This window comes from Phyllostomus hastatus, unplaced genomic scaffold (assembly GCF_019186645.2).
Source record: "Phyllostomus hastatus isolate PE091 unplaced genomic scaffold, TTU_PhHast_1.1 phas_contig_209, whole genome shotgun sequence".
NCBI lineage: Eukaryota > Metazoa > Chordata > Mammalia > Chiroptera > Phyllostomidae > Phyllostomus > Phyllostomus hastatus.
The window spans coordinates 19647442-19887052 of NW_025333735.1; the positions used below are offsets into that span (position 1 = coordinate 19647442).

The window sequence follows — 239611 nt, forward strand, 5'->3', positions numbered from 1 at the left end:
ACCCAAGTATAGTGTGCATCCTTATTTTTCCCTCATAAATTTGGGCAAAAAAGTGCACATTATACATGGCAAAATATGAGTAGTTAACAATTCATCTTTTACAAAAACACTTTTAACAGAAACAATATTGATACAGAGAGATCTGATCATATCACTGGGAAGGAGTAGGGAGGAGCCATCAGAGGAGTTTGCCCAAGGCAATAGTAAACAGTGTAGGACAGGACTGGTTGAGAAGCTGAATGCCTCCAGAGCACACAGGATTATGGGTGGAAAGATTTGAAGTGAAGAAGGGCTCTCAAATAGGCAGGCACAGGTTTTCTCTGGCTCTCGGGCTCTCTTCTTCCTCAAAAATGTCTGGATGATCTTGCTGCAGTTGCCTATTTCCCATCAGACAGTATTTTGGATGGGAAGAAACTCTGGGCACAGCCTAGGGTCTGGCTGGTCTGGCAGAGGGTAGCAGGGTTATTCTTCTTTGGATGATCCAGAGGAGACAGCCTCTGAGGAAGAAGCCTGCCATTCTTCAAAAATTACGTAGTTTTTAAATCTTATGTTGTTTTAGTTCATAAACTAACACTATAGAAATAAGATAGTTTAAAATGACAGGGGGAAATAACAGGAGAACTCAGGTGTTAGAGTTTAGCCCTAATTGATATGTTTAAGTGATTAAAGCTGTAACTAAAGAGTTTCACCTTAATTAATAGGCTTAAGTGACCAATTCTTGTGGAAAGCTGTTATTCCAAAATTGTGAAGCTTTTGAATAAAGACTCCTTTTCTTTATCACAAAACCTTTGCCTCTGGAATTTTGCCTAGAGGGTGGTGGCGGGCTACAGGACCCCAATTACTGTTCAGTAACAATATTAAAAGAATAGAGGGGTGGGTTACAGTCCAATTAACAGGTTCTAGGGTTTAGGATGTGGACATATTTTGGAGGGAAGCCACCACTCAACCCACTAAGTTAGTAAACTAATAGGAACCAAAATAACTTTCTACTGTGGAATCAGGGTGTCATTCCAGTGTCATTATTCAAAACTAAGTATAACTAATTATTTCATTGTGAACTACTAAAATAAGTACCATTAAACCTAGACATTATGAGGAATGACTGCCGTAAGGAAAAGGATTAGAGACCCAAACCTTCAATTCATAGGCAGTACTTGAAGGCCAAACGTGGCTCCTTGGAACCTACCATTGTCAAATTAATACAGAAATGCACTCCACATCTATCTGTATGTACAGATCTCTGATAATATTGAATGTCTGCTAGATACCAGGCTCCGAGTCAGGAGATTCCATGGAATTTATATTCTAGGCTATGGGACACCTTTGAATCTCATTCCCTCTGGCACAAGACAAAGTGTTGTTGAGTGAATTGATAAGTAAAAATAAATCACCACCAAACAGGCAATTATCACCACATTGAAAAAGAACTCTATAGTAAGAAGATAGGATTTACTAAAGCAAAACAGATTAACACCCTCACTCATTCAGTATTGTCTCGAGTGAGGAAAAAAATCACTACAAGGAAACCTTTGATTTAAAAAAGAAAATAATGAGATCACCTATCTTTTCTTTAAAAAAAAAAAATCAATAATACGCCCATTTACACAGATTCAATTCCTGCTGAGAACAATCAATCATGACTGTAACTGCAGTTACTTAAAACATTTTGCCCAAGTATTTTAGTTGTTAGTTTTAAAAACATAAGCCTTATTCAAGTATTACTTTCATAATACTGATACAGCACTTCTTGAAACTCTTTACAATGATTTTAAGGACTCCACTCTCTCCCGGTTCACTTCTTCCCCATTTGACTTTCCTTCTCACTCTTCCATTCTTCCAATCTTAAACAATCAACCAATGTGGTGATAACTACCAGATCAAGTCTCAGTTATTGACTTACTTGGATCATGGGCCCACCCCTGAACCACTGTCAATGGCCAATGAGTTGAAATATGATGACTATTCAGGTGTGAGTCACCTGTGCACTTGAGGAAATGGGAATGGTAAGAGAGCTGATTTCACCCTAACCAAATAACTTACAGGGAAAAGTGGTCCCCCCCAAAAAAGTGGTAGGGTCATCATACCAAAGAGGAGTGAGGGGAAAAAGCACAGATATCCACTACAATAGGCACTCAAAAAGGTATGTTGGAATATAATTTAAATAAAACAGCACTTCTCCCGGTCTACGGTGTTCTAAATGTATTTTGGAAAATCTTTTAAAGTGAAATTATAATTATAACTATTGATTATTTGTGCAATTACCATGCAAATCTTAAAATGTACATTTGTAAAGGACTTTGCAATACTCTTTTATATGCATGTGTTCATTAGTTCCTACCCTTTCTGTCTGTTTGCTTTTTGTAAAATGGAGATGAAAATAATAGTAACCTGTCTGAAATGTCATGAAAGTGATGAGACCATGCTTTCAAAATAGTACTTTTTATCTAGTACTTTAGTACATTCACTTATTATTACCTCATTTAATCTTCACAACATTCCTGGAAACCTTTTTGGGTTGTCATATTCTGATCATTTACTGTTTCTTTAACAATAATCACTAGCTTTACATATTGAGCACAATTAACCAGGATAAATGGCATTGGATCCTTCATTTCCATGAGGAGTCAAGTGAGGATTCCCATAGTTCAGCCAGGGCAGTGCAGGGCACTCCATGCAGGGGAGCAGAGTGTGGAAAGAAAGGCACAGAGAGGAAAAGGCACAGCACCGTGGGGAACTGCACATAATGTAGTGAGAGGACAGGGTACATTCAGAAAAGAATAACTAGAAAAGTACACAGAACTCTAGTAGGAAGAACTTTGAAGGTCATGTGAAATTTGAAGATCATTGAGATTTTCACCTCTATTCACAATAAAATGTTGAAAATGCTTATATTCAAGAACAGTGTTTTCAGATTTGTAGGGAGAAAAGTATGAAGGATGACAGAAAAAGTAAGCCAAGAGCCAGGGTAACAGGAGAAACTAGGCAATCACAGTGCTTCTCAAACTTCAATGTGCAACTGAATCAAACTAGAAACATCTAAAGCACAGATCTGATTCAGGAGTCCTGGGTTAGGGCCCGGGAGTCTGCATTTCTAATAAGCTCTCAGGTGACATCAGTGCTGCTGAGCACCAGTCCCTACAATCATGTAAGCCTTACAACAGCAGTCTCCAACCTGTTTGGCATGAGGGACTGGTTTCGTGGAACACAATTTTTCCATAGACCTGGGGCAGGGGATGGTTTTGGGATGATTCAACCGCATAACATTCAAGCTCACCTCCAGCTGTGCCGCCTGATGCCTAACAGGCCCAGACTGGTACCGGTCTGTGGCCCAGAGGTTGGATACCCGCGCATTATAAGATATAGTAGATATCTTACTATATCTCCTACTGGTTCTGCTTCTGTGGTTGAACCCTAACAGATGCTAGTAAGTAGAAGTGGAATATTACTGGAACAAAGACCCAAAAATGTGGGAATGACTTTAGAATTGGGCAATGGCTAGAAACTGGAAGAATTTTGAGGAACATGATGGGAAAGGCCTATCTTGTCTTAAATAAACTATTAATAGAAATACGGGCATTAACAACTCTGTGAGGACTCAAGGAAGTGCAGAGCATGGCATAGAAACAAAAATCACCTCACAGGATACCTAAATCATCATGAACAGACTGTTGGTTGAAACATGGGCATTCGAGTGGCTGGTGGTGAGGATTCAGAAGTAAGTGAGGAATACGTACTGGACATTTGAGGAAGAAGGTTCCTGGTTACATAGTGGCAGAAAGCTTAGATGTGCCCTGAAGTTATGTGGAAAATAGAACTTGTATACAATGAAATTGGACAGATAGCTGAGGAGATTTCCAAGCAAAGTGTTGAAGATACATCCTGGCTGCTTGTTGCCTAGAGTAGCATACAAGGAGAGAGAGATAAATTGAGGAAAGAATTTGTAAAGCAAAAGAACCAGGATTTGGTAATTTGGGAAGTTCTCAGTTTATCCAGTTTTCAAAATAAGTAGGAACTAAGAGATTCATTGCCAAGAAAGCATGCTATAGACAAAAAGCCAAGAATGTAGCTGGTCAGTCTTTTGCTAATATTTTAGAAAGACTAAAAAAATTGTAGAGTATTCAGTTACGAGCACACAAAAAAAGGCTTTTTGAAGAGATTAAGTATGTAACTCACAGATCTCCTCAGAGCCCCAAAATAAAGGTGGGGTTATCTGGGGAAGATCAATGGGCAAGCTTCATGTCCAGGAGTGAATTTTTTTTTAAAGATTTTATTTATTTATTTTTAGAGAGGGAAGGGAGGGAGGGAGAGAGAGAGAGAGAGAGAGAAACATCAATGTGCGGTTGCTGGGGGTTATGGCCTGCAACCCAGGCATGTACCCTGGCTGGGAATCGAACCTGGGACACTTTGGTTCCCAGCCCGCGCTCCATCCACTGAGCTACGCCAGCCAGGGCAGGAGTGAATTTTTTTAACATACACAGGACACCTATGAGATTCTTGAGAATTTTACACCAAGAGAAAAACTGCAAGCTTGGAGTTAAAGGGATAGAGTCAAAAGGTAAGAAAGCCACAAATTTTGGGACCCCCAAAATTCTACATACAGAAAACAGGCTGGTGAAGCTACACAGCTACAACCACAACTCACACTACAGACAAAAACAGACAAAATTCCTGGGGTCCATCATAGACCGAATGAATAAAAGCCTCTGGTGGTGGGGACACAGAAATCTGTTGGAGAAAATTCACTTTTGGAGGAAGGCAAGAATGATAGTTTACTTGAAACACTGTAAAGACAATCATAAAGAAATGTGGTAGATTTTTCTACCAACCTAAACTCAGCAAGTGGGAAACACAGGTAGCCAGGCTTAAACCAAATCAAAGGAATAACTTCCTATCTCTCACAACCATTAGAAATAGAGTGGGCTACTGTACTGGGTAAGCTCTTCATCACTAGATGTTTTTCAACAGAGACTAAAGGAATGTTCACCAGGAATGCTACAGGATGACACTGAGTGGGAAAGAGGTTAGACAGCATGGTGGTAATTAAGGGCTTCACCACACCAAAGAATCTATGACTTGGTACTGCAACTTTGGAGTATTTATATGAAGATGTTTGGGGGTATAAACAATAAATTGTATGTGACCTCTATTCACAGAATTGATTCACCATTTATGTAACATGAACAATTTTTTCCCTCCAAAAGTGATGATTGCTGTAGTTACTTTGCTCTCATCTGTTCTCCATTGTAATAAATAAATTAGGTGTGTGTGTACAAGCTCATGCGTGCATGTGCACACACATGTATATCTTATTTCCAAGACAGTTGGGTAAATCAGTAAATCTTAAACAGGAAGATTAATTGATGCAGATTGTTATCTAAACATACATACACAGGCTTTGACTTTAACCAGTTCAGTTAAGCAACCAAAGGGGCACTGAGTAATTTAACAGCTTATGATGTACATGCTCTGCTGTGACTTCTAGACTAATTGTGTATGGATCAGTCTAGGTCGGGGCACCAATACTCTACAGAAACCAGCAGTGAAAAGACATTATTCTTAATGCCTAAAAACTATGGGAGATTACTCAAATGTTAAAATGTCATGAGAGAATGTCAGACTCTTTGGTTATCATGATACTAAAAATCACCATGAAGTGCAGTCTTTATTTTGTGATTTTTATGCTGCTATGATTGCTCTGATTTATTCTTGCCTGTGGAAGGGAAAAGAGTGATGGAGTAGCAAAAATGGAATCTCAAATATGTCACAAGGGTTTGTGAAATGGATAAAAAGGCATTTGGATCTAACAATAAAAGAGTTGCAGTTGCAAACTTAAAAGGTGCTATGGTAAAAAATAATAATCAATATAACTAATTGCAATAAATATTCAAGTATATTCTTGCATATGAGCAAATGCCTTCTCCTATTTAATTGTACCAAATTGCATTAGTTGTGTAAGGAATATACTGTTTAATTAAGTAATAGATTCTGAAATCAAAGAAAACATTAAAAGCCTTTTACATAAGGGTGTTTAAACTTTGAGGTTACTTGACTTGCTGTTTGCAGATAATTAGCAGGTCAACTTCTTTGATTGGGTAAATGAGAGCCAGTTCTGCTGAGTATACCAGAAAAATGTTTAACAGTCGTAAGTTTAGAGCAGATAATGTAAAGCTAATTTAATAGAAACCTAAAACCAATTTTCCACATTAACCACAAACAGTACCCCTAAAATACACTTTATTTCTTCAAAAGATTTTAGCTGTTCACACTTAAATGAAGTAGTAAAGAAGCAATGAAAGAAAAACACTTTAAAAATTCAGAGAGAAAATCAAAGAACAAAGAAAATCTGTTTCCAAATATTTAATAAACAGAATAAACAAATGTGTATCCGCTATAAAATGTGGCTATCTTAAGTACTAGCAATTTTTTTCCTTAGAAGAATGATATTTCAAATTGCTCTTACTAAAATGTTATCTCCAGGCCCAGAATTTAATCAAAATTGCCCAGGAGACACAGTTCCCATAAAGAACACTCTACCCATACAGTTGCTCCACAACCCCTTTTTGAGGGAATGAATATTTTATGAGAGAAAGACAAAGGGAACAAATATATGCACAAAAAAAGAATACTTCATTGTCAAGTTATAACTAATAAAAATAAATAAATACTAATGACAAGGAAGTTTAGACATTAAAATATTTTAGGAAATCCTTATACTTGCCAAAGAAGTTCTAAAAAGATATTCTCGAGGCTCAGAAAGAAAAATAAAAACATATCTACTATTTATATAATAAAATAAACAAATATTTAGAAAACAGGTATAGGAATACTTACCTATACACAAATGGGCATATCATTCCTGTTAGGAATTTTAGGTCCATATAATATTCTTAAAGTACAGTCCTGATCCTCTTATTCTGGTATTCAGAAGTATCTGTGGTTCTCTGCTGCCTGTAAAGTTTAAACTCAGTCTAGCATTCAAATTATTTCTCAGTGTATTGTCTGAGATTTAATTTACCAGTGTTTTCTCCCACTACAGAGGACAACCTATAGTTATCTGAACATACCTTTCCTTTCTTTATTTTTCAGTTTTTGCTTTTGTTCAGCATTGCTATTCCACCCTGAATGTCCGCTATTTCACAACACCCTTCCCTTAACCATCACCCGCCTCTGTCATCATGGTTGAAATCCAAGCCAATGCACCAAGATCCAACTAAATTGACCCTTATTTGTAATTTCCCAAATTGGAGCTATGCTATCTATGGGCTACGATAATTTGAAGATTCATTTTGTATCTATTTTATCATAAAATGCTCTCTGATTCATCTAATGGGTATGAATATATATAATATCAACTTTTCATCACAGTATCTTGGATGCAGAAATTGCTCAGCTAATATTCATTGGACTAAAGTATGAAAGGTATATCCTATGGTTTTCCATTTGTATAATTAAGAAGAACAAAAAATGTTTTATTTTAGAAGTAATTACTTTACAATGATTATTTACCTACAGTATTATTTAAAATTCCCATACCAAAAAGAGATTTTTATTTTAAATTTCCATAGAGTGTATACGAATCCTATATGCAACACAATCTTGATGGATTTTAAAAATATACGTGCATTAGAAAAAATGATGAGAAACACATCAAAATGATAACAGTGGCTATCTTTGGATTGGGAAATAAGAGATAAGTTTGTTTAGTCATTCATTTTTACCATTCCAAGTTATCTACAGTGATCATATGTTACTTTCATAGTCAGAAAATTTTTTAAAAGTTACTTGAAAATAGCTATGTAAGATCATGTGTTCTTTGAAACTAATTCTGGGACCTAGAACCATTCTGACCATCCCTAAGGCAACCCAGTTACTGCCGTGTACTATTCATTGGCAAGCTAACCCAACCTGCAACTCATTTAGGCTCCTAATTTGTTGGAACATCTTTTCTCACCCTTCACCATGGTACTGGCATGGATGTAGGAGATGCGTGTTATTCTGACTGCCTAAAAGCTACATAACAGCAATGAAAATCACAGCAGCTATTTAAACTGTGATCATAAGGTTGTTTAGAGTTGAAAGACAGTCAATCAAATTGTTTGTTTACCAAAAAATGCTGCTATAAATAAACAGTTGACTAGAATCATTTCAGAATTATGCAGCTAAATGAAGTTTTCAGAGAAATGCATTTCAGATTTAAGTCCCTGTGAACCTTAAAGGATAGTAGCCAATATTTCTGGTAATCCTGGTGATTGGTGCACAGATACTATAAATCAGTTTTCACATAGCACAAAGCACTTTGTTCTCTGCAGGAATATAATGGTATTTGAGAGCAAAGAGTACCAAATCTATTCACTGGCCTGTAAGCCAAGTCTCATAGTTAAGCTGCTGTGCAGTTTACAAATTTACAATGAAATTTGTTTATTTGAGTGTTTGTTTTCCCAGAGCCCAGGTTCTGGTTCTGACCTTATGGGTCATAAAAGACATAGTCAGTATCTCTTAACTACTTTAGTTACTTTGCTTAAGCATATCAATGTAACATTAAGGAAATCTTTCTTAATAATTGTTCTACCAGATAGATACCTGATTTAAACAGGTTGTAGGGAACACTTACTATTTTATCAGGTAGCTTCTCTTCTCCTCTTCCTCTGATTAAGGTTTTGGGTATTTTGTTTTGTTTGTTTGTTAGCTTTTTTTGTTTGTTTTTGGAAGAGAAACTACTCCTTCAACTTTAAACACATGAATGTGGGCGGGGGGGATGGGCTGCAAGTTACAGCATCCTGGCTGCAGAGGCCACAAGCATGTGGTCCAAGCCGGATCTATCATATCATAGCATCTATCATTGCCAACTCTTATTGGTCACGGGGGGTGGCAACATGAATAGAAGAAGGACACTCAAGATAGTTCTGTGAAGAAATAGAATCAATAATTCCAAAGTAAAGGAGTGTGGGGTCAGGCTGGGCACTTGAAGCAGCCAGGGACCCACTCTGTAAAGTACAGATGCGCTTTGCTGTCCATCTGAAACTAATTCAGGCTAATATTTCATGTAAACTATAATTGGAAAAATAAATAAATAATAAAAATAAAAAGATTGTTCTATGAAACTTTTCAAACAGGATCTGGGGTGGAGGACCAAGGGGCAGAAGGCAAGGGGCCAAGAGCCCTTTCCCCTCAGATGGTGAATGTGTGTGAGCCGTGGCTGCCAGCAGCCAGGTTCTCTGCCACACAGGAGAACACAGTCTGTGGCAAAAGACAGAATTTGAATTTCAGGCCATATCAGCATGTGTTCAGACAGTATAATAATTTATGATGCAACTGAATGTAATTTCTTCACAGAGATCCTGTTTTATCAACAGATAGAAAATACACCTCCATGGATTCAGGTTCCTGTTTCTTTTCCTTAAGTTCACTTCTAACTTCTCAGCAATGGGCAGTTGAGCAGGAAGGCAGGCAGGGCCCAGGACAAGCGAAGATTTTGACCTTTGGTTATCTGTTGAATTTGTCATCTGACTCCTCATCCTGTCTGTTTTTCAGGTGTTGATCTATATGGGTCCATGCTGAAGGTTACTTCAGGATAAATGACCGACTCCCCTTGCTTGCCCCTGATTCTTTTCCGAAATGCACTGAGTAATGTTCTACCAACACTTCTCTGGTCTATAAGCAGCTTGGTGAGACTCAGCACCCTATCTATGCCACTCTCAGGAATTAGTCTATTGTTCCTACATCTTGCTGAGTCAAGGTGGAATTCTATGAGGTGGCTTCAGAATTGACTACTTCCATCACACACCATCTCTACGTGCTGCCGCATGCCACTGAAAATGCCATAAACACCAGGGGCTTCTCTCCACCCCTACTTCTTGCTAGGATAAAGGGCAATGGCTCTTTCTACTCTGTGATTTTCTCAGTTCTTATGGATCCCCACCCCCAACCTTTCAGGAGTGTATGTTGCTGTTCACCTATAGGGTTCAGTCCTTGGATATAAACTTCATAGGTTACTTCAAAATTTTTGTTTCAGTTGTAAATTGGCTGTTCAGTAGTCCCCCTTATCTGTAGAGATACATTCCATGACCCCCAGTGGATGCCTGAGGCTGCAGATAGTACCAAACCCTATACATACTATGTTTTTACCACACATACATACCTATGATAAAGTTTAATTTATAAATTAGGCACAGTGAAAGATTAACAACTAATAAAATGAAACAATTATAATGGTCACTGTAATAAAAGTTATGTGAATGTGGTCTCTCTCTCTCTAAATATCTTACTGTGCTGTACTCACCCTTCTTCCTGTGATGACACAATGCCCACATGATGAGATGAAGTGAGATGAATGATGTAGATATTGTGACATCAAGCATTAGGCTCCTATAAAGGTTACTTGAACATAAGCACTGTGATACTGTAACAGTCCATTTAACCAAGGCTGCTACTAAGTACTAATGGACAGGTAGGGGATGCAATGCAGATATGCTGGACAAAGGAATGACTCACTTCCAGGCAGGGCAGAACAAACTGGTGCAAGATTTTATCTCATTAATCAGAACTGCATACAATTTGAAAGTTATGCATTGTTTATTTCTGGAATTTTCCATTTAATACTTTTGGACCACTGGTGACCTTGGGAAACCAAAACAGCACAATGCAAACAGTGGATACAGGGGACTACTGACTATTGGTACTTGATGTTATGAAATACATTCAATTTAAAACAGCAATAAACACAAACACCCACTGTGTTTTGCTCAGTGATGGAGTCATCTGCATGTACAGTCTCTTTTTCTAATGGTGCATAAACTTAGTTTCTTTGCTTCTCCCTTGACTTTCTTCTTTTTCCCCTAACTTGGGTGACTCCGTTAGTTTTCAGAACCTGGATTCACTTCTGGTCTGTGCTTTTGAAACTCAGAACACAGCCTGCTATAACATGTTCTTCTGTGGCAATGGATACAAAAATGCCCATGAATGGAAGAGGATTATGGGCTAAATAAATGAAAGCACTGGGGGAAAACATAGCAGGTAATATATCAGAATATTTTTCCACAAAAGGAACATTAGGGATGAATGAGTCCTGATGGCACCTAACTCCTGGCCCCAGGCTGAGTCGTTCCTAGACTGTCTGCTCCTGCCTCCGCGTAGCTTGGTTGATCAACAACTCTTCCTTTAATTCTGGAAGCTACCTCACAATCTTTCCTCAATGTCTTCTTTTCACTTAAATTAATTCAAGCCACACATAGCTAACCTAACCTAAAAGCTTAGCCAAAAATAAAGAATTTTTATTTCATGGAATCAGGAAAATTTAAACAGCCAAATAAAAGGAATAGCAGACATGCAGCTGGTCTTCAGGAACCCAAACACCAGTAACCTTCTCTATCTCTTGTCTCTGCTTCCTAACACAAGTGGGTTTCATTCTCTTTCACTAATGCTCTCCATATGGTGGGATATGGCTATTGTTCAGTCCCAGGTTTTCCATCAATTGGCTTCCACCACCAGAAAAAGGAGGAAACAAATCATTGTTTAAAGTTTCAGTAGAAATGTAAAGAGAAGAAAATTCTTGAGTTTACCATTTTTTCTTCCATGCTATGTTGACAACAGCTTGTGTTTGGATTACAACTGTAAAAAAACTTCCCTCCACTCAGGGACTAAGCTATCTGGTCCTTCTAAAGTTCCCTTTAAAAGTGTCTAAAAGAAAGAATAAATTTTAAAAGATTGCTTGGTATATTTTCTTTAGCTAAGTGCTGAGCAGGATAAGTCATGAGAATAAAAACAATAAAAATGTCTTAAACAGATGAAAACAAAAGCAACCATGTGTTAATGCCTTTGCAGTCAACATTAAATGTGACAAGACATGACAAAGAAGGATGTTACATTTCCAACAAAGAAGAATTGTAAAAGCAAGGAGACTGAACCATGATAAATACATACTTTAAGTTCTCTACCCTGTCCAAGCATAGGGCACTCTAAAATTTTTATTTCAACTATAGATTCACTGTACTTGACATTATGAAACACATTCAATTTTAATATGTGATGCTTAGTAATAAAGTCATCCATTAATGAGCTTTTGTAATAATTCATAATAAAAAATACTTGGAATCATGCAAATACAAACATTTCTGGAACATAGAAGTTCTAAGTCACTATCACCAGACATCCATACTTCATAGATGAGTCCTTTCAACTTCTTGCTAAGGCCTCCAGATGCACTCATATCCTCTTCTTCTACCCCTTCCCCCTCCAATCTCCAATAAATTGTAATACTGAAAGATACATAAAAGAACCACTTTAATTTTTATAGTTCCCTCTATTTTCCCCTGATACTATTTTCCCCTTTACCAGGACTGGGACAATAAATTGTGCAAACAACTGAACCCTAGTGACTTGAATACCTGCTATGACAAATCACACATTGGCAACTTTCACCAAATTTGTAAGATTCTTGTGGTAAAACGTATTACAGCTGAATTCCCTTAATGTTTCAAAGTCAAATACTTATTTATATCAGTGGTTCCCAGATTCTGGATTTCAAAAATGAAATTTAAAAAATGTGTGGTGAACAGCATAGGTTTGCCAACTTTTGCTTTTGCCAAGTAAGGGTTTAGGAAAATAGTGTTCTGTGCTTTCAGCATCATTTCACAAAACTGAGGACATTTTTAAAGCCAACGAGGTAGGCAGGACATTTGCTCAAGTTAAAAAAAAAATGGGAGAGGGCGTTTGTCCCTGAGAACAGAGAGTAGACAACTATACACTGTATCAGTCAGGATTCTGACAGGAAACAGATGGCACTCTCAAAGGGTTAAAGTAAAACATTACAGTGAAAAGACTATTTATAGAGGTATAGGCAAAAATTTGAAAAATCCGACAAAGGATGGTGAGTTACCAGAGACATGCCACGGCGGGAAGCCTTTACATTTCCTAGGCCTAAAGATGCAGAACTTTAGGAAAGGGAACAGTGTTTCCAGAGCCGTGTGACTACTGGAATCCCCAGAGCAGGAGCTGGGACAAAAACAGTAACAGCCAGAACCATGACGAGTGAGGAAGGGAGAGAGAGGGACTGCAAACAGCATATCTATCTCTTCCATCCTGCCTGAACCCACCTGGAAACTAGAGGGCAAAGAGGCCAAGGTGTTGGAGTCCATGGAGCCAGCTTCCTAGAGTGCAAGTGAAAAAAAGGTGAAAACTAGACCCAGTGTTTGGGTCCACCGGAACACATTGATATACTCTGCCGAGAGGGTCTGGGACCTGACGAAAGAAAGGGTGTGTTTATCAATGTCTTTAACATTTCAATTGCAGGAAAATTAGAAGAGAACTTGTATATTAAAAAATAATGGCATGTGTTGACAGGCATAGCTCAGTGGGTTGGGCATCGTCGCACAAAGCAAAAGGTCACTGGTTTGATTCCCCATCAGGGCACATGGTTGTGGCCCATGTTTGGGGCGTGTGTGAGAGGCAGCCAATCGATGATTCTCTCTCACATCAATGTTTCTCTCCCTCTCTTTCTCCCTCCTTTCCCCCCTCTCTAAAAATAAATAAGTAAAATCTTTTAAAAAGATATAATAGTGGTTGTAATTATATGCTTGAAGTATTTTTGTTAGTACGTCAATACCCAATAGTATTACATCAAGTGGTACTCAAATGGGCAACTTGTTCCAGTTCTTTCATTTTTATCATGCTCATTAATAATTCAGCTTTACATAGGTGTAAAATAGAACCAACACTCAACAATTTCATTAGTTTGGAACACTTTGAGTGAAGTAAGGAATGCCAAAATACAACAGCCTCCATGCCTCAGACACACCTACTCCAGAGGTTCTCAAATTTTGCTGTACATTGATATCATCTGGGTTCTTTAAAAAGTAATAATAATGACTAGTTCACACTCCAGACTTCTGATTTAATTGGTATGGGTTGAAACTTAGCATACAAATTTTTTGACACACTTTTTATTTTAGAAGTTGTAGATTTAGAACTTCCGGCCAAGATGGAAGCATAGGTAGACACATTGTGCCTCCTCGCACAACCAAGATAGGGACAGCAACAATTTAGAAACAGAATAACAACCAGAACTGACAGAAAATTGAACTGTATGGAAGTCGGACAACCAAGGAGTCAAAATAGACACGTTCATCCAGACCGATAGGAGGGGCAGAGTCCAGCAGGCGGGCAGAGAGGAGTCACGGTGCAGAAAGCATTGGGACCAGGCGTGTAAGGCATCCCAGGTGCACAAGACCACAGTGGGCAGACCCTGGGTGTGCAAGTGGCAGCTGGCAGACTCTGGGCATGGGGTGGCAACCGGCAGACCCAGCAAGGCAGCGATTGTGAAGCAAGGTACTAGGCGCAACCCAGGATCCCAGCACTGGGAAACAGAGCTTTGGGGCACTGATTGAAAACACCTGTGGGGGTTGAGGCCCAGGGAGAGACTCCCAGCCTTACAGGAGAGGTCGTTGGAAAGACCCACGTGGTGCACAAGCCCACCCACCCAGGAATTGGCACCAGAAAGGTCCAGTTTGCTTGGGGGAAATGGTGGAAGGGACTGAAGTCTGACAGAGAGCCAAGCATGTGCCATTGTTCCCTCTTGGACCCCCCTCTCACATACAGCATCACAACCCACCCACTGGGTTGCCTTGCCCTGGTGAACACCTAAGGCTCCACCCCTCATACATAACAGGCAAGACCAGACCCAAAAAAAAAAAAAAAAAAAGATGGCTCAAACAGAAGAACAAATGAAAGCTTCAAAACCAATACTTTTAAGTGACCAAGAGATAGCCAACCTCTCAGATGCACAGTTCAAAGCACTGGTGATCAGGATGCTCACAGAATTGGTTGAATTTGGTCATAAATTAGATGAAAAAAATGAAGGCCACGCTAAGTGAAATGAAGGAAAATGAACAGGGAACCAATAGTGATGGAAAGAAAGCTGGGGGTCACATCAATGGAGTGAACCAGAAGGAAGAAAAAACATACAATCAGAAAATAATGAAGAAATAAGAACTCAAAAAAATGAGGAGAGGTTTAGGAATCTCCAGGACATCTTTAAACGTTCCAACATCTGAATTATAGGGGTACCAGAAGGAGAAGAGGAAGAGCAACAAGTGGAAAACTTATTTGAACATATAAGAAAGGAGAACTTCCCCAATCTGACAAAGGAAATAGACTTCCAGGAAGTCCAGGAAGCTCAGAGTGTCCCAAAAAAGGTGTGCCCAAGGAGGAACACACCAAGGCACATCATAATTACATTAGCCAAGGTAAAAATGAAGGAGAGAATCCTAGAAGCAGCAAGAGATAAGGAGACAGTAATGTACAAAGGAGCTCCCATCAGACTGTCAGCTGATTTCTCAGAAGAGACCTTACAGGCAAGAAGGGACTGGAAAGAAGTATTCCAAGTCATAAAAGGCAAGGACCTACATCCAAGATTGCTCTATCCAGCAAAGTTTTCATTTAAAATGGAAGGGCAGATAAAGTGCTTCTGAGATAAGGTCAAGTTAAAGGAGTGCATTATCACGAAGCCCTTATTTTATGAAATGTTAAAGGGACTTACCTAAGAAAAAAGAAGATAAAAAACATGTATAGTAAAATGACAGCAAATTCACAATGATTAACAACCACACCTAAAACAAAAATAAAAACAAAGAACTAGAACAGGAGCAGAAGCACAGAAATGGAGATCACATGGAGGATTAGCAACAGAGGAGTGGGAGGAGGAGAGAGGGGGAAAAGGTGCAAAGAATAAGCAGCATAGATGGTAGGTAGAAAATGGACAGAGGGAGGGCAAGAACAGTATGGAAAATGTAGAAGCTAAAGAACTTATGGCACATGGACATGAACTAAAGGCGGGGAATGTGGGTGGGACAAGGTGTGCAGGTTGGAGGGGAATGAAGGGGGTAATGAGACAAATGTAATAGCATAATCAATAACATACATTTAAAAAAGAAGTAGATTTAAAGGAAAGTAGTAGATGTGATTTCACTCATATGTGGGATATAAAACTGAAAACAACAAATGAACAAGCAAGGAAAGCAAACAAACAAAAAAGCATAGACACAGACAACAGTATGGTGGTTACCAGAGGTAAGAGAGATGGGAGATAGCAACGGGTAAAGGGGGGCCCATATATGATGACAGAAGATGACTTGACTTTGGGTGGTGGACACACAATGCAACATGAAGATCATGGATCTTAGAGATGTACATATGAAACCTATATGATCTTATTAACCAATGTCACCCCAATAAATTCAATAAAAGAAAATTTGTAAAGATAGAACTCCCATGTACCTCACACCCAGTATCCCCTCTCGTTAACATCTTACATTAGCATGATGCATTGGTCACAATCAACGAACTAATATCGACAGATAATTTTTAAATAAAGTCCATACTTCATTCAAATTTCATTAGTTTTCACCTCCTGTCTGTTTTCTGTCCCAGAATCCCATCCAGGATACCACATTATATTTAGACAGCATGTCTCATTATGTACCTTGTGACTGGGATAATTTCTCAGATTTTTCTTGTTTCTAGTGGTCTTGACTGTAATGAGGAGTATGGGCCAGGGGTTTTGTACAACTTCCCTTATTTGTGGTCCATCTAATGTTTTTCTCATGATCAGTAGTAATTATATGTTATCTGGGTAGGAAAACCACAAAGGTAAAGTGCTATTCTCATCACATCATACCATACTATGTACATACTATCAACATCACATCACTAAAATGCTGACCTTAATATCCTGGCTGAGACAGTGTTTATCAAGTTTCTCCCCTGTAAAATTACTCTTTTTTTTTTCAACTCTTTCCATACTGTACTCTCTGGAAAGAAGAAATGAAGAGCTATGCTCCACTTCCTTGAGAATGAGGGTCTACACAAATTATTTGGAATTATTCTACATTTTCTCACAATTGTTTTGTCAATCATTTATTTATGTCATTACGGGTTTGCAGATATTTATTTTATATTCTGGATTATAATCCAATGAATGCTTTTTTGTTGAAATTGTTCCAACCTTGGCTCTTATAAACTACTCCCACCACTATGGTTAGTTTTATTTTCTATTTTTTTAAATTACATACTATTGATTATGCTATTACAGTTGCCCCATATGATGTCCTCTCCTTTGCCCCATACAATGTCCCCCCTTTTCCCTTTCCACCCAGCACCCACCCACTCCCTAGGAAATCCCCTCACCATTGTTCATGTCCACAGGTATGTGTATAAGTTCCTTAGCTACTCCATTTCCTATACTGTACTTTACATCCCCATGGCTATTCTGTAACTACCTATATGTACTTCATAATCCCTTCAACTCATCACTAAAACCCCACATTCCCCTCTCATCTGACAACCATCAAAACGCTCTCCATGTCCATGATTCTCTCTGTTTCTCTTGTTTACTTTGTTTTTTAAAATTCAATTGTTGATAGATATGTGTTTATTGCCATTTTATTATTCATAGTTTTGATCTTCTTTCTATTAAATGAGTCCCTTTAACATTTCATATAATAATGGTTTGGTGATGATGAACTACTTGAGTGTTTTCTTCTCTGGGAAGTTCTTTTATCTGCCCATTCTAAATGATAGCTTTGCTAGGTAGAGCAATCTTGGCTGGAGGTTCCTGCTTTTCATGACCTGGAATATTTCTTGCCAATCCCTTCTAGCCTGCAAAGTTTCTTTTGAGAAATCAGCTGACAGTCTTATGAGAATTCCTCTGTAAGTAACTAACTGCTTATCTCTTGCTGCTTTTAAGATTCTCTCTTTATCTTCAATCTTTGGCGTTTTAATTATGATGCATCTTAGAGTGGGCCTCTTCTCTGTGCATCCTGAATTCGCATGTCTATTTCTTTCACTATTTTTTCAAATAGATTTCCTATTTCTTGCTCTTTCTCTTCTTCTGGTATCTCTATGATGTGAATGTTGGACCTCTTGAAGTTGTCCCAGAGGCTACTTATACTATTGTCATTTGGGGGGATTCTTTTTTCTTCTTGTTGTTCTGATTGGTTCTTTTTGCTTCCTTATTTTCCAAACTATTGATTTGATTCTCCACTTCATCCACTCTACTATTGTTTCCCTGTAAATTGTTCTTTATTTCAAGCAGTATATTCTTGGTTTCTGACTGGATCTTTTTTATGCTGTTAAGGTCCTCACTAAGTTCCTTGAGCATCCATATAACCAGTTTTTTGAGGTCTGTATCTGATAGGTTACTTATCTCCATTTTGTTTAGCTGTTTTTCTGGAGCTTTGATATGTTCTTTAATTTGGGCCATGTTTCTTTGTCTCCTTGTTTTGGCAACCTCCCTTTGTTTGTTTGTATGTATTAGGTAGACCTCCTTTGACTCCATGTCTTGGTTGTGTGGCCTACTGTAATAGGTGTCCTATAGGGTCCAGTGGCAGAGCCTCTCCTATCACCCATGCTGGGTACCCAAGGTGCACCCCGTGTGCAGACTGAATATACCCTCCTCTTGTAGTTGAGGCTTGATTGCTCTTGCAGATCAATGGGAGGGATTTAACCAGGCCAGTCAGCTACAAGGATTGGCTGGGACTACTAACCACCAATCTTTGCTCTTTGTGGAGGATCAGCTGTGCAGGGACAGAATGGTGGTGCTCCAATATGGTCTGTAGCTATCTGTCCATTGGGTGTGCTGGCCCTTGGGTTTCCTGGGTAGTGCAGGCCAAGGTCAGCCTTCACCTGTGTTTTGCCCAGGGCCAACCTCCCTGAGTTATAAAGCAATCTGAGATGGCTGCTACTTGTGTTGGGCTTGGAGATTCTCAGGCAAATCCATGCTGTCAATCTAGGCTGGCTGCTACTGGGGCTCACTGAGGACTGTTGCTACTTGTTTGAGAGGATTTAGGATGTTGTGCAGCAGGAGCCCAGATCAGCCATTCATATGGAAATTAGCTTGGGTGGGCCATAAGTTGGGTTGGGTGGGGTGAAGTCTCTGGGATCTCGAAGTCAGAGTAAACAGTGTTAGCCAGGTTGATGGAGTCTCAGATATGACACCAGTTTGCCAGTTTTGTGGTTCTGTAGGGGGAGCATTTAGAAGAGACAATAGCCTCTGATCACCTTGATGCAAGACACTTCAGTTCTTCCTATATGCCACTGGTGTCTTTCAAGCTGCTACCCTGGTGCTGAAGATCAGAGGGAGTGAGTCTGAGTAGGTGAGTCTTTGTATGGGTTCTTTAAAAAGAACTGCTTGGGGCTCCAGCGGTTTCTTTCTCTCACCCAATCTCCCCTGGATTTTGCAGCCAGAAGTTATTCAGACTTATCTTCCTGGCACTGGAACCCTGGGATGGGGGGTCCATTGTGGGACTGGGACCCCTCACTCTCTCACTCTCTAGATATCCCTCCCCGAATTTGTATCTACCACACTTGGATGTGGGACCAGCCTTTTCCACATCTGCACCCCTCAAACCAGTCTGAATAGATGTGGTTTCTTTATTTCCATAGTTTTCAGACTTCCATTCAACTTGATTTCTGACAGCTCTGAGTGATGGTTGTTCTATATTTTAGTTGTAATTTTGATGTGGTTGTGTGAAGAGGTCAGTCATGTCTCCCTCGCTGCCATTTTGACCAGAAGTTCCAAAACTACTTCTTTTGGCTCTTGTCTCCTTTTGGCATGCCCTATCATTGTGGGTATATTGATATGTATTTTTTGCCATTTTATAATTTCTGGCATTATAAGATGTTCCAGGTCCATCTTATATGTTTCCTATACAATCAGCAGTTTCTCCAAGGATTCCTGCTTCCTTTTATTGGAGAACAGTATGAGAAACAAATGAATGAGTGCTAGAAGTATCCTTGCTTCTAATCCTTTTCAGCCCACAAAGCAATATATATACATATATGTGCATAAACTAATCCCTGAATATACACTATATTCATATGTATCTATAAATATTTCCATATGTAAACATCTCTATCTAAAGTAAAGTAAGCATGAGTTTATACTGATATCTCCAACTGTAATCGATAACAACACGGATCATACCTGCCTCCTCCCCTTGCTTACTACGTATAAGCTCCCACTTCAACAGTGAGAAACCTGGCTCTCACTATCTGACATTCATTTATTTAATCATTTAGTTCCAGTATACATATACAGTGGTTTCAGAATTATTAGTACATGGCCCCGTGGAAGACTTAATGAACAAGAATATAATATTTATGGACAATTCCTTTTTCCTTTAGTCTTACGGTCTTCACTCATTGCCAGTTATTTTGGTCAGCCAACTTTTTCCCTAATCCTTACATTGAGGTTTCTATTCATACATTTGTAGCATAGTTAGATTGTTCTGTCACATACTATATTCTACTCTTTGTTCAGTAGAGTTGGATGGTTTTTGACAAATGCACACTGTCGGGTACCTACCATTACTGTATTATACAGAACAATTTCACCACCATTATCCTCTGTGTTTCACCTATTCAACCTTTCCCTTCTCCTAATTCCAGAAATGAGTGATCTATTTATTGGCTCAATAGTTTTGCCTTTCTAAATCCCCTATTAATATAGTCATACAGTAGGCAGCCTTTTCAGACTGGCTTTTTTCACCTAGAAATAATTCATTTACCATTCAGCCATATCTTTTGTGTCTTGATAACTCTTTTTTTATTGTTAAATAATATTTTATTATATGTACATGCCACAGTTTGGCTATACAGTCACCTATTGGAAGGCACCTTACTTGTTTGCAGATTTTGGTGATTATGAGTCAAGCTGCTATAAACTTTCATTAACAGGTTTTTCAAAGCAATGAATTTAGGGTGTTTTAAGCCATCCAGTTTCTCATACATTTTTAAGGCAACCTTGAAAAACTAATCTACCCACTGAGAAGACCAAGAAGGGGAAGCCAGATAGATGGTAAGAAATCTAGCATTTCTAAGTCAGAAGCAGAAAAAAGATGGAGAGTTGTTTGTAATGTCAATTACTCTTAACACTCTAGATAATATCTAAATTGTAAAGTATCCCAAGTTTAGCATTATGTAAGTCTGTGGCATGTATCATTAATATTATAAGGAATTGTTAGGCATTTTCGGAAGTAGAGACATCACTTCTGTCTAAAGGGTAAGGAAGATTTCATAGAGAGCATGGCATTAAAGCTGGAATTTAAAGCACAAGTAGGATTTCAGTATGCAGAAATGGAAAGTATTGCAGTGGGGGTGTCACTGAATGAAATTATGGAGAGAGAAAAATGAGAACATGTTGAGGAAATGGCCAACAGAAAACAACATCTTTATAAAGAAAATGTTATTTGGGGTCAGACCATGGGTATCCTTAAATACTGTGATAAGAAGTTTCAACTCCTCTAGAAAATGGGACATAGAACAATATTATGTTAGGAAGACTGTGTGAAAGATGTATAAATGCTGGTAGGTAAGGAAAATGGAAAAACACTGGGAGACTGTGGACATGGAACTAAACCAGAAACTATTAGAATGCCCCAAGGAGAGATTCTGAAGATCTGAACTAAAGTGACAATGAGAATGGAACTGTGTTCCTAGTTTTGAAGCTCTGCCATATGCCAGGTCCCCTACTGCCTGCATTCTACACGTTACCGCACTAAACCTGACCACACTTCTCTGTGGCAGAATTTCTTATCCTAACTGTACACAGGCAGAGACTGTGACTCAGAGGCATTAGGTATCTTGCCCAAAGTCACATAGCTCATAAAGAGTGGGGCTGATACTTGTACCCAGAAATTTGGTATATTTTTAGGCTCTTTATTCACTAATTTATCCCAACCCACCCTACAGGACATGTTGCAATTTTGGATTATTTGGAAAACTTATTAAATGAGACTACAGATTTTTTAATTTTGCACCACTCCCTCCAAAGTGGGAAGAACATTATGAAAACCCAGCAATTCTTTTTGGAAAACCTAAAAGAACTTCAACTCCTCTAGAAAATGGGACTCTAGAAAAAGAACTTTTAGGTTTTGGCTTGCAGTTGGTTTGCCATATATTACCCCCAATCTCTTCTATCTCCTAAAATACAATGTTTCACTATCATAAGCATTTAATAGCTTTCCTTTTCCCACTGGAACCAGAGGACATCAGGTGCATTTTGACATAATAAATAAAAGTAGCCTTTTGAACTATCTATGAAGTACCACTACTCAGTGCACATTGGATTTCCTTTTAAAATAGAATCACTTAGTGTTTCTCCATCAGACCCTCACAGATGACCATTTACCCTTGAGACATACATGAATGAATCAGACAATTTTTAAATGACACTGAATTGGAGGAAAATGGTATCTTGATTCCTGTCTGTAAGCTTATTGTATCAAAATAAAGATACAAAATTTTAAAGAGGGCACTATTCTGTGCTTGATGAGATAGGACACAAGCTCATCTGTGATAAGCTTTCAAATAAATCCTTGATTTATTTCTTTTTAATTAGTGAAACATTACAAAGTTAAATGTATACCTCCACATTGCGCATTTAAGGAAATGGTTGATGTCATTGCAAGGTAAGTGGCTGCCATCTTTTGAGAATTTAAACTGAACTAAAAGCAGGAGAATTGGAAGATTAGGAAAGAAATGCTCAGGGACTAAACAATTGCTTCTGTTTATGCAATAAATGCACTTACTGTTGCCATGGCAAAGGAGCCAGTCTGTTTTTCTTATCCCTCTGTTTCTACCCATTTTATTACATCCAACACCATAAAATGCCACATTCTACCATCACCTTCCTTGGATGGTTACATTTATTCATCTACTCTGCATTTACTACTCTCTCCCACAGCTTTTTCATGGTAATACTTACTTAGAGAAGAAGTAACTTCAGGTGAGGGAAATGGCTTCAGATACCATTGGAGGCATCAGGAAGCAAAGGATGATGGAAAGGAGGTGAGGAGAAGTGACCTCAGCAGTTACTCAGCCAGGAGGGCCTTTCTAGTCTTAGAAAGCCCCTCAGATCCAAAGGGAAAATGCTCTAAAAGTGCCATTTAAAACAAATTCAACATTGTCGATAAGTTCAATCAGCTTTGTAGACGTCTAATTTAGCTTTCTAAACACAGATAATCATACTGATGGAGGTCATGTTCTCTTTGTCATCACTAGGCTGAGCTCATCAAAGCATAAAGTCTAAATTAGGGCAACTAATAATCTGAGTATCTATACTACTCCCAGGGTGCACAGAGTATTCCGCCCAGTGCAGGAAGCCGATTGTGCTGGTACAGCAACACACTAATGCGTTTTCCAAAGACGGCGACCAAGAGTTGGCAACCATGTTTCCCCACTCATTTGTTCGTTTGTGTATTCAAAATAGATTTATTAAAAGCATGTGAAGTGCTAAGCAATGATCTAACTTGAAATAAAAACAAACAAAAACAAAAAAATAAACATCTCTAAGAAAGTTCACATTTCGATCCTGCCATGCAAGAGACAGTTGAATGCACCGGATGTTTTAGTTTAGAAAATACTGAGTTTGGAGAACTGTTTCTGAGAAGACAGCAAAGGTAGGAAGATGCCACCATCTGTAAGAAACAATTGGTAAGAGTGAGATAAGTGGTTTCATCCTGTTTACATACCCCAAAGGCTTGAGACTACAATCAGTTCAACTGTTCTTTCTTTTATTCCCATTCTGCCATTCACAAGGGCAGAGGGATGACATAACCCTTCCTTTGAAAGCATAAATACTTCAGTTACAGAATCTCATATTCTTTGTTTTCAATTACAGCTGTCACTCAATATTATTTAGTATTAGTTTCAGGTGGACAGCCCAGTGGTTAGACAGTTACAGATTTTACGTAGTGTCCCGCTATTTCTAGTACCCACCTGGCACTATACTTCATCATTGCAATGTCATTGACTATATTCCCTGTGCTGTACTTGACATTCCCATGACTGTTTTGTAACTACTGATCTATACTTCTTAACCTCTTCACCTTTTTCATGCAGTCCCCTAAGCCCCCTCCTCTCTTGTTAAAACAACCCTACGGGACAAAGTTACTACGGGAAAGCTCAGGACAGTCAGGGTTTCAGCTTGGACAATCTAAGAAGAGTCCAGAAAATGAACAACCTGGATTCTACCTTCAAATATTTGAACAGTTTCCATGTGGAACAAGGAATAGACAACTTATTTAAGGTTGCAAGAAACTAAATTAAGACTAATGAATGGATACTATAAAGAATACGCTTTCAAATCAATGACAAAAATCTTGCAAGTTTTAACGTGCCTATGAAGCACTGGAGGATCCTGTGAAATGTACATTATTGAGGTCTTATGTGGGGCCTAGGATTCTTCATTTCAGGTAAGATCACAGGTTGTACTGATGCTATTGGTCCTAGGACTACAGCCTCCAATCGCCTAACAATAAGCTCACTAGAACATACTGGGTTGCCAGTCACTGTAACCCTTTAAGCAAAAACTGAATAACTATTTGTCAGGAATACAACAGAAAGGATTTCTGTACTGCATGTGATAGTGGGCTAGATGTTGCCTTTCAAATCTAGCTCTGTATAAGAAAATTAATTTTACATGTGCTTGCTTCTTTTAAATAGTAAAATAGTTGCACATAGATAATGGAGCAAGTAAAGTGAGATTTTTCTTCCTACTTCCATAACTGTGAAAACAGAAGCTCTTACACACTAAGTGACTTGCCCCAAATTCACTATGTCATACAATGAGTTTATTGAGCACTGACTCTCAGTCTAGATCTGGCCCAGGCAGAGCTGGACATTCAGCAGTGAACCAAACAGAAAAGGGTCCCTGTTCTCAAAAGTCACGCTCTACCTGAATAGCCTACAACACACCCTTGTGATAAATCTCCTTTGCTATTGTTAGCACATTAAATTATCAAAGACTCCAGGATTAGGAAAACCTGATTATAATAACAGTGAGACTTGGGGAAGAGAATTTATCATTTGAAGCGTCGTGTTCCGAGGAAAAGCACTGCTGTGGGATGGACAACATGACTCTGGCACTTTGACAACACAACTTTTCACTGCACTCCAAGAAAGTGCGATGTCGACAAGGATTAAAGCACCTTAATGCCTACAAACAAAACAAACACTCTGAAAATCCCATCTACTCACATTCCTGCCAGATGGCCTGCCCTTCCCAAACCCAATTTTGTAGAATGGAACAGAGACCTCTTATTAGACCTTCTAGAATCTTTCATATGGTGGTGGAGGGGTAGGCGTGGAAGGCAGATTGAAACCTTGGTGGAAATTAAAACCCACAAAGATACTGCAGGTTGATTAGCACTTCTATGTTCAGTTTTGGTATAAAGTTAACCCAGATTTTTCTTTCTTTCTTCAACAATCTGGTCCATGCAATACCTCACTATTAATCTTTTTCAAGCCCCTCACTAATTCCCTAGCTGATCTCCATCATATTTCATCTGTCTTTCAAAGACTTGGAGCACCGCTAGGCCCATTATGGATTAATGCCCTTTGACTTCTGTCTCAGACTTACTATAAGGTTCCAATCTCTATATCATTTCCCTATACCATCTTTATTTTCTTTCCTTCAGCCTGACATTCTTCTTATTTAAGAGGTAAGCTCATGACTCACAGAGAAAATTAAAATGAGTTGAAGTATCTTTATATGTTTTCAGGTCCCTTCGTTTGTTGGGAACCGCCCTGACTGGTATCAGAAGCTGAAACCCCCGCCTAGCTAAGGCTAAGGGAACGCCCTTGGAACTGTAAGCCGGCAAGGAGACAAAAGCTTATCTTCCTGGCAGGAATGCTGCTTCTGCTGCTTTATTCATAACTGAACCCCCCAAAAGCTTGGTCGGTTAGCCAAAGACGGGTAAGATTCCCCACGGGGGGAACAACCTAAGCCAGGCACGATCACTTTGGGAGGCCCCCCAAAAGAAGGACTTGGGGGGCTGCAGCAAAACGGGGTGATGGACCCTCGCTCCTCGGCTTTGACATAGCCTGAGTTCTCAGCGTCTGGGAGAAAATCTCCTTATCTCTTGGTTACCTAGTTCCCTTGCTCCACCTAAGCCTGAAACAATGACAGGGTGGTACAGCTCGGTACTCAGAAGTGCGGATTTCCCGGGGTGATCAGGCCTAAGAAAGAACACGTAAATTACTGTGAAACCTTCTTTGTTTAGAATGCTCTCAGTTGAATGAGAAGGGTCTTAGGAGGAAGTTAGTTTGTTCCTCAGTCTTACAGCTCTTTGACCCCAACTCAATAGACCGGCAGAGTTCTTTGTTTTCTATAGTTCCTTACTTCCCCTAATGAGTACTGTACTTTACCTGAATTATTATGCAAAATGAGCCTAATAAAAGCAGGTATGGACGGTAAATCAGCGCGCTCCCCCACTAGGGGGGTGGCCATTTCGTCCCTACTTCCCCACAGAAACTAGTTTGTCTCTGTGCACCTGGTGTTTTTTCTCGCGTGTTTATCGTCGAGCCATCCACAGCATTCCGTGGTCACTGCTGGCCGGTGACCCACACGCAACATTCATTGTGTGTCAAAGGTAGGGTTCTCTGAGAAACAGACGCTGAGATGGAGATTTGCATGCATATTATTTATTGGGGAGTGATCCAGAGAATACCAACTGTAAGCAAGTGAGGGAAGCAAGGTTAGATAGCTGGTAAAGAAAAAAGGCAAATCAGCTGAAGGTTAGTGAGACAAACTGTTGCTTCTACCACTGCAGCTGGTCTCCGGAACCATCACCAATTCTATCACCATCGTCCTCTATTTTCTATTCTAAATTCCCTTTACTCAGCTTGCATTTCTGCTACTGTAGGTAGTTTAACTTGTGGGTGACCTAGACTCACATTTTTGAGATGCATGATCCTCTGGTTACCATGACCACCTTCTCAGCCCATGGCTATGTCACTTATACATTTACTGTCAACTTAGCCAGGTAAATATCAAGAGACAACCCAGTGGATTATCTGGATGCTAAATATATTCTGCCCTGATGTCACCACATAAGAACAGCCCTATCACTTCCAAGAGTCAACACCATGCCAGGTTAGTGTCTCTTTTGCTGCTTGTCTCTTAGAATGTGATATCTAAAGTGACTGATGTTAACTGAAGCATAATGTTTAATGGAACTCTTGCTAAGAAATTGTTCCCCTTCTGTATTTGTTTCATTTTGTTTTGTTCCTCTTCTGAAATGCAGGAACTCTAGCTCTGTAAAAGCACAAAAAAGGGATCACTGGAAGTGATGGTGAAGAGGAACATGGCAGTATATAATAGCCACTGGCTTAGGGTGTGTGATGCATCCTGGAGGATGGCACTCCATCCTTTCAGGGTATCATGTCTAAGCCATCAGCACAGATGCCCCTTCAAAGGCCATTTCATCATTCCATCAGCTTCTAGATAAGAGATTAGGAGAAAAAAACAATGATCCCATGGTCATATACCCACAGCCACCTCTTCCTTGCTATAAAGTGGGTGCCTTAATCCAATGCAGTGCTTCATTAGAGATTCTGTGTCAGTGGATAAAGTGCTGTACAAGCTCTCATTCAGTGACATTGACTGACACTCTATAGGTAAGAAAGGCAAACTAATACCTGGATTATGTGTCAATTGTAGTAAATATGTAATTGCTCTCCATCCAGGAAAAAAGGAGTCCAATGTAACCAACTTGCCTTCAAGTGATTGGTAGGTCTCCCAGAAATATGGCTACAAAGTACTGTTTATGAGGTGAAGGAGTTAAGGAATCCTAAAGTAAAGGTAGTAGACAAAAACGAGAATGTTAAAGGAATTTGAAGTCTCTGGTACCTATTGCTACAGCAGACATTAACCATACCCCAACTCTTAGCTAAATTAATATAAATACTCACATTTGAAAGCCTATTTACTTCCTATTGCTCAATATGTCCAGCTTTTAATAAAAAGTACAAGGCATAACAAATAGCAAGAAAAAAACACAATCTGAAGAGGGAAAGCAATGATCAGGACTACATTCAAATATGACACAAATATTCAAATTATCCCACCAGGAATTTAAAACAACTAGAAATACTATATAAAGGGCTATAATGGCAAAAGCACACAACAGGTAAAATCAGTAGTGGAAGTGGAAAGATAAAAAATCTAAAAAAGAATCAAAATGAAAGACTGGAAATTAAAAAAACACTGTAGCAGAAATGAAAAACAAAAAAAAAAGCCTTCGAAGGACATACCAGCAGACAGTAGACAAAGCCAGGGAAAAATGAGCTGAAATACAGGTCAAGAGAAACTACCTAAACTGAAATTCAAAGAAGTGGAAGAATGAAAAATGGAACATCTAAGATCTGTGGGGCAATTTTTAAAAGGTTACATGAGGGGGGACCCCAAAAACGGGAATTATCTTTTGGAGGTTGGGCCCCTTGTACTGTAGTACAGGCTTCCCTGACTAGATGAGTGTTCCAGGAACCCACCCAAACCCGTGTACCAGCTGGCATTGTGAAAGGCTGCCTTCAGCTTCAGTGGACTTTTTTTTTTTTGAAGACCCTTTCAACACACTTGCCTATTTATTTCATGATGGGTGATTTACAAGCACACCTGCCCACATGGCACTGAATTTTCAGCAGTTTTTGAGCAAAAAGAGCATGATTTCCATGGCCACCCTTCCCCTATTCACCTGATCTTGCCCCAAGTGACATTGTTTTTTTGTTTGCCCAATGAAAAAAGTCTTCAAAGGGAAACATTTTGCTCATGTGGAAGAGGTGAAATGAAAAACAGCAAAAGCACTAAAAGTCATCAAAATTAATAAGTTCAAAAACTGTTTTGAGCAGTGGAAAAAACATCTTAATGGGTGTATTGCATCAAATGGAGAGTACTTTGAAGGTGACTGAAGTTTAAACATGTGAGAATAAATACACAATTTTTTATAAACAAATTCTGGTTTGGGGGGTCCCTGCTCATATATGTATAATTGTAATGATGGATAAGACAGAGATAATAGAGCAGGAAATATCTGAAGTATTATAATAAGGGATGAAAATTTCCCAAATTAATGGAAGCCATCAAACCACAAATTCAGGAAGTTCAGAAAACACCAAGCAGAATGTATTTTTTAAGATTTTATTTATTTATTTTTAGAGAGAGGGAAAGGAAGGGACAAAGAGAGGGAGAAAGACATCAGTCAGTTGCCTCTCCCACTCCCCTAACCTGGGACCTGGTCTGCAATTCAGGCATGTGCCCTGACTGGAAATCCAACCAGTGACCTTTCAGTCTGCAGGATGACGCCAAGCCCGCTGAGCTATACCCGTCACAGCAAGCGGAATGAATTTGTTTTTAAAAAATTTAGGCATGTCATATGCAGACCATCAGAAACTGCAGACCATCAGAAACAAAGATAAAAATCTCGAAAAATGCCAAGGAGGAAAAAACTGGTTTACTGATGATGGGGCAAGGATAAGATTCACAAAGAACTTATCAGAAATCATGCAAGTAAGAAAAGAGTAAAATAAAATATTTTAGTGGTGAAAGAAAAAAGTAATCAAGAACCTAAAATTCTACATTTTGTGGATTAATCTTCAAAAGTGAAAGAAGAATAAAAATCTTCTCAAACAAAAAATGGAATAAATTCATCTCAGCAGAACTGGATATGCAAGAAATGTTGAAATAAGTTGTCAGAAAAAAAGGGAAATAGTATCATGCTACATTCACACATTCGTTAATGATGACATAGGTTCTGAGAAATGCGTCATTTGCCATTTTTATTATTGTGTAAATTTTGTAAGCTCTCTGAGAACCTTCAGAAATGTGGGGGAAGGAGAGATAATGGCTTTCCCTTAAGTCTGGAGAACATGAAGAACATGTACAGTATAATTCTGTGAGACTTTTATGTAAAGAAACACATTACCAGTACAGTGTAAATTTATGGGCCTATGTTAAAACAGGAATCATGTAAGTGTTTGGAACTGGGCAATTTCATGAATGTAAAATGTTAAACCCAGTTCACATGGACCACTTTAAACAAAAGGAAGTTGCAATTTATTTGTTACCATCCTAGTGAGAATATAATATGCCAGTACAGCAACTTCCTTTCAATTATGTTTTCCTGGCTTTCTGCCTTCTCAAAATAGATAATACAGTACAGTCCCACTTCCCAGAACAAAAACAACAGCACCATGTAACAAGCCAAAAAGCAAACCTCTAAAGCAGAAGCAATCAACCCCATACACCAGATACTAACTCTGTTGATGTTCATCTCCCTTGCTTACTTAAGTGGCAGTGTTTTCAAGATGGACACTATTTTGCCCTGGCTGGTGTGGCTCAGTGGATCGATCACTAGCCTGCAAACCAAAATGGTCACTGGTTTGATTCCCAGTCAAGGCACTTGCCTGGGTTGCAGGCCAGGTCCCCAGTAGGAGGTGCTCATGAGGCAACTACACATTGATGTTTCTCTCCTTCCCTTCCCCTCTCTCTAAAAATAAATAAGTAAAAATTTAAAAAAAAAATTTTAAAGATGCACACTCTTTCATTGATAGTAGAATCCAGGTCTGTTAGTAAAGTAGTGGGTTGTGGATAGCACATTAGATAAGAACATATAGAAAACTAGGATCAATTCAACTTCATGAAGCAATTTCATTGGTTATACCAGTTTGATAAGGAATACAAAAGTCAGTAACACAGCCCTATCCTCAAGAAACTTTCAATCCAATAGGCAAGCTAAATCAAGCAAATAAATGGCCATTTGAAACCATAAGATTGGGAGCTTAGAAAAGTCCTAGAGATTGGTTGCACAACAATGTGAATATACTTAACACCACTGAGCTGTACAATTAAAATGGTGAAGATGGTACATTTAATGTTATGTGTATCTTACCAAAATTATTTTTTTAATTTTAAAAAGAAAAATGTAAATAAAGATAATTGATTGATCCTACATTTCCACTCCCCATCTAACCCTCCACCCTCCCATCAACTACCCCCCAACCCCACTGTCCCCCACCATAGAAGAATAGAGAGAGGAAGGCTAGTACTGATTTGACCTTATCAAATGCTAAAATAACAAGTAGGAATATTAAGGGAAAAAAAAACAGAATTTATGTGGATATGGAAGAGAAAAGGTCAGAGATAGGCAAAGAACAGACAGAATCCAAGAAGAATTAGCAGAGTATAAGAGCATACCAGAAATTGGAAAAAATACCGGAGCAATTGCCAACAACTTCTTTGGGCATCTCTAGCTCCCTTTCCAGGTTTTGGGCAAGCAATTCAGAATGTGTAGTGACAGAGGTCTAGAGAGCCAAATAGTAAGGGTTAATGCTGAGGAACAAATGCCAAGGATCTGCCAAAGAGGAAGGAGGAGGGAGATCAGGAAAAAATCTGGAGAAAGTGACCATTAAAGTGAGCTTTCTACAATGAGTGGATTTTGTCCTATGGAATGGTGGAAGCAAAATATATTTCCACATGAAAAGAACAACATGAGGACTTCCAACCAAGGTGGAGGTATAGATAGACACACGGTGCCTCCTCACACAACCAAAATAAGGACAACAATAATTTAAAAACAACAACCAGAACTGACAGAAAATTGAACTATATGGAAGTCCGACAACCAAGGAGTTAAAATATACACATTCATCCAGACTGGTAGGAGGGCTGGAGTCAGGCAGCCAGGCAAAGAGGGGTTGCAGCAAAAAAAAAGCGGTGGCTGGTGAACCAGGGTGCACAAGGTGGCAGTAGGCAGACCTAGTGAGGCAGGGGATTATGGAGGGGCATGGCGTGAAAGGCAGCTGGCAGACCAGGCGGTCCACATTCATGTGCAGATAAACCAGGTGAAACTGGGGAGCCAGACAGACCACGCAACCCAGGGTCCCAGTGTGGAAAAATAAAGCCTTAAACCACTAATTGAAAACACCTGTGGGGGTTGAGATGCTAGGAGAGACTCCCAGCCTCACAGGAGAGTTCATCATAGAGACCCACAGAGTCCTAGAATGTACACAAACCCACCCACACGGGAATCAGCACCAGTAAGGCCCAGTTTGCTTGGGGGAAGCAGCAGAAGGGAATGAAATCCAACAGAGAGGGGATCAAGCGCCATTGTTCCCTCCTGGACCCCGCCCCCACATACAGCATCACAACCCAGCAACTGGCTTGACCCACCCTGGTGAACACCTAAGGCTCCGCCCTTCATACATAACAGGTACGTCAAGACAAAAAAAATGGCCCAAATGGAAGAACAGATCAAAGCTCCAGAACAAATACAACTAAGTGACTAAGAGATAGCCAACCTATCAGATGCACAGTTCAAAGCACTGGTGATCAGGATGCTCACAGAATTGGTTGAATTTGGTCGCAAACTAGGTGAAGAAAAAGGAAGGCTACGCTTAAGTGAAATGAAGGAAAATTCACAGGGAACCAATAGTGATGGGAAGGAAACTGGGACTTAAATCAATGGAGTGGACCAGAAGGAAGAAAGAAACAACCAAACAGAAAAGAATGAAGAAACAAGAATTCAAAAAAATGAGGAGAGGCTTAGGAACCTCCAGGACATCTTTAAATGTTCCAACATCTGAATTATAGGGGTACCAGAAGGAGAAGAGGAAGAGCAACAAGTGGGGAAGTTATTTGAACAAATAATAAAGGAGAACTTCCCCAATCTGACAAAGGAAATAGACTTCCAGGAAGTCCAGGAAGCTCAGAGAGTCCCAAACAAGGTGGACCCAAGGAGGAACACACCAAGGCACATCATAATTACATTAGCCAAGGTAAAAATGAAGAAGATAATTCTAGATGCATCAAGAGAGAAGGAGACAGTCACCTACAAAGGAGTTCCCATCAGACTGTCAGCTGATTTCTCAGAAGAGACCTTGCAGGCAAGAAGGGACTGGAAAGAAGTATTCCAAGTCATAAAAGGCAAGGACCTACATCCAAGATTGCTCTATCCAGCAAAGTTTTCATTTAGAATGGAAGGGCAGATAAAGTGCTTCTGAGATAAGGTCAAGTTAAAGGAACTCATCATCACCAAGCCATTATTTTATGAAATGTTAAAGGGACTTATCTAAGAAGATAAAAAACATGTATAGTAAAATGACAGCAAACTCACAATGATTAACAACCATACCTAAAACAAAAATAAAAACAAAGAACTAGAACAGGAACAGAAGCACAGAAATGGAGATCACCTGGAGGGTTAGCAACAGGGGAGTGGGAGGAGGAGAGAGGGGGAAAAGGTACAGAGAATAAGCAGCATAGATGGTAGGTAGAAAATAGACAGGGGGAGGGCAAGAATAGTATGGGAAATGTAGAAGCTAAAGAATTTATAAGTATGACACATGGACATGAACTAAAGGGGGGAATGTGGGTGGGACAAGGTGTGCAGGGTGGAGGGGAATGAAGGGGGGAAAATGGGACAGCTGTAATAGTGTAAATAATAAAATATACTTTTTAAAAAAATAACAACATAACCACTGAAGCTAGGAGGGGCCAGGGATCCTGGTAACACACCCAGCAGATGAATTATCTAAAATGTAGAGAATAATGTGAGGTAACCCTAGAAAGAAGGGTGGGGTGATACTATTAAGCCAGAATCAAGCATTAAACATCATTAAATTGGCAATAGCATTTTTAATGTAGTGTAGGGAGAGAGCATAGATAAAAAAATCTATGTAAAGCCTTTGCAGTGACTCAGGTAAGACTGATGAAACATAAGGTTTCATCTTGATTATTATTACTTATTAATTATTTTTACCAGTACAGTATAAATTCCTAGCTGCTAATACCTAGTACATAGTAGGTGAATAATAAATGTTTGTTGAAGAATACATTTTGTATAATAAAGGAACATTTAATAATGAAATAAGAAGGCCTGGGCTAAGATAATGATGATGATAAAATGGGGCACAAATAGAAAAAAATTAAGACACAATCAACACAATTTAATATTAAATTTAAAAGGGAGAAAAATTTTTAAGCTTGGAACCTGGGTGCTTTGGAAGTGGAGGGAGAAAATAATGAGTCCCCCACTCCCACCTGTGCACAGAAAAGATTTTAACTGTGAATCTTTCTCATTAGCAGCATAAACTGTGGTTGAGTTTGGTAAATACCCACAGTACAGAAAGGAGCACAATAAGTAGACTGTAACTGACAGGAAATTGAATTTAAAAATTATATGTATATACTTTTGGGGGATGGCCATAAGATACTGTTAGCTACCTAAAAGAATTCTAAGCAACCTGGATGCTTCATGAATAAAGAGCTTAGGTTCCACTCCATTTTTCTCAGCACAAAATACAAAAAAAAAAAAGCTAATTAAATAGAAATGCTGCCTTACATCTCATCTCACAATTTCAGAAGCAATCTATTTTACTTTAAGTGCTCCTAAAAGATATCTTCTAAAAGGCATACTTGTAAAATGAAACTTAATGTTCCCAGCTCACGGTGTTTCCATCTCTGTCCTGGTGGGTAGTAGAATAAGCAAGATGATCTACATATCTCCCACTGTAATATCTGGCCATTTGCTAGAAAGGATGTTTGTTCTTTACACCAGAGATATCTTGAGGTTCCCTTCAGCAGTCAATCACAGGAGAAAGAGGCTCTTTCTTAACAGAGAAAATGGTACAGAGTGAATCTCATTAATAATTCTGACCACACCTCTCTTTGAAATCTTAAACAAAAAGCACAGGTAATGGATGATATTTGATTGGCTTAAGAGTCTGTTACTTAGCATTAGTGAGTTACTTCATGAGATATTCACCAAAAAAAAACTCATTTCTTTCTTTAGAGTAAAATGAGTATTAGAGGTATTTCTAAGTGTTACAATCTAAACACAGACAAACCTGTTAGCTGGAAATGGAGCCTTTTCTTAGCGACCTTTGGCTCCTTTGGTACATACATTCTGTTTATATAAGAAAATAATCACCTAAGCTATTTACCATAATGAGATTTTAAGTATATGACAAACATATCACTTCATATCTGAACTAGCAGCAGCAAAGTTATAAGACCAAGACAACCTCACTGCCACCAACAAGGACTTATTTGAGATAAGGAAATGGAAATACATTATATAATGATCTGTACCATCATATATTGCTCAGCCAACAGATTTTTATCTTGGAGGCATAACTTCGTGGTCATTTGGTCTATCCAATCCCTTGCTTTCCACAGAGTGTTCTCTCCAATTACTTAAAATTAATGGGCATCTGGACGCCTCAGCCTCCCTGTAAGTTTTTTCCAGTGTTCTGTGGACTTGACCAATTATTTACATTTCTGGAATATGGTAACAGTGCTTTCTAACTCTTAGTTTAAGTCTGAGGAAACTCATTCAGGAAGGAGTCTGGAAGATACTACTGCAAGTCACCCAGGAGGATGAAGAACAAACCACAAGCACTTCAGCCTGCAGGGCATGGAGTTGGCTAGTAAGAACTCTTTCCTAGACCCAAAGAATTTTTTTTAAAAACAGGGTAGGCCATTTCACATAAAATGTCTAAGAAGGGCAAAAAGTTATTGTAGAATTAACCAGGGTTCTTAAAACACAGTGTTGATTGTGGAGAATGGCCATGTCCCATGTCTCTTTGCCCTAAATAATCATTCCTTCCCCAGCCCAGATTGAAACTAATAGGATCGAGAGGGGGAAAGTTGAGAAAACCCACTGTGCATTAGGGAAAACAAACTCTACTAAGAAAACAGAAATTTAAGAAGCATAAGAGAATTTGTCCTCACAGAAAAAGAAGCCTGGTCTTCACAAGAAAATTCATATTATCCCCAGGAAAGGTTTCAAAATAAATTGTGTTACCACTGACAAATTTTTAAGATTTTTTAAACTAACATCAGTACTACCAGAAAATGTGCTGTGCTCTTAAAAAGTGTTTCTCTCAGTCCTCCACTTGCATGTTGTTTTCCATGTTTCTCTTTGGGGGTATGGACAGCAGAACCTCACAAAAAAAATAAAAGTTGTTATCTGTTGAACAGTACCAGGTGCCAGGCACTATGATAAGCATTTTATAGACATTAGGTATTTTGACCCTCACAGCAATTCCTATAAGTTGGTAATATTAACTTTAAAGAAATTTAGAGAATTGCAGAAAGCTTGTACTGGCTGACAGGTAGAAGAGCCAGGATTCAAATCCCTTTTCTTAGTATTATACAGTTTTTATTGCTAATGAAAATGAAGGCTAGACCAAGTATAAACTTGGCTATTGCATTGGCATTTGGACTATTGAAAAAAGTGTCTTCTTTCTCACGGTCTCTCTCACCCATAAAACGGAACCCACGAGTAATGAGGGCCAGGGGGTTCCACTGAAACTTGGATTGCAGAAAAACAGCTTGGAAATTGGTGCTTAAGTGTTGGTTAATTTGGCTGAAGTAAAGAGTGGAATGGAAGACCTGAATTAAAAGGCCCAGTGAATGGCCAAGTTTAACATTTGTTTTCATTCAATATGTATAATCGGAGATAAAAAGTTTCAAGTACATCTGCTGGTCTACAAATGTAACCAGTTTTATTTATTTAAATGTAATCAAATCCTCTGTAATCAAATATCACTACTGCATTCTGGTACAAATCTTATTATGTATGTTGCTATACATAGAAATAGTATATATGTTTAGAAAGAAATTTACATATGTATTTATGTATTATAAACTACCAGTTTTCCAATATTTATTTACTATATCTTCAACAATCCACAACCTAAGAGGAAAACAAAGAGTTAGCAGAATGTTCTCTTTGCGCCATAACAGATACTGTAAACAAGATGTACTTCTAGTACTGCATCATCCCTGCATAGACCCACTCTCAGACAGAGCTTACGAACTTTTATCTTATTATTGTTCATGAGCTCAGTATTTGGTAACCCATTTGCTTTGCATTCCACTGCCAATAAGAAATAAATAAAAAGGGAAGATTATTAGAGGCAAAAAGTGACAACTGACAGGCATATAGTGAAACTATGAAAGTACAGTCACATATAGTAGTTGCTTAATATACTGTTGCTAAAATCACTTTTAAAACAGAGCTTCAGAGAATGGAGTTTAGAAACATAATATCCACCTCCCATTTACCTCACAGAGACGGCTTCGTAACAAGCTTAATTACGTTATTCCCCATCTTCATTCTTCCCAAATGTACTCTCTGTACCTTTGACGATGTTGCAGAAATGTTCAAAGAGACCCACAGTGGCTCCAAAAGAACATTTTTACAAGCGATGTTGTAGGCTGACTGTACAAACTGGTAATAGCAGCACTATAGGGTCTATTGTTACTAATCTGTTTTCAGAACAATACTAAAAATGACACAATTTGTAACCAAAAAGGGAAATAGGCTGGTCTGAGTGTGTGTATGTGTGTGTGTGTGTGTGTGTGTGTGTGTGTGTGTGATGGAGACGAAGGATTTATGTAAGTGACCTTCAAGATCATCTGTATCCATCTAAGATGCAATGTTCTCTATGGCAACATTGAAGGCAATAAAGCCAAGAGAATTATGTGCAGACTTTGGAGCCCGCCAGACCTAGGTTTGGGTCCTGACCCCCTCACCTCTGTTTCTTCATTTGTACAATGGATATAACCACAACACATATTAAAAGAGATAATAATACACATAAGGCAGTTAGCCCACCCAGTAAAATGCCTAGCTCATAAGTGATGGCGCAACATACAATACTTACAAAATTTACATAACAATGAGCATAAGGTGAGCATCACTTTTAAAAGCCAAACAACATGCTGCCTGCTTTCTCTCTCCTTTCTTTCTTTCTTTCTTTCTTTCTCTCTCCCTCCCTCTCTCTCTCTCTCTCTCTCTCTCTCTCTCTCTCTCTCTCTCTCTCTCTCTCTCTCTCTCCTTCTTTCTTTCTTTCTTATTGATTCCAGAGAAAGGAGGAGGGAGGGAGAAAGAGGGAGAGAAATATTGATGTGAGAGGGAAACATCGATCCATGGTCTCTTACACGTACCCCAACTGGGGACCAACTTGCAACCGAGGCATGTGCCCTGACTGGGAATCGAACCTATGAACTTTTGGTTTACAGGATGACACCAAAGCAAGGCTGTGTTGACTACTTTCTATGGATTTTCTCATTATTCTTCCCTATTCTCTAGATAAGAAAATTGTTAAGTAAGTTGTTCCAAGTCAAACAGCATGTGGCAGAGTTGAAATTTCAATCCAAGCAGTTTTAAACCAAGAGTTTCAGCCTAGTAGTTTCTAACTACTGAATACAGATAGCTCTGTTTCAAGTGTTTCCTCTCTGCCTGGCATCTTTAATATCAAGCTTCTGCCTGAAATGGTGGTTTTAATTTGCAATTCCAAGATGACTAATGAGTTTGAGTACATTTTCATGGTTTTGTTTGTCTTTCTCTTATTGATTTGTACAAATGCTGTTTATTCTAAACACAAATTATATCATTATTGACCATGTCTATGTATGTACATGCTCTAGAGTCCTTCAAAAATCCCTCTTTCCACCAACCTACCATCATTCAATGTTTAAGAAATTAGTACAGCTTTATAGTTTTTACAGTTTTCATGATGATTCACATATTTATAGTTCCTCACAACAAAGCCTGGGGGCTAGGATGAGCAACCTCTTCCCCGGGGCCAATGATGGCCAGAGACGCACATGGGACCCAGGTCCTCTGAGCCCCAGCCCTGGCGCTTTTCCACTCAACTTTGCTACCCTCATAATTTTTATAAAAAGCCCTGTGTGCTCTTCTGTGTATTTATTTCTAAATTTCTATTTTCGGATATACTTTCTGATTTGGCAACTCTGTAATTAAAGAATGACTTCACAGCAGTCTCCAGGTTGAATAATCTAAGTGTAGGTTACATGTTTTGAACACTAATAATATAAAGAAATTTTCCATTTATTTAGTTGCACAAAAATACTCATCCAATGCCCTTTACCCCAAATGGCTCAAGTAACTTTAAAAGCTGCTCTAAAGGTATAGAGAGCTGTGGGAAATGACTAAATAGCACTGAAAGCAGTACTCAGCTATTAAAATGTTCAACAAGTAGGCAATCTGGGTGGTAGAAAGATGTGAACTAGAAAAACCGGGACATAGCTCTGAACACGTCCCAGAATTTATAATGTGGACGAGTTATGTACTTAAGTTCTGAAACCAGTAGCTGGGCATGTTTTTTAAAACATTCCTATTGAACCTGTTTGAGGGCAGGTGGGGTCTTCAGTATGGCTTTGCTCTCATGTGGCACCTGATGTTAGCTGAATGGCCCCAGGCACCCCCAGTGTTGCAAGGCTCCCGACTCCCACTGCCCTTCCCGGAGAACCTAGGAAGCGTTCAGGCTATGTCTCCAAGTCCTACTTATCAAAAATATTTCTCTGATATGAACACTGACTTACACTTTTTGTATGAGTGAGGAACATACAGTATTTCTGAAAGGCACTTTGCCAGTTTCATTCATTTATTCATCATTTAGCAAAGAGGTATTAAGCCACTTCTCTGGGCCACACAATCTTCTAGGAGCTACAGACACTGCAGTACATTAGCAGGCCCTTCTGGAGCTGATAGTATAGTGAGTGTGTATGGGGGGGGGGGTGAAGCAGGAGGAATAGAAGTTTATCTGAGAGAAAAAATTAATTAAAATGTAAATAATTAATTAAAATGTAATTTATTTTAAAGATTTTATTTATTTGTTTTTAGACAGACCAGGAGGTAGGGAGAAAAAGAGGGAGAGAAACATCAATGTGTGGTTGCCTCTTGCATGCCCCCTACTGGGGACCTGGCCCACAACCCAGGTATGTTCCCTGACTGGGAATTGAACCTGTGACCCTTTGGTTCACAGGCTGGCACTCAATCCACCAAGCCACACCAGCCCGGGCTAAAATGTAATTTTTAATAAGTAAAAGGTAAAAACTTCTGTGCTGAAAATTTAAACAATAACAGGGACCAGGAATGGAAGTCAGTTATACTTTTAAATGAGGTGGTCAGGGAAGATCTCAATGAAAAGGCAGCATTTATCCCAATAATATGGTTAAAAGTTTATAGGTACAAAAAAGAAAGACTGAATGGAAACTCGCAAAGTGCTATTTGTTATTAGCTGTAGAAGACATAAGTTTGGGTCATTTTTTCTATGCTATACACTATATGTGTGTGCTTGTGTTTTTAATTAATTAGAATTTTTGAGAATGTACACAGGCATCTCTAGTTTTTAAGAGCTCCCCCACTCAATGATGATGCACAATCAGATATAAAATTGTTTCCTTCACACCTTATAGTTTAGATTCTCTGGTCAAAAAGAGGCCAATAGTTCTGGTCATATTGAATTCAATATTTTGAGTTATATATATTTAAATCTTCCTGAAAGTCCCATCAATGAGATTAAAGAGGCTAAATACTTCATAGTACACTGTGAGAAATAAATGATGTAATCCAAAAGAAGAGGTTAGCATCCTATTCAATAAATGTTTAGCTACCATCATTATTGCTATTACTGTGAAAGGCTTACTGGAGGAAAACCATTTGATCTGGACCTGGAAAAAGAAAAGGGATTTGGGTAAAGGATGTAAATAAAGGTCAGACATTGGATTTTAGGCAAAGGATATGCCCAGTTAAAGTGATGGGGAATGAGCTCATCATGAGCAAAGCAACTCTTCCTTCCTTTTAATGGGCTGTTAGATCGGAAGCTCCCTGAGTGCAGGGACTGCATCCATCTCATTCACTGCTTCATCCCAGAACTTAGCACACAGGACTTTATACACAAGAGATGTGTATTTGTTACATATTCAAACTATTTTGACTACAGGTAAAAGGTGTCTATTTGAGATGTGTCCTCAAGCAATTTCTACAACATGACTCATCACTTTAATAAGATGCTAACCAGAGTCATGCTGAGAAAAGGAGTTAACCAAGACACACTCAAGCTTTAAAAATAAAATGTAATCACCTGTTGCATTTATATGCAATAACAATCCATTTATCTGGTGTGGTTAGGAAATTAGTCAATTCTTTAGGATGGAAATATTACTTTAATGCTAAAATTTTTGTTTTATTTTAACAAAGGTGGATGGAATTATTTTTACTTTTTATTAAAAATCTGTGGCTTTAAAACACTGCACACAGAAAAGGCTTTCCTTTATTAAATCTGCACCAGTTATGGATCACAAGTTGTGACCAAAATATCTTTGGTTAACTTACGCAAACAAGGTATTTTATTGGAGTATTTTAGAGAAGTCCCCCAAGTTAAAGAAAAATTGGACAACCATTCTCGAAAGGGCAGGGGCCACACAGTACCAAGGGCCTATGTGGAAGAAAAACTCTGAATACCTGTTCAAGTGCCACCTGAGTGAAGCAGCTCCCAATAGCTTCATATCACTCTGCTTAACACCCAAATTCCTACAAGAAAGTGACTGGCTTGGACCATATGCCCAACTTTGTCCAGGACAGAAAAGGACACTTCAAGTGACGGTTCCACTGGAACTGAGTACAGCTTGCAGAGGGTAGTTTTCCAAAGAAAAATCACGGTGCTGCTTTCCAAAAGAGAGTAGAATGAAAGCTGGTCAATTGTAGTACGAGTTTATAACCCAGTGATATTCCACTCAGCTGTTCAAGGCTACTTCCCCCTTTACTTAATGGTCTCATACTTCTGTACTTTTTGAGTTTCTAATTTTTTTAGTCTCTGTTTCCTTTTGAAATGATTATTTCTTCATTGCTACTTTCAATTGCATACTTCGGTTTTCAATTTACCTACCTTTCTACTTTCAATTTACCTACATCCTCTATATGGCTATGGGCAAGGAAATGAAAGACTCAAGCATTTTGGATATATGCTTATAATGAGACTTTAAATGAGTGTGAGTTTATGAGTAAAATGCAGGTGACAGATGGGTAAATTTGCTGTCATCCACATTGCTGCTCACAGACTTCTCTTGCTAACATTTGTTTAGCTAATTAAATAGTGACTAGATGAGGAACTTCTCTGGTATGCTGTCATTCTTTTAAATAACACTATATTCTCTTATAATTCTTTTTTTGAGTTTTACTGACATACATCACTGTATAAATTTAAGATATATAGCATGATGGTTTGATTTACATATATTGTGAAATGATTACCACAACAGGTTCAGCTAATATCTACCTTCTCATATAGATATACTAAAAAATATATAAATAAAAAAGAAGAGAAAAAAATTTTCTCCTTGTGATGAGAACTCTTAGGATTTACTCTCTTGACAACTTCCCTATATATCCTACAGCAGTTACCTATAGTCATCATGTTGTCCCTCACATTCCTAGTACTTACTTTATAACTGGAAGTTTGTACCTTTTGACAACCTTCATTCAATTTCCCCTTCTCCCCCACCTCTGACAGCCACAAATCTGATCTTTTTTTTTCATGAGTTTGAGGGGTTTTTTTAGATGTCACATATAAGTTAGATAATACAGTATTTGTCTTTCTCTGTCTTTTTTCATTTAGTATAATGCCATCGAGGTTCATTCATGTTGTTATCAACAGTAGAATTTCCTTGTTTTTTTATGGCTGGGTAATATTTCACAACTTCTTTATTAGTTTATCCACTCATGGACACTCAGGTCATTTCTACATCTTGTCTATTCTAAATAACACCGCTATGACATGGGGCTGCCAGACATCTTTCTCAGGTAGTGGCTTTATTTCCTTTGGATATATTCCCAGAAGTGAAATTGCTGGGTCATATGGTAATTCTATTTTCAATTTTTTGAGAATTCTCCATACTGTTTTCCATAGTGGTAGTATCAATTTATGATCCCACCAACAAACAGTATGTGAGGGTTCCAGTTTCTTCACACCTACACCAGCATTTGTTATTCTTGTCCTTCTGGTGTTGGCCATTCTAACAGGTGTGAGGTGGATCTCTTTGTGGTTTTAATTTGTATTTCCTTAATGACTAGCAATGATGAACATCTTTTCATGTACCTGTTTACTCTTTGTATACTACCTTCTTTGGAGAAATGTCTACTTAGGGTTTTTTTCCCATTTTTTCGAATTGGGTTATTTGGTTTTTTGCTATTGAGTTATATGAGTTCTTTATATATTTGGGGTATTAACCCCTTATGAGATATATAGTTGCAAATATTTTTTCCTACTCCATAGTCTTTTTCACTTTGTTGATGATTTCTTCTGCTTTGCAGAAGCTTTTTAGTTTGATGTAGTCCATCCCACTGTTCATTTTTCATTGTGTTGCTTGTGCACTGGTGTCATATACCAAAAATCATTACCAACAGCCAGGTCAAGGGGGTTTATTCTTATGTTTTCTTCTAGGAGTTTCATGATTTCAGGTCTCACATTTAAGTCTTTAATTCACTTTGAATTAAAGTTAATTTTTATGAGTGGTGTTACAATTATTTTTTAATTCACCTTCAACACAGCACTGAAAGGAAGGGCAAACATTTGCTCAGTCTTGTAAGTATAAAAATAGAGCTGTGGAGAATTTAAAGTACATGAAAGGAAAGGTTAATGCTAAGCCCCAGGCATCCAGTTTCATTCTCAAAGTTAGGTAATAGATTCAGCTACATCAATACCATGAGATCTACAGAATCATAGGTCAGAGGCTGCTTAAAATTCAAAGAATGACTAGGGGATAGAAAAGTGTCTTATACAAACAGAGAAGCATAGAGAAAATTCTGTATGTAGTTATTGAACATGCACAAAATCCTGAGAATGGTGTAAGTAAATAAGTGGGAACAAATGGAACAAGTAAGTAAACTAAATGGAAACAAACCTAAATTTCACCATGGAATCACCTTTAGCAACAACTTGGATAAAATACTGAAAATATGTTTACCAATTTTCAGGTGACACAAAACTGAGAAAGATTACAAATATACCAAATGACAGAAGCAAGATTCAAGCTGGAGCTCTTGGTTGGATTTAACCATGGTGATATTTAACATAGAATTTTTCTCTTATATTTATATCTAAAATTCAAATTTATAAACATGGTAAAGGGGAAGCCTGGCTTCACAAAAATCACAGGGATTTTGGCTTACTGAAAATATAAAAACAATAATAACACTGATGATAATAATACCATTCACTGAGCATAGTGCTCAGCACCACACTAAGTTCTTTATATGTGTTATGTTCATTCTCACATTTCTCAAAAGTGAACATGATTATCATCATCATCCACATATTATAGGTAAGAAAACTAATAATTTTGGAAGGAAAATGCCCAGAGGTCAACAACTATTCAGGGTTGAAACCAGGGGTGAAACCTACCTCAAACCATGTCTTAACTGATTACACTACCAAGCATTGGTGCTTAAAATACAAATGCCATTAGTAAAAACTCAAGGAAGACTGTTTGCAACACCCACTTCTCATTTGGAGTATTATATGAAGTCTTCTGGGCACCAATAACTTTTATACTTACCTATATATGCCTTTTATAGACAGATGGTCACCATTTATCCTGAGAGCATTGGGAAGCATGCCATAGACATCTATCCTCGTAGATATGAATGAGGAAACTGAGAGGAAGAGTTTATGAAATGCCGTCAAATACACAAATTTGAGAGAGGATTTATGCATGGTGTTGAGGAAGCAGCCTAGGCATTGGATTTAGCCAGATGGGATCCACCTCCTTTACTGTGTGACCTCGCCTCAGTTTCTTCATCCCTGCAATGCTTACATACAAGGACCCTTTCCTGGCACTGTGGTTGGGAGCACTAGAAATAGTGCATATGAAGCTCCTTGGCACAGCTTGGGAACATAGAGGTGCTCAAGAGGTAGTTGTATTACTACCTTTTGTGGAAGTTAAGAAGAATGGGCCTTACCTCCATAGAACAAGAATCTTTAAAAATATCAGCTGTCAGAGAGAAAACCAGTAGCCTTTTGAGATAATGAAATTCCATCCCTGCAGGCACTTACTCAATTTATATATTTGCTTCAGGGCAATATTATATTGCATTAGATGAGTTTGGGAATAAATACCTTTCAAAGTTGAGATTCTGAATAAGAACAAATACACTTTCTTCCATCTATAAAAGGTACAGACCAACCAGCAGTGGGACCATGTTTCAAGCCACAGCAGTGAGATGAGTGTGCAGTAATGCCTTCATCAACTTCTCCAGAAGTCTGATAAGGAAAGACACTATTTGTAGTGCCAGGTTGGCAGGTACTCTTAATATTGTTAAGTAAAAAGGTGACCTTGGCATCGACCCTGCCACAGGTAAATGACCCAGAGGAAGAGAGTTGGACAGAGGAGACATGGAAAGACTGCATAACCACACTTTGCCTTTCTTTGCTGCTTCATGCCTTTGCCCTTTCTCCCAAATAACAGCCCTGTTTACGGATTGCAGCATCTGGTCTGAGTTGCGTCATTTTACTACCTCAACTAGCATGCCATTGGTGTATTGATTTTGTTTCTTTTTTTTAATGAATGTTTGGTAATACCTCATATTACACGCTATTTTGAAGACCTGAGTTGCTCTTGCTTTATATTTTGAATCAGATTTCATAGTAACGTACTTATTTCCAAAGGCAGAAGAAAAGTGTTACTACATTACTAACGTCTGGAAGGTCATCTGGGATAATGAAAAAGAGCAGCTACAAACTGACTGCAAGCACTGGGGAAGAATGTGGACATTTTGTTTACAAGCCAAAGAGATAAAATCTGCCTCTTTCAAGTTTTCTTCTCTACACATTTCTTCACAGCATAAAATGAAGTGATGAGGTTTTCTAATATCACGGGATGCTGAATTTCTATTTTGGACTTTGGAAAATTTTCACAATGTGAAATGTATTGAAATCAAAATATATTATGCCCCAAGTGTCGCTTCTCCTGCCTGGAAATCTCTTCCCCTCACTCTTAACCAGACAATTTTCTACTCATCCTTTAGGACTCTACTCAACCTTTAAGTTTCTTCATAGAGTCTTTCCTGTCTGTTTTGCATTAGGTTTCTATGTTCTATGCTTTCATAGCACTCTTCCACTTTTCTTCTGTACTTCCTCACAACTTGTAGTTACAAATTAAATTATAACATACCATTCCACCTTGTCTTCTATTCTACCTCAACACTTAGCACAGTGTTCGGTGTATGGGAGGTGCTCAGTAAATATTGGATGAATGAACACAGGCATTCTAACTGTTTATGACATTAAATCAAAGAAAAATAATGCAATGTTAAATTCCTAATATGGGAAGTTTTCTTTAAAAGTTAAAAGTTCCACACATCCCCTCACTTTTTTTTTTTAGCTTAATTCCACATTTCTTGCTTAAAAAGAATGACACTATAGAATTTTGTTTGTAAGTAGACCCTTCTGCAGGCATGATTCTCTGTTTTTCCATCAAAGATTCTTTCAAAGCTCTTTCAGAAAAACGGGTCAACCAGTACACTCTTGGACTGGCCAAGTGGGCAAGAGCCGTCATGCACGAAGGCCATGAGCAATGTAAACATTATAAAGGCACAAGTCCTGCCACAGTTTCTAGTGCTGCATTTCCTAATACTTCTGGGACTATGATGTTGTCAAGATAATGTTTTGGAAAAAGTAAAAATTTAACTAAAAATGAGGGCCAATTTAACCAATAGCAGTGTTTTTCCATCAGTTTGCCTCAAAGATTTGCTTTTTGTTTTTTCCATACTCTGAACTCATAACCCCACTGTTAGCCACCCAGAGATCCATTAGGCCCGGGCCCAGGTCCACGTGTTCCACATCCTGCCCTTGGTGGCCGGCACAGACCAGGTGCTCAACAAACAGTCATTAAACAAATTGATGGACTCTGCCTAAAGTGTGGCTCTGTTTACATAGAGGTAAGTTAAGGGTGAGCAAAACAATAAATAAATAGAAACCTTTTTTGACAGAAATTTATTTCTCCCATGTCTGGAGACTGGGCAGTCAAAGATCAAGTTGCCAGCATGGCTGCATTCTGGCAAAGGCCCTCTCTCTGGTTTGTAAGCCAGCACCTTCTTGCTGTGTCCTTGCATGGTAGAAGGGCAATAAATAGAAATTTTCTATCATTTTAATTTTTTATTTATGGATTTCAGAGAGAGAAATTTGTTGTTCCACTTATTTATGCATTCATTGGTTGACTCCTTTCTGTGCCCTGACTAGGAATCAAACCCACAACCTTGGTGTATTAGGATGATGCTCTAACCAATTGAGCTACCTGGCCAGGGATAAAAACTTTTATATCAGCAGGCAAAGTTTCATTATAAAATAGGTAGCTCTTTAATCCAGCATTCCTTGCTTACCAATCAACATGAGTACTGTCTTTATTACTGCCACTCATAAGAATACCTTTGGAGTTCCTCTGTGTGATTTGCCTTCTGAATCCACTTTTGAGCCATATTTATGAAGATTGTCTCAATTCTCACTCATACCAAATTCATTGTCCCCAAATGATGATCAGATGTCTTAATCATACACTTTACTTACCATACTTGACTTCAAATATTCCTTGATAAGTATTTTAAATTATTTAGTTATTACAAAAAATTTTGAACATTTTTGAAAAAAGGGTAGGACCCTTGTCTCATGCTATTGGTTGAACAGAGAAAACACTCATTCAGATATCAAGAATGTTGCCCTGGCTGGTGTGGTTCAGTGGACTGAGTGCCGGCCTGAGAGCCAAAGGTCACTGGTTCGGTTCCCAGTCAGGACACATGCCTGGATTGCAAGCCAGGTCCCCAGTAGGGGGCATGTGAGAGGCAATCACACATTGATGTGACCCTCTCTCCCTCCCTTCCCCTATCTCTAATAAATAAATAAATAAAATCTTTAATTTTCAAGAACGCTCATTGTTTCAGTTTTCACATGGAGTTTAGTTCCTATCACATATACACAAAAGAATTTTCATTATAAATCTTAAAGGCAAAGTTATAAGCAACTTGTGTTATCAGTGATACATCATCATGACAAAATCAGAAATTTTCCTGTTTGCTTATTCAGGAAGTGAGCAAGTGATTGGAAAGGACCTCACATGGGATTTACACTACTCGTGTACAACTTTATCAAGTTTGCTAATAGTTGCTATTATTAATAAATGCTCTTTTGTATAATAGAAATAGGATTAGAGCTGCTCTGAGTGTCTCTCTGGGCAGAATTAGAACTAATAGGTGTAAGCAACAAAACACAGCCTGTCCTGGCTGGTGTGGTTTAGAGGAGTGAGTGCTGGCCTGTCAACTGAAAGGTCACTGATTCAATTCCCAGTCAGGGCACATGCCTGGGTCATGGGCCAAGTCCCCTGGTTGGCAGATGATCAATGATTCTCTCACACATCGATGTTTCTTCCCCTCTCTCTAAAAAAATATATAATATCTATTTAAAAAAGTAAAAAGGACCAGCCAATCATAAGCAATATCCTACTTAAAATATGTAGCTATCAGTTTTTTGACCTCTGATTTTTGTGCTTTCACCATGAGGGTGTATCATAAATCCTAGAAATGATATGTGATTTAGTTAGTGAGGGTTGTGAGGTGGGGATAGTTTTTGCAGTCTCTCTTGGGCTATTACATAAAATGCCTACATTAGAACAATAAGAGTTTGAAATATAATGCAATTGTTCAAAGAGGTATGTGCCATATTTAGTGGCTCAGTGAAATTTGAAGAATTTCAAATAAAAATTATGGTCTAGAATTTAGGGGAAAGGATGTCTGGGAGGGTAAGAAGGGACAGCCAGACAAAAAGGGCAAAATTCCACCCCCGCCAGCACCAAATAAACTTTTTCATTTTATTGGCTGTATGCCACACTTACAAAGACTTCCTGGCTGGCTCTGACCTAATCCTATATCAAATATCACTGCTGTGTGCCAAGCACACAGCTCAGGCACTGGTCTCTCCATTTCAGCAGCTCTGGATCAGTGCAATAACCCTTGGGGGTCTCAGAGAGGAATGAGAATGAGAATGAATACAGTGCTTGCTTACAGCATAAAGTTGGGGTGCCCCTGGGAGTTGTTGACTGGGCCCAGAGAGGTCACCCTATAGCCCAGTTAGAAAGGTTGTTACATGTCAAATAACTATACAGGGCATGCGCATATGTACTTTTTGGATAATTGTTATTAATGGTTACTCTCACTTGAACCCAATTATTCTGAGTAGGCACAGTACATTAATATCCTCTAGCTCACTCTTTCTGGTTGCTAAGTCCAGGAGTTAATGCCAAATTTCTCAGTATATCTCCTGATTTCTTTCTTATGTTCCTTCAAGAGAACCGGGGGACTAGTCATCTGTTGCAAATCGCATGAAGTTCAAGTGCCCAGATCCATCATAATCTAGCTGCAACCTAACTTTCTAGCCCAATAAATTATCTACTTCAATAATCCTTACCCCAATTATCCAATCCTCTAAATACACCCTGTGATGTTCTGCTCTCAACATCTGTGCACCACTGATTTCCTCCAGCTCTTCTCTATACTTTCAAGCAGTGGCTAAGACATTCATTCTCACAGATTGCTGGGGTCTTAGACCAAGGCATTCTGAGTGACTCCAATGTTTTACACCACGCACACAAAGCTCTAGCTCCCCGAGATTGCCCCTACCCCTGGCTCCGCAGAGCCCAGGTTCCTGGAGAGTAGTTGCACACTGGCAGTGTGAAGACCTCGTCCACAGAAGTATTTTCTTTGACTCGGTTTAGGTATGCTTGATGTTTAACAAACTTTCTGAAATAGTTGTCCATGTTTTTAAAGAAGACTATTCCACGTTATTTTTTCTTTAATCTGGGTTTCCAGGTTCTTTCGAAATAACAGAAAGTATGGCATCTTTGCCTAGCAAAAATCAGCCAGCACTGAGTAGCAGCTGTTCTTTCATCTGAGGCTGGCCTTTCCTATTTGCTACAGTTCCCAGCAATCCCATATTTCTTATACCTAACTTGTTTTACTCAGTTAGACTGCATAACTGGATGCTATGGACATTAGAATTTGCATACCACCACCCCGCCAAATGCACACACTGAGGGCTTGTCAAAGCTCATCCTGCAGTACACATGGCTCTATAGAGCCACAGCTCTTCCCAGGAAGAACTGTGAGATAGAAGAGCAGAAATGAGCTGGACACTATAATGTGGCTCAGCCCTTCTCCTAACCAAATGCCATGTCCTTCTTCTCATACCAGAGAGGCATATAAGTCCTCGGACTTTGTGAATTTTGTTCTCTTTTTTTTCCAAGGTTATGACAAACTATTTACTTCAATTTAGCTATCCATTATTTTAGGAAGTTTTTTTTTATTGTAAAATAGTTTCAGATTCACAGAAAACTTGCTAAAATTATTCCTATATACCCCATAATTAATTTTCTGTTAGCATCTTACCTTACTATGATTTAGTTGTGACAATTACAAATCAATATTAATATATGATTATTGACTAAAGTCCATATTTTATTCAGATAGTTTCAGTTTTTACCTAATGCTCTTTTTCTGTTCCCAAGATCTTACCAGACAAAGCTGAGATGAATCCTGACTCTGGCACTTGTTGGATGTGTTCTTGGGGAAGTTGCTTTATCTCCCTGAGCCTCAGTATCTTCAGCTATGAAATGAAGGCCATTCATTCATTCAGCACCTGTTACATACTTACTACCTACTAGGTGCTCCTGTTGCGGGTATGTGACATGGATCAGGATCCTATTCTCATTTGGTTTATACTATGTGTTTCGGGATGAAGGAACATAGTGAAAAAAGAAAAGACAACCGTGACCAAACAGAAAGACAGTAGAAGGCATTGGATATATTCAAATTCTGTCTTAGATAATAAGGTGAAGGAAAACCAAATGAGGAGATGGCATTTAACAAAGGCCCAAATATTAATAGTGAGCTAGTTTTATACAAAGATATTAGGGAAGATTGTTCCATGCAGGAGGTGTAGCAAAGGCAAGGGCTCTAAGGTAAGAAGAGCTTGATGTGTTCAAGTAACAGAGAACAGCCGGAGCTGTGTAAAGCAGGCAGAGTAGCACACCAATAAGGGTGAAGAAATAGGCAGAGGGCAGATCATGGTAGGGGCTTGTAGACCTTGGTAAAGAATTGGAATATATTCTATGTGTAGTAGAAAGATGTGACAGTTATCACTTATTGCATTTCAGCTCCAAGTACACCTTTTTGTTCTGAGTTGTAATACCAGGGCTGGATCCTGTGAACCTTTTCCTTTGCTATTTGCACAATGTTAAGCTTTGTCAATTATGGGCAGTGGAAGGACCCTAAACAAAGGAAGGCCAAAAAACACTTCAAGTGCTTTTTGTTTTGTTTTGTTACTGCTTCACACAACTGCTAGTAGCAAGTTAGACAGGCACAAGATACTTCTCAGTGAGTTTTGCTGCCATTCCAAAGGATTATTTCCTAGTCAGTTGGGCCAGCTACACACAGGGCAACCTTCAAGTGAGTTTCAGTGACATTCCTGCAGATGACTTCCAAGCAGGTCATGCCAGCACCCTACAGAGTAACTCTCAGACGTCAACTTCCCAGGAAATATCATTGCAACCCCAGTGGGCTTTCCCAGCGAAGATTACCAGCAATACAGCTGGTAATTTTCTACTTGCAGGCATCTCAGCAAAATTCAGCATTCAACAGGCCTAAGGGAGGGGCAGGTATACATGCTGACCTCCTGACCAGATAAACATAAAAATTCACACTGAAGTTATATTTACACCAGTTGCTTTTTTCTGATTAATTGTCTGGCTAGCAGAAATGAAGAATGCCTTGATGAACTCGGCAGACTGAATATAGCTGGGGAAAGAATATGTGACATTGAGGATGTGTCAATAGAAACATCCCAAATTGAAAAGCAAAGAGAAAAAGACTGAAGAAAAAAAGAGAACCAATGTCCAAGAACTGTGGGACAATTATAGAAGGTATAACATATATTTAATGAAAATAACAAAAGCAGAAGAAAGAAAGGAACAGAAGAAATATTTAAAGTAACACTGGCTGAGAATTTTCCAAAATTAATGTCATATACCAAATCAAAGATTCAAGAATGCAGGATAAATATTTAAAAAATCTACATGTAGGTATAACATATACAAACTGTAGAAAATCAAAGACAAAGAGAAAATCTGGAAAGAAGCTAGAATGCGGAAAAACACCTGGCTATTGGTGGTAGAAAGGGGGTTCTACAGAAAGTAAACCTCACAGGGTGATCTAATCATATATTCCTCATTGGGCAGGTCAAGGTGGGTAGTCACACCCCAGGCACATAACTTCTCTAGTAAAAGGTTTATCTGTGCCTTAAGCAAGTCCTGTCCATGGTCTCTGTGCATCTAGGTTAACACATCTTCGAAATGATATCCTCTTTTTCAAACCTCTCTGGGGTATAACCAGGCTTATAACTTCTTGAGTAGAAGGCTTGTTTTCACTCTGGTTGTTTTGCTGGTTCCTGTGTCATTCAGCTGGTAATATATTTATTTGAGATGGATGTCTTTCAGGATAGATGCCTCAGCAATCAGAAGCTTAATATCAGGCACTCACACTACACACAGGCGTATCAGAGGCACATGGAAGAGAAAGGAAACTACTGGCCTGTGGGAACTCAAATTAGGTACGAATGTACCATCAACTTCAGTTTTGAAACTATATAAGTAGTGATTCCTTGGTCTATGGATTTGGATTCTGTTCTACTAGTCAATACTGAAAAAAAAAAACCTTGTGATATCTGAAATAGACAAATGTATATGGGAGCAAAAGGAAATCACCTGTTAAATAAGTTTGAGGCAGAAAAATTAATAAAGCTATAAACAAACTGACCTAGAAAAAAAGAATAAAATAAAGGATATCATTATATATCCTCCAGGCATTAAATAATAATATGGAAATCCTACAAACAATTTCGATCTTATACAGTTTACAATTTAGATAAAAGTTTTGAAAGACACTAAATGACAAAAGTCACTCGAAATAAGATTACTCAAACAGACCTCAACCTATTAAAGAAATTAAATTTATAATTTAAAACACACAAGAAATAAAAGAAAATAGATCAACTGGACTTGAACATTTAAAACTTTTCGTTTTCAAGGACATCATCTGGAAAGTGAAAAGACACCACACAGAATGCGAGAAAATATTTGCAAAGCAATTATCTGACAATAGACTTGTATCTAGACTATAATAAAAACAAAAAACCCTCATAACTCAACAATAAAAAGACAAATCAATTTTAAAATGAGCATGGATCTAAATAGACGTTTCTCCAAAGAAAATACAGAAATGCCTAATAAGTATGTGAAAAGATGCTTGATTTCACTAGCTAGTCAGGATTAACTAAAGTTTTGTCTCTTTGCCTCCGACCCCTGGGTAACCTTGGAATGCTCTGCTGGATAAAAGTGACTTTGCGCACTTAGAGCCTTGGCCAGGCCCAATAGCCCAGGTCCCTTAGGGTGGGGCCTTCAGCCGGGCCAGGCCAGGCGGTCTGTGCTCACAGAGTGATGTACGATGGGAGCCTTGGGCCGCACAGTGCCAGCTCAGCCTCTAGAGGGATTGGAGAGGAAAGTCAGCCACATAGGCGGGCAGCTGAGGCTACATGGCCAATTCCCAATAAAACTCTGAATGCCACAGCTTGTTTAACTTCCCTGGTCGGCAGTGCTCTGCACACTGTACATACACATTGTGACTGGGAAAAACAAATGTCCACACCACTCCACCGAGACAGGAAATGTGAAGCTCTGTGTGTGATCTCTCCTGAATTTAATCTATATCCTTGTGCTGTAATAAATCATAATCGTGAACACTGCTGAGGACTGAATCCTTATTAAACCTCAGAAACCAACTTTATCCTCAGAAAGATTTAAACTCCATAATATTAATGCTTTTGTATTAAGTTTTCATATTTGATACTTTATGTACGTATAGTGTCAAGAGTTTCACAAGTACAGTTAGCAGTTAATTTAAAATATGTAATTGAGCAATTGATTTAGTCTATTTTAAGTTGAAATTTTCTTATTTGCAGAAATGGAACACAAAAAAACACTAAGTTCAAATCTTTACAGATTAGAGATCTCTAAACTTAAATTTGCTAATATATTGAAAGATTTGCAGTGAAAGAAAATTTTCTGTTCACTTAATGTAATCACTGGAGGCTCCACAGGAAAACAAATATTGACTGTTCCTGGTAATGAGTTTAACCACAGATCTATTCATTGTCTTCACATTATGAAAGGCTTCAAGAAGAAAGGCAAAATTACAGCCCGCTCCCAACGTTACTGTCCTCACATTGTATTGGACACATGAACAAGAAACGCCATTTGAGATTAGAAAGACGAAGGGAAGAACGTTATTCAGCAACAACTTTGCTCCACACACGCAGCATATTAACCTCTGTCTAAACAAGTGACATTCTTTTTCCACAGAGCAAACTTCCATTGAGTTCATCTTTATTAAGTTATTTACTATTGGCTCTGATTTAACAAAAAACAAAAACAATACAGGAAATACAGCCAGGGGCAACATTTACAATCTCTGCAGCTTGGTAAAGGGCTTTTAACCTGTGCTGCTCATAAGGTGGGTTAATGTTGTGGATGAAAAAAAAGGTGCTATAATAAATCATAAATTCCTAACTGGGCAGGTCATGGTGGGTAGTCACACCTCAAGCTTATAACTTCTTGAGTAAAAGGTTTCTCTTTACCCTAAACACTGTCCATTATTTCTGTGCATCTAGGTTAACAAAAATCTTAACACACCTTTAAATGCTTTTGTTCAGACCCTTCCTAAAATGTAACCACCCTCAGAAGAGCATATAATCTTAAATATTCTGTAATGCAATCTCCGCCTCGCTTTCTCCCTACCTTCATGTAATCCTCCTGTCATTCCCTCCTTAATTTCCAATGTACAAAAGAAACTACAAACCCAAGCACTTGAAATCTTGCTTCCTGGCAATTGTTGTCAGTCTTGGCTCAAATAAAAAAAAATTCTTTACAGGTGTGGATGTTCTCACATGGACAGAAGAAACACAGACGTGAGGTTTCCTTTACACACGTACATAGAAAATTATAAGTGTGTATATTATACGTGTACAACTTGGTAAACTTTCAGAAACTTAAAACTGCTCTGTAACTATCACTAGATCAAGAAATCGAAAATTCCAGGATTCCAAGACCTCCTTCACACTCCCACTGGAATCATAGCCCCCATAATAAACAGCATGAATGAGTTTTGCCTGTTTTTGTGCTGTCTGTAAGTGAAATATACATCAAATGAATCTACAAATGAAATCACTTGATATGTACTCATTTGGATCTGGTTTTACAGTCACTCTAAGTTACGTTTGTGAATTTCATTCAGATCTTTGCATGTGGTTACAAATTGTTTAGTCTTCTTACTGTCACATGAAATTTCCACAATTTACTTATCCATTGTACTATTGATGAGCATTTGGATTGTTTTCAGGTCTGAGCTCTTATAAATAGTGCTGCTAAAAATTTCATGAAATTTTTAGGCAATATTTTTAACACAGTTTTGTTGTTTTTTTTAAAGTCAGAGTTCCAAATTCTTGGAGGTAGCCAAGTGCTACCATGTAACCAAATGATCACCACCTTTGGTTACTCCTACTCAGAGCCCCAAAGTCCACCAGATATCTTGGGAATCATTTTTTCTACCTTATAGTTACAAAGCAGAATGAGCTTGAGTTTGTGGGGGAGAAAGACGCTTTCTGTAACTGAATCACTCTCATTGTTCATCTTTCTGGCACAGACCAAAATGCATTTAGTTTTGTTTTCTGTGGTGTTTTGTTCTCTTTTTCTCTTCTTTCAAAGACAAACACAGTTAATTTGGAAAAGCACAACTGTTTTTCCCCCTCTGTTTCTTTATAAAGTAGTTTTAACTAAAACACAACTAAAGGAGACTCACTGAGAGTTAAGTCCTATCATGCTACTCCTGCTCAGATCCCTCTAGTGGCTTCACATCTCTAAGCAAAAGTCAAAGTCTTACAATCACTTATATACGAGGCCCATTGGATCTTGTTCAGCCCCTACACACACTATCTCCCTATGCTCTGCCCAGTGTGCTCCTGGCTAGGCACCAAGTGTATGCTCCACCTCAGGGTCTTTGCCCCTGCTCGTTTTTCCTCCTGGATCATCTTCACCCTCTACCACCCCCATAACTGCATACATCTTCATTTACTTCCTTCAAATATCCAAGTAAGCCTTTCCTGGCCACTGTATCTTAAATGGAAAGCACTATCACCCGCCCACACCCCATGCACATGCACACTTGCTATCCCTTTCTTCCTTTCTTTTTTGTGGGGTTATTTTTTTTTTTTTTGCCTTTCTATTTCCACTAACATACCATACATTTTACTTATTTAGGTAGTTTATTCTTTGCTTCCCTACAAAAAGTAAGCTGTATGGGGGCAGGAGTTTTTGTCTATATCATTCATTGCTATATTACCAGCTCCTAGAATAATATCTGGCACATAGTAGGTGCACAACAAAAACTTACTGAAAAAAGTAATTGCACCCTAAAAGTAAGTCCCATCATCATGCTCCTTCCTTGTTATTATTCAAATCTCTTCTCAACAATCATCACTACCCACCCTACTAAAGTGGCCCTTCCTGCAAGTCATTCTCTATGACTTTTTTAAGATTTTTTTTTTTAGGATTTTATTAATTTATTTTTAGAGAGATAGGAATGGAGGGAGAAGGGGAAGGAGAGAAACATCGATATGGGGAGAGATACATCGACTGGTTGCCTCTCACATGACCTGAGTCATGGACCTGGCCCACAAACCAGGCATGTGCCCTGACTGGGAATCAAACCACCAACCCTTTGGCTCACAGGCCGGCACTCAATTCACTGAGCAATGCCTTTATTCCAATTTATTTCTTCATAGCGTTCACTACTGTCAAATTTTATTATTCAGATATTTGTTTACTTTAAAGAATTAACTATTTGTCTTGCCCATTTGAAGGTAAACACCATGAGGGCAAGGGCAAAGAGTTTTTCCTGTTCATGTGTTTCCCATTATGTTTCCTCAGCTTTCTTTTTTTTTTTAATCAAAAATCACTTGGCCACATATGTGTGGTTCTATTTCTGAATGCTTGATGCTCTTCCACTGATTTATATGAGTGTCCTTACTCTAATATCACATTGTCTGAACTAATGTACAACTTTAGAATAAGTCAAGAAATCAGGTCATATATTAATTTCCTCCAAAAATCTTTCTGGGATTGTGATTCAAATTGTATTGAACTTAAAATCAGTTTAGAGAGAGCTGATTTCTTACCAATATTTAATTCAAGCCATTCAGGAATGTATATCAGAAGATTCCATAAGCAGTAGTGACCCACACCCTGTTCCCTGGCAGCACTCCGGGAACTTGGAAAGACCTGAAAGGGAAAGGGGCTTTACACTTTTAAGCCTCATCAGATGCCCTTACACCAGCAGTGGCCCCAAAGGTCCAGAAACCACTAATCCTAAAGAAATCGTAGTCGGAGGCAATGAGTATCTCAGCAGTGATTCAGAACGGGTAAGGATCAATGACGGGCGAGGCAGAACACTTGCTCATTGGCCGAAGGTCTGAGTTCTCTGTGCTACTCTAGATTTCAACTCCAAAAAAATTGGACTTGAATTTCTCAACAGTCCAATGATGTGGGAGGCATAGAGTAGAAGTTGGTAAGAGAAAAATAACTAAATTAAATGTATTAGTCTGGGTTCTCCAGAAAAACAGAACCAATAGGATAGAGATAAAGAGAGGAACAAAGATAGGGATATGTAAAGAGATTTCTATTTTTTAGTATATTTTATTGATTATGCTATTACAGTTGTCCCATTTTCCCCCCTTCATTCCCCTCCAACCTGCACACCCTCTCCCACCCACATTCCCCTCCTTTAGTTCATGTCCATGTGTCATAAGTTCTTTAGCTTCTACATTTCCCATACTGTTCTTGCCCTCCCCATCTATTTTCTACCTACCATCTATGCTACTTATTCTCTGTACCTTTTTCCCCTCTCTCCCCCTCCCACTCCCCTGTTGCTAACCCTCCAGGTGATCTCCATTTCTGTGCTCTGTTCCTGTTCTAATTCTTTATTTTTATTTTTATTTTAGGTGTGGTTGTTAATCATTGTGAGTTTGCTGTCATTTTACTATACATGTTTTTTATCTTCTTTTTCTTAGATAAGTCCCTTTAACATTTCATATAATATGGGCTTAGTGATGATGAACTCCTTTAACTTTATGTTATCTGGGAAGCACTTTATCTGCCCTCCCATTCTAAGTGATAACTTTGCTTAACAGAGTAATCTTGTATGTAGGTCCTTGCCTTTATTGACTTGGAATACTTCTTTCCAGTCCCTTCTTGCCTGCAAGGTCTCTTCTGAGAAATCAGCTGACAGTCTGATGGGAACTCCTTTGTAGGTGACTGTCTCCTTGTCTCTTGATGTTTCTAGGAGTATCTCCTTCATTTTTACCTTGGCTAATGTAATTATGATGTGCCTTGGTGTGTTCTTCCTTGGGTCCAACTTCTTTGGGACTCTCTGAGCTTCCTGGACTTCCTGGAAGTCTATTTCCTTTGTCAGATTGGGGAAGTTCTCCTTTATTATTTGTTCAAATAACTTTCCCACTTGTTGCTCTACCTCTTCTCCTTCTGGTACCCCTATAATTCAGATGTTGGAACATTTAAAGATGTCCTGGAGGTTCCTAAGCATCTCCTCACTTTTTGAATTCTTGTTTCTTCATTCTTTTCTGTTTGGTTGTTTCTTTCTTCCTTCTGGTCCACTCCATTGATTTAAGTCCCAGTTTCCTTCCCATCACCATTGGTTCCCTGTGAATTTTCCTTCATTTCACTTAAGCGTAGGCTTCATTTTTCTTCATCTAGTTTGTGACCAAATTCAACCAATTCTGTGAGCATCCTGATCACCAGTGCTTTGAACTGTGCATCTGATAGGTTGGCTATCTCTTGGTCACTTAGTTGTATTTGTTCTGGAGCTTTGATCTGTTCTTCCATTTGGGCCATTGTTTTTTTTGTTTTTTTTTGTCTTGACTTGCATGTTATGCAGTGAGGGGCGGAGCCTTAGGTGTTCACCAGGGTGGGTCAAGCCAGTTGCTGGGTTGTGATGCTGTATGTGGGGGTGGGGTCTAGGAGGGAACAATGGTGCTTGCTAAGCTCTCTGTCGGATTTCATTCCCTTCCGCCGCTTCCCCCAAACAAACTGGGCCCTTTTGGTGCTGATTCCTGTGTAGGTGGGCTTGTGCACATTCTAGGACCCTGTGGGTCTCTCCAACGAACTCTCCTGTGAGGCTGGGAGTCTCTCCCAGCACCTCAACCCCCACAAGTGTTTTCAATCGGTGCTTTGAGGCTTTATTTCCTCACACTGGGGCCCTGGGTTGCGTGGTCTATCTTGCTTCCCAGTTTCACCTGATTTATCTGCGCATGAATGTGGACTGCCTGGTCCGCCAGCTGCCTTGTGTGCCACACCCCTCCACAATCTGCCACCTCACTGGGTCTGCCAGCTGCCACGCTGTGCCTGGGGTCCGCAAGCCACCGCTTTTTTTTTGCTGCGACCCCTCTCCACCCAGCTGCCCAATTCTGGCCCTCCTACAAGTCTGAAAGAATGTGTGTATTTTAACTCCTTGGTTGTCGGACTTCCATACAGTTCAATTTTCTATCAATTCTGGTTGTTATTTTATTTCTAAATTGTTGTTGTCCTTATTTTGGTTGTGCGAGGAGGTACAGTGTGTCTACTTACACCTCCATCTTGGCTAGAAGTCTCAAGATTTCTTTAAGGAATTGGCTGATGTGAATATGGAGATTGAGAAGTCCCAAAATTTGCAGTTTGCAAATTGGAGATAACTGAGAGCCAAATGTCTGAGAATTAGGAGAACTAGTAGGTTTCAGTTCAACTCCGGCTCGATGTTGGAGCAAGAGGGATGTGGGAAGAGAGAGAGAGAAAGAGAAGAGAATTCTCCCTTGCTGAGCCTTTTTTGTTCTATTCAGTCCACTAACAATTAGATGAGGCCCAGTCACACTGGGAAGGGCAATCTGCTTTACTCAGTCTGCCAATTAGAATGTTAATCATATCCAGAAACACTCTCATAGACACACCCAGAAAAATGTTTAACCAAATATGTGGGCACCCCATGGCCAGTTGACTTAACCATTACAGGAGATATTGTACCCAAATTTCTAGACTACAATTTATGCTTATGGTTGTAGAACCACTTTTCTAACTCTGTTTAGGAAGACGTATATCCACAGCCTAGTAAAAAGGAGAAGGAAAGGAAGTTGTAGAAGCTTTTCACAAACAGTGCCGAAGGTAAGAGAATATGCATTTTAAAATATTAACAAGATGGCACAATGAAGCATATAAAGTATACCATTCGCATACCAGGCGAACTGTGAGTTAATATCATTCAGGAATCAGCTCAACACTCTTTACTCACATGTTAATAAGGGTTGTGTCATACCCAAACAAGCGGCAAAGGAAGAAATTGAGAATGACTCATTGTGTTAAAACAGACAAACTTGAAAATAAATTGAAGACACCTTTAAGAAGACACCACACAATCCTAAATTGCTATGTATTAAAAAGCAGGGGCTAAAATATAGGTCACAATGGAATGTCTGTAAAAAGAATAAATGTATTTTTAGCTAAAGCTATTTTAATCTTACTACACTAGCCCTTCGCTAAGAAACTCCACATCAATTAAATTCCAATTTCACATTCAAAGTTCCCATTATGTGTTAGCTGTATTTGACATGACTAAAATATTGTATTTGTCACTCCAAAAAGAAATCCAAACCAAAATCAATTTCATCTGATAAAACATGTGAAATGAAACACTTCTAATTGCTAATGCTGCCCAGAATTACAGTAGATTCAACAGTTCTCTAAAAGCTTTTGAACCTGGATAATCACTTGGTTTATCTCAGAAAACAATAGGGTTTGTCATTCTATTGATTTGGCTTAGAATAAAAAAGCCCCTAAGAATTGGCTGTTGTGGGCAGTTTCCAACCTGCATGAGGATAATTTCAGATAATAAAAAAAGATCTTTAGAAAAAATAGAGAAAGAAAACCAAAAATTTCCCTGACATTACCTTAATTAGTCCTCAAAGTTAACAGCTGCTAAAATTCAGACACCATCTATGAGGGCCTTTTTACTTACTCTCCAACTCAACCTTCCTTTCCAGTAGTAATCTGGCCCAAGTCCCAACTAGCACATAACTTCACTTCCTAGATTAAAAGCTGTTTCATTTATAATTTTTATTTGTCAAGCTATAAATCCCAAAGCTAAATGGAATATTTTTTAATAAAAAAGGGAGAAAAATTAGTGCAGAACTATTCTACCAAATTTAGAATTTAACAAAACAGACAGGGGGAGGTTAAGAATAGTATGGGAAATGGAGAAGCCAAAAAGCTTATATGTATGACCCATGGACATGAACTAAGGTGGGGGAATGATGGTGGGAGGGTACATGGCAGAGGGGAATAAAGGGGAGGAAAAAATGGGACAACTGTAATAGCATAATGAATAAAATATTTTAAAAAGAAGAATACATACAAATTCAGATTTGGAGGGGTGTGGTGGAAATTAACATACTGGGCTATACAAAACTCAGAAAATTCTGTATGTAGGAAAATTACAGAAACAAAGTTTAAGATCATAGGACTCCTTTTCTAGTCTATTATCTGATAAAATATATATTTGAAAAATGCAATCCTAGTATGTAGAGAACTCTTCCAAATGAATAAAAAGATAAATGTTTTAAAAGACATTTAGGCAATTCACAAGGGAAAGAAAGACAAGTATAAAAAATTCAATATTACCAGTTTTTACTTTTATTTGTTAATATGATCAGTGTTTTAAATAACCAATTAAAATAACAGTGAAGTTAGGTTTCTGTCCTGAATTAGTAATTCTTTTAAAATATGAAAACACATATTTTGGTAGGGAAAGATCATTCTCAGAATTGCTGAACAGGAAGTGATTTGGCACCATGAAAAGTGTGTATATTCTTCAACCCACCTTTGCTCTTCTAGAAAAGCACCTTATAACTAAGTAAGGATGTTCACCAAGATTGACGTTTACCTCAGAAATCCACACAGCTCTCTTTCTCATCTCTTCTGGGTCTGAACTCAATTGGCTCCTTCATGGGGCGGCGCCCGGGGCTACCCTTTCTATGACTGCAAGGCCCCACATCCTGTTTATCCCTGTTCCCTGCTATAGTTTTACCCCGTGCCACCTATCAGTATTTTATTTTATACTTTATTTTTCAATTACAGTTGGCATGCAATATTATTTTATTTTTTATCTATTTTTTTCTCCTGCTGGAATATGAACTCTGTGTGGCTAGTGCATTTATCTGTGTCAATCACTGCTATGCTAAGACTCCTAATAGACAGTCTTAGATTTTGGAGGCCTGACACTTACATTGTATAATTTTAGGGTCTTTCTAAAAAAGAATAAACTGTTTTGAGATATAGTTAAAATTTTCAAATTTAAAAAACATCTGAGAAATAAGACAAATATTATAAAATCTATAAATATGACAAGGCAAATAAGTTAAAACCCCCTTAAAATCTTCAGCATTTTGGTATTGGCTGGATTTCTGAAGATATTATCCACAAAGCCTGGAATAACTGATACATATCTTTTGTAGTTTAGAGTTCATTCATTCATTGTGTTTTGCAGATTTATTGAGATATGAATCAACGTATCAAAAAAATTGCCCATTTAAAGCATACAATTCAATGGTTTTTAGTACAGGGTTCTGCAAACAGGACCACAATCAATTTAGAACAATTTTATCACCCCTAAGTTTACACCACACTCATCAGTTAATTAGATATCTGGGTTGTTTCTACTTTTTAACTTTTGGTTTTCGTATTTTTTTCATTGAGATAAAATTCAAGCCCTGGCTGGTGTGGCTCAGTGGTTGGAGTGCCAGACTCTGGACCGAAAGGTCACCAGTTCAATTCCCAGTCAGAGCACATAGCTGGGTTGCAGGCCAGGTCCCCATTTGGGGGCATTCCAGAGGCAACTAATCAATGTTTCTCTTCCTCTCTTTCTCCCTCCCTTCCCCTCTCTCTAGAAATACATAAATAAAATCTTAAAATTAAATTCACATACTACATAATTCACCCTTTTTAAGTGTATGGTCCAATGCCCTTTAGAATATTTAAAGAACAGTACAACCGTCACCACTAATTTCAGAACACTTTCTTCATCCCAAAAAGAAACTCTGTGCTCATTAGCAGTCATTCCTCACTTCTTTCCCTAAGCTTCTGGAAACTATGTTATAGTCTTTTTCTATGGAGTTGCTTATTCTGGACATTTCAGATAAAGGATATTATACAATATGTGGGCTTTTGTGACTTTTACCTTCACTTAACACAATGTTTTCAAGGCTCGTGAGTGTAGTAGCACATATCAGCACTGCTTCTCTTTTTATGGCTGGAAAACATTCCATCGTGTGGATAGACCAAATTATTCATTCATCAATTGACAGACATTTGGACTGTTGTCACTTTGTGGCTATTATGAATAATGCTGCTATAAACATTCATTTACAAGTTTTTGGGTGATGTATGTTTTCATCTCTCTTGAGTATATGCCTGGGAATGGAATTTGTGGGTCCTCTGGTTAGCTCAATGTTTGACATTTTGAGGAATCATCAAACTCTTCTGCAATGGTTAGAGCATTTTACATTCCCCCCAGCAATTTATGAAGACTCCAATTTTTCATATCCTTGTCAACACTGTTATTGTCTCTCTTTTCTGTTTTAGCCATCCCAGTGGATGTGAAGTGGTATCTCATAGTGATTTTGATTTGCATTTCTGTGATGTCTAATAATGTTGAGCATCTTTTCATGTACTTATTGTCCACTTCTATGTCTTTGGAAAGATACCTATGCAAATCCTTTATCCATTTTTTTTAAATAACTGGGTTATTTGCCTTTTTATTATTGAAATTAGATGGGAACCCTTTGGAGCAGAGGAGTGACATGATCTGATTTACATTTTGCAGGCTCACTGCTGCACTGAGACTAGTCAGAAGGACGAAAAGGTCAAAAGCAGGTTACCTTACTAACCAGGTAAGAGACTAGTGCAATAACCCAGAGAAGACACAATGCATCTTGAACCAATAGAAGCAGTGAAGGTATGAGAAGTGTTTTGATTCTGAATACATTCTGAAGGTAGAAGTGAAAAGATTTCCTGATGACTTGCATCTGGTATATGCAATAATGAGTTCTCAAACACTTTTGTTCTGAGAAATGGAATGATAGGGTGTGTCAGGAGTTTGATTTTTTGAACAAGGCAAGTTTGAGATGCCTATTAGGCATCCAAGTAGTGAGGTTACACTGGCAGTAGGATATACAAGTTGGGGGTTTAGAGAAGCCTGGGATAGAGATTAATATGTGAACAAAAAAGGGGGGATTCTATAGAAAGTAACCTTATGAAGTGCTCTGATCATAGATTCCTAACTGAGCAGATTATGCCCCAGGAATATAACTTTTTAGTAAAATGTTTATCTTCTTTTTTCCTTTGCTTCAGTTGGATGATTCTATTTTTTAAGAGCTTTAGACAATTGCAGAGAGCTTTTTTTCCCCAAACACAAGAGGAAACAGGGCACATATAGTTCCTGTTTTTAAAGACAAGCAAAGGTTAAGGGAGACAAAGTAAAAGAAGTCTGCGAAAGATGAAGGGAGAAGAAGAGTCAGAGAGGGCTGTCACAGAACACATGAAAGAAGAAATTACCTTAGTGCTGGACATGAAAATAATGAACGCAGTATAATTCTTTAAACTGTAAAGAGAAGCAAAAAGAAAAACTGCAATGTAGTTTTCTTCAGTCACCAAAGGGAAGTTTAAAATAAGCAGCAGCAGTAACAAATCTCACTACAATTCATTTTAAGAGCTTAGGAAAAATCCCAATGTGATCAGAAAATTATATATACTCTCAGAAGAATAGGAATGAACCAGTTCCCAACTGGTTGAGAATCTTTGAGATAACAAAGAAAACACAGCATGTTCTAATAATCTGACTTTAGAAATAGGTTTGGGATATAAGAATTTGTAAAATTTCCATAACCAAAATGAATTGTGTTCTCCAAAACTAGTAATACAGAAAGTGTGAAAATTAATAAAAAGAAACTTTATTTAAAATGAGTCAGGAAGCTTGAAGTCAGAGCTCTCAAGCACCTGTCACTCACACTACTGATCCCAGCAGGAAGACAGTACCTTGCAACTCCCACAGGAAGTGATACTACATTACCACCTCAGCAGGTGGAAGATTTCTTCTTGCCCAGCAACAGCTCAGCCAATGGGATACTGCCAGAACTCAGCCAATGAAAAGTCACTGTACTTCAAATGTTCAGTTTCCTCCGATGGACTCTTTGTTTACAACAGCCCTTCTCTGAGTCTCTAAAAGATGTCCCTTCCCTTTGTTTCTTGAACTTGTGCATAGTTTGCCTTTATTTTTATTTCTTAATTTATTTTTTTGATTACAGCTTGCATAATTTTATTTTTGGATTACAGTTTGCATTTGTATTAGTTTCAGGTGTACAGCACAGAGGATAGACATTTATATAGGTTAAAAAGTGTTCCCTCAAATAATTCAGGTGCCCACCTGGCACCATTGATAGTTATTATAGTATTGTCATGGGGATGTAAAGTAAAGCATAGGGAATAAAGTTTATTTTTGTCTTAAGCAAGCTCCATCCATTATGTCTTTGCACTTGGGTTAACACACCTTTGAAATAACCTCCCTGAAGAAAGCACAGAATCTTGCTAACTATCCTGTACTCCAATCCCTGCCTTGCTTTTTTCTACCTCATGTAATTTTCCTTACATTCTCTCCTTGATTTCAAATGCATAAAAGAAGCTGCAAAACTTCTCAGGACCATTTGAGGTCTTGTTCCCTAGCATATGTGGTCAGTTTGGTGCAAATAAACTCATAAAAATTTTCTACTTGTTTTCTACAGCTACCTACAAAAGCAATGAGACAGCATGAGATCACCAAGTCAGTGAGTATAGAGACAGAGTAAGAAAGATTTTAATGAATAAATGGAATTTACTTACTAATAATATATGGTATATATAATTTTCTATCGACTGAACTTCAAATTAAATTTATGTAAAGTGTATTAATTCTGTAGCTACTCAGTAGCCCTCATAAACATTTTACGTGACACCTTGCATTCATCTCTTACTGATGTGCTTTCGGTCAGAAAAGTCCCATCTTCAAACTGCCTGTGAACCTTCCCCACAGCCTTCAACTTCTCCTTATTGATAAGCTATAGGAAAAGAGGAGGAAAATTATGGTGTCATTTTTTGGTAGGGTCCCTCTGTGTCAGAGCCTCAGGCTGTCTCAGGGTGACAGAAAACCTCCATAACAGGAAACTCCACACTTATACAAATTGAGATTAGTGTTCTATGAAGTGAGTAGATTACTGTAGATTACAACTGAAAAGCACATTGTTGGGACTTGGGCTGTCGTGCATTGGCTTAGGTGCAACTGTGAGACTCAGCAAATAGTGTGGTATCTTGAATAAATAAAGCATCAGAGAAAAACCTGTGTTTAAACTCATTTGACTCATTTCCATCACCAGTAAGTAGACTTTAGCAAAAGCATCATCAAGGAACCAGAGTCCGCAGCAGTAATGGCTGGAAATGCTGAAGAACTCTGGATTCATCAGGGAAACAACCATAAAGTTTTGCTGGGAGAGCTTAAGAGTCATGACACTTTACAGAACATGGTGATAAAATTCATTTTTCAACTCAGAGGACATGAAAATATTGAGGCAAAAGCACAGGTCCATTTATGCTATAGATTATTAAGTAAAATAATTACTTAGCAAAGGTTAAACTGAGGTTTTATTATTGAGTTATTTTAAGGACAAATAAATGAATCACAACTTTTTATTTAATGACATCTAGAAATTAATTTGGTAGGTAGTGTGTGAAACAGCTGTAATTGTCCAGTTTTGATAGAGATAATCAACAGTGAAGACATACTGTGCAAAGTCTTCAAATGTGTCCTCCAAATGAGCAATCTTAAGACTAGGGCTACATTATCTATACACCCAATGTTAAAGATGAATAATTGTTTCAAATGATCACCTATTCATTTTGCTCTATGCCTAGTGATTACAGGGAAATTTTAAAAATTGAAATTTTCTTTTTAAAAATGTGAGGAAAGGCTTGAAATGTAAATTCCTCACTAACTTTAGTTCTTTTTTTTTTAAAAAGACATTGTTTTCTACTTCTGCAAAAACAGAAGATAAAACTTGACTAACTGAAACGAAAAATTTTAAGAACCACGAAGAAAGCACAAAATAGTAACTTCCCAATTATACTACTGAACAAGCTCTTTTTATTCACATTTCACAGACCCCCTCAAAAATTATACACACACACATACATGGTCTGTCAGGAAAAAGTTGGGCCATTATTAATATAACAAAAACAGTTTGTGCAACATCGATGTAAACTGGCAGCCATGGAATGCGCCTGCATGAACAATGATGACTTCACTACACTAGTCAGTGTGGGGGGTAGATGCTGCTGAGTGAGTATGTGTACTGTGTGGACATCACATTCAAAATGATTGAGCAAGTAGAGTAATGAATCTGCATCAGCTTTTGCATTATACTTGAATATTCCTCCATGGAAACTATTTGGATGATTGAGAAGGCCGCAGCTATGGGCAACTGGTGATTGGCAGCTTCATCACAACGTGCCCATTCATGCATCCCATCTTGAGCAGAGATTTTTGACAAAACATCAAATCACCCAAGTAATTCAGCCACTTTACAGCCCAGATTTGGTGCCCTGTGACTTCTGGCTTTTCCCAAAACTAAAACTCACCTTTGAAAGGGAAGAGATTTCAGACCATTGATAACATTCAGAGAAATACGACAGGGCAGCTGATGGTGACTGGGAGAACTATGTGGGTTCCCAAGGAGCCTACTTTGAAGGAACTGAAGCATCATGGTCCTATGTACAATGTTTCTTGTATCTTCTTCAATAAATGTCTCTATTTTTTATATTACATGGATACCTTCTGGACAGACCTCATTCATACACACACACACACACACACACACACACACACACACACAGGAGATGTTATGTTTAAATAGCAGGTAGGTACATGCTTTCTTCCAACATTCACTCTTGGCCCAGATGAAGTATGTCAGTGCATCCTGCATGTTTTCCTAATGACAGTACATATGCACAAACCCCTGGACCAAAAGACGTTTCCTTAGGAACTGTTTTTCTTATGGGCATTTTCTAGTTATGTTGGTATTATCAAATCTCTGTAAGTATTAAACTTTGTACTTGGTTGGGCAACACAAAGAAATATCTAACTCAGTTTCTTTCTAATCTAGCTGCATAAGTCCACCTGTAAGACATCAGATGTTTCATAAATATTTGTGCAGAAGGACACTTTTCTTAAGTAGCATTTTATATCTGTAGTGCACAAAAAGTCTTCAGAGCATGTACAGGGCTCTTTTAAAGTGTGAGATTTTCTCTCTTTTGCAATACATCAAACTTTATCAACCATGACCCCCACCCCCACCTCCACCCCCAGAGAGTGCCAGCTGCAGCAAAACTATAGTTAGGGGCTGGATTCCTTCCAGTTAGCACACACTCCCAGACTGCTTCGTTTCAATTACAGTGAAATACAAACAGTGTAATAATGTACATAAAAGTCTTTGTTAAAGTATAAATGCCAAGTTTTATTTAAAAAGTAATCATCCTCATCATACATACACAATAATGCATTCTAAAGCAGTTTTGGGTTTACATCGTAAGGGTTTGAGTCACCCCAAGGTGTGCCTGCATACCTGGAGGTATGCAGATCATTTTGAACTGAAGTTAACTGAGACCCTGCAGGATAGAGAAACGTCTGCCCCCTTCCCTCAATTACCTAAAAGAATTTTAATTTGAAGCCTTGCCCCCAATAAGAGATTATCAGAAATAACCTCCTTTGACCTATCTATCTGGCAGGGCAAACTACTGATTTAAAAACAAAAAGCAGTCTTGCGATCTTTCGCATCATGTGTGGGGTCACACACATCACTGCTCTCCTCCAGCGGCATGGCCACTTACAAGCAGATTGTTAAGTCATGAGCTATTTAATATGAGAATTTTTGCAAATAAGGTACTCATAAGAAGGAATGGCAAGAAAATTCAATTGCACAATTTATATTCACCTATAAAATTACTACCTCCCAGTTGTAAACCAATTACTGTGCTTGGAAAATGCTAGCATCCTCATAAATATTCTGGTTACATTATGGTGCAAAATATAAATTTGTAAACTTTGAAAAAACACATTTTTGTGACATCTAAGCATTTCCTTGAGAGCATAGGAATGCTATTCATGTAATGAAACACTTCAGCTACACTCTAGAAGAGTCTTCATAAAGAAGATACCTCAGAGGTGAAGATACCTTGAGGAGATGGTAAGAAAAATCTGTGGGTTGATAAGTAGAGGAAAAGGAACAACTATGACAAGTAGGACCAGCTGAGAACTCACCCTGAAGAAGAGATGAGATATGACAGAGTTGCCCCTGCCCCCAAACATTATCTTCTTCTGCCAACTGGGGGAATGCTTTCTCCACTGGACTTTGCAGCATCGCCACTTTCTATGGAAGTTACTGGGTCCCGAGGCGTGCCCTTGTAAGGATGCAGCAGCAGCACTGTGTGGCAATTGCACAGTGCAGGAATTCGTGAGTTTCAGATGTGGGGAAGTTGATTCCAAGTCATTCATTCTTTCTCGGAAGGAGTTTGATCAGATGATTGTCTTCTTATCCCCACATGATATCAGTTATACTGAGAAAACTGACTGGTAGTAAGAAGCGGGTAATTCTGGAATATGAAAAACCTCAAGAGGTGGGGCAGGCTAGGAGGAGGGCCCTGATCCAGGAGAGGAGGCCAGCAAACCTCACAGGGGTTTACCTGGCCCCTAAGGGTGTTAGGGATTGGAAAGGGCTGCAAAAACAGAAGACAGACCCTGTTCTTTGGAAAAGAGACAGAAATTTGTACTTTCCTGCCTCCAAACTATTCACACTCCCATTACTTGGACCCAAATCTCAGGCAGGTACCAAGGTCAGCTAGCTCCTTTAGGGTTTACTTCAACACAGGTTTACCCTAGGGACTCAACCACTAATGTATGACATCGTCTCTGTAGGAAAAGTGTTCCAAAATATACCTGTAAGCCAGCTGTTTGGAATGTGATAGAGAATCCTTTTATAAGATTACCTACTTATAGGCAATTCTTTATGTATAATTTCAGTTTTAGAATGTAATCAATGTGCTTTGAATCTCCAAAATATATTCTATGATATATATATTAAAAAAAAATTATAAGGAAAAAAAGTGCCCAACATTTTTGTCACCAAGATGAAACTGCTGTATTGCACATTCATCTAGAGCAAATCTTCCTATTGACATTTATTACTTAAATGATAGGTAGGCACTTCAGAATAAACGTCTCTGTTTTCAGACATACAGCAAATCCAGTAATCTACCACTTTGACAAACCATTACATTACTAGGGAACAGCTACAAATATTCTATATGAAAGTGTTTTATAGCATCAAGAGGCAATGCTTTAAGGCTACACATTAAGGCTACCTTGGTTATTTGAAATGTGTATAAGCAACAAAGACATTTTTGTAAAAGGTAGTATAAATTCAACACTATTTCCATCTTAGGAAAAGAAAAGCTATTATAAGCCAACTAGACATTTAAAATGGAATCTTAAATCTTATTGCTATTATCCTATTGCAGGACAGATCAGCACTCAAAACTGCCCCTTTCACAATACCAAGAAATTCTCACTTTTTTGTTATCTTTTAGTTTAGGCTACATCGGAATAAAGACTTTTAAAATTAAACTTTCCTTTTGTGTTTGAAGTAAAATTTATTACAATACAATAAATGCAAGTGTTATTAAAATGCTGGTTGAAATTATAAAGTGTCTATATAATTTTTCTAATATAAATATTAGAAATAACTTCAACAATTCTGTATGTACATAGAACACTGAAAACATAAAGTCATGCACAAGGTCAAAATAAAACTTTGTATACTGTCCTTGTAGGTATCACTTTTATCTCCTCTACTATGATTCCAGAATATGAAGGGGTATGCTAATTATTCAGATACAAACTTAAAGGGCTCGGTGTTTTAAATGTACATCAGTTATCACACATTAACAGTATTCTAAAATCACTGCTTATACTATTCTGATCAAGTGGTTCTAATTCCCATATTTCCCCTTCCCAATAGGTCTTGGACATAAAGTGGAGCAAGAAAAGTGTGATTATAGGATCCAGAATGACATGTATTCCTAATGATTCATTAAAAGTGGCCAAAGTGTTATATATATAAAAAGTCCCACAGGACATAAACAACAAGTACATTAACATATAAGTAAAATTAAGCAGCTCACCCTCTGCTTGCTTACTTGGTTCCATGTCTTTATAGAAAGGAGGAACCGGAGTCACTAAGGAGCAAGGACGAATCAGAACTGCCAGGAGTGTGTGTTTGAGGGTGGGGGAGGAGCAGCACAGGAAGGAGCGGGCAGAAGTGTCAGATTATAAAGGGGAATTAAACAGAATTACCTCTCTAGTCTACCTCATCCTGCTAAGGCAGGGACTGGTTCCAGCTTGGCCTCCCTCCCTGCGTCCCAGGGAGCTCTGAGGCTATTGTGTCCCCGAGCACTGGGAAAACAGCCACTGCCGTTCAGACAGGGCAAAGGCATGTCTAGGTGTTCCCTACTGAGAGCAATTCATAAATATGAGGAACAGCCTATGTATTACAGGTTTGGACATTTTGCAAATACCAAACAGAGCCTGAATTAGGCCTCAACATGAAAGCAAGTGAAACAATTACAAATGAGCAGCTAACACCCAGAGAGGTTAAGGGGTACAGCAAATGGAAAGAAAAGGAAGCTGTGTGTGATGCTTAGTCCTCTATGACAGCACTTCCCATCCAGTCCCCTTGGGTCTGGGGTGGGGCCTCAGGATCTGCATTTGTAATAAGCACCTAGGCAATTCTGGTGCTCTTGGTATATGGACAACACTTTGTGAAGCAAAGGTCCACCACACAAAGAGGGGCCACCACTGTCTCTGGGCCACGTGTATCTTGGAAGTCCTAAGCAGAACTGAGAACTGCTCCTATCCAAGCACATCCCCAGGTAAAAGGTGTAGATGCACTGCATACACAGGCAACTGTCTACGAGACTGTGCTACTATATTTTCTGAGAGCACCAAGACTATGTGAACAGCCAGACAGCATGATTCAACTCGAGTAAATGGACTGATCTATTTGCTGGTAATAAAACATGTAGTCCTCCTTAAAGTGAACATGATATAAAGTATAAAAACCCCCAGCATATTAAATTTCATAGTAAAAGGCCACATGTGCACATACATACACAAAGTATGAGTTTTAAGGAATTAAATGCATATTATCAGAATGTAGTGCTACCACTGCTCCCAGCTAAAATCATCTCCTCTTCCAAACACAAGGAAAAAACCTTGAATCGTGAGGAAAATGACCGCATTGCCAGCCAGCACAAGGCCACAGGCTCCCCATTTAATCTGGAACACAAAAAAAGAGGATTAAATCTTTACTTGCTTCATACTGTATTCTTTGAAAATCTATTATTTTCTTCATTAGAAACATCCAATGAAATATTACATAAAACTGCTAAAAGGTTTAATGTACAGGTGGGAGGCAGTGAATTTACTGGGTAATTAATGTAATTACTTCATGAGGCTTGTTAATTAAGTGCACTATCATCCTTAACATTTTCCCCATTAGATGTATTTCTCCACTTGTTTTCAGTAGACAAAGACGGCCCTGAGTAAAACACAAGCAGATTACAAAGGGTCCCATTGCAACACCAGGTACTGAAACTTCTGTGCACACTGCCTTTGGTCATGAAAACAGGAATTGGAGAGCTAAGGATTGATTTGTTTCTCTTCTAGGCAAGAAAAGACAAAAAAAATCTGCTTGCAAATGAAAACAGCCTTCCGGAGTGGCACAGGATTTCAGACGTACAGCTGGAGATGACAGTACCCTCTAGTGGGCATTTTGTGTTTCAATTTCACTAACAGAAAACATCAATGAATTAGTTCCTTCACAAAATATGCACTATTGAATGGAAAAAAGAGACATTTTTAGAACAAAATTTAGGAAGTACTTAGTCTGAGGTATAAAGAGAATGAGGTCATGACAATCTTGAGCTCAAACACCATCAATGCTTCCTCATTATCTAGACAGAGTTCAAACTGGCAGGGCATCCAAGACCCTCTGTGATGCGCTTCACCAACCTTTCTAACCTCAGTCTCAGTCACTCCTTTTTAGTTCCATCATATTGGAATGCTGCTCTTTGTTCCACATACTGATTGCATTTTCACACTCGGGTGCCATTCCCCATAATAGCCTTCCCTACTTTAATCAAAATCCTATTTATCAAAAACCACATCAAATGCCAGTTGGAATTTCACTGTGCTCCCAAGGCATTGCGATCCTGTTTCAATTATCACACCTATCATATGCTTACCTATCAGGCTAATTTCTGTCCTTCTGGGAACAGAGACAGCATCTGGCTCTTATTCCTGGTATCTTACAAATAGCAAATGTTATACAAAATACTCACTAGGTGAATAAACACGACTTGTACATATCTTACATGCAATGCCCCAATAAGTTTCATGAAATTGAAACAGTATGTAATTAAGGGAATAAGAACAAAGAGTATGAAAGACAGTGAATGTCAAAGAAAGGAATAAATTATACCCACAATGTGGTTTTTATTCACTGTATCTTCAAAGCGCAACTGTATAGTTGCCCCTCAACATATGCCTATTGTATTGCATTGAGGACTGTGTCCATGATCCTCCAGAAGAATATGATACAATGTTGTGGTACTGTGATTTATAATAAATATTTGGTCTTCCTCTCCTCTCTAGCACAGAGACCTAAAACACTTGGAACTTCTAAGTGATAACAGTGATAAATGTGCCTTTTATTATGTTAATGAGGTGACTTTTGGAAAGCACCTACACAGATGAGGGCTAGTGCCCAGAGAGGCTAACCTGTGTGATTAAAAGGGTGAGAACTTTTGGTTGCCCCTCCCACCCCACCCACCTCTGGGGAACAGAGAGGAGCTGGAGATTAAATCAGTCACCAATGGCTAATGATTTGATTGATCGTTCCTATGTAATGAAGCCTTCAAAAAACACCAAAATGAAGGGATTTGGAGAGCTTCTGGGTTGGCAATTTGGCGATGTGAGCAGAGTGGTACACCCAAGAGGACAAGGAAGCTCCTTGCCCTTTCTCCATACTTTGCCCTATGCATCTCTTACACCTGGCTGTTCCTTTCATAATAAACTAGTAATCTGGTGAGTAAATGGGTTTCCTGAGTTCTGTGAATAATCAATCAAACCCAAGGTTAGGGTCATGGGGACTTCTGATCTATATAGCCAATCAATCAGTCAGAAGCACAAGTGACAACTGGACTTTTGACTGACAACTGATACAGAGGAGTCTTGTGGGACTAAACCCTTCACATGTAGGATCTGATGCTGTCTCTGGGTAGACAGCGTCAGGACTGAGTTGAACGGCAGGACACTGAACTGGTGTAGAACTGCTCGCTGGCAGTACAGGGACCCCATTCCACACACACTGAAACTGAGTGATCAGGAGCCATTTAGATGTTTACTTTGAAGCTAGAAGAGTATTGCTATTGTAGTCACTGTGGACTGCCCTAAGCTAAGAGGCAAGGATTTAAGAACAATTCCAGAAAATAGTGGAATAAAGTACAATATAAAAAACAAAAAATCACTCGGTCATGCTAAAAGTTGTAAAAACTAAGAAAGCATTCTGAAAACATGGCCAAGATATTGACAGGTAGATCTAAAATGTGGACTAGATTAACTAAAAGTATACCTGGCTTTGAGTATTAAGTCTAAGCAATAAAAAAGAAATTGAGGTTCCAGACGCAGGCCTCTGAAGTAAACTCAGAGACAATGGGGTAAAACAATGGAGAACAAAACTCACCACAGCCACTCGAGCAAGAATAACAGGAAATCCAAAGGCAGAAACAACGATTCCAGTAGTGAAAAAATAGGCCAGCTCCCGACAGGCACTGCTTGTTGCATCAGAGTCATACGTTGCTCTCTTGGCAATGAAATAGGGAATTGGAGAGATGGCGTGAAATACCAGGACGAACAGGGGCCAGTACACACTGTCGGTGGGACCCAGAAGAAATGCAAAAAGGAAAGTTACAGTTAAGACATTCTACTGTTTCAAGGTTCATATTATTTTAAACGTCTAAGCCCCAAAATTATTTATTCCATTGTCAGTGTTAGCACTTAAGATGATTTCTACCACGAACAGGGAAGAGATAATGATCATTAAAAATTACTAGTCATTAACATATAGATAACTGATATTGTGTTAAGAAACTGTACAATCGCATACATGAAACCTATAACATTTTATTAACCAATGTCACCCCCATACATTCAATTCTAAAAAAAGAAACTATACATAAATGTTGGGAACTGCCCTGCCTGGTATCAGAAGCTGTAACCCCCCGCCAAGGCTAAGGCTGAGGGAGTGGCCTTGGACCGTTAGCCAGCAAGGAGACAAAAGCTTATATCCCTGGCAGGAGCGCTGCTTCTGCTACTTCATCCATAACTGATCCCCAATGCTGGTCAGTTAGCCAATGACAGGTAAGATTCCCCAAGGTGGGAAATGACCTAAGACAGGCACAATCACGTGGGAGGCCCCCAAGAAAGGACTTTGGGGGCTACAGCAAAAGGGGGTGATGGACACTCCCTCCTCGGCTTTGATATAGCCTGAGTCCTCATCGTCTGGGAGAAAATCTCATCTCTTGGTTGCCTTACTTCCCTTGTTCCACCTAAGCCTGAAACAATGACTGGGTGGTGCAGCTCTGTGCTGAAAAGGGCAGGTTCCCCGGGGTGATCAGGCCTAAGAAAGAATATGTAAAATCCTGTGAAACCTTCTTTGTTTAGAATGCTCTCAGTTGAATGATAAGGGTCCAAGGAAGAAGTAAATTTGTTCTTTAAAGTTTTATAGCTTTTTGACCCTGACTCAAAATAGGCTCTCAGACTTCCTTGCTATCTATTGTTTGATCCTTACTTCCTGAAATGTTTAATGAGCTTTACCTGAATTCCTATACAAACAAAACCAATAAAAAGCCTCTCCGGAGGGGGAACAAGGTGCTCCCCATGTGAGGAGTGGCCATGGCGCCCTCCAGGAGAGAGGGTGGCCAAGGCGCTCCCCACGTGAGGAGTTGCCCTGCTGTTCCTATTCCCCCACAGGACTTGGTTGTCTCTGTGTATGTTTTTAGCATGTTTTGATGAACATCTGCAGCTTAGATGGATACTGCTGGCCGTTATCCTCCGAACATATGTATAATCTAGAATCTTTATTGTTTTCTGTAACTACTGAGCTGTAATTTAAGAACAGAAGCTTTAAAAAAACCCAGAAGTTTAACTTAGACATCTTTGCTTTCCCTATAGAACACAGTACAGTGGCTTGCACATGTGAGTTCAATGAAGATTTTTTTGAGTGCTTGCATGTTGGAAACCTTTCAATGAGTTAGACTAAAACCCAGATTCCTTGCCCTGACCTATAAAGTCTTACATGATTGGATCAACTTATTTTATTCATTTTGTGCCATCTTCCCTGCATTGGAAGCCATACTAGCCTTGTTTCTGTTCCTTCAACAACCCCATCCCTCCTCTAGGGCCTTTGCATGGCCTTTGCTTGGAATGCTCCTCCCCCAGTCCTCTCATTGGCTGGCTCCTTCTTATCATGCAATCTAAACTGACACGTCTCCTCCTAAGAATGGTTTGTTTAACCAGACCATCCATTTTAAATACCTCATGTCAACCTTTGAGCACATCACCCTCTGAACTTTCTACACAGCACTTATTTCTATCTGGTATTTTTTTTCTCGTGACAACAGGACTCTGACTTATCTTTACCAATCACCACTTACGTCCAGGCCCAGAATGAAGTGCTTCATTAATATTTATTGAATGAACAAAATAACAAATAGATTTTAAGTTTGGAAGACATGAAAATACATATGCTTATTAATGAAAACTTTAGATATATTCCAATCTTTATTATAAGAGGTCACAATAATTCTGTAATGCAAAAAATAAAAACTATTTCTTCTCAAATTTCAATGTTTTGAATGTATAAAAAATTGCCATCTGCTTTCCAATTACATTTCCTCCATAAATACTTCAGAAGTATTTTTCTCCATCAGTTAGACATTTATTATATTTTATTCCATGAGAGGGGGATATAGGCATAGCTTCTACTCATATATATACATACATACATACATACACCACAATAACACAGACCACCACCATGCCTTGATGCACACAGATCAACAAGGACGGCCAACATTGCCGAGCAGTACTTGGTGTGAAGCCACTGTGTAATGAAAGCTTCCCATTCAGCCAGAGACTAGGAGGGCAGGATGGTCAACCAAAAAGCAAGAAAGGAAAGTGCCCTTAGGAGAGTCAGGGCAGAAACACTGAGTTGGGACTCCTAATTTTACACTATAGGAATTATAGAGTATTTCAAGAATCACCAAAAAATATTGTGGGAAGGGACAGGGTTTTTACAAATTCTCTAGTTCAAGGCTCTTTCTGTACCAGTGAGGAAAAAGACACTGGAGAAGAGGTCTGGAATAGACCCAACTGTTGCCTGACATAGCCACGGCCAAGAACTCTTAATTCTTCCTAGAATACATCAAGTTTTCTGAAGAAAATGTGACTATGCTCCCATTCATAGCCAGTTATTGTGGGCAAAAACAGGGGGAGGGTATGTACAAGTTCAGTGACAGAAAGTAACCTAACAGGGTGATCTGGCCTTAAGTTCCTAATGAGCAGGTCACGGTGGGTAGTGACACCCAGCCCTGTGACTTCTGTAGTAAAAGGTTTATCTTTGTCCTGAGCCAGCCCTGCCTGTTTTGCGAGTGTGTGTGCACATCAAGGTTAGCACCCCTCTGAAACAAGAATAACCACCCTCGAGAGAGGATATAACCTTAACTATCCTGCACCTTGCTTTCTCCACCTCCATGGAACCTCCCTGACATGCCATCCTTAATGTCAAGTGCATAAAAGAAACTATAAAACTATCACTCTCCTGAGCATCTGAGATCTTGTTTCCATGCAACTGTTGTCAGTTTTGGCTCAAATAAACTCATAAAAATTCTCTACAGGTTTGGACATTTCTTACATGAACAATATAAATTGTAAATGCTTCCAAAACAAAAATTTGGACCGTACTGTTCTTTTATACACTAGTGAGTTTTTCTCAGGGCCAGAGGTCTCTGTTTGTGCCTAGTTATGTCTACATATGAATGCTGAAAATGCGAGATAACCTCCAAGATGGCATTATTGAAATTAATTTAAAGGCAAGCACTTGTAAGGACTGGGTATTTTAAAATTCTCAGAAATACAGGAACTAACTGAAATGCAATCCTTAGTAAATAAAAGCTAGTTTAAGTTTGTTGGTTTAAGTAGAAGGCATGTCTTTTAAGTTGATATTTTAAATTTAATATATTTATATTACATTTTACTTGGGGTTTTATAAAAATAAGTCCATGTTAATAGTTGACGTCTATGAAATGTTTCTAGAGGTTACAAAATGTCTTCATATATGTAACTTCTTAGTTTTCATTAGAAATTGAGGTTTTAAGGGTTAAAATCTCGATATACATAGGAATAACTTCCTGTGCTGCAGGAGGGACCCTGGAACAATGCAAAACAGTTTGTTTTCTCTCCTTACAAAAGAGAAATTTTAAGCTAGTCAGGCATTTTTTTAAATGCTAAGTTGCATGGGAAGCACTGTGACATGAGCGACGAAAGACTCCAGGGCCCATTACGTGGGGAAAGGACAGCCGTACGTGAAATGAGTCCTTGGGGTGTGGGAAACTCAAGATGGCTGCTTGGTTCTTCGAGGCTCCCTGGCAAACCCTTTTTTTATTCCGTATTTACATCCCTTCATGGATCACAGTGCATTCAAACTGGGCTCAGATGAGATGAAGGAACTTAGGAGCTAACATTATCAAAAGGAGACATGTTACACCACTGCGAAGGCTTGATGGAGTCACTCAAGAAAACGCTGAATAGGTGCTTCCTTTCCCAGGGAGCAACCAGGAGACAAAGACTTTAAGAATTATCAACTATCACCTTGTGATTCTGTTCACTGGAAAAGACATCAAATAAAGGCACTCTCCAATTTCACTGGATCAGGCACCTAACCATGAATGGACACTCACCCCTATCTCGGGCACTCGCCTCCGCCTACACAAGACATCGAAGTCTCCTCTAGGATGATCTGCCGCTGACACAGGCAGACCACTCTCCCAAGACACTGACGAGGCCTGTGTTCCTAGAGACATGCTGAACTCAGAAACCAATCTGCTTGATTGTCCTCACTTGTATGCTAATGATATTAGTTATAATAATATACTTGTTCTTTAGGCTTTGCTGATAGTTCAACTGTTTATAATTATGGAACTTAGTACTCTTCTTATAGCTATATAAATGTAATACTAGATGCAAAACACAGAAAAATGAAACAGATGGCAAAACTTAGATCATGAGGGTTCACAGGACATAAATGACCCAGAGTATTCCTTGTAATGAAGGCCTATAACACTTGACAACCTTCCATTTACCTGCCCTCCTCCCCTTTTGGGAAAATTCGGCCCCAACCCACATCTCAGCATTATTCTGTTGTCCCACCCACAATGATCCACCATTTCAACATGACGACCATGTTCCCCTGAGCCCCTCTGCCCATTACCCTTTATTCTTCATAACACTTCTACCTCTGACAGCATGTACATTTTAAAATCTGTTTATCATCCGTCTCCCCCACTGAAATACAGACTCCAAGAGGGGCAGAACTTTTGTTTTCTTATTTCTGAACCTCCAGTTCCCATAACCGTAGCTGTCACACAGTAAGCACTCACCAACAATTGTTAAATAAAGAAATTTGTTGAACGTTCCCTCTGCCTGAAATGCCCTCCCCTGACTTGGCCCGATAAACTATGATTTGTCCATGAGGCCTCCGCTTAAAGACCACCTCTATGCAGCCCTTCCTGACTCTCCCGGGGAAACTCGGATGTGCTTTCTGGAAGCTCTCACTGTACTTTTCACACATCCCCACTACAGCTGCCGTCTTCCTAACTGGACTGTTTGACCGTCTCTCACTCACGACTAGAACTATGAGCTCCTTGAGGACAGGACTACGTCTCTTCATTTTTGTATTCCCTGCTGATCCAGAGCAGATATTCAATAAATGCTTATTAAATGAATGTATCAACTGTAAAAAGAGCGTTTCTCTGCACTAGTACAGCTGACCCATGAGGGAACTGAGTTCATAACTTGGGCTTCACTAACTCATTGATTAGAGCTTGATGCTAAATTAACCAAACTCCCTAATATCTGTGACACACACACACACACAGTGACAAAAGACACAAAAAGAAGAATAGCTTTTTATAAAATAACTTACCCATAATCTTCTAAGGCACATCCCAGCATAAGAAAAGTCAGTCCAATAGCCCCACTGAAGGATAATAACACAAGAGCTGTGAAAAATAAAGCCAAGAGTTACAGGTTCCAGATCACTGGTTGTCAGGGGCTGGAGGAGGAGGGGAAAAGTGGGGAGTGAGTTACTAATGGGTATGGAGTTTCCCCTGGGGGTCGTGAGATGTTTTAGAATTAGATAGCAGTGATGGTTACAACCTTGTGAATGTACTAAAAACCACAGAATTTAATACTTTAAAAAGGTTAATTTTGTGGTATATGAATTATATCTCAATAAAAATTTTAATTGAAAAATAAAAGGTCCCAAATTAAGCAGATGTAGCAATTCACTTATTAGCTGATGTTACATTTGACTAGCAAATCATTGCCTATGTCTGCCACTTTTAAATTACAGTGTTAGTCTCAAGAATTTCCAGTGCCCAATTCCTATCTAAGGTACAAATTCCCTCTATTTCTGTCACAAGCAGCCAGCCAGTCAATCTCTACAACTCCAGTGAAGGGAACCTCATTATCTCCTGAGGTCATTTCATTCTGACAGTTTCTAAATGTTGAAAATCCTCTTTCCTTAAAATATGCAACACTGCTTCCCTGTAATATACACACTTTGGTGATTTTTGCCTCCCCAAACCTTAGTACTTTTAAATATTTGCAAATTGCCTTCCTGTCTTCATAGAAAATGATTCTCAACTACTGAATAAAATATGTATTCCTGGCATCTGTATCTCTCCTTACGCTGCTGACTTGTTAAAATTCTTGAGCTCTGAGTCATTAACATGGGTTCAAATCTCTGCCACCAACTGCTTGTGTGAAACTCTTTAAATCTGATTTCTCACCTGTAAAATAGTAATAACGGTGTAACCTTACTAGGAAGCTTATGGTAATTACATGAGATAAATCTATGTAAAGTACTAGGCAAAAGCAGGGACCAATAAGTAAATATTGATTGATGTAGGTATCTGCTCATTTTAGTAATGTTCTTTGAATAAAGAAGTAAATTAAAAGCATTGGACACTATATTATCCAAATTTGCTTCTGAAAAAATACAGGATCCAGCACAAATAACGTCCCTTTTTAAATACAAAATCTTTTATTACAAAATCTTTTATTACAAAATCATAAGCATGAAATTCTGTAATATAACAATATCACACTCAAGCACATCATATGACATGTCAGGTGAAATGTTCAAATTAAAACTATAAATTATCAAACCCATATTATTACCTTACCAACCACACTCAAGCAGCTGTTACTTCTGCTGGACCCTGTACAGAGCACTCAAAATTAGTCACTGACTAAACTAGTTAGCGTTCAGATTGCTTCCTGTTGCGTCAGGAAGAGATTTGGGGAAGGGGGTACTGTTTTATAGGATGATGCCAAGGTGCTTTTAAAAAACATTTACAAGGCCCTGGCTGGCGTACCTCAGTGGATTGAGCGCGGGCTGTGAACCAAAGTGTCACAGGTTTGATTCCCAGTCAGGGTACATGCCTGGGTTGCAGGCCATGACCCCCAGCAACTACACATTGATGTTTCTCTCTCTCTATCTCCCTCCCTTCCCTCTCTAAAAATAAAATAAAATCTTTAAAAAAAAACCACATTTACAAGTATGCAGATATTAGGGGATAAGGAAGAACTTCAATTCTAATTTATACATATTTTTCCATTTAGTAGATGTCACTTTTTAAAGAAAGCAGTACAAAAGTAAGTTTTCATGTCTTGTTTCATTAGAGAGGGTCTCTTCCTAGTCAGCTTTGTCCCCTCCCTGTGCCAGACCATCTGCACTCCTCCCTCTCCAGCACAGCCTTCGTAGCTGGGAACTGCAGCCGTCTTCTTTGTAGTCTGTGACACCAGCCTCTTGAGGTTCACAACCATTTATCTCCAGTAGATTCTCTTTAGTCCTTCTTTTTTTTCTTTTTTTTTTCTTCAGGAACTGCATCCTCTACATCTCTCAAAGATGGAGCTCACCAGATTCCAACTTCATCTCTTTCCATGCTACACTCCTGTTGAGACATTGCTTTCAACCCAAAGCTCCCCGGTACCACAAGGGCCCAGCCACATGAATGATGCACCTCCAACTCTAATCGTGACTTCTCTGCCTGAGTAGCCAACAGAGACCTCACATTCACATGTAAAAAACTGAAGCATCCCACACCACCTGCTCATGAAACACGTCTTCCCTTTGAAGGAAGGCTCTATCTTGAAATACCAATACCATCATTGCACTCCCTTCTCCAGAAAAACAGCAAATCAAGGAGACTCAATCTCCCAGACCTCACTGCTATAGATGAAAGCTTGTACTCCATCCCCACCACTCAACAATTCGTGTTATATCCTAATGCCTGTGTGATGGTATTGGGAGGTGAGGCTTTAGGAGGTGATTAGGCCATGAGGGCAGAGTCCACATGGATGGGATTAGTGACCTTATAACAAACCTCAGAGAGATCCCTCACCCTTTCCACCACATGAGGGTACAGCAAGAAGACAGCTGTCTACAAACCAGAAAGCAGGCCCTCATCAGACATCAAATCTGCTGGCATCTTGATCTTGGGCTTCCCAATCTCCAGAACTAATAAATTTTTTGTTTAAGCCATCCAGTTTATGGCAGCACTGTTCTCTTGATCTCTCCCGCTGCTGCCTCCCTAGTGTAGGCCCTTATCATCTCAGGCCTGGCTCTAGTCATCTCTTCCACTCCACCCTCCACAAGCAGACAGACAGTGATCTCACAAACACATAAAGTTGGTGTCACCCCCTTCATAGTTGCTTTCAAGCCTACAAGTTGTTCTGGCACTTGAGGCTCATCACCATCTAACCCCTACCTCCCTCGCCACTCTCCCACTAAATTCCAGTCTTAGAAACATAGTTTAAGCTCCTGGAGAGAACAAGGTGTGCTCTTTCATGCCCCCTGCCCTAGGTTACATGCTGTCCTCTCCACTTGAAAAAACTGCCCTCACCTGTGTCTTGCCAGGTGAAGCCTTATCAATCCTTTTAGCTTCAACTCAAGGATTACCTCTTGTATAGAAGTGGTCCTCTTTGTCCCTGGAGCAAGGTTAAGTGACCCCATCTGTGTTAGTTACCTGAGCTGCTATTAACAATGTACTGGCTGGGTGGCTTAGAACAGAAATTTCTTTAGTCACAGTTCTGGAGGCTTCACGGTGTCAGCAAGGCCATGCTCTCTCTGAAGTTTCCAAGGAAAGAACCCTTCCCTGCCTCTTCCTCACTCCTGGTGGTTTCGTTGGTGCTCTTAGGCTTGCAGCTGCCTCATTCTGCTTTCTACCTTCATCTTCACATGGTGTCTCCATATAGTGACCCTATATATCTCTATGTCCAAATTTCCCTTTGCTTGTAACAATGCTAGTCATTGGGGTAGGGTCCAATCTAATCCAGTAGCATCTTAAACTTGACTACATCTGCAAAAACCCTATTTCCAGATAAGGTCACATTGACAGATCCAGGAGAGTTAGGAACATAATTCAACTCACAACACCATCTGTGGTCCCACTGTATCTGAGCACACCGCAGTCAGTTATAGTAACCATTTCCAGCTCTGTTGTCCAATAATAATTTATCTTTTAATCCCAAACCTCATGTATACTGTAATCCCTCAAGGGTTGAACTACCTGAAAATACTTCTTTCCCTCAGTCCTTTTCCATTTCATAACCTAGCTTCCTTCACAATTTCTAACACATTCACACATAAACATTATTTGATAGTTTCTGGGCATGACTAAACGCAGTACAATTCTGAAATACTACTTGTCACCTGTTTTCTGCACTGGCTTCAAATGGCTGTATCACTCACAGGAAACTGTCCAAATAAATCATGTTTACTAAGCTGATGTTGAAATAAGCCATCCAGAAATAATGATAAAATATGTCTGCTGCTAACAGCTCACACACTCAGATATATTTCACAGTGAACACACACATGTGCAAATACACTTTATACAAGTTTATAGCAGGTCGGGGAGATCTTTGGGTACACATTTCAAAGAGAATAGGAACTCCAACCAAAAAAAAAGTTATGCTACTCTATTCAAAAGATTAGAAATCTAACGGTTTCCACCCAAAAATAACAGGAAGCCTTCCAGTAACCTCTCCCACGGCTGGCATCCTCCATTCCCCAGAAGGCATACAGATAAGGGAAGAGGTGTTCTTGGTACCCCCTTTTTATCAAGCGCGCCATTCAAAAACACATAACTGCACAAACACCACTTTCTTGTCTGTCCAAAGATGAAAGTAGTGATAAAATTCCACCTAATTTGCTTTCCACGACTATGAGAAATACAGCTCTTCTGGGCGCTTCCCATTAACACCCGCCTGCAGTCAATTCTGCCCAATAGGAAAAACTATCAGAACGAGAGGATTAAGTGCCCCAAATCTGAGCACGCTGGAGACAATAGCTCCTCTGGAAGAAATGGGGAAGTGCGGGATGGCAGGAAAAGACAGAGGAGTTAGGGCGCACTTGTCAGGACGTGGAAACCTCGTCAAAAACAAAGCAGACGGGGGTGGGGGTGAGGGTGGAGGGGAGCTCCTAGAACTGTGGAGCCGGTGAAGTGATGCCCCGAGGGCGGGCTCCGGTCTCCCAGGCAGGCACCGCTCCCTGCGAGGGTGAGTCCCGGGGGGTCCGGAGGGCCAGGGGAGAGCGTAAAGGCCAGTGGCCTAGCAAAAAAACAAAAACAAAAACAAAAACAAAAACAAAAAGGCTAAGGTTCCCCAAACATCCTTCCACCCTCAACCCAAGAAGCGAAGGGAGTGAGCGAGTGCTTTCCCACCCAGGGAGGTGGGAAGCATCGTGAGGCTGGGGGAGGTCGCTGCCTGCCCACGCGCTGAAAGCGCAGCTCCAACGTAAGGCCGGCGCCGAAGAGCCAACCCCACCGCAGGACCAGCGAGCGGGACCACGGATATACCTTTAATCCCCGCCATGTCTCCCGAGCTGAGGCCGTGGCTGCTTCCGGCTTCCTGCCACAGACCCCGCCCGAGCCCAGCTGGGGGCTGGACCGCGGGCCCCGAGACCGCCCCCGCCACTCAGAGCCCCGCCCAAACTTGTCCACAACCCCGCCCCCATTTCTCAGAGCCAAGCCCCCGTCTGCAGAGCTTGGCTTCAGTCTCCCAATCCATATCCTGGGCCATCCCCACAAACCCCCTTGCTCAGAATTAACCTTGACCTTGCTCTGGGAGCCCATCTGCTTCCTCCTAAGCCCACCTCAGAAGGCCATGTTGTACTTAACTTTCCTCAAGGGACTGGCAAGTTTTGCTTGTTGGGGCAATCTGGAAGAGTATTTTTCATTTGACCTTCACAGAAAGAAGATCAAAAAGGTTTAGGAGCCTCAGCTCTTTGAAAAAGGTTGGATTAGGGGCCACATATCCTCTCATAACCAAGAACCACTTCACAATATGGTGCTTCCCTCCCCTCTGTGGCTTTTTCTTACTTTTTAACGAAACAAACATAAAGGGATTCATGGGAACTCAGGTTCCCCTGGCTACCCGGAGAAGTACAAATCCTCACCACCTTTCCGATTCCTGCTTGGTTTACTTTTGCAAAAGCTGTACACTGCATCTTACTGTTTTAATACATGTAATTACCTGTGACTTTAGTTTATCCTTCTGGTTCCTACCATGTCTCCTCATAGATGGAAGGTACATTTATTAAAAACACGGTGTTGCTAATACCTGGCTCCTGCAGACCCCTGAAGATCCAGAATTACACTGCACTCTGTAGCTGCAATCTAGTCAAGAGAGTTGAGAACTCCTTCCCTATTTTGAGTATCCTATTCTTTCTAATACCTGTTAAAGTGCTCAGGGGAAACTACCTATCACTCAAACACCCAAAGTCTGTCTTTTTTAGCTCACTATAGTGCCATCTTGCTCTCATGAGGAAGTTAAGATTTTTTTTTCACCTAAATTGATGAGGATTTCCTAATTGGGTCAAATCTATTTCCCTTTTTATTTCCAACCACCCAGCAAGTTATCTGGAAAGCTATATATAAGTGTTTGCTAGAGCCTTCCATGTCAACCTGAGGCTAGCCCCACAGAAAGGAATGATTTTGGAGAAAAGTGACATTTCTTCAGAGGCACAGCTTGGTTTGAGTGCCTTAGGCTTAACAGTAAGAAACTGGAAGGCTGTTTGAGAAGAAAAAAGATGAGGTGTTCACCCCAGGGTGATGTCAAGACGTAGAAAATTGCAGAGCCAGGATTGGTCTCCAGGCTTCCTGCCCACGGCAGCTGTCCTTTCCAGCTTACTAATAAGCACTTAAAGAGAAAGTTAGCCATCTTGCTCAAGGCTTTAACAATCTGAGAAAATTCTGCTTCCCTCTTGCCAGATGCTGCACTGAAAAATTGGTCTTCTACTTACCCCTTCCATGTTTTTTCAAGAATAAGAGTCACCAAAAACAGAAAGTAAAACCTTGGAAGCTTAAACCCTCTCACTAACTTGCCATCAATGCATTACTTGGATATGTAAGACCGTGTCCTCTATCACGCTGTGCAGAACTACAGTGACCTTCTTTGGAAATATGTTTATATTTTTTGCTTGTATTCGGTTCTTTCACATTATAAACTACATCTTATTATCTCCATTTTACAGATGGGAAAACTAAGGCTTAGATATTAGTAACTAGTGAGTAGGGAAGCTGAGGTCAAGCCCAAAACAGTTCAACTCTGAAGTCAGATGGTCAGCGCTTGTGCAATGGATCTTGCACACAAACAAATGTCACAGTAATTAGAAATAACAGCCCCTTATGTTTAACAGGACAATGAAATCCATTCATTAATTTGATTTTCCCTTATATATCCATTTGTATCTTGCATACAGCATACATGAGATAATGGTTAAAATAACAGAAACTAATAAAGTTCACCTTATATATTGTAGTATCTCTCCCTATCCTACAGAAAAGATCTAGCCTCAAACTCCAGCTCTGAGTAACCCACTTCATGCATCTGTTTCCTGGTGTAGGATTTACAAAATCTGCCTCTCAGAACTTTTTGAGGATGAAATGAGAAAAAGTGTATGTATCTATGTAATAGCACATAGGGCCATGCATGAAAGATTGATGCAATGGCACTGCACTGGGGTTGGCTCCCAAGTCCGTGCATAAGTTAAATGCAAGTGTGGTGCAACACTATTGATATCAATGTTAGTTTTCTTTCCTAACTCTCAACAACTACTCTTTTCACACAGTCATCCCCTTTACAAAACTTACAAGGCAAGTCTTGGCCATTACATGCACACAGATCTCTGTCAGGACAAGGAGACAAATAAAAGCAAGGCCCTGGTGGGGTAGGTCAGCTGGTCAGAGCATCGCTCTGATACACCCAGGTTGTGGGTTCAATCCCTGGTTAGGGCACATCAAGAATCAACCAAGGAATGCATAAATAAGTGGAACCGCAAATTGATGTTTCTCTCTCTAATCAATCAATAAAAAAATTTTAAACAAAGAAGAGCAAATTGGTTGTCTTTTCCTACTCATGTTATCCACTGCCCACAACCTAAGGTTTCAGTGTAACTCCAGCTTCAATACTGACCTGCAGCGATGCACTGTCTTACTGACTCTCCGTAATAGCAACTACTGTTTAGTGAGTATCCATTTAATAACAGTTTATTTATACAGTCTCTAATTCCACTGTTACAGGGCTATTAGGATTATCTCTGTTTTACAGATAATACAATTAAGACTTAGGGACTTTTAAGGAACTTGTCTGAAATAACAGTCTTAAGTGGAAAAATCAGGATTCAAACTCAGTCTTCTGGTCTCAAATCAATACTGTATCATTATGCACAAACACCATGGTTTAGCTTTAGAACAACCTGAACATGTTTACTTGACCTAAATTCCCTATCACTGTTTCCAGTGGGGAAACTGTCCTATTGCTGTGATAACTATTTCTGGAATTCAACCTTTGTGTTCATTCCTTAAACAGTGGTGTTTGTCACCAGCATTAGGACTCAGCTAGAGTGTTCTTGCAGACATAGACAATACAGTGATTATTTGAATTCTTTTGATTTACAGCATTTGCTTCCAAATAAACATGCTACTTCTGTCTGAAAAGAACTAAACTGTTTTCTATGACAAAGTCTCAGACTCCCAGGATTGATCCCTCTGCTACAGTATCTGAAAAAAGCTTTGTAAGCCCATTAATATTCTAGTTAGGAGATCGGGATTTCCATGCTGATTCTTTCTGAAACATGTAGTCATGCAGCATGATCCAACTGTGTGGGCCTATGGGCGCAAGGATGGCAGTGGGGATGATTAGAGTATAAATCCAGAAATACTGTCAGATTACATTTTGGTACAAATGTGCATGTGCTTTTCATATTCTTTCCCCATAACTTTTCTTAAATGTGAATCATGTCAGGAGGTATAATTCAAGCTTGTCACTATATTCCTACGAGCGCAAAAATAACTTAGATTTCTACAAATATTTTTGAGCCTTTTAATATACATTACAAATATTTTAGACCAATCACATTTTATTGTTTGTAACATATTTACAAAACAAAAATATATTACAATAAATACGAATGAAACAGTGAATTTGATCAACAAGAAACTCTGTCACAACCAGATATTTAAAACGAATGCAAAAACCTGTTGGCCTGCGTATGCTAAGAGTTTTGAGATAAACAGGGGCCCCGAGTTATAATGTATCCGGGAAAGAGATGGGCGAACCCAAAGTTAAGTTAGGTAAGATTCTTTCTCATTGCTACTTACATAATGTTTAATGATGTTTTAAACTGTGAACATTGATGAATTATCCCAACATGATTCAAAGCTAATATATTTCTATCATTTCAAAATGTATGTGACATTCACATAATATCCTTTTAATTATTATCATTATATACTGTAGTTCACATAATATCTACAATTGTGAATCAAGGAAAAAACAAGTCACGGCAACATGTCTCACATTCCAATTTTAAATAAGACAAGCACATACTGAATCAAATATTATTTTATAATACGTTAATAAATAACACCTAGTTTGTTATGGTTACCTTGAAGAGTTGACAGCTGTATATTTTAAAAGAACATTTTCTGTGAGTTTCACATGGTGAGTAAAAAGTAAAATTAAAAAAAGAACACTTTTAATGAAAAAAAAGAAAGAAAATTCTATATAAAACATAAAGAATATTTTTTTCTTTTTTCTAATTTGGAACATAAAGCATTTTTAACATGCTGCTTTTCTAGTAGAGTCTGCCATAAGAAAATTAAAATAGAAACAAAAAATGATTGTCTTTAAAAAACAATTTTTGAAAGCTTTTCACAATATTGAGCATGAACCTTTTAAAGTTAGGAAGGAAATCTGTCTGCCCCTCTGCTCTGCACATGTGTACTATGCACACTGTGTGCATGCGCGCCGAAGAGCTCTACTAAACTCATGGGATAACAGTGGCTTACCCTCAAAACCAGAAACAGCCAAACACTGAACTAAAATCCAACTGGTCTGAATTCTGCAAAGACTTCACTCTTGCTTTGCTTTTACAGATGTCCCTGTGTGAGGTGTTGGTCCTGGGGATCGCCAACGAGTTTTAAAGCAATAAACCCCACTGAAATAATCCAAGAGATCCAGTTTCACCTGGCAGGAGAGGAACGTGGAAATCCTGAAAAGCCACCTGACTCCGTGTGCAGGTAGCACAGCTCTCTCCCTGCCACTGCACTTGACTGTTACTCATGCTCAGTGTTGTCTCATCTTCTCTCACCACAGCTACTTGCACACCTAGAGGATGCTCAGTCCATACCAGATACCTGTCCCGACCACTTGTGAATGTGCCAAACTGCTTCACAACAAGCTAAGAACATTTCTTGGCTAAGCGAAAGGAAGAGCATTACACCTGATAGCAATTAAGACGTTTCTTTCAAACCAGGTTGTTGTTATCGTGTTGAGACTTTTTTCACTGAGCAACCAGTTTTCTAAAGGGAAAGGAAGGTAGTAGCCCAACTTTCTGACTGGAAATAAAGATTTCTACCTCCTCAGAGTCCCTATTTTCTTTAACCTGTATTTTCACTAATTTTTAGCTTATCCAGGAAGAGTTGGTGGTCATCACCGGATTATAGTACAGTCACTTCCCACAACTCAAGTTCTTTTGCATCTGTCAGTCCTCTTGACCAAAAGAAGTACACAGTGTTACTCTAAAGGCCATAGTAAATTTCCACTAAAAAAAAACAACTTGGTGGTTATATTTCTGGAGTCTAAATCAGTTGCTCAAATTATATCTTTCCACAAAAATCTAATAACCATGAGTTAAAATCCATCATGTAATCCTATTACCATAACTTTGCTCATTAATCATATCTCCAGAAAATGAGATGGGTTATGCTTTTGGTGGCCTTTATTTCCCATTTCCCCACAATATGCTGAGAGGGCTCTGCAAAGGGCAGGGTGGAACGTTGTAGCTCTGCAAGGTCATCTAACTAAAAGGTCCTGTCCTGCTTTGGTTCTTTTATGGCAGGGACTTGAAAAAACAAACAACCACATTCCTTATTAATGAGGAATTAACTCACAAGTAATTGAACAGTTTAGTACTGGTACGTGTTACCAGAGTTTTTGGTTCATCTTTGAAAACCTCAGAATTATGACACACGCTAAGCATTTGCACAGGTCTCCAGCAGACATGGAAAATTAGTACAAGGGCTTTTGGCCTTGATTTTCGAATTCAGACCAGGCATCATTGAGCTCCATGAAAATCATCTTTGCATATTGTTCATAGGGTTGCCCAGTAGCCTACAGAAAAAAAAGAAAACATACATTAGACAGCAGAGACCAAGATTTTATTTATATTAAATTTTCACTGCCAAAAGTGGGCTCTACATTATTGAAATGTTTTCCAATTAGGCCATTTCTCTTCTTACAGCCCAATCTACATGACCCTAATTACTACAACCTCCCCAGAATGCCCTCCCCCTAGAAATTCATTTACGGTAGTAGTAATAGGTCAATGAGTAGATAACAGAGAACTTATTAGGCTGAAAAAGATTCTTCTCTATTGTCCAGAAGTATTTACCAAATGACAAAGATTTATGACAGCCGATCTCCAATTGACCGTATTTCTAAACTCCCATTTTCCCATTTCTAAAAGCAGCTAAGTTCTTGGAGACATTAAAAATTAGTCACTGGTAAATCTTACACCTCTCTAAGAAAAGCTCCCATTCTGTTATTTATAATATATAGTTTGATTCTTTTCCCCATCCACTTCATAAAATATAACTGTTCACTTAAATACCTAATTTTAGCCCATGGACTTTATTTTATCATATAAATTGCCTAATAACCAGCAAATAGAAAGTATGCTTTTTAATATATGCTTATAAACTAATGAAATGAGCACCAAACAGGCCATACAAGAGGGCAGGTTATGCTCACTTTATCTGGATGCACCACCAGCACAGCCTTCCTGTACACCTTCTTCACCTGCTCTGGCGTTACCAGGTCTGCCATGCCAACCGGCTTCCATTTGGTCTCCCCAGCCCACAGCACAGTATGCATTGTGGAGAGAAGTGCTCTGATATTTCTCTCTTTGCCTTCAATCCACTCCAGAATCTGTAATACATGGGAATTAAGAAATTCAGAAGGTCTCTATTGAGATTCTGCTCCAGCAACATCAAAGGACCTGAGGCTCCCTGCATTCTCCCAGCTGTTTCCTCTACCTGTAATGCTTCCCCACCTCCACTTCCTGCCTTCTCTTTCTGGTTGACTCTTCACCATCCTTCAAAAGCCTGCTCAGGAATTTCATACTGTTCCCCTTTGACAGTCTGAATTCCTTCCTCTCTGTGCAACTCCAGAGTTCATTATTCACTCCTGGAGTATGAACCCCATGGGGACACACATCATGTCTATTTTGGTATCTACTCTCTGATTCTGTCTAGTATCGTATCTGGCACACAGACACAAAATAAATACGCCTTGAAGAAAAGAAAGAATTTTCTGGGCCATGCCCTTAAACATGTTTCTATCATAATATATGCCACACTTGAATGTAATTGTCCACGTGTTTGTCCTTCCCTGCCATAAGGCTGAGCTGCCTGAGGAAAGGTACTGTTCCTTTTACAATGGTGTTATCTCAGAAACCAAATAACTCCTGCCACTGAATAGAGCTCACAAAAGGTTTATTAAATGAATTCACCCATTAAGTCACTCATTCAAACTATTCTTAGTTTGGATCTTCATATTTTGAACAAATGAGGCCATTAAGTTAATGGTTTTGTAACGTTGCACGTAACTGAGCTCATTACAGGAGCTCGGTGTGTGCTTGCTGATGGATGGTTCAGTCAAGGTTAGTGGTGGCTACTCACCCAAACAAGTAATACCTCCGTGCCAACTCAATAACCAAGCATGGTTTAAAAGACATACACGACTTCTTTGATAGAAAACTGTCAGAGTTTGCCTAATGAATAAAAGTTATCAATTGGGGCAAAGAGTTTCTGGAAGGAATATAAAGCCTCTGTGATGTTACGTGAAGTGAAAAACAAACACAAACAAAGGGTCTTTTATTATACACAAAAAAGTGTTAAAATATCTATACATCTTCAAAAATGTTCCAATCTATCCAGAAATGTGTCATATTTCAAAATGACTGCCTGCCTGCAGCAGCCCTGGTTTGGGAGAGGCTTTGATGCAGTAACAGATGAGACCCCCACCTTCCAGTCTGCTACAGTGGCAGCACATTTAGTATTTCGTCACACAGAAATTATACCTCTCCCTCTACAAAGGGCATTCCTATTCTCTTGACCTTTACAAACTTTTCTACTACCTCACACAATTCACCAGCACAACCACACTTTTGTTTCCAAGCTAACCTGTCCACACAACATCCTCATATATGAAGTATCATCTGCTTCCTCATCTGTGGAAAAAGGGGGTGAGAGTACCTGGTTTACAAACTGAAAAAAAAAACACGGAGAAACATTCTTTTTCTCCAAGTCAATTCTTACTTAGACTTCCAGAATCAAAAACAGCTAAAAGCAAAGCTGCTCTGGGTAAATGTGGAGGAAAGCAGCGAGGAAGCCAGGAACCAGGAAGGTCAATGGCTCTGCACACGTGACCTCGTCACACAGGGTAATGATACTGAGTCAGGGACTCCCTCACCTTCAGTCTCTCAGGATCCATTTCCTTCGCCATTTCTTCCTTTCTCATCTCAGCTATTGTTCGAGGCCCCTTTTTGTCTTTGTGTGCATTGAAGCCTTGACCAGAAAGTAGGTCTTCAAAGTCAGCTGCTTTTTGTTTCCCTTCTGCAATGTAGTTTTTAAAAATCATTATAGTTTTCACTCTTAAACATAATATCACACCATGTCTCATAACACTTGAGTCTTCAAGGTGCTTTCACATGCATTATTAATCCCCTTAATCTTCACATCTACCCTGTGGGTAGAGTAAAAGAGTGCTACGCCCATTTTATAAACGAGGAAAATAAGGTCGATGGAACTTAAGAGATTTGTCCAGAATCACATATCATGTCCATGGCAAAGCTAGGAGGTGAGGCTAGATTGTTAAATGAAATACAATTCCATAATTGCATCTCCATGTAACCACCTACTTATAGATGAGAGCACTCATGATTCTCCCCCACTCCCTGCCCCAGTCGTACAACTAGTTAGCATCAGTGGTGGAGCAGAGGTCTGGGTTTTGGTTCTTGGAATCCACATATGCTACTGCTTTCCTCCCTACACCCAGCTGACAGTTTTAGTCCCTCATAGTGGCCTTTTTCTCCAAGTCTGGCTGTGGTCTCAATCTCAGTCTGTTAGGAAAGGCAGCCTAGCATGATAGTAAAGAACAGAGACCCTGGAGACAGACCTCCCTGGGGTTTGAATTCCAGCTCTACTACTTATTAGCAATGTTACCTTGGGGCAAATTACTTATCTCCATGCCTCAGTCTCCTCATCTGTACAATGGGTGCAGTGTTAATGATACTACTTACCTCACAGGGTTGTTGTGAGAGTTGATATTAACATTTTAAAGTATGTAGAACAGTACCTGGCTATTTAAACATTTGTTAAATTAAAACAAACAGAACCAAAACACAGCAGTCCATACCAGCAGCACCCATCAACCAAAGCTGGTGTCTGAACTGAAACCCACTTGCCATCTCTGCACTGTAAGGTATACCATACACATACTCACACAAGCACACACTGGGACTGGGATTTTGTCTGTCTTCTTCGATGCTGTGTCCCCAGTGTTCTACACTGAAGATGCTCCATAAATATTTTCCAACTAAAGACACTCACCCCATATCTACTCAAAGTACAGACAGAAAGGAAGCCACAAGACTCATGGATTTGTCCAAGGAACATCCACTGCGAACCACAAATCATGATATTACACATTCCCGATAAAAGCATCCCTACCATGTTAGTAGTGTGAAAAGGCATCTATGTCATGGCCGGTAGAGTATGGCAGTTAAGAGAAGGCTTTCTGGGGCCAAATTGCCTGGGTTCAAATCTTAGCGCTGTTACTTACAAGCTGTTCGAATTTAAGAAATTACTTTATCGATCTCTGTCTCAGATTCCTCATCTACCACATGGGGTCAATTTTGAAGATTATATGAAGTAATACATGAAAATTGTTTAGAATAGCACCAGACGTCAATCAAGTAAGTAAGTACTCAATAAATGTTAGCTTCTGCGAATAGGAAAAGGACTTTCCTTGGATTCCACTTTCTCTCCATGGATTCCGAGAGGGAAAGGCCTGTTTCCACATCATATGCCTACACATTTAATCCTTGGATATGATCAAATCAACAGAAATGCAAAAATGTATCACAGCAGGCCTTTTAGCAAACTCAAATTTAACCATCCCTGCTATGTAAAATGTTTTTTAAATACTTTTAAAGATTTTATTTCTTTTTAGAGAGAGAAAGAGAGGGAGAGAAACATCAGTTGATTGCCTCTCACATGCCCCAACTAGGGACCTGGCCCACAACCCAGGCACGTGTGCGGACAGGACATCTAACCTGTGACCTTTCCGTTCACAAGTTAGTATTCAATCCACAAAGCCACACCAGCCAGGGTGAGCAAAATGTGTTTTACATGTCAAGAACCCCATTCAAATAGTAAAAATTAAAAAAAATCTGTATACATATGAAGGCCAAATCTGGGATACAACCACAGAATTAAAAATAAACCTTTATATTTGATTTTAAAAACAATAATAAATAAAAATAAAAAAGAATAGCATCCAGATTATCCTTCAGCCTTATGCTATTGGCCCATTTTGTGTTCTTTTAACTTTCTTCTCAGAAGAGAGAAAAAACATATCACAGGAAACTCAATGGTCTCAGGAACATCCAGCAACCAGAGCATAGGAAAGACTAAATATCTAAGATATACACACTCTCATCAGGACCTGAGGGCAAATGTGAACACAGTTCTTAAAAGGTTCCCAAGCTTTCTCTTCTACCCCCTCTTTCAAAGGAATGACAATTTCAAGATCCACCCAACCTTCCCCTCATCCACTGAATACTCATTTAGTGCCTAGATATGCCAAGTGCTATACTATGTGCTAATGATAACATGGCAAAAACACACAGAGTCCCTGCCCTCCACCTGGTCTCAGCATGGGAAGAAACACACAAGTGAGCCAATGGTCACAAAATGCTATGTGTTAAGAGCATGGTAAATGCTCTAGGCACAGAGTCAGAGGCAGGGGTCATGTTGTGTTTCTAAAATTACAAGACTGCCTCAGAAACCACCAGAGTTGTTTTCTGTCTCGTTCTTCAGACATACATCCATGCAGGTAGTATGACAACACTGGCCACCCCACACCAGGCTCCATACCATCATCCTTACCCAAATTGGTTGGTCCTTTCCCACGTTCATTCTGGGCCCCAGGCATGGCTGAGAAGCTCACGTTGTAGTTGGGCCGGTTCTGGGGAGAGGAGTGTGGCATGCTAGGCTGTGGCTTGGACTGTGTCTGCTGCCAGTTGTAGCCACCTCCCTGCTGCCATCCTCCACCCATAGGCTGCGGAGAAGCTTTCTGTGGTGAGCTGAGAGGTGGAAATCCCCCACCCAATCCAGTTGGTGTGGTGGGTTTGCTGGCAAATGACGAACTACCTACAGAGAAAAAGGGGAGAAAGAAGGTAATGCTATTTTTGAGTAGCCTCTAACTTTTGTGTCCTGAGTTATTGTTTGCAATAACTTTAGTGGAAATTGCCTTAGTAATTAATAGCACTATTAACCTTCCTAATAGTTAAAAAAATGCAGGTATATATTTCCTTTAATCCCCACAATGATATTTTTAGGTATGTATTAATAGTCCCATCTTTTCTTTAGATGAACAAACTGCAGCTCAGAGCAGGTAAGTGATTTTTTCAAAGTCACACAGCCAGCAAGTGACAGAACTGGGACTTGAATCCAAGTCTTTTACTCCAAGCCAGAAGAGCCCTGGCTCTTCTCCCGCGTGCCATCCCTCTTTCCATCCCACCTCCTAAGCAGATTCTATTTCTTCAATAGAGTAAAAACTACCAAATGATAAGAATAGGAAATAAGATATATTCACTCATTAAGGTGCTATTTAAACTTGAATGATCAGGTTTATCATTGTTTGTTGTAAGTGCAGTTAATGCTCAAGAGTAAACAGATATGTTTTGAAATCTCACAAGAAGATTTCAATTTCACATTACTTGCATTCATCGTGGGAGAGCAGACACAGCCAACACTCTTGACAACTCTGAACATGGTTCATAGCCTTGGCTGCATTAGAGCCACTGGGGGCACTTTTAAAACTCCCTATTTCCAAGCCACAGGCATATCAAGTAAATCAAAGTAGCTATGGGAGGAACTAAGGCATAAATGTTTATATTAGAACTGTTCAATGTGCAAATACCTTAAAGAGAAGAACACTGTCTTTTGTCTTTCCCAAACTGCAGCTATATAATTTGGAAGTTTAATTTTTACTGTGAAGCAATTACCAAGGAGTCAAAAATTCTAGCTTGTAGCCCTTGCTCATACTCCTGTCCATTGTGTGGCTTTAGGAAAGTCACTTAACCTTCCTAAGTTATGTGACTAGAAAAAGTGGAGAAATTTACAAAACTAATTTTTCCAGCATTTGTAAAAATTACTGCATTTCAAAAATGACAAAGAACACTTGAACTCTTCCTAGTAGATGTGTTGTAGTGATATGTGTCTAGCTATTCTGAAACTATTTTTGTTGTCTGACTATTAGTGTTGTTGCCACACAGGGAACAGGAAGATATGCACATATAATACGGGAAGGCAAGGAAGAACCCTGTGGGACTGGATGGAAATCTAGATATTTATACCCCATCATTTCATATCTTTATCTCCCAAAACGTAGAGCAATGACCTGCAGCCCAGTATAGTGAGCACACTTAGTGTACAGACTTGGATTTCTAAGTACCATTCCCCACAAAAGGAAATGAGGATACTTTGGAGAATGACTATTTCCAGGACTAAGTTATAAAAATTTCAAGACAAATCTAGAACATCTTGTTGTACTTTAAAAATTCTCAAAAGATAGACTTGTTAAGGGGGAAACTTCATTCCTCTTGCTGATGCAGTAAAGAATTACAGACCAGCAAATCTATTAGCGTGCATGCAGCATTTATTAGTGGTATCTTCTCAGAAAAGAGATTGGGCCTTGCTGATGTGGGGAAGAAAGACCTAGGTTCAGGTCAGGGCAAAGTAAGGGCGGCAAGGGCATCCAGTCCCTTGGCCCAAGGACTTATATAGTTGGCAGGATGGGGTGAGTGAGTTACATGTTGATTGGTAGGTCAAGGTGCTTCCAGCTTCCCTAGGGTGACATAACTACTCAAACATACTTATGTGTAAGGGTCTGGTAGCCCGAATTTTTATCTTGCTCAAGACTCCATTTGTTCATCTTGTTATAAAACAGATATGTGACAGGAGGTAGTTAATTAGAGTTGAGGCAGCTACCCAAAGTTATTTATGGACTCTTTCTGTAAACACTAGGGACCCCCTTCTAAAACAGACAGTGACCAGAGGCAGGCAATTAATCAAAGTGGTTTTATGGGCTTCTTCTTTGGGCACTGTGGACCCCCTCCTCTTCCCTGGTCTAGACCTTGGGATGAATACAAATTCTTTTCCAGATAGTGGAAATTATACACAGAATTTCAAGGGCTCCCCGTGGTATTTCTTGTGATGTTGGAACACCTGGCAATATTATTGGACCAGGCTCAGGACTGCTGAGTTAGTGATGTCTCCCTCTGCCTCCCTGTCTTAGTTTACTGTCTGTCCTGCCTAACAGAATCTAGTGAAACAGATATAGAAGGCAGAACAAAGAGGCTTTCACAAATCAAGCCTGGGACAATAAGGACAGTAATAAATGGTAAGCCACTAAGTCAAAAAACATTCATCAGTCCATTTGATGTGAGGGAGAGGAAGGGAGGGAAAGAGAAAGAAAAGGTTTTTCCTCACAGTGAAATGCTAATTAATAAATGTAGAAAGAAGGAAAGAATCAGAAAAATCACAGTTTTGCAAACATCATAGTAATGACTACTTCAGGCAAGAAACATTAATGAATGCCAAAATCAGTGGGTAAAAGTCAGATGGAGAATAAAATATTCTCCAAAAGGTTTGTCTCATATAAAATACTCTCAAATTATCTCCTTCAGGTTATTCATTAATTACAAAGAGAAATATGTTCACTTTACAATGAAGGAAACTGGCAGACATCACCCTAAGCTAGTGATAAAAATTAACAAATTCAGACTTTCTTAACTGGTCTGTACCCTTCAAGTATCAGTTTCATAAAAGGCAATGAAAGGCTGAGGAATGATTCCAGATTAACCAGTCAAAAGGACATGAGAACAAAATGCAAGATACAATGCTGGATTTTAAAAATGAACTTTCTATAAAGGTCACTCTTCAGAGAGACCTTCCGTAACCACTTGAATCTAAAAATAACATCCCAGTCCAGCCATCACTCACCTTCTTTTTTTCATAGCACTCTGCACAGGGGTTATGAGCACAAGCATTAGAGCTGGAACTTCAGTATTGAAACTTTATTACTTGAGCATGTTACTTTACCTTTTGTGCCCCAGTTTCTTCGTCTACAAAAGGAGGATTATAATAGTCTACTTCTGAAGATTATTGGAAGATGAAATAAATTTATATATGTGAAGCACTTAAAATAGTGCCTGGTACATAGTAAATCCCCAATAAACATTGTTATTAGGTTATAAATTTATTCATTTACTATTTGTTTTCCCTCCTAGAATATAAGCTTTAGAAGACAGAAATTTTATTTTATTGTTTTTGGTTGGTTGGTTTTTATTAGCACATTGAAGGCAATAACTAAATAGTTGTGAAATGAATAAATGGATTTGAAAAAAATGACCTGTCAATGAGGTTTTATTTGAAGTAGAAACTCACCTGATGTTATTTTAAATTTTTCAGCTTACATTAAAATACAAAGAAGGGAAAATAATTTTCAGAGTTCTTCAAAGAAAATAATTCTAAAACATGTGTAAGGAAAGGTCAAGATTCCGACACAATCACTGTAAAAAATGGTAGCATGCTCTCCTTCCCTGCACACAATTTGGCTCTAAATACCTCAGGGCTTTTGAGAACCTGAACTACCAACATGGCTAATTCAAACCTTGGTGTCAGGGCTCGTTCCCCACTATTTAACAACTCTGCACCACCTAGACGACTAAGGAAACAAGAGGAAGACAAGGCTTCAAAACATCCAATGAACTAGTCCTTAAAAAGTGTTTTCTTGGTGAAACAGTTTGAGAACACGGCAAACTTTGTCCCTTTTGGAAAGCATCACTGTGGCTATTTATTCTGAGACATGTTTGCTGCAGTCAGAGTCCACGGAACCCAGTGATTCCAAAATCACTTGCTCGTGTAACACTTATCCTCCAACAACAATTAACATATGATGAAAACACTGGACAGAGAGTGAGTATTTGTGTGTGTGATTTCACAAACTGACCAGAGAGCACTGCAGTCAATAACAAGAAGGGGGATGCCAGCGTGAGGCTCTCACGGGTAGCATCAGAAGAAGGCCTGTGCACAGCTGGTCCCGTGTGGCTCAAGGCTGTTTGACCAGCTTCATCGCTCAGTGTTTTTCTACACATTCATTACTTTTGCTGCTGCCAAACTCTGTTGTCAGATGCTTCTGGAAGTTCTAACTTTATTCGTGTTACTAACCCAAAATTAGACATTGGAGAAATAGATTAATAGGAGTTAGTTTCAATTCCTTATTTGAAGCCTGTTGTTGTTTTTTTAACCAATTACAGGATTTAGAGTTATATATAGCTTAAGAAGACATAAGATTTTAGGTTCCAGCTTATTATGACACTAAAGATTTAGATTTGAGGTTTTGTAGCCATAAGTAAACATCTTAACCTGTTAGGTTTGTACCTAGTGCCCCAAGGTCAGCAAAAGGATCCAGAGTCTGGGGTTTGTTTTGATGCGTGGGGGTGCCATGCGAGGATCCTGTAGGGCTGGTGGCAGCTGACTTGCTTCCCATTCCAAAACTTCCTGAAAAGGAAATAAGATCATTGAAAATGAGTCAGCTGCCTAAGGCTAAAGGCTGAAGTTCAGAAACCCAAACCTACTGTTCATCTCGTCTCCAACTGCAAATGAGGACAGGATTTGGAAATACATTAGAAGTTTGCTAGACCTTGCTTTTCTGGCATAAGTGAAGAGTGGCTTGGGGTGGGGTCAGAGAGCAAAGAAGGCATATGCTGTTTCCTGGCCATACCTGTGAGCTACCGTCCAGGTTACCTCTCCTGTCATCTGGCTTCATTCTTTCTATGGAATTTGCAGCCAAGCCTGTGTCTGAATTCTGACTCTGCCATTTCCTGGATGAGTGGCCCTGGGCACATTGTTTAACTTCTCTGAGTTCCAACGTTTTCTTATTGGTTCAATAAAGAAACAGACACTGCTTCAGAAAGTTGCTGTGATGAGCACATTGTGTGCATGTGTGTGTCACTTGCATAGTGCAGGGGATGCAGTCACACAGACAGCTCTCAATAAGTACCATCTAGCCATGAGGAAGACAACTTACTCATCAGAGACAAATCCAGCCTTGACCCAAGTCCTTTGTTAAGAAGGAGGACCATCCACATTATATAACATCTACTCTATGCTAGAAATTGTCATGTGATTTCACTTAAACTGTACAACTGTGTGGGACAAGAAGTATGATCACCACTTAACAGAAAACAAAACTGAGATTCAAACTTGTAAAAAACATCCAAGGCACAGTTAGATATACATCCAGATCCACCTAGTTCTAGTGTCAAAGGAGATATTCAGCAAATGAGACTTAGAAAAATAATTTATAATATATTACATTACAGCACTACCACATCAAATGCAATGGGGAAGTTCTACCAGAACATGTCTTTAGGAAAAATCAACACAAATTACATGGGTGGGCTATGATATTCTGTAAGTACTCACTTATCTTGGATGAATGGTCATGCTTTAACAATTGGCTAAGTGTGCATAGAAAAATACCCTGCTGACCTTTACCTGGTTTAGCATGCCAGTCCCAACCTCCTGAAACATCTGGCTGAATGTTCACAGCAGGTGTACTTGAAGCTAAAAATTAGAAGCAACAAAAAATCAAAACAAGTTGCTTAGAGCCCACTTTTCTAAGTTCACATAGCTATTCCTTCCATGATGTTTATTTAGCTAAGGAAAATCAGCTGTATAAGAGTAATATACATTGGTACTAAATTTTTTCTGAATCTATAAAATGCAAGTAATAAACAGGATGTCATAAGAAAGAATTTCTTTCTAAAGCACCTCTAAATTCTGTCAATAAAATCTGTGAGTAAAATGCAAATACATTAAAAGTGGAATTTGAAATATACACATACTCATCACCACCACCACCCAAAGAATCATCAGTTCACCAATATCGGCATTACCAACCCCATATTTACTTGTTTTGTTTGCTTAGTACAAACCAAGACATCTTGACCTTCCTACCATTAAGTTTAAAAAGAACACACTCTTATGAGTAATAATAGTTCTTTCCTTTCTATTCTTATTCCACAGTAATTCCTGAAAACTGAGGTGTAAATTAGACCCTTTTTTTTTTACTAACGTTTGCTGTCTGACTTTCTTTACACTCTGACTTTACTCTGATATCTAACTAGGATGTAGAACTAGGTATCAAAAGTTCAGTGTTATTACTAGTCAAACCCAAAATCATTATGACCACCTACCATATGGAAGGCACCCTGCCAAGGAACAGAGAACTAAAAGACACATTGCCTATTTTCAAAAAACTTAAAATCTGTTGGAGAGAGGGACATACAAATGAAAAGGTAATTACCTAATACTTGTATTCTCTCTGCCTTTTATTACAGTTTTTATTTTCCTTCTAACACTATGCCCCAAGTGCTTATCCTCTTTAGAGTAGATGTTCACTAAATATTTGTACAGCTCAAGGGTAATACTTCTTGATTTTAAGAAAAGACAGTGGTGCTTTGTGGAAATTTGAGGAAAATGACTCCAGGTTTCCACTTTCATAGCTGGATAAAAAATGGGAACAGGCACCTTTCACCAAGGTAGGGAATGCTGAAGGTGGGCAACTCTGACCTCGAAATCTGACATCTGGGTCTCACATATATGTTATCCTATATGAAGAATATGTGACTGATCCACTAACAGTGGGATGATCATTGATTTCCAAACGAGGATGGTGGAAAATTCTTTTCATTCACTGGCAAGACAGGCCAAAATGAGAAGTGTGGCCACCAAACAAAGGGGCGCTAACTGACTTACACTGGGTAATGACCAGGTTCTAATCAGCTCATAAGACACAGAGAACCTGATCCAGAACTGCCAGGCTGAAGTATGAACATCCATGCCCATGGGACATGAAATGTAGTTCTCTTATGAAAACAATAAATTGAAAGTATTAAAATCCGGAAAATAGCCCTGGCTCATGTGGCTCAGTGGATTGAACACTGGCCTGCAAACCAAAGAGTACATGGTTTGATTTCTGGTCAGGGCACATGCCTGGCTTGCAGGCCAGGTCCCTAGTTGGGAGTGTATGAAAGGCAACTGATCAGTATTTCTCTCCCTCTTTTTCTTCCTCCCTTCCCCCTCTTTAAAAATAAATAAATTTTTTTTGAAAAAATCAGGAAAATATACAACCTCATTAATTCTATCATTATGCATCCAAGAGGCTTAGGTAGGAGAAATGAGTTAATTAATCTTATATTTACATATCAGAAAGATGGATAGATAGCACCTATTGTGTGCCAGTAATTCTTCCAAACACTAGGGAAACTTTAATGAACAAAACAAACAAAAATCCCTGCCTTGCTGGAAGAAATAGACAACAAAAACTAAACACATCACATAAGTAAAATATTAAATATATTGAAGTTGATAACTAACATGGAAAGGAAAATGTAGAGTGGGGCAGGGGGATAAATTGCGACATGAAATGGAGCAGTCAGAGTAGACCGCGCTGAGAAGGTGACAGTTGGGCAAAGATCAGAAAAGAATCAGCCAGTGCAAAAGCAAGTGAGCCAGCAGGGCTGGAATGGAGGGAACAAGAGGGAGACAATGGGAAATGAAGTCACTGGGGCACTAGGGCACATAGGGCCTACGTGGGCCATTCTGAGGACTTTGGCTCCCATGCTGAGTGAAATCAGGAGCTCTTTTGAGTAGACCAATGATGTAACTTACATTTTTAAGTAAGTGAGCAACCCAACAGCATTAACCTCTATCCCTGTGTTTTTCTCTCCAGGAAAACAACTTCCAATCAAGAGATTCTCATTACTCAAGGGTGAGAGGCGCATTTCTTGTATGTTGTCCTGTGGACCTTTCTCAAATAGTTTGATATCTAAGACTAAGTGGAAATTACCTATAAAAGTTATTCTGAGATTGATTTATATTTTCAGTCAAGTTACAGTTTGACCAATGTTGTGTAACTCATCTTCCTTTCACGTTTGCAAAACTTCTGCGAGGTCAAGCTGATGAGTGGACGGCAGACTCCAGACAAGCTCAGGGTGCCTTCAACAACATGTCACTCTCTAGGTTGAGGCCAATAAAGTTCAATAATCTTCAACATCAAGAATGGGACACAATTCTCTACCTCAAAGCCATTTGCCCTTCACTGAAGGGCTCTAGTTTTAGTCTGTTACCTACATGATATCCTATTATACTTACAAATGCATGTGATCACTATTCTTTCCACACAACCTAAGTCTCTAACATAAAGCCATAATGTGGGCTGCACATGTAATTTAAAATTTCATAGTTATCACATTAAAAAAGGTAAAAACTTAGACATCAGTAAAATTAATTTTAGAAATGTATTTTATTTAGTTCAATATATTCAAAATATTAACAAGTGACCAATATAAAAATATTGAGATATTTTATATTCTTATTTTGTACTAGGTGGCCACTGCATATTAGACAGAATAGCTCTAATTCATCAAGGTGCTGTATTCTTTTCTTTTTTAAGGTTTTATTCATTTATTTTCAGAGACAGGGAAAGGGAGGAAGAAAGAGATGGAGAGAAACATTGATCAGTTGCCTTTCACATGTCCCCAACCAGGTCCTCAACCCAGGCATGTTCCCTGACCAGTAATCCAACCCATGACCCTTCAGTCTGCAGGCCAGCGCTCAATCCACTAAGCTGCACACACCAGGGCAGGGTGTTGTATTCTAAAGTTTGTTTGGTAGAACACTAATTTTATGGAATGCTCATATCACATTTTATTAGCTGGACTCATATTTTTCACATTTCACATTCACATTCCATCACATTACTAGTTGATTTCCCCAACTAGGATGTATCTTCTAATCAACTAAAAGTGACAGCATTTTTTTCTTCCTTATCAGTACTTAAAAAAAAAATCCTATAACCAATGGTGTCATAATTCTGTGTATGTAGCTCTGATGCAAAAAAGAATTCCACAGTCAAATAAGGTTTAGAAAAGCTGAGTAAAACAAAGATAAGCAGACTTGTTTATGGTCTAAATAGACCTTTTAATATGTTAGTATGAACTGTTAATTTCCAAAAGAGAGAGATGCATTATATAGCTTCTCCTCCACCCCACCCCATACACCCACAGGATGCTTTTAAATCTAAGTACCTACTGATAACTTGTGGAAATCTATGTTCCACTGAACACAATGTAAAATACTTCTCACCATGCACTGTAGGTGAAGGACTTCTTGTAGGCTGAAGAAAAGGGTCACTGGACGCACTGGATGTGTTCAGAAAAGAGCTCAGCAAATCCTGACCCGATGGTTTAGAAGGTGCTCCAAATGGGTCAAAGGTGGCACCTAGAAAACAAAGGGAAAATGGATGTCTTTGTCCTATGAGTTCATTCATTCACTAAATATCAAAGAGTTGTCACTATTGCCAGGCCCTAGCCCAAATACCTGAAAAATTAGGATGATATCTGCCTCCTGGGCCCATCTTCTCCTTAAATTTCCTCCAGGGCTAACAAGTTTGTGAATTCACTAAAAAGACCAGAACTAAGGGGCCTACTGAGGTTTCCAGTAACAATGCAACAACAGTAGCATTGTATCATTCCTTAGGGTCTACATTGCCTTTCATAAAGAATACCTCAGAAGTGGTATTATTTTCATTCTACAATGAAATTGAGGTTTAGAAAGACAAGTTGCTTGCCCAACATCAAGTAAATAATAGGGGTGAAATTCATGCTTAAGTCTTCTGACTCCAAATCCCAGGAACTTCCCAAAGGCACCTCACATTTCTCAAGGTGTGAAATGAATGTGAAGAAAACCACATAGAGTGGCATGCATGTAACTGCCCTTTAATATCTCATTATTGGGCAAGGAACAAAGCTCCCTTCAGCTCTTTATAGTAAGATGGCACTTCCTAGTGTGTAAGTAATCAACTAATGAGTTGACTGCTTCCTGGAGTGGGAATGACCTATTTAGGAATAGACAACTAGAATCAAAGAAGCTAATGATTAAACCCCACTCTCAAAGCCCAGGTAGGACATACGGTTTAATATGTTCCTCTACGACTTCATTGCCACAGTGCTCTCGTACAATCCACGGGGCAATGAATTAGCCTGTGCAGCACTAGTAAATCAACCGTCTGTCAGGTGCTCTGCTATACAAAGTATATCCCTTATCATTTAATACTTACAAAGTTTTATCCCTTCTGTCAAATGAGAACACTGAGATTTACAGAGTATAAGAGGATACTACATTTAAGTTTGATGCCAACTAGTGGAGGAAGCTAAAATCTTCTATTGCTTGATACATTTAACATATCAACTTACATATGTTGAAATGTAACTTATCAATGTTTAGTTAACATGTTTATGTTTAGTTAAATTAGAGGCATTTCCCAATAATTAAAGTGAACTTCCCAATACTAACAGATGAGAGTTCAAAATTTAGTCTTTATAACAATGCTGATAGGTAGATATTATCCCCTTTTACAACCAAAAGATTGAGCTTTTATCAATAAGGCTACACAGATAGTTACGTGTTGATCCTGGGATTCAAATCCAGGCCTTTAATTCTGAACTGTGTTCTTTCTACTGTATTTTCGGACTATAAGATGCACCCCCCGCAAATTTGGGAGGAAGTGGGGTTGCATCTTATAGTCCAACTGTAGCTTGCCTGGCTCACAGGGGCGGGGCATGGCAGTGGAGCGGGGTCACAGGTTTTTAAATATTTTACCATATTTTTTGCTTCAAATTTTTTTTCCTATTTTCCTCCTCTAAAACCTAGGTATGTCTTATGGTCCTAAAAATATGGTACTTCCTCTAAGGGGACAGAATACTTGAGTTCTAGATCTGGGTTTGCCACCAATCAGCTATGCATCCTTGGACAAGTCAATCAATATATCTAGGCCTCAATTTTATTGTCTGTAACCTGAGGCACAGATTTATCTAATGTCTCAGAGGGTCTTTCCAGTTCTGACACCGGAACAGAACTATGTGCACAGAATTATCATGGATTAAATCACACAGAGTCACTCGAGATGCATGGTCTTAACAGGTGACCAGAGAGTGCTATACTATCTTGGATCTTGGGGATTTTTAATTTCATGATAGAGTTCTCATTCACTTCGGTGAGTAAGAACTAGATGGAAAGAAGTGAAGAAGAGGAGATATCCTGGATCCAGGGCACCTCATATCCTGGCTCCACCAGCACCATGTAGCAGCTTGAGCCCCAGCACCTGCATTCAAGGATTTTGAAGCTCACTCTTACAAAGAACACCTCCAGCTGAGCTACCATGAATCAGTGCCTGACAAGGCCTTCTGAGAAGTGAAGGATATGCTTGGGGAAAAAAAGTTCCTACAGGTTACCATGTACCTGGAATATTGAGACAATTTTCTTTATTCTTTCTAATGTGATGTTATCTTGGTAACAAGAAGCAACTGATTCTTAGAAGCTCTAACAGGCTTTTGTTTACTCAGCAACACTATCTTGCAAATATCAAAAAACTGTGGATGTCCAGCCATAGAAAGTGTTGAGTCTCTAGCAGGGAGCAAGATGAAGCTCACTGAGCCACATGCAGCTCCAACTGCTTACCTGGCACCAACAGCTCTGTACAGTCAGCCATGCCAATAGAATGAGTCCCTTAAATATATCTTGATGTAACCAAGTACTTCTCTGCATAGCCAAAGCGTATTCAGAAAAGCACAATTCCAGGAAGGCATTACAGGAAAAAGCAAGGAAAAGCTTGGAGTCAAATGGCCTACTTTTGCACACTGGCCCTGTCAATTTCTAACTGCATGAACAGTATGCTACCAATTTGACTCTAAGCTTCTATTTCCTCCACTATGAAGTGGGGATAATAATTGCACCTATTTACTGGGGCATTATAAAAATTGAATAAATGTTTGGCATTAAATTCCATGTTTGGCAAATAGTCAATACCCCACAAATATCAGATGTCATTATTAATAATAATTCATCAGTCTACATCTCTAAGCTCAGGTACCAAAGCCCTGAAAAAAAAATTAAAGTAAGGACAAGAAGCTCAAATATTCATTCTTACTCTGTCCTAAATTCTATTTCCTCTTGTGTTCCCCATTTAAATAAAAATATAGACTTCTGAGGGACTTTCAGCAAGACCAGAAAAGTCTAGCTTATTGGGAAGGGTCAATTCTACCTGCTTGGCCCAAAGGTTCTATTTCAAAACTGAGAAGTATAGCACAGCATGGAAAACATTACCTTCCCCCACCCTCAGAGTTGGAGATGCAGAAGTGGAAGTGGCAGACCGGCGTGGTGTTGACTGGGCAGATGCAGGTCCACTTGGATGAAACACGTCTTCCACCCCAGACTGTCCAGCCTGGGCAGGGCCAGCCGCACCTGCACCCCCAAACAGGTCACTGAGCAGTTCAGAATTGGTGGGAGGAGCCACTGGTGCAGAGAAGTTCTTACTCACTGTAGACCCTTCTAAGCCCAGAAGGTCTACATCCTCGGGGGGTGGAGGGGCAGCTGGCTCCTGCTGCCTTTTGCTGGGCTTTTTGGTTCCATGATGTTTGTCATCAGTGGCACTGCTGTGTGGACTGGAAAGGGTCAGAAGTTCATCGTCCGATTGCTCACTTTCCTGATTCACTAGGGCAGCATGGTCTTCCTCACAGAACGATTTCTCCGATTTCTGATCTAAGAAAGGCCAGGATGCCAATAAATATTAGCTACTGGCCACAGCATATTTTTTAAAATTATATGTGTATAGGTAAACACACACACACACCAGAAAGACAGAAGGAGCAGCCCTGAACAAACAATGCTCTCAGACCCTTTCCAATGGAAAACTTAATGTATTTCACTTTACATTTGATTACCATTTGTTAAACATCTAAGAGTCAGTACAGGATAGGGGTAAAGAGCAGATAACCTGGGTCTGAATCCCATCTCCACTACTTACTGGCTCTATGGCACTGAGAAAGTTACTTTACTTCTCAGTGCCCTAGTTTTCTCCCCCTCAAAACAGGGGTAATAAATACTACCTAACCTAGCTCACATGGCTCTGTAAGAAATAAATGAGATGATATATAGGGAATGCTCAGATCAATAGTAAGAAGTATTTATGTCTTTTTATTAATAATGATAATTATTGTTGTTATCTTCCAGGTACAATGCTAGGTGCTTTAGAAAACCATTATTTCCTATTCCTTTGCTGACTCCTCTCACTGTTTTACTCTTCTGTGTGGCCTATAGCCAAAAGCAAGGCCCTCCTCCCACAAGTCTGGGACTGAAATGAACCACACACTTAGTAAGTAAACAGAGGGAATGGCTCTGCTTAGGATGGTCCTTACACCAAACCAAAAGGACATACTTCCAGCACAAAGTCGGGAGCAGGAAAGAGGCATCTTCTGGGAAGGAACAGAGATGCTGCTGAGTGACGTTCCAGGCCCTCCTTGAGACAGCCCCTCCTACGGAACTTTATTATTTAATGTCAGATAGATCCACATTCTGAATCAAGTACAGACCCACATCTCTTATCCCCATTTCTGAAATGCAAAAAGCTATGAAAAGGGAAAGATTCTCCTAAATTTGATGCAAACTAAGTAGGCAGAATAATCTGACCAGAGCTGATGTGAAAGCACTTATAGTCTCCAAGAATTTCACTTGGGGTTATCACTTATATGTTTCACTGCAGAAATGTTCATATGTCTGAGTACAGGCTGTCGGACATGCCTTGGAATGCTAATTCATACACAGCATGTCCCACACCATCTTTCTAAATCCAAAAAAATTCTGCATTCCTAAACACAACTGGCTCAGCAAAGTTAGGATAAGAAGCTGTGCATAAACCTATTTCTGAGACTAACAGGAATGATTTTTGAATCACTTACTGAAATCACAGTAAGAGATAAACATGAAGTTCTATTGAAAGCCCTGTGTGGGAAAGATAAGATGTAGGGGGAATCAAGAGGGAGCTGGGACATCTGCCTGCTATCTAGATTTCCCAAGTTTCCCATTATTTTTAAATGTTATTGGTCCTATTTCTGAATGTAAGCTATTCAATTCAAAGGAATTCTATGAACAATTTTCTTCACCAACACAGGAAATTCTGCGTAGGCCATGGAAATACTGTCTTATGTTCACACAGCTGTGGAAGGCTCATCAAGAAAATGGTAAGCAGACCATTGCCAAAGTCAGTGTCCTATCTCTTCCACAGAGGACGTCTTTATTATTAAATTCTATGTTGAACCCTGCAGTTAACTTCAGTAAACTCTGAAGCAAGGGTTGAGACAGCATAGGGACTTGGGCCTGGGGCCAAAGGAATGCCAGGTAGCCAGAAGGAACACCAGATAAATAACTGCAGGAATGCAACCACCCCACCATTTCCAGGTGTGGAAACTACTGTTCCACACGTATGATTAAGGTTTGACCGCAATACAACCTTCCTAGGGCAGCAGTGATGAGCCACAAGGCCATCTTACCCTCACAGTGCAGGCACAGAGATTGTTGCTAAGCAACTCAAAGGACGGAGGAAGTGGTCCAGACCTAACCCAGAAAAAATCCATGTCTTGTCCAACTTTTAATCATGCCTGCTTTATCCACAGCCTATTAAAAACAACCCAACACAGCCACTCAGGGAGCAAGTCAGGAAGACTGTCCTCACGTGCTGTCTCCCTCACACCTAATGCAAGTCCAGTAAAACTTGTCTGGAAATATCTTGGGTGGTTCTTTCTGATTTCCGACTTGAGAAACCCATGGCCACAATCTTTGGTGACAGGATGGCAGATGGGTATCCATTGGAATGTCAATGCCAGTCTATCGATGGCAGCAATCTGAAGTATTATGTTAGAAAGATTCTGAAACATCACCAGGTTCAGCAGAAAAGGACACTGAGATGGAGCCTGATTTCTCCCATGGCTGTTAAAGCGAGTAGCAGAGGCAAAGGGACAAAGTGTTTGCCTTCTCTGAGACAGGGGAAGCTCAACCCTACCAGATTTTACATTTTTAGACTATTTAGCTGAGGGCAGGAGATAGAGTTCATTTGTGTGTCAGCAGTGTAAAGGGAGATCCTAATAAATACCATGCTTATTTGTAAAAACCCAGGAAAAGTGTAGTCCAAATATACCACACAGAGAGAAAAGGTAGCATTCAGCTTAAAATAGCCTCTGCATCAGTCTAACAGCAGTTATGGACTTGAAAGCAGGAAGCTGTTTAATTTGAAAAAGGAATGAGCCAAGAGAGTGTCAAGTAAGGGGGAACGTGATGACTTCTAAGTGCTGCTTTGAGAACCAATCACCTTTATGAAAGAACTACGTGATTTAACCAACTAGCCACAACTTAAAGACATGCCTGGAAGTACCTTGCCAACAGAGAGTGGAAAAGAAGCCGCCTTGCCCAAAATGCCTGGGGTTGTCTGGAGGGATATCTACTGGAGCCTGTCCTGCAAGACAAGAGGCCATGCAGTGTCAATGAAACACACGAAGTAAGTCAATGTGACTTATTAACAGCTCAGAGGTTTCCAGCTAAAAACACAGCCATCAGGTGATTCTTACCTCCTAAGGCTATAGTATCTTGATGCTCCTGGTGAGAAGAAAAGAGGATGCTGGGATTGATATCCTTTGTGCAGTAATGTTCCCATGGTGGGGTCAGGTCTACCACTTTGTCATGGGGCTGTAGTTCTACATCCAGAGTCACCTGAAACAGCTGAGGATATTTTTCTGGTACATCACATGCATCCAACTCAGGCCTAAATAAGAAAGTAAAAGAATAAGATCAGTGAAAAACAATGGAATCAGTACAATGTTCAACACAGGAACCACTGGAGGCTGACTCCTAGGTTAACTCTGAGATGAATTTTTAGGGGAAAAGCGATCACGAACCAGATAAGTTACTTTACTGGTCTGAGCCTCAATTTCCTCCTCTAGAGTAAAGAGAATAAAACCTACTCAGAGAACTTGGATACTACTACACGTGGAAGTATTCTAGAAAGCAGGGATGATGCATACAGCCAATATGCACCAGCATGGCCAAATCAGTTATTACATAGTGAAAAGGCCCAAGGCCACCACCCTGAGCTCTCAAATGTCTACCCCCACCCTAACCCAGCAACTCCCATCCATCAACACAGAGCCAGCTACCTCCCTGAGTTCTCTAGACCACACTAAATACAGCAACAAAGAGTTAATGTCTGATGCAAGGGGGTCTCCCAGGATCCTGCTCAATGCTGTGGCCTGGAATCCATTCTGAAGGGCCACTGCTCACATCACTACTGATGAAACTGCCACCCCTGTTGAAAAACACAAAGGGATACACAGATGCAAAGGATCACAGCATTGACACTTGGTTGCCTCTTGCTCCTTCGCATGGAATTTTAGGCACTTTAGGCCTTTCTGTTTGAAGTCCTTTGAACCATTTGTGTTCAAGACAAATCAAAACCAGCCTCTGTGTGTTGCTAAGCTACATTCACAGTCCTGCAGCAGATTCAGGGATGCTGCAGCACAGCACTAATGAGCCTTGAGCAACTGGCTCCCAGAAAATCACAGCTGTTCCAATTGAAAAGGATTTTTGGCCCAAGCAGCACTCACTTGGTGAACTTTAAAACTGTTGTTTCCAGTGGTATGAATCCAGTATGAAACTGCAGCTGGAATATTTGAGTGTTGGTCACCTAAAAATACAGGAGAGAAGCACATTACAATCAATCTGTGAAGAGGGAATCAGAGCAAAAGATTATATATGGGGGAGCCATGAACCTCCAACTGTTTCTAAGTCTGAGCCTTTGCTCATGATGAATATTAAATAAACCCCCCATCTGAAACAGGCTGAGCTTTGTTCTGGCCTTTCCCCTCCATGAACTCTGCCTCGGCAAGCCATTTCTTCACCTGCTAATGTCCATGTTCTTGCACACTGCTGTATTTTGACTCACTCCATCCCTTCCATCTAGAATGCCCCTGCTCCAGCCTGATAAGCTCATCCCCACCTTGCAAGGTACATAGCCCCTTGGTAGCCTTTCTGGGCCACCACTGGATAAAACAAACTGCTCCCATTATAGCATCTAATCCGGTCTCTAATGGGCAGTGCATATTTGTATATGTGTGAGTTTCCCCCGGTAGGCTAAGTGTTTTAAAGACAGGAACACAGTCTTATTCTGGTCACTCCTGAACCAGGCAATGAATGGCACAGAGCATGCATTTAGCAAATATTTGATGAATTAAAATGCAATTACTTGTAGCATTATTGGTAATATCCAAAAAGTGGAAATCATTCAAATATCCATCAATGGATGAAGAGATTAATAAGAGGCAGTAAAGTCATACAATGGAATATTATTTGACTGTATAAAGGAATGAAATACTAATACATGTACGACATAAAAGAATCTCAAAAACATTATGCTAGGTGAAAAGAACCAGTCACAAAAGACCATATATTGTATAATTCCATTTATATGAAATATCCAAAATAGACAAATCCTTAGAGACAAAAAATAGATCAGTGGCTGCCTAGGGGATAGGGAAGGGGGAACAGGCAGTAACTGCTAATGGGTGCAGGCCTTTTTGGGGGGTTATGCAAATGTTCTGGATTTAGACAGTGCTTATGGCTGCACAATCCTTTAAAAATACTAAATACAAATGAAATTGTACACTTTAAAAGGGTGAATTTTATTGTAATAAAAAATTTTTTAAAACATCATTACTTAATCCCACAGCCCCAGTAGAGATAGCCACCCTCATGCGGACCCAAATGTAAAAAAGCTGGGTAGGTCATAGCTTCTCTGAGTCTCAGTTTCCTCCCCTGTAAAATGAGGGAGATGGGCATAAGCAATCTTTAAAGGCCCCTTCTGGTTCTAAAACCGTAAGACACTCAAGTCCAAAGTGATACAGAAGGAAGACTCTGAAACACTCTCACTGAAGGCTCAGAGGAACTTCTGCCGTGGCCCTTCCTGAGACCATACCTTGGCCTGTAGCCGGCTCCCAATGGTTGATCTCAAGTGATACATGGAAACGACCACATCTCCTTGCACAGTGATGCTCAAGGGAATGAAGATTTTCCCATCTTGGACACGGTATTCTCTTTAAACAGACAAGAACATACATGAAAGAGAGTCCAATCTGGTACAATCACAGGTAGAGTCCTCTGTGGCTCTGGCCAAGGGACCTGTTGTTTGCCCAGGCCTGGGCCCAGGAATCATGTCTTATATGAGCAAAGTAGGAGCACAGCCAGTGCCAACCGGGTGCACACTGGTTCCGCCATGGCAGGGCGTTGGTCCGGTGCCTTGGCCTCTCTTGCCGTCCCATTTGGACTTCTAGATACATAATCACCCGTCCCTACTTTGCAGATCCCATTTTCTTCAAATACATCTAGCTCCGATGTATCCACCTTTCCCTAACTTAAAATTAATGGTAAAAACAGAGACAGAAAGAACAAAAAGTCCAACTGAGATCAGTACAGAAACATCAAGGAAATGTCCTGTTTCCTATCTGAGGACCTCAGATACTAATCCTCTAATTCAATCTATTCCAGACTAATTTCAGTTCATGCTGCCATCCACTCCCTACTCCCTACACACCTCCCAGTGGTGGCTGTGCTTGCTTACAGATTCTAGAATGTCTTTAATCACATCACCATCTACCTAGCTGTTCACCTAGAAACCTCATTATCTCTGACTCCTCCATTATACACCAAATCTCTTCAAGGTCATTCCTTTTTTAAATATCCAGGTCCTCTGTCCCACAGCACAGCCTTAACCCTCACTACAGCTCATTTAAGTCTCCTTAGTTTGTATTCCATTTGAAAGGGGCCTATGACTTCCCTTGACCTGATTGTACTTTCCTACATTTACCACCTATGATAAACTTTAAAAAAAAAAAATCAGCCATGGTCCAACTTACAGAACTGAGCAGTTCACAAAAAGAAATGAAGTATGGTAACTTACTTCATTCGTTCAAAATCCGCACAGGTCGTATATATTTTGGTTTCTCCAATTAGCACATCACAGTAAGGGCGACATCCATTTCTCTGCTTGTTAAAAAAAGGGACCGGACTGACAGTGATCGACTTAATCGTGAGAGGTTTGAAGTGAGGGCGGTAGGGTTTGTCTGCTAGGAGGTCGCACATATAGCCCAGGTATCTGAAACAGAAGACAGTCATTCTGTTGGTGCCCCCCACACCAGAAAAAAGAAGCAACTGATCTTTGTTATGATGTTTATTTTTTGTAATTATTAACTTACAATAAAAATTTATGTTAATTTCTTTAACATGAAGTGGCAAAAGAGAATGTGGCCAATAACTGAGGAAAGCTTTCATCTAGTGACACTGCTGTACTTCCCCCTAAGAACTGATAAGGAGTATTTATTAAATGAAAAAGCTTCTGGGAGCTTTATACTATCACAGTATTTGTACAACTATTCCTATTTGATCTAACCGATTAAAATTTATCAGTTAGAGGTTGGTATTGACAACATTTTAGAATGCTATCATCAGAAACACTTTTAATCCCCCCCCCCAAAAAAGGCAAGGGGATGCAATTTAAATAAGAGGAAGATAATAAGTCAACGATCTAAAAAGGTGTTTGTTGTTTTTTTAAGTACGAGATACCAACTTGATTATGTCTACATGTTTGCGCCTACCCTGCATCTAGCTTACTTTACCTCCTGTGGGAAGGCGAAAGTCCTATGCCTGGCCGCTTTGCATATAACAATCGAACAGCTGGTCCAGGAGTGGAGTAGAGATTACAGAAAATGAACATAGCACCAACCAGAATTGACGATGCTGCCCGCCCATCCTGCCAAAGGAAATGCATAAACTTGTCATAAACATAGTCCAATCAGCCACTCACCACTAAAAGAGACCAGTTGGGGGCGGGGTAGGAGAGAAATCCTTTAAACTGGGCATGCCTGTCAGTTCAAAATTGTTTACTCAGAAAACAAACTTGGTTCCAGCTATTTAAATCACCAAGCAGAAAGGAGAGACTTCTTAGGATGAAATTGACTCTCTACTAACCTAAGAAACCCAGCCAATATAAATTTGACTTGTGCCTATTTACTAAAAAATAATCTAACCTTCAAAGTAACTTTGGACTTGTGGCATCAGAACTAACAGCTGAGGTATCTTGGTTTTGGGCCGGAAGCAGACTTCACGGGTTAGGTAAATACTGCATTTTATTGTCTAGATTCATATAAAATAATATAAAAGAAGATTCAACCTCACTCAGTGGAGGAATACATACAATAACATTCCTGACAGATGGTGACCCAACCTCTTCTAGAACACTGGAAGTAACAGGGAGCTTACTGCTACTTGAAGTAGGCCACTCCAGTTTACAAAGGTCTTCCTTATACTGAATATGTTGAGTTGAAGTCTATGCCACTGGATGATCCTCATTCTTCCTTCTGGGATGACCAAGAGTGAACTGACTTCTTTCTCTCTGTGACAGCCCTCCCCTTCCATGAATACTTTTATTTTCCAGGATAAAAACACATCCAATCTGTGACAATTCATTTTATGTGTCAACTTGGCCAGGCTGAGGGATGCCCAGATAACTGGTAAGCCATTATTTCTCTGTGTGTGTGTGAGAGGGTGTTTCTGGAAGAGATCAGCATTTGAATCAGTAGACTTAGTAAAGAGATCCACCTTCATCAAAAGGGAGGAGGTATTATCTAATCTGTTGAGGGCCCAAATGGAACAGAAAGGTTAAGGAAGGGAAAATTTTCTCTCTTCTTGTGCTGGGCCCTCCATCTTCTCCTGCCTTCAGACATCAGAGCTGCTGGTTTGGGGGCCTTAAGACTCCTGGACTCGCACCCGTGGCCCCCTTGGTTGTGAGGTCTTCAGACACAGACTAAATTATACCACTGGCTTTCCTGGTTCTCCAGCTTGCAGAAGGCAGACTGTGGGACTTTTCAGCCTATTCCTATAATAAATTTCCTATGTGTATTACTCTCTATGTATCCTATTGGTTCTGTTTCTCTGGAGAACCCTGACTAATACACAATCCCTTCAATTCTTCCTCATTTAATATTCCATTTTAAGAGACATCATCATTTGGTGTATTTCCTCTGAATAAGACTCCAGTTTTAAAACAACCTTAAATGTACTGTCCAGATGTGAAATGCAAGCTAGGACATGTGATCTAACTAAACTAGAGAGGAAATATCATCTTCCATAGTTTGGACATGATGCTTTTCCTAACATATGCCCAGGCCAAGCTAGTTTAAATGCTAAGTCATAACATAAGCTCTGATCTTTCTATCTATTAAAACCCCTAGCTTTTTTTCAGATGATGTGTTAAGCTAATAGACAAATATATTCAATCTTTTAGAATCAGAATTCAAGAGTTTATATTTATCCTGTGTTTAATTTCACATAGTCTCTGTTAAACGACCAATCTCCAAAAGCTTTTAAACTCCAGATTCATTATGTGAATCTCCCATTCTGACAAAATTGATGAGTTTAATCTCCATATTGTCATAAAAAATGTTGATTAAAGGGACAACCAAAACAAGCTTGGGAGGCTGTTGATCCATTAACCATCTACTTTGAAAGCAGATACTCAACCACTATTTCACTAAATGTATAACAACCTAGCCCAAGTCTGTCCTTCTTGATTATAAGAAACTGGTAAATATCTTGAAGAAACCCGATAAACTGTTCTCTACTAATCTACTAGTCCTCTTACAGTAAGTTTGGTTGCTTTGATATATGTGTTCATCATGAACCAATTTTTAATGTTTTTCCTAAGAGTTGAAAATCACCTGTGTGAAAATTCATATAAGAATTTTGCCTGAATTACTACCAGGCTCACCATCCTGTAGCTTTCCAAGATCAACTCCCTCTCTTTTGGAAACAATCTATCTTTGCTTGTCTGGCCCCTCTTCCAGTCTCCTCATATTACATAAGGGATCCACAATTGCTTTTCCTAGTGCTTTCGGCATTCAGTCCTATAACGTAAGTCTAGAGAGTGGATTATCGTTCAGTACTGTGAGTCTCTCTTACTACATCACTACCTATCAGCTTTGTCTTACTTGTTGCTACTCCCTTTCTAGCTTGAAATCTGTCCCCATGACAAAGGAACAGAATAAAGGAGATAAGGCTATGCCATGTGCCTCATGCATTTATTGTTGTCCTTATTCCAAGGATATTTTTTCTTTTTTAAAAAATAGTTTTCTCAATCCTGTTTAGAATTTAGTCCTCCAGACACCCCTGTAACATGCTCAAGGTGCTTAGGTATGTGTCCCCTCATTTTATTTGCCATGCAGTTCTTTTAAGAATTTTTATCAGTTTTTATATTAGAAGTTAAGTATTTGAAGTGAAAAAAAGAAAAAATGCTCTGCTTTTTCCCCCTCTTAGCCAGCTGGCTCTTAAGAAGAAGGGGGAGAATCATCAAGTAAGATCATAGTAAATATATATATATATATATATATATATATATATACCCTGAAGTTTACAGAAGCAGTGATTATTTCCAGTATTTATGCTCAGATTCCATTTGTGTGTTTATTTGTTCATGCTGTCAACTTTTTCAAATCTTTCACACCTGTGGAGCAAGGGGAAGGAGACACAGTTCTTGACTGGATATGTTCATGGTCTAGGGGGACAACAGTCAGTTCATTGATATGATGATGCAGTGGAGGGACAGTGGGAATGTCCCTATTGTGAAAATACTCAAAAGCATCAAAGAGATTTTACTGAAGGTTGAGTTTCGAACAACAGGTAGAGGCCTCCAGAAAAAGGGGTAGGGAAAGGGACTCTAAGTCAGTTATCAGAAAAATCATCAGTCCTACTGGCAATTGCTGTAAAATACAGTCATGTTTTATGTGACTACTTATAAAGGCATAGGTGTCTTTTTATTTCATTTTTATTCAAACATAAAAAGTAAAGAAAGCATAGGGAGTATAGTCAATAATGTTGTAATATCTATGATGTCAGCTGGGTACTAGACTCACGTACACCTGAAACTAATATTGTATGTATGACAACAAACACACAACTTTCAACAACTGAACATAAAAACAAACAAAGAAAACCTAAGCAAACAACTAGAACAGGAAGAGAATCACAGAAATGTAGATCACATGGAGGGAGATCAGTCAGGAGCGGAGAGAATGGGGGAAAAGGTATGGGGAATAAGAAGCATAACTGGTAGGTACAAAATGGACAGGAGGAAGTTAAGAATAGTAGAGGAAATGGAGAAGCCGAAGAACTTGTATGTGCAACCCAGGGACATAAACTAAGGAAGGGAATGCCAGAGGGAGGGGTTGCAAGGAAGAGGAGGGTAAAGGGGAGCAAAAATGGGACAACTGTAATAGCAAAATCAATAAAATATACTAAAATATATTGTATAACAACTGTAATTGAAAAAATTAAAAATTATTTTAAAAGAGTAAGAAAATATTAATATTCCAATGCATTTATGGCATACAAGCTCAATGGCATTTTTATCTGCACACCCGCAGCTCATTTCTACCTTTGGTAATAGTCACCACACCCTAGAGGCCTCATATGAGTTGGTTGTGTACATATCTGCCTCTCCCACTAGCACTCAAATTTTAAGGAAAGAATAATAAGGTCAATTCTCATTTTTATATCCCTCAGATCACCTAATTCCTAAATAGGAGTTCAATAAAATGATAATTCAACTTAAATGTTACCTGCACATCAGTCTGCATAGGGCCAGCTGTGTTTGACCAAACTACACCAAACTACCACAGACAATGACAACAATAAAGGTTACTCACCAAGCAGTGGACAACACAGACGTTTTTGGGATTCTGTAGTAGCCAGTTATACATATTCCGACACACGGCGAAGAGGTTGTGCAGACTGGGGGCCTGCCTAATGGGCCAACTGCACTCTGAAACCTAAGGGAACACGGTAAAAGGAAATAAGTTCCCCTGGTGACTTCCTCTCCTTTTACAGGTGTTACACCACACAACTGCTTCCAGAGGAGATACTCTATTCTTTCTCAGTATAGCCAGGAACAGTTGAGAGTGGTCCAGACACAGAAAGAAGAATTAACTTAATCCAGCAATTTTTTTCACTAAAAAGTTCTGTCTCGGTAAGGTATAAAAAATATTGTAAAATACATTTTAAATTCAGCTATACCATTTAAACTACATACTTGGGCTTTTTTATATTCTATGAGGTTACCCCAAATTTTATTTCAAGTAGCAATAATTATGTCTCAGATATACCTCATTGGCTATAATACTACTCACTACACAAAACTCCAAATCTAATTCTATTAAATATAAAATGTTTTGACCTGCCTACTAGATGTTTAATTACAGGTTTGTCTTGTAGATTCTGCACTAGCCCTAACTCTATACCAGCTGTCATGATCACGTGAGAAGCACAGCAGAGGGAGCCAAGCCTTATTCGGGCTCTTACTCCCCTCTTCATGAAGGAGACCACAGCTCCATGGGGCCAACCTTCAGCATTTTCATTCATCTAACACACATATTCTTTCAATACATTATAGGGCACCAACTGTGTTCCAAGACTTCTGCTTGCCTCTAATCTGTACAGCAATCATGTATGATGGGTATTGGCATGATCCCCATTTTGCAGATGAGAAAACTGATTCTCAGAGGTTGTCTTGTCTAAAATCACACTGCTGGTCAAAACCAGCATTGCAACTAGGCATCAGCCTCAATTGATTAGATGTTCACTAATTTAACTAATAATAAAGAGAAGCTTAGACTTGGGCAAACTTTGGGATCTCATTAAGTTTTTTAAAAAGCTTTTTAATGGAATTTATTGGGGTGACATTTGTTGACAAAATTATATTCAAGCTTTTCTTCATAAAATGTGGTAAATGATACCTACCTACCTGACATGGCTGTAGGTACTACATGAGAATGTATTTCAAGGGCTTAGATCAGTATCTGACACACACAAAGTGATCAATAAATGTAGCTATTATCATTGTGGTATCAGGTGACTGCCAGTGCAAAGCCCCAAAGTTGGATAGAGCCAAGAATGTCTTAAAAATGTATGGCTAGAGTATAGATTGAAGGGGATCAGATCGTACATACAAGGCCCTGTTAGGAACCGGGAAAGGTATTTAAGAAAAAGAGTGACTCTCAGATCTGAATTTTCCAAAGAGCTTTCGAGATCCAGTATAGGGAGTGGATGTGGATGACACGAGAGTAGTCAGGAGACCAGTGGGGAGACTGCTGAGCAGTCTACGTAAGGGGTGGTGGTGGTTTAGGCTTAGATGGGTAGCACTGGGGTGCAAAAAGGCCTGAGGGATTAAGAATTAAAGAGAAAAGTAGAATATATGTACACAGGAGTGGGTAATTGACCACACAGTGGCAGTGCATGAGAGTGGAGCAGTGTACTTAAGAGAGAGACGAGGGAGAAAGAGTCCAGGTTTCCAGCATGACTGGCTGCATAAAAAAAACAGGATCAGGTGCCATTTGCTCACATAGGGAATTCTGGAGAAAGAGGCGACTTTGTGTGTATGATGTCATCAGAAAGCGCTCAACAACACTAATAACACTGGCCTAAGAAAATACAAATGTCCCAAATCCCTAATATTTAACAGTGTGGTAAGGGAGGTAGGAGCAATCTGCTTGGTTTGCCCTTTTCTGGAAACCAGTCCAAGATAAATGGTAAGTTACGTGTGGTCTCTGTAAAGCTGATGTCTAAAAGCAAACACATGATGTTCCTCTCTCTGGGGCTGCCAAGAAAGCCCATTCTCTTTTTCAGTCTGTAACTTTTTTTCTGCAAGATGATTATGGGGTAGTGGCAGGGAACCTTTCTGGTTACCCTTTTTTCTATACCTTTGCAAAGGTATAGATGTGGTTTATTAAACAAAGTAGATGAAATACTTGCTACAGCTACCAAACAATACAGGATCACCCAGTATTGGGCCTTTGTTAATTTAAACTCCGTAACATGTGGTCCCTTTTACCCAACATGATTCAGGGCTGTTTCTGGCCAGTATTTATCCCCCAAATATATTTCCCATTGATATCTTTTCAGGAAATGGAGATGATATACTGATTTAAAGAATAATTGGGGAGATAAATTTTTGCCATCAAAGGAAATACAAAATGTACATTTGCACAAGCTGCTTCCTGTCTTTGATGGTTTTTCTTCCCTGGTAAATCCTTATTCATCCTTCAAAACCCAAGTTCAAGTGCTCTCTTGTCTCTGACAGTTTCTCTAACACCCCCAGAGGCAGAAGTGTTTAGTAGCTTAGTCATCTTGGTGCCCAGGCCCTTGTCCATTTTCATCTATTACACCTTTTATCAGTAGAGCAACATGGATGAGCCCACAGGCTGGCTTTTCACCCAGGCTTCATCACTTCCTACCCGGTGAACCTTAGGCAAGTTGCTAACCTCTCCACACCACAATTCTCCTGTGTGTAAAGAGAGAATGGGCATTACAAGATTGCTGTGAGGATTTAGTAGTACAACAAGGTAAATACAGTAAGTGCCAGCTTACTGTCAAGCTACATTAAAATAACTTTCTGTCTCCCATCTAGACACTAAGCTCCAGAGAAGGCAGACCACAATTCATTCACTTTTGCAAATCAGATCCAGTATGCACGTGCCAGTTGAATGGCAGGTGCTCAATAGGTATTTGCTGAGCTAATGAATGAGTGAAAGAATGAACTCCATTTGGCAATCTCTTCTTGTAATAAGATTTGTCTCCATGGGCACTATTTGGGGGAAGAAACAAGTGAAACAATTTTGTTGTATTTTTAGATCACAACTATGTAAAAGTGTAGGAAATTTGTTTTCCTAGGCAATATTGCAATATTTTTAAGCCTTTTAGAAACTAGATGTCACTCCACAAACACTAAGTGTCAGTATCTATAATGAGTCTCAGCTAAAAGTTGACTAGATTGTTCTTAGCACAATAGGGTAATAGCTTCAGAATAATTAAATCAATCAAGTAAATAATATTAATTTCAAACTGCTCTATAATTACATATTTAACTTGATATATATAATTATAATCATTAAGCAAACATACAATTAGAATTTTTTTAAAAGCATGTGCTCTGTCTAAAAGGGAAAATACTTTAAGGCATAAACAAACCCAAAACATTTTAAAAAGGAATACAATCACTCAAGCTATTTCTCTCTCTCTCTCTGGGGTTCACAGTTTCACACAGTAAGCACTGTCATAGGGCCAAGTGACACTTCGCTATGCCATCTCCAGTCCCTCTGCACACCCCCTAGAGCCGCAGAGCATCGGAGAATGCCATATGGATTACAAGGCTGCCATGATATCACCTAGTGCGAAAAGAGGCGAAAACAGAACCAGGGCTGGATGCTGTTCCACTTTTATCCATCTGTCTCTCCAGGCACGAGATAAGATGGCACAATCATCCCATTTGGTGGGCATAAGAGTAAAAGGTGCTATGGAAAATCGGACTAAAGAGCCAAATCCAGTGTTTTCAGAATCCGAAACCATTTTTGGAGGACAGAGTTTCAGTCGGTCACTTACCACGGGAGTGTTATTACCAGTGTTAATCATGGCTACCATTCACTGAATGCTTACTCCACGACAGGCACGGCTATGAAATCTATTTCTTAAGCCCACTTACAGAAGTTGTGTTCTAAGTATTTATGAGATAGGTATTCTTATTGTCACCCCCATTTCACACAGCAGAACAGAGTCTCAGGTGAGGTAAAGTAACTTACCCAGGAAGAGGAGCAGCTGAGATAGGAGCCTAAGATAATTTCTAAAGTTTAAAATTTGTGTATATTTATAAATTTTACCTTAGTACAAATAGTAAATTTGTGTACTTTCTATTATACAACACTGCCTGATGAATATTTACTGCAATTCCTTCTTACATTTGTGGGGTTTCACGTAATGGCCATATTTCACCACAGTTATGACAATTCACCGAAGCTTACACAGCTACAATGTGGAGAACCATGGCCCTCTGGCCCTCTGGCCCCCGGGCGAGGGGTTTCTTTCTACCCTATTATCTTCTGTCTTTACACTAATGCACAGTGGCAGAGGGAAAGATGAAGCATCACCCCACTGTGTCCAACCCCCTTCACCAACCGGCATACCAAAGCAGAAACAATGGGGAGCTTTGGCGAACTCTGGAAGAAAAAGAAAAGAAAACGCTCACCTACAAACAATCATGACCTCTTAAATCAAGTTGTTCCCCAAAGGGAGGTAATCCTACAGGAGCATGTGGATTGGAAAAAGTCAAAATGAAGGAAGAATCTAAAAGAACCAGCTGGGTTTATTTTTTCCATGTTACTAACAACATACCTTCCCTTCCTGGTTGGGCAGGGAGAGAAAGAGGCTCCACGTGGCACTGGAATAATAGCACTAATCAGAGTGTTAGAACTTCAGAGCCAGCTAGATTTGGTGGCCATCCATCCAGGTTTCCATTTATTTACAACAGCACGGTGCATAAAGCAATGGTTCTTGACATTCTGGGGCATGGCTAGAAACCATCTGCGCAGAAACTGAAGCCGGGTACACGCATGTACACACACTCCCAGAGTGGATGGGGGTGATGGGGGAAAAGCTGTGGCTATGATTACACAACATAGCGATGTATTTAATGCCTCAGATTTGTACACTTACAAACAGTTAAAATGAACTGTTTATGTTCTGTATATTTTTCCAAATAATTTTAAAAATGAAGTGAAAGCAAATGCTTAAATTTCCTGAAGCTCATACATGAATTTAAATACACAGTGGACCCCGTCTTATTAATTCAGATTAAAGAACATCTGGTCAGATGATGCATCTCATTAGTTCCCAGGACTTTATTGTCAACATTGGTGCTTTTTACTTCCTCCAGGTGGGTACTGGCCGAGAAGAGTAAAAAGCCTGACCTTCAATACCTCTTCTGTGGTCCTGAACAGGTAGGGATGCTGTTTGAACACAGGACTATCTGCCATGTGATGTTTTGAGTTGAATCTTCTGCTAAAATTGATACTAAACACAGAATCCTATTTTTAATTTTCTGTTACATATGTAAATACTCAGAAAATGTTTTTTGATTATTACATAGGATTCCTGTCGATCCATGTGGCTTCTAACCATAAAAGCTAATCAAAACATAGAATGACACCCCTAAGCAAATGAATTCTTCCCAGAAGCAGCCTGTCTTTTTCACTGCCACCCATATCCCCAAACACACACCAAACAATAAAAATGTAAAGTGACTGAGTTCAGGTTTTAAGGCACAGAGGTAAAAACAGAGCTGGACTCCTGTGAGTCCATAAATAAAACCAGTCTCCTTTTCCAGCACTGGTATTTAGGTAACACTCTGCTATATACACTTACTAAAATAATGTTTATCTGCAGATCTAGCACTTCACTGACCTAAAAGGAGGAAGAAATGGTTCTAATCTTTACAGGCTGGAAGAGAAAAGCAATAGAACTTTTCTAAGTAATGCAACAGTGAGATGCAAATCAATTCACTGTGTTAGTGCTAGGGAGAGAGAGCCTGACTAGGAACCTGAAAAAAGCCACATCAAAAACAGAGCTAAGATGAATATAGTAAGGTTTTGAAACTGTCTACCTGATATGTAAGTGAGGGTTGCAAGAGCTCCACCTGAGGGTCTAGTTCCATTCTACAGAGTCCTGGAACTATCTGTGAAGGGCTAAGGGCATCATGCAATCCTGTGTTTGAAGGAGAAAGAATTGGAAAAGCCTTGTGGAAATCCTCCCTGTTGTGAAATTAGGCTAACAAGAAGGCATGGAGTGGTGTAGCAATGGGTAACTTTTTAAGACGAGGGAGCAGCTCACACAAAGAGACGTGTCCCCTTGGTGGAGTATGGGTTTCTGGGCATGGGAACAGTGAAATATGAATCTGGAGAGGCAGGCAGAAGCCAGACCATGAAGAACCATATAAGATACCTTCTACAATGTACATGGAAAAGAAACAACCCCACACCTTTCACTTGTACAAGACTTACTCATGCTTCAAGTTTCGCTCTCACTGCTGTCTCCCTTCATTAATCCCCTTCATTAAACAATGTACATATTGTTTGCATTTGTCTTTAGAATGTCCTGGGTTTTCTCTCCAATGAGGCTTAAGTGTCTTGAGAACCAGAGCCAAATATTTATTGCATGATCTGTGTGTTTAACAGTCCTTGACACTTTCATTCATCTGATAAACTTGTAGCCATTCCAGGCACTGTTCTAGGTAGCAAATAAAATAAACATGCTTCCTGTCCTTTTAAGGAAAGTGAGAGCAGCCTGTGGCAGATGTAATTCATTATGTAATGCCTCGTTCCTTTGGTAACATTGTTAAGACTGGTCACAAAATTTGTAGTGACACTAATAGATATCTTTCTTGAAATATCTTTATAGCAGCTGCTTTTATAAATACTATACCAAGAAACATTTGCATATGTATGAATGCTTCTATAATGATATTATATCTTTATTTACTTTCAGAAGGAAAATGTTCCAGACTATCACAGATCTTTCAAGATCAAATAAAATTTCTATGAAATATCATGTAGGATGTTCCACTGTCCTTCAGTTTTAAAAATGATGGCACTGATTTAGTCTCCAAACACGCAAAAAAAAAAAAATTGAAAAGATGTGCATCTGACTTAGAGACAAAAATATCTACTCGCATTGTTGTTTGACTGTCAATTCACTTGCTCTGAATTAGGTAATAGATGGAATAAGAGTTGGAAGGGCAGTTAATTACAGGGAATTTTAAGGAGCTGCATTGAAAATCTCCATCACAGAATGGCAATTTGGACCAAACCACTTTGGAATTGGTTTTAGCCTCACTCCTCAGAGTGGTGCAGGGCCATAGAGGAGTAGCACGCAGGAACTGTTACTAATGCAGATTCTCATGGCCCCCTTGTCCTGCTGGAGCAAAGCTGGACCTGGTGTATGACAAGCCCTCTAGGTGATTCTGGGGTTCACTGAAGTTTGAAAACCACTGGGTTACCTCTGGCCTACTGAGGGAACACCCTGAGAAGATAGGGTCCATAACAAAACCCTCCCTTAGCAGACTGAACATTAGGGCAGGAATCGCAGCACACAGATCACCCTTCTTGTGTTTCTACAGGTCTGGAAACTGAGGCCCAGAGATTAACAATGGCAACTGGAATCTGTAGCAAAATGTGTTCTCGCCTCAAAGCTGAGATCCTAGATACACAGCACAGACAACCAGCTACCATTTTATGTATTTGAAATCAAGCTTCACTTTTAAAGGGGCCAATGCATAGAAAACCCTTTCTGTTTATTTGTAGATCCAGATGTAGTTGCAGAAACAACCATATCTAAAGGCTAAGTCAAAATATTTTAAGATGTTCTTGAGAGAGAGCTCTCTCTCAAAAGCCTTATTTTAAAAGCCTTATTTTAGTGAATAAATCAAGAATTTAGTGACAGAAGGAGACTAGACTTTTGGTGGTGAGCACACCATGCAATAGACAGATGATGTATTCTAGAATTGTACACTTGAAACTTACATAATGTTAACTAATGTTACCCCAATAAATGTAATTTTTAAAAAATTCAGTGGCCAGAAATATCAGGCTTGACATTAGATTCAAACCAAAGCCAGGTCTCACAGCTGCTAAATTAGGAATATTTCTCAGTTTAGTTCCAAACACTCCTTAAGAACACAATCCAGCTTTCCCAGGTAATACTGTCTGCCTAAGGTAATGGTTAAGAATGAAAGCTTAAGGCCACTTACTAGCTGGATCTTGGGCAAGTTACCTTAGCTCTTTGTGACTCAGCTTCTCCATCCACCTCAGAGGACTGTTGAAAGAATTTAATGATACTTCATGTAAAGTTTCCAGCACAATGTATATGCTCTGTAAGTGTTGGCTGCTGCTCTCACTACTACTAATATTAGTTACAGTATTACCAAGCCTACAGTGTAGACTATTTATGTGTCTCTTATGAAAGAAGCATTTTTAATGAATATCAGAAAGCAGACATTAATATTTCCATTAATATTAGTGTGTCTGTATTGGACTAGCTACACTGCCTCATCGTGATGCCCAAGCAGCAATAAGGAAGGGTTAAAGGCATAATTAATGTTATAGTATAAAGGCAGCCAAATGTCTTACATAGCAGTTCAATCTCCAACTGAGCCTCACAGCAACACACCCTGACAACTGAGTAACAAACCACAGCTGATTTGGGGCCCCAATTTAGATGGCATTTCATTGACAGACAGACTTTCCTACAAATATCTTCGCCCAAAGAAAATCTCATTAAAGTCTAATGAATATTTTGTGGCTAGAAGTGTCCAGAGTGTGTAGTTCTTCAACTTTTGGAGCAAAGGCTTTGAAGATAGCCATTAAAAGAGAAATACCCTCTTATATCTTCAACCATGTGACCCCAGAGCTAAAATTCCTTACCCTGCTGTGAAACTTGGCAGTTCGATAAGACTTGGGTGACAGATTGTACACCGTGTAGTGGTCAAGATGTCTGGAATCCAAAAAGCTTCGAATGTCATCCACCTGATTCCTGAATCCTATATCAACGTTGTCCAGAGGAAAGGACATCACTGGGAGGGTCACACAGAAAGAAAATAGGTTAAATAGGTCTGCTGTCATGATGAGCAGCAATTGGAAATCGAGTCTGAGCAGAGTCTGAACATGAGAAACTTACCAATAATTCTGGAGGTCACATAAGTGAAGTCTAAATCTCCCTTCGTGTAGCTAAAAGTGAGACAAGAAAGGTCACTCATTAAAATGATCCAAACATGCCAAGCTTTCTCTCTTTGTCACCTGGGGCACTTCCCTCCAGCTGACATATTTTGACTTCCCTCAAGGCCTTCTCTCTAACAAGGGAGCATTATTGAGAGAAGACAGCCCACACCCCAAGGAGCTTCAATCCACCACTCCAACTGGATCACCCCAATAGTCTTTACAAACAGATGCCACTTTATGAGCAGAATCCACTTAGAAAACAATGCTTATTTATTAACAATGATTGTTTCAGGCTCTTTGCCTACAGAGAAATACCACCCGTAGGTGTTCACAGCTAGGGCATAGGGAGGGAAGTGATGGAGAATGAACAAAGGACATCCTTTTCCAGCCTATCAGGCCCTGGTGGGGGTTAAAATGTTGATTAATATATTAAATTTGCCATTTGAATTTATGATTTAAAGCTACACATTGTAACAAAGTGACTCTAACATTTTATAACTAAGAATAAAAAAATTCATTATGTTCTACCTGTAAAAGTTTTCATATAGTGGAAGGGTAGAAAACTTCTCCCACTAAATAAATTTTAATGGGTTATTAAGATACAAAAGCAAAATTCTGTTTTGATTGCAATCCATAAGCACTGCTTATGCAGATTGCATAAACATGATTAGTTCATTTAATTCTCAAACATCCAAAGGCACAAATGCTACCAGGGTGAAAAAGCATAGCTCAGAGAGCTTAATTAATTTGCCTTAGGTCATGTGGTTAACAAGGGCAGATAACACATTAGAACCCAGGATGCTGGATTGAAAGGCAAGGTTGGCAATGCACTGTCCTTTTATGTATAGATTAGCTGAGTCTTCCCAGCCTGTGCTTGTAGCTTCTGAAGGACTCAACTTTATGGTTTCTGTGACATTGCTCAGTCAGTCAGACCCATGAAATTACATCACGAAACTGATAGTCTGTGAGCCAGACAAGCAGTTAGCAGATGACCAGATCCTTTGGGGATGTAGTAGTTCATTAACTCAACCAGGAAGAGCACATATACCTGGTAACAGATTGTATAACTCTGGAAGAGGTGTCCTTGAGGGTGTCTTTCAAGTTGTCTTTTAGGTTGCTGAAGAGCCTCCCCGCACCTCCTTTCACCATGTCAAAGAGGCCGCCCCCGTAGCTGGGCTCCATGTCTGGTGATGAGGCACCTGCCAAACAGAAACAGAAAAGGAGGTGAAGGCACAGGCCACACAGAAAATCAGTCCCTCTTTGTTCCTAAAACACAGCAGTCCTCCTTTGGCAGCCTGGGACAGACGTCCCTGGACGTTACCTCCTGCTCTCAGCTTACCGACTCGGGGTGACAGCAGTGCCGCTGGCCCTCAGAGACCAAGGCGAGTCCCTCACAAAGTTCCAGGAACAGGAATCTCAGAACAGCACAACCAGTACTGCAATCATGAGTCACGTGTGCCAACTGAGCACTTGAACTGTGGCTCACTTGAACACAAAATGTGCACCGAATTTCAAAGATCGTGGAGAAAAGAAAGGAGCGTAAAATATCTCAATATTTTTTACATTGACTACATGTTGAAATGACAGTATTTTAGATATACTAAATTAAATAGATTATACTAATTAACTAATTTTACTTGTTCCTTTTAACTTTTTTTATGTGGATATACTAGGAAATTTTACACTATATGTGTAGCCTGCATTACACATCTTTTGGACAACGCTGCTCCAGAGAGACTGCCGAGGGGGAGCAGTGGGCAGCTTATCAGTGAGTCCGGGGTCTCCTCCGTCCTTTGGTGGAGGTGACTGTGTTAGGAGCCCCATTCAACAGCTATCCCTCAAAGTAATAGTTTACCTCCATCATGGAAAATATCTTCCGAAGGGCCTTTATGACAGCTTTTAGGACACATGGTGGTCATTAGTGTTGTTTGTCAAGTATTTCGGGTTCTGATCCCTTCCAGCATCATAAAATCGTGCCTGCTGGCCCCTTGTAGGTAGCTCAGAGTTTCTCAGCCTTGGTACTATTGACATTTGGAGCCAAATACTTCTTTGCTGGGGATTAGGGGCTGCCCTGTGCATTCCAGGGTATTTAGCAGTATCCCTGGCCTCTATCCACCAGATAGCACTGGTGTGCCTACTTCATAGGAAACAATGAATGCACATAAAGCTATTAGCATAGTTCCTAATATACCTAGGGGTAAGAGACTGTAGCTATAATTATGCACTAAAACTTATTTAGCACTTACTATCTGCTAGGTATTATTCTAAATATTTTACCTACATTCACTCAGCCCATAGCATACCTATGAGATAAGTAATATTGTTTCATTTTACAAATCAGAAACTTGTCTAAGGGTATATAGCTAATAAGTAAATGGCAGAGTTGGGATTTGAGCCCTAGGCAACATTTCCAACCACATCCCTCAATCTTCTCTTAATATTACCCTGAATTAAATATTTATTATTCCAAATAACTTCTTTAAACTTTTATTACACATGTGGGTATTCATAGGCAATATATTAAAGTTGTTCTCCATGCTTTCAAGCTATATAAAAATGGTTTTCTGTTTGCAGCTTTATTTTTTTCACTCACCATTGTTTAAAATTCACCTATGCTGATACCACATGTGACTTTGGCTCACTTAAAGTATGTATCCACTACCCATTAAGGCTGGGCACTAAGGTTACCCACTAAGATGGACAAGGAGGTTATTTTGCTAAAACAATGCAGTTACAAACACATCAACTTGATTACATATAGGAGATCCTCTCTTGGTTATACCTAAGAGTGAAATGTCCTAGTACATAGCAGATGTGCATCTTCAAATGTCTAGATATTGACAAATCATTTTCCAAAGTAGTCATGTCAGTTTAAATTCCTACTAGTCGTGTATATGAGCTCTCTCATTCTATTTTTCCTTAGCACTTGATATTGTCAAACTTTAAAATTTTTATAAATCTGGTAAGTATAAAGCAGTATCTCATTTTGGTCTGTCTTTGTGATTTCCCAGTTATTAGTGAGGTGGCATATCTTTTCTTGTATTTATTGGCCAGGCAGCTGTATTTTAAATCATACTTGAGGTACCTACCATACTCCTATGTGCCATTTAGATGCCCATACATCTACCTATAAATACATGTTGACTGTTACATGCTTCCTTTCTGATCACAAGAGTTATCGCTGTCTCAGTCACCATTCAGCATCTATTTGAAAAGAAGGTTCTACTTGAAATCACAAAGAACACTCAATGCTATGAATAAGCAAGTGAATGGACACACATTAGTACTGTCTACTGCTTACAGAGCTCTCCTATTCACCAGGAATTGTGCTTGGACCTTTATGTTAGTACAATTTCACATAATGGGAGAGGGGAGAGTGTTTATTATACCCATTTTACAGATGAAGAACTGGAGGCTCAAAGAAAGGGAAGCAGCTCACCTAAGATCTCAGCTAATGAGCACGAGAGCCAAGGATTCAAATTCATATCTGTGCAGTTCCAAAGCCCGTGCTACTTCTACCATTTTGCACCCTTCTACAGCTGCATACCAACTCACAATTCTAACAGCTGTAATTAGGATCCTTACCTGCCTTATAGACAGCCCTCCCTCTCCTAGTCCTTGATCTCCTTCACCCCCCTCCTTTGTGCCTTTCATCTGGCAGCTCTCAGCAGCAGATGTCCCTTAACAAGCACTCTCATAAATCACTGCATCTGTCAGACCAACCAAACCGATCTCTTTCTGTAGGCGGCCTGAGCCTCTGTCGCCCCCGTGGCTTCAGGTCCCTGAGCAAAATGCCAGGCACTCATCTGCTGGACAGCTCCCCAGACTACAGCGAAAGCTACAAATCTGAGAATGTGCTCTGGGGTCTGTTCCCCTGTCATAAAGGGCATGTGATCTCCTTTTAAACACACCCCTCATAAAAATCAGTATCATGTTTTCTTTTTAAATAAAGCAAAGATAAAGCAGTATAAAATGTTTATAATTCCCCTGTTTCCATCGTAAGTTACCACTCCAGCCTGAATTCCCTCCTCATTTGCTATTGTTCTAAGGGACGACACCAAATTGATTATCCAAACCTCTCTCTGACTCTCAATTTCATGCTGAAACAGAACTCCAAGGCACCAACATATTAAAAGATATAAATATCCTTGATTATCTAAAAATCAGACTCTCGCCATTATTCGGGCAACACACTCTTTTCATTAGAGCCTTGGAACCCTGCAGAAACCAGAACCACTGGTCAGAGTACATCTGTAAGCTTCACATTCCCAAATTACACGTCAAACTAGCTAGGACACAAAAAAGAGAGGAGGGATGTTATCTGATTTGGGCCTAATGGTCCTTCTAGGTAGGGATTCTGGCTCTCCCTGATGAGCTACATGAAGGCCAGAAGCTCCAGAGGATATTTGAGTCTCAGCTATTTGAAAGAAAGGACAGAGAGGTTTCAAAAAATGACATAACAAAAAGGGAAAAGTTGGAAAGTGATGCAGAAGGAAACCAATGACTATAGATCAGGAGTTGACAAACCACAGTCCATGGTACAAATCCAGTCCACTGTCTTGGAAATAAGAACGGCTTTTTCACCTTTCAATGACTAAAAAAAGTCAAAAGAATAAGGCTTAATAAGGTGAGAACAATACAAACGTCAAATGTCTGTAAGTAAAGGTTTATTAGAACACAGCCAAACTCATGCCTTTACATATTGTCTCTGGCTTTTTCATACTACCACAGCAGAGTTACGTAGTTCTGACAGAGATGTTCTGGCACACTAATCTAAAATATTCACTATCTTCCCCTTTGCAGAAATTTTCTAACCCATGCCCTAGGTGGCTGAAAAGACTTCCTTTCTTAGAAACCCAGAGCTTGCCACCTCTGACATGTGTCTATATGCTTCAGCTAAAATGGCACCAGGGGAGGAAGCACTCACCTGGTCCATTAATAAACGGTCCTCGGGGATTTGAGATGTCAGACGGTGGGAGTGAGGACAGAACTGAGAGAGCATGAGAGTGCCATCCCAAGACCAAGACCCAGATCTCCACTCCTAAGGCTCCAAGGAGATTCTTGTCCTATGATAGATATCTAGTCATTTTAAAACTGAAGCCCACCAGAGACAAGCATCAGAGAACTGCACCTTGCCCTCATGTCTAATACCATGTCTAAGGGTGTAGTAAACAATCTTTCTTGGGATTCCTAATGTTTATGAGCAGCATCCTATCCCTCCCAAGTCATGGGAGCTCACCACACATATAACCTGACTAGTTCTCACTGGTGCTGTGACACAAAATTTGAATCTCCTGGAAGAGAATCTGCTTCCCACTGGGCCATTAGTTAGCTATTTGCTCATTTATTTAAATCAAACTTCATTGCAAAAATAATTTGAAGTGATTTTCTAGTTCTTTGGAACAGAATATATTTTTAAGAAGACCAGCACAAATGTTAAGGCTGGTATTAATTGTCTCAAGGTAACCAGAAATACAGAAAAAGTTAAGTGTGGTGACTTTTCATAAATATCTTACTGGCTATCAGCCTTGGGCAAACACCACAAGAACTACTGAAAGAAGAAGGAAAATGTTTACAAAGACCTTGCCTGGAGAGTCCACCATGCAAAATGCAATGCCCCACATACACTCCCACTGCTCATACAATACAGGATCCCATGACACCCTAAGCTGCATACAATTCTACTGGGTAACCCCTAAGGAGAGGTACTGCCCCATAATGTACTGTTATCAAAAGAAAAGGACTATATGCAAATATTTAACAAAAAAAAAGATGTTCACTGAAGTGCCGTTTATTGAGGCTGTGTTCACAGAGGCAAGAGACTGCAACTGATACATTATTCTACATAATTAGCTATTAAATCACTATTTAGAAGAATACAGACATTCACAACAAGGGCTAAGTAAAAATAAGCAGAATATAAAACATGCACAGTAAAATCTCTTTTTTGTAAAAGAAAAATATTTGCGATGGAAAAGAACTCTGGGCAATGATTAAAGTTCTTAGGACACCAACCTTCTTCAGTGGGTCCTCTGGGCCTCCACAAAGATACTTCCCGTTTCTAGAAAGTCGCCCTCACACAGTTCTAGTACCTGTGAGTTATTATTATCATCATCATTCCATAGTGTTCAGGATCAGCCTGTTCAAGGGATGACTGATCATCTGAATTTTGGCATGATGTTCATATTTATGTTCCTTTTCACCAATGGAGGCATTGTCCTCTGTGGTCATTTAAGTGTCATGATGCTACAAGTGTCCTTCCCTGGCTTGTACAAAGTTGCAACTGCAAGACAGAAATTCCCAAAACCACACGGACCCTGCAGAGATGCACTGTTATTCTCTGTCCTGGGAAAATGGTGTTTCTTTTCCACAACACTTAGCGAGGGTCAAAGGGCCAGTGTCATCACCACAGAAGGCTTCATCAACCTTGTTTATAACAGATTTTTCATCTCTTGGCTTCCCACAATTAGAGAAATGGATCACATAGGGACAACAACTAGATATATCCTAGAAAAACCCAATGCCTTGGCTTCTAGAATCAAAGATAGTTTAAACCTCACTTCCCATTCAACCTGCTTAAAGGAAGCTTAGAGAAAAGAAGATGGACCTTCAGAAGGGAGATCTTACACTGGAGACTTACGTAGTTTTTCCACTTAAAACCTCTGCGACCTTAACCATGATATGTTACTCTTCTGAGGTCTCTTCTCCCTTTATAAACTGGAGCAAATTAAGAACAAAAACTTTCCTACATGTCTCATGGCATCAAAAGGATCAAATGAGATCATGCAATATGAATGTGATTTTTAAGTGATGAGATTTTCTAAAACAATTAGGAATTTTAATTTTGATCCTTAGAAATTCAGCTGTCATGCAAATGAGTCATTCAATTGACTACCTACCAGAGAATGCCCAGGAATCCAACTGGAAATAACAATTTCACAGAAAAACAACATTCTCTACATCAAACAAAAGGTTAGTCATAAGACAAAACCACCACAGTCAAATACGGGCTTTACATCAGCCAGAACTGGTTTGACTTCAACTTTTGCTACTAGTTCAACACACAACCTAGAGAAGTGAAGTAACTGATCAAAGTTTTGGTTTCCTTATCTGCAAAATGGACACATTCCTGGAATATCACAGAGGGTTGAGGTATTACATAAGACAAAGTTCTATAAACCTTAGCACTGTGCCGTGGCGTTGTCAGCACTTTGGGAATGGCAGCGTCCAGGTGGCTTTGGGAAATGGAAAGAATAAAGCCACAAGACATGCTGTCTCCAGCAAAGCTAGACTGCCTCAGGGGAAAAAAAAAGCCATGGTGTTAAGTTTCAGGGTTGACAAAGCCAAACTGAAGATGTGCACAACAAGGACAGAACCTGTCCCGGAACTCCTGCTACAGCACTCGTGAACTCTTCACTTTTGAGAGTTCAGAATCACAAACATTGAGTAGAGGCGAACCTCTTTATGGCGCTGGAGTTTCCCCTTCCTATCTTGAAGGGAACTGGTATGCTATGTGTTATTTGCACAACTAATATTAAAATTCAATCGTACTGGCTTTTGAAATACTGAACTACTGCAGGGCTATTTGCCATGTAGTGTGAGTTATTAAAACTACCTGTCACTTGATGACACTGCACCACAGCAGCCCTAAACATGGACAGGTCTGGCAGTCCATGTTTAGGGGGCAGAGACCTGGGCATGTGCAGCACCCACCAACAGCTCCAGAGGAACTCAGCACTGGCAGACACAGGCCACAGAGCAGGCGGGGCCAATGAGTCAGGTGATGAGGGTACAAACCACGTGAAGCCCTGGCATCCAAGTGCGTCATAGTCCTGACAAAGTCCACAGCATGCTCAGCCCTTCTTCACCTGGAAAAAGGTATCAGGACCCTTAAAAAAAAATCAATCTAATGGGGAAGTTGATTGAAAGACTTGATGCCATTCCTTATGTCAAACCATGACTTGGAAGTGGGTATCATTTAGCTAATGACAAGCATGCTTTAAAAAAATGTTCAAAATCAACAAAGATATTGGAAATTAAAATAAGTCTTTTGTTCTATAAATAGTATCACCTAGTAAGCAGTTATAAATGCATGTGTATATTTGTTTAGAGAATAAAAGGGGGCTGTACTTTATATTATATATTTATATATTAATTTACATATCAATTATAAAATATTTTATTATCACTACTGATACCATCAAATCAGTGTGTACATCATTGCCACACCCACTTTCCACAACCTTAATGGGAGGATCAGCCCCAGCTAAGTGGCTATGGAAGAATCAGAGACTCGAGGACTCAAAAAATATAAAAACAGGAACAAATTAGATGATTCCCTAAGTCCCCTCCAGTTCTAAAAATCTCTGACACTATTATCATTGTAAAAAGTCCATCTGTTAAATGTGTACTCCAGGCTACACACTCTGCTAAGCAGTTTTCAGAAACTATGAAATTATACCCTGAAAACTAAGTAAGCACAGTGGCAGGCAGGCATCCCACTGAGGAAACTGAGGCTTTGGTGAACTGTAGCAACAGTCACGGGAGAATGAGATTGGATCTACGTTTGGCTGAACCACAGGTCTCTTCCTTTACCCACCTCCCCATCCTGTCTTCTTTCATGAGGGACTTCGTTCTTCATGCCCCCATTTTCCCACCTCACTTTGCACCTCCAACCTAGGATTCAGAAGAATCTGACTTGTGCTAGAATTATTTGTAAATGGGTCTGCCCCCCACTGCCCCACTGTCTCTGGCTCTTTAATAGCAAGGACCATGTTTCATGGTTGTTCAGAACCCTCTGAAATCTTAACAGAGTACCTGGCACACAGTAATCACTCAATAAATTTATGCAAAACTGGAATGCTATAGAATACAAGAATCAGGGAGAAGATGGCAGGGATGGCCAGGTAGACCAAACAGGTAAACCTTGGCAGAGACCTGGTCTTTGCCTACTGGCAAATATAATCAAATGCTTTCGATGTCTCCTCACACATCTCTGAATTTGATTACAGCCCTGTATCTTCTAGCACTCACAAAGCTTGCCTGCTTAAAAGATAAGGGCTTTTTTATTTTTATTTATTTTATTTTTATTTTTTAAATTTATTGATTACGCTATTACAGCTGTCCCATTACCCCCTCCATCCCCCTCCACCCTACACACCCTCCCCCACCCACATTCCCCCCTTTAGTTCATGTCCATGTGTCGTAAGTTCTTTAGCTTCTTCATTTCCCATGCTATTCTTGCCTCCCCCCTGCCCCGTCTATTTTCTACCTACCATCTACGCTATGCATTTTCTGTACCTTTTCTCTCTCTCTCCTCCTCCTATTCCCCTGTTGCTAACCCTCCATGTGTTCTCCATTTCTGTCGTTCTGTTCCTGTTCTAGTTGTTTACTTAGTTTGTTTTTGTTTTAGGTGTGGTCGTTAATCATTGTGAGTTTGCTGTCAGTTTACTGTACATGTTTTTTAATCTTCTTTTTCTTAGATAAGTCCCTTTAACATTTCATATAATAAGGGCTTGGGGATGATGGACTCCTTTAACTTGATGTTATCTGGGAAGCACTTTATCTGCCCTTCCATTCTAAGTGAAAGCTTTGGGGGATAGAGCAATCTTGGAGGTAGGTCCTTGCCTTTCATGACTTGGAATACTTCCTTCCAGCCCCTTCTTGCCTGTAAGGTCTCTTTTGAGAAATCAGCTGACAGTCTGATGGGAACTCCTTTGTAGCTGACTGTCTCCTTATCTCTTGCTGCTTCTAGGATTCTCTCCTTCATTTTTACCTTGGCTAATATAATTATGATGTGCCTTGGTGTGTTCCTCCTTGGGTCCACCTTGTTTGGGACTCTCTGAGCTTCCTGGACTTCCTAGAAGTCTATTTCCTTTGCCAGATTGGGGAAGTTCTCTTTTATTATTTGTTCAAATAACTTTTCCACTTGTTGCTCTTCCTCTTCTCCTTCTGGTACCCCTATAATTCGGATGTTGGAACGTTTAAAGATGTCCTGGAGGTTCTTAAGCCTCTCCTCATTTTTTTGAATTCTTATTTCTTCATTCTTTTCTGTGTGATTCTTTCTTCCTTCTGGTCCACTCCACTGATGTGAGACCTAGCTTTCTTTCCATCACTGTTGGTTCCCTGTGTATTTTTCTTCATTTCACTTATTGTAGCCTTCATTTTTTCATCTAATTTGTGACCAAAATCAACCAATTCTGTAAGCTTCCTGATCACTAGTGCTTTGAACTGTGCATCTGATAGGTTGGCTATCTCTTAGTCACTTAAAAGGATGGATTCTGGGGCTTTGATTTGTTCTTCTGTTTGAGCCATCTCTCTCTCTCTCTCTCTTTTTAAATTTGGTCATGCCTGTTATGTATGAGGGGTGAAGCCTTAGGTGTTCACCAGGACAGGTCAAGCCAGTTGCTGGGTCGTGACGCTATATGTGGGGGCGGGGTCCGAGAGGGAACAATGGCATTTGCTCTGCTCTCTGCCAATTTCAGTCCCTTCCGCCACTTCCCCCAAGCAAACTGGACCTTTCTGGTACTGATTCCCGTGTGGGTGGGCTTCTGTGCCCCATGGGTCTTTCCAACAAGTCTCCTGTGAGGCTGGGAGTCTCTCCCTGCACCTCAACCCCCACAGGTGTTTTCAATCAGTGCCCCAAGGCTCTATTTCCCAGCGCTGGGATCCTGGGTTGCGCACAGTGCCTTGCTTCACAATTGCCGCCTGGCTGGGTTTGCCCATTGCCACCCCTCGGCCAGGGTTTGCCAGACACCACTTGTGCACCCAGGGTCTGCCTGCTGCCTTCTTACACACCCAGTCCCAACACTCTTCATGCTGCATGACCCCTCTTGGCCCAGCTTCCCAACTCTGCCCCTCCTACTGGTCTGGATGAACGTGTCTATTTTAATTTCTTGGTTGTCTAACTTCCATACAGTTCAATTTTCTGTCAGTTCTGGTTGTTATTCTGTTTCTAAATTGTTGTTGTCCCTATCTTGGTTGTGCGAGGAGGTACAGTGTGTCTACCTATGTCTCCATCTTGGCTGAAAGTTTGAGATAGGGGCTTCATGAAACTCTACAACAGTTTTATTGTATAGGAAACTAATATTTGATGAGCAGACCAGGGAGAAATTTTTATGTTCAGACAGATAAGAGGAGCTAATTAAGTACTCATTACTAACTTTTCTTCCCCCAAAGAATCTAAGATGTAAAAAAAGAGAGAGAGAATGAGAAATGCAGTCAAAGTGAAGACCACATCGAAACCAAAACTGACTCTGTGTAGAATAAAGGCAAGGCACAGGAGCCACTAACAGGCTGTCAGTGCTAGGGAAGTTCCAGCTAAGTGCATGCAAAATATTTTATTCCATCATGGATCATTGGAATCAGGCCATAGCTGCCAATCCAAACTCTAGCCAATAAATTCTCATATGAAAAATATATGGATATTGCTTAATATGATTCAACAAATATTTTAAGTATTTACAGAAGCCAGGAAAACATTTCTATGTAAGAGATAGTTATGTCTAACTCTCCATCATTATGAATAAATACGATCAAATCTACTTAGAGAGATCAGAAGCCCCAAAGGAACTCTAAAGAAATAGAATGCATTCTGCCCACCATATGACCCCTCAACTCCAGGAAGTGAGGGAACATCAAAATTTTTTTTCTCCCCAGTCTAACCAAAAGGTCAGGTCTTAAACTACATTAAATGGACCATGACTTTCCCTCTAATTACTACTCTCGTTGTCTGGAACGGAGAAAACATCCTCATTGTTATCTGACCCTGTCCATGATGGAGGACGGTAATAACAAAGGACCCATGGCCTGCTTAAAGAATACTGCAAAGTACCTGGCTGGCGTAGCTCAGTGGATTGAGTGTGGGCTGGGAACCAAAGTGTCCCAGGTTCGATTCCCAGACAGGGTACATTCCTGGGTTGCAGGCCATAACCCCCAGCAACCGCACATTGATGTTTCTTTCTCTCTCTCTCTCTCTCTCTCTCCCCCCCTCCCTAAAAATAAATAAATAAAATCTTAAAAAAAAAAGAATACTGCAAAGAAAAAAATGGATCAGAAATCTTCTTTCCAACATTTCAGTTCCATTAAATAGGAAGAGGGGGCACAACAGGGGCCTCAAACAGTGACTGAGAGAATAACAGTCCTCCCAAATATTCCTCAGCCACATAGAATTTTAGGAAAACACTGTCTGTTATCCAGTTAAGCTCTAAAAGATGTTCTTCAACCCCGTCTCCTTCCAATAGGACTGTCTTCTCTTATCTCCTCCTAGGAAGAGATTCTGGAGCTACCAATGCAGGCGGACTTCTTAGAGAAAGATCCAATCATTCCTCTCCGTAGGACAGTAACTACTATAGAAAGACTTTGTTGTTTATAACATCAGTATCAAGGTACATATATCACACATGACATATTACACACACATATGCTACACATACACCAAAGGAGCCTGTACATTCTTGCATAGCACTTACATGTTATGCAAGAATGTACAGTATTTCACACAATAAAACTAAAAGATAGTTTTGCTCTTATTTTTTAGATAAGGAAGCTGTGTCTCAAAGAGGCAGACTAGCTAGGACATAGCTAAGTACAATGCCATGCATTTTCCATTTCCTCAGCTATGGTCAGATACAGATGGCCACAGCAATGCAAATCCTGCTTGAACCATGATAGGAAGCAACACACGTTCATAACATTCCACCACTTAATGAGCATCAAAAATGTATCCCTATGCCTCAACTGGACACACCAGGAAGGTAAAATGACTTTCCCCAATTATTGCTACGATTAACGTTTTTACTAAACAGATGTTTTGCCCTGAATGGCATGGATAAGGTGGTTAGGCATCATCCCACAAAGTGAAAGGTTGCCGGTTCAATTCCCCATCAGGGCACATACCTAGGTTGCGGGTTTGGTCCCCAGTCAGGGAATGTGTGAAAGACAGCCAATCAATGTTTCCCTCTCACATCAATATTTTTCTCCCTCTCTTTCTCCCTCCCTTCCCCTCTATCTAAAAACAATACATAAATAAATTTTAAATAAAATGAAAACAACTTTATTGGCATATAAAATTGATATAAAAGAAACTGCACATATTTAAAATGTAAACATTTGATAAGTTTTGACATATGTATGTGTGGATATGCACACACACATCTCTTTAAAGCCTGTGTCCCTCTTTCTATATCCTTGAATAGGGTTCCCAGACTGGGAAAGATAAGACAAATACATGAGTCACCACGAAATGCCACCCTTGGTCCCACAGAGCTATTTACTTTGCCACGGCCATTCTCTGTAAAGCTCAGTACTATGCTAAGAAACAGAAACTGTGCTGACTTACTTGGGACAAGTCAGAGTGAAACCTCCATGCATAACCATATATCACAGAGCTCAAGGGAGGGATCAACCAATAAGCAATAAAGGATACTGGGTTCTTTGAGTTGTAACAGCAATTGGTCCAGAAACCTGTGTGTGTATGTGACTGTGAGGTTGAGGGGAAGGGAATGGAAGGAGATACAATACAGATGCGAATTCTGGTTTCTACTTTAACAAAGGCTTTCATTCAGATGTATAAGTATTATATGCATAAATATATTTTATTTTGTTATATCATATTTTGTATATCATATATAATATATACTTTATTCTGTAATGGCATAAATATATAATACAGAGGTCATTCATATTGAATATAGAAAATCTGGGTACATCTAAGGATATATTTCAAGAACATTCTAGAAAAAAAGCAAATGACTTAGAAAAGAGGATGAGATTGGGGATGAAGGAAGAAAAAAAGAAAATCTAGAATAAAACCGGACGATGGTCTTGTGTAAAGACTGCAAGGCAGTATCATTACCACACCTCTCCGCACCCGAGGTTCGCTAAAACCAAAGGAAAAGAAACTGGAACAGAGAAGAAACTAAAACAAGAGAACAAACAATGGTAACCACTGTTAACATGTTAGAGGAGTGTGTATCCTTGCATTTTTAGTTCTGTGTTTTTCTGTATGCTGTGAACTCCACGAAGGAAGACACCTAAAGGGCTCCTGGGGGCTAACTGGACTCAAATTTTAAAAAACAGAGCCCAGCAGCCATTTCCACACAGGGGCCTCTCCCACAAACTGCACTGAAGGAAGAAGCCTGCACTGAACTGCCCACCTGCACTGTTTCTGCCATCTGAGCCAGCCCTTATAAAAGAGCTCCTGGAATTCTATTTCAACCAATAGGACTAAGGCTTTCTGCATCCACAGGAGCTGTGCAGTTCCAACCTACCAGAGCAACTCTACTCTGACCAATCAGGACAGTGCCTGTTGGTCCAAACTGTGAGGATTTGGAGTCCTCATTTGCATGAGGACAGAACAACCAGAGATCAGGAACAGGGAATTCTGTCTGTATAAACCAGCTCCCCTCTGGCTCTAAGAGTGTACTTTCCCTTTCCACTGAAAACTGAAAACTATGTTTCCCAGGCTGGGCTGAAGAGCTGAAATATGGAAGATGTCTTACTGGATCAGAGCAGAGTAGATCAACACAGCACCAAGCAAAGCAGACCGGCACAGAGCAGAGCAGAACAGACCATCAAGGAGCAGAGCAGAGTTATCTAGCCAGACAGGGGTCTGGGCCCAGAGCTTCCAGCCCCCCAGAGCCACCTCACAGCCATGCTGCTTTCACAGCCGTGCTGTATCACAATTGAGCATCTTTTCACTGAACACAGTTTCCTTCTTCATGGAACACCAAATGGGGGATTCCTGGTGGTGTTCAATTGTTGCAAACAACCATGTGTTGACAATGTGCTCATATATATATTTTCTGTATATACATACACAGAAATAATAGCATATTATATACAGTTTTATACCTGCTGTTTTTCCCACTTAATACTGAAAAGTATTTTTCAAGTCATTAATATTTTTTCTCTAACATCTCTCATAGAGCTGCAACATAACTAGTAACTGGTTTTCTTTGCAAGGACTCACCAAGTATTATTATGCATATAAAGTGGACAGGAGTTTAGAGGAGCTCATTTCCAGCTTGAGGAGAGGTATGCAGGTGGCTAGATATAGGAAAGAGAAAACCTTTATAAAAGAGGTGGCATTTAAATTGCAGTTTGGGCAGAATAGGTTACAGAGCATTTTAAGCTAAGGGAAGAGGGCAAGCACAGGTCAAGAGACCACCAAGTCAAGCACAGACACAAACAGGGAAAGGATCCTACCTGAGCAGCAGTTAGACCTGTACCAGGGACCATGCTAGAGCACGGAGATTTGGACATTACTGTCTCCACTCAACAGATGAGGAAGGAGGGGACTCAGATGATAAGTTATTTGTCTAAGGCACCACACTGCAAGCTGAGTATCATGCTGTTTCCTCAGGGAACTAGGAAGAGGTAGAGGGTGTGTTAGAGAGAAAGGGAGATAAGACCGAGAAGGTAAGTGGTCCTCAGATCCCAGAACCTCCCAAAATTGAGGGTCAAGCTAAAGAGTAAGAGTTTTTCCCTGCTCTCTGTATAACTGCTTGTGGGGTTGGTTGTCACACTGACATAGCAAATGACAAAAATGGTTATCAAGAGACTTCCAAGAAGCTATTGACAGAGCAGATTAATATTGTCTCAGACAAGTGGAATTTCCCAGAAAGAGCACACCCCTTAGGGCACATTTCAAAAGCCAGAGCTCCATCTCAGGGCACCTGAAGGAAATTTCAAGGCAGTACCTTCAGCATCTACTCATTAGATGCACGCGTTAGTAGGAACGCCTGACAGGCAGTCTCTGAATAAGCTGTGCCAAGCATAAAAGTGCACAATGAGGCAAAGCGAGCTCAGAGTGAGGACACATGTAAATGCTAACTAAACAGAGAATACAGAAACACTCTGAAGGTGAATCCTGAGACAAACAAAAACAAAGTAAAAGAAAAAGAAAAACCCATAGCAAGCATTCGGAGGAAAAGCTGCTACCTAAGTGCAAAAAAGAACCTGCAACTCCTCAGCTCCACTGGTCTCCAGGACAAAGTCTGCTGTGCACTTGGCTTGTGGAGACATTCTCGTAAAGGTCTGACCACTGCCCTCTCAAGGAGGAAAACCATTGAGAAAATTCAATCAAAGTCAACAATGGGGGTTGGCTGGGCTAGACATAAGAGAATACCTGAGTCTGGCCTCAGCACACAGCAGACTGACTGTGCTAAACCTCAAGGGCATACCCTTCCCTGCTGGGGAGCAGACTGGTTCATAGCCTCTCTTTAGAACCCTGCCACTCAAAAAATGACCCTCCATGTGCTACTTGTGCCAAAAGTCTCAACTCAACAATAAAAACTCCTGGAGAACCAGAAAAAGAGAAGAAGCATTTGGTACCAGCATGATAAGGTTGAAAGAACAGAAGCTTTGCAAATAAGCAGACCTGGATTTATGGCACTGACCTTCTTTCCTTACTACGTTTGTAACAGTATAATCTCTCTGAGTCCCAGCTTTCTCCAGTGTAAAACAGGCAGAGTGTCTTCCTTCCATGAACGTGATGGGGTTTGAAAGAGATAATGACAGAGATGCATCTGCTATCTGAAAGGCAATCGTAAGTAGTATCAGCCTATGCATGCCTACCTTATTCCCACATGGGAAAGTGAAGGAGATCCTATCGGCAAACATCCATGAGAAAAGGAAAGAGACAGGCACGCGGGGAAGGTCTGTGTCTAGGCTACCATGTTCTTCCACTGATTCAGTGGAAAGGCCACATCTACTGTCTATAACCTTATGCAAAGAGAAAGCCTATGATACCTTCCTCATAGGATCATTGCAAGGATTAACTCCACCATCTGTAAGAGCACACTGTCTGCTACATTCTCAACTTAGGAAGTGGTAGCTTGAGGTGGAGATACATGTGGTGTCACTTGAATTAAGTAAAACATTGCTCACAATGGATCACCAACTGGGACTCTCAAATGCTTTCCTTGCCTGGAGATTTTTCGAAATTGCAACTGTACAGACGAGACAGCCGAGAAATGGTCTCAGAGGGAAATCCTCACAGTGCTACTTGAGGCGGGCTTCCCAAGCAAAGAAAGGGAGTCCCTCCCTGGTTTCCATGTCAACACGCTGCTCCAACTGTCTTTCTGGCTTAATTATGCTCTAATAACTCTGACAAGACTGGCTATACATCATGACAATGGGAATCCTAAAATAAAAGCAAGATTGATATTATGACCTCAAACTGGGCATGGGGGCCCACTAATTGGAAATCATGGACTTAATTGAATCTTCGGCATGGCACTGCCAGCTGGATTAAATTTCTTCATCTGCATGAAAATAACAAATGCACCAATGACAATGAAGCCAAACGTTAGCTGTTGTGGAGGAGACAGGTAATTGGTTATTTCCCTGGCACACTAGCTACCCAACCAACCCTCAGAAGAGTCTGAAGCCATGCTTTGGAGAGCCCTTCACCATCATTTCAGATCTCTACTGTCTTCTACATGCTCAAGGGTTCTTCGTAAACTCTCTGAACCTCAGTTTTGAGGTAGTAACTATTAAGTTTTATATATACATATATATATGATAATTTTAATACATTTAACTGAAAAAAATATATATATATTTATATGAACATATATATAAATATTCAAGAAATGTACTATAAGAAGTAGCCATATCATCATCCCATCTTCACCATCACCCACTATTATAAGGAGCCTGGAAGGGAGGGAAAACAGGAAAGAGCTGTGTGGCTTCTCTTCTGCGGATTGCAGAAAGGCACCACATATGGCACAGACAAATCACTGCAAGCCAGAGCCTCCCTGAGTTCAAGGCAGCTTCTGCCTCTGCTTGGCATCTGGCAGATACAGATTCTATGTCTCTTCTAGTTCCCGTAGTCTGATCTGTGTGGATCTGTCTGCTCTTGGGACAGACATGTGCAGGCATGAATCCCCACCCAGCACTGAGAGATGGGTATAATAGTCTCCACTGGAGGAGGAAGGAGGGGATGCTGAGATGATGACTAATTTGTCTAAGGCACTGCCCACAGTGGGGACTGGCACCTGGATAGCATGCAGTGTCCTCAGAGAATCGGGAGAATGTAGAGAATGTGTCATGTGTTAGAAAGGGAGGGAAGGAAGATTAGGAAATCCCAAAAGGCTTGAAGTTCAAACTAACTCAGAAGCACACAGAGTTTTTTAGAATTATGGAGAGAGTTATGGAATGCTTTTGTTGGAAGCTGCAGTATGACCAAATTAATTGAAAATGAGCAAGAAGAACTTAGTGGGAATAGAGACAGGGCTCAATCTATACTGTACCATGGTATCTGTACCATGCACCAAACAGGATGCTGACCAGGGTAAACAGTCCAAAATAGAACACTGAACTGAAGTGAATTAAATGTGTCGAAAATCACGAGCTCCATTTTGGCCTTAAACCAATTACAGTTGCATTGAAATGCTTCAAGATAATAATGGTGGTAGCTATCATTTATTAATCTCCTTCTGATTATTGGAAACTGGGACTATGAACTTTATATCCATTATCTTATTTAATCCTCACAATCATGTTGTCAAGTTAAGTTCTATTATCCCCTTTCCTTAGATGAGCAAACTGAGGACCCAAGGGGCAAATACAGCCACACAGCTAGGGTTCTTCCCCAGGTCTGTCTCAATCCAAAGCCCGTGTTCTTCTCATGACATTTTGCTGCTACACACACACACACACAATGGTTAAAAGCTTCAACCATAAAAGGAAACAGTCAAATCAGAAAGTGCTGCTGGAGAATAGAGAAGCCAGATCCCAGTCTGGTTCTGCTCTGTATATGATCTAAGTATGCTTTTAAGACCAGACACTAAGGAGAGAAAAACTGCTAACCAGCAGATGCTTGGAAGGCACAAAAGAAAGAAAATGACCTTCTGAGACTTTAACAGGCAGCAAAGGAATGCCAAGGCCTAGCTGTGCTCACAGTCCCTTGTGTGGACTTGGTCCACACAAAGGGATGGTGACAACAGCTTAAGATGGTCTTTGCTCATACGTGGAATCTAAAAAAGCCAAACCAGAGAGTAAAATGGCGATAACCAGGTTCTGGAGTGTGAGGAGGTAGGAGAGATGTTGTTTAAAGGTCCAAACTTACAATGAGTGGTAAATAATTCCTAGAGACACATTGTATAATGTAGTTATTATAGATAATAATTATAATAATCAAGCTTGAATATAATAAAACTTGCCAAGAGACTAGATCTTATTCAATCCACAAAAAGAAAAACTATAATTATGTGACATGCTAGAGGTGCTAAGTATTGCTATAATGGCAATCATACCACAAGATATAAATGTATCAAATCAACATGTTGTACACCTTAACTTTATATAATGTTATGTCATAAATATATATATATATTATTTTAAAGATGTTCTTTCTTAAATTAGCCTCTTCCTGCTGCCCAATGCCATCCACCCTCCAGGCACACACTGTCTTTAGGGTCAGCAGCTGCTGCTCTGACTTAGATTCTCACATCCACCAGCCACATGCATAACCATTTCACTGATGGCAACAAAGCACAGGAGAAGAAAGAGGGGCAAGAGCTTGAACCAGCCTGTGAATACGCTCTCCATCTTCCCTACAGAAACCATTCTACAGACTTTGCAGACCTGCCCATTGTCAAGTCCCTTTAAGGTATAAAAGCATATTGGTGCTGACAAACCCAGGGTCACAGCCTTCTTTGACAAGGCTATGTGTGACAGAGCTCATAAGGCATTAGCACTGTCTGGTCTCCCTTGGTGCCTTTTAGATCCCAGATAACAAGATCAGAGCTCATAGGCTCTGAAATTTCAAAGGTGGGCACAACCACAGAAAGGTCTTGGTAAAGGAGGGACAGCATGAGAGCTGAAAGCAGGTGGCCTTCCTTCATAAGTAATGTGTCCTCTGCAAAACCCGAAGAATGGTATGAAAGTGGGCTGGCAGATGCATTTTAGATTTGGTTTCCTGTTTTAAAAGGAGGAAACAGGGTTTCAACTAGCTTATACAGAACCTTTGTACATACTGAAAAGGGTGCTCTGGCCCTTTGGTGTCTGATCTCAGTGGACACTCAGCCCCTTAAACACATCTGTCTGTGTGTAGCATAACTGGACAAATTGCAGTAGCTCCGGGGGAAATTTTCACTGGGATCCCGTACGTGCCAGGTCCAAGCAAGATGCTTTACACGTACCACTTCATGTCACCCTTACAAGGACCCTGCAAATAAGGCTAAGCTGGTCCCACTTTACAGATGCCACAAAAAGGCTCTGAAAGGTTACATAATCTGTCCAACTAAGAAGCCCAGCAAGCAGTGGTATAAGAGGTTCTCAGGATTCAATGCCAAGTCTGACTCCAGAATGCAGAGATGCCAAGACCTCAGGATCAAAATAGCTTGGGATGCTGTTGAAAAATACAGAGTTCCATATTTTTTCTGAATCAGAATATCTAAGGGTGGGGCCCAAAGTCCACATCTTTCATCACCCCTTCAGGAGCTTCTGATAAACATGGAAGTGTAACAACACAGACCCAACCCTATGCCATACCGCCTCACTGAGAATAAGCGATCTTAGGTGAAAATGGGCCAGGGGTGGGGGAGAGTGAGAGGGAGGAGCTACCATTTACAGAGCACTTTTTACATGTCAGGTGTTTCACGTATGCTATCATATTTAATCCTTACAACAACCAGAGAGTAAAATGGTGGATATCATGTAAAGGATATCACGATGGTCATTTTACAGAGGAGGAAATTGAGGCTCATGAAAGTTAAATAACTCTGGAAAGGTCACATATCTAAGAAACAGCAGGTCGGAACATGAACCAGGTCTGCCTGGCTCTAAATCCTATGCCCCTTCACTATCACATTCTTTATTTCCCATTTGACAGAGGGAAGAGTAGAGGTCTCAGTGTGATCATCAATAGCATGTGCGTGGGTGGATGGACCTGAAATACCTGCAAGGAGACCTAACCCCATATAATGAGGCAGCAGAAATGGCTATGCCCTGGGGGCACCCAGCTCTTCTGGCAGCAGCCACTGTCACTGTGCTCTTCACAGAAGTGGGGGCAGCACGAGTGCCTCTTCCCTTTGCACTTTCTCACTGCTGTCCACTGCCTCCCAGGCATGAGTCCAGGTATTAGGGAATTTCCATGATCTGATCCATGAGAGAAACCAAAAAAGTTTATGTTTCAAATATCTGCGTGCCCTTAAGCAGATGGCTTTCCCTCTCTGGGCCAAGTCTCTTCCTCTGTAAAATGAGAAGGTGGCATTAGCTATTCTCCAAGGTCCCTCAACACCCGGTGATTCATGATTCGCAGACTCTATAAAACGTGAGTTAAACTTTGATGTATGCAATCTGCTACAGGGCAAGGTATGGGGAGGAGTCCCACCAAATTGGACATGACATTTTAAGTGCCACTAAGGGTAGCATCAGTCAAACAAAAGAATTCAAGTCACCACTAAGGCTTCTGTTTTCTATTTCTGTCTGGGAAGCCCTGCTGAGGGCTGGTATATAACAGGTTGGTCAGCTGCAAACTCCTTCTGTCCTCTTTCACTGACCTTGGCACCACTCTCAAATTGAATGACCACTCTCCATTCACCAGTTGCCCATTTTTATAACCCTTAAACATCTGCATCTTGCCTTTATGACTCAAAGTATGCTCCCAGAAGGCAAGCTGGGAGGGTTAGATAACACTGCACACACGGTGCAGAACACAGAGCTGCGGACACTGATAATGAGAGTATTCTAGTATTCTGCTTCTAAAGACAGCAAATGCCCTGGCTGGAGTGGGTCAGTTGGTTTCAGCATTGTCCTGTAAACTGCAAGTCGTGGGTTTGATTTCTGGTCAGGACACATGTCTAGGTTGCAGGTTCAGTCCCCAGTTGGGGCACATTTGAGAGGCAACCAATTGATGTTTATCTTTCACATCGATGTTACTCTCCTTCTATCTCTCCCTTCCTTCCCCTCTCTTTGAAATCAAAAAGCATATCCTTGGGTGAGGATAAAAATAAAAACAAAAATAATTTTAAAAATAAATAAATAATAAAATAAGCAATCAGCTAACATTTGAGTACCTACTATGTGCCAGGCATTGTTCTAAATGCTTTACAATCCTACAAGGTACATATTATGACTAGCTTATATTTTGTAGATGTGGAAACACAAATAGAGAGGCCTCCTCACTTTCTGAGGCCACACAATTAATAAAGGCACTGTGTATGGTCTCCCACACCTCTTGTTAAAAGACTACACCAGGAGAAAACATTTGGGGCTGTGTGCCTTTGGCATCAGACCTGGGTCAAAACTCCAGCTCAACAATTCACTAGCTGTTTCTTTAGACAAGCTGCTTCAACCTTTCTGTGCCTCAGTTTCTCCATCTGCAAAATATACGAACAACATCTACCTTGTGGGGTTATGCTGAAGACCAGAGATAAATACGTATGAAAGAACCTAGTGTTGTACCTGGCCTAGTAATTTACTGATGGGTATGCTGAACAGCTACTCAGTAATAGGCTGTGTGCTAGGTGGTAGGAACACAGAAGAAAGCACCATCCCAGCCTTCAAACTACTCATAGTCTACTGACTGGAGAAGCATAAACAAAGAATATATACCACATGGGAAGGGCCATGTTGTTATGTACAGGATATCACTGTAACACAGAGAAGAGCACCTGAGGGCAAGGCAAGTCAGACAGAGTCTGCAAGGAGCAGTGAGGCTAACCAAGACAGACGAGTGCCCAAGGGCATTCAGGGCCAGGGGGTTCCATTCCATCAGCTGATCGAGCCATACCCCAGGGTATCCATCTTAACCCTATTCTCAAACCACATACTCACTTTTGGGAAATATTGTCTGGGCTCCCTTCAAATTTTATCCAGAATCTAAAATGTGTATAGAACTCCTGCTTATCTAAGATGGAATGGATGGACATGGGGGAAAAAACATATAAAACTGCCAATGGGACATAGAGGCAGAGACAGGAGCTGGATTTCTTCTAATACAACTTATTTTATAGTGCTGAACTTGGAACTATGTAAATACTCTACATAACTACAAGCACAACTTGAAAAGCAACCCATACAAACTGAGAGGCAAATGAATCCAGCTAAGTATCAAATTGATGACATTGCCACACTGAGGAATTATCTCAAGGGACTTTAAGGCACAAAGTAACTGTCTTAAGCAGAAATATATCCAGACCAAAAAACTCAACCAACCCTACAACCTTAAACTGTTTTGGTGCTAGTGTTGGTACTGATATTCTGTGACTGTGTATTATGGCACAAAGCAAACCAGTAACTACACTGGTGTAACTAAAAACCAGGATTCTTGGCATGGGAGGAAGGAGATCTAGATATGAGATACTGGTGTAAAAGATTGATGAAATAAGTTTTTAAAAAATGTTCCTGAATATTAGTTGGAAGTATCATTATAAATCCATGATATATTTCGTCTTTTAAAAAATTTGCTTCTAACTCTATCCACTGAAAAGGACCAGTTTTCTCTCAGATAGAAAGCTGGGCAGAGGCCATTGTCCCTCTCTGAGCCCACCCCCAACAAAGCCACAGAGCCAGCAGGCTAGTGCCATATCTGAGACTCCATCAATCTGGCTAACACTGTAGGTCTCGCCCAGAGATCCCCTGAGGCTCTGTCTCACCCAACTTGGGGCGCCACCCAAACTGTTAACCTTGACTTTTCCGTATGAATGGCAGGCCTTGGCTCATGCTTCACAATTCCAAAATCCTATCAAACAAGGCACAGTCGTCCTCAGTGACCCCTGAACCCCCATACGACTTGTTAAGTGGATGCAGACCTGGCTCTAGCAGAAGCCAGACTAGATTCACATTTTGGCTTTGCTGGGAATCTCCAAACTGAGCACAAGTAGCACACATCTCAAATTGCTTTACAGATCATGCAGGGTGGCCCCAGGCAGAACACAGGTGGGGACAGACCTTGGCCTGCACCACCTGGGAAATCCCAGAGCCTGCACACCCAGTGAACAGATACAGACTACATTGGAGCACTCCCACCATGTCCCTGAACAGTGGATCCTCCACAGAGGGCTGAGGTTGGTGGTCAGTGGTCACAGCCAGCCCTTGCAGCTGACTGGTTGGGATAAGTCTCTCTCAATAATCTGTCAACAGAAAGCAAGGCTCAACTATAAGAGGAGGGCATACTCAGTCCACACAGCTTGAGTACCCAGATTGGGTAATAGGGGAGGCTGTGCCACTAGACCCCACAGGACACCTACTACATTAGGCCATGATACCAAGACAGGAAGTCATAGCAGCTCTACCTAATACATAGAAACAAACACAAAGAGGCTGCCAAAATAAAAGACAAAGAAATATAGCCCAAATGAAAGAACAGATCAAAACTCCAGAAAAAGAACTAAACAAAATGGAGGAAAGCAATCTATCAGATGCAGAGTTCAAAACAGTGGTTATAGGAGCTTAGGGAACTTAATGAGGATCTCAGCAGCATGAAAAAGATCCAGTAAGAAACAACGGATACACTAATTGAAATAATGAACAATTTACAGGAAAACAACAGTACAGTGGATGAGGCCAAGAATAAAATCAATAATATCAAACATAAAGAAGCAAAAAACAACCAATCAGAACAAGAAGAAAAAAGAATCTGAAAAAACAAGGATAGTTGTAAGCAGCCTGTGCGACAGCTTCAAGAGGTCCAACATTTACATCATAGGGGTACCAGAAGGAGAAGAGGAAGAGCAAGAAATTTGAAATCCATTTGAAAAAATAATGATAGAAAACCTCCCTAATTTGGTGAAGGAAATAGACATGCAAGTTCAGGAAGTACAGAGAGTCCCAAAGAGGCGCACTCCAAAACAAATCATAATTAAAATACCAAAGGTTAAAGAGAGAATCTTAAATGCAACAAGAGATAAGCAGTTAGTTACCTACAGAGGCATCCCCATAAGACTGTCAGCTGATTTCTCAAAAGAAACTTCGCAGGATAGAAGGGATTTACAAGAAATACTCCAATTCATGAAAAGCAGGGACCTACACCCAAGATTATTCTACCCACCAAAGATATCACCTATAATCAAAGAACAGATAAAGTGCATTCCAGACAAGAAAGACTAAAGGAGTTCATCATCACCAAACCATTATTGTATGAAAAGGTAAAGGGACATATTTAAAAAAAGGTAAAACTTATGAGCAATAAAATGGCAATGCATACATATCTATCAACCACTGAATCTAACAAACAAACTAAGCCAAAAAGAACAGAGACAGAATCATGGATACGAAGCGTATTTTGATGGCTGCCAGATGGGAGGGGATGTCAAGGAATGTGAAGAGGTGAGGGGATTCAGAAGTACAAATAGGTAGTTACAGAATAGCCATGGGGATGTAAAGCACAGTGTAGGAAATGGGGTAGCCAAAGAACTTATATGCATGACCCACAGAGATGAACAATGGTTTGGGGATGGCCTGAGGGAGTTGGGGCAAAAGGGGAAAAATCAGGACAACTGTAATAGCATAATCAATAAAAAATAAATTAAAAAAGAAAAGAAAACTGTTGTCTTTGTCTATGAGTTATTTGTGTCCTGTTTTTTTTTTTTGCTCAGTCTCTTCACCTTTTTCACTCAGCCCTGCACCACCTCTCCCTTCTCACAGCTGTCAGTCTGTCTGTATCTATAAGCCTGTTTCTATTTTGTTTGTCTGTTTGCTTGTTTTATGTGTGTGTCTGAGGTTTTTTTTCCCTGATAAGGGGGAAGAATCAAGTCTTTTCCTGCCTTTGCAACTCAAAATAAAATAATGAAATTAGGCAGTGATCACAAAAGCAGAACATGCATCATGTTCCCTCAATGGAAATATAAAACACAATCTACGAAGCAGTCTTGCAAAAATCTAATCTGAACCAAAATCTGATCAAGCCTCCAGGTCTACCTACCAGGCAACACAGGGGACAGAGAGAAATAAGTTAAGTGCCACCACAGGCATGCCTTCAGCAAAATCCAGATGTTGGGGGAATTTACAGTGCAAATAACCTGATTTTCAACAAAGAAATTACAAGGGGACAAAAAAGAGATGAAAGGGAAACTTTAGAAGATAAAGAGAATTAAGAAACATCACCCAATGCCAATGCATGAGCATGATTCAGATCCTTGTTCAAACAAACTCTAATCAGAAAAAATTAAGACTCTCAGTTAAAAGAACTGGGAAGTTTTTAACAAAGTGGATATTTCATTACAAAAAGGAACTACTATTAATATTGTAGATGTGATGAAGATATTCTGATAATGTTTTTAAAAGGAAACCTTACATTTCAGAGACACACTGAATATCTCAGAATGAATTAATTTATGGCTGGGATTTACTTCACAATAATCCAGAGGGGCAGGTACAGATGAAATGTGATTGGTCATGAGTAGATAACTGTTGAAGCTAGGTGACAGGGACATACGTTTCTACTTTCTATTTATGCTGTTTCTCCCTCATATACATGTGTGTGTATTTGAAATTAGAAAGCTATATATATTTGCATAGTATATAAATGATATATCAATATATAATGTATATATTTTATATATACACATGGATAAATATAATCCACCTTTTCTCACTACCTATAGTACTTCCAACCATAGATCTAAGTCACTGTCATTTCTCACCTGAATTACTGCAGTAGCCTCTTAATTGGTGTCATCACCTCCACCCTTGTCCCCCTGCAATCTGTTAGATAGAGAGCAACAAAAGTATCCTTTTAACAAATAAGGCAAATCATGTTACTCTTCTGCTTAAAATCTTCCAATGGCTTCCCATCCCACTTAGAGTAAAAATCAAAGTTCTTACTATGGCCTATAAGGCGCCACAAGAGTTGTGCTCTGCATGCATCTTCGGCCTTATCTCCTGCCTCTCCTTCCCTGTCTCTTCTCTGCAGCCACATCACTCCTGTATGCAATGCATTCCTGCCCCAGGGCCTTAGCACTCACTATCCCACTCTTTCTCAGATACCAGCATGGCTGGGGGTTTTTCTGACTTCCTACACAAGTCTGCTTAAATGTTTCTTTTTCAGAGACGCTTTCTAGATCATCCTATATAAAGTAGTTCCCCCCACTCCTGCATCTCCTTATTCTAGTTTATTTTTCCCCATGATATTTTTTAAAACTGAATTTTATTGTCTTCACCTACTAGAAAAGAAACTCTGTGAAAGGACACATATGGTTTGTTGTGGGCACCGTTCTTTCCAAAGTGTCTGGTTCAATAAATATGGTTGATTTTGACCTTAAATTCTGAACTATAAACTAGTCAGTGATACCTCACGGAGTGTTGAGCAAAGGGTGTGGGGTAGGTAGGAACCAATCATGGAATGCTTGCATGCTACTTTAAGATGCTCAAATTTTACCTTGAAGGTGATAGGGAGCCTCAAGCTATATAGACCAGGCCTTTAAATTTTAGTTATAGTCATTCTTACCACTTTCACTATCATATTGAAAGCAGCACACACAGGCATTTTTGGTGTTTATATGGTAAACACATTAGAAGGTCTGTCCCCTTCTGATTTGAAGAAGCTGAACCACTACACTTCTGGTTAGCCACTAGCACAATTGTTTCCTTCTAGATTAGAATAAAATGTCCTTGCATAAAGAGATACGAATATACACAAAGGCAATTATTTGCCCACAAAGTTCTTTGAATAAAAATGTCCCCAAAGCATTAGCAACTTGGGGTGGGAGTGGCTACTAGGAAAGAACCTGGTACCCGAGTAGCAACAAAGGTTTTATGATAGAGGAGGCTGGGGTAAGAATGGGTCTGAGCACCACCTGTCCCCCTCCTGCAGTTCGTACAGGCAAACACCAAATCCATCCCACCTTTCTCACACCCACTGCTAGTTAGCATCTTAGTTCAGGCCACTTGCACCTCCAGCCTCCTAACTGTCCTACAAACTGATCTCCCTACTGCCAGCCTAGCATCCTTCTCTTCTGCTCCAAAGGGATGTTGTTAAAGTGCAAATTTAATCTGATCACTCTCCTTCTTAGAAACTTTCAGGGACTCCAGGTAACTGGGTTTTCAAAGCCTTGAATTACCTGGGGGCTGCTTACCTCTACAGCCTCACCTCCTGTGTGCCTCCCTGTCCTGGAGCTTTTTGTTCCTGTCTTGGGGAACCACAGGGAGTTCTCCCAACAGCCCCTGTTCTCGCTTTCTCTAGAACTTTGCACATGCTTTCTTAGGTTCCTAGGTTTCCTTAGCTGTCTTGAGGATTCATGTTGCCTTCTCTCCAGCAGCAATTCTCCATGTATTACATGCATTACATTTTGTGCCTTATCATAAGGAAAGCCATTCTACAAGGCCTCACATTATTTACCATCTTGCCAGAGGCTGTCAGGTTAAGGGTTGTTTGTAATTTATGTTCTCCTGGTTCTTGTGTTGAGCATGATTACATCTTATACTTGCAGTGCTCGTGTCTGCCTGCAAAATCTTGCAAGTATAATGTCTTGGGAGTCTTCTTTTTATTTTGATATGGTTTTGTCATGGCCCTCTCCTAAAGCTGGGAGAGTGAAATTAACCTAACAACAAAACTGCCATCTTGTCCTCAATGATCTAGTCCAAGAGATAAAAAATATATCTTCAGAATAATTTCTTATAATCAGTGAATCAAACAGATGTGGCTGAAGCCTAGATTACTTTATGAAATAGATTTTTTATTTATTTCTATTCATATCTATGCTTCTTTTTAAATTTTACTTTTCAATTACAGCTGACATACAATATCTTATTAGTTTCAGGTGTACAACACAGTGATTACACATTTATGTAATTTACGAAGTAATTACTCCATAAGTCTGCTACTCCATCTGACACCATGCATAATCATTACATTATTCACTACATTCCCTATGCTGCACTTTACATCTTGAGACTATTTTTGTAACTAGAAATTTGTATTTCTAATCACTTCATCTTTTTCACCCATCTACCAGCCCCTGCCCATCTGGCAACCATCAAAATGTTCCCTGTGTCTACAAATGTGTTTCTCTTTTGTTTGTTCATTTATTTTGTTTTTTAAATTCCACATATAGGCCCTGGCTGGTGTGACTCAGTGGAGTGAGCACCGGCCTGTGAACCCAAAGGCCGCCAGTTCAATTCCCAGTCAGGGCACATGCCAGGGTTGCGGACCAGGTCCCCAGTAGGGGCCACGTGAGAGGCAACCACACAGAGGTATTTCTCTCCTTCTCTTTCTCCCTCCCTTTCCCTCTCTAAAAATAAATAAAAATCTTTAAAATAAATAAATAAATTCCACATATATGTAAAATCATACAGTATTTGTCTTTCTTGTCTAACTTATTCCATCTAACAAAATACCCTCTAGGTCCATATCCATTGCTGGATATGGTAAGATTTCATTCTTTTTTATGGTTGAGTAATATCCCATTGTATATATGGACCACAGCTTTTTCTTCTTCCTTTTTTTAATCCTCACCTGAGGACACGATTATTGAATCTAGAGCGATGGGAAGAGAAGCAGAGAAAGAGGGAGAGGAACATTGATGTGAGAGAGAAACATCAATCAGTTGCCTCCCGCACATGCCCCAACAGGGGACCAAACCCGCAACCTAGGCCTGTGCTCTGACTGGGAATCAAACCCATCACCTTTCAGTTTATGGGACGACACTTCAACCAACTGAGCCACACTGTCCAGGACCCACATCTTCTTTATTCATTCATCTATCAGGGGACACTTAGGTTGCTTCCATAACCAGATATCTTGGTTATTGTAAATAATGCTTCAATGAACATAAGGGTGCATATATCTTTTCAAATTAGTGCTTTGGATTTCTTTAGATTAGTACCCAGAAGTGGAATTGCTATGTCAGACAGTAGCTCTATTTTCAATTTTTTAAGGAATCTCCATACTGTTTTCTATAGTGTCTGTACCCTCTATGCTTCTTCTTTAAAAGGGTCATGCAAACAACCTAAAATCCTTAATTATGATTCTCTAGGCTCTGCATTCCATGTGATATAACCAAACAAAAGGTAATGTTAAAGAGTAAAACTTGAGGGAAAGTCAAATAGTCTTGAGGAATTCTGGACTCAGGGACATTATAGAAAGCATTTAGGGTTAGTATGCAACAGAATTTGCAGTTATTTCCTTAAAATGTTTAAAACAATACCCAATCTGAAGACATTGTCCTAAAGATGGCACTGATGTTTCTTTAAGACTTTAAAGCTACTGTGTTTTTCAGGAGTTATAACTGTAAGCACAACATCTGGGTTGGAGCCCTAATTCTGTTACCTGCTGGTTTTGTTGTGACCTTGGGCAAGTCACTTAGCCCTCTTAAGCCTCAGTCTCCTCAATCATAAAATGAAGATAATTAAACTCATACAGCAGTTGTAAAATGAAGTAAAGTGATGTTATGGAAGTACTCTGTAATCTAAAAATAAGGCATTGAAGGTTTGTGTTCATGGTCAATGCTAAAGAGCAATGCAATTAGAAGATAAGCTCTTCTTAGGACTCCAGTTCTCCACCGAAGAGCCCATTTATTTCACCAAGCTGTTATTTTTATTTTTATTGGAAGTACATCAAAAGGATCTCTGCTGAGCCTGGGCAAATAACGAATAAGCCCAGAATGTACTATCACATCCCCACAATTAATTACTGGACTTGTGTTCTTTTGCTTGCTTTTTTAAAAAAGAACATATTGGTATGTGTGTTATAAACTTTAAAATGAATGGCTGAATTAACATCAGATTAAGAACCCAGGTTCCCAAACAGGAACCATGTGCAAATCTGCTAGTGACTGATGGGCTGCTGCCAGTTGATGCACATCTGTGAGGCTCCAGTCACTATAAATAAAAGAATCTGCCATTGTTCTCAGAGCAGCTCAGCCTCTCTGCCCACAGAACAGCCTTTGAGCAGCCTCCAATTTTCTATCAATTCCAGGTTTGAGACTGATATAATCATCTGATTTCTAACCCTTTAAGTGCTTAAATGAATTTTAAGAGGAAATGGTAAGCTGAATATTTTTATAAACCACTGCTAATGTCAAAAACATTGCTCCTGAGTTTCAAAGTCCTTGGGGTATCTCAAAAGAATTCTGAAAGGAACATCATAAATGTGACCACTTTCAAAGGTGAGTTTAGTGAAGGAAAAGATAACAATGATTCATCAAGGACATTGTTGCTCTTTCTTCCAAATATACCTAAGCAAGGGAGAATTTGACAAGCAGGAAGGCATCACTGAGGCTTGTCCAAAATAACCACTAATTCTCCACTGAGCATGGGGAGGGGGAACCACTCACAATGAGCTCTGTCGCCCCTTCTGTAACAAACAGACGCTAAGATATATAAGGCTCAAGGCTGATACTTCTTGCCTGTTCTCCATTTTCCCCACTCAGGACATTTGTTTTTGTTATTCCTTCTATTAGAAGCCTCTTCCAGGCTCTTTTCATGATTGATTCGTTCTCATTCTCCCGAACCCCCTACTGTAAATGCTACCCATTCTGAAAGGTGTCCCCTCCCACCACCTCTAAAGCAGCCCCTGTCACCACCCCACAGTTTGCCAAGTATTTGTTATTCTGAAATCTCCTGTGGTATATATATCCTGATTTGGGATTGAGAAAGGGACTTGATCATAGAGATATGGTCTCCTCACAGAATGCCATGTGGTTAATATTTGTAATGTATAACCCATTTATCATACTTATAAAAAGAAAAAAACCCAAATGTCAAAAAGCAAGGCTATCATTAAATCAGGGTCTAGAAAGATCTGTGATCAATCAGAGCCTACAATCTCTAATCAGGCACAGCAAGGCTGGCAAACATAGGCCTGGCACCAGGTCTAAGGATATCCTGAGAGACTGCAGAACATGAGGAAACAGAGTTCAGGCCGAGGAAAATAATGAACATGAGGCAGTGGGCAAACTAAGATTTCCAGTTTGGCATCAGACTAACATGGAGTCGAATCCCGACTCTACCACATGTAATAAGTCCTTTGATATCTCCACGTCCCCGTTTCCTCATGCAAAAGAGAATATTCCAAGGAGCACAGCTGACAGCAAGGTGTAGCACAAGGACAACAACCTTTCCAAGTTTAGTCACCGTATGTTTTTTTCTGATCTGAGCTCAAAGTTAGCAAACAGGATGTAAGATCCAGCCCTTTGACTTGGGGCTCATAACCTATTAAAAACAACACTTCCTGCTCAGGTTATATTTAAAAGTGTCTGATTATTACATGACATGAGAGTGCTTTATAAAGTGTTACTGAGCAACTTGGATTTGTATGGCATCAAAATAGAGAAGGCAATGACCTCAGGACACCAGGGCACCCAGATAAATGAGTGGCAGTGTCATCATGTATTTGCTATGTGACCTTAGGGAAGTTACTTCACCTCTCTGGAAAACTTGATCTGTAAAACTAGGGATTAATAATAATACTTGTCACCTAGGATTCTTCTGAGAATTAAGTAAGATAATGCATATTAAATATTTAATGCATAGGAGTTCCAGCCAAGATGGAGGTGTGGGTAGAAATGCTTCACTTCCTCACACAACCAAAAGGATAACAACCAATTTAAAAACAAAAAACAACCAGAACTACCAGAAAATCAAATTTCATGGAACTCTGACAACCAAGGCATTAAGGAAGAAACATTCACCCAGAATAGTAGGAGGTGCAGAGATGGGAATCTGGGCGGAGATGGGAAGCCAGGTGGAGAGGACTCACAGCCAGGCAGCGGACCACCCGGCTGAGGCAGGGGCTGGTTGACCAGGAAACTAAAGACTAAAAACCTCAGGCTGTAAAATTCTGTGGGAATTACGAAGGTAGGAGAGACTCCCAGCCTCACAGGAGAGTTCATTGGAGAGGCCCACAAAATCCTAAAACATACACAAACTCACCCACCTGGGAATCAGCACCTGAAATGGCACAATTGGCTTGTGCGAAGCAAGGGAAGTGACAGAAAGTGGGGTGAGAGCTGAGCAAGCAAGTGGCATTGTTTCCTCTCTAACTCCTCCCCCACAGACAGCACCACAACAAAGAAAAGGGGGTTGCCCTGCCCTGGTGAACATCAAAGGCTCCACCCTCTTATAACATAACAGGTGCTCCAAGACAAAAAAATATGGCCCAAATGAAAGAACAGATCAAAACTCTGGAAAAAATACAACTAAGCAATGAAGAGATAGACAACCTGTCAGATGCAGAGTTCGAAACACTGGTAATCAGGATGCTCACAGAAATGTCCGAGTTCAGTCGCAAAATGAAGGAATAAATGAAGGCTACACAAAGTGAAATAAAGGAAAATATACAGGGAACCAACAGTGACAGGAAGGAAACAAGGACTCAAAACAACAATTTGGAACAAAAGGAAGAAATAAACATCCAGCAGGAACAGAATGAAGAAACAAAAATTCATAACAATGAGGAAAGGCTTAAGAGCCTCTGAGACAACTTTAAGCACTCCAACATGCTAATCATTGGGGGTGGTGGGGGGGCCAGAAGAACAAGAGGAAGAGCAAGAAATTGAAAATTTATTTGAACAAATGATGAAGGAAAACTTCCCCAATCTTGGAAAGGAAATAGACTTCCAGGAGGTCCAGGGAGCTCAGAGAGTTCCAAAGAAGTTGGACCCAAGGAGGAACACACCAAAAACACATCATAATTAAGTTATATAAGATTAAGGATAAGGAGAGAATTTTAAAAGCAGCAAGAGAAAAGGAGACATTTACCTACAAAGGAGTTCCCATCAGACTGTCAGCTGATTTCTCAGAAGAGACCTTGAAGGCAAGAAGAGGCTGCAAAGAAGTATTCGAAGTCATGAAAGGCAAGGACTTACATCCAAGATTGCTCTATCCAGCAAAGCTCTCATTTAGAATGGAAAGGAAGATAAAGTGCTCCCCAGATAAGGTCAAGTTAAAGGAGTTCATCATCACCAAACCCTTATTATATGAAATGTTAAAGGGACTTATCTAAGAAATAGAAGTAGATCAAAAACTATTAACAGTAAAATGACAACAAACTCACAGCTATCAACAACTGAACCTAAAAACAAAAGCCAAGCACACAACTATAACAGGAACAGAATCAGAGAAATGGGGACCACATGGAGGGTTATCAGTGGAGAAGGGGAGGGAGACAATGGGGGGAAATACAGGGAATAAGAAGCATAACTGATAGGCATAAAATAGACAGAGGGAGGTTAAGAATAGTACAGGAAATAGAGAAGCCAAAGAACTTATATGTATAACCCATAGACATGAACTAAGTAAGGGGGAATGCTGGAGGGAGGGAGGTTGCAGGGTGGAAGCAGTATAAAGGAAAAAAAAAATTGGGACAACTGTAATAGCATAATCAATAAAATATACCTTTAAAATATCCTAACCACAAAAATATTTAATTTATGTATGGCAAATAAATAGTAAGTCCCAGATACATGACAGCTATTTTTGCCACTTTGACCTCCTCACCAAAGACTCTGAGTATCAGTCTTTCAGGAAGTCTTGAGAATTTCTCTTGACCTCAGTGAGAGTTGCCATTTCATCATCTTTCCTAAGAATGGAATTTTATGAGCCTGGGAGGCCACTGGCTCTAGAGTACCAACCTGGGGCCTGTTTTCTAGTGCTGAAATACAAGGAGGGGTATGGCAGAGACTGCTATTAATCAAACCAATATCCATTCTCTCCTTCTTCTTCCTTAGGGATATTTTTATCTGGTCATGTGGCTTCCCAGAATAAGAGACTACACTTCCCAGGCTTCCCTTCATCAAGGTGTAACCATGTGATTAAGTTCCCACCAATGGGATGTGAGTGGAACTGAGAAGCAAATTCTAGGGAGCTGCTTAGAGGGAAAATGTATGCTGGAAAACAAAGGTGTTGGTTGGCTATCTCACATAACAAGAAAGAGAGTAACACCCTAAGGAACATAAAACAAGACAGAAGGAGCCTAGGAACTAGTTATTTTATACATTAGAGCTGCCATTGAGATCAGGCTTTTATATATGAGCAAGAAATAAGCTTTCATCTGTTTAAGCCATAATTTGGATGGCCTTTGTTACACACAACCAAACCTATAGCCTCAGGTTTGTCCATAAATATTGTGGACAATGTGGAGAAAGGAAGAAGAAAGGCAGAATGTGGTAGACCTTGGCACATTATAGGTTCTCATAATGACTTGCAGAATTAAGCATCCTCTCTAGGACTTCAGGCAATCAACCTCAATTTGGAATATTGAGATCATCTCCAAAAACAAGAAAAACAGTGGCCAGTTGGAGGGTGACCATAGCAGAATGACTAGGGCAATGAAAGGTCCCAAAAAAACATCTCATGAGGAAAGACTGTAAGAGCCAGAAAGAGAAAGGTAAGCCAGAGTAATAGTATTAAGTTTCAAGAATCCCAACAGTAATAAGTTGAACAGGCCTCTTCTCTTTGCACTCTAGTTTCCTCATCTGTAATAGATAAGGCCAAAAAATCATCCAAATCCTATCTATAATCCCAGCTATAACATGGGAGAGCTACAGATTCAGAGGAGTTTGTGTGGCACCCTGGGACAAAACTACAACCCAGTGAGATACAGTACTGAGAGAGTGAAGGGAAGATTTCCCTGAACATCAAAGACAACTTCCTAGTGATATTTCTTGCCCTGAAATATAGTGGCTGCCTTCCAAAGTCCTGAGTTACCTGACTGGGAGAGTTCAGAGGCTAGACAGGCTCTTAGAGGAAGTGCTGAGTTTTGGGAGGACCACAGAGTTAAAACAGACCCAGCTTCTTTGTATAGACTGGGCAGTACACAATCCTGGATTTCAATGCAGTTCTGTCACTCACTTGGCCACATGTCATTTACCTTTCTTAACTCTCCATTTCCTCATTTTAAAAACTAGGATAGTAAACATAACTTGAGACATATTGTGTTAAAGAGATAATGCATGTCAAGTGCATAGCACAGTGCTAGGTTCATAGCTGCCTGTGGTAGTCATCATCAGCATCATATTAGCTTTAGAAATGGAGAAGGAAAAGAGAAAAATGTGAAGAGCTCAGAAGTATGAGTCAGTTATCCTGCTGTAAGTAACAGCAGATACAGGGCTGGAATCTGCGGACTGGCCAAGTCGCTGCACAGTCTAAATAAACTCGGCTGGCCACATAAATGCTGTGAAGTGCTGTCAAAGAGTGGGGGAAGAAAGAGATGGCGGTTGGAGGCTCATCGAAAAAAAGGGTTGGAAAGAACTAGTGCAGGCTCATCTGCCTATGCAATATGTTTTATCTATAAGCAATTATAAGATGAGAGGAGTGCGTCCTAGCCGGGTGCTTAGTTGGTTAGAGTGTCATCTCAATACACCAAGGTTGTCGGTTTGATCCCTGGTCTGAGCACATAAAAGAAGCAACCAATAAGTACATTAAAAAAGTGGAACAACAAATTGATATTTCTCTCCCCTGCTTCTCTCTTTCCCTTTTCCTCTCTTTTTCTTTAAAATGAATCAATAAAATGTTTTTAAAGTGCACAAAGAAGAAAATACAAAGTTTAGTCAGGGCCCACAGAAGCAGCAGCTGACCCAGATTTAGAGAGTCAGATAAGGGTTTTCCAGAGAAAGTGAGAACTGAAGCAAAAGTGTCTGGGGTGTAGGGCAGGGAGAGAGCTCAAGCTGACGCGGTGTTTGCAAGAGGGCAGAGAACCATTAAACCTCTCCCACTTGCCTCTGAAATTCCCACATTAGGTGTGACCAATAAGACTGCTATGTTCTTCCAACTCTAAGGTTCTACAATTATTGCTTCAAATGAAAAAGCAAAATGAATTAAATGCCCTACACACTTGCATAAACTACATTTTTTAAAAAGATAGTGGTGGATGTGGATATGGTTATAAAAGAGCAACATAAGGGCTCTGTGTGGTGCCGGAACTTCTCAGCACCTTGACTGTGATTGTAGATGGACGAGCTCACACAGGCAACAAACAGCAGAGAGCACACACATGCATACACACAAACACACACACAACGACAGATGAAACCAGGGGGGTATGAGGTGGAACATATCGACGTCAATATCTTGACCAGATAGTACACTACAGTTTTGAAAAATATTACCATTGGGAGAAACAAGCATAGTTTACAAGGATCTCTCTATTGTTTCTCATCAATACATGTGAAGCTATAATGATTTCAATAAAAAGTTCAGTTATATAAATAGCTACAGAAAAAAGAATATAGTTATATAAAGTTGCAGTTATGAGATGCAACTTCATTATTGAAACTGTGGCAAAACACATAAAAATAAAACGTTAAAATTATTTGTACCCTACTATCCCAAAATCCTTTTTTATTTTGATTTAATTACTTAATTTTTAGAATACTGTAGAGCCTTACAATGATTTTCCTGTGTGATTATGTAAGTATATATGTGTTTATATAGCTTAATTCAGCATATAGTTTCTTATTCCAAAATTTTACATTTCAAAGATCTTCCCATTGTGTCAAAAATAATTCATTAAATGATTATTTCTGATGGCTATTTAATAATAGCATTAGGCATATCATAATTATCTGAACAAATCTCTTATTTTGGAACACTTTAGGCAGCTTTAAATTTGTCACTATTATAAGTAATTCTGCAATAAATTAAATCTAACTGGCTGCAGACATTACCAAGATGAAAGAGAACAAGTCACTGAATAATACAATGTTAAAGTTAGAAAAGATCTTAGAAATCATCTGACCAAACAGTCCTCATAAAATGTACACCACACATAGGTCATTTCATGGTTAGGGACACTGTGTGCCTATTCTCACTTTGGGAAACAAGGACAATGTACCACTTCAACAACTATTGGGGGAAAAAAAGAAAAAGCACCTGCCAGGTTACTCCTTTGGTTGGAACATCATCCCGTGCACCAAAAGTTTGGGGTTCAATTCCCCATCAGTGTATATAGCTAGGTTGTGGATTTGATCCCCAGTCAGGGCAGGTACAGGAGGTGACCAATTGATGTCTCTCTTTCTCCCTTCTGCTCTCTCCAAAATCAATAAACATATCCTCAGGTGTGGGGGGCAGGGGTCGGGTGGGAAACAATGAGCCACAAACCTTGTTCTAAGTCACTTTTGGCCATGTAGAATCAAATAGAAAAAGCAAAAATGAAGAAACTATAGAGAACAAAATTTTTAAGATGGAAACATTCTAGATATCATTCATATTTCCAATTATCTATGACACTAGGGAAGTAATTGAACTATTTTAATTTAGTTTCTTCGTCCATAAATATATCTTCCTCCTAGCAGGTCCTCAATACACATTTGTCATCTGAACAAATGACTAAAGCACATACAGGGACTTAGTGGCTCAAAACTCAATGTTCTCCCTCCTTTCTAGTCAGCTCCTATTTGGAATGTCCTTCCTCATTCTCTTCCTCACTTCAGAGCCAGCACTAGTGTCCTCTTTTTTTTTTTTTTTAAATCTCCATCTGAGGACATTTTGTCATTGCTAACAGAGAGAGGAAGGGAGAGAAAGAAACATTAATGAGAGAGAGAGAAGCATCATCAATTGCCTTACTGTATGCATCTGGACCAGGAATCAAACCCACAACCCAGGTATGTGCCCTGACTGGGAATTGAACCCTTGACCTTTCAGTTACAGGATGATGCTCCAACCAAAAGAGCCACACTGGCCAGGGCACTTGTGTCCCTCTTCAGAGAAGCCTTTATCAAGCCACTGCTTACTTCTCACCCGTATTATCTAACCCCCACTTTGTTATAGATACATAAATGCCTGTCTCTAGTAAGTGCAACTTGAGGGTCAGTCTGTTCCTTTTTCAACTTTGTGTAGGGCTTTGCCAACCATGTTAACAGGGTGAGAAGGGCTCCTCCGGTCCCCCACTCTGGCTACAGCTATTGGATGAGAGGAGCATAAGCAACACGTATACGTATTGAGACAATTGGATTCTCTCCGGGTAGAATTTGGAGTTTGGGATTCAGAGACACATGATCCATGAAGACTGACTGCTTGAATCGGTGGCATGAAAACTTGGGAACTTTAGGGAAGCCAGCTACACAGAGAAGGCAAGAAAGCTGATTTACAGAGAGAGAGAGAGTAAAGCAAATGCATAAGAGAGAGCAAATCAAGAACCATCAAGCACTAGAGAGAGTGGGGCAGCCAAGAGGCTCTCAGCTCGGGAGTTCCAGGCCCCAGTGAAGCCAGGCTCCATGTTCTGACCTGGGATCCACAGGTGCCCTGTGACTTTTCAACTCCCTCTCTTTGGTTTTCAATTAAGATTGTTTGAAACAGACCTTTCTTACTTGCAGCCAAAGATAATTTACTAAGACATGCATAAATACCCCAATGCTTTTCCTTCCATCCCTTTACCATCCTATTTCTTCCTCTGAAATTACTTTTTCCAGCTTCATCTGAAATGCTCAAATCCTACCTATCCTTCAAGACCAGCCCTAAAGATGACCTAAAAAAGGAAGAACCTGTCTCCGCCTTCTCTGAACTCCCTCATGGAGCATCATTTCTGTGTTTGGCACACACATCAGAGTTATTCATGTACTTGCCTTATCCACCCCCCTTTACATTACTTCCTCTCTCTTAATGTGAACAGACTGGATAAAATCAGCAATTATCAAACTGGGGTCCTACATAGCTGTAGGTCCTGCAGTTATGCACAAGAAACTACTTTTGGGAGTAGAGAAGTGAGTGGTCCCAAGAAAGCAGTATCTGGCCTCCCATCCTTACTTCTACCAAAGTTGCTCTGCTTTCATGGATTTCATACATTGCCATTCTGGGTAAGGGTTTATTGAAAAACGGAATCTAGTACTAATTAAATTGGAAAACCTTAAAACAGATCATTCAAATGGCTCCAGGATTTCAATAACAATAGTGAAATGAAATAACAAAAACTAAAATTTGATTGAGCTAGACAGTCTTCTAAACACTCTATGTGAACACTGAATCATCACAGCAATTGAGTGAGATAGATATTCTTTACCTTATCCTAAAATGAGGAAAGTGGGAGAGGTGGGGTTTGAGGCAGGAAACACAGATCCAGATGTGAGCTGTTCACCACAATAATACTATCTTCTAAGCTCCTCTAGGGAGGATACCATGGCTTTAATTTCTTTTCTTTTTTTTTTTTTAATCTCACAGCACAGTACTTGGGCTAGTTGTCACTTAATAGTGCTTGCTGAATGAATAAATGTTTGAATGAACAAAGGAAGTCTATCTTGGATTCCACGGAAACTGAGACATGGACCTGAACTTTCTCCTACTTTGGCTGCCTCCAGTAATAACTCTACCTAAATTGAACCATTTTACAACTTAGTCCTTTTCCCTACTATCTCTCCTGCAGCCAGGAGGAAATTCCCCTTAAATATGGTTTAATTTGTAGCACTGGCTATACCATCAGCTTGATGGGCCATGGACCCACACTTCACCATTTATGCTATCTTCAATTCATATTCAATACATCCATTCCTTTTATACCAAGATTTCTCCATCTTTGTACTGTTGACATTTTGGGACAGATAATTCTTTATTGTGTGGAGCTGTGTTTAGCAACACCCTGGCCTCTATTCACTAGATGCCAGTAACATCCCCCCCACCACCAATTGTGACAATCACACGTGTCTTCAAACATTGCTAAATGCCAAGGGTGATGCAGGGGGCACGAAATAGTCCCTCACTAAGAACAACTGCTTTATATGAACTAGCTTTTGCAAGAACACTGGGAAACAATAAATATAGAGAAAGATAGGCAATGCCTAATCAGTCTTAGAACATAAATGCAAGCTTCCCTTCATCCTTGGAATGTTCCTAGGTTTCATCCTGCATCCTCAAAATTGCCCTTAAACTGGCCTGGCCTGAGCACTCATAATGTATCAAGGCTGTTGACTGGTGATAAATATCCTACATCATTATGAAGACTACATGGTGACCACAAATAGCCTTAAAGATTATGAACAATCCCAGAATGAATATAAAGGAAAAAAATGCCCAGAACCTTGTAAAATGCAGAGAAAAATGATCCACCTTGAAGAAACTTCAGGGTAATAAAATATTCCGAACATGGTCTCCCTTAGCTTCAACCTCCTGATACAGCCATCACCAAGCACCTATTCTATTCTAGGGCAGGGAATACATCTTTTTATACAGTGTCACATTTGATTTTCCTACCTGTGTAACGAGAAAGGCATGATCTGTTTTACAGAGGAGCTCATGGGGTAAAATTACTTGTTCCAGGTTACAAAGCTGGTCAGTGACATCAAAAACTTGAATCTAGAACAACCACTAGTGCCAACCCCAGTGCTCTCTACACTCCTGTACTGCAGTTTTCTACAAGAAAAATAGTAGCCATGATTGATGAGGAGCTAAGACGACGACAGCGGAAAAATTTTTCACACAGATGAGGGACAAAATGATATATATCAAAATGTTAACAATGGTTATCCATGGGAAATAAGTTTACTAATCATTTATTTGCCCTTTTCTGCATTTTCTAAATTGTCCTAAAAATGTGTTACCTCTGTAACAAAAAAATAATTAAAACTCATTTCCAACAACAAAAATAACTCAGGGAGTATCAACATTTAATACCACTTTTAAATGAACCATTATCACTATTTCTCACTTATGAGACTGACAAAAATAAACAGGTTTGATAGTACTCAGCTTTGACAAGGATGTGGAAAACAAGTAGTCTCATATACTGTCAGTAGGAATGTAAGTTTATATAGGTTCCAAGACAGCAATCTGGCAAGACTTATCATAATGTGGAGTGCACATACTCTTTCTCCTCGCAATTCCACTTCTAAGAATTTATCCCAGCAGTGTAGCACATAGGCAGTTTACCAAAATATATGCTCACAGACATTTGCTGCCTAGTGACAAAGGTACTGAGACAGAGGAATTCAAAGTAGTCATTAGAGAAAATGAGGTAGCGCACCTCTAGGTACCAATGTAGAAAGTTGTTTACGCCATGGTGTTGAGTAAAACCTAAGCTAAGCAACAGCGTGAATAGGATTCCAGGACAGACAGGCATACATTATATATGAATGTGTACATATGCGTATGTGGTGTATAGGAACCTGCTTGTGCATACATGGCTGTGTATAAGCTTACGTATGCATAGAGAATTCTGTGAGTATGTATAAGAAACCATTCATACTAATTATGTCTAGAGAGTAGTACTAAAAGCTGGGGAGAAAGAAAATGGACCTTTAGTTTCATTTTTATATCACTCTCTGAATTTTCTGTTTAAATTTTTTTTCATGAATATGTATCACTCTATAAGCAAAAATGGGGTTTTGTTTGGATTTGGTGTTGATTCTTAAGATCCAAGAAGCCCTGCTCTCAGGCAATGGTTTGAAAACAAAGCAGCATATGAAACAGAACTATCTTCTGTTGCGACTGCAAAGGCTCACAAAACAGGACAGTGTGTGAAAGCCTCGCAGGCTGTACGTGCCAGTGAGAGGCATAATGGAGACAGCGCTTTCCTGGCACACTGAAAGACAAAGCCGGCTCCTACCCTACTCTGCCAGGGGAATTAGGGCTGCATTTTAAGACCAATAATTAAATGAAATTCTGCTATATTTTTGAGGAAACCTAAGCTAATTTCCCTAGCAGTTAAGACCCAATTTTTTCCTGTCCTATCCCTCTAGCATGTCTCCTCCTAAAGGAGCTGACACATCTTGGCCACAGGGTGCACAGTCTCAGTTCTCCTCCTTTGCCAGCCCTGTCACTCTGCAATATGTCAGAAGACCTGGGTCATGCTGCTGGCTTGGCTGTGTATCAGCTCACTGAACTTAAACAAGCTTCCGATCTATAAAACATTTTGTTGCTGCCCCTACTTCACTGGATAATTGTAACAACCAGATATGATAGAGTATCATAAAGCGTGTTGCTAAAATTAAGATGCCATGAAACTGTTAGTTCATCTGAACTTGAGAAAAAAATAAATATAAAGGCTGACAATGAATGTGGAACAGTACCATTGCTGACCTCATCTGTGCCATGTAAATCCAGCCAATGAGCTGGAACACCTACACAGCCACCTCAAATTGCATCTCAATGCAAGCAGTCAGAATGGTCTATTAAAAACACAACCCGGACTTCCTTTGCAGCCATTGCCTCCTGGAACACTAAATGCCAGTTACACCACTTACCTACTCCTTTCTACAAAACTTTCTCTCTCATCTAGGTCTTTGCATTTGCTTGCCCTACACCCAGTTCTTTTTCTTTTTTTCCTGTCTATTTCTGTTTTTTCAGGTGGCAGCTCAAATATTTCCTCTTCAGAAAGCTTTCCTGATCAGGGTCTGGAGAATAGGCCACCCTCCTGCCACCAGACCTTGAGTGCTTCTCTCCTCACTCCAGTCCCCTCACAGCAGTTAGCATGTGACATGATCATTTATCTTGGTTTCCTGGCTCATGGTATATCTTCTGCATGACAATGCAAGTTCAAAAGTGCTGAGGTCTCATCTGTCTCGTCCTGCACTGTATCCCTGTGCCTCGAACACTGCCAACACATAGCAGGCAGTCAGGAGACATTTATGAAATCAAAGATTAGTTATTCACCCAGAGTGCTTTCATCGACATTCTCACATTTCACCTTGCCTATGAAACAGGCAGGGTCAGTATAATTTTTCTCACTTACATTACCTGCCCAAGGTCTCAGTTTGTAAATGACAAAGCCAGAGCTTATATCTGGGGTTTCTGACTCATAACTCCCTGATACCCACACAGCTCAAAAGCATCCAAACATTGGACTTGGAAGGGTTGAAAATAGAGCGATTTATCTAGGCTTCAGCCACAGAGGAGAGGAAGAGAAAGATCTCCAGAAGTGAGGCTGGAGATATAAGAAGGGGAAAGTGACAAGCTATTACAATATTTTGCACTCCCTTGTTACAAATTAGTAAGCAATATTCCTTCACTTGAATGAAACAGAGCTACCTCTGGGATGGAGGCTTATGAAACCTCTCATCACCAAGCCACAGTGTAAAAAACACTTTGCTAATTGAAACAGTAAGTGAAAGTTTAGGTAGGTCAGATACAGTTACCCAAATTGGAAAGTAACACCAGTGTTCACACCTATTGGACCACACGAAGCAAGCTGGGATCTAAGTCATACACACACCCACACACAACCCCCGAACCTACAGTCATCCACACACCTTATGGTTTGGGCGCCAAGTCTCCCAAATATGCTGACTCACTGGCAGGGGCCAAGGGGAGAATCTGCACAGGAAAGTGCAGGAGGAGAGAGAAGAGAACAGAAGAGCAGCAGGGACAAAGGAGGAGAGAGGGACAAGGGAGTCGCAGATGGAGGGGAAGGAGAAAGAAGGTCGGGAAGGGGGACTGTAGGAGAGAGAGAAAATGAAAGGAGAACAAAGGCAGGGGAGGAAGGGGGACTGCTGTCCTGCTAAGATTTTTGCTGCAGTGCTCAAGTGGCCAAATGCTAGTACAAGACAGTCCTAGGGTCAGGGTTTTGCGGGGGGTTTTTTCAGGCCTTTGTGTTTCCATAGAGACCAAAAATTTCTGCATCAATAATTGTCTTCCAAATTTCACTGGCATTTGAGCTCTCTTCCTGTGCCCACATCACCATGCAAGGAACCAGAGGCTTGCCCAGTGAGAATGGACATAAAGGCAGGCTGGCTACCCTACACCATTCTAACCTCAGGCCTAGGCCTGGACTCAGCCCAGGGCCAGAGAGCTTCAGTTCTAGCATTTCCACTGGTTACCTGACCCCTCCCCAGGCAAACACAGGGCCTGCTGCTGCCTCCTGACCACTCCACAGCACTCCCCTGAAGATCTGCACAGCCTAATGGGCAGCCTACCAAAAACCTGAAAGCCTGGTGAAACCTCGTGCCAACCATACAGAGCATATTCAGCCCTCCACAAGGTGTGCCCATGGTGCATTTTGCAGCACAGGAAACCAGCTGGTCATGTTCTCCCTTTCTGGCCAAGACTGGAAATATTCCCTCCTCTCTTGCCATCCAGGCTAGATGTTTCTAGCTTCCCCAAACCTCGCACCCCACATCCAGTCAGTTGTCAGTCTGTCCATTCATCTGTATGATGTTTTCCAGAGCTGCCTCTTTCTTCTACTGTCCCACAGGCACTGCCCTCCTGTGGGCCCTCAGTATTTCTCGCTGTCCTCCCTGTCCTCGGGCAGTGCACCTCTCCCTCCTAACTAAATCAGAAATCCCTGGGGCCCAGGAGCCTGTGTTTTCAACTGGCTTCCCAGGGAAATCGGACACGGCTGACAACCACAGATGGGATTTAACCTTTACACACCTGCAAATTACCTCCAGGACTCACACATTCCATTCTTCTTCCTGGGCCTGCAGTAAGACTTTTGTAGGCCCTGGGTACTTTTTCCTTCGAGTGCCCATTCATATAAATATAAGTAATATAAAAATAAATATAACTACAAATTGCATTTGTATAAAGAAGAATTCCTAAATTATATACTCATTTTAAAAATTCTGATTTTTAAAAGAAATTAAAATTAAAACATATTTGTGGGCCTTAGATTATTGTGGTCCCCAGGCACTATGCCTACTGGATATCTTGGCCCTGCCTCACCCCAGCTCCCAAATATTCGGTGCCCTCCCACTGCCTACAGAATAAAGCCGACCTCCTCTGCAGGCTCACCCTGATCTGGATTTAGTCTCTCTTCCCAGCACCAGCCAACCTAGAACTTCCCACCTTTGTGAGCTCCAGTGTCGAGGCTGAAATGCAGTTTCTCTCAGCACATCATACATGATGATGCCACTGTGCCTTAGCTCTCAACCCAAAATAATCTTCCTTTCTTTCTCCACCTACTGACTTCTGGCTCAAACATCACTTTCCACTATGGCCTCCCTAGTCCTTCTGGTTGAAATTATGGCTCCTTCTTCTCCATCTCCAAAGCACTTTATTACATTTATTATTATATGACTTTATAGCTCTGTTGTTGGCCAAATATACCCAATTCTAATGGGCACTTCTTTCACAACTGAACATTTCTAAAATCAGGAACTGGCTTATAATGTAAGCCAAGACAAACTCACCAGCCACCAGGCAGAAACTGCACTGCAACACCACAAAGCAATTTTCTGCACATGCAAACCCAGCACTGCACAGAAGGCACTGAGCCATCTGACTGCTTCCTTGGTGGGATTATGTACATTGTTAACACTCCACACAGTTGAATTTTAATTTCTAACCCCAATACCTCTTAAAATTATGCACTGATGCATTGTTGAAATAAAAAAATATTTTGGGTCCAGGCTATGGCCTGGGACATGTCAGGTAAAGCAATTAAAGGTAGTGAATACTGCCAGATCTCTTGGCACATGTCATGAAATTTTCTAATTCTTTGGACTGTGAAGGATTTATTCCTCAGATACTGAGTTTTTGGTCAAAAGCTTCCAAGTAAATGTCAAGAGATGTTGTTTAATATGCAATAGCTATAATTTAGTTTTTTCCTGAATTACAAGTTTTGCCAACAAGGAAATGTACAATATAAACCCCAGGATCCTTATTTTTTTCCAATCCTCACCCAAGGATATGTTCACTGATTTTAGAGAGAGGAAGTGAGAGGAGAGAGAGAGACATCACTGTTAAGAGAGAAACATCAATTGGTTGCCTCCCAGATGCACTCTGACTGGGGATTGAACCTGCAACCTAGGTATGTGCCCTGACTGGGGATCAAACCTGCAACCTTTGCTACACAGGATGATGCTCCAACCAACCAAATGACCCAGCCAAGGCAACTCCAGGGATTCTTCAGTTCACCTCGAAATTATAGATTCTTTCCTAAAGAGGTTCAAGATGTTGAGTACAGGTTATAAAAAGCAGTAGGTCACCATAAAACTTACATATAACTGCAGATAACCAAAGAGAATACAAAGAATTTTTAATATTAAACCTGAAAATAGCTAAGAGTCCAACTTTGTGATAATGGTGAAGAAACACAGATCTACAGATAACTACCATATTTTTCAGACCATAAGACACACCTAAATTTTAGAGGAGGGAAATAGGAAAAAAATTTTGAAGCAAAAAATGTGGTAAAATATTTAATAACATAAATAACATAATATTTCACCAATGTAAATGTAAAGCTACATGTGGACTATAAGATGCACCCCCATTTCCTCCCAAATTTGGGGGAAAGCATGCCTTATAGTCTGAAAAATATGGTAAGTCATCTACTGTTAGCCTGTAAACAAAAAAAAATTGTATACATTTAGTGTTTCTGCTAAAAAAAAATGTTACCTGGATGATGAATCATACAGTAGTTTGCATTGTTTGGTCAAGAGGGCCCAGTCTTTTGATGAGCTAATTATTTCTTTACATTTCCACATTACAAAACTCTTGGGGTTCTTGACTATGGATTAGTCATCTTTCTTTCCCCTCTAGGGTCCTTGCATATGAAACATGCTCATTAATGAATTGGTCTAGCTTTGTGTCAACAGTTTCATTTCTTTGAAGTCTGGCCTCATTTCTGTTAAATTTTAGCTGTATGATTATTTTTAGTTTGGATGGACATATTTCATTATAAATGCCCTTTTAAAATATTCAAAATCTGTTCATGCTTCCATTCATTCAACAAGTACTTATTAGGCTCTTAATAAATGCCAAGCAGTGATGAGAATGCAAAGGTGAATAAGACACAGCTTTGCTCTGAACTTTACTTATAGTCTGGAGGGAGAGATGGGTCAGCCAGCATATCACAACTCACAGTGATGACAGCTATGGCAGGGATGCACAGACTGCTGCAGGGGTATGGAGAATGGCCGCTTCATGCAGCCGACAGGGTTTAAGGATACTGAAGCCAACTCCTGAAGAATGAGTAGGAGGTAACCTGGGAAAGAGACATCTAGATGGCTACTGGAGAAGCTGGCTAAACTGAGGGAAGAGTGTTTGCAAAAGCACAGAGATGGAGTGGGGAAGGGGACCTACCAGTGAAGAAAAGACAAGAAATTTCTGTTGGGTTGGCTTGCAGAGGTACCAGGATGGGCTTCTGATGTCCTGTTAAGAATACTCTGATGGGGGGGGGGGGAGTGGGGAGGGTTTTCAGGAACAACTATAAAGAACACATGGACAAAACCAAGGGAGAGTGGAAATAGGGGAGGGACGGAGGGATGGTTGGGGTTGGAGGGTAGTGGTGGGGGATAAATGCAGACAACTATACTTGAACAAGAAAAAAATAATTAAAAATTAAATAATAAATTTAAAAAAGAATACTCTGAACTTTAACCTTAAGAGCAGTGCGAACTCACTTTCATTGGCAAGACATTGGTCCCTAAAATTAGAAAGTTGAACCAATTACACAGGGCGGGGCAAAAGAAAGTTTACAGTTTTTCATATGGACAGTATACACTAATCAATAAATAATAATACAAGAATAAACTGCATTTCGTGTATTCACAACTGTAAACCTACTTTTGCCCCAGCTGTATTTTTCTCTCTGTGTCATATCAGGATTTAATCAGTCTTAGTCAATACTGCTCTTTCTCTATCTCCTTCATTTCCAGCACTTTGAAATTTTTTGTTATTTTTACATTAAGAGAGATGTTTGTTTTATTTCAGATCAAACTGAAAAACAACTGCACTCATTTCAGTTACCTGGGACACTCCTATTTCTCCTTACCTCAGGGAAAGAAGCAAATAGAAAAACATTCACCACTAAATTCTTCACTTGCAATCTTATGGGCATTTCTCTATGGCCTTTTACATAATACAGAAGAAGTAGAACCTGTGTAACCTCAAGCAACTTGCTTAACCTGGTTTATTTAACTGTAAGAGGAAAGTAACTGTCACCTACCCTCAAAAATTCTTATGAGGGTTAAATAAAATGCCTTATGTACACTGTTTAGCACAATGTCTGGATTATAATCATTAAACCATAGTTACTTTTATCTTTAAGCATTACTGAACAATATATGTAAATGTGAATGATTACAACTTTGAATTTGTATTTTATTACAATTTTAATCTCATATATATGACATTTGTATATGGTGTATACATACACATAGACTTTCAATAAAGGTTATCTCTGAGGCAAAGGCCTAAAGAATCAGGGAGAAGGGAGGAGTACTTTTTATACAGGGGTATTATGTAGGGGGGAAAAGGTGAAGAACCTAGGTAGGATTAGCCTAGAAGAGAACTGGGCTAAGAGGGGAAACAGAATCTATTCTCTGATTTTCAAAGGGTGTCCATATAGACAAAGGATTGGATTTATTTGTACCTAGGGGGCTGAAAGACTGATTTTGCCAAAATAAAAGAAAGAACTCTATACTGGTGCAAACTGTCCAAAGGTACTCCCTCAGAAGACAGTGACGGCTCCACCACAGGTGTGCATCACAGGCTCTGTGGCCACCTTTTGGAAGCTTGATTCAAGTGATTCTCTTTCTAAGTCTTAAAAACCTGGAAGTCTCCGAGAGTTTGAAATATGACAGAGGTGCATCTGTATATGGTTATCCAGTAACATTTAAACTTTAGCTGCACAATAAGCAAGTTAAATAAATCAACTTTGCCTTCAAATTACAAGCGCCTTAAAATGAGCAGTTATTCCTATGTAATATTAGTACATGTATACTTGTAATATTTCAATAATGTATGAAGTTATCCAAATAAAGATTTCATTACGTTAAAGCCCCATTCAAAATGCAGATGCTGTGTTTAAACACTACTTAGAATAGTATTTGTTAAAAGTAATTTTTGTTTCCAATCAGATCCACATGAAACATGAAAGTATTTCAGCATCCTTCATTATCCTTTTACTTTTAATTGGCCTGCTGCTTTATGGCTTGTCATTATGAATTTGGTAAGTAAAACCTACCGTTAAAACACTTCAGTGACTAAAGATTGGGAGTTCTGCTTTTGCAAATTCTACTTTCCATGGAAGGTGAAATGCACACAAGAGAGATGTGGGATTTCAGAGCTAATGAATTGGGATAGCTAAAGTGCCACTAGGATATGAGAGGATGACCTTTGAATGACAATGTTTTCTAGTGAAAAATTCAAATGAAGAGTAAGTGAGCCAGGGCAGGTAGAGAGCATTGCAGGTTATGTCTGGCTATGGGGTTGCTTTAGAATCCACCACTTGAGAATCTGTTGACTTAGACAGTTATTACACTCTGCATCTGTCGCTCTAAAAACACTCATCTAAAAATGGAGGGGAAAGAGGCATACCACTTCAACAATCAGTTGGTATGCCTACACAAAAAGACAGTCTAGTTCAATGGGGAAAAACTTAGACCTTAGAGTCAGATACCCAAATCTGGCTGTCACTAAGTAGCTCTTTTACCTTGAACAAGTCTCCCACCATGTCTAAGAATAAGTTTCCTCATTTGATAGGAAGAGCACAGACAGCAAAGTAAAGAAAAAATGCAAATATATTCTCATGTTGTTTTAAGACTCAAACTAAAGCTCTAATATGATTCCCCTTTTATAATGAGGAACTAGCTTAAATATTTTCTAGGTTTTACAGCTAGTAACAATAGTGCAGAGGTTTGTTCCCAAATCCCTAACCACAGGTACATGCTGCTTACTCTACCTAATAGAATTCTGGGGAAATGAAGTAAGATCACTGTCCAAGTGTTCTATCTGTTACAAACACCTATAAACATATTAGGCATTATTAAGACTAAGTGAGAGGGACCTCAACACATTTTCTCCATTCATAAATATTTCTGTTAAGAGCAAAGGCTCCGTGAACCACCTAGCCTATGCAGTATGTAACAGTGCAATCATTTAAATGAATGGGCAGATTAATGCTACTTTAGAAATGATCCATGAGTTTAATTAAATATCTTAAACAAATGGATACATTTACACTGTGCAAGGCCACTCACTGAGAATCTTAGAAGAAAGAACTATAATTAGACAAGACAGATATAGTTGCACTAGTAAATAAAGCAGGGAACTTGCTAAAGGAAACCCCACTCTCAGGGTGCAATCCCACATTCAAACTGAACAAAGAGCATCCTCCCAAACTGCATTCTCAATTGCAAATATGCATCAAAATAGTCATTAAATACACAGTACTGACACAACAAAGCCACGGCATTCCCCGAACTAGACGGGGAGTCCCTGCAACTTCCTCTATAGTGCCAGTTTGATCAAGTTGAACAATCAATTTTCTTGGTAATAGCACTTTAGAGATAACAATATTCTTAATAAAAATGCTTTCCCATTATAATAGTTTATCAAGACAATTCACTCTTCTTCTCTATACCTATTGGAAAACTCTCATTTAGTGAAAAAGATACTTTTTAAAGAGACAGGATTTTACCATAGGCTGCTATGTGATTGACTTACTGCCCCTCTTAAATGACCACCCCCTAGAGGCCAGAAGTGTTTCTCATTCACTACTATATTCCCCACAGTGCTTAGCATGGCACCTGGCATATAACAAACTTGGGAAATGTGTTCAACTTATTCTAGAGTGTAACCTACATTAAACACAAATTCCAATTTGAAAAATAAAAATCCCTATAAAAGTTAAACACACAAAATATCTCAATTCTTTCATTTCCGTAAAGTGGGACTCCTCCACACTCATTCGGAAACTGTTCATTTTCATTTCAGTTGTTTGTTTACATGCCCACTGGGTTCCAGGAAGGATTACAGTGGCATCGTCTGGAGTACATGAAAATTTTAAGATTTAAAGGAGATGAGATGCAGCCTAAAGATGGTTTGGACTTTGATACATCACAGGTTTGGAAAAACATAAATCAAATAACCATATACAACATCAATACCAATGCTTTTGAAACTGTCTGTCCCATCTTAGCTTTAATTTAAAGTGACCCTGAGACCCTGAGAGGGCGTCCCACCAATGCCTTATCTAACTTCAGGGAGAGTTTGCATGGGTGAAATTCGTTTTCAGGCCAGAACACTTGAACATTTGTTGACAATATTTCATCTCTCTTATGGGACAAGAAAAATACAAAATGGTAGCCCAAGGAGAGCCATTACACAATTAAACAGAAGCAAGCATTTGTTTGCAAAGTACAGGAATTAAATTCGGCTTAGTTTCGTTACTTCCTAAACAACCCAACATGAACCTTCCCTCTGGAGTCCTCAGTTGTCCAGTATTAAAGTTATCAATGTAGAAGAAGCCACTGAGCATTTCAATTATACATTATCTCTATGTAAACAATCCTCAGATCCCCGTTCCTTGAAAAAGTAATAAACAGCTATAATAATACTCCTGGTCCAACATGGATATATTAAATCACTAAAACAAAATTTTCAAGAGCAAAATCCAACTTGTTAAAAATGCTTTGTAGAAGATAGTTGAACACCTAGATACAAAGTTTGGAGGCATTTCCATTTTCCTTACATGTAAAGGTTTATGAAATATTAATACACTCAATGCAAAAGTATAAACAAGATCAAAGCCAACAGGAAAAAAAAACTTTCATTGTGCAAATCATAAAATCTTTGTAAAAGGGCTCTAGATCCCAGAGGTAAAAACTGCTCAAGGATCAGCATTAACCCTAAGCAGATAGCATAACTGAGAAGAGGCAGAGCTTCACACAATTGCAAATAACATCAGCATCACCAGAACAACTGGAATAAATAGCGTCCCCAGGCTGCACTAGCTCTTTCACCTCTCCCGCTCCACCAGCACCGTAAGGAAAGCAGCTGCCTCTCCCCGCCTTCTTCCCAGCCACTCCTCGCGCCATTCCCTCCCCTCCCCTCTCCAACCCTCCCCTCCCTGCTCCCAACTGGTGAATTCAGCAGCCCAGCACGATTAAGAGGTGCTCATTAAGGTCACTGGGCCTCCAGACTGATCTAACGTTTCTTAGCTCCCTGGACTAGAGAAATTAGAGACGCGACACCCTGGTGGTATTAGATGCCTTCGCCTCTATCCAGCATCTCCCAGGCTAGAGCTGGGGTGGGGAGGTTCGAGGACCACGCAGAGTTCAGCCTGATGCTCCTCAGGGCGGCACTACCTGAGCTGTCCATGGTGCTGGCGCGGTCCTGAAGCTGCCGGGCGGGACTCCGCGCCGCCGTCCCGACATTCACTCTGTGCTTGACGCCACCCCCACCGCTCCCCGCACTTAAGTCCCCGTTACTGTCCACCAGCTGCAAGGATTCATAACCATCGTTGCTGGTCTTTTTCCGGTAGCTCCCGAGGAGGCTCATGAGCAAACCCAGAGAAGAGAAAAAAAATCAGCCTGGGAAATGAATGAGGAGGTAGAAGGTGGAAAGGACTAAAGGAGAAATTTTTTAAAAAACAAAGAAAGAAAGAAAAAAAAATTATCAAGTGTCCGACATGGCGCAAAGAGGACGGAAAGAGGGAGCGGCCACCGTGGAGGAGCCGTGCAGGGTGCGCGAGGCCACCGCCCTGGGCAGACCGAGGCTCCGGGCGCCCAGCGGTGCTAAGGAGGGAGGGAGGGAAGAACTGGAGGAGGGAGGGGGCAGGGAGAGCGGGAGGGGGCGGGCACGCGTCCTCGGCCGCAGGCGCGCAGCCCGGGGCCCTGCCGAGCTCCAGGCTCAGCGCCAGCCACCCTCTGGCTGGAGAGTGCCCAGAAGCAATCCTATGGGTGTTGCCACGTCGCCCCACAGCACAGCAGGGCAGCTCCAAGAGCACTGGCCCACAGGGAAGGAAGAAAAGAGCGGGAGTAAAGGAAGGGAGATTCTCGGGGAGGTGGGCTGAAGGCGGAAAATGGGGCGGGGTGGGAAGGGGAGGGGACGGCTACGACTGGAGTAGAGGGTGTTTTCGAGTGTGAGGTAAAGAAGAAAGGGGCTGGGTGACTCCGACTGCTAAGCTTTGAGGAGGAGGGGGTCTCTTGGTAAGATCCAGGCACGCCCATTTCGTATAACTTAACCTATATTTGCTGGAAGATTCGGCAAGTCAAAGCCAGTCCAACGATTACTGTCCTGGAGGATGGACTTGCAACTCAACTGAACAGAAAAAAAGAACGCATTTTAAGTCAGGCTATATGTATGCTAGAATAGGAAAAAAAACAGCAGTATTTTTGCACATTTCACATAATGGGGATGATCCCTATGTGGATATCAAAAGAGCTAGCTATTCTAACGCTAGGAGGCAATTAGGGTCCATTCCACCTAGTGAGTATATGTTTAGTGACTATCCGTTGAAGAAATAAATTGAAGAAGCATAGGAAGCACGGTTTATCAGGTGCAATTTTAGATCTGACATTATTTACCTTGGGACTTGGGGAAAGGACCAAACCACTCAGCAGGCTTGAGGGGATGGTTGGGAAGCAAGCTAAACAAGGATGTTTTTTCCATTCTCTAGCCCCTTCCCATTTTTTTCTTTCACAATTTTGGGCAAGGAAAGCAGTCACTCATTATTAGAGGAGAATTTATCATGAAGATAATGAAACTTAAGGGTCAGGGCCTCTTCTTTGCAGAAGCCCCTTTCAAGACTATGTACCTAAGTCAACATTTGTGACTTCATATTCTTATTCTTAAAGTGGACTCCAACACTGTATAAATTTCAAGCCTTACAAAACCTGGATATAACTCTAAGTCTCAAAATGTAATTATGAAATGTTCATTTTCACCTGAATTAATAAGACTGCAGAGGCATTCATCATTCTCATCATTTCAGGTGAAAATTTTGATTAAAAATGATCCTTTTCCCTACTAGGATTTAGCATGACTAAGTGAGCTTCTCAAAAGTCATGACAGAGTTTCATCACCAAAACAAGCAAAAAAAGCGCATGTGTGTAAAATTTGCTTAAGCCCAGACACAAAGCCAACCTTGCCTTCTTCTCACCTTTCATGACTTTCTTCTGCTGTTGTAACTGACTTTGATCTCCTCCGGACACAAAATCAAACTATATCATGTAAGAGACTTCAATCCAAATCATTTGGGACCCAAAGAGTTTCCTGGAAGCTCTAGCTGTACATAGGTCTACATAAAATAAATTTCTTGGGCAGAGAGACATTTTCCATTCAAGGATCACTCAAATGCAAATTATTGTAGTAAGAGGATGAACTGATAGAGACCAAGAGTGCTGTCTTCTGTCTCCAGTTCCTAATCAGTTGCTTTCCTAACGGCATTGCCCGGAGAAAGTATGGTCTGACCTGAATCACAAAGCAGTTAATACTCATTTACAAGATCAAACAACTTGAGTGGTGACTGTTAAATTCTACTAAAATTTTAAACACAACTTTTATACTTCCAATTTTTCAAATCTGTCAGATTGAGCTACATTAGTCACTTGACTGAAGTAATACTCTGTAAAGTCTAGTAAATAAATCTTTTCCAATTATATTTTAAATAATCTTTTTCTATACATTTCCCTCTCTTTTAATTTATTACTGACTCTCAGGGATAGTATAAACCCAGAGTCCATCATGTGCCTTGACCAATTCTGGATTTATAATCACTGGATTAAGGGAATTTAGAGACTATTTTTGAAAAGTAAAAATTATTATCTTCAAAAAGAGCACTCTCAGTTATTTTTGCTCAACTGTTTTCAGAGTTGCAGACATATTGCTGGAAGAAACTTAGATGAAACATATGCCTTTGTATTTTTGGATATCTATCTCCTCAGTTTTCAAATTTAGAGAAAAAACATGAATGGGCCACAGAGACCATTTTATTTTTATCTTTACTCTTAATTTAACATAAATAAAATTCATCAGAATAACTACTAAAAGCCCTACAAAATTAGGGGCATAAAGAATATATTGAGGCAGGAAAATACAATAGCTAGATTAATTCACAAAATTCTAAAAACTAGTATAGGCCTTAAATTGGAATATACGCCAATTTTAACACTGAATTTTTGTTTGCTGTCCTAAGATCAAGTTCATAAAGAGTTCACTTATCCATGAAGATCTCATTTTTCTACCCTATAAAATAGAGCATAATAAAAGTACCTATCACGTATAGAGTAAGTACTTAATAAATATTCTCTATTATTATGACTATCAATCTGGCTTGGACACAGCTCTATCCCCAGTACTTGACAATCCTAATTCCTCAAATGGGAGGAGCTCAACAAAGACTAAATGTTATTTTTTCTGGGACTACACCAATGAAACTTATCTGTATGATTCTGAATGAGAACTTGTGCTTAAGGAAGGGAGATGTTGCTGGTAAAACCCAAGGTGAACATTTAGATCCAAACTCTCCTGTTTTCCCAAGATCAAGATTGCTCCATAATTTACCTTATCTAAAAAATATCACATCACACATGGGCAGAGCCAAAAGATTAGATGTCCTCTTTGGGGGAGAACATTCTTTCCCTTTGCCTTTTTAGTGCTGACTTCTGTCACTTCTATTAACTTAGTGAAGATTATCCATAGAGGAATGTCCAGGAGCCAGCCTCTATTTCGCCCCATCTCCTCCACCCCTGAAATGCTCTCCTGTCACAACAGATGCCACGCTACTGTTGTGGTCGGGATAGGAGCAGATGATTATATGACACGACCTCTCTGGGATTATGATCTGTGCTTTTTGATTCAGGAACTATAACACAGTGGTTAAGACTGAGGTTTTGGAATAATATTTTCTAGGATTGAATCCTAGTTCCTGGGCCTCTCAGTTCTATGACCTCAGGCAAGTTCCTTAACCTCTCTGGATCACTTTTCTCATCTGTAAAATGAGCATAATAATAGTACCATAAGAGTAAGAGTATAGTGAGAATTAAATCAGTACCTAACATAATAGTGCTTACCAAATGCTATCTATTATCATGGTTGTTCTGCTATTTTCATAAGGGTAAGTCATTTTTTTCAAAAATACAAAATTTTTATCTGTAAAATTAGGCTAAATTCTGTCCTGCCTGCTTAAGCAACTTGTTATCATAATGATGTATGATAATAAAATTGTCATATAAAATGTGAAGTAGTTGTTCTGCCTTGTGTTTTTTTCATACATGTCTTTCTCATTAGATTTTGGACTCTTTGAGAACAAAAATCCATGTTTTGTTCATGACTGTAATCCCATGATACCCAAAAGAGCACTTCATACTCATTAGAGACTGAGTAAATATCTATTGAATTAATAAATGAATAAATAAAAATGTATTGGCATCACCTACTCTAGTGATTCTTTAGAAAATTTTTAAATTACTGATTATTAGAGAGAGAGATTTGTTGTTCTACTTATTTATGCATTCATTTGTTGATTCTTGCATGTGCTCTGACTGGGTATTGAAGCCACAACCTTGGTAGGCAGGGATGATGTGCCAACCAACTGAGCTACCCAGCTAGGGTTAGTGATTTTTTTTTAAACTACATGTTGTGATTTTGTGATTGGCAATTCATGGCCATTATTTTAATAAATATGAAACAGGTAGGAAAACGTCAGTTTGGGCACACAGTACAAAATTGTTTCTTGAAATTTTATTTTGGATTTGTGGTGTGTGTGTGTGCGCTCAAAAGATGACATGAATATATTTCTCACTACAGGTCCCAGTATTAAATGTTTGAATGTCTACCTAGGGCCAAACCTCTAGTACTGAAAGGTCCTAGTTTTCCCAATTTTTAATGACCTACATACAGTGATTTCTAAATTCACTTGGACAATTGGACAACAAAGAATTCTGGCTAACAAGACAGTAAATGAGGGCCGAGCTTCTGCTGTGTTCTCTCTGTTGCAAAACACATTATGATTAGGTAACTAAAATGCACTTCTTCAATTTTCTGCTTTAGCTAATATAAATCAATGGATAGTATTGAAACTTTTGTTGGCAACATGCCTCAGGTAGATAATTCAGATTATCTCCTTATTGAATAAGGCCTGTGGATATAGTTGATACAAGGTACTGAAACTGAGACCAAGGTATTCAAACTGGCACCACACATGTTTTGTTTGTCCTGTACTTTAAAAAAGGTAATCTAGCTTAGACGCCTTCAGAGAAGGTAGACAGGCTTCAGTGTGAGGGCCACATTTCATCACCACTTCCCAGTGTATGATACCCAGACTGTCCCACTCATTCCCACTGTCAGTCAGCCCTTGCAGGCATTTGACTTTGAGACCTGCAGTGTAGTGGCCAAAACCAGAGGAGCAACAACACCAAGACAAATGCCAAAAGCTGTATGTTTAGGCTACAGTCCAGAAGAAAGAACAATAGGCTGGGAATCCTCTGCTGCCTCTATTATTAATCAGCAGAGTGGCCTTAATAATCATTCTCTTTCTTTTAGCAATAAAATTGAAGGTGTTAAATTACATGATTTTCCTATCTTTCCCAAATCTTTAGTTGTCCTTTTTCTCTTCTTTCTCTAAATGAAGCCCAAAGGGGAAAATCATGACCACATAAGTGTTCCAGTAGCTAAGTCCCAGTTAATCAAGGTCTGTTTATAGAACATACACATAAATAGTGGCAGTTGTCAAGAGTTACACATAGAGCAGGGATTTTCACCTGGTGTGCCACAAGAATTTTTAAGACATGCAATACCTATTTAGTCAGGGGCACTGACCTCCTCTCCCTTAAACTGTCAAAGTAAAATATGACAACAGACAACAGAAGAATAGCTGTCTGGCGTGAATGCCCTTTCTTGAACCATAAATACACAGGTCAAGTAACAGAGTTGCATCTTATTGGCCACATTACATAATAGGGTTGTCTGACTGGTTAATTGTTGGTGCCAGAAATCCTTATATAGAAATACAGGCACCTGACTTTTAAAAAAGTCACTTTGGAACAAAAAAGGGTAGGTAATTAATACTATATTATTTTTTGTAAACCAATCAAAATTATACTTATTTTTGTCAGATCAGCAAAAAATATACTTTTTGGTGTGCCACAGAATTTTAGTAAGTAGTTTATGTGTGCCATGAGATGGAATAGGTTGAAAACTGCTGACAGAGCAATACATAAGAGAGACAAGGAAGTATGCTAGAAAAAAACTGAGTGAGCTGATAATATTTTTTAAAAGATTGTATTCATTTCTAGAGAGAGGGGAAGGGAGGGAGAAAAAGAGGGAGAGAAACATCAATGTGTGAGAGAAACATTGATTGGTTGTCTCTCACACACTCCCAACCAGGGATCTGGCCTACAACCCAGGCATGTGCCCTGACTGGGAATCAAACCAGTGACCTTTTAGTTCGAAGGTCAGCACTCAGCACACTGAGCCACACTAGCCAAGGTGAGCTGACAGTACTTAATAGAAAACACATCTCAACTATTCTTACAATATTCCTGAGGAATGAGGTTTGTTCCAGGTGCCTGATGGAGTGCTAGGCTTTCCAGAAAATAGGACAAATTTTCCATGCAGGATATATTTTTTAAAGATGATTCCCTGAAACCTGTGCTTCCTTGAAGCTCTAGTAGTAATAAAAATAACTGCTGTTGGTTACTTACCATTTGCCAGGTACCTTAACTACCTTAACTCTCACCTTCCCAACAGCCCTGCAAAGATATCTTTATTTTGAGGCAAACTGGAGAGGGTGAGTAACTTGTCCAAGCTCACACAGCTACCAGTCAGTTAGGACTCTAACTCCTTTCTTTCTGATCACGCTCTGGGCCCTGCCCCAGTCTAAAGAGGTGATTCCAGTGGTCAAAGTGAAAGCTGGAGGACACTGGCATCATTCCTTGGATTTGACTGAAGTGTGGTCAGTGAAAACTGGTTTGTGCACATTATGGGAACAACCCTTGCTTTGTTGCCCACCTGGCAGGTTCTACTCAATGAAACCTGAAAGTTTTCCATTAATGTGGCTTCCCAACAGGCAGTCTTGTTCTATAAACATCTGGCTTAGAGGGATTGTATGTATGTTGAGCTCTTGAAAATTGATACTTGGCTACTTTGTGCCCTAGTTTTAAATCACTAGAAGAAAAAAAGTCTTTTTTTACACTAAAAGCAAGATTCTAGATGTAAAAAAAAAAAGCTTGACCTCTGTGTTCACACATGTATGTGTATAAATATGTATGTATGCTAATTAAAAACACACCGAGGCATGGTGGAAAAACCCTAGCTTTGGAGGAAAAAGTACAACTCTGTTTGCATTCTGGACCTGCCACATGCAAGTTTTCTGTAATCTGTTCATCACTCATATCCACATCTCCTCTCTACAAAGTTGAGAAGACTACTTTTCCTCCCTCATAGGAAGAATCAAATGAATCAAATGAATCAAAGAATCAAATGAAATAAGGTACATGAAAGCATGTAAAAAACACTAACACCCTATTCAAATACTGTATTCCACCTCTAAGAAATCACCCATTTTCTTTTTCTTTCTTTAAAGACTTTATTACTTTATTTTTAGAGAAAGGGGAAGGGAGGGAGAAGGAGAGAGAGAGAAATGTCAACATACAAGAGGTACACCAACGGTTACCTCTTGCACGCCCCCAGCTGGGGACCTGGCCTGCAACCCGGTTGTGTGCCTGAGCAGGAATCAAAACAGCGACCTTTTGGTTCACAGCCTGACACTCAATCCACTGAGCCACACCAGCCAGGGTGAAATCATCCATTTTCAATCACAGCATTAAAAAGGGGAAATGTACTACTGATTCAGTATGACACACATGACATGTTATCAATTTTAAGATGCTTCAAGTTGCATAAATGTTAACAGATAAAAAACTGTTTTAGAATTGATGTAATACATTTTATTATTTGACTATGTTAGCCTGAGAATAGTGTCTACTTATAATGCAGGTATTTTAAGCAACTCTAGTGGGTAAAGACAGCATTTATCTAGTTTCGCCAGCTTGACACAGTGGCTGCTAAGTAGTGGATCTTCAACAGTATCTGCTAATTGAACAAAAATATAAACAATTGCTTGGGAAGCCATTTCAGCTAACAGAAAATTGTCCCTGGGTATCTTTAGTAAGCACACTTAAAACACAGTTTCATTTGCTAACACTTAACTTACCCTTGACTTTTCAAGGACAGGTTCATGGTATAATAATGTTACACCTACATTACCATTTCAAGAGTATCTCCTGAAAGCACCTGTCCCTCTCATCTGTCATGTTACAAGCAGGGAAACTTTAGCTTCTCAAATGGACAGACACCAACAAAGCACCATAAGTTGGCTCTGTGCTCAATCTCTATCAATCTTGGGAAAAAAACAGAATGAAAAACTGCGTATGGAAAATAGTTTCCAAAGTCAGGTACTAATCTGACTGGGAAACTATTTTAGGAAATGAAAGTTTTTCTAAATCCTGGATACTCCCACGTTTGGCCCTGAGCTCATTATATATGATTTTATGCAAAGATCCTTAAAATGGGGATGATTATTCTCTGTAATCTTTTTGTGTCTAAGGATTCTGAGCCCTAGAGCATGTGGCAAATTGTGATGAGGAAGGCAGTGGTCATCCCACATGAATATAGAGCTAATTCTCAGAGTGTTGAGTCTCCAAGCAGTTTCTAAGGCACCGAACCTCTGCTGCCCACTTGACTGTATCTAACTGGAGGAAAGGAATCAGAATTTCCCGACCACTAAATTAAGAGCCTGGGTTTCTTATATATTTACCCATTTAAACGTGAAAGGTGTTTTAAGAAGGATTACGATGCCCATGTCATACCTAAGGAGATCAGACCTCTGAAATGCAGCTGAGTGTGGGCTAAGCAGTGACTCAGCAGTCCCCAATATTCTTTTCCAACTTCTATGCCAGCAGAACCTTGATTTTTGTCTGGGCACAAGGTCATGCAGTGTGATGATATATTTCTCAGTCTTCTTTCATATCTTGGGCCTGTCACATGCAAGTTTTCTAAAATCTGCTAGGTATGTATGTGGGACTAAGTTGCAGTCACTGTATCATAAGCAAAAATGGTAAGTGTGATTTCTGATATGCATTCTTAAAAGGGAGGGTGGGTGATATGCTCTTCTTTCATTCCCTTCCCCATTCTCTGGGGAAAATATAGAGCTCCAACGGGTATCTTGGACCATGAGGTGACTTTGAAAATGGAAGACTTTGGCAATGAAGCAACAGGATAGAAAAAACCTGATCCCCAGAAAACCATGGCAGTCCTATACTGATTATTCTAGACTTCGTAAAAATGAGAGAAAAATGAATGATTTTGTTTTAATCCATTATTATTTTGCTTTTTTCTGTTATGTGCACCCAAACCTAATCCTAAGATACAAACTACAAGCTAACCACTAGATTTTAGTTATTTATTTATCACAGCATTTACTGGAAATGACATAAGTCTTGTGGTCATGGACAAATTACATAACTTCTCTATGCCTCAGTTTCCTCATCTGTAAAACAGTAGCATCTTTGGGCAGCTATTAAGTTGCATGATATAAAACATGTAAAAAGCTTAGCTTAGTGCTTGGCAGGTAGAGTTTCAATGAATGTTACCTTTATTACTTCTTGTCATTGTCCTTTGACCAACACACAGCTAAGCCTACTGTGCATAACTCTGAAGCCAGTGATTTCTCCACCTCACCTGCTACCCAGAGACTACCTTCCTGGGCAGGCCCAGCCCAGAGCTGAAGACCAGTGACTTATATCATCAGTGAACTCCCTAGGAGAGCTGCCCCCTCCCTGAGTACAGTCTTTCTTTGATCTGCCCAAATAATCTTAGTGCAGTCTGGAACATGTTAAAGCCATCAAAGTTGATCCAGAACTTAAAGCGAAGTATCAACATTTATGCCATAGTAGTTCTGAGTCTATTTACTTCAATATGGCCGAATAAGAGAGTATGACTCCATTTGTGCTGAAAGTAAATAAGGGACTTGAGCAGTAGGTTGGGGCATCCTATTTTATTATTTTATCATTTTACTTTCTATTATGGAAATTTTGAAGCATATACAAAATGGAGAAAATTATATAATGGACCGCTTTGTCCCCATCCTTCAGCATCAACAACTACAAAGTCATGGCCAGTTATGTTTTACATGTACGTATAGATGCCTTGCTACTTTTAAGCAAGTTCTAGACTTCATATCATTTCATCAATAAGTACTCAGTAGGTAGCACTTTCATTTTTGTAAAATACCAAGCAGCACAAAGTGACATCAATCTGTCTGCTCAGAGTTTAAAGCTACTCACCAGGTGCCTTTCAGGAGACTGTCAGAGAGACCTGTATATTTTCATATTTTCCAGTGGAAATGTCATATCAGTCCATAAACTTCCTGTCCCCACTCTCACCCCACCATCCCCACAAACTCACCTCTTCAAGCACTAGTTGTGATCTGAAGCCTTGCTACCCAAGAAATCTAGAAATTAGCCTGGAATTAAGTTTCTCCAAAATAGAAGAAATGTATGGAATATTAAAGTCAGAAGGAGTTGTAAAGGGTAGCTCCCTTTCAATTTAGAGATAAGAAAATTGAGACAGAGAAATGAGCAGACTGATTCACATCTGAGCTTTCAAAAATGCAGATCCAATTATGTAACTCAGCTGCTTAAAACTATTCAAGGGTTTCCATCATCCTCAGTCTATAGTATTTGACATAACAGACCCCTCACATTCTAAGATCAGATGTATTCTTCTGGAGACAGCTCACTCTGCTTCTCCCCTTCCCCCCATCCTGCCTCTAAGTCCATAGACCTTCTTTACGATCCCCTGCCTGGCCAATTCCTGCTTGCCTTTTTAGATCCCTGCATAGATAACACTTCCTCAGGAAACTACCAAAGTTCTCAAACCAAGTTAGATATAATTTGATACAGACACCAAGCCGTGCAGTGTCCATGGCATTATGGATGAGACAAGACAAATTCACACAGAGCACTGAAGTCCTATGAAGGAAAAGGGATGGCACGGCTACTCTCTCAAGAGGAGAGCCCCCCAACCCTTGCCTTGACAAGTTTTTATTGGGTTCAATTTGCACACGAATACAGGGTGTATATGTAAAGCTCAATCATTGTGAGGCAGTAATGATCAAATACATAACATTCAAAGAACTCTGAGGGCTTATTTTGAGTCAGGGTCAGATAGCTAAAGGGCTATAAAACTTTAGTGAAACAAACTTATTCTATGCTTGGACCCTTATCATTTAAACTGAGAGTATTAGCAAAGTAGGTTTCATAGGATTTTATGCATTCTTTCTTAGGCCCGACCACCCCAGGGAACCCACCCTTTCCAGAACAGGGCCGTACCCACCTCTGGCACTGTTTCAGGCTTAAGTCAGGCAGGAGAAGTAAGGCAGCCAAGAGATTAGGAGACTTCTTTCAGATAGAATGAGGACTCAGGCTATGTCAAAGCCAAGGGGTAAGGGTCCATCACCCCCTTTCTCCATAGCCCTCCAAGTCCTTTCCTGAAGGCCCCCTCGTGACCATGCCTGTCTTAAGTCATCCCTCCCTTAAGGAATCTTACCCATCATTGGCTAACCAGTCATTCACTGGGGGCCAGGCAGGGTGAAGTAAAGTGGGCAGAGGTGGTGCTCCTGCCAGGGGGATAAGCTTTGTCTCCTTAGTGGCTTAGGGTCTCAAGGTCTCTCACTCAGCCTTAGCCATGGGGTGGGCGGGGGGGGGAAGGGAAGGGGTTAAGGCTTCTGAAACCAGGCAGAGCAGCTGCCAATGGTAATTCCATGTGGTTCCATACAACATTGTACATATTTGAACATGCACTTACAATGCACTACACTGAGATTTCCTGTTAGATGTATGACTTCCCACATGAGAGTGTGGGCCATGTTTGGAACCCAACTCCCTGACATAGTGCAGACACCTGATAAATACTTGTCAAACAAGTGAGTGACTACTGCCACTGGGAAGAGTCCATGAAAGACATATGGAAAATCTGTATATTGTTTAGCACCCAACAAAGGTTAAGTACTACATTTATAACTGCACAGGCCACAGAGCCACAACTACATACAGGGGACTGGTTTTCTGCCCAATCCATACCAGAGCTCTTAGCATTCCATCACATTGCTTAATATGAGTTCAGTAAATAAAGTTGTCATTGTTATTTTCCTATGCAAATAAAATCACTTCTACTGAGTTAAGGAAAACACACAGAATTGTAATATGCTGAAATCACCTTAGTTTCAAGTTTTTGACTTTTTGATCTGAGTAGGAAATTCATACACTCCAGATAATGTCTCTAAAAGAATTATGGATCTTCACTTTTAAAGAATATTTTATGGCACATCAATGTTTCTCTCCCTCTCTTTCTCTCCCCCTTTCCCTCTCTCTAAAAATATAAATAAATAAAATCTTCAGTCAAGATGGAGGGGTAGGTAAACACGGCTTGCCTCCTTGCACAACCACAGCAAAAAATTACAACTAGACTACAAAGCAAATTTCACCCAGAATCACCAGAAAATTGAGCTGTATGGAAGTCCAACAACCAAGGATTTAAGAAGCCACATTCATCTAGGTGGGTAGAAGGGGCAGAAACACATAGAGAGGCTCAAAGAGGCATGAAGAGACATGGAGAGGCACTGAGAGGCATGGAGATATGGAATGGGCAGGTCCCACACCCATGTGTGGTGGATAAAAATCAGAAGGGATACCTCAGGAGCAAGGCACCCTAGCCCCACACCAGGCCACCCAGCACAGGGTTCCAGGACCAGAAAGATAAGTCCCCATAACTTCTGGCTATAAAACCCAGTAAGGGTTGGGGTAGCAGAAAACTTTGAATTCACAGGAGTCTCCCCTGAAAGGGCCTGCAACAGACATAAGACTTATGCAGACTCACTCCCTCTGGACTTTAGCACCATAGCAACAGCTGTAAGGGCACCAGTGGCACATAGGGAGAAAATGCAGTAACTGGCATCAGGGTGAGTGCTGGGAGACAGCTTCCTCCCAGACAAAACCCCGGAGGCCAGGCAGTGGCATTGCCCCCTCTCTGAGCCCTCCCCATGAGCCACAGAACAGCAACTCAGGTTAACCTGCCCTGGCAATTACCTAAGGCTCTGCACCATCCAACTTACTAGTGCACTTTACTACAATAGACCATACGACTAAGATGAGGAGTCAAAGCACCTCCACCTAATACACAGAAACAAACAGGGGAGTTGCCAAAGTGAGCAAAGAAATATGGCCCAAATGAAAGAATAGAACGAAAGCCAGGAAAACAACCAAATGAAATGTAGATAAGCAATCTATCAGATGCAGAGTTCAAACTGCTGATGATCAGGATGCTCAAGGAACTCACTAGGTTCTTCAACAACATAAAAAATACTCAGGCAGAAATGAAGGTTACACTAGCTGAAATAAAGAAAAAATTACAGAAAATCAACAGTGGAAGGGATGAAGCAAATAATCAAATCAATGATTTGGAACACAAGGAAGGAAAAATATTGAATCTGAACAGCAAGAAGAAAAAAGAATCTAAAAAATGAGGATAGGGTAAGGGGCCTTTGGGACATCTTCAAAAGTACCAATATTCATATCATAGGGGTGCCAGAAGGGGAAGAGGAAAAGCAAGAAATTGAAAACTTATTTGAAAAATAATGAAAGAAAACTTCCCTAACTTGATGAAGGAAATAGACATACAAGGCCAGGAAGTACATAGAGTCCCAAATAAGTTGGATCCAAACAGAACCACAACAAGATAAATCTAATTAAAATGCCAAAGGTTAAAGATAAAGAGAGAATCTTAAAGGCAGCAAGAGAAAAGCAGAGAGTTACCTACAACGAATTTCCATAAGACTATCAGCTGATTTCTCAAAAGCAACTTTGCAGGCAAGAAGGGACTGGCAAGAAGTATTCAAAGTAATGAAAAGCAAGGACCAACAACCTAGATTACTCTATCCAGCAAAGCTATCATTTAGAATGGAAGGGCAGATAAAGTCTTCCCAAACAAGGTAAAGCTAAAGGAGTTCACCATTACCAAGCTATTATTATACAATATGGTAAAGAGACTTATTTAAGAACATGAAGATCAAAACTATGTACATTAAAATGGCAATAAACTCACAAATGTCAACAATTGAATCTAAAAAACAAATTAAGCAAACAAGCACAACACAAACAGAACCATATATATGGAGGTCATTTGGAGAGTTATACAAACAGAACTATATATATGGAGGTCATTTGGAGAGTTATCAGTTGACAGGGGGAAAGAGGAGAATGTGGGAAAAGGAACAGGGATTAAGTATAAAATGGTAAGTACAAGAGAGACACAGGGAGGTTAAGAATAGTATAGGAAATGGAGAAGTCAAAGAACTAATATGCGAGACCCATGGACATGAACTAAATGGGAGGATTGTTGGAGGGAGTCAGGGGTACCAGGCAGAGGGAGGCAAAGTGGGAAAATTTGGGACAACTGTAATAGCATAACCAACAAAATATATTATATAAAAAGAATATTTCCTTTGGGCCCTGGCTGGTGTGGTTCAGTTGGTTGGGCATCATCTTACAAACTGAAAGGTCACCAGTTGATTCCCAGTCAGGGTACATATGGGTTCAATCTCCAGTTGGGGCACATGCAAAAGGCAACCAATTGATGCTTCTTTCCCACACTGATGTTTTTCTTCCTCTCTTTCTCCCTCCATCCCCCTATCTCTACAATCAATAAAAGAAAAAAAAAATTGGGAAAGAAAAGCAAGGATTTAAAAAAAATACTTTTTGCCCTGGCTGATGTGGTTCAGTGGACTGAGTGCAGGCCTGTGAACTGAAAGGTCTCTGGTTTGATTCCCAGTCAGGACACATGCCTGGGTGCAGGCCAGATCCCCAGTTGGGGGCATGCAGCAATCATTGCCATTTCTCTCACACATCAGTGTTTCCCTCTCTCTCTTTCTCCCACCTTCCCCTCTCTCTAAAAGTAAATTAAAAATAAAATCTTTTAAAAAAAGAATATTTTCTTTGGGCCAGATATTATTTGTGAATAATAGAACATGACACTTTTATCTTTGGCTCTGAAATCACCATGCCCATGTGCACAGAGTATAGGGAACCATGTGTTCGTAAAAAATGAGATGGGAAAGTTTTCAAAAGAAGGTGTTAGATCACAAATTACAAAAACAAAATGCCTAAGTGGTGGTAAATATATCTTAAACTTCTTACTATTCAGATTATGTTAGAGCTTTTCTATAACCTGTAAGTCTTTGACTGCAAGGCTGAAGAGCATATAGTGTTGGTTTTCTATTTCAGAACGATTCATGGGGTGTCACAATGGGGCCCACTTTCTTTACCCTCATTTCCATTCTAAGTTATAATGGGAAGCAATCTTGTAGAGAGAAAAATAGAAAATTGATAATTTGGTACAACTAAAGTCAACACAAACCCAATTTAACTAGAAATCTCTCACTATAATGGTTAAGAACATGGACTTTGAAGATAGACCCAACCTTCCAACCTGGATGTTTGAACTTTGGCAAAATATATAACTTATTTGAGCCTTACTTTCCTCATTTCTAAATTGAGTGGCTGTACTCACTAAATTAACTAGGGTAATTGTAGTGTATATTTATTCTCTTATCAGACAAAAGCAGCACACTTTTTCTGGGAAATATTTCTCCCCTTTGGTGGGAATTAGAGCTTCCATGGTCCAGTGGTAGGTACCTGAAACCAACTAGGTTAACCATGGCATTTTCACAGGACTGTTCAATTGAAAGCCAAAGACAGTGAGTCTGAGCCTTTCCCTGAAGCAAGGATGACAGGCAGGAGTTTTAGGAGCCATGCTTTATGACATGTGGAGATAAGTGACCTAAAAGAACAGTGTTGCCGATGAGGGAGAAGTAAACTTGAGAGAGCAAGAGAGAAGTTCACATTCCAGGAATTCATGAGGCCCAGGTGCACTCCTACTGTGCCCACACAGAAGCTGCATTTCTTTAACATGACCCTTTCTCCTGTCTGTTCCTCCACTCCCTTCCTTAATCAGTAAGCCCTTAGGACATCAGATTCTGGTCAGTATCAAACTGTCTTAAGAACAATGCCTCAGGTCTGTTGACCACAGAAACAGAGTTCTGGTGAAGCTAAAGATAACATCTTGACTTCAACTGTGTTTCAGCCCCAGCCAGAAACAACCTGACCCTACAGACCACACCCTCACCAAACCAGACAGCAATGAACACCAGTGCTGACATCAGGACCTGACACAGTGATCAACTACTCCCTACCCTGGCCCCTACCAATCAGTAGCGACCATAATTAATGATTTTCCCTATATAACCCCATCCCCTAGAAGCCATTGGAGAGCCAGGTGTTTGAGCAAGAGCTTACCTGGGACCCCAGGTTTGGCATCTAATAAAACTCTTTCTCTCCTGCAAACTCCTGTTCACATTCGATTCGGCTTTAATGCATGCCGGGGAACGGACCCATCAGTCTCACAACACTACCCTTTCCATGGTTACAAGAATGCCCCCCTTTTCAACTCAGTTACTTCAAAGTGAATCTCTGTCACTTTTAACCAACAGAACCCTACCAAATACAGCACTTAGCACAATGCCTGAAACACTGTAATTCAATGCACTGAAGTTATCATTTGCTCAGATAATTGGATTAGCACTCCTCCCTCTACTTCCCTAGTTCACACAAAGATGAAAATTAAGATGCCTAAATAAAAGCTTCCACTAGAAATTTAGTAAAAATAATAAGCTTCATGATATCATTTAAAATTCCTATCCATTTAACTAAACTTTCTACATCTTTTCTGGCTATAACTAACATTTATGCTGTATGCAATGTTCTACAGAGAATTTCCATGTAACAGCATTGTCCAACAGAAATATAATGCAAGCCATATATATGACTCATATATGTAATTTTAAAGTTTCTAGTAGCCATTTTTTTAAAAAATAACAAGTGGGTTAATTTAAGTAATATATTTTATTTAATTCAGTGAGTACAAACTATTGCCATTTCAACAATAGTTAACAGAAACAAATAATCAGTGAGATACTTTATATTTTTGCATACTAAGTTTTCAGAATTCAGGGTATATTTTATACTTACAGCACATCTCAATTTGGACTAGCCACATTTCAAGTGCTCAACAGCCACTTACAGCCAGTATTAAATAGCATACATGTAAAATGTCTCAGTCAACCTTCGCAGCAACTGTAAGAAGACAAACTTTTGTGATTATGCATGAGAAATTAAAATGAAGAAATTAAGTAATCTGTACATAGGAACCGCCCACACATGTGGGGTTTCTAACTCATGTATGCAGGGTTCTCATATATACATATATATTAAATTTGATTATTTTTCTTTTGCTAATCTCTCTCATGTCTATTTGATCATTTGACCAGCCACCAACAACCTTGATGAAAGAGGAGAGTTTGTTCCTCCCCCACAGATGGTGCTATGAGCAGGATAACTCACTGGCTGGTGCCCTACACTTCCCTTTGAGGCTGCTGCAGATGAGATCCTGGGGCATGTGACACAGGCGGGCATAAAGATGCCTTGCATTAAATGCCCACTTGCTTGCAGCATAGGCTTAACTTTGGGAGGCCACCTGCATCACTGCTGCTGAAATCAGATGCAACTGTTTACCTGAAATGGACTACTCTCAAGATTGAGATTGGTTTGATGAGATATAGAACACTTTACCAACCCAACTTCTGGAATGTGAAACTTCCAGGAAAGTTTCAGAGGATGGAATTGTGGGGTCCAGAAGAGTCACCTGAGATATGTCTCTGTGGTATGCAGATTATTTTGACTTACTATGGGTAAGTCACCTTTGGCCAAAGGCTCAGGAGAAACTTCTGCCCTTCTCTTTAACTACCTAGAAGAACTTGAATTAGGGGACTTGCCCATAGTAAGAGATTTCCACCCACCTATTTTGGCAGGCAGGGAAACCTCATGTTTACTAAACATCTGCTCTTCTTATCATCCTGCAATGACCCTTTGAAGCCCCCACAGTGCCTTACCTCAACTCTAGCTCAGGAGGTCTTACATACCTCAAGCCCACTTTCTATCTTGAACCTCTCATATACGTGGGATCTCTGACTCTCTATGTATATGGGGTTTCCATACATGTGTATGTATTAAATTTGGTTATTTCCTCTTGCTAAAAAGAAAGAAAGAAATCTGTTCATAGTCAATAACTGGTGTAAAGCCCGGGCTCAAACCTTGGTTTTTGACCTTCAAATTTATGCTCCTTATTGTGTTGTCTATACAATAAAAACTGGTGTTCAACATGACCCTGAAATATAGCCAGATCAATTAAATAAATAATGATGTGGCCTCAACAATAAAATAAGAGCACTGGACAGGTGGTCTCTAGGTTACCAGGGTTATATTTTCTGATTGATCACTTAGGACATACAGCCTGCCAATGGGACACAGTAGCTCATAGGGAACCCCCAAAACCCCATGCTTCTCTGTAGCTAGTGTTTGATGAATACAATTCATCTCCCCCTGTTGCCAATGGATATGTTCCCTCCAACCCAACTTCTCCAATAAGCTATTACTTTGTTCACAGAATCAAAATCAAAATTTTTGCAAATAAAATTGTTTGCTGAAATGGTCGGCAATGCCCTTCAACATAACTTAAACATGTGAATGAGTCCAGCAAAAAAAATGGTTTCTCTAAGCAACAGGGAGAAATGGAGAACACACAGCCTCATGTACTGCCAATGTCCCAACCTCCCACCATTTACAACAAGGAGACTGCCCTTTCCTATGCAGTTACAGTTCACTGGTGAGGCTTTCCGGAGAAAAGTGGCATTACTGATCTATCTTAACCATTATAATTTTCTCTGGACCTTTTCACACATAATCCATTGTTTTTTTCTTTGTAACAGCAAATGAATTCTTTGATGGCAGAGTGTCAATCCTGCAAATTAACAATAAACTTTCTTTTTAAGATAACTGTGTGAAAGTGCTTAGCATAGTGCCTGGAACATAGCAATTATGTCGGTGTCCTTTGCACAACAGAGCAAACCATGCTTTCAAGGGAGACTTAATGCCTAGGAAAACAACTACAACATCATGTTAAGGGAAAATTAGTGGAACACAAACTGATTTTAAAATGTGAATCATATTCTTTTTTAAAAAAGAAAAGGAAAAGTCTTCCTTTATATGTGTACAAAAAAAAACAATAAAAGGAAATACACTAACATACTAACAATAATTATCTCTCCATAGTGGTAATAGAAATGATCTGAAGGATGTTTATTTTTCTATGTTCTTGAAGACTGCTGAGAAAAATGGCTGTAATCATTCACTCCCCACCTTCTTCACCCACTCTGTGGTACCCACACCGCTTTGCAACATTACTTCTCATTACCTCTCAAGAGGTAGTGTCCACTTCTACAATTCTTGAATCTGGAATGGCTTGTAATTTGCTTTTACAACAGAGGGTATTATGCACTGAATGCCCCACCCCTCAATTCATGTTATAGCTATTAAGTCCAATGTAATGGTATTTGGAGGTGGGGACTTTGAAAGGTAAACAGGTTTAGATGAAGTCATGAAGGTGAGCCCCCTATGAATGGACTAGTGTCCTTGTAAGAAAAGAAAAGACCAGAGCTCCCTCTTTTCCTGTCATGTGAAGACACAGCAAGAAGGTAGCCTTCTGCAAGCTGGGAAGAGGGTTGTCACCAGGAAACTGAATCTGCCAGTACCTTGATACTGGACTTCCCAGTCTCTAGAACTATAAGAAACAAATGTTTATGTTTTAAGCCACTTAGTCTTATGGCATGGACTAAGAAAAAGGAGAAGTAATAATTGTACCAGTTCTGAGTCTATACCCAAGAGGCCTTGTAGATTTCTGCTCACTGGACTTCCACTCACTGGACTCCTGCTTGCTCTTTTGGCTTCTCTTCTCCTCCAGGAGAAGAAGCCCCAGCTAGTCTACTACAGGATGGGAGAACACACAGGGAAGCTGGCCCAGTTACCCCATGCCTGTGAGTGAGCCTCACTGACCAAAGCTGAGCTTGGCCCAGATCAGAAGAACTGCTTAGCTGAGCCTACCTACCAGTCTGCAGAATTGTGAACTAACTAAATGTACATTATCTTAAACCACTAAGTTTTGGGGTCGTTTGTTATGCAGCCAAACCTAATTAATACATATGTATTTTCCCAAACCTGATACATAGGTATTTTTCAAAATTTCAATAGTAAAAAGCATAACATTCGTGTCATTGAAAAAAAAACCTAACTCCATTTGTAAATAGAAAAGGAGATAGATAAAATACAGATCTAGGTTCAAATCCTGACTCCACCATCCAATTGCTGTACTAGCCAATTTATCCGAAATATATCACACTTATCTAATATGACCTACCTCATAAAGATGCTTTTTAAATCAAAGGTGATAATACTTACAACATGTAGTACAGTTAGCTTAATGGGTACTCAGTTCATCCCAGATACCTTCCTAATGTTCCCCTTCCTCATATTCCCAGCAATATAGCTCAGATTTATCCCACTCCCTCATGCAATGCTCTAGATCACTTTTTATTCTTATTTCATATTCAACTCATTTCCCAGATAGAATAAGCCAAGTTACTCAAAATCAATTTAATTATGTCCTCGTGTACCTTTTGCTTTAGATAAAGGAATGTTGCAACTAACTAAGTACTCCCTGGGCATTTATAAAAATTTCAACCATACCAAAAATTTGAAAGAATTTCACTTGAAGAATACCCATATATCTAATACCTAGGTTCAACAATTGAAAACATTTCACCAGTTTGCTGTATCTAGATATTTGAGGGGTTTTCCTTTCTGCTGAACTTACAGAAGATGAATTGAGACATATTTACCTCTCAGCTCTTCACTATGCATCCCCCAACAATGGACTTCTCTGACACAACCACAGATTAATAATAATTCCCTAAAGCCATCTAATATCCCCTCTACACCCAGATATCCCCAATTGTTCCAAAATGCCTTTTACAATAGCTTATATTTAAGTACACATGATGCTTACAGTACTTTGAGGTACATATTATTATTTCCATTTATAGTGGAAAAAATTAAGCTGAGAATGCTAATTGGCCTTGTCAAAGATTGCACAGGTAAGGAGTTGTAGAAAAGTAATTATTTAAACTTATTCAGTATTTAACTGTTTTAAATAGATCAGGCTGATAGGTAAACAAATGCATTTACATTTTCTAAAATCATACACTCTAAAATAATAAAGCTTTTATAAGAAAATACAAAACAATATCTTTATGACATTGGAGCAAGCCAAAATTTCTTAAACAGGACCCAAAAAGTAGTGACATAAAGCAAAAATTAATAAAGTGTACTACATTAAAATTTTCTGATCATCAAGAGACATTTTAAAAAATGAAATACAAGCCACACATGAGAGAAGACTTTGCAATACATTGATCCAAAGGACTCATATCCAGTATATATAATTCAATAAGAAATCTTCAAATCAATAAGAAAAACACAGACAATCCACTAGAAAATTTGCAAAAGTCATAATCAGGTCTTTTTCACATACAAAAAAAACCTCACACAAATGACTAATAAACTTCTGGAAAGGTTTTTAATCTCAGAGTTACCATGGTAATGTGAATTAAAATTACAATGCTATATACTCCTACACACCAGCCAAAATGGCTAAAATTCAAAAGACTGACAGTATCAAATGTTGGTAAGGATGTAGAGCAAGTAGATATCACATATAATGCTGATGGGAGTAAAACCTGGTACAACAACTTTGTAAAACTGGCATTATCTACTGAAGTATAATGTACTCACACTCTATGACCTAATAGTTTCACTCAATATATAACCAACAAAAATATGCACAGATGTGCACCAAAAGACATATTAGAGAGTGTTCATAGTGTGCTTTTTGTAATATGTCAAAACTAGAAATTACCCAATGTCTGTCAAAATTAAAATAAAAATACTAAAGTGATTAATTCACTCAAAGGAATACTGTATAACAATGAGAATGAATGAACTACACATACCACACAAAACAGCATTGGGCAAAGGAAACCAGAACAAAAGATTACATGCAGAATAATTCCATTTACATAAAATTCAAAAACAAGCAAAACTCTGCAGTGTTAGACCTGAGATTAGGAGTTACTCCTAGCAGGAGTGGGAGGATGGGTAGTGACTGGAAGAGCATTCTGGCTTGCTAGTAAAGTCCTGTTACTTCATCTGGAAGCTTGTTTCACAAGTGTATTAACTTTACAAAAATTCAACAACCTGTCCACTTAGAAGCTGCATGTACTTTTACTTGAACTTAATTTAGAAGTTTAAAAGTTTGATATTCTCAGGACATAATCATACTCACAATTCAATATGCAGAATTCTGAAACCAAAATGTACCAGTTCATCTCCTGAGAAGATTAAATATGCCTATTTGTGTAATGTCCTATTTACTTTTATATATTACTAATCTGCCCTTTTCCAGTGCTGTCATTAGTTTAAATTTCTCATGCTAGAGTTAAGCTTCTGGATCTTGCTTTCCCTTCAAACTTTTTAACCCTTTTTTAATGAATTCAGAGGAACCTAGCAACAATTTAGGAAGACTAAAAACAGAAGCTAGAAAGCTAAAACCTAAGCTGGCAAGCTAGCTTACAATATAGAATCCCCTAAGAACTCAAGATTTGACAGCACCCTCACCACTGAGTGATGTGGTGAGGGGTGAAGGCAGAGCCTCACTGCACCCCAACCCTCGCTCATGCAACTGGGCAGGTGCCATTCCCCAACCCCAGCAGAAGACCAGAGGTTTATTCTGTGGAGAGAGCATCAAGAGGTTCACTGGACAAGGGAACGTCAAGCACAGTTTAAGGCTAAGGAATTAAAATAAATGTTGACGTTCTGACTGCTAAGACCTCCAGCATTCATGGGATGTGTTTGCATCCTGTTCAAAGAAATTAAATGGCAGAGCAAAAGGAGGCAGGCAAACAGGAAAGGACTTATTCTTCACTTAAACTATGCAGCTTAATAAAATAAGCCTCTTTCCCAAAGATTAAAAAGATAAAATGAATAAAAGGAAATACATTGAAAGCAGGAATAACCATTACTGGACAGTCACTGAGGAAGGACCTTCAAGTAAGGATGAAAGGGAGTGAGGCCAAAATGAACTATTATTGTATCTCATTACTCCACTCATTTAGGAACTATAATATAATAACAGTTTTTAATTATGTTGCACAGTGCTCATAATCCCTCCATTTTTTACATTGTGCTTCCTCATTTGCCTGCAATTTTTGAATAGATTTTAATTTCTTTTAAGATCATTTTCTAGCAAATCTACCATTATAAATATCTGATTTTAAGTGCACTAGTATAACTGGCAGAGTAATATGCATGGTATTTCCACTCCATCCACTCTTTTATCTGCTCTTTCACTGAAAATTCATACATTCACCCATCAGTTTGTGCATTTTTACATGAGACAGGGATAATTTAAAGATAACTTTCAAAATATAATCTTCAACTGGGCATTAACTCTGAATGTGGCAGTTTCCACTTGTGTCAAAAGAGACACAACAGCACATAGAACATAGTCGTGGGATCAAAGAAACCTGTGTTGAGACCCTGGATCGACCACCTACTAGCTTTGAGTAGATTATTTCCTGATTCTGATCTTCAATGCTTTAATCAATAAAATGGGTACATTAATACCTGCCTCTCATAATTATTGCAAGTTAGATAAACTATACTAAGCATTTAGCATAATGTTAGTACATAGTATAAGGTAAGTAAACAGCAAATTATTTCTGTTTTATTTAAAACACTTTTTATTTTTCCATTACAGTTAGCATAGAATATTAGTTCAGGTGTACACCCCAGTAATTATGTAACTTAGTAAGTGATCATCTTCATAAATCTTGCGCCTATCTGACACCATACATAGTTATAAGAATATTATTGACTGTATTCCCTATGCTGTACTTTACATCCCCATGACTATTCTGTAGCAACCAATTTGTATATCTTAATCCCTTCACCCTTACACCCACCCTGAAAACTCCTTCCCATCTGGCAACTGTCAAAATCTTCTTTGTATGTATGAGTCTGTTTCTGTTCTGCTGTTTTGCTTATTTTGCTTTTCGCATTCAATTGCCAATAGGTATGTATTTATCGCCATTTTATTGGCCATATTCTTGATCTTTTTTTTTTTCAAACTCTTCTTCTTCTTAAAGACGACCCTTTAACATTTCATGTAATACTGGTTTAGTGGTGATGATCTCCTTTAGTTTTTTTTTTGTTTTTTTGTCTGGAGGCTCTTCATATGTCCTTTAATTCTAAATGATAGCTTTTCTGGTTGGAGTAATATCAGTTGTAGGTCCTTGCTTTTCATCACTTTGAATATTTCTAGCCAATCTCTTCTGGCCTGCAGTTTCTGTTGAGAAATCACATAGTCTTATAGGGGCTCCCTTGTAGGAAACAAACTGCTCTTCTCTTGCTGCTTTTAAGATCCTCTCTTTGTCTTTCACCTTTTGCATTTTAATTACAGTGTGTCTTTGTGTGGGCCATTTTAGGCTAATCTTGTTTGGGACTCTCTGTGCTTCCTGGGCTTATATATCTATTTCCTTCACTAAGTTAAGGAAGTTTCCATCATTATTTTTTCAAATAGGTTTTCAATTTCTTGTCTCCCTATTCTCCTTCTGGCACCCTCATGATGCAAATGTTGATATGCCTGAAGTTGTCTCAGAAGCTCCTTACGCTATCTTCATTTTTTGGATATCTTTTTAAATTATATTTTATTGATTACACTATTACATTTGTCCTGAAATTCCCCCTTTGTCCCCTCCATTCAGCCTCTCCCCACTCCATCAGGCAATCTCCCAACCATTGTTTATATCCATAGGTATAAGTTCTTTGGCTACACCATTTCCTATACTGTACTTTACATCCCCATGACTACTTTGTAACCACCTATCTGTACTTCTTAATCCCCTCACCTCTTCACCCATTCCCCTACACATCCTCCCATCTGGCAGCAATCAAAATACTCTCCATATTCATGATTCTGTCTCTGTTCCTTTTGTGTGCTCAGTTTGTTTTTTAGATTCAATTGTTAATAGATATGTATTTATTGCCATTTTATTATTCATAGTTTTGATCTTTTTCTTAAGTCCCTTTAACATTTCATGTAATAATGGTTTGGAGATGATGAACTCCTTTAGTTTTTTCTTGTCTGGGAAGCTCTTTACCTCTTCTTTGATTCTAAGTGATATCATTGCTGGGTAGAACTATCTTGGCTGTAAGTGCCTGCATTTCATGACTGAATATTTCTTATGAATCCCTTCTAGCCTGCAAACTTTCTTTTGAGAAATCAACTGACAGTCTTATGAGGACTCCTCTGTAGGTAACTAACTTCTTTTTTCTTGCTGCTTTTCAAATTTTCTCTTTATCTTTAAACCTTTAGCATTTTAATTGATTTGTCTTGGAGTGGGCCTCTTTGCAACCATCTTGTTTGGGACTCTCTGTGCCTCCTGGACTTGCATGTCTATTTTCTTCACCAAATTAGGGAAGCTTTCTTTCATTATTTTTTTCAATTAGATTTCCAGTTTCTTGCTCTTTTTCTCTTCTCCTTCTGTCACTCCTATGATGTGAATGTTGGAATACTTGAAGTTGTCCCACAGGCTGCTTATACAACCCTCATTTTTTTTTTTTTGGAATCTCTTTTTTTGTTGCTCTGATTGGTTGTTTTTGCTTCCTTATATTCCACATCATCAATTTGATTCTCAGCTTAATCCACTCTACTGTTTCCCTAAATACTGTTATTTCAATTAATGTATCCTGTCTTCCTAACTTGATCTATTTTATGCTGCAGAGGTCCTCACTAAGTTCCTTCAGCATCTTTATAACCAGTGTTCTGAGTGCTGCAGGTGATAAATTGCTTATCTCCATTTTGTTGATCTCCTTTTCTGGAGCCATGATCTGTTCTTTCATTTGGGCCAGGATTTTTGCCTCCTCGTTTTGGCAGCCTCCCTGTGTTTGTTTCTATGTATTAGGTAGAGCTGCTTTGACTTTGTGTCTTGGTAGTGTGGCCTCATATAGCAGGTGTACTGCAGGGTCCAGTGGCACAGCCTCCCCTATCACCCGGGTGGGTGCTCGATGTGAGCCCTTTGTGTGGGCTGAGTAAACCCTCCTCTTGCAGTTGAGCCTTGGTTGCTACTGGCAGATCAATGGAGGGATTTACCCAGGCCAGTCAGCTGCAAGGATTGGCTGTGACCACTTATCACCAACCTCCACCCTCCATGGAGGATCAGCTGTGCAGGGGAGGGTGGTGGTGTTCTGATGTGGTTTGTATCTGTCCACTGGGTGTGCTAACCATGGGGTTTCCTGGGTGGTGCAGCCCAAGGTCAGCTCCCATCTGTGTTTTGCCTAGGGCCACCCTGACTGAGCTATAAGTCAATCTGAGATGGCTGCCACTTGTCCTGGGCTTAGAGATTCCCATGCGAAGCCAAGCTGTGAATCTAGGCTGGCTGCTGCTAGTTTTGGGCCTGGGGCTCACTGAGGCCAGTTGTTACTTGTTTGAGAGGATTTAGGAAGTTGTTAAGTATGAACCATGACCAGCTATTCATATACAATAGCAGCCTGGGTGGACCCATAAATTGGATGTGGTGGAATCTCTAAGGATCTCCAAGGGGGTCAAAGAGGGTTAGCCAGGTTAATGGAGTCTCAGACATGGCACCAGCTTGCCAGCTCTCTAGGGGGAGGGTTAAGAAAAGGGACAATGGCCTCTGCTTGCCTGGATGCCAGAGACTTCAGTTTCTCCCTGCATGCCAGTGGTGCCTTTTGAGCTGCTGGAGCTCAGAGAGAGTGAGTCTGAGTAGGTGAATCCTTGTGTGGGTTCTTTAAGAGGAACTGCTTGAGAGTCCAGCAGTTACTTCTACTGACTCAATCCCTGCTGGGTTGTGCAGTCAGAAGTTATGGGACTTATGTTTCTGGCCCTGGAACCCTAGGCTCAGGTCCCTGGTGTGTCACTGGAACTCCTCACTCCTGAGATATCCCTTCCAAGTTTTTATCTACCACATGTGGGTGACAGACCAGTCCATTCTGCATCTGCACCCCTCCTACCAGTCTGGATGGATGTGGTTTCATTAATTCCATAGTTGTCAGCCTTCTATTGAACTTGATTTCTGATGGTTCTGAGTGGTGTTTGTTCTTTTAGTTGTAATGTTGATGTGGTTGTGCAAAGAGGTGAGCTATGTCTGCCTATGCTGCCATCTTGATCAGAAGTCTCTTTTTTCTTTTTGCCATTCTGATTGGGTCTTGTTTGTTTCCCTATATTCCAAATCAGTGATTTGATTCTCAGCTTCATTTACCGTACTGTTGATTCCCTGTAAATTATTCTTCATTTCAGTTAGTGTATCCGTCATTTTTTACTTTCCTGTGGTTTCCATGTCCTTTTTTTATGCTGTTAAAGTTCTAAGTTCATTGAACATTCTTATAACCCATTTTCTGCACTCTGCCTCTAGTAGATTGTTGGTTTCCCTTTAATTTAGTTGTTTTTTTCTGGAATTTTGTTCTGTTCTTTCATTTGGAACATGTTTCTTTGTCTCCTCATTTAGCAGCCTTCCTGTGTTTGTGTTTATGTATTAGGCAGAGCTACTGTGTCTCCCAGGCTTGGTAGAGTGGCCTAATGTAGCAGGTGTTCTGTAGGGCCCTGTGGCACCACCTCCCCAATCACCCAAGCTGGTCACTCAACACGCACCACCCTCCATCCCTTTGTGGGCCGTGTAACCCTGCTCTTGCAGTTGAGCTTTGATTGCTGTTGGCACATCAATGAGAGGGATTTACCCCCAGCCAACTGGCTTCAAGGACTAGCTGCAATCACCAACCACCAATCATCATGGAGTATCAGCTGTGCAGGGGCCCAACCCACAGAGCAGGACTTATTTCAGCAGGGCTCTGGTGTCTGCTGAGTCCACCCCTTGAGTGTGTCTCTTATGAAGGTGGTTGGGTAGTGCTTCAACATGGTCTGAAGCTGCCCCTTGGGTATGCTGTCTCTGGGTCCTTCTGGGAGGCACAAGCCAAGATCTATGTTCTTCCCAGGGCCACCCAATATAAACTGCAAAGTGATCTGCAGATGGCTGCTACTTGTGCTGGGCTTGGAGGTGCCCAGGCAAGGCCAAGCTGTGAACCAATGCTGGATGCTGCTAGTGGTAGGCCCAGGCCACTTATAGTAAGGTATCAGGCACAATGATGCCTGAGGTTGCTTGCTTCAGAGACTTTTGCAAGGTCTGAAGCATGAGTCAAGGCAGGCCATTTGTATGGAAAAGTCACTGGAAATAGCTTGGGTGGGCCCACAGGTTGGCAGGGGCAAGGTCTAATGGATCACCGAGTTGGGGTGAGCCTGGTTGATGAAGACTCACATATGGCACCCACCTGCCAGCTCTTTGTGTGTACAGGGGAGGCAGCTCAGAAAAAGGAAAATATCCTCTGGCAGCACTTTTGTCTGACTGAAAGCTGTCCCCCCAGTTCTTGCCTTGATGTCAGATAATACAGTTCCATATATCTCTGGTGTCTTTCAAACTGCTGCCCTAGTACTGGCACCCAGAGGGAATCCAAGTAAGTCCATGCGTGGGCCCTTTAAGAGGAATGCCTGGGGACTCCAGAAGTCCTCCATTTCACCTAGCCATAATCCCCACTGGTTTTTACAGCCAGAAGTTATGGGACATCTCTTCCTGGCACTAGAACTCTGGGCTGGGTGGACTTGTGTGGAGCTGGGACCCCTTGCTCCTCAGGGGAGACCTCTGTATTTGAGATCTCTTAATTATTATCTATCACATGTGGGTATGGGTCAAGCCTGTTTGGTGTCTCTGCCCCTCTTACCTGTCTTAATGTGGCTTCTTCTTTAAATCCCTAGTGCAGCCAGATTTCAGGTGGCTATTAATGATAGTTGTTCTGTAGTTTAGTTGTAATTTTGATGTGGTTGTGGGAAGACACAAGTACCATGTTTACCTACACCACCATTTTGACTGGAAGTCTCTGTAACTTCTTTCTTAAATTTATTAGTAACCTACTTTCTATAGCTAAGGTTTTAAATTTGTATGCATCACCTCACTGGAGTTACATTAAGCCCAACAATTCCTCTCATTATTTCTGCCATAGTTTCCCACATTTATCAAACAAGATGAAAAAGATGGTCCATGGGTTTTTCAATCGTAAAAAGTGATCTGTAGATGATCCCAAAAACAAACAAATTCAGATGGCCACTGTTCTATCCAACTCGGAATTTTGCTATTCAAATGACTAATGCAGAGTACTAATTAACACAATGAAAGTTAGGTTCTGGTTTTGTGGGATAACAATGCACACACAGTAAGAGTCAATTTCATGCAGCCCATGCTCATCAGTCCTCCAAGCTGCAGGTGGGAGATACATGAAATGATTCCATAAATGTATCTTGGGCATCACCTTTGTTTTGTTGGGGTTTTTTTAAGATTTTATTTAATTTTTTAGAGAGAGGTGAAGGGAGGGGAGAAAGAGAGGAAGAGAAACAGCAATGTGTGGTTGTCTCCTGTGCATGCCTCACTGGGGGTCTGGCCCACAACCCAGGAATGTGCCAACTGAGAATAGAACTGTCTACCCTTTAGTTCACAGGCCAGCGCTCAATTCACTTAGCCACACCAGGTGGGGCAGACATCACCTTTGTGATAAGCACAGTGCAATGTGAAATTACTAACTTAAGGTGAGTCAGTGACTGGATTGAAAGTAGAAAAATTTCAGATCTCTTAACTTCTAGAACAATGGATTTTTCATTCCACCTGGCTGCCTCATTTCTTTAAAAATCTAAAATAATCTTCCAGGCCACCAAAATAAACAAGGAACATTATTTTAAAAAAGAAGAATAAAAGAAAAAGTCAAGATGTACCCTACCTACTATATTATTTATTAACTCTGGAATGTCAGTTATCCCCCTAAAGCAAAACATATTTTCGTATTAAGTGGAGTTTGGTTAAAAGCACCGATGTCTAAATCTCCTTTAAAAGAAAACTGAAGGCCAAGTTAGTATTATGAAATATTACTAATTTAATGGTATTTTTCAGACACTAAAAATGTGGAAAGAAGGTAGTCATGTTAAGTGAAAAAAACAGATCCCAACAAAGTAAAGCACTTTTATGAATCCATAAGTATATCACAGAGAGGGCATACACAAATTTTCTATCCTTGCCACAGGACATACTTATTAATTTTAGAGAAGAGGGAAGGGACGGGGAGAGAGAGAGGGTGAAACATTGATGAGAGAGACACATCCATAGGTTGCCTCTCATACACACCCCAACCGGGGACCAAATCCACACCCTAGGTGCCCTGACTAGGAATCAAACTAGTAAATTTTTAGTTTATAGGATGACGCTCCAACTAAGGAATCATACCAACCAGGGCCCACACTCAAATTTTAACAGCAATTATCTCCAAGGGATGGAATAATAAATGGTTCTTATAGGTTTTCTCTGAGCTTTTGTAGTTTTCATAATTTGCTTTTGGGAACATATATACTTTTTAGTTACAATGTATTGAGTACCTACTATGTGGTAGGCATTGGCTAGATTTTTTTAATATATTATTTTTAATCTCATAACTACCCTATAAGTTGTGTGTTACTATTTCAGTTTTGAAAATGAGGAAACTGAGGCTCCACCTTGTTAAGTTTAAGAGGAAGGGTCCAAACACAGCTCCCTTGCTTTCCCTTCCTTCCCCCCCTCCTTTTCTTCATTCTTTTTTTCTTTCCTCCCTCCAATTTACAGTAGGTATTGAAGGCCTATGATGTGCCAAAATTTAATCTACTAATTAAAAGTATGGGAAGGGACATGAAAGGAAAAACACAAAATGTTAGGAGTGTTATACAGCAGGGCATAGGGAGGGGACTGTAGTCAGAGAAAGCCTTCCAGGGGAAGCCACTATTTGAAAAAGGAGAATAACTGAAAGGGGGAGGATATTTTCCAGGTGGGAGAAATGGAATGTTGGAAATTCAAAATCTAGCCTTTGAAAAAGTAAAACAAATCAGGATAACATAATGGCATACCACCAATTCAAAGCCAAGCTATGTGTGTGCCACTGCGTGTGTGCATGTCTGTATATGCATATGTGTGTGTGTGTACAAAATACTCTCACCACATCCTCAGTAGTCCAAGTCCCACAGGGGCAAGAGGGAAAGAGGAGACACCTCCCACTGTCTCTCTCCTGCCCTCCCCACAACCCCAATTAAGGTAAGTCTCCTCTCCTGCATCCCCCTCTCTTGAGAGCCTTCTCCTGTAACAGTGGTTTCCAGATTTTACCATTTAACTCGCAGCCGCAGGAGTCACAGCTGGGTTCATTCTCTGTACCAACACCCCTATCCCCAGTTTGGAGAAAGTATTCTAAATTTAAACCATACAGCACCAAACTAAAAATGGCTTAGAAAGGGAAACAAAGTACCTTGTGCTGGGCTGTTGTTGAATTTCACAGGCACAAATTGCCCTTTTTTTCTAAGCATATGCAGTCAAATGATTCTTAGGTATTAAAATAACCATCTCCAAGTTCACATGAGAATAAAGTATCTCTTTTCAAATGACCAGGGAAGAGATTTAAGAGGGCAAAAAAAGATTTGGGAGTTAATGATGACTCGTGCGAGATGCATTTGGGGTTGTGAGAATGTCATCCAGCTCCAACGTTAGTGTATTCTGGATTTTTCCTCATCCCCTTTCTGAATCAACCCATTAGGAAAGTAAGACAGAACTAGTCACAGGCCTGAGAGTCAGTCCCTACTATATGAGACACTCCCTCCAAGCCCCAAATAATTTTCCCTTTCTAAGCTTCAGTTTCCCCATCCCTAGTCATTCTGCGACTGAACACTGAACCTAATCGGTGGTTCTCAAGCTTTTTTGTCCTTGGCACTTTTTTTGTATTTAACAACATAACATTAGTTCATTTGAAAATTTCCAGTGAAGTGTAACAGACATACTGAAGTATGATCAAATCATGTGTTTTAGCTCAATGAATTTTCACAAACGGTACCTAAAAAACCAGCAACCAGATCACGTACCAGAACATTTCCAACATTGGAGTAGAGTAACACATCTGAAAAATAAGTGCTTGTTTGTTTAACTTTAATAGAAAAAAACTGGGTAATGTAATAGCTCCATATTTGGGTAATGCACCAATCACCTGATCATCCTTCAGTTTTAGGTCATATTTGAGTAGAGCTATTTATTGTCCAAACCTAGAACTATCCTAGTGTGTATCTGAGAAAGAAGGAGAGTCTATTGCTAAAAAATGAGATGAATAAATGAATAAAATGAACTTGCATTTAAGAAACTAAGGACATGGGCAATGACATGAAGCTCATGGGTACAACTAGCACTAGACATCACCATGCATCCTGAGAAGGATGTTTAAAAAAATACATTCTCAGCTATGGTAAAAGGTTGAGTAAAAGCTATGGTAACAAGTTTTCTGGAATGCTTTGTAACTTAATCATTCAAGTTATTTCATAACTTTTAGAACAGTTTTAAACTTGGGAGGTGAAAGTTGACAATTACAGATTATAAAGACACAAAAGTATTAAACATGTGGGTGGAGGGCTACTACTAATGAAGAAGTCCATATTCTCCAGAAGAAAGCAACAGAACTTTGTAATCACTTCAGAGAAAATATGGGAAAAGAAGATATTGGCAAGCTTTAATAAGCAAGAAACAGTAACTAGAAGTCAACTATACATACCTTTTTTATTTATATAAGATGTTTAAAATGTCATTGGTGTCTGGGTTCTTTGTTATGCTATTTTTATTTTTTAATATAGTCTACATTTAAAAAAAAACACCATGGTCTGATTTAACTTCAAGTTATAATAGAGTGAATTGTAGCAAACCAACAATTCTGCTGAGGGCAGTGAGAAAAGCCAAATAAAACCCAGAAACATCTGTTTGAAGTAATAGACATACTGATCAGTCGGGATTTGGGGAGCCAAATCACAAGAGAGACAAGAAGCTCCCTGAGGTAAGCCCATCTCCCTGGAAGTCCATTTTACCCACATAGGATATTTGCTGATTTTTGTATGTAGTAAGAAGTTAGAAACAGGCAGAGAGCAGCCTGTAAGAGTCAGAAGTTTAGATGCTGTTACGGGGCTGCAGAGACAAAAAGTGAAGTTCAGGACTGAAAAATCACACCCTACAGGGGATCAGAGAAGTCATTCTGACATAAGCTTTGGCCTTGAAGTATTACTAACAGAAGCTGCACAGGGCAAGGGGCTCAGAAGCCAAAAAAAAAAAAAAAGGAGGTGAAAAAGACAATGAACACTTTGCAGAGTACAGTTTTCAGTGAACCCACAGTACTAACAAGACAAAAATTGGACATTAGGACCTGCCAAGGGAAATATCTCAGGCTCTCAGTCAGTACTCCTGGCACCTAGGATTAGGGAAACCCAGAGCAGGCAAACTTTAAAAATCTACAAAATGGCCCTGGCTGGTGTGGCTCAGTGGATTGAGTGCCAGCCTGCAAATCAAAGGGTCACTGTTCGATATCCACTCAGAGTACATGCCTGGGTTGAGGGCCAGGTCTCCAGTAGGGGGCGCTCGAGAAGCAACCACACATTGATGTTTCTCTCCTTCTCTTTCCCCTTCCCTTCCCCTCTCTAAAAATAAATAATAAAATCTTTTTTAAAACAATTCTCATTACTAAAAAAATAAAAATAAAATAAAATGACTATGATTAATATACTTGAGAAAATAACTGACAAGATGGAGTATCTAGTTTTAAAAATATAATAAAAATTCTAAAAGTGAGAAATACAAAGTAAAATCAAGAAATTAATAGATTGTGTAATAATAAATTACATACAGCAAAGAGACCTGGTGAACCCTAAGACAGCAAAAAATAATCAAACTGATAAAAAGAGAAAAGTCCTAAAAGTACAGAAACTAAAGTAAAGAATATATGGGGCAGGGTAAAAAGTTCCAACATAAAAGTGGAAATCCCAGAAAAAGAAAATGAAGCAGAATGATATGTTAAAATATAGTGGCAGACAACTATGAGAATTACCAAAAAAATCAAGTCATATGGATTCAAGAAGGATTAGACACTGCAAACAAAATATAATAAATACAAGAAAAACAACACTTTAGGAAAACTGCTAAAAACTAAATACAGAGAGAGAAGTTTTAAAAGTAGTCGAATGACAAAAGACACAACATGAAATAACAACAATAAGACTGACAGCCAACTTTTCCAAGAAAGGGTGAAAGCCAGAAAACTATGAAGAGACATCTTTACAGTAATGGGAGTGGGGAGAGGGAATCTGCCTCCCCAGGATCCTACCACACCTAATGAAATTATCTTAAAATCAAAGGGAAAATTAATTCATTTCCAGACCAAAAACAATGATACTATTTTGCTGTAGTAAATATGTACTAAAAGAGCCCTGACTGGTGTGGCTTGGTTAGGCATCATCCCATAAAGCAAAAGGTCGCCAGTTTGATACCTGGTCAGGCAGGGTACATGTTACTGTTGCAAATGCAGTCCCCAGTGGGGGTGCATACAAGAGGCAATCAATCAGTGTTTCTCTCTCACATCGATGTTTCTCTCTCTTACTTTCTCCCTCCCTTTCCCTCTCTCTAAAAAAAAATTTAAAAAAGAAATACTAAACTAAAGGAAATTTTTATGCTGAAGAAAAAGATCCCAGAGGAAAAACAAAAATCAGGAAGAAATGAAAATCAATTGATAGGATAAATATATGAGTAAATATAAATAAACATTGATTGCAAAGAATATTAGTGTCTTTAAGTAATTTAAATATATGTATTAATTTAAATGATCCAGAAGGGGGCCATTGGGGAGTAGAGAAGACACGGTAAATTAAGTTAAAGTGTTCTAAGAGCCTAACATTGTCTAGAACATGATTAAGTAAAAATAGCATGGGGATAATCACACACACAAAAGTAGCCCTGATCAGTGTGACTCGGTTGGGTGTCACCTGGCAAAGTGAAAGGTCACCAGTTTGATTCCCAGTCAGGGCACATGCCTTATTGTGGATTCTGTCCCTGGTACCAGCAACCCAACAGTGTTTCTCTCTCACATCTTTGTTTCTCACCCTCTCTTTTTCCCTCCCTTCCCCTCTCTCTAAAACTAAATTTTAAAAAAAGTAAAGTGGAAAAAACATGCTAGTAGAGAGCAAAAGGGGAAGGTTAACCTAATAATAATAATGATGATGATGATGCTTGATTAATCTAAAAGAAAGCAAGAAAGAAAAGAAAGTGATACATAAAACAGGTTGGACACTAGTAGAAAACAAATAGTAATATGGTAGCTATAGGCCTTAATGTACCAGTAATTATATTAAATGCTTTAAAACCTTACACTAAAGACCAAACTGTCAGACTGGATTTTTAAAAACTCATTTTTATGCTGCTTATAAAAGATACAGATTAATGAAACACTTCTAGGACAGATAATACTTAGAGGAAGTTAAGATCTGATTAAATGTTTACTTTGTTTTATTGCCTAATAAAAGTAGACATATTGTCTACATGCCTTTAAAAATAAACCTGTTATTCAAAAATAAAATAAATAAAAGGTACAGCTTAAACATAAGAGCACAGAAAACCTGAAGTGTAAAGATAGAAAAAGATATACCATGTATAAATTAGCCCAGAGAAATCAGGTGTGGCTACATTAATATTAGTAAGGTGGACTTCAAGGCAGAATGCATTACTAGAGATAAGGAGAGACATTTGATAATAAAGATATAACAATTCTAAACTTATATAATACACACCTAATAACAGCCTCAATGTTAAATAAAGCAAAAGTTGGCAAATATAAAAAGAAAAATAGGTAAATCCAAAATCATACTGGGAGAACTTAACCCTCTCTTAGGAACCAATCGAATGAGAAAAAAAATAGTGAGGACACAGAAGATCTGTCTATGATAAAAACGACACAACTGACATATTAGAATATGGAACCAAACAACCTAAGTATGCCCATTCTTCTAAAGTATACATACAACATATATACAAATTGATAACATGCAGGGCCCCAAAGCAACTGGCAACCAATTCCAAAGAGCTAAAATAATTCAAAGTATTTTGCTGGCCAGAAAGTTCATGTAGTTTTTCCATACAATTTCTGTAGTAGTGCCTAGTTGTCTTTAACTTCATTCAAAGCCATTTTGTTAGATTGTATTATGACAGCTGTCATATCACCATGCATTTTTAAAAAACTTATCAGACTTCCGGACAAGATGACAAAGTACATAGGGAAATACACTTTGCCTCCTCACACAACCGAAAGAAGGACAACAAGAAATTTTAAAACAAAAAAACAACCAGAACTGCCAGGAAATCAAACTGTATGGAAGTCTGACAACCAAGAAAAAACATTCATCCAGACTGGTAGGAGGGGCAGAGCCAGAGTGAAGAGGACTCATGGCAAGGTGGCAGCTGGTAGACTGGGAAAGGCAGTGGCTGGTGGACTGGGGAGGATAAACCAGGAGGAACAACTGGGGAGTAAGATAGACTGCACAACCCAGGGTTCCAACACAGGAAAAGAGAGCCTCAAAATCTCTGGCTGTTAAGACCTCTGGGGTTTGCAATGGCAGGAGAAAATCTCAGCCTCACAGGAGAGTTCATTGGAGAGACCCATGGGGTCCTAGAATGTACACAAACCCACCCACCCAGGAATCAGCACCAGAAGAGCCCAATTTGTTTGTGGCTGGCAGGGGAAGTGACTGAAAGCTGGCCGAGAGCCAAGCAAGCAGCATTGTTCCTTCTCAGGCCCCTCCCCAACATACAGCACCACAACTTAGAGGTGTGGATTGCCCCACCCTAGAGCAAATACCTAAGGCTCTTCCCCTTGCAGCATAATTGGTATGCTGAGACAAAAAAACATATAGCCCAAATGAAAGAACAGATCAAAGCTCCAAAAACAGAACTAAGCAATGAGAAGGTAGCCAACCTATCAGATGCAGAGTTCAAAACACTGGTAATCAGGATGCTCACAGAAATGGTTAAGTATGGTCACAGGGTAGAGGTAAAAAAGAAGGCTATGCAAAGTGAAATAATGAAAAATATACAGGGAACCAACAGTGATGGGAAGGAAACCAGGACTCAAATCAATGTTATAGAGCAGAAGGAAGAAATAAACATTCAACCAGAACAGAATGAAGAAACAAGAATTCAAAAAAAAAAATGAGGAGAGACTTAGGAACCTCTGGGACAACTTTAAACATTCCAATAACCAAAATATAGAATCATAGGGGTGCCAGAAGGAGAACAGGAAGAGCAAGAAATTGAAAACTTATTTGAAAACACAATGAAGGAGAACTTCCCCAATCTGGAAAAGGAAACAGAATGCCAGGAAGTCCAGGAAGCTCAGAGAGTCCCAAAGAAGTTGGACCCAAGGAAGCACACACCAAGGCACATAATAATTACATCAGCCAAGATTAAAGATAAGGAAAGAACCTGAAAAGCATCAAGAGAAAAGGAGGCAGTGACCCACAAAGAGTTCCCATAAGACTATCAGCTGATTTCTAAAATGAAACCTTGCAGGCAAGAAGGGCCTGGAAAGAAGTATTTGAAGTCATGAAAGGCAAGGACCTACATCCAAGATTGCTCTATCCAGCAAAGCTATCATTTAGAATGGGAGGGCAGGTACAGTGCTTCCCAGATAAGGTCAAGTTAAAAGAGTTCATCATCACCAAGCCCTTATTATATGAAATGTTAAAGGGAATTATCTAAGAAATAGAAGAAGATAAAAATATGAAGAGTAAAATGACAATAAACTCACTGCTATCAACAATTGAACCTAAAAAACAAAAACAAAAGCCAAGCACACAACTAGAACAGGAACAGAATCACAGAAATGGAAATCACATGGAGGGTTATCAGTGGGGATGGGGAGGGGAAGAATGGGGAAGGAAGGTACTGGGAATAAGAAGGATAATTGGTAGGCACAAAATAGACAGGGGGAGGTAGGAGTCAGAGAAGCCAAAGAACTTACATGTATCACCCATGGACATGAACTAAGGTGAGGTGAATGCTGGTGGGACGGGGGTACAGGGCTGAGGTAAATAAAGGGGAGAAAAAAATGGGACAACTAAAATAACATAATCAATAAAAGATATTTTAAAAATAAATATATAATAATTGTTATAACACTTTATGGTGATATTACTTTTTATAATATGTTACTGTTAACCACAAGCCCCATATTATTCAGCAGATCTCTTGGACATATTCCCCTTATATAACCAACATTTTATACCACTTGACACATAACACCCTGTCTCCTACTTCTATTTCCTTTTTTAAAATTTGTTATTAATTGATTTATATTTCCTGAACAAAAAAATTATCAAAATTGGTGAATTTTTGTGCAGACATTTTAATATTGAAGATGGAAGAAAATATGCAACATTCTCAGCATATTATGTTTTATTATTTCAAGAAAGGTAACTGAAATGCAAAAAAAAAAAAAGATTTGTGCCAAGTATGGAGAAGACGCTGTAACTAATCAAACATGTCAAATGTGGTTTGCAAACTTTCTTGGTACTACTGATACTTTGGTCAAATAATTCTTTGCTGTGGTGCTGTCTTATGTATTTGAAGATGTTTAGTGGCACCTCTGGCCTCTACTCACTAGCAGCCAATAGCAGAAGATAGCTGACATCCTCAAAATATCAAATAAATAAAGTTATTGGTGAAAATGAAAAATGTGACTTTTATTTTACAGTAAAAACCATACATACTTTCTGGCCAACCAACTGTGTTCTCTAACCACATTAAAAGTAAGCTAGAAATCAAGAGCAAAAAGATAACTAGAAACTCCCCGACTGCTTAAAAATTAAAAAATAAATTTCCATGAGACCCTGTGGGTCAAAAAAATCACAATGGAAACTATGGAGTAAACTAAATGATAATAAGAATACACCATAAAATTTGCAGGATGCAGCTAAAGCTATGCTTAGGGGGAAATGTATAGACTTTATATAAAACATTTGTTAAAATAAAACTTTAGCTTCCACTTCAAAAAACTAGAAAATTACAACCAAATTGTATTTAAAATAAGTTTACTTATTTTACTTAGTTTACTTAGTTTACTTACTTATTTTAAATAAGTAAACTCTAGAGGTAGAAAACAAATATGTAGCGATTGTCAAAAGTGGGTGTACAATTGTGAGTATGCAAAACACAGAGGTTACTCCTGTATTATTTATTTGCATTACAACTATAAACCTACTTTTGCCCACCCCTGTATAATACAAAAAAACACAAACAAGTAAAAAATGCTAGCCATTTGCAAAGATTGTAAAATTCATAAAACTTCAGCAATACATTGAAAAAAATAAGAATTACCAGCATAAAAGAAAAATGTTGACATCAAAAATAAAAAATAGGGACAGGATCACACAACCTAAAGAATTTATAAAGATCACAAGATGGTATATATAAAGAAAACCGTATGCCAATAAATTTGAAAATTCAGGTGAAAACAAAATCAACAAATTCCAAGAAAAATACAACCTACTAAAACACACACACAAAAATAGAAAATTGGAATAAATCTGTGTCTATTAAAATAAATTCATTCATAACTTAAAACCTTCCCAGAACAAAATTTCCAGGCCCATATGATTTCACCAGGGAATTCTCCAGACATTTAAAAATGATTCCCATCTTACTAAACTCCTCCTGGGAATAGAAAGAGAGAAAATACGTCCTAACTTGTTTTATAAGTTCAGCAAAACCTTGATGTCAAAACCTGAGAAGGGGACCACACCAATAAAAAATTACAAGTTAATATGTCCTGTTGCGCGTGGGTCACCGGCCAGCAGTGACCACGGAACGCTGTGGATGGCTCGACGATAAACACGCGAGAAAAAACATGCACAGAGACAAACTAGTTTCTGTGGAGAAGTAGGGACGAAATGGCCACCCCTTCTAGTGAGGAGCGCGCCGATTTACAGTCCATACCTGCTTTTATTGGGCTCATGCTACACAATAACTCAGGTAAAGTACAATACTCATTAGGGGAAGTAAGGAACTATAGAAAACAAAGAACTCTGCCCGTCTATTGAGTTGGGGGTCAAAGAGCTGTAAGACTGAGGAACAAACTAACTTCCTCCTAAGACCCTTCTCATTCAACTGAGAGCATTCTAAACAAAGAAGGTTTCACAGTAATTTACATGTTCTTTCTTAGGCCTGATCACCCCGGGAAATCCGCACTTCTCAGTACCGAGCTGTACTACCCTGTCATTGTTTCAGGCTTAGGTGGAGCAAGGGAACTAGGTAACCAAGAGATAAGGAGATTTTCTTCCAGACGCTGAGAACTCAGGCTTTGTCAAAGCCGAGGAGTGAGGGTCCATCACCCCCTTTTGCTGCAGCCCCCCAAGTCCTTCTTTTTGGGGGGCCTCCCAAAAGTGATCGTGCCTGGCTTAGGTCGTTCCCCCCGTGGGGAATCTTACCCGTCTTTGGCTAACCGACCAAGCTTTTTGGGGTTCAGCAGCAGAAGCAGCATTCCTGCCAGGGAGATAAGCTTTTGTCTCCTTGCTGGCTCAAGGTTCCAAGGGCGTTCCCTTAGCTTTAGCCTAGGCGGGGGTTTCAGCCTCTGATACCAGTCAGGGCGGTTCCCAACATCGTCCCATGAAGAAAGATATTCCTCAAGAAAATATTAGCAAGTCAAATACAATAATATATAAAAAGAAAACTTATCATAACTAAGTTTAGTTTATTCAAGAAATGCAAAGTTGGTTTAATATTCAAAATCAATGTAATTCATCATATTAACAGGATAAATTAGAACAACCACATGATCATCACAATACAAACATTTGGCAAAACTCAGCACCAATTTATAAAAACTTAGCACAGTAGAAATAGAAGGTATCACTACAAACCTTACATCAAATATTATACTTAATGATGAAAGATCAATAGTTTCTCCCCTGAGATGAAGACGACGATGCTCAGAGTCTCTACTTCCACTCAATATTGTGAGAGAGATCTTAGTGCAGTAAGGTAAGAAATAAAAAGTGTAAGAATTTGAAAGGAAGAAATAAAACTGTCAGTGTTCATAGAAAACCAACTGACTACATAGTAAATCCCCAAAATCTAAAAGCTATTAAAAGTAATCAGTGAATTCAGCAAGGACATTGAAACAAAGTCAACAAATAAAAATCAATTATATTTCTGGCTTGTCTGGTGTGGCTCAGTGGATTGCGTGCCGGCCTATGAACCAAAGGGTTTCCAGTTGATTCCCAGTCAGGGCACATGCCTGGGTTGCAGGCCAGGTGCCCAATAGGGAGTGTGTGAGAGGCAGCCACACATTGATGTTTCTCTCCCTCTCTCCTTCCCTTCCCCTCTCTCTAAAAATAAGTAAATAAAATATTTTAAACATTTTTTTAAAAATCATTTATATTTCTATATCTAGCAACAATAAGAAAATTAAAGTTTAAACAGTTACAGTATCATAAAAAAATTACAAATGATGACTTTTTTTAGATTTATAATGCCTACATCCCAGTGTTTCTGCACTTAAAGAGGGAAATTTATGCTCAACTCAATGTCACTGCTATAGTTCTATTTTTAATAAACCAGAAATATAGTTTTGAGATTATAGTTATAATCTCAAAAAGTTTTAATGTTGGCTCAATTTTTTAAATAATATTAAGGTGGACAAAGTAATTTTATAAATGGAGTAATACAAATATACATAAATATAAAACATATTTTATAGTTTCCTGTTTAGTATCTCAAAATGAAATTCAAAGATAAAATAACCTACCTAACACAAAATTTTTTAAAAAGGTATATAACACATCAACTATAATATAAAAGAGAAGTCAAACAAAAGTTATTATAATAAAACAATATGGATTTCAATATGTAAATAATCAAGCAGGACTATAACAGAGGACATAAAAAAGTAGTCAGATCTGTGTACCTCTCTGTACATTGAATAAGACAGGTGTGTTGTATTGGAGTGTCACATACAAGTGGTGTCACTTTGGGCAAGTGATGTACTGAACAAAATTAAGTACAATCTTTTCCCAATTTACACATTTTTAATCCTGGAAATTGTAGGGTATATGTAAAATCAATTTATGTTCCTGGATCAGAAAAGTTCAGAAGGTTTTTACTTACCTCTTCAGCAAAACATTTGAAAGTTGTACAGAATATAAGATACTCTGTCACAGGACAGAACAGTCTGGAGTATCACAGTACATCAAGCATTTCTGGTTTCTGCCCAGTGAATGTTTCTACAGCCCTTTGCATATTTCCAGTTTCCCACAGGAAGCAGTACCATTCCCAACTGAAAACCAGACACACCAGTCTATAAACCCAGCCTTTACACATGCTAGCCCTGACACCCAAAAAATCACTCAGCCATTTTACAGATCACCCCAGCCAAAACATCGTTTCCCCAATCCACACAGCCACAAGAAGCAATAACAAAAATCCTGGAAAGAATTTGAGTCCTCTAAAAGTACCAAGGTAGGTGTGATGGTTAAGAAAAAACACAATGTTTTTGGATTTCCTTACACTTACTGTATTTTGCATTACAGTCTGGGGGATGGACACTCCGGTCTTTTTAACATTTAGGCCCTAAAAGTCTGCACCTGGCCATATTCAAACTCCCAGACTCTGTAGTAAATTTCAATCAATCTAATTCTTTCAGGAACCACTAGCATAGACCAATGTTCTAATCCCAGTTCTACCACATTAAAATATGCTACACATAACTTCATTGCTCACAAAATGTCATGTTTGTTGGGATAAAATATAGAAAAACAACAGAAAAATTGGAAAGAGAACTATTTGCCTTGAACTCTTGCAGAAAAAAAATTTCCACCCAAATTTTCAATTTTTCCACTCCTGCCCTTTCATATCTATTTCTAAAGACTTGTTGCATAAAATATTCACTGAATAAAAGGAAAATTTAGAGCTGAGCTTAAAGATGTCTACTTTCCAAATAAATGCAATCTAGAAAATTAATCAAAAGCCATAATTTCCTATGGTTCACATTTCCTTTTATAGTAATTAAACTAATTCTAACATTAATGATGTTGAAAATTTTATTAAAAACTCGGCAAGTTTACCACACTACGTATTTTCCAGTCCTTATCTACCATGTGAATGAATGGTTTGAGAGATAAAATCACCTGGGTTTGAATCCTGGCTCTGCCACTTACTAACATATACAAACTTCTTAATCCATTTCTTTTACATGAAAAATACCCACTACCTTGCAGTGTTGTAACAACATGCAAAGCTCCTTGCAGGCAGCTTTTCACCTACTAGTGGTTCATTAAACAGGAGCTATGGTTATTATTATAATTAGCTGTCATGTTTGCCAATACCTACTTATTAATTCATTCAACTATTTTCTTCTTAGTTGTCTCATACATGTTTCTTCTGGTTGGCAAAGCATTTTGAGATATGCTGGCTAAATGTTACACAATGTCTCTTGTATGAGACAGCCTTGCCAGACTGTCTTAACACAACATATATTAAAAACAGGGAAAAGAAAGGTATTCATTAAACTACAGTTTAACATTTACTGAACACTAGTCATGTGATGGCAGCTTATAAAAACTCAGTTTCTCCAAATAGCATCCTGAGTATTTATTTGCCCATCAACCTTTTTAAAATTTTACCTGACTCTTTTTTGGTCTTTGCAAGGAGAACTGACTTCTGAACAATTCACATTTTAATAATTTTTCTGTGGTACCTTTCAGCACAAAGACTCTAATTTTTAGTATATTTATGTTTCTTATTCAGGTCACCAACTGATCCTTTGGAACCTATGAAGAGCTCTCGTGGTGTGGTTACCATGGTCACATCCTCTCTTCAACAACCACACCCCCCACCACCACATGACATCACACTCTCAGCTGGTCTCTGTCCACACCTAACCTCCTCCCAGTCCTGAAAGGATCCTTTAATCTCTAAGAAATTAGCTAGGAAGGGCGTTGGGAGAAATGCAGTAATTTATAACCTGTTTGGGGGCTTGTACCCCCTTTGAAAATCTGAGGAAAATTATAGATATTCTCATATATAAGCAAAAAAAGACATTCATATAAAATTGCATTTCATAGACTCCTTGCAAACCAAATTAAAGAAGTTATAATTTAGTTCAGTGTTCCTCAAATCTTCTGACTAGGATTCACAGTGAAAAACAGAACCTGACATCAATATAGCCCATACCTATATAACAAAACAAACACAAGTACCTAAAACAGAAGTTTCAGGGAACAATACCTACCTTTACCACGGGCAATGATTTCTGCCATTTTCTATTCAATTTCATTTTTCTAAAGGTTTCTTGAGATTCGCTAAATGGCTTTCTTACCACCCACTGTCTGAATAACAGTGATCTAGTCTAACATTTCTGAGATACGGAAAATGAGATCTAAAAAAAATAGTCCTAGGTCGCTAGTGAGTTTGTGGCAGAACAAGCCAGAACCTAAAAGGCTCTTTCCAAAACAAAGTGAAACAAAAATTCTAAATATCAACTCACTTCAAAAAGCAACTGGGATTTGAAACTTAGAACATGCTGATACACTGAGAAACTGGGAGTGTTCCCATTCCAAACCATGGTGAATATTAACCACTACCTGAGCCTCCAATTCAAGCAGTCTTAGCTTTTTCGAAATCATGCCACTGGCCTTGCATAACATGGCATATAAACAATTTTTTTTTCTTTCCAGAAACCCTTTCTCCAGCCACTGAAAAAAAAAAAACACAGGACAGGCCAATGTTTTCCTTGAGTTCATTAAAATACTTGGATTACATACACAGGTTTTATTTGTCCACGAGAGGCTGGCTTAGAAACAGTAGTGGATAGGCCCTCTTCCCACCTACCAGGCCCATGCATAGCTGTTTTCTTCCCTTCTAAGTTCGCTTCATCAAAATTGAAACATCCAAACCACATAGATCAATATGTGGATATGAATGATCCAGAGCCCATTAGATGTTACTACTACCAGCACCAGCTACCCCAGCCCCTTTTTAAGTCCAAATTACCGACTGTGAGGTGGCTTAAGAGCCTTCATTACAAACAGCTTGGTAGCTTGAAATACCAGTCTCCCCACTGACATCAGGCTGTGTGTGGTTTTTTTGGTTTTGTTTTCTTTTCTTATTTTTAGTTTGCAATAAACATCACTGCCCATCACAAGGTGGGAATCTTACTAACATGCCAGAGAGAGTGACTGGATCAGGAGAAGGCCAAGCCGGCAGCGGTACTCACAAGAAGCAAGGTTTGGGGCCTGTGTCGTTTCACAGATAACCTAAACTTCACTCGGATGCCTGCCTGGGTGCTGCTTACCAGCCTCCACCTGCGCACCCAAACCCTGGTGCCCAAGGGCAAAGTGCCAGGGCCTACTTTAATGCAGAGTGCACAGAGGGTGGGGGGAAGAGGGTTAGGTGCAAATCGATGCACAGTGGCTCCTGGAAGAGAACTGTGAAAACATGCAGAGAACCATGAAAGCGCGTGGGGAAAGGGGGAGCAGGCAAACCCTAAAATTAGCGCTCAGGCAGCAGCAGCAGGCCATGCAGGGGCAGAGATGGCGTCCTCTGCCCCAGCGGCCACCCGGGAGCTTTCCCTGGGAGCCTACAGTCCCTGAACCTTCCTTCTGCACCGGACCAGGAGCTGGACCAACGCTGCGGAAAGGAAGGACTTCGTCCTGGAAACCCGATCCGGAACACGTGTAGCCTCCTAAGACCTTGGGGTCTATCTCTCCTCCCCCAACTGCGGCAGAAAATTTAAGGACTCTCAGAATTTAAAACCCCAGAATCCTCCATAATCCTTGTGGTTGACCTTAAAATTTGCTTGGCTCATTTTCAATGAGCCCTCTTCTTTCCTGAGTTTTCATTTAAATTGTTTCTCCCCTCCACCATACCCCCAACGGAATTAGAGTGACTGGGGGGGGGGGGGGTGTTAGTGTACCAGGGATCTAGAGAGTGAATGCTCAAGGAATTGGGGGGCGGGGGGAGTAGTTTGCATCCGAATATCTCTCTGCAAGACAAACAGTTCTGAAGGTCAGTGAAAGCTCCCCACTGAGTCCTCCTAAAAAGATTAATGTTCATTAAGGGATTCTCAGTCACCGCTTTTTTTGAGAACCCAAACTGTTTTAAGGCCAAAGTATTTCAGATATTCCAGTTCTAATGATGCACTGAAAATCTACATGTTAATTCCTGTGAACACTCCCAATATAAAATTACCAAAACCCTGGTAGCTATCATAAGAAAATCTGTGAAATAGAAATACATGTTACTCAGCTAAGATTAAATGAAGAATGCAAATATATGGTTATATTCAGGAACACAAAAAAATGGAAAGTTGAATGACACAATATTTAGAAATGAGAAGCCAGTCACTTTAATTTTTGCATATTTTTAGAAACCAGTCTTAAAAAAAGGTCATGTTTATTATATAACTAGACTGTTAAAATTATATATGCTCAGTAACGCTAAATCAGTCATTCATACAAACTAAGCCTGTCCATGGAGTGCCATCTCATCTCCAGCATCTTTTTGCCTCCCCTCTGCAGTTGGGCCCTTACCTTTATTTTCAGAATCTTTCATTCTCTCCTTCCTCCCTCTGCTGCAAATGAGCAGGAAAGTCCAGCTGATTCTGCAACCCTGACTTTTGATTTGTCATTCACAGACAGCGGTCTCAGGGGCCACGTCCCTCAACAGAGGAGCACCGGGTCTCTGATAATTGCATGCAAGTCAGTGTGCAGGGTTATAATTTTGCTTATGCTGGAGCGGAAAGGACAGGGATGAAGGCAGACGTAAACACAAATTCCAAAACATGGCATGGAACTGGATCTGGAGTCTAAGCACGCCTTTTCTTTCCTTAAGTAGGGAACCAATTGTTTAGCACCTCCTTGTCTCTGAGGAGATGGGGTTCAGTTGAAAGGGGAATATATGTGCCAGGCACCAGGCTTATTTTCAAATGGAGACCTTAACTTTGGAAGGGGATTACGACCGCTGTGATTTGTTTCCTCTTATATATTCACTCATTCAATAGACATTTCTTTTACCTCTATATACACCAGGCTTTCTGCTAAGTACTGGAGATACAACAGTGAAGGGGACCAGCCTCAGTCCTCAAGCTGCTCACAGGCTGTTACAATACAGAGGCATACAGCATAATACAATGACTTATGAATACTGTTTGGACAGAGGTTATTGAGCCCATTTCACCCACAGTGATACTCAAGGAGGCTTTAGTGATTGGTTTCAAGCCACTGAGTGGCTAAGCCAGAAATAGGTATAAGGAAACCAGACCATGAGACCCCTCTGTCAGAGGGCAAGGAAGATTTGTGTATATCTTTCAATCATCCAATTCGACCTCACTTTCAATCATTACACAGCTCAGATTCCTTCCCTCCTTCCCTTCTTCCCTCCCTGCCTCCCTTTCTTTCTCCCTTCCTTCTTCCAAACAGTATTTGCACCAGGCACTATTCTACTTGTTGAGAATTCAGGCATACAGAAAACAGACCAAGTCCATGCTCTCGTGGTTATTACATTCTTGTGGGAGGACTCAAATATAAACAAACCAATATGTGTCAATGAATAATGTGAAGAAAAATAAAAGCATGGTTATAAGGGAGCAGAGGTACCATTTTAGATAGGGTGGTCAGGAGAGGTGATATTTAACTTATTTCATGGAAAACTGGTGAGGATCACATGGGGCCTTTCCAAGATCTTCACTCTGAAGTTGTTTTTTAAATTTGGAATCCTCACAAGCTCCAAATGCACTCATCGATGGGTGGTATTTATTCCCCCATTATAGAGATTGGCACAATGATATCCAAAAAGATTAACTGACCCAATCCAGGACTTCACTAAGTTAGATGATGAGCAACAAAAAGAAATACACCTACCTATTGCTCTCATCCTCAGAAGTTGCCAGAACATTTGCTGGAGGAGGAGTTGAGGCAAGAGGGTTGAAGACCTATCTCTACGAGTCTTAACTGAGTGGTGTAGGGCAGTTGACTTAGCCTCTCTGGCACCAGTTTCCTCATCCGTAATGTGGGGCTAATCATACTTGCCTGTGTATGTACCAGGTCGTTCAGAAGATCAAAAGGGAGAACAGTTGTAATACTTTGTAACTAAGCCCTATGTAAATGTAAGGTGCAATTATCAACATGCTTGGGCACACTTAAGAGAACTAATTGCTAGTGTTCACCAGTTCATTATTACAGCAGAAGAGTCAAAAACAGCTACAGAATGAAAGCCATTGTGGCCACTAAGGGTTCTGGAGTTGACTTCTAGCTGCCACACTTTAAAGACTCCCTGAAATTTGGGGGAAACTAAGTATTTAATTTTTGCTATTTTTCCTTGTCAGTGGATACCTTTCTGCTCCCCTTTGACAATAAAAGACCACAATTGACCCATTAGTAACATCAAAATAACAAGCATCTCTCTCTCCCAGGACCAACTCCAGGACAGCCTAACCGTGTACCTCGTAGGAGCACCTTTAGAGGGTGAAGGAAGAAGTAGGTGGTGAGAAGCCACCATTCATCTTCATTCTTTCATTCAATAAATATGCATTGTGCCAGGCACTGCTCTGAACACTGGGAATAACACAGTGCTGAACAAAACATTCTCTGTCCTCAAAGAGCTATGGTCTCAGGGCAAGAGGGTTCCACAAGGTATGCTGACTCACTGAATTAGGCAGAAGAATGCCAAGCCCTGGGTCTGGATAGTTAGGCAGGAGCTCTAAGGCAGGAGAGACTGGGTTCAAACATGGACTCTGCCATTTACTGGTCCTTTCAGTAAGCTGAGACATGTTCCTGCACCTCTCTGAATCTCTATTTCCTGCTGAAGATAATAATGGTACCTACCTCCTAGGGTTGGGTGAGGTTCAAATGGGTTAATCATGGTAAAGTACATAACACACAGCCTGACACATAAAACAAGGGCTCCATAAATGCTATAGATTAATATTAGTGCCTTGTGACCTGGGTCAAGTTTACCCCTCTGTGCCTCAGTTTCTTCATAAAATGCAGGAGATAATAACCAGCCAGTGTTATTGTGAGCATTACATCTCAGGAACAATATAAAGCCCTTGGCATAAAGGAGTAGCTCACTCCCTGCCAGTCTGGCTCCAAGCCCTTTTTAATCAAGCAGGCTCCCCAGGAAGAAAGACTAAGGCTGGGAGGACTGAGGAGGGCAACTATTTATACTAAAGAGGAAGTAATTTTTTTGAGAGTGTGATCATTTCTGAAGGCACCTACATTTTACCCAACATTGTATTTTAAAAAGTTTCAAACATTAAAAAGTTTGGAAGAATTGCACAGTGAATTCCATCTTCAAGTACATTTTGCTATACTTGCTTTAGTGCCTATCTGTCCATCTTTCTGTCCATCCTTAATTGATAGTTTATTTTTAAAATTAGGTTAAAAGAGGTTTGAAGATCTCCTCAAAGAAAAGAGCCTTTACTTGTCTTCCTGATAGAATATGTACAGAAGCCTTAGACCTCCTGATTCTCTGGCCATTCCAAGTGGGTCAGTAAACTCTCAGAAGCTTTGTCTTGCCCCACAGTAAAATTTAAGGCCACATCTAGTTGAAAGATGAGGACAGACTCAAGCACTGGAGCTCTCCAGAACAAGGCAATGTCTTTGTTAGACCCTATACTTCAAATAAACTGGTAACAAGCACCATTATAAACAAGTATTAATGAAAATGATGTTCTACTTCTGGTCAAGATGGAGGTGTAGGTAGACATGCATCACCTCCTCACACAACCACAAAGAAAATTGTAACTAAACCTCAAAACAAATAACACCCAGAACCATCAGAAAATTGAACTGTATGGAAGTCCAACAACCAAAGATTTAAAGGTGCCACATTCATCCTGACAGGCACTGGGAAAATAAATCCCCACAATTTCTGGCTATAAAAACAAATGGAGGTTGGGGCAGCAGAAAAAAACTTCAAGATTTTCAGAAGACTCCACTTAAAAAGCCCACACAGTCTTAGAACCTACTCAAACCCCCCCACTCTGGGATTCAGCAACAGAGCAACAGCTGGAAGGGTGCCAGTTGCATATGGAGAGTAGGTGAGGTGACCCACTCAGAGCCACGTACAGAGCCAAAGAGTGGTGAAGCCGGTTTCCCTGTCCTAGCAAGTACCTAAGGCTCCACCCCATATAATTTACAGGTGCCTTTTCTACAATAGGTCACAATACTAAGACAGGGAGTCAAAGCAGCTCTATTTAATACACAGAAACAAAGACAGGGAGGCTGCCAAATTGAAGACACAAAGAAATATGATCCAAATGAAAGAACAGAACAAAACCCTAGAAAAAGAACTAAACAAAATGGAGATAACCAACCTATTAGATGCAGAGTTCAAAATGCTGGTGATCAGGATGCTCAACGAACTCACTGAGTATGGCCACAACATAAGGGAAAAAATGAAGGTTACACTAAGCGAAATCAAGAAAAATCTACAGGGAACCAGCAGTGGAGAGGATGAAGCCAAGAATCAAACCAACAATTTGGAATATAAGGAAGGAAAAAGCATTCAATCAGAACAGCAGAAAGAAAAAAGAATTAAAAAAAAATGAGGATAGGCTTAGGAACCTCTGAGACAACTTTAAATGTACCAAGATCCCAATCATAGGGATGCCAGGAGGAGAAGAAGAAGAGCAAGAAGTTGAAAATTTATTTGAAATAATGATGAAAGAAAACTTCCCTAATTTTGTGAAGGAAATAGACATACAAGTCCAGGAAGCACAGAGTCCCAAACAAGTGGGACCCAAAGAGAACCACACCAAGACACATCTAATTAAAATGCCAAGGGTTAAAGATAAAAAAGGAATCTTAAAAGCAGTAAGAGAAAAGCAAAGTTACCTACAAAGGATCCCCATAACACTATCAGCTGATTTTTCAAAGTAAACTTTGCAGGCAAGAAGGGGCTTGCAAGAAGTACTTGAAGTTATGAAAAGCAAGGACCTACAACATAGAATACTCTACCCAGCAAAGCTATGATTTAGAATGGAAGGGCAGATAAAGTGCTTCCCAGACAAGGTCTGGGTGATGAATAAAGGAATTCATCATCACCAAGCTCTCATTACAGGAAATGTTAAAGGGACTCACTTAAGCAAAGAAGAAGATTAAAACTATCAACATTAAAATGGCAATAAAATGGTTTATTTTACTGGTTTATTTTAATTTAAAATGGTTTGATAAACCATTTTATTGCCATTTTACTATCAACAACTGAATCTGAAAAAACAAATTAGGCAAACAAGCTGAATAGGAACAGAATCACAGATATGGAGACAATTTGGAGGGTTATCAGTTGGGAGGGGAAAGCGGGAGAATGGGGGAAAAGATACAGAAATTAAGCATAATTGGTAGGTACAAAATTGACAGTGGGGTGTTAAGAATAGTACAGGAAATAGAGAAGCCAAAGAACTTATATGCACAATCCATGGACATGAACTAAGGTGGAGGGATAGCTGGGGGGGCGGTACCAGGCAGAAGGAGGAAAGATTGAGACAACTGTAATAGCATAATCTGTAAAATACATTTTTACAAAAAATAAAATGATGCTCCATCTCAATAACTGAGTTTATGGAAAGCTTCAGGTGGGCTCCACTGCCCACCAAGTCTCCTCACAGCTCTACACAGCCCTTATCTTGTTAGATGCCACTTATGAGTCACTAGACTGGTGAGTCATGCCCAGTGAAGGAGGCCATCTTGAGAGCAAAACCAAAGAGAATCATCAAGAACAATCAGTGGAATTCTGAATTGAAAGAGAACAGGCTTTTTATTGTCCCAGCAAAATAAAAATGAAAGAAAATGCTGTAATATAGTAAGTTAAACTTCCCAGCTGTACATTTTATTTTGAAGAAAAACTGAAGGGACAAAAAGGCTTTTGCATTTCCTTAGAAATTTGAGAGCAAAATAAACTAGGAGGCTGCCCTGGCCAGGTAGCTGATTTGGTTAAGAGCATCATCCTGATACACCAAGGTTGCAAGTTTGTCCCAGGTCAGGGCACATACAAAAAGCAACCAATGAATACATAAACAAGTAGAACAACAAATCGAGGTCATGTGCACGTTCTCTCTCTCTCTCTCTCAAATCAATACATAAACATTTTTTTAAAGAAAGAAAGAAACTAGGAGACTATGTCTCAAATTGAGCAGACCTAGTGATCTTTCAACCACTTTCCTGGAACCTCTTCTAGCTTGGTCATTCATTCCAAAAACATGTAAGGCAGGCTGACAGGAGGGTAGCTTCACCTGAACCACCACATTCCGTTTTCCTCCATCAAGCCAAGCCTCTGTTTGGTTTGCTCAGTGCATCCAAGTGACCATAAAAGGGGTGAGATAGAGAAAAATTGCCTCCTGATGGGTGGAGGTTTGTAATTAGAGTCATGGCAGAAGAGGGTGGCGTGATTCCAAGAAAAGCTAGATAAGGTCTCAGAAGCCAGGCCACGGGACTAGGGAAAGGGAATTAACATATGAAGTACCTACTGTGTTCCAGTCAATATTATGGTTATCATGCACTAATAGAGAGTTTATTATTCCCAAGCGTTGTCTTTAAGGCAAGGACTTTTACAGCACACTGCCTTGGTCTGAACTCCAGCTAACTAGCTGTGTAACTTTGAAAATGTTGCTTAACCTCTCTGTGCTTCGGTTTTCTCATTTGTAAATTAGAGCTTGTAAAACAGGGTTATTGTAAGAATTAAATAAAATAAAAATATGCACAGATTTAGGACAGTGGCTGTTACAAAGTAAGCAGTGTGTAGATGTTAACTCTTGTCATTCCATCTTTTTAGATGAAGAAAAAAAGGCAGGAAAGAGGCAAGTTGACCTGCCAAAGGACACATAGATGAAAAATAGCAGAACTAAGGTTATTCTTGTCATTTCCTTCTCACAACAACCCCAGGAGGGAGAGATCCTCTTCCCTTTATTGATGAGAGCTTGGAAGCCCAAAAGGGGTCTAGTAACTTGCTTGTGTCACGATGACAAATAGGAGAGTTAAGATTTAAAACCCACATCTGCTGATTTTAAAGCCTTGGCACATTGCACCAGGCCAGTAGCTCCCAAACATTATCACATGACAGAATTGCTGCAGGGCTTGTTAAAACAGATGGCTGGGCCCCACATCCAGAGTGGCTGATTCAGTAGCTCTTAGGGTGGGGCCAATAATTTGCATTTCTAACAAATTCCTGGTGATGGAAATGTTGCTGGCCCAGACACCACACTGGAAAAACCACTGCTCTATAATCATGCACCTGTATGCAGAACAGGTGGTAGGGGAAGGGATAGGCCAAAGATTGTAGGGCAAAAAGGTTTTCCCACTCAGGCAGTGCCATTACTTCAAGAGCTTAGAAAATATACGCTGTATTTGCATATCCTTTTATATTTATGATCTCATTTGACCTTTCCAATATCCCTAGGGAGGGATCATTATTTCTATTCAATGTGATTTGTTTTTTGGGACATATGGCCAGAAAATGACAGTGAGGGACAAAACCACAGATCACCTGGCAAATGCTGTCCTCTTCTCCAACTAACTTGTCCTGGAAAACATTATCTCGTGATGGAGACTGACTCTAGCTCCAATCTGTGTCTTTCCAGGGAATATCGCAGCTCAGGAAAGGGCTCTTCACTCCAGCAGGGTTTGGAGGAAGTAATTTCCAATGAGGACCCATTTTCTACCATCACTTCAAGAGCTAGGCAAGTCTACTGCTTACAAAATTGTTCCACCAGCTATTCTCTCCCTTTTTTATAACGTAGAAACTTCAATATTTGACTAAAATATGATTCCTTGGAAAGGATGGGAGCATATGGAGGGTTAGCTTCCACTGGGCTTAGCTTGCTTGCGTTCCCTCCCATTTAGAACCACTTGCACAATGAGGTATATGTTTTAAATTGTTTGGACATATAAGCCAACAAATGATTAGTATCTGAAATATTCAAAGAAAACCTGTAAGTACATAAGAAAAAGACAAACTACCAAAAGAAAAAATGGAAAAGACATAAACAGGCATTTCAGAGGGGATCACACATGTGAAGAACCTTCAGCTTCATTATTTATCCAGGAAAGTCAACATGAAACCATGCAGTACCACTTCACACCCATCAAATTGGCAAGCATTAAAAAGTCTGACAGTGGGAATCTCACACACTACTGGAAGGAGCTAAATTAGCTCAAATATACTGAGGTAAACTAAGCAATAGCTTTCAAAATTAAAGAAGCATATACCTTTTAACCCAGTAACTGTCCTTCAGGGTATTTCTCCTATACTTAGTCACTGGTGTTCCCACTATAAATTTCAGACTCCTCCTCTTTGCAGATACATGTATCTCCTAGAGGATTCATGCATTACAAACATACGTATTGAATGTCCACTATGGTCCAGGACACTGTTAGGTTGAAAAGATGCCAGGAGTCCCCATAAGGTATGTTACTTCTCATAGAACTGCTGACTTTTGTGAAAAAGGAAAAAAAGGAAAAAAAGGAAGGAAGGAAGGAAGGAAGGAAGGAAGGAAAGTGGGGAAAGAGAAATGGTGATGTGGAATGGTGATCCCTTGGTTGGCTCAGAAGGGATTAGCTGTCCCAAAGGAACTTCCAGCCGTGGTTTTGTCCCATAGCTCATTGAACTTTCCAGCCCCATAACTGAACATAGTTGGGGTATGATCAAATCATATGGTGGTGGATCTGAAGTAATATTAATAAAAATGACAACCACTACCTATGCAGTACTATGTACTAGGGATTTTATAAACACCAACTCATCACAGTAGCATTATGACACAGGCATTGTCATCTTTATTTTACATATGATATATAAAGGATTTTTAGATTTAGAAAGATATTGCACCCTGCCCAGGATCACGAAGCTTATTAGCATGTCACTTATTAGTGGCACATTCAAATCACAGTCTGTCTGACGCCAAAGCATATGATTCTAGATGTCCAAAGTGATGGTGACAGCCTCAGGAGAATTTCAGGCTACCTTTAAAAAAATCAAATATAATTGGAATGTGGATTTCTTTCATTGCATGATATTTTTTAATTTTACTTCTCCCTTCCATGAGTACAGATATTGGAGATATCTGTACTCATGGCAGAAAGGGTGCTGTATGGGTACTCAGGCCTGAGTCTGCCACTCACCTGTCACATCACCTCCTGCACATCACTCTATCTTTTTGTTTCATCTTCCTCAACTACAAATGAGGAAATAAATCATCTTCCCTCCCTCCTTCCAGGGCTTTTGTAGTTGACCTATTCTGTAAACTGTAAAGTATTATGTAACCTAGGACATGACAATGATCTCACCCCCAGGTTGTACCAGGAAATGGGGATGTAGAGAAATGTAGTGAGCAGCCGAGATCCTAACTGATCTCGGTGATCCTAAGTGAAAAGCGGTATAGCGTGGCAATGGGTGAACTCTAGGAGAGGAGCAGAGGAAGGAGAAGATGGCTGTGTATACAGTATAGAACTGGTTTTCAAAATTATAAAACTAGGAAACTAATTCTAATTCAGTTTGGTTCAGTGGCAATATCCATTTATCCCTCTTTTGTGAATATTCACACAGCACCTGGAATAACACTGGGCATGTACTTATCACTCCAGGTGTACTTGTTGCAGTTCCCAATGTATTCAACTATTCAGGCAAGCTGGAGAAACCGGTGGTCAGCCTTCGGCCCTACTAGGTTTCCCCAACAGTTCCTGAGGCCAATGGGGAAGGAATTTAACTGGCGTTTTGAGGAAAGTAATCACACATCTTTGAAAGCCCCAATAGGACAATGCCAAGCCACAGAGTCTCCCTAACTACCAGCAACAGAAAAGCTTGTTTCTAACACAATAAATGTTTGAAAGATAATTATCACTGCTCTTTGTCAAATTTATTTTTAGAATGCTTACTCTGTGCCAGCACTTCACATTTATTAACTCACTAATCCATCTAATCCTCAAAACAACGTGGGGTGGGGTGGGGTGGGGTGGGGTGGGGTGGGGTGGGGTGGGGTGGGGTGGGAGGGTGAGGGCCGCATCCAGGACAGGGCTCCGTGCAGTCTGGCCTCTGCCCTGGATCCGACCGGCCATTTTAGAACAAGGCATGCTAGTGTCTCCGAAGAAGAATCTTCCGGGGGTGGGGACGGATGACAAGGACAAGATAGGACACACACACACACACACACACACACGTGCAAACAGGTATCGGCAAAGTACCGAATCCTGACTTAGCCAAGAGCGAAATGCAAAGATGAAACAGGTGACAACCTGTCACGTGGAATCTGTAACACCAGATGAACCGCAACAAATGCCCTATGGATGACAAGATACTAAAAGAGAGGCTACAGGTGGCAGAAACCCCAGGAAAGGTTTTACAGAGATGGCATTTGTGCTAGTCTTAATGGATGTGTAGGAACTGGCCAGGCTGAAAGCTGAAGGCATGGCCATTGCAGACAGAGAGGAGGAGGCAGGGAGCCACCAGCAAATCGTGTTATGTCCCTGCACACAATACTTCAGTGGCTTCCCAATCCACTGAAATGATTGGTAATCCCCCCCAGACCCTGGTCATGGCCCCCCCAGACCCTGATCCAAGCTGCATTCCTCACTTTCCCTCCACACACTGGGAACCTTTCCACTTGTTATTCCCTCTGGCAGGAAAGCTCTCTCTCCGGCTCCATACTGGAGTAACTCCTAACAGACTTCGGGTCTCAACTTACATTGCACTCGCTCAAGGGGCCCTTCCCTGTTCACCTGCCGGGGGGAAACTCTTTCTCCTCTCCCTGCTGACTGATGCCTTCTAAGCACACAGAGCAGTTTATAAGGGGGACTTTTACCTGTTCGATGTGTGCAATTTTCTTTCCCCCTCTAAAAGTGGTCCTGAGCTGGGGCCTTGCCTCTCTTGTTCACTCCAGGCCCTGGCAAACAGGGGGACTGGATAAAGATTGTGGAATGAACAAATGGAATGGGTCTGTGACTGAAGAAGTGTGATTTGAAGCTCTGATGAGGACAGGTGCTGTGTTTGGGGAATAGTGTATTGTGGCTAGAGCTTAGGAGATAACGGGAAGTAATCCCAGATGGGCTGGAAGAGGTGGGTCCGATGGGGAAGACCTGGAAGGTAGCGTTGGGTCCGGATTCATTCCCCCAACGTGTACTGCATTGCAGGTGCCGGCCAGGTGTTGGGGGCGGGGGTTGGCAGATGCAAGCCCGAGTAAGACTGTGTCCCCGAGGCACCGTGGATTCCTTCTGCCCACAGCCAAAAGGACAGACAAGGACTTTTGCAGAAAATGAACTGAAATTTTGCAGAAAATCACCTGGGCCCACGGGAGACGGTTATGGGGTCCAGGAGCGGAAAGAGAGAGGGGACCGTGCCGAGACCGGCCCCTGCACTTGGTCCATTGGCCCCGGGGGAGCTTAGGGACTGGTCTTGTTCCCGCTGCGGGTCGCAGTGCAGGGTCGCCGGGCCAGAGCTCCAGGCCGCGCCATCCCCGTCAGCCAGCCCCGGGGGCCGAGAAGTCCTCCAGAGTCGCCGGAGTCGGTGGCCCGCGCCTGCCGCGCGTGGTAACAGGTCCCTGGCCGCGCCCACACTCACCCTGTGCCGCCTTGGGAGCCGAGCGCGTCCTCCACAGCCGCCGGGTGGCCTTCCACGGCCTCAGAGAAGAAAACAGCCTCCGGCTCTTCTTGCCGCCCTTCTCAGTTGCTCCCATCTGTGCGCCCGCGCCCCTCCCACGCCGCCGCCCAAGGGTCGTCTCCTGCCTCCCCCGCAGCCGCGCGTCTGACAGGTGCCCGGCAGTCGCCGGGGTAGACGCGTCCGCGGGGGAGGAGCTTGGGGCCGAAGGGGGGGGCGCCGCCGGGGCGCGGGAGGGGGGGAGGGCGAGGGAGGGGGAGGGGCGGGGGCGCCAGAGTCTGGCAGCTGCTGGGGCGGCGCCTGCGGGGTGCAGCTCGGCCCAGGCGTGGGCGCTGCTGTGATGCACAAGGCCGGGAAGCACTTAGCGCCAGGGGGCTTTATTGGTGGATCTTAAGCCGTTGGTCCTTGGTTCAGGAGGTGTCGGTGGGGTGCCCGGGTACTGCTAGGCGTCGTTAATTAACAGAAAAATCTTAAGGGGTGTGCACTTGATTTTGTCCCTAAATTACAACGATAAAAGGGAAGCTCTGAGAGATTCAGTAGTCTGCCCAGAGATCACACAACTGCTAAATGGTGGCGATTCTCAAGTCATGAGCTCTAACTATATTTTGTCATACCTTGCTACTGCCTCAGAATGGT

At 39.9% G+C, this 239611-nt stretch overlaps 2 protein-coding genes across 7 annotated transcripts; both read right to left on the minus strand.

The window, feature by feature from the left end:
• Positions 1–68400: 68400 nt before the first annotated feature.
• LEPROT lies at positions 68401–85297 on the minus strand. The gene is made up of 4 exons (XM_045835510.1): positions 85226–85297; positions 80284–80359; positions 74764–74950; positions 68401–72296 (listed from the first exon to the last, which is right to left on the minus strand). Exons 1-4 carry the CDS (start codon positions 85239–85241, stop codon positions 72180–72182), a joined length of 396 nt encoding a protein of 131 aa, XP_045691466.1. The 5' UTR covers positions 85242–85297; the 3' UTR covers positions 68401–72179.
• Positions 85298–88752: 3455 nt separating this feature from the next.
• DNAJC6 (DnaJ heat shock protein family (Hsp40) member C6) lies at positions 88753–239121 on the minus strand. Of its 6 annotated transcripts, none has more exons than XM_045835553.1 (19): positions 238940–239121; positions 129863–130013; positions 128774–128823; positions 128521–128669; positions 119926–120048; positions 115843–115976; positions 115128–115322; positions 114147–114264; positions 112780–112859; positions 111748–111941; positions 111555–111635; positions 108455–108889; positions 105437–105571; positions 101783–101851; positions 100664–100783; positions 96104–96367; positions 93405–93547; positions 91683–91859; positions 88753–91043 (listed from the first exon to the last, which is right to left on the minus strand). In XM_045835553.1, exons 1-19 carry the CDS (start codon positions 239052–239054, stop codon positions 90942–90944), a joined length of 2835 nt encoding a protein of 944 aa, XP_045691509.1. In that variant the 5' UTR covers positions 239055–239121; the 3' UTR covers positions 88753–90941. The 6 variants fall into 6 exon arrangements, with proteins under 6 accessions (XP_045691509.1, XP_045691508.1, XP_045691510.1 ...); XM_045835552.1 differs by having other exon boundaries at positions 100649–100783; XM_045835554.1 differs by lacking the exon at positions 238940–239121 and adding an exon at positions 227923–228091 and having other exon boundaries at positions 100649–100783.
• Positions 239122–239611: the final 490 nt, after the last annotated feature.

Bases quoted from the DNA above. Each gene is read 5' to 3' on its own strand.
- LEPROT (XM_045835510.1), bottom strand. The intron at 74,951-80,283 runs GTAAGTTATTTT...TCCCACCGACAG, and splicing joins TGTGCCTTAGAAGATTATGG to TGTGTACTGGCCCCTGTTCG. The intron at 72,297-74,763 runs GTGAGTTTTGTT...TTTGTGTTCCAG, and splicing joins TTCTTGCTCGAGTGGCTGTG to ATTAAATGGGGAGCCTGTGG.
- DNAJC6 (XM_045835550.1), bottom strand. From the start codon at position 181,857: ATGAGCCTCCTCGGGAGCTACCGGAAAAAGACCAGCAACGATGGTTAT. The intron at 128,670-128,773 runs GTAAGTTTCTCA...TGACCCTCCCAG, and splicing joins TGTGACCTCCAGAATTATTG to TGATGTCCTTTCCTCTGGAC. The intron at 114,265-115,127 runs GTAAGTTACCAT...GTCTGTTTAAAG, and splicing joins GCGGATTTTGAACGAATGAA to AGAATACCGTGTCCAAGATG.